The sequence below is a fragment of the Theobroma cacao genome, chromosome 1 (assembly GCF_053813885.1).
Source record: "Theobroma cacao isolate CCN51 chromosome 1, ASM5381388v1, whole genome shotgun sequence".
NCBI classification, from domain to species: Eukaryota; Viridiplantae; Streptophyta; class Magnoliopsida; order Malvales; family Malvaceae; genus Theobroma; species Theobroma cacao.
In genome coordinates, this window is record NC_142639.1 from 3,923,936 (window position 1) to 4,171,389 (window position 247,454).

At 34.8% G+C, this 247,454-nt stretch overlaps 30 protein-coding genes, 1 long non-coding RNA gene and 2 pseudogenes across 52 annotated transcripts; 9 read left to right on the top strand and 24 right to left on the bottom strand.

Annotated features, from left to right (window-relative positions):
- Positions 1-6,954: 6,954 nt before the first annotated feature.
- On the top strand, positions 6,955-11,294 carry LOC148764440 (uncharacterized). Of its 2 annotated transcripts, none has more exons than XM_088803890.1 (11): positions 6,955-7,122; positions 7,373-7,444; positions 7,525-7,595; positions 8,435-8,513; positions 8,625-8,699; positions 8,817-8,927; positions 9,035-9,092; positions 9,195-9,246; positions 9,677-9,807; positions 9,884-10,007; positions 10,937-11,294. In XM_088803890.1, exons 1-11 carry the CDS (start codon positions 7,120-7,122, stop codon positions 11,013-11,015), a joined length of 855 nt encoding a protein of 284 aa, XP_088660016.1. In that variant the 5' UTR covers positions 6,955-7,119; the 3' UTR covers positions 11,016-11,294. The 2 variants fall into 2 exon arrangements, with proteins under 2 accessions (XP_088660016.1, XP_088660012.1); XM_088803886.1 differs by having other exon boundaries at positions 6,956-7,122; positions 8,817-8,931; positions 9,175-9,246.
- A 1,161-nt stretch (positions 11,295-12,455) lies between these two features.
- LOC18611357 (putative xyloglucan endotransglucosylase/hydrolase protein 6) lies at positions 12,456-14,229 on the bottom strand. Its single transcript, XM_007047577.3, has 4 exons — positions 13,980-14,229; positions 13,757-13,857; positions 13,441-13,637; positions 12,456-13,178 (listed from the first exon to the last, which is right to left on the bottom strand). The coding sequence occupies exons 1-4, from the start codon at positions 14,158-14,160 to the stop codon at positions 12,788-12,790; spliced, it is 870 nt and encodes a 289-aa protein (XP_007047639.2). The 5' UTR covers positions 14,161-14,229; the 3' UTR covers positions 12,456-12,787.
- A 6,529-nt stretch (positions 14,230-20,758) lies between these two features.
- On the top strand, positions 20,759-25,161 carry LOC18611356 (uncharacterized). 2 transcript variants are annotated; one of them, XM_088803893.1, is made up of 11 exons: positions 20,759-20,926; positions 21,177-21,248; positions 21,329-21,399; positions 22,239-22,317; positions 22,429-22,503; positions 22,621-22,731; positions 22,839-22,896; positions 22,999-23,050; positions 23,481-23,611; positions 23,688-23,811; positions 24,741-25,161. In XM_088803893.1, the coding sequence occupies exons 1-11, from the start codon at positions 20,924-20,926 to the stop codon at positions 24,817-24,819; spliced, it is 855 nt and encodes a 284-aa protein (XP_088660019.1). In that variant the 5' UTR covers positions 20,759-20,923; the 3' UTR covers positions 24,820-25,161. The 2 variants fall into 2 exon arrangements, with proteins under 2 accessions (XP_088660019.1, XP_007047637.3); XM_007047575.3 differs by having other exon boundaries at positions 20,761-20,926; positions 22,621-22,735; positions 22,979-23,050.
- A 1,098-nt stretch (positions 25,162-26,259) lies between these two features.
- On the bottom strand, positions 26,260-28,033 carry LOC148764441 (putative xyloglucan endotransglucosylase/hydrolase protein 6). Its single transcript, XM_088809805.1, has 4 exons — positions 27,784-28,033; positions 27,561-27,661; positions 27,245-27,441; positions 26,260-26,982 (listed from the first exon to the last, which is right to left on the bottom strand). Exons 1-4 carry the CDS (start codon positions 27,962-27,964, stop codon positions 26,592-26,594), a joined length of 870 nt encoding a protein of 289 aa, XP_088665931.1. The 5' UTR covers positions 27,965-28,033; the 3' UTR covers positions 26,260-26,591.
- Positions 28,034-35,522: 7,489 nt separating this feature from the next.
- LOC18611360 (uncharacterized) lies at positions 35,523-41,112 on the bottom strand. Of its 2 annotated transcripts, XR_016025304.1 has the most exons (4): positions 40,966-41,112; positions 40,805-40,889; positions 39,067-39,139; positions 35,523-35,842 (listed from the first exon to the last, which is right to left on the bottom strand). It is a non-coding gene; the product is annotated as an uncharacterized LOC18611360 (long non-coding RNA). The 2 variants fall into 2 exon arrangements; XR_001926184.2 differs by lacking the exons at positions 35,523-35,842; positions 39,067-39,139 and adding an exon at positions 39,911-40,224.
- A 582-nt stretch (positions 41,113-41,694) lies between these two features.
- Positions 41,695-43,586, top strand: LOC18611359 (EPIDERMAL PATTERNING FACTOR-like protein). Its single transcript, XM_007047580.3, has 3 exons — positions 41,695-42,749; positions 42,858-42,892; positions 43,006-43,586. Exons 1-3 carry the CDS (start codon positions 42,647-42,649, stop codon positions 43,252-43,254), a joined length of 387 nt encoding a protein of 128 aa, XP_007047642.2. The 5' UTR covers positions 41,695-42,646; the 3' UTR covers positions 43,255-43,586.
- Positions 43,587-49,367: 5,781 nt separating this feature from the next.
- NFS1 (nitrogen fixation S (NIFS)-like 1) lies at positions 49,368-51,150 on the bottom strand. Its single transcript, XM_018124337.2, has one exon. The coding sequence runs from the start codon at positions 51,058-51,060 to the stop codon at positions 49,708-49,710; it is 1,353 nt and encodes a 450-aa protein (XP_017979826.1). The 5' UTR covers positions 51,061-51,150; the 3' UTR covers positions 49,368-49,707.
- An 824-nt stretch (positions 51,151-51,974) lies between these two features.
- On the top strand, positions 51,975-55,659 carry LOC18611362 (uncharacterized). 2 transcript variants are annotated; one of them, XM_007047583.3, is made up of 3 exons: positions 51,975-52,221; positions 53,124-54,618; positions 54,694-55,659. In XM_007047583.3, exons 2-3 carry the CDS (start codon positions 53,145-53,147, stop codon positions 55,467-55,469), a joined length of 2,250 nt encoding a protein of 749 aa, XP_007047645.3. In that variant the 5' UTR covers positions 51,975-52,221; positions 53,124-53,144; the 3' UTR covers positions 55,470-55,659. The 2 variants fall into 2 exon arrangements, with proteins under 2 accessions (XP_007047645.3, XP_017979812.2); XM_018124323.2 differs by having other exon boundaries at positions 51,976-52,221; positions 53,124-55,659.
- Positions 55,660-56,835: 1,176 nt separating this feature from the next.
- Positions 56,836-59,292, bottom strand: LOC18611363 (cytochrome c oxidase-like protein). Its single transcript, XM_018124342.2, has 4 exons — positions 59,078-59,292; positions 58,677-58,783; positions 58,485-58,527; positions 56,836-57,109 (listed from the first exon to the last, which is right to left on the bottom strand). Exons 1-4 carry the CDS (start codon positions 59,190-59,192, stop codon positions 57,075-57,077), a joined length of 300 nt encoding a protein of 99 aa, XP_017979831.1. The 5' UTR covers positions 59,193-59,292; the 3' UTR covers positions 56,836-57,074.
- Positions 59,293-60,152: 860 nt separating this feature from the next.
- On the bottom strand, positions 60,153-64,980 carry LOC18611364 (agamous-like MADS-box protein AGL29). Of its 2 annotated transcripts, none has more exons than XM_088809861.1 (2): positions 64,637-64,980; positions 60,153-60,965 (listed from the first exon to the last, which is right to left on the bottom strand). In XM_088809861.1, exons 1-2 carry the CDS (start codon positions 64,708-64,710, stop codon positions 60,326-60,328), a joined length of 714 nt encoding a protein of 237 aa, XP_088665987.1. In that variant the 5' UTR covers positions 64,711-64,980; the 3' UTR covers positions 60,153-60,325. The 2 variants fall into 2 exon arrangements, with proteins under 2 accessions (XP_088665987.1, XP_088665994.1); XM_088809868.1 differs by having other exon boundaries at positions 60,153-60,962; positions 64,637-64,979.
- An 837-nt stretch (positions 64,981-65,817) lies between these two features.
- On the bottom strand, positions 65,818-67,661 carry LOC18611365 (uncharacterized). Its single transcript, XM_007047586.3, has one exon. It carries the CDS (start codon positions 67,409-67,411, stop codon positions 66,245-66,247), a length of 1,167 nt encoding a protein of 388 aa, XP_007047648.2. The 5' UTR covers positions 67,412-67,661; the 3' UTR covers positions 65,818-66,244.
- An 11,014-nt stretch (positions 67,662-78,675) lies between these two features.
- Positions 78,676-81,597, bottom strand: LOC18611366 (uncharacterized; annotated as a pseudogene). The gene is made up of 4 exons (XR_016023349.1): positions 81,447-81,597; positions 80,466-80,934; positions 79,967-80,175; positions 78,676-79,871 (listed from the first exon to the last, which is right to left on the bottom strand). The product of XR_016023349.1 is annotated as an uncharacterized LOC18611366 (transcript).
- Positions 81,598-83,487: 1,890 nt separating this feature from the next.
- LOC18611367 (tubulin alpha-3 chain-like) lies at positions 83,488-85,758 on the bottom strand (annotated as a pseudogene).
- Positions 85,759-87,134: 1,376 nt separating this feature from the next.
- LOC18611368 (F-box/kelch-repeat protein At1g57790-like) lies at positions 87,135-89,067 on the top strand. Its single transcript, XM_088809553.1, has 4 exons — positions 87,135-87,138; positions 87,770-87,880; positions 87,998-88,729; positions 89,063-89,067. Exons 1-4 carry the CDS (start codon positions 87,135-87,137, stop codon positions 89,065-89,067), a joined length of 852 nt encoding a protein of 283 aa, XP_088665679.1.
- Positions 89,068-89,580: 513 nt separating this feature from the next.
- On the bottom strand, positions 89,581-92,216 carry LOC18611369 (tubulin alpha-3 chain-like). The gene is made up of 4 exons (XM_018129971.2): positions 91,979-92,216; positions 91,012-91,246; positions 90,557-90,927; positions 89,581-90,472 (listed from the first exon to the last, which is right to left on the bottom strand). Exons 1-4 carry the CDS (start codon positions 92,069-92,071, stop codon positions 89,816-89,818), a joined length of 1,356 nt encoding a protein of 451 aa, XP_017985460.1. The 5' UTR covers positions 92,072-92,216; the 3' UTR covers positions 89,581-89,815.
- Positions 92,217-93,007: 791 nt separating this feature from the next.
- HSL2 (HAESA-like 2) lies at positions 93,008-97,376 on the bottom strand. The gene is made up of 2 exons (XM_018126404.2): positions 94,678-97,376; positions 93,008-93,562 (listed from the first exon to the last, which is right to left on the bottom strand). The coding sequence occupies exons 1-2, from the start codon at positions 97,241-97,243 to the stop codon at positions 93,192-93,194; spliced, it is 2,937 nt and encodes a 978-aa protein (XP_017981893.2). The 5' UTR covers positions 97,244-97,376; the 3' UTR covers positions 93,008-93,191.
- Positions 97,377-105,923: 8,547 nt separating this feature from the next.
- Positions 105,924-109,470, top strand: PMDH1 (peroxisomal NAD-malate dehydrogenase 1). Its single transcript, XM_007047595.3, has 8 exons — positions 105,924-106,417; positions 106,608-106,922; positions 107,282-107,371; positions 107,460-107,543; positions 108,555-108,590; positions 108,713-108,802; positions 108,928-109,022; positions 109,137-109,470. Exons 1-8 carry the CDS (start codon positions 106,124-106,126, stop codon positions 109,207-109,209), a joined length of 1,077 nt encoding a protein of 358 aa, XP_007047657.1. The 5' UTR covers positions 105,924-106,123; the 3' UTR covers positions 109,210-109,470.
- A 7,732-nt stretch (positions 109,471-117,202) lies between these two features.
- Positions 117,203-121,229, bottom strand: LOC18611374 (uncharacterized). The gene is made up of 2 exons (XM_018128036.2): positions 118,509-121,229; positions 117,203-117,963 (listed from the first exon to the last, which is right to left on the bottom strand). Exons 1-2 carry the CDS (start codon positions 121,096-121,098, stop codon positions 117,497-117,499), a joined length of 3,057 nt encoding a protein of 1,018 aa, XP_017983525.2. The 5' UTR covers positions 121,099-121,229; the 3' UTR covers positions 117,203-117,496.
- A 5,637-nt stretch (positions 121,230-126,866) lies between these two features.
- HKL3 (hexokinase-like 3) lies at positions 126,867-130,847 on the bottom strand. Its single transcript, XM_018115807.2, has 9 exons — positions 130,492-130,847; positions 130,255-130,405; positions 129,696-129,875; positions 129,516-129,590; positions 129,275-129,433; positions 129,078-129,176; positions 128,726-128,856; positions 128,244-128,325; positions 126,867-127,894 (listed from the first exon to the last, which is right to left on the bottom strand). Exons 1-9 carry the CDS (start codon positions 130,770-130,772, stop codon positions 127,577-127,579), a joined length of 1,476 nt encoding a protein of 491 aa, XP_017971296.2. The 5' UTR covers positions 130,773-130,847; the 3' UTR covers positions 126,867-127,576.
- Positions 130,848-135,298: 4,451 nt separating this feature from the next.
- LOC18611377 (transcription factor bHLH19-like) lies at positions 135,299-138,184 on the bottom strand. 4 transcript variants are annotated; one of them, XM_088803558.1, is made up of 6 exons: positions 138,064-138,183; positions 137,633-137,712; positions 137,167-137,538; positions 136,939-137,073; positions 136,100-136,471; positions 135,299-135,959 (listed from the first exon to the last, which is right to left on the bottom strand). In XM_088803558.1, exons 2-6 carry the CDS (start codon positions 137,666-137,668, stop codon positions 135,867-135,869), a joined length of 1,008 nt encoding a protein of 335 aa, XP_088659684.1. In that variant the 5' UTR covers positions 137,669-137,712; positions 138,064-138,183; the 3' UTR covers positions 135,299-135,866. The 4 variants fall into 4 exon arrangements, with proteins under 4 accessions (XP_088659684.1, XP_007047664.2, XP_088659678.1 ...); XM_007047602.3 differs by having other exon boundaries at positions 135,299-135,941; positions 138,064-138,182; XM_088803552.1 differs by having other exon boundaries at positions 136,939-137,538; positions 138,064-138,184.
- Positions 138,185-146,916: 8,732 nt separating this feature from the next.
- LOC18611378 (transcription factor bHLH18-like) lies at positions 146,917-149,488 on the bottom strand. The gene is made up of 5 exons (XM_007047603.3): positions 149,095-149,488; positions 148,886-148,952; positions 148,159-148,761; positions 147,693-148,067; positions 146,917-147,573 (listed from the first exon to the last, which is right to left on the bottom strand). The coding sequence occupies exons 2-5, from the start codon at positions 148,919-148,921 to the stop codon at positions 147,499-147,501; spliced, it is 1,089 nt and encodes a 362-aa protein (XP_007047665.3). The 5' UTR covers positions 148,922-148,952; positions 149,095-149,488; the 3' UTR covers positions 146,917-147,498.
- A 3,881-nt stretch (positions 149,489-153,369) lies between these two features.
- Positions 153,370-154,686, bottom strand: LOC18611379 (pentatricopeptide repeat-containing protein At2g34400-like). The gene has a single exon (XM_088809617.1). It carries the CDS (start codon positions 154,684-154,686, stop codon positions 153,370-153,372), a length of 1,317 nt encoding a protein of 438 aa, XP_088665743.1.
- A 330-nt stretch (positions 154,687-155,016) lies between these two features.
- WDR5A (Transducin/WD40 repeat-like superfamily protein) lies at positions 155,017-157,718 on the bottom strand. The gene is made up of 2 exons (XM_007047605.3): positions 156,602-157,718; positions 155,017-155,597 (listed from the first exon to the last, which is right to left on the bottom strand). Exons 1-2 carry the CDS (start codon positions 157,280-157,282, stop codon positions 155,304-155,306), a joined length of 975 nt encoding a protein of 324 aa, XP_007047667.3. The 5' UTR covers positions 157,283-157,718; the 3' UTR covers positions 155,017-155,303.
- A 101-nt stretch (positions 157,719-157,819) lies between these two features.
- On the bottom strand, positions 157,820-164,153 carry LOC18611381 (P-loop containing nucleoside triphosphate hydrolases superfamily protein). The gene is made up of 15 exons (XM_018114357.2): positions 163,691-164,153; positions 163,490-163,561; positions 163,278-163,394; positions 162,430-162,518; positions 162,047-162,191; positions 161,852-161,947; positions 161,474-161,565; positions 161,038-161,286; positions 160,813-160,963; positions 160,442-160,504; positions 160,127-160,363; positions 159,613-159,717; positions 159,419-159,532; positions 158,614-159,216; positions 157,820-158,366 (listed from the first exon to the last, which is right to left on the bottom strand). Exons 1-15 carry the CDS (start codon positions 163,736-163,738, stop codon positions 158,142-158,144), a joined length of 2,406 nt encoding a protein of 801 aa, XP_017969846.2. The 5' UTR covers positions 163,739-164,153; the 3' UTR covers positions 157,820-158,141.
- Positions 164,154-166,979: 2,826 nt separating this feature from the next.
- Positions 166,980-174,221, bottom strand: LOC18611382 (putative sphingolipid transporter spinster homolog 2). The gene is made up of 16 exons (XM_007047607.3): positions 173,815-174,221; positions 173,417-173,548; positions 173,208-173,309; positions 172,907-173,011; positions 172,712-172,787; positions 172,532-172,606; positions 172,258-172,360; positions 172,096-172,161; positions 170,904-170,985; positions 170,176-170,273; positions 169,855-169,931; positions 169,615-169,728; positions 169,006-169,125; positions 168,487-168,615; positions 167,725-167,803; positions 166,980-167,360 (listed from the first exon to the last, which is right to left on the bottom strand). Exons 1-16 carry the CDS (start codon positions 173,961-173,963, stop codon positions 167,236-167,238), a joined length of 1,632 nt encoding a protein of 543 aa, XP_007047669.3. The 5' UTR covers positions 173,964-174,221; the 3' UTR covers positions 166,980-167,235.
- Positions 174,222-174,757: 536 nt separating this feature from the next.
- LOC18611383 (UDP-Glycosyltransferase superfamily protein) lies at positions 174,758-185,322 on the bottom strand. Of its 9 annotated transcripts, XR_016027391.1 has the most exons (22): positions 185,100-185,318; positions 184,977-185,024; positions 184,842-184,875; positions 184,508-184,580; positions 184,288-184,416; positions 183,487-183,691; positions 182,852-182,986; positions 182,134-182,238; positions 181,858-181,956; positions 180,545-180,674; positions 180,230-180,316; positions 179,550-179,600; positions 179,320-179,430; positions 178,815-178,921; positions 178,059-178,227; positions 177,218-177,304; positions 176,771-176,842; positions 176,301-176,414; positions 175,628-175,689; positions 175,437-175,533; positions 175,061-175,289; positions 174,758-174,979 (listed from the first exon to the last, which is right to left on the bottom strand). XR_016027391.1 is itself a non-coding variant. In XM_088808014.1 (21 exons), exons 1-21 carry the CDS (start codon positions 185,213-185,215, stop codon positions 175,170-175,172), a joined length of 2,067 nt encoding a protein of 688 aa, XP_088664140.1. In that variant the 5' UTR covers positions 185,216-185,320; the 3' UTR covers positions 174,758-175,169. The 9 variants fall into 9 exon arrangements, 6 of the variants coding, with proteins under 6 accessions (XP_088664140.1, XP_017984899.2, XP_088664149.1 ...); XM_088808014.1 differs by having other exon boundaries at positions 174,758-175,289; positions 178,059-178,143; positions 185,100-185,320; XM_018129410.2 differs by having other exon boundaries at positions 174,758-175,289.
- Positions 185,323-185,786: 464 nt separating this feature from the next.
- LOC18611385 (uncharacterized) lies at positions 185,787-189,916 on the bottom strand. Of its 2 annotated transcripts, none has more exons than XM_088804007.1 (10): positions 189,703-189,916; positions 189,000-189,099; positions 188,680-188,909; positions 188,362-188,479; positions 187,765-187,842; positions 187,549-187,669; positions 186,973-187,454; positions 186,760-186,881; positions 186,315-186,401; positions 185,787-186,146 (listed from the first exon to the last, which is right to left on the bottom strand). In XM_088804007.1, the coding sequence occupies exons 2-10, from the start codon at positions 189,018-189,020 to the stop codon at positions 186,035-186,037; spliced, it is 1,371 nt and encodes a 456-aa protein (XP_088660133.1). In that variant the 5' UTR covers positions 189,021-189,099; positions 189,703-189,916; the 3' UTR covers positions 185,787-186,034. The 2 variants fall into 2 exon arrangements, with proteins under 2 accessions (XP_088660133.1, XP_007047677.2); XM_007047615.3 differs by having other exon boundaries at positions 189,624-189,916.
- A 68-nt stretch (positions 189,917-189,984) lies between these two features.
- LOC18611386 (FAD-binding protein) lies at positions 189,985-192,765 on the top strand. 2 transcript variants are annotated; one of them, XM_018125520.2, is made up of 8 exons: positions 189,985-190,142; positions 190,431-190,512; positions 190,739-190,806; positions 190,916-191,056; positions 191,348-191,389; positions 191,526-191,662; positions 192,266-192,364; positions 192,509-192,765. In XM_018125520.2, exons 2-8 carry the CDS (start codon positions 190,433-190,435, stop codon positions 192,635-192,637), a joined length of 696 nt encoding a protein of 231 aa, XP_017981009.2. In that variant the 5' UTR covers positions 189,985-190,142; positions 190,431-190,432; the 3' UTR covers positions 192,638-192,765. The 2 variants fall into 2 exon arrangements, with proteins under 2 accessions (XP_017981009.2, XP_017981012.2); XM_018125523.2 differs by lacking the exon at positions 189,985-190,142 and adding an exon at positions 190,174-190,295.
- A 474-nt stretch (positions 192,766-193,239) lies between these two features.
- LOC18611387 (phosphoenolpyruvate carboxykinase (ATP) 1) lies at positions 193,240-198,733 on the bottom strand. The gene is made up of 13 exons (XM_007047618.3): positions 198,579-198,733; positions 198,018-198,272; positions 197,230-197,405; positions 196,976-197,129; positions 196,778-196,862; positions 195,941-196,041; positions 195,420-195,718; positions 195,076-195,249; positions 194,924-194,989; positions 194,200-194,378; positions 193,930-194,099; positions 193,673-193,841; positions 193,240-193,559 (listed from the first exon to the last, which is right to left on the bottom strand). The coding sequence occupies exons 2-13, from the start codon at positions 198,260-198,262 to the stop codon at positions 193,416-193,418; spliced, it is 1,962 nt and encodes a 653-aa protein (XP_007047680.3). The 5' UTR covers positions 198,263-198,272; positions 198,579-198,733; the 3' UTR covers positions 193,240-193,415.
- Positions 198,734-206,147: 7,414 nt separating this feature from the next.
- On the top strand, positions 206,148-211,801 carry LOC18611388 (Aldolase-type TIM barrel family protein). 2 transcript variants are annotated; one of them, XM_007047619.3, is made up of 9 exons: positions 206,148-206,277; positions 206,385-206,490; positions 207,112-207,250; positions 207,985-208,093; positions 208,185-208,321; positions 209,856-209,992; positions 210,284-210,390; positions 210,796-210,923; positions 211,392-211,801. In XM_007047619.3, exons 1-9 carry the CDS (start codon positions 206,233-206,235, stop codon positions 211,462-211,464), a joined length of 981 nt encoding a protein of 326 aa, XP_007047681.2. In that variant the 5' UTR covers positions 206,148-206,232; the 3' UTR covers positions 211,465-211,801. The 2 variants fall into 2 exon arrangements, with proteins under 2 accessions (XP_007047681.2, XP_088660197.1); XM_088804071.1 differs by having other exon boundaries at positions 211,397-211,801.
- Positions 211,802-212,231: 430 nt separating this feature from the next.
- On the top strand, positions 212,232-216,404 carry LOC18611389 (LisH/CRA/RING-U-box domains-containing protein). Its single transcript, XM_007047620.3, has 2 exons — positions 212,232-212,372; positions 215,017-216,404. The coding sequence occupies exon 2, from the start codon at positions 215,072-215,074 to the stop codon at positions 216,215-216,217; it is 1,146 nt and encodes a 381-aa protein (XP_007047682.3). The 5' UTR covers positions 212,232-212,372; positions 215,017-215,071; the 3' UTR covers positions 216,218-216,404.
- Positions 216,405-219,878: 3,474 nt separating this feature from the next.
- Positions 219,879-222,693, bottom strand: EDA40 (Zinc finger (C3HC4-type RING finger) family protein). Its single transcript, XM_007047622.3, has 2 exons — positions 221,882-222,693; positions 219,879-221,792 (listed from the first exon to the last, which is right to left on the bottom strand). Exons 1-2 carry the CDS (start codon positions 222,218-222,220, stop codon positions 220,089-220,091), a joined length of 2,043 nt encoding a protein of 680 aa, XP_007047684.3. The 5' UTR covers positions 222,221-222,693; the 3' UTR covers positions 219,879-220,088.
- A 12,698-nt stretch (positions 222,694-235,391) lies between these two features.
- On the bottom strand, positions 235,392-240,162 carry IAA9 (indole-3-acetic acid inducible 9). Of its 2 annotated transcripts, XM_007047626.3 has the most exons (7): positions 239,951-240,162; positions 238,234-238,929; positions 237,898-238,124; positions 237,617-237,758; positions 236,471-236,532; positions 235,981-236,054; positions 235,392-235,769 (listed from the first exon to the last, which is right to left on the bottom strand). In XM_007047626.3, the coding sequence occupies exons 2-6, from the start codon at positions 238,893-238,895 to the stop codon at positions 236,023-236,025; spliced, it is 1,125 nt and encodes a 374-aa protein (XP_007047688.1). In that variant the 5' UTR covers positions 238,896-238,929; positions 239,951-240,162; the 3' UTR covers positions 235,392-235,769; positions 235,981-236,022. The 2 variants fall into 2 exon arrangements, with proteins under 2 accessions (XP_007047688.1, XP_007047687.1); XM_007047625.3 differs by lacking the exon at positions 235,981-236,054 and having other exon boundaries at positions 239,951-240,159.
- Between the last annotated feature and the right edge of the window lie 7,292 nt (positions 240,163-247,454).

The following is a 247,454-nucleotide window of genomic DNA, read 5'->3' on the forward strand; positions in this document are numbered from 1 at the left end:
TGCTTTAATAATTTGCTCCAATCAAAATCAATTATACACGCTGATGATTGCTGCAGAAGATTACAGAGAAAGAGCTGTCGTCTTTTGAAAATATCATCCGCGTAGACAATTCTACAAGACTTTTAAACTTGTTTTGCCCGTTCCTCCATCTGGGTTTAGGAGCTGGAGAAACCAGCATTAACTTTGGTAACATCACATGGGTACGTAGCTGCTACAGGGGACTGAGGGTGAATCTTTTGATCCGGCAATGCATCTATCAACATTTATAGACTTCGGAGCTTGGACACAGGTTTCCATATGATGCTATCGGCTTGCATTCTGACCTAATTCCAGTAAACGATCAAGCACAAAGAAGTTTCAAAGTTTTATCACATAATTTTTTTAATTTTTTTGTCTAAATTCTTGACAGTATTATTTCCAACATTGTGTCAACTGTCATGAAATTTTCATATTCTACATATAGATATATATAACCCGTAAAAGAAGTAAACCAGAGAAGCTAACTCAATCTTTTCAAACCTTGGCCAGTTTTTCTTGCAATAAGAATGGAATACACACTGAGCAAAAATGAGAAAAATGAATCAAAATCAAAAGAGAGAACATGGCATGTGACCATTCTAAATCAAGTCATGAACATGGGGCCCTGTAGAGTTTAGTTCAACAAGCTTGACCCCATCAAACACATGACAGCCGAAAGACTGGTGGGGAACTATGGCATTGCCGTGTTCATATCTATGCCATCATCCAGAGGGAAACCAAATCATATTTGATTAACATTTAAATGGTCCCAAGACTCGCCTTGGCAAGACTGGAACAGACACACACACACACAAAAAAAAAAAAAAAACTAATCTAAGACCTTGAACCAGTCTTAGTGAGAGGACCAGGATCCTACCATTAGAATAAATGTTAAACAAACGAAAAATTAATGTAAACAGAAGAATGAAAACTTGATAAGGCAGTTTGTCAAACCTTAGATAAAGACCTTTTATGGTTAAGTAGTCCTTATAGATCTAATCAGAAATTCACGCCTGGAACCATTTCCATTATCCAATTATCTTTGATGGGTCCCCGTAATCTTTTTAGCTTTTTCAGCTTTGTTTTCTTGTAATTGACATGATTAAATCAGTAAACATGGGTTCAGATGAGACAGTACAAGAACTCAATCATGGCTTGGATTTAGTATTGAAAGAGGAATGACATCACCATCATGTAAGTGGGATGCAACTTCCTCCATCATAATTTCTTTTTTCCTTGGTATTTTTTACCATGGGGCCAGGACAAATTTTCCTTTGACTAGATTTTTCAAACTTTTTGGCCCAATGTAAAAAGGAAACCTGGCAAATTGCAATATTGGAGATGAAGAGAAAAAATAAGCTTTGAAAAAGTTTGTTCAAAGAAAAGATTTGGAGGAGATTTCTAGCATGATTCTTGGTCAAAACATCAAGCATGGCTTTTAGAAAGAACCAATTATTAAGATGATAAAACCTTTTGAAAACCATTTATCTACACATAATCACTTATATGACCAATAAGCTCTAAAAGCCCCATACATGTGCTAGTCGGCACTCTTTTTTCTTTCTTTTCTCTTTCCCACCTTTTTTTGGCTTCGTTTATATACAGAATTTCTGTTTGTATTTGGCATATTCTCCAATTTTAGAATACACATCTAATAAATTAAGATAAAATACTCTCACTCTTAATTTTTAGTCATAATTTCATATATGTTCATTAATTTTTAAAATAGATAATAAGATTTTAAGTACAAACACCATTACTAGAGAATATGACAAAGATTAAAATACTTTTTCTTTTTTTTCTTTTTATTTTTTTTCTCTCAAACAATTTAACCGACTAATGACACTTTCATTTTTCGATCGACCACCCACGACAGGTGCTCCCAAAGGAGGGTAACACCCTTGGGAGACCGATCTTGGTGCTCCCTCTATTGGGAGCATTGAGTTGGTGCTCCCTTCCTTTAGGAGCACGCATCATATCGGCGCTCCCCTCTCTTGGAGAGCATCAGATGCTATCAATCATAGGGTGGTATGAGAGAAATTTTTTTTGCAAAGAAAAGAAAAAATTTTTAAAAATAAAAAAAATTTAATTTATATAATAATAAAATTTAAAATTAATGAAGATTAAAATTATTTTTTAATATTATCATGTCATTAATTTAATAAAATTATTAATGATTGACTAATCATAAGATTTATGTGTCAAGTGAAAAATATTGTTTTAGATAAATTGTTTATTTTAAAAATTAATAGATTTATGTGAAATTATGATTAAAAATAAAAAATAAGAGTATTTTACTTAATAAATTAATAAAAAGCTAAATATTGGTAGATTTGGTTTGGACATCGTAATTAAGAAGCGTGGAGCGGCCCAGTTCTTTTCTTTTTCCCCTCAAACGGGCTAGTTGCATTCTTGGCTGGTTCGACAAATTTCGCACTCCATGGCCTTAGATGTAAAAGGAGGATATCCTTCTCTTTAGGTAGTTATTTTATTTTCCTTTTATATTAGCATTTTTCATTTTTTGATTTAAAATAATATTTATTAACAAGCACGATAATTAATGCTTTTTTATGATTTTTTTTTTCAACAAATGATTTGAAAATTGTGATATTATAAATTTATCACTATATTGAATGTGAAAATATATTTATAGTTATCATCTTAGTAAATTCCTTTTCTACACTCATTATTAAAACCCTTTACCCAAGGATAGATGTCTTTTGCATATCAAAAAGGGTATGTACTCATCTCTTCAGAAATAGAAAAGCCCCGAGAAGGTTGAAGTGTGACTTCATTTTAAGGTATGTGCCCCTTGGATCCTGCTAAGAGAATCGAAAGATAATTAAGCTTTGCTTGTAGAGCGGAAAAATGAAAATGGTTCTTACTAATGTTTGGTAAGAGGGATCATGAGAGAGAGAGAGAGAGAGAGAGAGAAAAAAGAATAGTATTTTCCCCTCCTTATTCATAAAATCAAATTATTCTAAATTGAAAAAGTAAAGAAGAGAAAATGAGAGAGGCCTGAGTCAAGCGTTGCACATTTACAAGATTGTTCATTTTTAAAAAAAATTGATCTTGTTATCATAACTTATGAAGAGTATATTGATTGAATAATATATTTTTTATTTTTTTAACTATTCCAAGCAATGGATGAAAAAAATTTATATTTTCTATCCATTTTTTTCATATTTCCTACCATGCTATCAATAGAAAGAAAACAATTTTCCGTCTTTTCACTTTTATCCTCCACTTTTTCACCTTTCAAATTTTTTTATCTAAAAGACAGAAAGAAATTAATATTAACAAGACCCATAAAATTGTGCCAGTTCCCCAAAAATTGAGGAAAGAAATGTTTGTAAAATGTGAATTGGACATATATGATCTCCTCTTGATAAAATCTTGATTTTTATTGCTCTTATATATATGATGACCATCTTATATACATATATAAGAAAAAGAGGTCTAAATGGGTAAGTTAGAACAACATGACACGACCTAGAGATAAGATCAGCAATACATTCTTAACAACGTTAAATCCCATTAAAATTGGAAAGAGAAAAAAGGATGAAGTAATTGGGCAATACAAACATAAAGCATATATATATATATATATGGACACTTAACCAGGAACCGGGCTACGGTTGATAAATTAAATTATTAAGGCGTGTGTTTCAGGTGTTTTCTGTAAAGAGACCAACTATTCTAGAGATTGGTGCAACTGTTGGGGGAGATGAGAGAGTCTCAGGCAAAGTACAAACTGGACTAGGCTAAGAAGATATGGTTGTATATAATCTGTCCACTGGCTTTGCATTCAAGGTTAAATGGTAGCCAGGTACAACAGTAAATACTGTCCAAAAAACTTGTGGACGAAACAAACCAGACACGGAAAAGTACTAGATTCAAAACATCCGTCGACCCTTCTGACAACCCACTTTGCTTAAATTTCCTGATAACTCATTGTAGCTTGATTTTGCCCAAAAACAGAAATCATAGCTTCATTCATTCCTTCAGGGGTCCCAAACAAGATTTCAAGCTGCATTTTTTGGATATGCCAGTCTAACTTCATCAAGTATCAGAAGCCGCCTTCAGCAGCTATTACTCTGGTTAATGAAGATCTTTTCTAGAAATCTTGTTACGGTTAAAGTCATGGTTCATCAGGTCTTGAATGGTTCATCTGACAAGTGAAGACAAGTTTGTTGAATGGTGATGAGCATGGGTGCAATTACATTTCTGGTGATTCTGCTGATTCTTGCAAATTTCGGAGCTCTCGCCGGTGCTCGTGGAACTTACAATTTCTCTCAGGTGGATTCATCCTGCAAAAATTCTTGCAATAACACTTTGGAGGACAAGAGAGGTGTGCCAACAGGAGCAAATCCTCTGCATAACAGGTAGAACTAGAAGAGAGGAAGAAATTATGCTCCATGGATAATTTCCTCCAGCTCTTCATTTTTTTTCTTCAAATTTTTACAGATGTTGTTCATTGAAATATGTTAATATTAATTGATTTCACACACAAATTACATGGTTTATCGAAATGGAAATGAAAAAAAAAGAAGAAATTTGCCTTTAATTATCGATTATGTTAGCAGTATCTGTTTCCTTCCAACTAAAATATAGTACTATGGGTCCGACATGTGGTAGCATGAGTTGTCTGTTGTTTTGGTGCTGCATGCTTTTGAATAGCATAGCGTGTCTTTATTTAATTATTATTATGAGGTTTTGGTGATGGAGTCGTACATCCATCATAACGTTCCTGCAAAATGAAATGAATGAAGTAATCCCTTTGTTGTTTTCCTCTTTATTTGTTGAGCTAAAACATGCAGTAATCTATCATTGCAAACCTTCCCTCTGAATTGAAATGATGACCAAGATATGATTACCAAAATTTATTACAGAATTGGACTTCAAATTAACAATGCCTTATTTCAAATTCGAGCCAATTGCTCTTCTAGATTCAAAATGAAAGCAGAATGGGTTTGCATTTGCTGTATTGATAGTACTTAAACTTGTTTTACTTTTTGTTTTTAAAATAATGGTTGCTATATAAATTTACATGTGGATTGAGGGTCGCCATGCATGCGCTTTTCTTCTCGTGAAAGATGCTAATGATGAATACAAACAGCAAACAACCTATTCTAACTACTAATAAACTACGCATTAGAGTGTATTACTTTACCTTATCTGCTAAAATATTCAATTCCACGCGTGATACAGGGGATAAGCTTTTGATAATAAGTAGGTAATTAAACAATAATTAATGTTTGCATGCAAGAGAGCAAAGAGACAGAAAGAGAGAGAGAGAGAGTTGCTGTTGCTTGTTGGCTGTTGGTGACTTGGTGTATTGTGTTGGGGCGTTTCTGATGGTCTCTTCACGCGTCTCATTCTGTGCCGTGTCAGGTTTTTCCTATCTCATCAAGCTGACCAGTCGCCGAACGAGGACAAAATTTATTATTACTGGATTGCGTTTTAGTTTATACTAGTATTTTAATTTGTGATTATAATTATTTGCCTATAAGTGATTTCTTTATAATTCATAAAATTTCTAAATTTTGAATTTCACTCCTAATTGATTGATTCAATTTGAATAAATAAAATGCATTAAAATGTTTTTTAATTTACTTTATATATAAGGTTTGGATGCACGGGCATTTGAGATTTTGATTGGCATCTATATTATTTATAATTAAATTTACGAGTTTAAATTTTTTTAAAATATAAAAACTTGGATTCAAATAAAGTTTTAAGTATTTATTTTTAATTTCTAGATATGTTTGAATGAATTTCGAGTAAAGTTTCATTGAATACAATGATGAAATTGACCGTGATGAGATAGAAAATAGTGATAGCAGTTGAGATTGAGACTTATAACAATAAAGTAAAGAGCCGTGATAAAAAGATTGAAACCAGCAACGGAACAAATGATGTCGATCAAAATAGTGGTGGCTCAGGGTGAGAATAAAATTTAGATATGGCCATAATTTTATAATATATTTGATATTTCAAATGCTAAATAATAATAATAATATATTTACACATGTATATAAGTAATGAAAATTTATTTTTTTGAAAAATTACAATTATATTATATTAGATAAACTAGCAATTTGTAATAACTAATAATAGTATATTAAAAATAAAAATAAATGAAAATTTTAAGAAAATAAAAATTAAATGAAATGACTAGTACTTGTTCATATATTGAAATCAAATGAATATTTTAGGTAATAATGAATTATCCTATTTCTAAAAAAATAAAAATAAAATTTATTTACTTAGTTATGAATGCATTAATTTATTATTTAATTAATTATGAGTATATTAATTTTTTTTACTTACTAATTTATTTAATAATGTATTACAAAGTTATTTATTTTATTTACTTACTATTTTACATATTTATGTAATCACATAGCTGTTTAATTATTTTACTTCATAGTTATTTATTTCCATATTAGTTGGACTCAAGTTAAAGTATTTCAAAATTCGTAAGAAACCTATTTGTTCCTTTTCCCTTTTTTTGTTGTTCTTTGAATAATATTCGGTTTGTGTGTATCAATATAGCATCAATATAAACAAAATAATTATTAAAAAGAAATAAATAAAATACAAATGATTTAAATGTAATACCAGCAATTTAAACTTTATTTTTTCATGTAAATGTATAATAAATTGAGTTTATACTTACTGCTATTTACTTTATTACAAATTTTGTTGAGCAGAAAATAAGAACTACTAAAATAATAAAAATAACCAACAATTAAATTAAATTTAAATTTACAATCGAGTATTTGGTTTATTAATTAATAAATAATCTCTAAAAATTCGAATCCCTCTATATCAATTATATATAAAAAAAAAAAGTTTAAATCTAAAATAAAAACGAAAAGAAAAAGAAAACAGCAAAACGCAGCGCTCTTAAGAAAATTATACTAATACCTTCCCGCTCAAACCAAGCAGAATCAAACGGTTGCGATGGAGGCAAAGCAGAAACGCCTGAAACCGCCGCTGGAAACACTGTTGAAGTCCTCGTCACCCTAACAGCACCTTAGCGAAACAACAACGCAGCTTTTCCCTTCTTTCTTATTCCCTAGAGAAAAGGGTCAAATGGTAATTTCATTATCTTTCACATTTTTGCATTTCCGGGTGTATTACTCTATCTTCACAATTTCGGACGATATGTTTGTCAAAATGTCTGAACGAATTTGGGGTCTTACCCTGTGGTATTTTTGTTTTATTAGTTAATAAACACAATGTAGAAATAAAATCATTGATGTCTTGATTGGTAATTAAAACTATTTTTTTTTTAAATTTTGCCAAAATTTGTGCTTCAAGTTTATGTGCTCTTTTTTGCTTACAGGAAGTTAATGAACAGGCTAGATGCAGAGAGTTGGCTAAGTCGTCCTCATTTTACCGCACAGTTTACTCAGAGGTCACTTAAAATTTTCTTTTTTTAACTTATTCTTATATGGGTTTTGTTTGAAATTCCTTGATGTTAATTTATTTAAACAGGTAGAAGAGGTTGGATGGGAGCATTTGGTGAGATTGGGCGGAGATCTAACTTTCCTTAGCTTTCGTGTTTTGTAAGGAACTTTTGATTGTAGCCACTATCAACTTAATATCATTTTCCTAAAGGAAGGAAACAGCTTTTGGTTGTTCTGGTTATTTTCTATGTGTAATGTCTGGCAATAATCATGTCAAATAAATAAGAGACAGACTAACCAGTGGGATTGATGTTAAACTTTGCAATTCGTTCTGTGATTTTCTTAGATTTAAGTAGATAATTAGTGCTTCAGAGTGCAATTGTTGGAAACAGTTTGAATTACATGTCGAAGGATGTAATTTACCTTGTGAGAGTAAGGGAGCCTAATTTGTATTTTCTGTTTACCTGAAATGAGGTGAGTGCTTTTTTTTTTTTTTCCCAATTTGAGATCAGGTGAGTGCTGAGTGATCATTGAGTATAGCTCTTGTAGGCAAGTGCTAGTTCAATTGCCAGGGTTGGTCAACAGGTTGTGGATGTCTTTAATCATTTTTACAGTATCAATTGCTAGCTGTTTTGCAGCCTGTCATTGTTATCAATGTTATAACCATGTATCTTTATATCTTTGATATATTTTGACACATCAGTCGCTATATCTGTATCTATATCTTTAATTTTTTTTGACACATCAGTTGCTATATCTTTAATATATTGAAGACTTGGATATATATTCTCAAAATTGATTAATAATTGATATTGGTGTTATAAAATCCTCGATACACCATATATCTCTATATACCTGTCAACATATTCCTATTGTTTGAACTTCAATATATTTGTCAGTATCAATATTGTAAACTTGGTCTTGGTCTCCTTTTGTGTTTCATGTTCATATCCTATTTATTACTAGTTGCTTATCCCTCTTGTACATTTTGGTGTTAGAGATAAGAAGGGAAGAGTGCATATCATGGAAATTCAGTTGGATAAAGCCTATCCTAGAGTTCCACCAATGGTTTCAGCGGTTTGTCTCCTATCTTTTTGGTGCTAATGCTTCCAATGAAGACCTTATATTTGCTCTGTTCTTTTTTTTTTGAGAAATAATATATTTATATTTACTTTACTCTGTCGTCAGGATGTACCCTATATCTTCAATTTAAAATGGTCAATGAACTCAAGATTGAAAAACTTGGTGCAACAATTTCAGGAGGTATTTGTTTTAACATTTCTGAATGCCACACAGTTCCATTTTGCTTCAAATCACCTTTTGGTGCTATGACTTATTTTAGTATTTGGTAGTACTTAGGAGTTTTCCTTCTGTATCCAGCATCTGGAGAAGCTTCAAGGATTCTGGTCTACTTTGGATGAGATTGACAGGTCTCTATGGGTTGTTGATTCAAAGCAGGCATCTCTTGCCATGTCTTGTCGTCAAATTCACGTAGGTGAGCCATTACTTGATCAAACATCATCTTACGTATATTACTTTGTTCTTGTCCCCTGTTATTATTAAACACCTTCACGCATGTTTAATTATTTGCTTCTCAGGAAATGATTGCCTCATCATGTTGTGCATTAATATCAATGACCCTAGATCATTACCAGAGTAAGAGTTCATATGAAATTACATTGAAAGCTGCTAGGAGTTTCTTTTTGTGTATCAGTAATGAATTTTTAAGTTGTGGTAGGTGTCGTTTTATGGGTTCAGGTACTATTGTGAACTCCTTGAGAAAGACATGGAAAAGAAATGGCAATAGATGGTATGCCCTTGCGTCTTATTCTGGATTTTAGCAAGTATTTTTAACTTTTGCACTTGTTAAGTGAAGGTATGGTTAGCAGAGGGGAAAAAATTACAGATATACTTGCTTAATTTTCTGCATGCAGTGTGTTAATTCCTTCTCTAGTGACGAAGTATGGCTCAATTAGATTCTTGAAGGCTTCCATTTAGTTTCATTTTCAGAGGATGGAAGCTATAAAATTGTGGTTTGATTGGGGATAAGTTTCACTCCATTTTAGTAATTTTTATTTCTTGTGTTTTAAGGAAAAAAGAGCTAGTCCTTCTCTCTTCTCTCTCTCTAAGGGGTTGTAATCGTAGAATGCTTGAACCTGTTATGTAGAAGTTATTTTTTGGTAAAAGTGTATTTTATGTGATATACTTATTATATTTATGTAGTCTGATTAATTGTGTAGGATGAGTAATAAACCCTTTACAGAGAATATTGAGTGTCTTCTGAAGACCCAACTGCCAAGGCCCCCTGACAAAGAGGAGAACAATCTTCTAGTTGAATGTGGAATCTGTTATGCTCAATATCTCCCCATTGGTAATGCTTTACATGCTTTAAATGTTTTTTTACTATTGTTTATAAACATGGCATTAACTTTGATATGTTCATGTAGGTGATGAGCTTGTACCTAAAAGTGGAAGTGGAACTGATTATACTTGTGAAAATAACAATTGCAGTAAGGCATTCCACAGCATGTGCTTAGTGGACTGGTTGCGTTCCATCACAACGACAAGGCAGTAAGTTGAGCTCTTAGTGTGCTTGTGTCCTTTAATCTAGTTCATGCCAGAGTATAACTTTAGTTCCTATGCACTGTGTTGTGATCAGTTGTAAATTGATTGCTTGTGGCATTTCCTGCTTCTGGCATGGGCTACCCGTCTGCTGAATGATCAATCGTACTAACAAATTGGGTCACTTGATCCTTGTTCATGTCCTTGTTTATGTCTTATTGATCTAGTACGCTTAGTTCCCTTGTGTAGGGGTGGGAACCACCATGACTGATCTCATTTTCTTCAGTTTCAATTAGGTTCTCTAGTGCAACTCTACTCAGAAGGGACCTACATGAAAGTTGAAGGGGCAATATAGATTAGATGTGTTGTGGATGTTTTCTGGGATTTGGATGCATCTGCCACGTTTTACCAAGCTTTTAAAGGCACAAATACATTATCCAAAATATTGTACAAAAAATTATTGGAGCTTTGTCACCCATTAGGTTGAATGGTGTTAAGGTTTTATAAGTCGATGACAGAGTATTTTTGCTTTTTATTTTTGTGATTTTACAAATGGCTCTTTCAGTTATATGATTCCAGGTACCGTCTTTCATACCTTATAAATCAGATTGGCTTTGAATATGCCTCATTGCTTGTGCATCCCCCACTTTTGATTGAGCTGATAAGCAGATCCATATAATGTTTTCCCCCTTCCAAACACTCAAACAAGTTCCCACGAAATTGTCCAAATTTATCTTAAAAGTTTGATGTGCGAAATTTTCTGCAATTACTTTATGAGAAAATATTAGTGGAAAGTGATCTTCCATGGTATTGAAAGGCTAAACTAGCACTAAGGGTCTTTGTCATCTCATCACATATCACGTTTACAATGTGGTTTCTCTTATTTTTCGTTGGCAACTTGGTTGCTTGATTTATGGTTGTGAATGCTTGTGTTGCAGGTCATTCAATGTTCTGTTTGGGAATTGTCCGTACTGTTCAGAGCCAGTTGCTGTCAAGACTAATACAACAAAGAATTAGAGACTTCATTATCCAAGTCGATTCATCCTGCCAACCTTAGAGAAGGTGTATGGAATTTCTTAACCCAAAGCAGCAAAACTTCTGATGTCATACACTATAAAATTGGAATGATTAAAGCTTCTCTTCTCCATGAATAAGTTATTGAAATTTCATTTCCATTTTGCTGAAATCATAAGCTTTAAACTAAGACTGTTACAGTATCCAATGTAGGGTTGTACCCACTTGTACTGTTGCATTTACGGTGACTTATGAACAACAACGACTTGTGGCTTTCCTTCATTATATTTTGTCCTGGCCTTATCTTAGGCCCTATTGACTTTGATTAAAACCTTGTTCATTTGATTGGTTGTCCATCCTAAAATGTAGATCTTTTGTTGCCAATTGATTCATTTCTTTGACGTTGTATGTCCTATTCCAACATTATGTTGCCAAAGCCAGATGAGCTTTTTAATTGAAACATTAAGCATTTTTTCCACATTTTTCCCACATATTGGCTGCCTGACACAACTCTCAGTCCGAACTAAAGCACCCTAGTCAAGTGTTCAACCGACTTATTCACACTGGGGATTCTTTTATGGGAATTGAGTGCTTTCAAGAACCGACTTCCATCTCTGCACTTGATCTGTTTGAAGGCGTGTTAAAATATGATTAAATGGAATAAAGTTGCAGAAGATATTGCAGCTGGCTGCTGCTTCACAGCGTGGTCCCTGCTCTCTAGTTTTAATGGCAGCCGATTGGGGCATATCGTGATTTATACCTGTTGGGGCCCTAGACTGTAAATACTAGTAAATACACCTAAAATGAAGATAGCTGGTTCTCCCAATGTTGTTCATTTATTGGAGGATGTTAGCAGCTCACATGAATTACAGCTCCTTGTTGATTGAATGACCAAACAGGATTGAATCCAAATCGTCCTCTTCTCTACCCCATTTTCGTTCTCTTCTTTACCCATGTATAAGCATTTAAAACTACCAAATTTAAGTGAGCATGCGATTTGCATATCTCGACCTAGACACATTTCATGCTCCAAAACTAAGCCAACGGCACTCAGTTTTCAATTTCGACCTCTCATAATATGGACGAGGTCGATGAACCGAAGACTAAACCTTCATCTGGGACCGTGAATGTGGTGCACATGCTTAATCAAGAGCCTGCTTTATGGAATTTCCGGGACCAAATGGATCAAACACTGGCCAAACATTCAAGAGCAAAACAATACATCGCAAAAGGGGGACCATTCACAAATCAATTAAAAGCAAATATTGAAGCACTATTGAATTTCCTGCCTGCAGTGTGTCATTTCCTTCCAATAAATCTATTTTGTTGTTTTGTGTCGCTGTGAAGAACCCATAAAATGGATCGACCATTTTCTTCTTTTTGAAGGCAGCCAAAGATTTTGGCCTTAGGCCTGAGAAATGAGAATTGGATGCTACAACAATGTAAGAAGATAAAAGTTTAAATTAATAAGCAATCGTTTTGGCGAAGGCATTTTTTTGGCACAAAATGCCATGCACCAAATACAGACAAATAGATGTCTACAATGAGAAATTGACTTTGCCCATTCCAGGAATCCCATCTTTCACTTCACAATAATATGCTCACAAGAGTAACTTATTCCCCTTTATAACCCAAATTTTTTGCATGGCTCTCTTCAGCACATATAGTATATATTGTACAGAGGGAGGCATGTACGTAAAGTATGACATGAAACGTATGTATATCAAATATTCTGGACAGTTGATATGGGATGGAACTTTGGGATAGGATTAATTTTAGATGCCTGCCATGCACTCCGGCGGGGTGACTGGGTAGCGGGACTTGTCGGTGCAGTAATCGTAGATCATGTGGTTCATGCGAACCCACCTGTATCTTCTAGCTTCCATGGCACTGAGGGCTTGATAAGCAGTGCCCTCCCACCAGTTCCTAGGGCTCGAGGCACAGTTCGCTGGCCCTGGCACAGGACAGCCTTCAATGTCAAAGTCCTTGTAGTAAGCTAAGAAAGGAGCTTTGCTCCAATCAATTTTCTCCAGGCCACCCCTTGTTGCCCAATCATCAGCTTCCCACAGTGTTGAATACACCCCCATAGGCTGGAACTTTGGGTAGGGGATATTTCTAGCTTCATTGTTCTTGTAAACTCTGATTGGCACGTCATCAACATAATACCTGTAAACATCAACCAAATTTTAACAACCCATTAATAAAAACCATGGGTCAATTTAGCACAGCTAAATACTCGTATCATTAATTAAAGTCACCCCAATTAATCATGCTTGACTTTATAGTGTCCAATAAAAAAGTTGATATAACTTTTACTGATATGATAGATATCTCTCTCTCTCTCTCTCTCTCTTTCTTTCCTCCTCTCATTGCATTACCATACAAGTGTCGGCTATGTTTCTTATTTCTATAGCTATACTGAACTTACACAATATGATGATGGTTCCACATAATTGTGTAAGTATGGAAATCTGCAGCAGGATCAAACCAAAGGTTAACCCTTTGTTCCCTGTCACCCTTTCCATGAGCATATATATTGGTCTGGACAGTATAAGGCTGCCCGCTACGATTTCCCAGGAACTCGAAATCTAGCTCATCTCTTACATTATCTGTATCAGAATTCATCTGCAATCCAAATTAAAAGGAAAACCTATTAAGAAGCTGGAAACTTAGTACTGTTAGAGAACTGATTCCGATATTTGAAAATAGAGAGTTAAGTATTGAAGATTATATAGCATATATACATAAAAGGCGGTGACTGTTCCGGCGGAGTCACCAGGGATGAGCTTGATCTTCATGCTAACACGTCCGAACAAATACTGTCTTTTGGAAGCAAATCCACAGCCTGAAAAAAAAAAAAAGAACAACAAAAATTATAAGGGTAAAACATCATGATTATCCAATTTTAAGTTTTATATACATAAAATTTTTACTTAAAATAATAAGTGACCCCACGAAAAGTGTAACCTGAGTTTTGGTCTAGAAGAAGTTGGATGGCCCTCCCTCCATCGATTTGCCTAATGTGGGAATCAGACCAAGTGATTCGAAAATCTTCAAGAAAAGTGGCTGGTCGGCCCGACACAGAGAGTGAAATTGCAAGAATGCTAGAGAAAAGCAAAAGAGAAGCATTCCTCAAAGCCATAGTCATATGTTGAGAAAAAAAGAAAAGAAAGATGAGAGAGAATTATTATTACGTTTTGGTTTGGAGATGATAAGGGAGTCTAGTGTATATATAGGTGGGAGATTAAAAGAGAGAGGTCTGATGTGGACTGCTGCATTCAAATGGAAAGAGCCATCACAGCTTAGCTTTCCATCCAGCTAATGGCAAGCCGTCATTTGGCCCTACCCAACAGTTTTTATCTTGCTTCAGGAACCTGATCTTCATCCTAACTTATGCTTCTAGCTCTATAATTTTTCATGCATCTCAATCCTTTTTGTTTTCATTCCAAACCAAATTAAGTTATTTCCACATTATTAGCTTTCTTCCTCGTGAGAAGTCATGATCAATATACGCAAAATCATGAAAATGTAGTGTTACTATATTCTATTCTTCTAACAATTTTTAAACGCAAAGTTAAAAGTGCCTAACATCCTGACTCATTCGATATTATTGCCATATAACATCATCTTTCGTATAGTTTTAAGGTATAGAAAAAGAAAAGGTGATTACTCATCGATTAGATTATTTATGTTTCCATGTAATTGAGAAGTATAAGCCTTTCATGGAGTCATGATATTTCCATCCATGGAACTGATTCGGCTTGAACCTAACAAAGTCCAGACAAGCACTTTCGCCACCAAGCTCTGCCTAAAAATTTTGGTCAACTCGCCTCTCGGACTTAATGCTGTAGCCATTCTCATCCAATCATCCTTCTCTGATATATCTGTAGACAGCCGAGAGATTGCGATTGATATGGAGCGGCCGGTTGTCGGGATCCGCACGGTTCAGGCCCCACCACCAATTCTGGGGTCTCATCTTATAGTCTGGGCAGGGCCTGGACTTGTTTTTGCTCTTAATTGTTAGCTCCTAAAGCATGCGTTGGAGATGCAACTGATTGAAATAATCTTTTGGCATTGGAATTTCATAACAAACTTTAATATCGGACACGTGGCCGATTGAGTACCAATCAATTACTATTACAAATAATCTTCACTCCTTGTAAATGTAGAAATATAGTACTGTAGTTCTTCGAACATAGACAAAGAAATGTTTTACATCAGACCGAGGGGAACCTGACCGACTGCGGCCAATTTAAACTTGAAAACAGACAGTGAAAGACTTGAGAAAACTGAAGACCACAAGACAGAGATCATTCTTTCTCTCCTTGCATTATTGAAATCGAACAATCCTGGGACTCACCAAACGTTGGCTGCCACGTGGTGGTGACCTCAACCCATCCTTCTTTTGTTGATTTCAGAGCCCAAAGTGCAGACCTTAGCTTCCACGTGGAGGGTTATGATTGGAAAAAGGCCTTGGAATGATGACCGTGGTCTGTACAGAGTGGAGACCTCTATCGACGTGCACGTCGGAAAGGTGAGAAAGCTTAGCCAACAATCACATGACTTAAACGAGATTAGCGTATTTAGTTAATGTTTAATTAAAGCGATTGATGAATTTTGTTAATTAAGTAATAAAAATAACAGTGGTGACTGGTGAAGTTCCTTCTTCTTTAAATGATTATATATGAAAAATTTATAAGAATAATAAAGGAAGTAATTTCCTTATCCAAAGAAAAAAAGAGAGGAGAAAAGAAATTAGTTAGTATGTTTTTATTATTTTTAGTGTATAAGAAATCAGTTGGTGGGGGATATTTTGGGCCATATATGACGGCAAAGCAAGATTTCCTGCAACAACATGTGAAAATCTTGGTTTTATTTAATGTTATTTTATTCTTTTCTAGCATGCTGGAGAATCTTTGTTTAGTAGTTATCTCTTATCCGTTCGTGTTGTCTGCAGATTTCCTTTTACTTTTCTTTTTCCATTTTTCGATTTTTATCTCTCCACATAAAATTAAAATGGAATAATAAGAAAATAAAAATCTTCTGATTTTTTTCTCTTTCTATTTACAATCAAATAAGATAGATAAATAAATGAAGTCTGCCAATTTCATAATCAGGATTAGGAAGATAATAAATGTGGACTGCCTTTGGTATTGAAATTTTGTCCGTCATAGCATTCATATCTGCCAATAATTTTCAACTGGGGCTACCACACAATTACCCATTTGTGCCTTCAATTTTTTTAAATATTTTAAAATCACAATATGACTTTTTTAACTTTAAACAATTCATCAATTGGATAAATAGAATATTTAAACTCAAGTTTTCTTTTTGGCTATTTAAACTATTATCAACTAAATTAGCAAATTTGAAGCTAGCGTAAAGATTTCAAGTCTGAGTACTCTAGTGCTATATGTTTTGAATACATTTGCGCATAAGTACATCTTAAACTTTTTGTTGAAATAATTGAGTAATAAATTTCCTCAAAATGAGTAGTTAAAAATGTTTGTGCTTGCAGATAAAATTAAAAACAAAATTGTCTCTGAATTTGCAAGTAAAGAAAGAGAAAGAGAAGTGGGGAGAACACATGTACTTATTGTACACATATATCTTTATGAGAAAATTAACTTAATTTTAAGATCTGTTGCACCTGTTACACGGTTTTATGGTTAAAATAATTACTGTTTGTGCAATAAATTTGGCCTCCTTTTGCTTCATTAAATTAAAAAGAAAATGGATATGGTGATAGAATTAATTTTCTGGCTGTACATCACTGATTAAAACTTAAAAGATGAACTAGTTCTTTGAAATGAGGTTTCTAATTAAAGCTAGGCAGCTTCCTTGTTTGTAATTAAAAAAAAAAACGCATTTTGTTGTCCTACTATGTTATGGGCCAAAACTTTAACCTAATTTTGTATGATTTTAAACTTTAAAAATAGAGTTTATAAATTACGAATCCACATTTTTAACTTAAAAAAATTAATAGGTGGTGAAAAATCCATATTATATATATAATACTCACTTTATCTTTTATTGATGTGAAATTCGTAACAATTACATCTGCCTTTTATTACTTCTAAGTAATACCATGTTTCTTAAAATAGCCTACCCTCTTAATGTTGATGGGAGTTTTCATTCGGTTTAAGTACGATAACAAATTCAATTTGACATTTATGTAATTTTACCGTCAATTAATATATAAATATGCTTTAAAAAATAACTCAACCTCTCTAAAGTTAAAAACCAAGCTAGGTATGGTTTGAAAATCAAGGGAATTGATATTCGATTATTTTTTCTCTTGTATAAAGAGGGTTTTTTTTTATTAATAAAGTTATGTAAAAGGTTATAAATTTGTAAATCATAAGCCTAATTAAACCTTCAAGAAATGCCTCATGAAGTAAAATAAGATGAAAAAAATATACAGGAATATATAGACAATAACTATATGATGCATAAAAATATCATATAGTTCCTCCACACAACAATGCCATCATCTTTTCTTGGTCAAACTAACAAGTAAGGTCAGTCTTATTAATGGCAAATCGAAATAATGCAGCTTAGCTTTCTCCAGTTCTGCTCCAATAATTCAATGGATCTGCATATATATAACTATCACTTGATTATGCAAACACTGGCTCAATTATTTTGAAATTAAGACCTTCGATGGACAGAAGGTTTAATGTATTTGTTTCTTGCCGGTAATTGAGCATGCTGGATTTGACAAAGCAACAACAATAAGAGGAATCTTGCAGATTATGGCAATTAAGGTTCTCCTCTTTCCTTTTCGTTATCACAATTTGGACCTTTCTGATAATGATAACACAAAAAAAAAGTTTGTCATAATTAAGAGATTCAAGTAAAAAGTAGCTAGTTGGAAATGCCGTTGACCTTCATTCTAATTTAATTATTATTGGCATATAAATTATTTTTCAATCTTTTCCATCCTTATGGGATTTAGTACTAGTTGATAACCACAATCATAAGTTAATCATTTTTTATCAAAAAAATAATTATATATATAATTTCATATTATATAAAATAAAATAGTTATTTCTGAGTTTATAAACATTACCTTTTTTCGATCTCTATGTACTTTGAAATCTTTATATTAAAGATCTTAAATTTTAATTATCGAAATATCTTGAAGATGGCACATCAAAATCTTGTTAGTATACTTGCGGGTAATAAACATTAATAGCAATCAAATTTAACAAATTAGCTAGTGAATTTGAACTGAGAATGGTTCCTTTTGCCCTGATCTGATCATTTTTCTTATGTAGAAATAGTTTGACAAGGTCTTGTTTGTCTATCTCTAACGTACTGTAGTTTTCATATAAAGGATGCCAACATTAATATTTAAGAAGATACAGATAAAATTGGTTACGGTGGTCCAGACACTAGAACAATTGCACGAGTGGATGGCATTATACAAATCTACGTGTATTGATAAAATTCGAACAGGTATTTTAATTTTTTAAAAGACAATTTGAAGAGGTATTATGTCAACATCGGCCAGGTACGCTACATTTTTGAATGGTGGTGATGCATGGTTGTATGAACTATGAATTTTATGGATCTAAACTTAAAATATAATAATACTTCTACATATAGAACTATTGGCTGTCTCGTTGATGAAATCTTTTAGCATAATTTAATGGGTTTTTTCATGAGTAAATACTAATTATTTATAAGAGTAATGTTCTTTTATCTAATTTTTGATTGTCCGATTTCTCTTAAATAGTACGAGTATAATAAATAATAACTTTAAAAGCATTTATTTTTTTAAAAAAATCGGATTATCAAAAACCATAATTTGTGGGCTATGCTGGGGAAGCGCGAGGAGACTGGCATTATCCAACAAGAAGATAATGGAAGAACCTCATGGCTTCTGCAATACTATGATCTGTAGTTTGATGTGAATGCTTGCTTGCCTTATTGCATTGGCCAATGTCTTTCTCCCTTTGTGTTAGTTTCCCTTTAAACGTCGACAAGAGAATGGGCACCCACATGCTAATGGATAAGAAAAAATAGCCACCATTTATTTTGAAGGAATTGAAGGATAAAATGTTTGCATGCAAGAGAGCAAAGAGACAGAAAGAGAGAGAGAGAGAGTTGCTGTTGCTTGTTGGCTGTTGGTGACTTGGTGTATTGTGTTGGGGCGTTTCTGATGGTCTCTTCACGCGTCTCATTCTGTGCCGTGTCAGGTTTTTCCTATCTCATCAAGCTGACCAGTCGCCGAACGAGGACAAAATTTATTATTACTGGATTGCGTTTTAGTTTATACTAGTATTTTAATTTGTGATTATAATTATTTGCCTATAAGTGATTTCTTTATAATTCATAAAATTTCTAAATTTTGAATTTCACTCCTAATTGATTGATTCAATTTGAATAAATAAAATGCATTAAAATGTTTTTTAATTTACTTTATATATAAGGTTTGGATGCACGGGCATTTGAGATTTTGATTGGCATCTATATTATTTATAATTAAATTTACGAGTTTAAATTTTTTTAAAATATAAAAACTTGGATTCAAATAAAGTTTTAAGTATTTATTTTTAATTTCTAGATATGTTTGAATGAATTTCGAGTAAAGTTTCATTGAATACAATGATGAAATTGACCGTGATGAGATAGAAAATAGTGATAGCAGTTGAGATTGAGACTTATAACAATAAAGTAAAGAGCCGTGATAAAAAGATTGAAACCAGCAACGGAACAAATGATGTCGATCAAAATAGTGGTGGCTCAGGGTGAGAATAAAATTTAGATATGGCCATAATTTTATAATATATTTGATATTTCAAATGCTAAATAATAATAATAATATATTTACACATGTATATAAGTAATGAAAATTTATTTTTTTGAAAAATTACAATTATATTATATTAGATAAACTAGCAATTTGTAATAACTAATAATAGTATATTAAAAATAAAAATAAATGAAAATTTTAAGAAAATAAAAATTAAATGAAATGACTAGTACTTGTTCATATATTGAAATCAAATGAATATTTTAGGTAATAATGAATTATCCTATTTCTAAAAAAATAAAAATAAAATTTATTTACTTAGTTATGAATGCATTAATTTATTATTTAATTAATTATGAGTATATTAATTTTTTTTACTTACTAATTTATTTAATAATGTATTACAAAGTTATTTATTTTATTTACTTACTATTTTACATATTTATGTAATCACATAGCTGTTTAATTATTTTACTTCATAGTTATTTATTTCCATATTAGTTGGACTCAAGTTAAAGTATTTCAAAATTCGTAAGAAACCTATTTGTTCCTTTTCCCTTTTTTTGTTGTTCTTTGAATAATATTCGGTTTGTGTGTATCAATATAGCATCAATATAAACAAAATAATTATTAAAAAGAAATAAATAAAATACAAATGATTTAAATGTAATACCAGCAATTTAAACTTTATTTTTTCATGTAAATGTATAATAAATTGAGTTTATACTTACTGCTATTTACTTTATTACAAATTTTGTTGAGCAGAAAATAAGAACTACTAAAATAATAAAAATAACCAACAATTAAATTAAATTTAAATTTACAATCGAGTATTTGGTTTATTAATTAATAAATAATCTCTAAAAATTCGAATCCCTCTATATCAATTATATATAAAAAAAAAAAGTTTAAATCTAAAATAAAAACGAAAAGAAAAAGAAAACAGCAAAACGCAGCGCTCTTAAGAAAATTATACTAATACCTTCCCGCTCAAACCAAGCAGAATCAAACGGTTGCGATGGAGGCAAAGCAGAAACGCCTGAAACCGCCGCTGGAAACACTGTTGAAGTCCTCGTCACCCTAACAGCACCTTAGCGAAACAACAACGCAGCTTTTCCCTTCTTTCTTATTCCCTAGAGAAAAGGGTCAAATGGTAATTTCATTATCTTTCACATTTTTGCATTTCCGGGTGTATTACTCTATCTTCACAATTTCGGACGATATGTTTGTCAAAATGTCTGAACGAATTTGGGGTCTTACCCTGTGGTATTTTTGTTTTATTAGTTAATAAACACAATGTAGAAATAAAATCATTGATGTCTTGATTGGTAATTAAAACTATTTTTTTTTTAAATTTTGCCAAAATTTGTGCTTCAAGTTTATGTGCTCTTTTTTGCTTACAGGAAGTTAATGAACAGGCTAGATGCAGAGAGTTGGCTAAGTCGTCCTCATTTTACCGCACAGTTTACTCAGAGGTCACTTAAAATTTTCTTTTTTTAACTTATTCTTATATGGGTTTTGTTTGAAATTCCTTGATGTTAATTTATTTAAACAGGTAGAAGAGGTTGGATGGGAGCATTTGGTGAGATTGGGCGGAGATCTAACTTTCCTTAGCTTTCGTGTTTTGTAAGGAACTTTTGATTGTAGCCACTATCAACTTAATATCATTTTCCTAAAGGAAGGAAACAGCTTTTGGTTGTTCTGGTTATTTTCTATGTGTAATGTCTGGCAATAATCATGTCAAATAAATAAGAGACAGACTAACCAGTGGGATTGATGTTAAACTTTGCAATTCGTTCTGTGATTTTCTTAGATTTAAGTAGATAATTAGTGCTTCAGAGTGCAATTGTTGGAAACAGTTTGAATTACATGTCGAAGGATGTAATTTACCTTGTGAGAGTAAGGGAGCCTAATTTGTATTTTCTGTTTACCTGAAATGAGGTGAGTGCTTTTTTTTTTTTTTCCCAATTTGAGATCAGGTGAGTGCTGAGTGATCATTGAGTATAGCTCTTGTAGGCAAGTGCTAGTTCAATTGCCAGGGTTGGTCAACAGGTTGTGGATGTCTTTAATCATTTTTACAGTATCAATTGCTAGCTGTTTTGCAGCCTGTCATTGTTATCAATGTTATAACCATGTATCTTTATATCTTTGATATATTTTGACACATCAGTCGCTATATCTGTATCTATATCTTTAATTTTTTTTGACACATCAGTTGCTATATCTTTAATATATTGAAGACTTGGATATATATTCTCAAAATTGATTAATAATTGATATTGGTGTTATAAAATCCTCGATACACCATATATCTCTATATACCTGTCAACATATTCCTATTGTTTGAACTTCAATATATTTGTCAGTATCAATATTGTAAACTTGGTCTTGGTCTCCTTTTGTGTTTCATGTTCATATCCTATTTATTACTAGTTGCTTATCCCTCTTGTACATTTTGGTGTTAGAGATAAGAAGGGAAGAGTGCATATCATGGAAATTCAGTTGGATAAAGCCTATCCTAGAGTTCCACCAATGGTTTCAGCGGTTTGTCTCCTATCTTTTTGGTGCTAATGCTTCCAATGAAGACCTTATATTTGCTCTGTTCTTTTTTTTTTGAGAAATAATATATTTATATTTACTTTACTCTGTCGTCAGGATGTACCCTATATCTTCAATTTAAAATGGTCAATGAACTCAAGATTGAAAAACTTGGTGCAACAATTTCAGGAGGTATTTGTTTTAACATTTCTGAATGCCACACAGTTCCATTTTGCTTCAAATCACCTTTTGGTGCTATGACTTATTTTAGTATTTGGTAGTACTTAGGAGTTTTCCTTCTGTATCCAGCATCTGGAGAAGCTTCAAGGATTCTGGTCTACTTTGGATGAGATTGACAGGTCTCTATGGGTTGTTGATTCAAAGCAGGCATCTCTTGCCATGTCTTGTCGTCAAATTCACGTAGGTGAGCCATTACTTGATCAAACATCATCTTACGTATATTACTTTGTTCTTGTCCCCTGTTATTATTAAACACCTTCACGCATGTTTAATTATTTGCTTCTCAGGAAATGATTGCCTCATCATGTTGTGCATTAATATCAATGACCCTAGATCATTACCAGAGTAAGAGTTCATATGAAATTACATTGAAAGCTGCTAGGAGTTTCTTTTTGTGTATCAGTAATGAATTTTTAAGTTGTGGTAGGTGTCGTTTTATGGGTTCAGGTACTATTGTGAACTCCTTGAGAAAGACATGGAAAAGAAATGGCAATAGATGGTATGCCCTTGCGTCTTATTCTGGATTTTAGCAAGTATTTTTAACTTTTGCACTTGTTAAGTGAAGGTATGGTTAGCAGAGGGGAAAAAATTACAGATATACTTGCTTAATTTTCTGCATGCAGTGTGTTAATTCCTTCTCTAGTGACGAAGTATGGCTCAATTAGATTCTTGAAGGCTTCCATTTAGTTTCATTTTCAGAGGATGGAAGCTATAAAATTGTGGTTTGATTGGGGATAAGTTTCACTCCATTTTAGTAATTTTTATTTCTTGTGTTTTAAGGAAAAAAGAGCTAGTCCTTCTCTCTTCTCTCTCTCTAAGGGGTTGTAATCGTAGAATGCTTGAACCTGTTATGTAGAAGTTATTTTTTGGTAAAAGTGTATTTTATGTGATATACTTATTATATTTATGTAGTCTGATTAATTGTGTAGGATGAGTAATAAACCCTTTACAGAGAATATTGAGTGTCTTCTGAAGACCCAACTGCCAAGGCCCCCTGACAAAGAGGAGAACAATCTTCTAGTTGAATGTGGAATCTGTTATGCTCAATATCTCCCCATTGGTAATGCTTTACATGCTTTAAATGTTTTTTTACTATTGTTTATAAACATGGCATTAACTTTGATATGTTCATGTAGGTGATGAGCTTGTACCTAAAAGTGGAAGTGGAACTGATTATACTTGTGAAAATAACAATTGCAGTAAGGCATTCCACAGCATGTGCTTAGTGGACTGGTTGCGTTCCATCACAACGACAAGGCAGTAAGTTGAGCTCTTAGTGTGCTTGTGTCCTTTAATCTAGTTCATGCCAGAGTATAACTTTAGTTCCTATGCACTGTGTTGTGATCAGTTGTAAATTGATTGCTTGTGGCATTTCCTGCTTCTGGCATGGGCTACCCGTCTGCTGAATGATCAATCGTACTAACAAATTGGGTCACTTGATCCTTGTTCATGTCCTTGTTTATGTCTTATTGATCTAGTACGCTTAGTTCCCTTGTGTAGGGGTGGGAACCACCATGACTGATCTCATTTTCTTCAGTTTCAATTAGGTTCTCTAGTGCAACTCTACTCAGAAGGGACCTACATGAAAGTTGAAGGGGCAATATAGATTAGATGTGTTGTGGATGTTTTCTGGGATTTGGATGCATCTGCCACGTTTTACCAAGCTTTTAAAGGCACAAATACATTATCCAAAATATTGTACAAAAAATTATTGGAGCTTTGTCACCCATTAGGTTGAATGGTGTTAAGGTTTTATAAGTCGATGACAGAGTATTTTTGCTTTTTATTTTTGTGATTTTACAAATGGCTCTTTCAGTTATATGATTCCAGGTACCGTCTTTCATACCTTATAAATCAGATTGGCTTTGAATATGCCTCATTGCTTGTGCATCCCCCACTTTTGATTGAGCTGATAAGCAGATCCATATAATGTTTTCCCCCTTCCAAACACTCAAACAAGTTCCCACGAAATTGTCCAAATTTATCTTAAAAGTTTGATGTGCGAAATTTTCTGCAATTACTTTATGAGAAAATATTAGTGGAAAGTGATCTTCCATGGTATTGAAAGGCTAAACTAGCACTAAGGGTCTTTGTCATCTCATCACATATCACGTTTACAATGTGGTTTCTCTTATTTTTCGTTGGCAACTTGGTTGCTTGATTTATGGTTGTGAATGCTTGTGTTGCAGGTCATTCAATGTTCTGTTTGGGAATTGTCCGTACTGTTCAGAGCCAGTTGCTGTCAAGACTAATACAACAAAGAATTAGAGACTTCATTATCCAAGTCGATTCATCCTGCCAACCTTAGAGAAGGTGTATGGAATTTCTTAACCCAAAGCAGCAAAACTTCTGATGTCATACACTATAAAATTGGAATGATTAAAGCTTCTCTTCTCCATGAATAAGTTATTGAAATTTCATTTCCATTTTGCTGAAATCATAAGCTTTAAACTAAGACTGTTACAGTATCCAATGTAGGGTTGTACCCACTTGTACTGTTGCATTTACGGTGACTTATGAACAACAACGACTTGTGGCTTTCCTTCATTATATTTTGTCCTGGCCTTATCTTAGGCCCTATTGACTTTGATTAAAACCTTGTTCATTTGATTGGTTGTCCATCCTAAAATGTAGATCTTTTGTTGCCAATTGATTCATTTCTTTGACGTTGTATGTCCTATTCCAACATTATGTTGCCAAAGCCAGATGAGCTTTTTAATTGAAACATTAAGCATTTTTTCCACATTTTTCCCACATATTGGCTGCCTGACACAACTCTCAGTCCGAACTAAAGCACCCTAGTCAAGTGTTCAACCGACTTATTCACACTGGGGATTCTTTTATGGGAATTGAGTGCTTTCAAGAACCGACTTCCATCTCTGCACTTGATCTGTTTGAAGGCGTGTTAAAATATGATTAAATGGAATAAAGTTGCAGAAGATATTGCAGCTGGCTGCTGCTTCACAGCGTGGTCCCTGCTCTCTAGTTTTAATGGCAGCCGATTGGGGCATATCGTGATTTATACCTGTTGGGGCCCTAGACTGTAAATACTAGTAAATACACCTAAAATGAAGATAGCTGGTTCTCCCAATGTTGTTCATTTATTGGAGGATGTTAGCAGCTCACATGAATTACAGCTCCTTGTTGATTGAATGACCAAACAGGATTGAATCCAAATCGTCCTCTTCTCTACCCCATTTTCGTTCTCTTCTTTACCCATGTATAAGCATTTAAAACTACCAAATTTAAGTGAGCATGCGATTTGCATATCTCGACCTAGACACATTTCATGCTCCAAAACTAAGCCAACGGCACTCAGTTTTCAATTTCGACCTCTCATAATATGGACGAGGTCGATGAACCGAAGACTAAACCTTCATCTGGGACCGTGAATGTGGTGCACATGCTTAATCAAGAGCCTGCTTTATGGAATTTCCGGGACCAAATGGATCAAACACTGGCCAAACATTCAAGAGCAAAACAATACATCGCAAAAGGGGGACCATTCACAAATCAATTAAAAGCAAATATTGAAGCACTATTGAATTTCCTGCCTGCAGTGTGTCATTTCCTTCCAATAAATCTATTTTGTTGTTTTGTGTCGCTGTGAAGAACCCATAAAATGGATCGACCATTTTCTTCTTTTTGAAGGCAGCCAAAGATTTTGGCCTTAGGCCTGAGAAATGAGAATTGGATGCTACAACAATGTAAGAAGATAAAAGTTTAAATTAATAAGCAATCGTTTTGGCGAAGGCATTTTTTTGGCACAAAATGCCATGCACCAAATACAGACAAATAGATGTCTACAATGAGAAATTGACTTTGCCCATTCCAGGAATCCCATCTTTCACTTCACAATAATATGCTCACAAGAGTAACTTATTCCCCTTTATAACCCAAATTTTTTGCATGGCTCTCTTCAGCACATATAGTATATATTGTACAGAGGGAGGCATGTACGTAAAGTATGACATGAAACGTATGTATATCAAATATTCTGGACAGTTGATATGGGATGGAACTTTGGGATAGGATTAATTTTAGATGCCTGCCATGCACTCCGGCGGGGTGACTGGGTAGCGGGACTTGTCGGTGCAGTAATCGTAGATCATGTGGTTCATGCGAACCCACCTGTATCTTCTAGCTTCCATGGCACTGAGGGCTTGATAAGCAGTGCCCTCCCACCAGTTCCTAGGGCTCGAGGCACAGTTCGCTGGCCCTGGCACAGGACAGCCTTCAATGTCAAAGTCCTTGTAGTAAGCTAAGAAAGGAGCTTTGCTCCAATCAATTTTCTCCAGGCCACCCCTTGTTGCCCAATCATCAGCTTCCCACAGTGTTGAATACACCCCCATAGGCTGGAACTTTGGGTAGGGGATATTTCTAGCTTCATTGTTCTTGTAAACTCTGATTGGCACGTCATCAACATAATACCTGTAAACATCAACCAAATTTTAACAACCCATTAATAAAAACCATGGGTCAATTTAGCACAGCTAAATACTCGTATCATTAATTAAAGTCACCCCAATTAATCATGCTTGACTTTATAGTGTCCAATAAAAAAGTTGATATAACTTTTACTGATATGATAGATATCTCTCTCTCTCTCTCTCTCTCTTTCTTTCCTCCTCTCATTGCATTACCATACAAGTGTCGGCTATGTTTCTTATTTCTATAGCTATACTGAACTTACACAATATGATGATGGTTCCACATAATTGTGTAAGTATGGAAATCTGCAGCAGGATCAAACCAAAGGTTAACCCTTTGTTCCCTGTCACCCTTTCCATGAGCATATATATTGGTCTGGACAGTATAAGGCTGCCCGCTACGATTTCCCAGGAACTCGAAATCTAGCTCATCTCTTACATTATCTGTATCAGAATTCATCTGCAATCCAAATTAAAAGGAAAACCTATTAAGAAGCTGGAAACTTAGTACTGTTAGAGAACTGATTCCGATATTTGAAAATAGAGAGTTAAGTATTGAAGATTATATAGCATATATACATAAAAGGCGGTGACTGTTCCGGCGGAGTCACCAGGGATGAGCTTGATCTTCATGCTAACACGTCCGAACAAATACTGTCTTTTGGAAGCAAATCCACAGCCTGAAAAAAAAAAAAAGAACAACAAAAATTATAAGGGTAAAACATCATGATTATCCAATTTTAAGTTTTATATACATAAAATTTTTACTTAAAATAATAAGTGACCCCACGAAAAGTGTAACCTGAGTTTTGGTCTAGAAGAAGTTGGATGGCCCTCCCTCCATCGATTTGCCTAATGTGGGAATCAGACCAAGTGATTCGAAAATCTTCAAGAAAAGTGGCTGGTCGGCCCGACACAGAGAGTGAAATTGCAAGAATGCTAGAGAAAAGCAAAAGAGAAGCATTCCTCAAAGCCATAGTCATATGTTGAGAAAAAAAGAAAAGAAAGATGAGAGAGAATTATTATTACGTTTTGGTTTGGAGATGATAAGGGAGTCTAGTGTATATATAGGTGGGAGATTAAAAGAGAGAGGTCTGATGTGGACTGCTGCATTCAAATGGAAAGAGCCATCACAGCTTAGCTTTCCATCCAGCTAATGGCAAGCCGTCATTTGGCCCTACCCAACAGTTTTTATCTTGCTTCAGGAACCTGATCTTCATCCTAACTTATGCTTCTAGCTCTATAATTTTTCATGCATCTCAATCCTTTTTGTTTTCATTCCAAACCAAATTAAGTTATTTCCACATTATTAGCTTTCTTCCTCGTGAGAAGTCATGATCAATATACGCAAAATCATGAAAATGTAGTGTTACTATATTCTATTCTTCTAACAATTTTTAAACGCAAAGTTAAAAGTGCCTAACATCCTGACTCATTCGATATTATTGCCATATAACATCATCTTTCGTATAGTTTTAAGGTATAGAAAAAGAAAAGGTGATTACTCATCGATTAGATTATTTATGTTTCCATGTAATTGAGAAGTATAAGCCTTTCATGGAGTCATGATATTTCCATCCATGGAACTGATTCGGCTTGAACCTAACAAAGTCCAGACAAGCACTTTCGCCACCAAGCTCTGCCTAAAAATTTTGGTCAACTCGCCTCTCGGACTTAATGCTGTAGCCATTCTCATCCAATCATCCTTCTCTGATATATCTGTAGACAGCCGAGAGATTGCGATTGATATGGAGCGGCCGGTTGTCGGGATCCGCACGGTTCAGGCCCCACCACCAATTCTGGGGTCTCATCTTATAGTCTGGGCAGGGCCTGGACTTGTTTTTGCTCTTAATTGTTAGCTCCTAAAGCATGCGTTGGAGATGCAACTGATTGAAATAATCTTTTGGCATTGGAATTTCATAACAAACTTTAATATCGGACACGTGGCCGATTGAGTACCAATCAATTACTATTACAAATAATCTTCACTCCTTGTAAATGTAGAAATATAGTACTGTAGTTCTTCGAACATAGACAAAGAAATGTTTTACATCAGACCGAGGGGAACCTGACCGACTGCGGCCAATTTAAACTTGAAAACAGACAGTGAAAGACTTGAGAAAACTGAAGACCACAAGACAGAGATCATTCTTTCTCTCCTTGCATTATTGAAATCGAACAATCCTGGGACTCACCAAACGTTGGCTGCCACGTGGTGGTGACCTCAACCCATCCTTCTTTTGTTGATTTCAGAGCCCAAAGTGCAGACCTTAGCTTCCACGTGGAGGGTTATGATTGGAAAAAGGCCTTGGAATGATGACCGTGGTCTGTACAGAGTGGAGACCTCTATCGACGTGCACGTCGGAAAGGTGAGAAAGCTTAGCCAACAATCACATGACTTAAACGAGATTAGCGTATTTAGTTAATGTTTAATTAAAGCGATTGATGAATTTTGTTAATTAAGTAATAAAAATAACAGTGGTGACTGGTGAAGTTCCTTCTTCTTTAAATGATTATATATGAAAAATTTATAAGAATAATAAAGGAAGTAATTTCCTTATCCAAAGAAAAAAAGAGAGGAGAAAAGAAATTAGTTAGTATGTTTTTATTATTTTTAGTGTATAAGAAATCAGTTGGTGGGGGATATTTTGGGCCATATATGACGGCAAAGCAAGATTTCCTGCAACAACATGTGAAAATCTTGGTTTTATTTAATGTTATTTTATTCTTTTCTAGCATGCTGGAGAATCTTTGTTTAGTAGTTATCTCTTATCCGTTCGTGTTGTCTGCAGATTTCCTTTTACTTTTCTTTTTCCATTTTTCGATTTTTATCTCTCCACATAAAATTAAAATGGAATAATAAGAAAATAAAAATCTTCTGATTTTTTTCTCTTTCTATTTACAATCAAATAAGATAGATAAATAAATGAAGTCTGCCAATTTCATAATCAGGATTAGGAAGATAATAAATGTGGACTGCCTTTGGTATTGAAATTTTGTCCGTCATAGCATTCATATCTGCCAATAATTTTCAACTGGGGCTACCACACAATTACCCATTTGTGCCTTCAATTTTTTTAAATATTTTAAAATCACAATATGACTTTTTTAACTTTAAACAATTCATCAATTGGATAAATAGAATATTTAAACTCAAGTTTTCTTTTTGGCTATTTAAACTATTATCAACTAAATTAGCAAATTTGAAGCTAGCGTAAAGATTTCAAGTCTGAGTACTCTAGTGCTATATGTTTTGAATACATTTGCGCATAAGTACATCTTAAACTTTTTGTTGAAATAATTGAGTAATAAATTTCCTCAAAATGAGTAGTTAAAAATGTTTGTGCTTGCAGATAAAATTAAAAACAAAATTGTCTCTGAATTTGCAAGTAAAGAAAGAGAAAGAGAAGTGGGGAGAACACATGTACTTATTGTACACATATATCTTTATGAGAAAATTAACTTAATTTTAAGATCTGTTGCACCTGTTACACGGTTTTATGGTTAAAATAATTACTGTTTGTGCAATAAATTTGGCCTCCTTTTGCTTCATTAAATTAAAAAGAAAATGGATATGGTGATAGAATTAATTTTCTGGCTGTACATCACTGATTAAAACTTAAAAGATGAACTAGTTCTTTGAAATGAGGTTTCTAATTAAAGCTAGGCAGCTTCCTTGTTTGTAATTAAAAAAAAAAACGCATTTTGTTGTCCTACTATGTTATGGGCCAAAACTTTAACCTAATTTTGTATGATTTTAAACTTTAAAAATAGAGTTTATAAATTACGAATCCACATTTTTAACTTAAAAAAATTAATAGGTGGTGAAAAATCCATATTATATATATAATACTCACTTTATCTTTTATTGATGTGAAATTCGTAACAATTACATCTGCCTTTTATTACTTCTAAGTAATACCATGTTTCTTAAAATAGCCTACCCTCTTAATGTTGATGGGAGTTTTCATTCGGTTTAAGTACGATAACAAATTCAATTTGACATTTATGTAATTTTACCGTCAATTAATATATAAATATGCTTTAAAAAATAACTCAACCTCTCTAAAGTTAAAAACCAAGCTAGGTATGGTTTGAAAATCAAGGGAATTGATATTCGATTATTTTTTCTCTTGTATAAAGAGGGTTTTTTTTTATTAATAAAGTTATGTAAAAGGTTATAAATTTGTAAATCATAAGCCTAATTAAACCTTCAAGAAATGCCTCATGAAGTAAAATAAGATGAAAAAAATATACAGGAATATATAGACAATAACTATATGATGCATAAAAATATCATATAGTTCCTCCACACAACAATGCCATCATCTTTTCTTGGTCAAACTAACAAGTAAGGTCAGTCTTATTAATGGCAAATCGAAATAATGCAGCTTAGCTTTCTCCAGTTCTGCTCCAATAATTCAATGGATCTGCATATATATAACTATCACTTGATTATGCAAACACTGGCTCAATTATTTTGAAATTAAGACCTTCGATGGACAGAAGGTTTAATGTATTTGTTTCTTGCCGGTAATTGAGCATGCTGGATTTGACAAAGCAACAACAATAAGAGGAATCTTGCAGATTATGGCAATTAAGGTTCTCCTCTTTCCTTTTCGTTATCACAATTTGGACCTTTCTGATAATGATAACACAAAAAAAAAGTTTGTCATAATTAAGAGATTCAAGTAAAAAGTAGCTAGTTGGAAATGCCGTTGACCTTCATTCTAATTTAATTATTATTGGCATATAAATTATTTTTCAATCTTTTCCATCCTTATGGGATTTAGTACTAGTTGATAACCACAATCATAAGTTAATCATTTTTTATCAAAAAAATAATTATATATATAATTTCATATTATATAAAATAAAATAGTTATTTCTGAGTTTATAAACATTACCTTTTTTCGATCTCTATGTACTTTGAAATCTTTATATTAAAGATCTTAAATTTTAATTATCGAAATATCTTGAAGATGGCACATCAAAATCTTGTTAGTATACTTGCGGGTAATAAACATTAATAGCAATCAAATTTAACAAATTAGCTAGTGAATTTGAACTGAGAATGGTTCCTTTTGCCCTGATCTGATCATTTTTCTTATGTAGAAATAGTTTGACAAGGTCTTGTTTGTCTATCTCTAACGTACTGTAGTTTTCATATAAAGGATGCCAACATTAATATTTAAGAAGATACAGATAAAATTGGTTACGGTGGTCCAGACACTAGAACAATTGCACGAGTGGATGGCATTATACAAATCTACGTGTATTGATAAAATTCGAACAGGTATTTTAATTTTTTAAAAGACAATTTGAAGAGGTATTATGTCAACATCGGCCAGGTACGCTACATTTTTGAATGGTGGTGATGCATGGTTGTATGAACTATGAATTTTATGGATCTAAACTTAAAATATAATAATACTTCTACATATAGAACTATTGGCTGTCTCGTTGATGAAATCTTTTAGCATAATTTAATGGGTTTTTTCATGAGTAAATACTAATTATTTATAAGAGTAATGTTCTTTTATCTAATTTTTGATTGTCCGATTTCTCTTAAATAGTACGAGTATAATAAATAATAACTTTAAAAGCATTTATTTTTTTAAAAAAATCGGATTATCAAAAACCATAATTTGTGGGCTATGCTGGGGAAGCGCGAGGAGACTGGCATTATCCAACAAGAAGATAATGGAAGAACCTCATGGCTTCTGCAATACTATGATCTGTAGTTTGATGTGAATGCTTGCTTGCCTTATTGCATTGGCCAATGTCTTTCTCCCTTTGTGTTAGTTTCCCTTTAAACGTCGACAAGAGAATGGGCACCCACATGCTAATGGATAAGAAAAAATAGCCACCATTTATTTTGAAGGAATTGAAGGATAATTATGTTGTAACTATATTGCCATTATCATGATGTGCATACCTTAACCACCCTCTGATTAGTTACATGGTCTAAACAACCGTGTTCTGTTGTAATCATGCTTTATTTGTTTATGTAATAAACGACCGACAGTAAGCTTTTGCCCTGTCATCCATTGTTTAAGTTCAGTTTCTGTCTTGTCCATCAGTTCATGGCAATGTTGCTAGCTTACTCGTAGCCTCAAACGTTAATTAGCCAAATTAAGTGCACTGCTCTTTATTAATTATTATGGTTAGTTTTGCTAACTAATTAATGAACTTAATTGATCGACGTCGTGTGTGACTTGTGCAAACACCATCACTTTATTTTGGTTTAGACTACTAATTAGGAGTTGTCATTTTATAGAATTACCAAATATTAGGTCTTTCATATGTAAAGGACATATATATTATATCTTTGACAAGTTTTTTTTACATAATTAATCTATTTTTCATGCAAAATCATAAAGAGGATTAATTTGATCTTATCGGATAGTTTTTTCTAAGAGATTTAATGGGATAACGATAGGAGAGATAGGGACTTTGACACCATCACAGTTTTATGGAATGGCATCAAATCAGGCAATCTCAAGATGACAGCTTTCTACACCAAATTAAGTAAATAGAAACTTCTAGTATTAGAAATGTCAAGGTCACAACAGAAAAAAAAATTTAAAAATCAATCATCTCCTTGGCAACATTGCTGCTGAATCACAAAAAGGAGTACTTTATTGTAAAATTTTGAAGAGAAAATGAGATCGGGCATAAATTCACTAGAAAAGCAAATAAGCTTTTGTGTGGACTCTTAAGCATGCAAATTGATTCGCATGAATATGCCATGGTTTGAATCTTTTGAGTCATTAGGAAAGCAACGCAAGTCATGAAGAAAGACATTGAATGAATACATACATATACATATCTATATATATATATATATACTTCTATTTATATCTGTATTTAATTTTCTTCCCATGCTTTGTGTTTATTAATTTAAATGATCACATATCATATAATTAATCCATTGTGTGCTAGCTTTTTATGAATTTAATTGAATAATTATTCAAGGAAAACGTACTTAAACATTTTTTAATTATTATTAAGATCGTGCTAAATATTTAAAAATCGGAAAGGAAAGAAATAAAATAATAATAACAATATATGTAGATAATACACGAATTAGTCATGTCTATTAATTGTTATTATGCACATAGTTTTATACCTCATGTAAAAGATCAATGATTTTCTCCTCACCATCATACATGAATGTGAATTACCTAAAGCTCATTTAATGTGCCATGGTAATTACACGTGCAGGCAGGCAGGCATGCACACGCTCTGAAAGAGACCGCTGAAACATCTCTTAAATACAAAGACTTTGGGCTGAAATGATTGGTCAATCATTTCAGACATTTTTCTTCTCTCTCTCTTTTCTTGTTTTGGTTTGAAGCCAGCCATTGGCCTATAATCATTTAGGCCATTGAGAAAGAATCCTATTAATAGCTGATTTCCAGGCTTCTGCCAATTCAACCTTTCAATCTAGGGAAGTCGTTGAGGGGTTTATATATATGCCTACCCATTCAACTAAAACTTTTGATAGTTTTAGGTACAAATTATTACAAGGAAAGAAATTGGGAAATCTAGGAATCTATAGAAGAAATTTCTTTCAACCTAATTTTTCATAACCATTTCTATTTATTAACATAATGGTAAACAAAATTATATTATCTATTTTAAATTAAAATATTTATCTTAAAATTTAACATCATATTGACCTCAAACATCATTAACAAATGTGGTTGGGACAAGGTTAGGGACCCAATACCTTAAATAAAAAAGTTGCACCAAAAACATATAGCCTAGAGTCGCGGTAAGTGGTCCACGACCTCCTTTTATTTCGTTTTCGATTCAGAGGCTAGGTTTGGTTCATTACTCTATGTTGTTTTATATATATGTAAAAGAAGCTACTATTTTGTTATATCACGTGCTATATAGTGGAGAGGATTATCCACTGACCTTCTTTGCAATCTCACTAAGAAAATGCCATTAGCAACTTGGGTTTCGACTTCAACCTTCTTTTCAATTCCTTTCTTTTTCACTTTGAAAACCAACACCAACAATGGGCTTTTCAAAAATTTTCAGACCCACGTCAAACTAACGTGGACGTACTAGCCTTTTCTTAAAAATATTTTCAACTTAAGACTTTTTCGTGTATGTCAAGAATAAAATCAGCTTAATGTGACGAAGACGGGCAATTAATAATAATTAAAGATAAAATATGCTGGTACAATGTAGCAGCAGACGAAGTAGACCTATGCAAAAATAAGCCAAATCTAGGAAGGAAGCATAAGAGTGTGTGGTCTCTCTTTGACATTTCACATATGCCAAAAGAAACTGGGGCCATGCCATGACAACAAGTCATAGAGTGTTTCAACTCCATTAAAATGAGTAATCATATAATTCAAACTTAGTCTAATTAATTAATTAATTAATCCTATATTGGTTATTAATAACCATAGAGTCTGATTTCATATTATTTTAAACCTCGAATTCGTGGCTTTATATGTGAGTGGCGCTTCCAAGAGATAAAACTCGATTTGCAAAAAAAAAAAAAAATTAACAAAATATCAATAGCTGTGTGGATAAGTACTTTAGAAGACAACGAAGGGAATAATATCAGCAACTCTTTAAAGCGCTTAACATCAATGCCTTTCTCTGACAATTTTATGTACTTCCTGAGCTCATAGCCACACAATCAAGATGAAACAGAAGAATCTCTCATCAGCAATTTCTTGCTAGTAATTATCACCATTATTATGCTAGTAATTGCCATTCTCGTTTCTCTTTGCCTTCGTTTTCAATTTTCAGCATAAAAACATAGGCATGTCAAGCTCACACCCGTGAAGAATTGTTTTCGAGACACTTTCGGTCGCTTCTTGGTTCTATCTCCCCTGTTTTAGAGGTATCGAAACAAGCACGTCATGTCAAATTATGCAGGCTTAAATCAGATTTCATTTTCCAAAAAGATGATGCCAATTTCACATCCATCTATAGTTTTAAGTATTTGTATTTCGTGAATTTTGGTAATTTAGGATTCTTGAACTTGTAATGCAAGAATACGAACCTAGTTCCAATATCTTATTCCCATGATGCAACCACCAGGGGAAACCTAGAACTTTCTTTCCCCAAATTTTTTTTATATACAGGAAGAGGACTCTGTGGCTCTGAACTTATGGTGCATTTGGTATGGAGAATAGTTATGCTATTCTCTCTCTATTCTCATGCAAACTCTATTCTCTTATTTAGTTGTCAAATAAAATGAGAAATAAGAATTCCTCATAAATAGCAATTCTGTCAACTTGGGTTTAAGTTTGGAATGGGTAATACTTGTGCCCCCTTAGTTTTATCTATTCCGTGACCCATGGAATAGGTTTAAAATGTTTAATGACTAAAATACACTCAATAAATTTACAAAATCATAACTCTGTTCCGTATAAAAAGTTCTAATATTTTCGCTCTCTTTCTCCTCTCTCAGTCGATCTTCCACCATCTACCCCTCCTCTCTCTCAGCCGCTCTCTCACCCGTCCGTCTTCCCCTCTCTCTCAGCCGATCTTCCCCCGTCTACCCCTCCTTTCTCTCAACCGCTCTCTCACCTGTCCGTCTTCCCCTCTTTCTCACTTGTCTTCCCCTCTCTCTCAACTGCTCTCTCACCAGTCCGTCTTCCCCTCTCTCTTAGCCGCTCTCACTTGTCTTCCCCTTTCTCTCAGTCGCTCTCACCCGTCTTCCCCTCTCTCTCAACCGTCCATAGTCTAGGTACTTGCTTCAAATCCTTCCGGTAACAAAATTTTAATTTAAGGGTTTTTATTGTTATTGTTGATCATGAGATTTAATAGATATGATTTACTTGTAAATTTAGGGTGTGAATTATATGAATTTTGATTCTTAGTTGTTGGAATTTATGGGAAAAAATTATGGTTTGAATTTTATTTCATTTTTGTTGATTAGGGATTTTAGTGATAGAAAACAATTGGAAATTTTGGTCAATTTTGGTAAAATTGATTTATTATTGGGTTAATTACCGCCTTAAGTTGGTCTTGTGCTTGATTTTAATAAATATAGATTTATATCTAAAAAAATAGATATATTAAATTTTGGGAAAATTTTGGAGTAGTATTTTCTCACGTGGCCTAAGGAATTTATTGACAAATTAATTTAATTCCTATTAGAGACTAGTTTGGCATCATAATATTATTATACTTTGTTACCTAAACCAAAAGGAAAGTCTATGTCCAGCAAACTAGTTTGCATGGTGGAATCATTAGTTTAAATATTATTCATTTACCTTTACTTAAAGCCAAGTGTAAAAGGGATAATAATAAGTCAAGTTGCAAATTCATGCATATAAGGCTTAAAAGTCATGATCTAAGGCTAGCTGCAAATTCAGCTATAAATTTTAATTGTTTTTCACATGCAAATTATTACCAGTAAGAGATAGCAAGCAGAGCATGAAATTGGCTTACTCTTAAAAGTCAACAATTATAAGTGAAGAAAAAAGCTGGTACAAATTTTATTCCCCTTTTGTAATATATTGATCGTATGTATAAAATTTTTCTAATTGTGTAGAAATCTGTTCACAATGTGCATTAGTGTCAAACTTTTGCGGGTTCTTTGAATTGATTAATATATAGATATATATAACATAATGAACTTTTATTTTGTCCAACATAAACTCTTGCATTTTTATTTTGTGACATATAAGTCTTTGGACAATTAGAATTTTGCCTCCTCAGATGGTTAGGAATTTCGTAAAGGTAATTTTCTGATATTGTAACTTTTTGACACTTGTGGTTGATGTTGATACTAATTATGAGGTTCATTAACAAGTTTAAACCCTTTTGAGTTGACCGTTGTGTTAGTGGTTGTATAAGAGTGATGTTATTGTAGCGATTTTATTGGTTTTATACATGTTGTAAGTTAGTATAATAAGATGAATATTCATCCATTACTTTCAAGGTCAATGTATTTTTGTAAACTAGACCTTATCTTTTGATTATATGTAATAATATTTTCATCTAAAAGGTATTTATAGTATTACAAGACTCTTTTATTATTTATTACTTTTCATGTTAATATGCACTAGTTATACTTGTAAATTTTCATTTTCTTCCTAGAGATGGAATGCTTATCTAAATTGAAAGACAGTTTATTTCTCTCTTTGCCATTTATGTTTCCTCAGCACCACATGCTGGGTTCAAAGAAATGATTTTCTTCTTTTTTTAAAAGGTAATATGAATTTGTATTTAATATATCAAAAGACATAATTTACATTTTTTTTAGGAAAAAATTGAAGGCCATCTTTCTATTTTCAAATATATGATTTTCTATTTAATATGTCAAAAGACAAAACTTACTTTTTTTTTAGAAAAAAATGACAGACTATCTTTTTAATTTCAAAGACAAGCATCTATTTAATATATCAAAAAACATGATTTTCTATTTCTAGTAGTTTTTTCATTTTTTTCCCAAATATTTCTCCTCCAATATTTTTTCTTAACACAAGTGTAAATGATTCATAATATGTGAAGAATTGACTAAAAATAAACATTTATACACAAATTTAATTGATTATGATGGAGAAAATATAATATAATTATATTTTATTTTAAAATAATTATCTATTTATAAAAATATGTGAGTAAATTATAATTATTTTTAGTAATTTGGATAAAATATAATTATGATGGATAATTATCTTTTGGGATAAATGTGTATTTAAATGATAATAAGGATAATTTAATTTTTAATGAAATTAAATGTTAATATGGTCAAGGGTATTTTTATCTTTTTATCACCTATTCCTTTTTTATTTTAATTTTATTTCTACCAATCAAACACTGCAATAAGTCATAATAGCAATTTCTGTTTTATTTCATTCATAATACCAAGCAAAATAATAATTATTCTATTCTATTCTTACTTTATTCTATTTTCACATAATAACAATTTTATTCCGCGAACCAAAGGTGCAGTTAAGGTTTCTGCTCTACTAGTCCAGTGATTAAAAAAAATCTACATTTGACAAAGTAAATACAGGAGTGAGGAAGAACCCCCCCTGCTAAAGAAAAGAAAAAAAAAAAACAAGGAGAGAAAAGGGTTACATGATTGGAATATTACCTGACTGGATGGCAAAATTGTAGACACATCGTGACGCGAATGATATCCATACACAGTTTACCATCATTATAAACTGCATAAGCCATTTAATTGACCAGCAGGACATTGAGGAAACTCAAAAAATCAGAGTAATTGTATAGATAAATATATGAGCATCAATGGTGAGACAATGACCAAGAAAAAAAAAACAGAGAAGTCCTGAAAATATGCCTCCAATGTTAGGGATAGAAGGCTATTTTAAAGTGTTCAACATGGGAATACATTAAACAACTTGGGCAAAGTCCTTTAAGTTCATTAACTTGGTTAACATCAATGATAATTAGTGAGGAACAACATCACTCTTCTTAGTAAACATGATTGTACAAAAGTCTTCAGAATCACAAAACCAAGAAGTACATCAAGTTACTTGCCGGTGAATAACACGTCTAATTTCCTGTTTTCTTCCCTTGTTTTAGTCCTTCAGCTCAAAACATCACATTTTCTGATTGTAGACGTGATTATGGTTGGCTCTTTCCCACTTCTAATTAGTAAATATAAAAAAGCTCTTTCCCTCTACTATTAATCAATTTGTCTCTTTTTTGGAATCCTGTTGTAGGATGTTATCTTTTGCTTACACTGTTGCAAGGCCAAAAGATAGACAGGCATCACATTAATGGAAAGCTGTTTGTAGCACCATCCTTTTTGATCTTTTCATAATACTCCAAAATAATCTTCATTTCCACCACATGTCCTCAATTCTACTAATACTTATCTCTTCTAAAATCATATAAATCTTGGCAGCAATGATCTTTGATCTGAATTTCTCACATAAATAAAAGAAAAAACAGAACCTTCCTGCCTGATGATAATAACAGAGAAAGTCAAACAACGGATAATATATCCTACTGAAATTTCAACCCTACTTGACAAGCAAACCTAAAAGTATGCCATCAATTTAACCACCAACTGATAATTGAGAGATCATACAGAACTAAGTATATATGTTCCATGAGTTAGAAAGGAACTAGGATCACAGGATTTCGAGATGATCCACTCCGCATAAAAACAGCAAGAAATGCCATCTCTTTAAATATGTAGTAACAGATGAGATTCTTTCCCTTCACTATTTTCATTCTCAAGCATCAACTCTGAAGAAGTACAGATAAAGGATGAAGGGATCTGTGCAATAGGAATCGAACGACAAAATGACAAATTGAGGAAGCTTAAAGTAGGTGAATTGTTAGACACAAGGAAAATGATATTGTATCAAGAGGGAACACCAAAAACCAATTTGTAAAGACAAGACTAGGAAGAACTGAAGGTGAGTCTGATAGTTTAGTTATTTTGTGATTTACGAGCTGCTGGTATTGAAGCCTAAGAGATTTTCTCCCTCTCTTCCAGTCATGGAAGCCCAGACTCAGATAGTTCAGATGATAGCACATATCCCACGTGCAGAAATTAACTAAATGACTGAAATCTCTGCAGGATATATGCTACTCTATCCTCTTTGTATCCTTGACAGTTAAAAATGGTTTGCAATGGAAATTATACAAAGAGAGTCATCTTGAGCTAACTGCAGACTCAGTCGAGACTCCTTTCAAACTAAACATCACAATCACAGAAACACAAATAAAAAACTAAACATTTTTTTCCCTTAATTTCATCCGAATTGGTAAAAAAATAGTGAAAAAGAATTTATCAACAGAAAAATGAAAAAAAAAAAGAAGAAAAAAAGAAACTAAAATTGAGATTAACATACCTCCCCAGTGAGTCTCATCGGGGCCAAATATAGTGGCGCTCTAAACGAACAAGTTTCCATCACACAACGGACTGGCGCTACATCCCTGTAATTAAAATTGGTAATCTTGTAATTAAGAAGGTATTACGAATCTGTAATGTAAGTGAGTTGAGATATTTAACCTTAACCTCCAGCAGTTCGTTAATTATGGATTTGAGATCGGACAGCCGAGCTGATGATGACATTATTCAAAATTTCTGCTCCCCAGATCTAATACAAATGTAAAATTTGGAAAACCAAAAGAACGAAAATGCTCTTTTGGTTTTTTCTTTTTTTGAAAAATAAATTTTATGAATATTTTTTCAAGGTTAAAAACTTGGGTGCAGGCCCGTAACTGTTTGCCTGCATTAGGTTTGATTTTGAGCCCATATAATGGACCCTTGAAACAAACACGACCAATGTTGGTAGCCTTTTTTTTTAATTTTATTTTAATAAAATCTAAATGCATCTACTGGAGAAAAAGTTTACATGTTACTTGTAAGAATTATTACAAATATTGTAATTAATAAATATAATTCAAAGAAAAATGAATTTGAAGTACCATTTGAATTATATATATATTTCCATTATTTGCAATAGACTTGTTTATTTATACACAATACTTTTCACTTGTAATTTCATCCAAATAGGTAATGTAAAATGAAGCAATATATTTGCTAAATTTTAATGAATTCAATCATCAAACACACACCATAATGGATTAGAGAGGAAAACTTTTATTATGCACAATATTATTCTTAGTAAATAAATATAAATCGAAATTCAAGCATAAAGTAATGCCATGACTATCTATATAGTCAAACAAGAGGTTGCAAATAGAAAAAAGAAGGAAAAATAGCAATAACATTATTCATGGGGAACAGAAAAAGACTATGGAAAAGATACGGAAAAAATGATCTATCAAGATTCAAGAAGAAAAGAAAATCGCATTGGATTGTGCAGATGACATGAGCCCATCACATGTGATTAAACCATCATGATTGAAGAGAGATACGAGGAGAAAGTATTTATTAGATTATTATGTTCTCTCTGTTCTGTTTCCTCAGTGAAAGGAAAGAAAGAAAAGAAAAGAAAGGAGGATATGGCGTGATGAGTTGGAACTGCTCAGAGACGAACTAACCACCACAAGAAAGCCCAAAAGAACAAACTTCAAAAAAAAGGAACAACTGTAATTGTTATATATCAAAGGAAAGCGAAAACCCAATTTCCCACAGCTGTTATTTCATGTCCGTTTGTGGGAATTTGGTGGCGTTTCTGGTGTTTCTTTGCTGTTTTGGTTCCTAGTTGTCCTTTTAACACCTTTCTTTTCCTTGTCTTCTCAAATCTCAAAGGCTTCTCTCTACTGTCGTTGCCGCTATCTGCTGCGCGCTTCTGTTTGCTTTCACCCGTCCGTTTTTGAAAATCTTTGTTGGTCTTGTAGCTTAAGGGGGCTCAAGAAACGAGGTTATAAGGTTCTTACCCTTTCTGGGTTCTCTTCCTTTCTTTCTTTTTCTTTGATTTCTGCATAACTCATTTGTCCTTCCACGTTCCATCATTTCAACAGAGAGCGAGATAACGCTTATATTATTATGCTGTCATTCATTCACTGAACCAGTCTCTTGTTCTGTTATAAAGTTACTATCCCTATATCCCATTTTGCCACTTTGCTTTCCAACTTCCAAGCGTCCAAAATGCTCATTGAAGAGCTTTCTATTTATTATATTTGAAGTCTCTCTCTTACGCTCATTATTTCCTTTTTCTCTTCAGTTTCTTTTTCTCGCTACCGTTTGCCTCTTTGGCACCCTTTTATTTTTTCTTTGCAAAATGGTTTGTAGTCACAGTTTCATATTTTTCCAGAGACCTTGCTGCTTTTCCCTTCTTATTCTCTTGATTTTAAGCACAACCCAACTGAGATACAAAGCTGAAGGTAATTGATCATCTATTTCCATCGCAACCCAAGTTTTGAAAAGTTTGAACAACAACAATATTTTACCTGGTTTTGGGTAAATTTTCTTATTCCTACATGTTTTTGCAGGCAGACCAAATCCCAAATCTGATAGCTTTTCCCAGGTGAGCTTGCAGTTTCCAACTTTCCCTGCCTGAGAACAAAAACTATTTCTTTTTCTGAATAATATACAATGAATGCTGAGATGATTTTCTTTTTTTCTTGTTACTTTGGATAGACAGTAACTGACGAAAAGGCGATATTGAGAGCTCAGATAGGTTCAAGGCCGCCAAGGTGTGAGAGAAGGTGCAGCTCATGCGGGCACTGTGAAGCCATTCAAGTGCCTACAAATCCCCAAGTCCAAAATGGTAACAGGAATTCTTCAACATTACTCTCTGACGTTGCCTATGCAAGAGGAGATGGCAGCTCCAACTACAAGCCCATGAGTTGGAAATGCAAATGCGGGAACTTCATCTTCAACCCCTGAGTAGTTGCCCGAACAGAATTTTAGGTTCTTGAATACCCATTTTTGAACCATGTAAATCTGTGTAAGAGAATATTAGTATCATTACTATTATTTTTTTGCTTAGTCTTTTATTCTCTTGCTTGTGAGAATCAGATAATTGATGCTGCATCTTCTTACTGCTATTCTCTTTATCTGCTCAAGATATATTGTAATTTCTTGATTACCAGAATGTTTGAAAGTAATCATATATATACATACTACTAGCATTAGTCCATAATCAAGCAAAGGAGCTTTTAAGATGTGCTTGAAGGTGGCAAACTGGCAATGCAGTGAGTATTGTTCTTTTCTCACCATTTTTTTTGTTTTGTGCATACGAAATTCTCCCTTGGACCGTATATTTGTACGCGTATACGGTTTATATATATGTTAAGGGATGCGGTTTCTTGTGCAAATCGTTATGACGCCTGAGTATAATCACATTGTTTTGTGAAGTGAAAAAGTTTCGAAAAGTTACTGTGGCGGTCCAGAAATGAGGGAAAAACACAGAAAAGTTTTGCTTAGAATGTAGACAATGATTTGGCCTGTACAGTTTCACCACACGCTATCGTCTCTCGTCTCCCCCAAAAAGTGTTGGTTTTTTTTTTCCAACCAAAAAAATAAAAAGAGAAAATCGAGAAATTGAACTCATGGGGAAAAATGTAATCTAAACAAAAACAGCTGACCTCTCAGTCTCTCAGGCACTCTCTCAGGACGCTCTAAAGCTCAAGTCTCAAATCCATAGCAGATTTCAGTTGCTTTTGGTTATCTTTCCATTATTTCTTGGCGTGTAAGGAAACGCATAAAAACAATCTTTTTCCTTCTCCGGTTCTCCTTATCATTTAACAGCTCGCCAGGAATCTCAAAAGTGGTCTTATCAACATGCCTAAAATGGGTCTAAGCAAAAGGCTTTTCGGGGTTTGATTAACCAAATTGTCTGCATTGATTATTTCAACATCTTTTAAAAGTTAAATCTTGGTTTATCTACATTATGCACCCAAAATGAACCTGAGATTAGGAAACCTGAAATTGTCTCATTTGAGCAAGGCAGCCTTAATCCTTTAGGAATGCTTCAATCAAATGAATGTTCAAAGATGAGAATATTGCAGAATCCAGCTACTTATAAGCATAAATCAAGTAAAGCAAGGAGTGGTATGAGAAGCAAAAAAGGGTCTTCTACCTAGAGGAGTAAATCCTCAAGAAAAGTACTAGGAAGGATGTCCGATTTTACGTAAGAGGAAATGAAAAGATAGGAAGAAGCAAAAAACCAAAGGAAAAGGGAGAATCATGGGTGATCAGGAAGGAGCTTTGTCATATTTCCCAAAAAGAAGTCTTAACAATCGAAGTGATGGGATATTTCATTGGCATATTTCCGTCTCTGGTCCATCTTTTTTCTAGTTTGCTAGTATACTACAAAAATCATGCATCTTTCATGTAGACATGACTAAACAAGACTTTCCATACGTACGCAGGTACGAATTTTTGCTGCTTAAATCAATCACATAAACAGTAGCAAATTCCTGAATGACAACAGCTAAGGGAAAGGCAGACAGAGCTGCAATAACCAAAAGCAATGGGGAGTCATTGCTGCTACAGGTGTTTTACAATCTGGACTGGCTTTTACCTGCTTCACTTCTCAGATACAGTAATAAGTTTTTTAAAAAAATTGGGTTTTGTTTACTTAGAAATTGTTTGTTTCAATTATTGTTGTACGTATATATGTCTTTACAGAACTGTTCACCTTCTTTTTTCTTTCACATTTAACAGTTGGGTATCAGTTCCTCTTGTGAATAATTCAACATTACCAACACAGTTGCATAAATGTTAGCAGCTTTTGCATGTTTTTATATTACAATCATTTTTCTTTTTATAAAATCAACGAGTGCATCGTTCTCCATTAGAATTCGAATCCGAAATGTGTTGCATCTCAAATAAGTAAACTAGTACTTTCCTCATCTTTTTGTAATTAATTAACTTTCACTACACCATTAATTAGTCATTAGACTAGAGTTAGTTAATCAATGATCTAATTTGAAAATAAAATTAAGAACATAAAAATTGTATTGGACAAAAAAAACTTTTAATAATCATCACGTAAAACTCGGTTTTTCCTTACTTATTGATAAGTAAGTTTATTTCTCTTAAAATAATTGAAGGACGAGTCTCGTTAACTATTTTGATTTTAATTTTATTTTACTTTTTATATGATTTTTAAATGTAAAACCTAATATACCATGGAGAAGAAGTTAATAGGCTTTGGTAACCAAAAAAGCTTAAAAAAATAAAAGCTGAAATAAATGAAGATAACAAAATTTGGGGAGGGCACCCCTTGGGTGTTTTTTTTTTTTTTTTTTTGCAATGAAGGCATGCACTCACTGCAGTCCTTGGTCCTTTGCCTACGCTTGCAATTTCAGGCTTTATACTAACAGGAAATTTTTTCCCTTTTTGGTACTAACAGGATTTGAGATCCAAAGTTAAACAGAAACTGATATAGCAAAGCTACAGCAGCACACTCTGCATCAAGCAGCTGAGGCCTAGACCTGCTGGACAAACTATGATATCCAGACTGCCAAAGCTTACATATATGATTTTTTTTTTCTCAATTTTGTTAGTAAACATTGATGGTATGTCCCTGACCGGCAATTAACTCTCTTCAGGTAATCAAAAGCTGAACAGTTCTGTAAAAGTTGAAATACTGCACCAAACAACTATTGAATTTAAATATATAGAAACGAGTAAAATCCCATTTTATTTTGAAATGAAGAGCGACAAATAACATATGCCATCAAGAAAACAACATAGAGAAAAATACAGGGGCGGGTTTCGTCTTCAACTGCACATCCAAATTCCAAACGCAATCCTTATCATTCATCTGTTCAGTTTCTGGCTTTTCCATAAAACTCCGCAATGTTTATCCCTTGGGAAAGAATATTAAGGTACACTTGGTGCAACAGTTACGTGGGGACATGGGGCAACCATCTCCACCATGTCTTAAAAACCTAAAAAATGAAGTCCAAAGCTTAAAGAATAAAGAGAATGTTTGGTGGTGCAAAAGTCAAGACAGACAACTGAGGAAAAGCTGAGGCCCACGACAGCAAAACGGATTCTGATTCCCAAAGCCTCCTTTTTTTCTCCCAAGTTTTTTTGTGCTTGTGTGCAAACAGGCATTGAAATTTCTCTATCCCCCCCTTAAACCATGGACAAAAATACACTGTACTTTGCTCTACAGAAACAGCAGAAGGGCCACGAGTCACCCCTTACGATTCCCAGATGATGTAGACGGGCACCAATAATCAGAATGGATGGTTCAGAATTCTCTGTTAGGACATTTTCCAGGGCCCATTTTGAAATTAGATTTTTTTTCTCAAACAAAATTTGACCTCGGGAAAGATTTGAGGATCAGATTCTACAAATTGGGCTGATACTTGCACACAAACGAGGGATACTGTACCTTGCACCAGTTGCTTGCTCTATTTAGTGTTTATTGAGGGCCTGCTCATGTAACCATTCAGGTGCTAAGAAGCCCCATTTGTTCGAAGAGGTAACTTATTATTAAGGAATATCCCGTTTATCAAGTATAATTGATTTTTGGTCCAACCGTTGGTGTCTAAATTTACAGAGCAAACGATACGAACCTTCTCTTCACATTGAACAGTCAGCTAATAGCTGTTTGAGCAATAGTGCCCTCTTCTTGTACGAAAAAAACAGAAGGGTAATACATTTTAGATAATCTCCTGAAGTATGAGATAAGCAAATGAAATCCTTGAGCCATAGCCACTGATCAGATCATTTAAACATCTTTTGATGTTTAAACACGTCTAAACTTGAGAACTTACAGAAATTGGATCAGTCCACATAAAAAGATTAGCCTAAAAACTAAGCCCGTCAAAATAGATATCTTCATTTCACAGACATAGCCCAAGATACAAACCACTTGCTAGTCGATACCGGCAAAAAGAATGCACTTAAGAAAAAGATGAGGATCAAATACGATCATGGTAGGCCTTTCAATGGTGTTTGATCTTGGCATCTATCACGACTACTCCCGAAATCTAGGATTTAGTTAAGGACAACGCAGTGCTTGACATAACCAGTCATTTGCCCAGGCCAACTGGATGGTTCGGCAGCATCAATAGGAAAGGATCGACTATTTTCCATGCTGAATTTTACAAGCTGCGCCTGAATTGAATCGTTGCAAAGACTAAACATCCTGGACAATTTGATAACTCGATATTGTAATCTAGATAATAGTATTATATAATAACTTTAACTAAATAATTAATATAATTATCTTAACAGGGATAATGTGAAAACTAAGAGCAAGAACAAGATGATGGCTTTATTAATTAGAGTGCATTGACTGAGTTAATGAAAAAGTAGATAAGTAACATAAAAAGTGAACGAGACACCCATTTATTTTTAACATAACTAACATAATTCATCCTGCAGAGTCTAAAATACCAAGTTACTGCAACTTATTTTTAAAGTTCATTACAGTTCTTTCAAACAGCAAAATTGTTAAGCGTATGAATGACAAAGGCTGAAGCAGTGCCCGGTGCCACATGCTTGAGTTGAATCAATCACATGATTCAATTAACACAAACCCTTAGAAGCATTCCAGGTATTAATTGACTATTAACTTCCGAGTAGCAGAAAAATAGGTGTCAGACTAATAACACCCACTTAAGCTCCCAATGAATGCACTAAAACCAGTATCTCTTATAGCTACAATGGCTTGCCCGGCCAGAACCTTGGTCACTGCCCTGCGTTTGTCCAATCTTGCAGCAGACGAGCAAATGATCCAACAAACTTCATGAAGCCACAATGAGAATTTGCTCAGATAACAGAAAGGAACGAGGTAGTAACAAGGAGATTGATCTGGTACTTCTCTACCGTCAAATTACTAGATACATGCCCTACTATATTGATTGTTACTGAGACAGCCTAAACAATCCTTGGTTTCTGCGGTGAAGTAGCTTACTAGTTGTCTTAGATACATTTAGATTTATATAACACACACAGCATATTTTCAGTTTGGAACCAGATGTTATAAGCTTAATTAATAACGTTTAACAATGGCTTATGTTTGCTTCAAAATCAAAGTTTGAGAAAACCAAGGATCCATGTTTGGCTCATTAAGTTAGGAAGTAAATACATGATGCTTTTACGTTGATCAGTGGGAGAAATTCTATTCCTCAGACGAAAGTACCAGTTCTCTACAGCAATTCAGACAGCTAACATTCAGAAGAAACTTCCCTCAACCCAGAATCTATAAATAACAAACTCAAACCAACAGTGTCATCACTGACCAGATCACATTCTAGATGACAAACATGCATAACCTATCTTTTCTTGCAAATTTATCTATAGGCTCTAAGAAAGTACAAACGCTATGTAATGAGTAGTAAAGTGTTTCAACGAGCCAAATTCAGGAAATTTTTGAGCCTGATGAGTATGCATCATTTTCAATAAAATGCAGCATTTACAGCCATCAAACATAAAGGAACAAGTGGAGGCAGGATGCATGACATAGCGGATTTGAATGCATTAAAGAGGGAAACTTAAACAAGAAATTCTTGGACACCGAGTGCCATCTCAACTCAAGAGACAAAAGTTCATGTTGTCTCCCCAGTCCTTCCAATCAGCTGGGGAAATATACTCCAAGTTATACTCTGCAATTTAAAATAACACCATTATTTGGAAAAGGATCTAGTCACACTTTTCATTCTAGACTAGTTACCGCTATTAAGCTACACTAACATCAACAAAACTGCCAAACATGGTTAACAAAAGGAAGCATGCATCAGTAGTGAGAGAAAATCACCTACAGAGGAAAAAGGGAAAAGGTAAAACAAACAAAACCTTGCTATGTATTCAAAACAGTAGGCATTGTTGCAAATGGTGGAATGACTGAATCCAATGTACAATAATTTTCTCTTAGAAATTTGATCTTAAGCAAAATGACGACTGCCAAGCCACTCTACAATGCTTGATTTGACCTGAGACTTTACAATAATTTAATTGCTAGCAGAATTGGAGTATCATGACAAGTAATGACCAACTAACATCATCCAAATTCTTCATTCATCACATAAAAATAAAATAAACGGGCTAGTATTTTTTATTTGAACACAGAGTGAGCTAAGCAAGTTACTGACATAACAAACTACTGCAGAAGCATTCTCCTATTGTTCCTATTATCCAAATAACATATGCCTCTGTTTGAAGACAATGAGTATGATTTACTCTAACACCAGCCCGATATTGACCAAACCGTCTGCTAACCATATAAATTAACTATGAAAGCTCTCAAGGCATTTACAAGGATGACAAAAAGTGACAGAATTCCAGCTCTACTTAAGCAGCTGTAGCTGGCAGGCACTATTCATTTGACATGCAACCCATATCCAAAACAGCTCACCCATATTCAAAACTTGATCAATGTTGCGCCCATTGAATCTGCTTAATATCAATCCCTTCCTTCACCATCTCATAAAGTGGACTCATTTCCCTCAATTTTTCAACCTGTTTCACAGTAAGCTCGACAGCCCTATCAATCTCCTCCTCAGTAGTAAATCTCCCAATCCCAAACCTAATTGAAGTATGTGCCATATCCTCATCCACACCCAATGCTCTCAAAACATATGAAGGCTCCAAACTTGCACTTGTACACGCACTCCCACTAGACACTGCGACGTCTTTCAACCCCATCAACAAACTCTCCCCTTCAACATATGCGAATGACAAGTTCAAATTCCCAACATACCTCCTCTCCAGACTCCCATTCACCACCACTCCATCAATCTTCTCCCCAATCCCATTCAACAGCCTCTCTTGCAAACCCTTGATTCTCCTCTCATCATACTCCATTTCTTTCATTGCCAACTCACACGCTGCTCCCATCCCAACAACAAGAGGAGTAGGTACAGTCCCACTCCTTATCCCTCTCTCTTGCCCACCTCCATTCATTTGCGGCTCAACTCTAATCCGTGGCCGCCTTCTAATATACAAAGCCCCAACTCCTTTTGGTCCATAAATCTTATGCCCACTTAAACTCATTAAACTAACATTCCATTTGTTTACATCAATCTTAATCTTCCCTAAAGCTTGTGCTGCGTCAGTGTGAAAAGGGACATTAAATTCTTTACAAATTCTACCAATTTCCTCAACCGGTTGAATCACCCCAATTTCATTATTGACTGCCATCACAGAAACTAACCCGGTATCGGGCCGGATTTCTTTTCTTAACTTATCCAAATCAATAAGCCCATCAGACCCAACAGGCAAATACGTTACCTCAAAACCTTCCTGTTGAAGATGCCGGCAAGAATCCAAAACGCATTTGTGCTCCGTCTGCGTCGTTATGACATGACGCTTCTTGTCTTTGTAAAAATGCATAACGCCTTTGACTGAGATGTTGTTCGATTCGGTGGCGCCGGAAGTGAAGACGATTTCTCTCGGCGAAGCTCCGATAAGCTCGGCGACTTGTGCGCGGGCGGTTTCGACGGCAGTTTCCGATTCCCAACCGTAGAGGTGAGTACGGGAGTGAGGGTTGCCGTAACGGCTGAGGTAAAAAGGAAGCATCGAATCTAAAACCCTAGGGTCCACTGGGGAAGTCGCTTGCATGTCGAGGTAAAGAGGACGGCCCGCGATTTTCACGCCTTTCATGATAATTCCTTCTGTGTCCTCATACTCTGTTGGGGATGCAACTGCTGCCGCTGTGGAGAAGCGGCGGAGAAGGGTGGTTTGTTTAGTTTTGATTAGGGTTTGACGAAGAAGCTTCAAGGCCATCTTTGTTTTTTTCCTCTATCCGCGGGATATTGTTTTTTCTTTTTTGCGGCGTTATATAGAAGCAAAGTTGAAGAAGAAGAAGAAGTGCGGTTGAAGTGGATGTTGATAAAAGGAACAATATATAAAAAAATTTAAATAAATATTTATATTTTTATTACGTTAAATTAAATTTTATTTTTTAATTTAGATTAAATAAATATTAATTTTTTATTTAAATTAAATTAACTTTTATATTAATAATTAATTTAATTAAAATGATATTTATTATTATATAATATATGATATTTTTATATATTATAATTAATAATAATATATAAAATATTTAATTTAATATTTATTATTTTATATCAAATAATATTAATTTTATATATTAATATATTTTAATAAAAATAATATAATATATTAATTTGTTGCGTTAATAAAATATGTTATATTTTTTAATCTTTATGTCAAAGTTATATTAATTTTATATAAATATAAAATAATAATTAATATTTTTAATAATAATTAATTAATAATTAGTTATAAAAATTTATTTAATTAAAATTTTATTAAAAATAATAAAAAATAAAATTTATCTAAATAATTTAAAATTTATTTGAACATTAACCTCGATAGAATAATTAATCCTCGTCCGACTTTTAAGATCTTGATGATGACACGTGGCAAGTTATATGTCATTTGAAGAAAGAAGTGAATAGTTTAATGATGTTTCGAGGAGGAGTTTACAATTCTTACCACCTCCCGATGTTGAGTTCTCTTCCGAAACGAAAGCGATTGAGGCGGATAACCCGTTAAAAACGACGTAGTTTGATGATTATGTAATATCACGCGCTAGTAAGACAGTGAAGACATTAGCAGGACGAAGAGTAAGATTTGCTGAGAATATATAACTAAATACAAAATAAAATCTTATTTTGTTGTCTTTTTAAGAAGCACGAGATCTCTGGTCTGTTAAACACTCCGTTTTTTCCATTTCCAGATCCGATCTCACATTGGCACCGACACCAAGGCTTTTACTGAAAAATTTTCAATCTTGAAATCAAGATTTCTCTTTCCCTTTTTGCCTTTTCCAAACTCCTGGCATATAACCATTCTCGGAATTCCCACTCTAAAAGGAAGGCTGGCTTTCTAGTTTCTTTGGGATCATTTGGCTTCCAGGTAAGTCGCTATCAAAGCTTTTTCCTAGTTAATTTTGAAATGTTAAAAAAATGGGTTTGCTTGGAAATGCAAGTGGGTTTGATTTGTTTCCGATTGTGTACTGTTACCAGTCAAATTTCTGAATAACTGGATGAAAACGGGTTGGGTTTTCGTTGTGCTTGGTTATTTAGTGATTCTACGAGCCAAATGGTGGAGTTTTTAAAGCTGTAAACTTTTATTTTTCTTTGTGTTCTTTTCTCTTAAAATGACAAAAAGAGTTGAAAAAAATTTTATTTTCTTGGTTGAAGCTTTTAATAAGCACTGGGTTCTAGTGTCGGTGGTGCAATGATCTCTGTTTCTGTTACTTTATAAGGTTTGATCTCTACTTGTTTAAGTGGTGTCATTAATTTCTTTAGCCATATTTTGTCATCCTTCTTCTTCATCTTTTCTCTTTCCTTTGGATTAGGTTAGTGTAATTAGTATTATGTTATTATTAGTGTCTTTAACCATATTTTTCCATCCTTCTCTTCATCTTTTCTCTTTCCTTTGGATTTGTCTAGTGTAATTGGTATTATGCTATTATTAGTGTCTTTAATCATATTTTCCTATGGAAAGTGGAAAGTTTAATATCTGTGCTTTATTCATTTATGACGAATGAAAGCTTGTGAATTTTGTTTTTGTTCATGATAAACTACCCTTTGAGCTTTAGTTCATGGGATGATCTGGTTTCCATTGCATATGTTTTCTTTCAATAATAGTTTTATTGTCTGTTTGAGTTTTGACATGCATACTGTCATATGAGGCTGTTACTTCTTTATCGCAATCTTCTCATTGATGAAATATAAAGTTGAATTGTATGAATATATCTGTTAATTGTCAAACATGTGTTGATGAATTCTGATGTTTGTTGTGTTTTCTGACAGGTTTGTTGAAGGAAGTTCATCATGTTCAGGCTTTCACCTCGGAGGAACCAAAGATCTAAAGGTTTCAAGGTAAAGCATGCTCTACAAATATGTCTTCTGCTTGGTGTTTGTATCTGGCTGCTTTACCAAGTTAGGCACTCTAGTGAGAAGAAAGCGGCATACGAGAAATCAGGGAATGAAGTCGTAAAGTTGGGGAGAAAGGACCTTCCTCAGGCAGAGGAGACAACTATTAGGGATGCAAGGCACAAGGAGGAAGAAGAGGAAGTAGAGAACAAGCCTGAGGATACTGAAAATGTGGGAAGAGAGAACGGGGATGATGATGCAATGCATGAGCATGATAATGACAAACCTGAAGAGGAAACAGAGCACAGAGAAGTTGCAATAGATGGAGAGAAGGAAAATGAAGAAAGAAGGAACAATGATAGTGAAGAGAAGGAGACTGAAGAGACTAAAGAGAAGGAAGGTGAGGAGAAGGGGAGTAAAGAGAAGGAGATAGAAGAGGGCAAAGAAAAAAAAAATGAAGAGAGTAAAGAGGAAAGTGAAAACAAAGAGAGTAAAGAGGACAGTGAAAACAAAGAGAGTGAAGTCAGCACAGAGGACAGTGAAAATAAGGTAAATGAGGAGACACAAGAAGTCAATAATCAAGAGAAAGAAAACACTGGGGACAGTCAAGAAAAGGAAAATAAACAGATTGGGGAAGAAAGTAACGAAATGGAAAGCAGAGAGAAAGAGTCAGAAAAGAGTGAGAATTCAGGTACTTTAGATGACCAGGTTCATGATGGAATTGACACAAATAATGCAGAAGCAAGAGAGGAACATTACAAGGGGGATGATGCTTCCAGCGAAGTAGTCCATGATATCCAACATGTAGCTGTTGAGAAGGAGACAAGTAGTTCAGAAAATTCCAATGAGTCAGAGCAGTTGGTAAGCAAAGATAAAAATGAATTTGACCAGGAGAACAAAACAAACAGCACTGAAGCATCCAATGTCCATCTTGATGAGGGAAATGTGCAAGAAAATGAAACAACTGAAAACAATCAAGAGAGTGGTAATGAGAGCAATCAGGCTCAGTCAAAGGAAGATTCCCGTCCTGATTCCCTGACAGCCACAGAGCACCAGAATGAGACAGATACAACACCCAATACAACTCAGAATGTAGATCATATGGCTCAACAATCTGAGAAATCTAACTTAGGTGGCACTGGTGAGCAATCAGATTCAAATGCAACTCCAAGTTCAACTGAGAATGGTGATGGAGCTAATGGAGGTTCTACAAGCTCTACCAGTAGCTCCGAATCTGTTGAGTCAAACAGACAGACTGAGAACTCCAACACATGGACAGGATCTGACAGTAAAACTGCACCTTCAGTTACAAGCCAAAATGATAACTCAGTTCAGAGCAAAGAATCCAACAATAATTCTGGAGGAGAGTGGACACAGGAAAATGGTCTGTCATTAAAAACAAATGACAATTCCAATACTGGCCAGAACAAAGGTGGTTATTCTTCTGATTCATCAATTCCTAAAGAGAGTGAAACATCCTCAAACACAAATGAAAATGCTGGTGCAGGTCTGAATGAAAATGATAGTGGCGATACCAGCAATGATGCAAATGCAAATGGGAAGGACAGCAGCGCTGACAGTCAGAGCAACACCAATGACAATTCCAATGCAAATGAAGATGTTGCTCAAAAGGACAACAACAATTCAAATGTAAATGAAAATACTGCTCAGAGCAACACCAGCAACAATGAAAATGCTGATCAGAATGTGAACAATGTCGCTGAGAGGAATGCCAACAATGAAAATGCAGGTCAGAGTGAGAACAATGCTGCTCAGAGCAATACCAACAACGAAAATGCAGGTCAGAATGAGAACAATGCTGCTCAGAGAAACAATGAAAATGCACGTCAGAATGAGAACAATGATGCTGTTCAGAGCAACACCAACAACAATGAAAACACAAATTACAATGAGAACAATGCTGCCCAGACCTACAATAATGAAAATTCAGGGCAGAATGAGAACAATGCTTCTCAGAGCTACAGCGACAACAATGGAAATCCAGGTGAGAATGAGAACAGTAATGCTCTACAGAGCTACACCGACATCAACAAAAATGCTAATGACGATGTAAATTCGGACCAAAAGGAATCAGTCGGTTCTTCAAATTCAACAGATGCATCATCAAATACAGATGGAAGCACTGATGCAAGCCAGAATAATTCCAATGTTTCTTCTGATTCTTCAACTTCTCAAGAAGTGAAAGAAGCTCAAACAGATTTGGGAACTTTGCCAGATAGAAGAGCTGAGGCGAATAACGGCGAGAATGCAGCTGCAGAGTGAAATTCCTGATGGTTTGTTGTTCACTACATGACCTACTACTGTCATTAAATTTTTGTTTTTCTTCTTCCTGAGATGATCATGCGTTTGTATGTTCCTGGTTACATGGCTTTGTTGTCAAATAAGTGCTGAAAATATTATTTTGTACTTGTAGATTTCCACGTATAATGATTGATGTTCCAAGTTTTCATAAGCCACTGATGTAAGGTTTAAATTGCGTTCTACTGTCTGGCAAAAATGAAAGTCGTTAGTTTGATCCAACAGAATAACTTTCGATAAATTTTTCTGCAAATGTGTCTAGTTGCTTCATAAATCATCAATTTTGACATAGGACTGCCAGTTTTATGCCAAATCCAAGGATTTGAATGTGTAGCTAAACTTGCGAGGAGCAGTGGAGTTGGCAAAGCAGTGAAACCCGATAGTGCTCCAAGACCTAAAATCTTACCTCTAAAACCCAACCATCGACCTTAATCGTTGAGATCTCAACTTCTGCTGGGATGTCCCTTTGGTTCTGGCTATTCATGAACTTGTGTATAAGATCTTTATCTCAAGCTTATATACTAACTATCCTGTATTCCTCCCTCTTAGTAGAATAACAATGTCTTGGTAATTCAAACTGGGTTGTCCTTTTGCCTTATCTTAGTTTTTAGGTTATATATATTTAAAACCAAAACTTAGACAGAAAGGCTATGCTACATGCATATAATCATAAAAGGCTAATGACTTAACAAATAATAATTGATGCAGTGAGTTATAAGTGCAATTTTTTCACATACCAATCACTAAATTCACGAGTCAAATTAGATCTGTAGTTCTAACATTCTTGCTAATGAAAAGACCTTGCATCTAACAATGCTGTGAAAAACACCGATCTCTTCGGTAGGAAAGGGCTTCAGGGACTTGTCATTTTCTCACCAATATCCCCGCTCTCCCAAATCATTTTCTTGTCACATTCTCACCGATATTCTCCTCTCTCCATAAGTAGTCTCAAATCTCAAATCATTTTCCTGTAGCTGCACTCTCTCTTTCGTTATTCCAACCACACGAGGACTTGGCGAGGGCCCTTTAGAAGTTACGCGCGAAAGCGGCCACGACACCCCAACATCCCAGTTAACTCTCACCAATAGTTTAGGTTAACCATGTAATAAGCAGCTGAAAATGAACGCGAAATACTATCCAGAATGAAAAGAACAAAAAAGAAAAAAAAGAATCTGGTGAAAATTCCAAATACAACCCCATTTGGCAGCCACGGTATTATTCCCAATGCAACCCCTTTTGGCAGCCAGGTATTTTGATATTTGATGGGTTGGAAAAGAAAATTTCGTTCCCTATAGTTTATTGAGCAGCAATACAGCAATAGCTAAGAAAGTGAGGTTGAAAGAAAACCATTCATTAGTCTTATTTCGAAGCAGAGTATAGTAGACACAACCATACAGAAAGCCTTACTCAACTTGCAATGCAATGCAAGTCTTGAAATCCAGAAAGCAAAATGATAGTGCTAAAATTAACATCCAAGAAAAGATCCACAGTTATCTGATTGATCTGTCTGACAAATGAAGAAAATGTGCTAAACTCAGAAAGATTGTGTCCAATAGGCCATCCGTTGTCCTAGTGATGTTTCTCCTCGAACAGACCGTCTGGACCTGAATACCATGATAAAATGAAGAAAGGACCACATCAATCAATATAAATAAATAGATATATGTGAATAAGAAACATTATTTATGCAGTCCGTAACCAAACATAAATCCACTTCGGATAGTCAAAAGCACAATAAGCTATTATAAATGATAACACTTATCTTTATAACCAGATTCATTGCTCGCTCATCAACATCTTTCTTTTAAATAGGCTCATCAACCACAACAAATAATAATACATGCTAATATTCTCTAATATTCAAAATGCACTTACAAAGAGGCAACCCTAAACCAGCAATAATGACATCAAATAAGGCTAACAAAAATCCCCAATTTATAAATGTGAAATGGCCGAGCTATTATACTTTATGAAATAAAAAGTATGGTGATTTTTGACAGCTCATATGCAATGAATGTCAAACTCTCCAACTGGCAAGTACAGGTAATTAAACTTTCTATCATTTTGAAAAAGGAAAAGAAAAAAAGGAATCTTTATGAAATTTGAAAACAAAAAACAGAACACAGGAAAAACTTGAATTCTGTTCTTTATAAGATCTTTTATGTTGGTTAAAACTAGATAAAATTAGAGACAGCTAAACTCAATGATGTAATTATAATATGGTTGAAATGAAAATGAATTTTAAACAAGGCCTTGCATTGAATCCAAGTCTTAGCAATTTATTAAGGGCTTAGGCATGGAAAGACAATTTAAAATGCTCTCTTGTATATCTTCAAACAATGATTGTAACCATAGGCTGATGGGGAATTTTGCATGGTATTCCATATAGGAGAAAGTTTTCAACTTATGTTGTAAGTTGTAAAGTAAAATCTACCATAAACTAGGAGATAAACATTCAACATATAATACAGTTTCCACTTCTAATCTTGTATAGAAGTGCAGAGAGCAAGCAAGCGAGAGAGAGAGAGAGGACTATAAAAAATAGCCATTTTTTAATGGGTAAAACATGGAGTCATAATTACCAGCAACCTAATTAAGTTAAAAAAAAATCGCCAACCATAATTGATTGGAAGTTAGCACTTTCCCATATATATAACATGCACGTTACAATGTGCTGGCAATTTTTAAGTCTCCATATAAATTACATAGTGTTTGGATGCTTAAAAAAGCAAGTGATTTGTACAAAAATGAGTCAAATTTATTTCCTTTTTAACCAAATTCAATAGGGTTCCAGTTGGTTTTGATTCCAAAACAGACCTTAAATTCTCTAAGTTTGTCTAGAACTCCTTCCCTTCTTGGACTTTAAAGAAAATGGGTGAAAAGAAAAAAAAAAGAAAAGAAAAATCCAGATTTGCCTTTAATTGCCATGGAAAGGCCTAAAATCTAAAAACAACATCCAAAGCAAGTAGGATAACATACCCCATGGGAACTCCTTGTTGCGAATGTGCAGATATGGGTACGCCTGCACACATACACACAACATGACAATCCAACAATCAGTCACAAAAGAATACTGTACATTTGAAATGTGAATGTAAAACATATCTAGAACTAAAAACATCAGTTTTTAAAAAATAATGAATAAAATTAAACAGAAAGAAGTAAGCTCACTGGAGGCTCTTCATGATGGTGATGTCCCTTTGATAGATTATAAATCGCTAAAACAGTGCAGGTAGCAATCCCTAAATATGTTATCTTCTCCCATTTCGCCGTTTCATCTGAAAAAAAATTTGTACACACATCATAAATTCCTGTTTAAAAAAATAAGCTCTGGTTTTATTAAGCTGTTTGAACTTTCGATTAGAAGACTAAATTCTATTTTAATTTTTCTTCTATTTCTAACACAGATTCGATCAAAATGTCAAGGATAAACTAAAACATAAAACCCTAGAACATCAAAAACGGTAAAGAAAATCAAAACATAATCAATCCGTAGATGAAAAAAAAAACCCTGATTCGAATCAGATCGAAAAAGATTAAAATTTGTAAAGAAAAAAAAAAAGCTCGCATACAAGCATCATCGTGATGAGAAGAGGAAGCGAAGCCTCGCTTGGGAGTAGCAGAAGGGCGAGAACCACCGCGAAGAACGGTTCGGAGGAAACCAGATCGCACGCTTGCCATCGCCATTTTGCCTTTCGGTTTTTTTCTATTGAATCGAAACCGGAAAACCCTTTCGTTTTGCACTCTTTATTTTGTCAGCGACGAGAAGAGAAAGGGATTAGCACGTGCGAAGTATGTGCTGTTGTTTTTTTTTTTCCTCAATTCCTTAATTTTTTGTAAAGAAATTAGTAAATATTGAAAAATATTAAAATATAATCATATTTGGAAGCTTTGTTCTAGATGTCAATGTTATTATCTCTTTTCTCTTTTTTAAGAATTCTCAATTGTGATCCTTTTTAAGCAAAACATTGACTTTTTGAATACAGCTACTTCCTTCCTATTTTACTTTTTCTTGTTTTTTTTTTTTTATAAAATTAAATACATCAATAAAAATTATAATTATAATCAAACAACTTCTTTCAATACAAGCAGTTGCTGGTAATTGCTAACATAGATTGTGCTAATAACTGAGTACATTATCAATATTTTTTTTCCAATAAAGTTATTTATGATAAAAGAACTTGTTAACTTTTGTCAATTGAAGGGAGCACTTGAATAAAATATCATGGCTTTCTTCCATTGGCCTCACATTCTTAACTTCAAACTACTTAAGTAGATGATTAGGATGCAATTTTGTCTAATGCAAGAAACAAGTGATAAGTGATTGCAAAGATAATCTCTCCTTCACTGCAAGCTAATTCAGAAAAAAGAGAACTTTCATCCCTCAAAAGTATGCAAACAATGACTGTTTCTCACCCTTTTTTTTCAGGGAATTCAAGTGTTTCTAACAACACTATCTGCATAACCAGCACTGCTGTGTCTGGCATCTCAGGATGTATATTATAAGATCAAATCTGCTATTGCATATCGGCAAATAAGGATTCTGTATGAAACAATCTTCAATTCTCCCTCAATCACAAAGCAATTGTTTCATGAATTGAAGCATACCAAGAAAAAAAAAAAAAAGCACATAAAAAATGGTAGACATAGGAGCAGAAGAAACCAGTTTATTATTATTGATTTTCAATTTATTCGGTTTCCAAACCTCATCCCAACAGACAAAACAGAGAGGGATTGACTAGATCAGTTCACATAAATTGAAGCGCCTTTGGCAAGTCACCTTAGACACACCCTCTCCCAACTGACTGATTGGGGTAAAATTAACTCGCATGACCAACATCGTGGTCACAAGGATCACCAGAAGAATTACCCTCAGTGGAACCACCGAGAGAAGCATCAATTTCTCCAGCCGATATCAGAGTTAAAGCACCAGCCTCGACTGAAAGTTCCTGCATGCGCTTCCTCAGCTTCACCTTAAACTCCTCCAGCATTGATTTCAGTGTCAAGAGCTCCTCCAAGTTAAGTTCATCAACTGGTCTTTCCACCAAGCTTTGGCCCTGGCCTTGGCTCTCCATCCTCATCTGTTTGAGTCTCTCACCTCGAAGTTTTTCAGCCCTCAGTTTCTCCATAATATCAGAGTATTCTTTGTTAAGCTCACGCAGAGAGGCCTCATACTCAGCCTCAGTGCACTGGATTGCTTCCAGATCTGGCTTACTCAAGTTGGGAAGCCTGTTCATAATAGTGTCAACACCGGGATGGCCAAAGGAGAACGCCTTGCCACCAGGAGAGAAAACGACAAGGGCAGTCTCAACAGCACATAAGGTACAGAGTTCCCTGGCCTTCTTGAAGAGGCCAGATCGACGTTTGGAGAAAGCAACCTGCCGAGCATCTGCTCCTGGAATCATCCACATTTGAGTCCTTCGGCGGCCCTTGCTTGACAATCCTGCCATTGAGAAACTACTAGAAAAGCAATGAAAAAGAAGTCTTAGGGAATTGCTTGTGAAATTTGGAGGACAAATGCACCTTATTTATAGGGCTTTCATGCCTAGGCTAGTACTCAGAGGTATCCAACTCTCATTCCCGGATTGGTCGCTCCTCTGTTTCCTTCCATATATTACCTTGGCAGTCATGCAGTCAGAATAAACTCTTCTAATTTGTTTTACTACTTATTGCTAAATGACAATACTTGAATATCCTTAGTTGGCATACTTAAACAGAATCAAACTATTAGCATTTGGAGGCAAATGGAAGTTTTCCAGGAAGTTTGACATAGCTGCGTGGAAAAATGTAGTAAGCCTACCAAACTTGTCTACAAGATTCATAATGGCATTAAATGTTTCAAGACGTAATATTCCTTCAATGACTTAAGTTTTCATAAGCAGACGTGTAAGTCCAGCTTTCAATTAGCAAGGAATGAAGCAGTCAAGCAAGGCTTTCTTCTTTCTTTTAGAGTCAGAAATGAAAACCAAACAAGTCAAAGCAATCTTCTGCTAATAGGGTTTAAGTAATTAAGGTAATATTACATGTCTTGAAACATTAAAGGCTGTAATATTTTTCCAATAAACGAATTTGGTAAGCGTCTTATTTTTGCCCATGCAGCTATGGCAGGCATATCCAGGAAATTAACTTCCATTGCATCCAAACACTAACAATCTGATTCAATTTAAGTGACTCAACTTACCCTACAACCCAAACTACAACTAGAACTACAGGATTCATATACAGCGCTTTGAGCACCCTATTTCTGGTACCAGAAACCTGGCCGCAAATTTACCACAATAAAGCAAGTAATTTAATATAAGTTTAAGAATTGGTAACAAAATAAAGACCACATTAGAATTGGTAATAATTGCTGACCTCTATTATTACATTAAATTGTTATGAATTGTAACTTTTCTATTTGAAATGTGGATACAAGCATGAGGAAAGATCTTTGCCATCAGACTGTGATTATATTAATGTTATGGCAGGTTTCATTGTCAATCAAGAAACGCATTCACCTGAAATTTAAAGGACTGCTATCATGTCAAACTAATTTATCCGAGTAGAATTAAATTGCTTTCCTTAGTTTACAAGAACTTTTTACTGGGGGCCACAGAGAGTTATTGTGAAGATGGGCGTAAATGGTGTGACTTAAGCCTGAGAATTCTAATAGGAACTGGATTCTTATAATCAAAGCCATATTACATGATACAAACACATGGCATGACAATAATAACAACAAAATTTAACAGATCTGTGGTTGTTGTAAATTGTCAGAACCTTGAAAATGGCACTCCTTTTAACATTTCTAGAGATCTCTCATTTTGTGAATCATATTAATCAAGCTTGATAGTAATACACTTAATTCAACTGCATAAAAAAGAGGCAAGTAATTAACTTTCTAGTAGAGAGGTTGCAACTAAATTAAGAGTTCAACTTGCCTTGACTCACAACAGAATACATGTTACAGATTTACATCTTGTTTTTCAATTTAAAGCATATGCATAAGCAAAAAAACAACCCTGCTCTTGCTGTGGATAATACACTTTTGAGTTTGAGAACTGTCTAAAAATTCCTCATGTCATTTATTATTCTTGAGTCTGAACTTAATGGATGAGTGTAACAGTCTTTACTCATAAATATGCTATTATATATTCAAATCATACATCTGCAACTCTAAACCTTACAATTAATACCAAATCCTTTTGCCTTCTTCATCAAACATTTTTAAGCCATTTCTGCCACATTTTCTATCATCAGTCTAGACACACTGCATTAATCCTCGTAGCATGAGGCACGCACCACAACTACGCAAAAGAATGCAATATTTATAGAAACGCAAAGATATTTTTGGAAAATAAAAAGTCAAGGACAAATAGTATTGAGGGAAATGAAGATTCGAAACCAAGTATCTAGCTGATTTCAAAAATATCCCAGATGTGATGATAATACTGTCAATAATTTCATCCCGAGGAAAAAGTTATTTCTTCCTCCTTTCTTTTTCATTTATCTCATAACTGTTAAAAAATTTGGTTGGAAATGAGGCACAACTTGAACAGACACAAAAATAGACTTTGCTGGAATAATGTGCAGCACCCTTACTTTTAACATTAATAAAAGGAAGAAAACATCTTCCAGAAAAATCAGTCAATCTCAAAAAATTTGGATATCTGATCATCAATCTCAACAAGTTCGGATATCAACATGCCCCCCCCCCCCCCCCCCCCCCCCCCCCCCAGTTGCCTCTTTATCAAACAGCTCATATGCCTGAAGTCAGTTACAGCTACTGCTAAAAAGTGATGATAAATTTCAACTTTTCCAAATACAAGCCTTATAGATAAGATGCGGTAGTACTAGCCTATAAGAAAACTAGAAAGCTACCATTGCTTTAACATAAGTATGCACTTATTGTGTAGTGCAATTCCAGACTAGCTGTGATGGTAAATTTCATTCTTATTTCTTGATTTCAAGAGTATTTTAGCTTTTTATGATTGATTGCCCCACGGTACTATATTCCAACCTATCCATGACTCTGGGGGTAACTTTTACACAGTTTTTTTTCCAGCAATATGTGAGTGCAAAATCAACTTCTCCTCTAGGTATGTCATTGTCAAGAAATAATCTTGTAATCTAAATTCAGAGGGGTATACCACAAAGTAGGATAATAAATGCAGTTGATACATTATGCAACTAGATGCTGAACATTTCAGACATCATTAACTGGACTATTTAAGCTTTGTTTGGTTAATGTTTTTACTGTTTGCTATTTTACCTTTTTTGTGCAAAACATAAATAATGAATAAAAAACAAAAGGCAAATGGCAATTGCACAATCAAGCCAAGCCTTAGTTAAAATCTAAGCCTATTAAATTTTTAAATTAAGGATGAACCAACCAAATTCTGACAGTTATCTTAAGGTCTGACATGTGACGGTCCTACGAATAGTAACTATGCTTCTCTTATATGTTCAATCATGATAACTTATTTTACCAAACATTATTTATATAATTAGTTAGTTTCCTTAACCCTTTCCTATTTTATAGCCTCATCCAAGTATCTTTCCATTTGATAACAAGATATCAAAATGGGTTTTACTTTTCAACTAATCTGATAACAAATTCAAAAATAAAACCTATTCTCATTATAAAAAAGTCCAATCCCTGGTGGTCTCCATTTCACTGTCTTATAGCCAGCTAGAATCAGCCAACAAGAGAATGAAACCAATCTCTGGACAGAAATTAAAATTGAATCTAACTCTACCAGCTCGAAAAAATTGTCAGCAATTCATAGCTATCAACAATAAAAAGTTATTCCGGATTCCTCCTCCCCCAAGTTTATAATGAGTTTTTCTCCTGCTACATCTAGTCTGACCATGACTAATTAATTGTTCTTGCATTTGAAAAACAACTGCTGCCAGCATTCCTTCGCAAACTTCATTGTCGAATGCTTTGGAGTACTATTAATTTCTACAATTAAACATCAGGCGAAAATCTTATCTAGAACCAATTAGAAAACAAAAATTGAATTAAAACAAGTGCCAAACAATATGATGCAAAGTTAAATCTTCATGATATGGCAGCAAAGAACCAAACTAAATAGCATGAATGTGAAGAATGAATCAACGTCAAACTGAATGCTAAAAGACATAACCAGTTGAGAGACACCAAGCCCCGCTTTGTCTGTGAGCTCCACTCCGACGTGCACAGCAAAGAGAAGCCTTGCATCAGTGTGAAATGAAATCCCCCGCATCAAAACCACCCCCGAAAAAGAAAAGAATCCTGGTAGCGTCCAGAACCTACGCCAAAACCAACGTTTCTGATACTTTGTAGTTGAACTAGAAAGGTTCGTGCGTCTTTCTTGTGAGATTTGGTTAAACTCTGTTTGGTAAGAAAAAGAAAGAAAAAATAAAAATGTTTTTCACTTGTTTTTACCCTTCTCCGGTTCTCCAAACATGGCAGTAGACTACTAGCACAGAGTTTATGGCCTAGGGGAAGAAAAGGAGATAAAAATTCGAAACTAAGCCTAAATTTTAACTGAGATGGGACTTCAAAGATCAATCAAGCTTGGCCCAATAAAGAACCATGAATCCAATAAACAAAAGGAGTAATTTATCTGTTGCAGGCCCAATTACATATTTAACTCGAATTTTCAAAGCTTTAACCAGACGCAAACCGACCATACAAGCTAGCAATTCTCATCCGTCACCACTACCCCATCAAAATGAAACAAAATCGACTTATTTTCCAAACACATTGAACCAAAAATTTCGGCTACCGCTTGAAAGTTGAAAATTTCATCCAAGAAAAAGACCCAAAATTTTCCCACATGCCACCTCTCACAATCTCAAGACAGCTTAGACCGTTGTCTTATATGCCAAGTTTCAAAGTCACCGCCAACACGAGACACGTCCGAGATTTTGAACCTTTTATGACGAAACGATGGTCATTTGGTTTTTTTTTTTTTTTTTTGGAGAGGGGGAGAGGGGGGGCTAGGTTTTGTTAACTTGACCTTGTGCATGGTTCAATTTAAGGTTGCTATAGTCAAGCCAAATTGGTCCGGTCGGGTACAGTAGAAAGGGTCACCGAGCCGCACTCCCTAGACCCCTGAATTGCAGACCAAATTTGGTTTGATGACAATGGCTTTGTATTGGGTTGAAATCTGTACAAGCTTTTTTCTTTGTTCCAAAGTAAGAGGGTTCCTTTTCTTAATGCATTAAATTTGATAACTTCTCTCAGCACACGGAGTTCTTAGTTGGCATGTACGACTTTGAATGAAGACTCTTGCCATTAAGTCAAATATATAATGATAATTGAAGGAGGTTTTTAGAGCTATTTTCCACAAAATCCTTGCTATCATCCTTAAATAAGGCCAGCAAAACTGCAAATGTCTCCTCTCAATTACATTCAAAAATGTCCGCGGTCCCCTATTCACCACTCCAAGTTCATCATGTATTTAGCTTGTGATAGATATAAAGGGACAATTGGCCATATACATTTATACCAAGAATATTGGGAATCTACCTTATATGTATCCTTATACACGAGAGAAAATTTTATTTACAAAAAAAAAATCCAATGTTTGAATGTTAGTTATACAAAAAAAAAAAAGCTGAAAGTATGTAGTAATTCTACTAAAAAAAATTAAATGCTTATAAATTTATTCTTTATCATTTTTCCTCCATTTGTGAGGAGTTCCCATAAAATACTCTGATTATGCTAAACAGGTGAGCTGAGTTGAGGTTCATCACACTTCAAGTGATTACAGTTGAATCAACCGTCTGATACTGCTGTTTTGATGATCATCTTCCTCCATGCAACAGCTACTTGGACGTTGAAGTTCCAAACAAGGCGTTTCTTCTACAAGGTTAGCAAGCTCTTCATCACCATCATCGTCATCCTTATCGATAACATCGTGGAGATCAAGCGCGTACACCACATCTTCACTAGCCCATCCCGCACGTAATAACACAACAGACAAGACCCTCACATGCCATGCAGCATCCCCACCGTCCATCACCAATCGGGTCCCACTCTTTTCCTTGTTCTCGTTTTGATCACAGCCGTCGATCATCATCATCTCCCTCACCTCCTCCTCTCTCCACCCCCCCTCTCTCAATTTCCAAAACACTTCCTCCAAACATCCCCTTAAGCCCAAGTCCTCCTCTACCTCACCCCTACTCCACCACCCCCGCGTGACACCACGCGCCACAACTCTCCTTCCTTTCTCCGCCACGTCCGTCCAAAAGTCAATCCTCCGCGCTGTGGTCGCGGCCCAAGCCGGCACATTGTTATTGACGCTATTGCTTTTCTTCCTCGTGAAAGGCTTAAAAACCCCACCTCTTCTCAAGAATTCGACTTCTTGAAAAAACCTAGTAATATCAAAGCTCAAGATTCTAACCTCATCTCCATCAACGTAAAAAACAGGGTTTCCAGCCATGTTTGGCGTCGAAGGGATATAACAATTTCTATATATAGGAACAAGAAGAGGCGCTTTTTGTAATAAGCTTTTAACCAACGCCAAAGCTTCATTGGAATTTGAAGGTTTGGGCCCCCAAGAATCGGACCAAAAGTTGTGTAACGTAATGTTCTTGGAAAGAGACAAGAGAGGAAGGTTAAGGAGAATGTTAAGTTGTTGAGGAGAAGAAGATCGCCAGTTTGGGAAAGAAGGGTCGACGGGGAGGCCTTCTTGGAGGATAGAGCGGAGGTCAGGAGGGAAAGTGAAGTGGAGAGTAGATTCGACGGAGGAGAATTCTTGGTCAGTTAAGCCTGGAAGGATTGGAATATCAAGAGATTTAAGATGGTCAATAAGGCTTTTGGAATACGCAGCGAAAGAGAAACAAACAAGCTTTGATCTTGGTGGTCCTTTGGGTGCTTTCATTAAAGGGTTTGGAGGTTGGGTTTGGGTTGTTGTTGCTGTTGCAGCCATTTATTTAGTTGATGAAGAAGGAAAGAAAAGAGGATGCTTTTCGAAGGGCGGGTTCAAAGAGGATGATCGGAGAATTGTGAGATCCGTGGGGAATTCAGAGAGAGAGATATTTGACTAAAATTGGTAGAGGGAGAGGAAATATTAACGTCTCTCATGGGTGGCAAGGGATGGTCTGGGTTACTTAAGGGGGTAACAAATGGGAAGGTGTGATGGAGAATGGGGAAGTCACGTGGAAGCCTCGTTGACATTGTTGTCTGGTGCTTATATATAATCATCAGCCTGCATCTCTTGTTTCTTACTTCAATTAAGGCTAAAATAAAATTGGCTACGCAAGGTCGGAATTGCACATTTTTCTCCGCCATCACCCCATTTCTTAAATTTGGGATGATATTTTATCACCGCTGTGGAACAAGAAAAATTAGAGATGTGTAATTGATGAGTTTTTATATCGATTTGGTTTATTATAATTAAATATTAAATAGATCAAATATTTTTAAAAAATCAACAAAAATATTAAATTTTAAAAAAGATCAAACTAATCAAATATCGAGTTAGTTTAATTTATTTGGTTTTAAATCAAAAGAATCGAATTTTGTCACTTATATATTTTACAAATTATAATATTAAAATTTATAAATTTCATCCATAATTATAAAATATATAAATAATCTAAACCTAAAAATATATATATAACATTTGTCCTTTCACTTGTATAATTAAGTCATTTCACATAAACCATCAAATTCATCAAATTAACATTTAAGAGTTTTAAATTTTAAGTTTTAACATTCCTAGCATGCTTGGTTCATTAGAAAAAATAGAATGGGAATAGAATAGTCATTCTAAGAGAATAAAATAGAGAAAAAATAATTATTATATAGATTGGTTCATGAGAATGAAATAGAATAAAAATTGTTATTACTATTTATTCTATTGTTTGGCTAGTAGAAATAATTTTAAGAATGATTAAAGAATAATGGGTAAATGATAAAAATACCCTTTATTAAAATTTAAAAAAAATTAATTAAAAAACAAAAAAATTATGATGAAAAAAAAATACTCTTTATTAAAATTAAAGAATTTATTTTGTTAAAAGATAAAAATATTCTAAGCAATAAAATCAAAATAACTTTTACTATAATTAAATAATATTTTCACCAAAATACAAACATATTTTTATTATAATTTAATAATATTTTATATTAGAAGCTAATTAAACATTTTATTATAATTAAATAATATTTAATATTAAAAAATAAAATATATATTTCATTCAATTTAAATAATAATAATAAATAATATTCTTTATTACATTTATTATATTCAAATAATAATATTAAATAATATGCTTTTATAATATTTAATATATTAAATAATATTTAAATATTTTCATTTTCCTTTTTTTGAAAATGAAGTAAAAATTTTTGTTTCTTTTGTGCTTTAAAAAGAGAAGGAGTGAGGAAGAGAGAGAGAAAAATAAGTTTAGTATTTTTTTATAAGGTAATTTTTTAAATTGTAAAATGGTATATTTGTCTAATCAATTTTTTTCTTATTCCCAATAATTTGGAATAGCCATTACCAAGGGGGGCTTTGGTAATGGCTATTCAGGCTTCTATTTGAATAGCTATTTTGAAAAATAGTCATTCCATTGAACCAAATGTAGTTTTATCTTAAGAACGAGAATAGAGGAGGAATGGTTATTCCATTCCCCCCAACCAAGCATGCCCTCAATGTTCAACATAATAAAGGTAATAAAATTAACATCCACAAAATAAGATTATCTAACACAAAAATAATCAACCATTGTATATCATCAACTTAATAATAGAAAAATATATATTTAATTAAAAAAAGTAAAATATATACTTTATATAAATTTTAAAAAATATATAATATTATATATATTAATATATATAATATTAGTTTTGCCTTTTAATTGATTCGATCTAAAAATTTTAAAACTAAGAACTGATCAAATAAATTAATTGGACCAATAGACCAATCAAATCGAACTATTTTACTTAAATTATATTCAATTTAATTGAGTCATTAGTCCGGTTCAATTTTACCCACTCCTACTTATATATGAGAATCATTTGAGCTATTTTTGTTAAGTCTAATATGTTTTCGTATGATTGAGATTCTGCCTCCAAGTGTACTGTCTGATAATGAAGTTTATCTTGATTGAATGAGGGATGTGAAAGCATCAAAGTACATTTGAGTGGCAAAATAGCATGGCAGTTGCAAACACAAATAAGAGAACAAGACTGCAATTTAATGAGAAATTATTAAAAGAATACTCTAACATGAAAACTACATGACATATATAAACCAGTTGCATAAAGAATAAATTTTAGAGTTAACTTGAGACATTTAATGCCAACTTGAAGTTAAATCTATGGTTGATATTTGGCAAGAACAAGATACATATAATGCAACGGATGATTGCAGATTATTGTAAAGAAATACAAGAGTATTATTATAAGCATATGATTAATTTTGAGACACTGAAATGGAAACCAGCTTATTTATGATAGCAACTTAAAGATAGTATAAGATTTCAATCACTTTGTCCAATCAAAAACCCAAGTAATTTGACTATGATTCCCATGAGTGATACAATTTTCTTCTCCTTACCTAAAAGAATTTTAATTGTCCCCTAACCGATTGATTTTAATAATAACCCACCATACATAAAGACCCAGAAATGGTCGCCCCAGAACAAGACACATCTTTTATTCATTGCAACATTTCTGAAAGTAATATAAATGTGGGGAATCAGCTTTAGCAATTGAAAAAGACAGAAATTCATCTCAATTTTTCTTCCCCTATGCCTGGATTTTATGATTCCAGAGGACCCACAATTCTGTTCTTATAATGCTTCAAGACAAATGGCCATGGGCTTCTGGAATTGTAGGAAGATGGCCATATGGCATGGATTTTACTGTTAAGGAGGAGTGATATACATTTGGGTCCATGAATTTAATATGGTGTAAAACATTGGAATCCAAGGCTTGCCTTGTTCATACTTAGGTAGGATCAATTTATTTCTTTGTTTACTTTTGGTATCCTAAATATGCTTTTGTTAACCTGCCCATATTACTAAACTTAAATATTTGATTAGGCGGGCAATAAATATAATCCCCTTGGTATGGGGTTCTTCTCATTGAGGTTGGAAGGATTTGTTTAATTACTTTATGTATCCACTAATTATCAATTATATTTGGAATTTTGGATTCTTGTTCTTGATTAGTATGTTTAAAGAGTTCAAACTTTTTCTTCCTTATTTTATTAACTAATAACCTAAACTTTAACTTTTTAACCAATAAAGTGCACAAAGAGAACGAAGCATTTAAAACATAATAATTGGATATAAAATTCGAACTAATTTTTTTTTACGGGTTAAGATAAGAAACAAAAAGATAAATAAAATAAAATACAAAGTTGAGGCCGGCTGGTAGGTCCATTTCATAACCCATATAAAAATAGGTAACGCCACCTTTTTTTATTTTTTGTCTAACGTTTTAAATGGATTCAACCAAGGTTGAGCCTGATCTTGGTGGTAAGTAAAAAGAGAAGAGAAATGATGACATTGTACAGCTGACACCACTAAATCAAAAAATATTTATTTATTATATTATTTATTTAAACTTTTATATATTTAATAATATTAATGAATTCACTTTTTTTTTAATTTTATAAAGAATGGAGTTAAAAAGTAATTTTTATTGAAAAATTTATATATTAATAATATTTAAATGATTTTTAAAAATATTATTTAAATATTATCAAAAAATAATTTATATATTAATATTTAAATACTAAATGGAAAAATAAAAAAAATTTCTTTCTATAATTTAAGATTTTATTAAAAATATCAAAATCTAAACTACTCTTTTTTGTCAAAAATTTAAATCTCAGCAATTCATTTTCTTCTTTCAGCGAAGAAAGATTGATTCGTATGACTTAATTGTATCTTTTTTATTTTTCAAAATGGATTTAGTGGCATTTGAAAATCAACTTGAAAACTATATTGTAAACTTGCATTTGGATGAAGAATTTGTTGAATTCAATGGAATTGGAAGATGGTTGAGACAAATATTGGTTTATTTGCGGGTAAAACTTGCATTGATCTTATCAGTTGCAACAATGTCAATTGAAAGAGCTTTTTCAGTAATAAAATTTATAAAGCACAAGCTAGTAATCAAATGAGTGATGAGTGGATGAATAATTGTTTGGTGACATAAATTAAAAATGATGTATTTGATAGTGCTTCTACTCATGTTATCATGCAACATTTTCAAAATATGAAAAATTATCGTAGATAATTATAGTTTTTTTAGATATTTTTATTTTGAAGTATTAAATGAATGTGCTGAATTTATATTTTTTAATTTAATATTAACATTTTTAATTTATAAAATTTAACATATTTATTTTTTAATTATTATTATTATTTAAATTATGACACCATTCAAAAATTCTTGATTTCGCCTTTGTGCCTTGAGATCTTTTTTTTAAAAGCTACTAAAACTCTAGTTTGTTAACACTGTGAGTGAAAACATTTTCTTCTTTCCAATTTTCTATACAAAGTCATTGTACAATACGACACAATTTTTTTCTTTATAAAAACCTTCATATAAAATGCTCATTTTAACTTTTTTTTTCTCTATTTTGTTTACCCATTGTTGCAGTTTTTCATTTATTTGAGAATATTTTTGGTAAATCTATCCTTATATCTATAGCTTTTACAACCTCTGTATTCTTTATGCTGAGCATTGCCACAAGCATCATTATTAATATTACAATTAATTCTTAATTCCTTAGCTACAATTTAATTATTTGATCTATTATTATTAATATTATAATTATGAAGTAACTAAGGGATATAGGTTGTATGATATTAATTTGAGTAAGGTAATCATCAGTAGAGATGTAATCTTTGATGAAGGACAATTTTGGAATTGGGAAAAAGGAGTTATCAGGGGCACTGCTAGTGATAATACTGAACTGGTATGTGATAGTGATGATGAACCTATGCATATTGAAGATGAAAGATTGGCTGTTAGGGATACTAGGACATTGCAAGACATTTACAGTAGAAGCAATTTAGCTTTAATTGAGCCTCTAAATTTTTCTAAAGCTAAGTCAGATGAGCATTGAAAAGCAGCAATGGATGCAGAAATGCATATGATTGAGAAAAATAACACTTGGATTATTGTTGACAAACTTGCAGGTCAACATGTGATTGGTGTTAAATGGATTTTTAAAACAAAATTGAATCCAGATGAGTCTATAAATAAATATAAGGTCAGGTTAGTTGTAAAGGGGTTATGCACAAGTGTATGAAGATTTTGAGACTTTTGCCCCTGTAGCTAGACATGACACAATAAGATTACTTACTGCATTGTCAGCTAGGGAAGGTTGGAAAATTTTTCACTTAGATATAAAGTTTGCTTTTTTGAATGGTGTGTTATTTAAGGATATTTACATAGAGCAGCCTGAAGGGTATGTGAAGAAAAGTAATGAAAGCGAAGTTTGCAAGCTGAGAAATGCACTTTATGGTTTGAAATAAACTCTTAAAGCCTGGTATGAGAGGATAGATGAACATTTTAAGAACTGAGGCTTTGTTAGGAGTGTGAATGAGCATACTTTATATGTCAAGAAGCCAAATGAGGTGATTATGTTGATTGTTGCCCTTTATGTTGATGACATGTTGATAACAGGGCCAGACAAAGCTTATTTGGAAGATTTCAAGACACAAATGAGGAGTGTTTTTGAAATGACAGACTTGGGACTAATGTCTTATTTTCTAGGCATGGAGGTGTTGCAATTGCCTAGTCAAATAATCCTACATCAGTTAAAGTATGCCAAGGACATGTTGAAGAAATTCAATATGGACTCATGTAAAGCTGTAGATCTACCATTCAATACTGAAAACCAGTTAAGCAAGGAGGATGAATCAGGGAAAGCTGATGGAATGTTGTATAGAAGCATGGTAGGCTCTCTGTTACACCTGTCAGCTACTAGACTTGATATTATGTTTCCTACAAATCTGCTTTCCAAGTTCATGCAAAATCTATCTGTTTGTCACTTTACTGCTGTAAAAAGGGTTCTCAGGTGCATTAAAGATACTGTGGAATTTGGCTTACATTACATGAAAGATGAAAGCAGTGAGTTAATAGGCTATAGTGATAGTGATTGGGCAAGGATGAAAGCACCAATTTTCACTTGAGCATTGAAACATCTATCTAACTCAATGAATAACCTCTCATTTTAAGTGATATGATTTGAGCATCCACTATTTATGAGCCACACATTATTGGTTAAAGAAGTGTCATCTGTCCTGGCCATGAATAGCAATTCTTCATTCTTAATTACTAGCTCAACTACAGCTGCACTCTCCTCAGTAACCACAGACTTCTTTGATTTACAAACCTTTTTCACATGTCCCATTTGACCACAAGACCTACACTTTACATTAGGTCGATACTAGCAATAATTGCTTGTGTGATTTTTCTTTTTACAATGGGGACAATGGGGACAAGGTGGATATCTGTTACCTTTACCTTGCTTGCTGGTTCTAGATTTATTTCCTTTACTATCGGATTTCTTTTGATTCCCACCTTTAACTTCAAACCCTTAGTTTTGGCTATTAATGCATTTTCTACAAACTCTTCACTCCTGATAACTCGTCTTTGTTCGTGAGCTATTAAGGGATTTACTAACTTGGTAATAGTGATTCTTGACAAGTCTTTAGCATCTTCCAAAGAAGAAATCTTGGCTTCGAATTTCTCTGAAAGACTAAATAAAATTTTATTAACCACTTTTCTTTCATTCGGATCTTCTCCCAACAACCTCAGCTAGTGTACAATTTTCATAACCTTGTCAATATACTCCTTAACACTCTCATCATCTTTCATTTTTAGCACCTCAAATTCTCTCAAAAAATTCAATACATGAATTTGCATAGTTTGTTCACTGCCCTGAAATTTTTCCCTAAGTTTATCCCAAACCTTTTTAGGATTATCAAAAGTCATTATTCTTGTAAAATTTGAATCAGAAACAGCAGAGTGTAAACAAAAAGTGCTTTGTACCTCTTTGCTACATCTTCACTGTACTGCTTAATTTGAGCCAAGGTTAGGTTTGCATGTCCCTAAACCAGTGGATCTCCCCAAATTTCAATCACTTCTCACAAATCAAATGCTCTGAGAAATGCTTTCATCTTAATTATCCAAATCGGGTAATTTTTTTCGAAAAAGATCGGTGGTGCCGACTCATTGTAACTGGATGAAGCCATGACTCAATCAATACAAACAAAAACAATGAACAACAGAAGAAAAACAGAGTCTTGAGGCCCCTTAAAAACTAAAATGCTCTGATACCATTTTATTGAAAAACTCAAGAAAAACAAAGAGAAAAACTAAATAAAGAAGAGGAAATAAGTGAAAAACTAACTCACATGCTTTATTTCCAACTATGTTAAAACTTTTATATTGGATTACAACTAAAACAACTGAACCTCATAAAGATCGATCTTTGTAAATAAAATTAAAACAGATTTTTAACAAGATTCACAACTACCAATTACAACAGATTCTAGAAGCAGTAAAACATTATTGATAAAACGACATGAGAACTTGAGTTTCAACTAATATACTTAAATGACTCATGAACAATCGTTTAATTAACACTGATAATATCAAAATGATACAAATATTTACGTTTTACTACCAACCAACACAGCTACAATTTAATAAAGTTTTTAACACTTCTGTCAGCCCAGGTTTCAAGCACTTTTCAACACACCGAAGGACTCAACTTATAATTTATGTATATAAACATAAATATCCTAAATCAAGGATTATCGTGCAAATAATGTGCAACAATATTATTTTTAGGATTATCGTACAAATAATGTGCTTTCAGGATATTAGTGCAATAAGCTTAATATTAATAGTTTCAAGATGGGTGAATTGAAATATTTTTATATATTTGAACATTCTTTCTGAATTTTGAGAAAATAGAATTCTCTTAAGTTAAATCTCTAATTTGAAAATAAACAAAACAATTGATTTCTTGTGAAGTAAAAGAAGTAGGTAAACGTAAATGAAATTTAAAAGAGTAAGAAATGAAGGAAAAATCAATACAATAATTTTTATAAAGGTTTGGTCTTTTTGCTTACGTCCTCTCTTTTAGATTCAGGAGTTTAAAATTCACTATTAAAATGAAATTTAATATAATACATTTTTATGGTTAAAGTATAATCACTTCACCTTTTATCTTGGTTAAGGTATAGTACTTAATTTTCACATTTCCAATTGGTTAAGGTATAACCACTTTAAGTGAATACAATAAAATATGAAAGTGCAGTTGAGATGCCTCTACAAAGTTGAATAGTAAATTAAGTACAATGTTTGGTGAGAAAGAACATAAGTAAAAATGGCTTTATAAGTGGTACAATGGAAGACTTAAATTCAAGAGGAGAAGTACAAGAGCATTGAATGGTTTGAGATGAAGTTTTTCTTGGAGTTGTGTTTCAATGTCTTTTAACCTTCATAAATGTTGAGCGACCTTGTTTTTATAGTTGCTAAAGCTTCAAAAGTAGTTGCGAGTGCATTAAATGTGAAAATAGTCATTCTTCTTTTCATTTAAAGTTCCAACGGTCATATTGTATCGATATATATTTGAATGTATCAATACATTCCTCTTTTATTTTTGAACTCCTGCTATGATGTATCGATACATTTTGCCATATATCGATACTTTTTAACTTTTCTACAAAGTTTGTTTATTCTGTTGAAAATGTATTGATACTCTTGACATAACAAGCATTCTATTGAAAATGTATAAAGTATCGATACATTAGTATCGATCCACTTGAGAAATGTATCGATACTTTTGAAGCATTAAGCATTCTATTGCATTTTTATCAATACATTTAAGAATGTATCGATAGATTGAGTTTGATTTTTCAAAATTTGACTTTTGTTAAGAACATGTATCGATTGATTTTAAAATCTATCGATATTCGTCCAAATGTATTTATATATGAAGCACATGCATCGATAGATTTGTATCAGAATATATTTTTCAAAGTCTTTTTTATTGTATTTCTTTTCAAACTTATTTGAAAGTGTTAAGAAATTTTTAAACTTGATATTTCAAGATTTAAATGAATTTTGATCATTTTCTTTTGTCATTTCAAAACACGAGATCAATTTGAAAACTATAAAGCTAATACAGGATTATCCTGAACATCTTATTTAAACAAAATTGTTAATAAATAAAGAATATTATATTATAAATACTCTAAATTTATACCATATTTAACAGGAAGAAATTAAGTCATTACTTTTGTTAAAATCTTAGTGGACATTATTACTTTTGTTTTTGTATATTGAAATAGGATTGGTTTTTTACCAAATTGATAAGTGCATTGTTTTTGTGCAAGAAACTCCTAATAACAATAGGACTTGTGCTGCTTTACTTAGATTAATTCTTAATTCCTTCGCCACAACATTAGAATATTTTAAGAAATTTTAAACACAAAGGGTTTTATTTGTATTAGCAAGTCAAGAATTGATGGATCATGGAAAAAAGGAATTTAAAAAAAAAATCAAGAATTGATAAAAAAAATTTTGTACGATTTGGATTCCACATGTCCAAATAAGGGACACAAGGGTATTATTTGTATTAGCAAGTCAAGAATTGATGGATTCATGTGTTTAAAATTCTTCCATGTCTTTGATATGAGGAAGATCATTGACGGTTATAACGAAAATCCACTTTTTACATCTGAGAATCTCTGGCGACAAACTTGCAGCTAAGCCTTTGATTTTGTGTGTGATTCTCAATAGGTTTTCATTTCTTTGTGTGTTGTTAGGCTTTAATTTTTTTTTTTCTGGGCTCAAAAGCCTTTGATTTCTTTGTATGGGTCTAGAAAGCAATGGAAGATTGATTTCTTTTTATGGGTCCTGAAAGTGATGAAAGATTGCAGCATTCGGTTTTTTTCAGGGAAAGGAGAGTTGGGCCCGTTTGGACATTTCTTACAAGTATTTACTTTTTTTATTTAGAAAAATTTTAAAGATGTGTTTGACTTGTAAGAAGAAAAAAAGTAAAAATAAAATAATTATTTGGTAGGAGAAAATAAATAATTATTATATAATTTGATTGATAAGAATGGAATAGGGAATTTTTTTTGTTCAATAAGAATAAGGCAGTAAAAATTGTTATTATATAATTTGATTGACAAAATAAGATAATAATTATTATAAATTATTTTGATGTTTGATTTACTGGAATAATTTTAGGAATAATTAAAGAATAAGTTATAAATGATAAAATATTTATTATTTTAAAAATTTATTAAAATATTAGTAAATTGTTATTTAAATTTTAATATGATTATTTATTATATATTTTATTTTAAAACATTAATAATTTATAATTAAAATATTAATGTCGTTATTTTATTTTATTCTTTATTTTTAAAATATTAACATATTAATTTTAATTTAATTTTTAAATTTAAAATATTAACTTTTTATAATTTAGAATTAAAACTCAAGATTTTTTAATTTAAATTTATTTTATTTTCCTTTCTCTCGTTGACGGGTCATCGGAGATGTAGCCAACCGGCGTAAGGGAGCACTAAATTGACACTATCTGCAGTCGAATCTGGTCGTGGACTGCCAATTTGGATCGCGTGAATCTGGTTAGGGAGCATTGGATTTGGCATTTTTGCAGCCGGATTTGATCGAGAACACCAAATCTGACGTTTCTGTAGCCAAATGCAACGGAGGTGTTGGATTCAACGCTTTCACGGCTCGATTTGGTCGGGGAGCACCAAATCGGCACCACCCACGACCAAATCCAGCCATGAAGATATCGGTTTTGCCCGCCACCGCCTCTGCTGTTGCCCTTTGCTATCCTCTGCGGTGGAAGAAATTTAGTGAGAGGAGAGAGGCAGATATGCAAAGAGAGAAAGAAATTGGAAGAAATGAATAAATTATAGTTATTATAGTATGATAATTTTTAAAATTGATAGAAGTCATTTACATCTATTAACATTTTCAACTTATTTTTAACTTTCAGGAATTTACTTTTTTTTTTTTTTTTAAATCAGCAAGAATTACCATTACTAAAGAGGTCGGCAATGACTATTCCCCTTTTCCTTGAATCATTCTTTTCAACAAAATAACGTTTTAAAGAAAAAAGTAAGAATAAGAGAATGATTATTCTATTCTCGAGCCAAACATGCTATAAATGTTGTTTGATAAATTACAAGAGGACAATCTGTGATAAATTTAATCAGTAAGACTTATATAGTATAACATTAGATGTGGGTCTTTGCCCTGGTTAAACCCTGCTATCCTACAAAATTTTGGGCAAACCTCTCTTAAATGTCGACAAAACAAAATTGTTGAAGCCCAATTGAGCAGAATCCATCCATCATCAACTATACTTATCAAACAATTATCTATCACCAGTTATTATATTGAGGCAGATCCTTGGGGCCAGTTCCTACTGCAGTATCCATCTTGTAAGCAACCTGATCTTTTGTTTAAGCAATTTCTTCAGCTTCTGAGCTAACATCATCTCCCACTTCCTCTTCATTCTCATCCTTTGCTGAGCCTACCACGGCATCTTCAAGCTCATCTGAAGCATCCTCTTCATTCACAAAACTCCATCCAGGGATGAGTTTTCCTGCTTGTCTGATTACACAGCCATTATCATAGAAACTTTGGGAGATCGTATTATATATACTTCTCCGAGGCTGATCTTCAGGGTGGACACTAGCAGGCCAACTAAGGGTTTCATCATTTGTTCCTCCCATGTGTGTAACTGAAGCACCCTCCTTGTTTTCTTTAGGTTGCTGAGACAGAATCGAAAGGGCAGCTTTAGCGTCACCTACCTTATCACCACTACTTTTCATTTGTAAAGAGGAATTAGCATCAATTCCACAAATTTGTATGCCAGTACCTTCCTGGTGAACTTGATTGTTGAATGCAGGCATCGACAAATTACTTCCATTAACTTCCAAGTTTACACTACTGTTTGTCATGACGAACGGGATCTCACCATTACCTTTCTGGGTACTAGAAGTAGATTGAGCTGTTTTTTGTCTATCTTCCAACTTGTTCAGAGCAACTTTCTCAAAAACAAGACCTCGAGCCTCAGGTTGAACTTTACCTGCTGCAGGCTTTCTAACTCTAGCTCGAGGATGAGACTCATCAGGAGAAGCTGACACATCAACTGAAGCAACTGATCTCTTAGGTCTCCCTCTCTTTGATGCCGCTCCAGATAAGCCAGTTCGAATAACATGAGCAGCAGGCTCATCCACAGATGGTTTCAAAGATGAAATTTCAGCTTCAAGCTTTATTAAGCGGCTCTTGTAATCAGCTATTTCTGATTGCAATTGACCAATTACACTCCATAGCTGAACATTCTCAACTGACTGCAAATGGAAGCAGATAAAATAGTGTTATAATCATAGTTAGAAGAGTGGAAACCTAACTAAAATAACAGATTAGGTGAAGAAAAGACAACTACTTGAGCTTCCCAAAGTTGTTGGTGCTTCTGGGAAAGTTTTGCTGTAGGCCTGATTATTCCTCTTTGAGAGGATTCTCCAAAGGTTGCTGAGCAATTAGGCATTGCTGGAGGTGCTGAAGAAAAGTAGCCATAACCTCCCGGGGAAGTATAGTTGAAAGATGGCTGAGATTGTTGACCATGAGCCCACCAAGAAGAGGGATCCCAAGGACCTATTAACATGAAAACTCCACCATTATATATATGACTCAACTCATGCATTTAGCAACTTCTTGAAGACTAATTTACAGACTATGCAACATAAATTAGAACAATACACGAGTCAATCACTAATCATATAGCATCATATATTCATTGATAATCAATTTTCAATCAAGATGAGATGTCAAAAAGTCATTTTTCACTATTTACAATCATGCAGTATGATGTGAGATGATAAACATGAATCAGAAATAATTGCCTTGTATTACTAGTTACAAAAGTACTTAAGTTGAAATACTACCTGGAAAACCCGGGTATGGACCAAAATGGTAACAGAGATTTGGAACTTGCTGTTGGCTTCTTGAGGTGGTTCCTCCAATTATAGCAGAAGGTTGGCAGCTAGCATCAACTGTTGGAATGGAAGTGAATGGCTGAAATGTGGCAGGCACACTTACTGCAGGAAATTGGTAACTATGTCGCTGAGGCAGCCAAAAGGGTGTGGTCGATTGGGCTAAATGGCCCTGCAGGATCGGATGATTAGGGGTATTTGGCTGCAATGTTGCTACTTGCTGCCATCGACTTACAAGGCTTGGTGCACAAGGTCTTGGATTCAAGGAAGACTGCTCTGCAGCATGTTGAGTGGTGCACGTCCATTGGAGAATATGTGGGTATTGCTCATTTAAGGAAGAAAGATTTTCTTCTGAGGGGCTCCCAGTTTTGGTATTCTTTGCTGCAAGCGCCTCGTTGGATTGATTTTGTTCTTCCTTGCTCTGTCATGATCAAGTTCACCTCATTAAAATTGGAAAATAATATGCACACTCAACAACATCACTCATCTCACTAAAGCCATCCATCAGCTGCAAAGTGGAAATGGATGGGTCAAATGGGATGAGAGGAAATGGTGATTGCTCATAACATTTAATTTTCATTGTAATTAATAGAAACATGAAAAAAAAAAACATAATTATCTAGCTCATACATTTAGCATTATGCAACTAATACAACTTGACCTGTTCAACACTATCGCCTAAGATTAGAAATCAGAACAATAGCAACAAAAGCATAAAGAATGTGAACGAGTTCTCACTCCAATATGTTAAAATGAAAATTAGTCTTGTTCTTATCATCCAAAACAATGGGAAAACAATTTGACACAGAGATTTTTTCTTTTTGTTCTTATCATCTAAAATACAGAGGGAGACGCCATGTTTAAATAGGAAGAACAAATAAAATAAGACAAACCCTTTTAAGAACAAAAGAAAAGAGGAGAAGGGGCACATACCAAGAGGTCATTTGAGGCAGGTTCTTGACTAGAAGGAGTCACAAGTTTCTGATGCTTCTTCTTCTTTTCCATGGCATTAACAGAGTAGTTTTTTAGAAGCTCAAAAACCTATCTTTTATGGATGAATGTGGAGAAAGTTAACTGCTGTAGGTAAAATGCTACATTACCCTAAAAAGAAGGAGAGAGAGAGAGAGAGAGAGAGAGAGAGAGGGTCAAAGCCATTAAAAGAGCAGGACAAGTGCCCGAATGTCTTCTTCAGCACAAAGAGAATGTGAAGGAATATTTTACAGCTTGTTTCCCTGTTTCTTGTTCTTGCCGCAGACTTGTCCTTGTGTCACTGCTGCAAATCAAGTAATAATAGTAATTAAAAGGAAAAAGAACAATATCATAAATAGTATTCCTTTATTGACTAATTGATCATTATTTATTTATGAAATATTAGTTGGCGGTGAACATATTTTAAGGTTTATCAAAACCTTTCTATGTTTAATCTATTGTTTCAAAAAAGTAAGGAAATTAGTGCATTGAACAAAAACATCAATAATAAGTTTACTTTATTCATTTATGGAGTGCGACAGAAAATGGCCCAGCACGTGCGGTAGAGTATTAAATGAAAAATTTTTAGATCAAATGCTTGATATTTTTCTGTTGGCGATTAAGTGCAAATTTTCTCATGCAAGTAGTAAAAGTTTTGAAATTGCTTCGGTTTCAGCAAAATGCCTTGGAAACTAAGAAGCGGAGGCAGTTTTCCTCTTCCGCTTGCAGCGGGCCAATGGGAACCATGAGGGGAAGACACAGGCAACTTACATTGATATCTTGCTTCGGGCGCTGATATCTTGCTTTCTTGTTTTTCCAATTTGCTTAATTTGTTAGCCACTGGCTTCTAATTCATGAAAATTATATACACAATGGACAGAGCAAGTAGCCAACTTCTACCAGAACCAAGCAAAATTGTTGTACCAAGGTTTGATTTATAATCATTGTGGAGGAGGGAAATATTAGTCCTAGTAGGGGAGCAAGAGCATGGAAAGGAACGTTTGCTGTGTGGAAGACCGCCCCCTCAAAATTTTACTTTGGTCAAAGCTGCATTATGTTTGCTTAGATATGATCAGAAGCTCAAACAAGTATACCTTTTCCCAATGCCTCCTCTAATTATGTACCTGCACGTGTGCTCTACGAAGGGTGAAGAAAATTAGTAAAAGTACTAGTTTTTTAAAAACACAAAAAGACAGAAAACGCCAGGGAAAATGGAGAAGAAAAAGAAAGCAAAGAAAGCCGACCATGTGAGCCAAGGAAACGCTTTAAGGCCCACTCATTCCCTCTGTCAAAATCCAGAGCTCAATGGGTTTTAACCCTGTGACAGATTAACCTTCATCTGCTCTAAAACATTCCATTGCATTGAGCTTCGGCTCGCGATGGCATCCCGTGGGAGTTCCCAGGCAGGCGCTGGGACCTTCGGGGTTCAGATTAGTACTTAGCAGTCGGGACTCGGGACTTGGGAGGGGTAAAGTCGATCTCACAATTGTAATATTAAAAAAAAAAGTCCAATTTCGAAACCATCAATAGCTTTAGATATGCTTTGAATAAGATCAAAATGTAAGCTTTAAACTCCAAAAAAAAAAAAAAAGGAAAAAACATATGAAAAATAACACAACAGAAGCGTTACTTTCATAAAATAAATTTTATAAACTTATCCACAGAAACAGCATACTTGGATGAAAAATGTGAATCCATCCAGAAAAGTAACAGCTATTGTGGACTGCATTCCCAACTTTAAACTTTATTTGAAATAGGAGCCTTACCCCCCTGATAAAGGTAGCTCAAACCTTCCTGTTTTCATGATACAAATTTATCACACAAACACCTAACAAAAAGTAGATTTCAGCAGTTTAGATTGGAAACACAAACTGGTATCTACCAATCAACCTGTTCTGAAACTTATTAAACAACCATTTCAGGGTTCATACTTCATAATACCATAATACGTGTACTGTTAAAAGTGATGCCATTTTATATGAATAAGCAAATCTTGGAACACAAAGCCACAAGCATATATCATTGATAAAAGTTTTTAGTGCAGCAACAAAGTCAAGCTACTTCAACAAAGCAAAGCAGGACCTCAAGTCAGATAACTAGAATACATGTCCACCTATTATGAAAGATAGTAACACCAGACATCACTCAAGAAAATCAGACTAACGGACCAGAAACACACATTCAATTCTTAGTACTCATCTCCCTCATCACCATCTTCACCCTCGGCAGACTCAGCACCTACCTCCTCATAATCCTTCTCCAAGGCAGCAAGATCCTCACGGGCTTCGGAGAACTCACCTTCCTCTATGCCCTCACCAACATTTTTTTTTGAAGATTAAAAGTATTTCCAATAAAGCAGAGTGAAATCCCCTATGTACACAAAAAGGAAGGGACTAGGAGAGACTTGGTCCAGGTGCCCTTCCTGAAGCTTGGCATACAAAAAAGCCAGCTGAAAACAAAATACTATACAACTACAAAATATGATATTAGCAAGACTCAAAGAAGTTACAGCCACCCTTAACAGCCAGAAAGGGCGAAGGGAGAGCAAGAGTGAGAAACATGGCCATTTTGGATGTTTCTCCTTCTTGCAAATCCATACACAAGCAAAACAACCCAAAAAGCTGTCCGCCTTATCATGCAAAAAGTGATCTGCACCAGCAACATAGCAGTAAACAGTCAAAAGCACGCCCAATCACTCAAGCAGTTATGGAAACACACAGAGCAGATCATGGCCATGTTCACCAACATACCAGTGCACAAATGCCCTCTTTGCATACATGAGGTCAAACTTGTAGTCAATACAAGAGAACACCTCTGCAAAACTGGTGGAGTTGGAGATCATACACACAGCTCTCTGCACCTTAGCAAGATCACCATCCGGAACAACAGTTGGAGGCAGGTAGGTAATGCCACACTTGAATCCAGTTGGGCACCAGTCAACAAATTGGATTGTACGCTTAGTTTTGATGGTGGCCACAGCAGCATTAACATCCTTAGGCACATCACCTCTATACGAAGCAGCAAGCTATGTACTTGCCATGGCGAGGATCACACTTGGCCATCATCAATGATGGCTCAAATGCACTGTTGGTGATCTCTGCAACAGACAGCTGCTCATGGTAGGCCTTCTCAGCTGAGATGACAGGAGCATAAGAAGAAAGCATGAAGTGAATCCTGGGGTATGACACAAGGTTGGTCTGAAATTCACTCACATCCACATTTTTTTGTTTTTGAAAGGCTGAGATTTTATTGCTAAAAAATCTCCAAATGGAGACTTACAGGAAGCAAGGTCACAAGTGGCTTGCTTGAAAACAAAAGGAATTCCCAGCAGGGAGGATTGGCAGAACTTAGAAAAGATCTTGACGAGCCTTCAGACATCAATCATACCAGAAAAAATAACAAAGAAATCAAAGCCAATATAGGCTTGCCCCAACTAATCTGGGACACTATGACAAAGAAGATTAGTCCATATTCCCTGATAAGACAAAGTAGATATTCAACAGACATGACAACAAAATATACCTGAGAAACTAGACGGTTAAGGTTGGTGTAAGTAGGACGCTCAATGTCAAGAGAGAGCCTGCATATATCATATATGCCTTCATTATCAAGTAACACAGCAACATCTGTATGTTCCAGAAGGGAATGGGTAGATAGGACACTGTTATAGGGCTCAACGAAAGAGGTTGAAACCTGTGGTGAGGGATACACAGTGAACACAATCTTGGACTTCTTGCCATAGTCCACTGAGAGACGTTCCAGCAGAAGGAACCAAGTCCTGAACCAGTACCTCCACCAACAGCATTAAAAACAAGGAACCCTTGTAGACATTGGTATGTTCTTTAGCTTTTTTTAAGCACTGAGACATTGGTATTACGAAAAATTATTCTTCTTCCAAGAATAAGATATTATCACTAGCTATATCTTATATGATCAATTAACTACTAGTATTGGTATGAATTCCTATTCCTGGGTTGTAATCATGAAGCTTCTTTGTGTTGAAGGACAGATCACACACAATAATAAAACCTGCATGCTTTCTGATATGTTTATGTCGGTATTTATGACATATTATATTAGTGAAGTACAAAACGGGTCTTTGGTAATTAATCTTGCTGTACAAGCATACTAGTGTTATGAAAAAATTTGCCCACCGCAGATTAAAACTTTCAGGCTTGCGTCATATTGTCCACATGTACAATTCTTTTGCCAAATGTCCAAAATTAAGCAGGCCAACTGTCAACCGAAGACCCCCTTTGGGAGGGACAATTTTCATAGTCGTTCTATTGGTAATTTATCCGCGTCTACAATTTAGTTATAAAAATTTGAAAATTAAAGGTATAATATTTGTAAAAGTTTTTAAATTATTTTAAAAATTTTAAATAAAATTTTAAACTTTTTTTACGTTCAATCAAATCTTTATTTTTTTATATTGAACTAAATAAATTTTTATATTTTTATTTTAAATCAAATAAGCTTTTATAATTAATGATTGACTTGGTTTATATGTCGTTTGTCATTTGTCATTTTATGTCATGTAAGGTTGATGAGGAATGCTAACATATTATAATTAATAATAATGTGACATGTTAATATATTATAATTGATGATAATGTAACATGCTAATGTAACATTATAACATGGTTATAAGATATTTTTACTCTCCACATTAGTGGTATGTTAGTGTCATTAGATATAAAATAACTAATGATATTTTATCTAATTACAATTAGTAAATTATTAATCATAAACACTTATTTAACATATTTAATTGAATGTAATAAAAAATAAATTTATTTAAATTTTTTGAATAATTTAAGAAATATTTTAGGCATTATGCAGTTAAAACGTCATAGTTCTATAACCTCAAACTCCAAATAACAAGAGGACTTGGGCAGCTATTTTTGAATCAATTTCTAAGACACAAATTAATTATTTTATTTATTATTATTACTGTTATAATTATTAGCATAATAATCCTAATACCAAAACGACTGAGACTATAACTTCTATATATAAATATACATACCCTAAATTAAGACATTTAAGTATTCACGAGAGCTTCTACAGCAAGAAAGCCACTATTGTTTTCTGTAAGTTTTCGACATCTTTGTTTTCATCTTCTTCTTAATAATTTATTAATTGAGTAACAGAACACTGTCGTATATCAAGACTTAAAATTCAATTATGTTTCTTTATTTTTCTCAAAAACTGAGATGTTGGTGTTACAATATATTAATCTTCTTGTAAGAAATTATCACTAACTATGTCTTATATGATCAATTAATTACTTGTATTTGGTATGAATTCATATTCCTGCTTTGTAATCATGTTTGTGTTAAAGGACAGATCATATAATAAAACCTATATTCTTTGCGATAAGTTTATATTGGTATTTATGACATAGTATGTAGTTATGTACTGCTCAAAAGCTTTAGAAGATTAGTGCAGTTGGAAACTCATGGTTGGTAACTAATCTTGCTGTACAAATATACTAGTGTTATCAAAAAATTTGCCCACCGTCAGATTAAAACTTTCAAGCTTGCATCATATTGCCAAGCATCTTCTTAATACTGTAGTATGTACAAATTGGGGTTTGAGTTTTGATTGATTCTATCTGTTTTCTTTTTCTGGGTTTCTTGCTTTTTAAGAATGGGTAAGAGAAGTTTACAAATAATTGAACTTTGGTGGACCTTAAGTTGTGTTGCCTAACATGGTAATCTTTATAGGTCAACATCTTATCTTATTAGTTGGTTTTAACATTGTAAATCAATTCAACAACTATTAGTATAATAATCCTAGTACAAAAAGGACTCGGTCAACCATTTAGATATATAAACATACTTACCTTAATTAAGAGATTTAAGGATTCATAAGATAGCAATACAATATTTTTTTTTGTAACAAGAATATCATTATTTTTTTGTAAGTTTTTGACATCTTTATTTTCAACTTGTTTTTTGAATTATTTATTAATCGGTGACAAAATATTATCATATATCAAGATTCAAAATTTAATTACATTCTTTATTTTTCTCAAAAACTGAGATGTTGGTATTAGGATATAGTAATCTTCTTCTAACAATAAGCTATTATCACTAGCTATATCTTAAATGATCAATTAACTACTAGTATTTGGTATGAATTTCGATTCCTGGTTTGTAGTAATCAATGATCATGAAGCTTGAAAGCTTTGGGATACTTATTGCTATGGCAATCAATCATCTATGATTGTAACCAGTTAACGTGTTTCTGATGAAGATAAAATTGTGCTTTGTCTTTGATAGGAAAAGCTGTTGGACTAGTGGAAAACTGTGTTCCCACATCGTTGAGCAATGATCAAGAGAGCAAGGAAGGGCAGCAAGAACCATGGTGCAATATTCCAAAAGATCTTTTAGGTTTAACATCGTCATACCTTGTCACTGACGACAGGGCAATTTTTGGCGCTGTTTGTAGAACTTGGCAATTGATCACAAGTGCTTCTAGACCGCTTCCTTGACCTTTTGATTATGCAGATTCTCCACCTCCATGGCTGTGTTCGTTCCGTAATACTGGAAATAACATGGAGAGATGCAAATTCTTTCATCCCATGCATAATGATGCTTATGAGATCAGAATTAATCCAGAAGTATCGAATGCTACGATCTTATTCTCAGGATATGGTTGGTTGCTACTTTCTAAGGGTTATGGACAATTATTTTTGTTTGATCTTACCACAAAACAGAGCATTGACCTTCCCGATTGTTCTGAAGATATGGTATCGGTGATGTCATTCACTTCTTCTCCGGCTTCTCCTGATTGTTTGGTAGTTGGATTATCATCTGTAAGTGATATAGCCGCCTCCTTCACTTATAAACTCGGAGAAGATAGTTGGAATGTATATTTCATTGAACTTGACAGACTATTTCTTACAAAAGATTGTTCTCCAGTTTTTCACAAGGGATTATTCTATTGTTTGGACAGGAAAGGGTGTTTAATAGAATTCAATCCTAATGAACCTGACCAAAGTTGGGATACTTATAAAATGCGCCTCCCTGAGCGAGAGTCAGCAGCTCATCAAACTTTTATGCTGGAAAAAGAAGATAACTTGTTGGCTGTTTTGATTACAGAGGATTCAAAAAGTGTTCATGTCTGTAAGTGGGATGATGAGGAGAAGATGTTCCAGCCAATAAAACGTTTAGGAGACTACATGCTATTCGTTAGTCATGGTGCATCATGTTCCGAAAGGGCTATTGTGAGAGGAACGGGTAACAAAATCTTTTCTCCAACATTTTTTGACAGAAATGGCTCATACGCATTTTACTCGCTTGCTACCAAGAAATACCATTCTTTCTTGAATAATTATTCTCGTGAAAATTTTTATGGAATGAGGGAACTTCATAATAGCTTTTGGTACAGACCATCGTTAACATGTAATAAAATATATAGAATGATAGTCTATTTTTAAAATAGTTTAGGAATACGATTTTTCTTGCTTTGATATTTAATAGTTAAGAAAGCTGACCATGTGAGAAATACAAATAAAAATAAAAATAAAAATTGCTTTGATTTTTCTTGAATAGGGGACTTTCTGGGTTCAGATTAGTACTTAGCAGTCGGGACTTGGGACTTGGGACTTGGGAGGGGTAAAGTCGATCTCACAATTGTAGAAGTAAAAATAAAAATTCCTATTTCCAAACCATCAATAGGTTTAGATATGCTTCGAATGAGACCAAAATGTACGTTTTAAACTCCAAAGAAAGTATGAAAAACAAATAATGCGACGGAAGCATTATTTTCATAAAATAAATGTTATAAATTTATCCAGAGAAACAGCATACTTGGATGACAAATGTGAATCCGTCCAGAAAAGTAACAGCTATTGTGGACTGCATACCCGACTTCGAACTTTTTCTGAAATTGGAGCCTTACGCCTCTGATAAATGTAGCTCAAACCTTTCTGTTTTTATGATACAAAATTATCACACAACCACTTAAACAGAAAGTAGATTTCAGCTACTAAGATTGGAAACACAAACAGATATCTACCGATCAACCTGTTCTGAAACTTATTAAACAGCCATTTAAAGGCTCATACTTCATAATGCCATAATACGTGTACTGTTCAAAGTGATGCCATTTCATATGAATAAGCAAATCTTAGAACACAAAGCCACAAGCATATATCATTGATAAAAGTTTTAGTGCAGCAACAAAGTCAAGCTACTTCAACAAAGCAAAGCAGCACCTCAAGTAAGATAACTAGAATCATGTCCAACTATTATGAAAGCATAGTAACACCAGGCATCACTCAAGAAAAGCAGACTGAAGGACCAGAAATACACATTCAATTCTTAGTACTCATCTCCCTCATCACCATCTTCACCCTCAGCAGACTCAGCACCAACCTCCTCGTAATCCTTCTCCAAGGCAGCAAGATCCTCACGGGCTTCAGAGAACTCACCTTCCTCCATGCCCTCACCAACATACCAGTGCACAAATGCCCTCTTTGCATACATGAGGTCAAACTTGTGGTCAATACGAGAGAATACTTCTGCAACACTGGTGGAGTTGGAGATCATACACACAGCTCTCTGCACCTTAGCAAGATCACCACCCGGAACAACAGTTGGAGGCTGGTAGTTAATGCCACACTTGAATCCAGTTGGGCACCAGTCAACAAATTGGATGGTGCGCTTAGTTTTGATGGTCGCCACAGCAGCATTGACATCCTTAGGCACCACATCACCTCTGTACATTAAGCAGCAAGCCATGTACTTGCCATGGCGAGGATCACACTTGGCCATCATCGATGAGGGCTCAAATGTACTGTTGGTGATCTCTGCGACAGACAGCTGCTCATGGTAGGCCTTCTCAGCTGAGATGACAGGAGCATAAGAAGAAAGCATGAAGTGAATCCTGGGGTATGGCACAAGGTTGGTCTGAAATTCAGTTACATCCACATTTAAGGCACCATCGAACCTCAAGGAGGCAGTCAGTGATGATATCACCTAAATCATCAATCGAAAGAAGATTAGTCCATATTACATGATAAGACAAAGTAGATATTCAACAGACTAGACAACAAAATATACCTGAGAAACAAGGCGGTTAAGGTTGGTGTAAGTAGGACGCTCAATGTCAAGAGAGCGCCTGCATATATCATATATGGCTTCATTATCAAGTAACACAGCAACATCTGTATGTTCCAGAAGGGAATGGGTAGAGAGGACACTGTTATAGGGCTCAACAACAGAGGTTGAAACCTGGGGTGAGGGATACACAGTGAACCCAAGCTTGGACTTCTTGCCATAGTCCACTGAGAGACGTTCCAGCAGAAGGGAACCGAGTCCTGAACCAGTACCCCCACCAACAGCATTAAAAACAAGGAACCCTTGTAGACCAGTACAATTGTCAGCAAGCTTGCGGATGCGGTCCAAGCAAAGATCAACAATCTCTTTCCCAACTGAGATAAAAAGAAGCCAGTTTAAGCAATCAACATTTCAAGCAGCAAGAATAATAGAGAAATGAAGAGGACAAGAATTATTACTGGTATAATGGCCACGAGCAAAATTGTTAGCTGCATCTTCCTTGCCACTAATGAGCTGTTCAGGGTGGAAGAGTTGGCGGTATGTTCCGGTCCTAACCTCATCAATGACAGTGGGCTCAAGATCTACAAACACTGCACGAGGGACGTGCTTTCCAGAACCAGTTTCACTGAAGAAGGTGTTGAAAGCATCATCTCCTCCACCAACGGTTGTATCACTTGGCATCTGGCCATCAGGCTATACAAAGACAAAATATAAGTTTTAGAAATCTTATAGAAGCTGGAAAATAGCAAGAGTGTCTGTAACCAACAAAGGAGTGGCGAGCTCATAAACTATTTCAATAAATTCATCATCGTACAGTTAGGATTAGCTCTTCAAAACCCACAAAACAATTATAGCAAGTGTTAAAGCGGTTGGTTCTAATGTTTTAGAGGACAAATTCATCACCCAAATTCGACACCATGGCAATAAGCGAAAAACAAATCACAGTGTGGCTTAAAAATTAAAGCAACAAGCAAATCTGCCAGAAGAGAAAAGCCAAAAATGCATAACCAGACTGTTAGTAATTGAAACAATTTCTTTCAGGGAAATGCTAGATCTTTTGAAAATGAAATAGGATAAAATAAACTTTAAGATCCAACTCGTAAAGATTAATGGATTGAAAATCGCATGTTAATTAACCTTTCATTTGCATTCAGTTGATGATGCGACGTTATTTCACAGATTAGCACAAATCATGAAATGCGATATAAACTATAATTATTTTTGTAGATCAATCTAAAAAAGAATAAATCAAACGAAATTCAATACTGAATCAACAATAATCGGCAATTATATCGGATAAGCATGAAAATCCAACATAAAAATGTGCATCTAGCCCTAAAACTTTAGCATTTTACCAAAATGAATTCAAAATTGAAACTATCAATCTACACAACAAATTATCAAGCAAAGAGATAGAAAATTCACCTGAATGCCGTGCTCAAGACAGTAAAGTTCCCAGCAGGCATTGCCGACCTGAATACCGGCCTGGCCGATGTGGATCGAAATGCACTCCCTCATTTTCTCTGAGAAAACAGAAAAATCAACCGAGAAAAGGAAATGAAAGAAAATGGTATCGATAATGAACGAGAAAGAGAACGACGTTTATTAAGACGCCTTTCCTTGGAAATTTTTTGCTTCTGCAATGCGAAAATGCGATGGAGGATTTGATTTCCTTGGTTCCGTTTATATAGGTGGCGAGGATGTAAAAATGCCAAAATGGAGATGATTTTACCGTGGTTAGATTGACCTGCCAGTGGAGATTTCTTATTGGCCAGGGTTAACCACCTTAAGATTAACTGCGGGTATGGTCCCTTTTTAGCGGGATATTCGATAACGGCACCATTTGAAAATTCTTGCAGGAAACGACGTCGGTTCATCTATGTAGCAGTAGCATATAGATTTTAGAGGTTTTTTGACCAAATAGAAATGCTTAACATAACAAACTTGTAACTTTCCCCCTCTTGTATAAAGGAATAGTAAAATAAATCTATAATTTAGGCAAACAAATATAAAAAATAATTTTAAAAAAAGGTCCGAAAAAAGTAGGCCAATTACATCAACAGGGCAAATGTTGCTGTGATGTGGTTGACAATTTAGACACCCTTGGGTTGTAAGCCAAGCATTCATGATGTGATCCACAAGCGGATACCTGCCATCTCCAATTAATAAGAGTATCACTGTAGCAGAATGCAAGTTATGCGACTTGCAATGCTTTCTTTTTGGTGCAGTCTTTCGATCAAAGAAGCATCAACTTTTAGCTTGATCAAATAGGAAAGAAATTATGTTCTGCTTCTTGATCAGATAAGCTGTCATATCTCAAATTTATGTACGTTATCAATTGATATTTACCTTTTTGAAGAAATGGTATGTTACCACTTAAACATAGATTGAAAGGTAGATGGGAGATTGGTACTTCATTTTCGCCTGTAAATGCTATTTACAGAAATGGTGAAATTTCTTGGAAGCAGAAAGCAAAGCAACACATTCTATATATTTTCTCATAAATTAAAAATATACATAAACCAACTACTCAAAATACAAGAACTAAACCACAACTACTTTGGCACAATTGCACTAAAAGGGAAAATGTGCCATGTCTCAAAGTCATAGAGCAGGCAATGCCCAAACCTTTGGTTCATCAGCTTGGACGAACCGCTTTGTGGTCCTTTAGCAATTCAACTACCTTCCTCATAGAAGGTCTGTTAATGGGAAATGCCGAAGTACATTTGAGAGCCACGTTCAAAACTTTCTCAATCTCCTTCAAATCAGATGCAGATGGGTTCATCCTTGGATCAACAATCTGGGGTAGGTTTCGACAGCAATTCCAGCCATCCTCGATTCCTTCTTCAGGAGATGATGATAAGGTAGCCCCAGTGACCCACTTCACCAGGTCCTTGTTCTCACCAAATGAAGGGTCGTTTGGCCTTTTGCCAGTAATCAATTCCAGCAGCACCACCCCGAAACTGTAAACATCACTCTTTTCCGTGACTTTTAGCGTGTAAGCATATTCTGCAATGAGCAATCATATCAACAGCAAGTACTGGTAAACCAGTTGGCATCAGAGATGGCATGTCTTTCTTTTTTTTTGAAAGTCATTAGAAGGTTTCATTAAGAAACAAGGGGGAGAGAAATTCTCCTATACAAAAGCAGACCCTGAACAGGACCAAACCACAGATATTGGGAGATATGCCCATTGACTATCAGGTATACCTCCCAATATCCTATGGCACAGCATTCCAAACCAGTATCAACCTCTCCAGAACAAGGAACAGACACAAGAAGAACCCAAAGTCCTGCCCAAGTCCTCACTCCTGTAACCACAAAAAACATACAGGAGAAGAAACAGTATCCTATACACATGTACAAAAACCACCCAGCTACCCAACCCACAACCTGCACCAAAGGTTTAAGCAAGAGAGCCATACAAAACCACATTCTGTACACGTAAAACATCTGTAAAACATCACAGATGGCATGTCTTTCAAGAACAAATAAAGAAATTTACAAGTAGGAGACAAGGGAATTTCCAAATCCAAGTCTACTATACTATTTAGTAGTACTATCACTTAAAAAAAATCCAATCAAACTATATCAAAATCCAAGCATAGTCACAATTTACATACGTTTAAAGTTGCATTTGTGTGGCATTATGACCTCAAACTTTAAAGTAATCTTTATTTAATAATTAGATCATGTGATTAATAAATTGTTATCTTTATATAATATATTTCAATTATTATTATTAATGTTATGGTTCTTTTGAGAATTTTAAACAAAATTATATTTAATTTTTAGGTAATATCAAATATGATAATTTTTAATCTCCAATAATTAATAATTATAAACCAAACATAATAATTTTAAGATGATTAAACCACCATGATAATTTCAAATTGATACCTAACCTTACGTAAAAAAATATTATGGGGCCAAAGTTTAGCTTCCAAAATCAACAAATACCAAACCCATCAAAGCCTTAACAGTAGCATAATAATACAAAAAGTTCGGTGCCCTATCACAATTTTAGCAACATCTAAGAATTCTACAACGGTAAAACATGACAAATCAAGCATAAAAATAGTCTAGTACTAGAAAGTAAAAGGAAGAAATAAGAACTGTCTGACCTGGAGCGATATAACCATGGGTCCCAGCGACTCGAGACATGGCCCCATCACCGTCCCCAACCTCAATCTGCAACGTTTTGGCCAACCCGAAATCCGCCACGCGTGGCTTCATCTCCTCGTCCAACAGTATATTGTTACTCTTCACATCCCGATGCACGATAGCAGGCAGGCAATCATGGTGCAAATAGGCCAGCCCCTGAGCCGCGCCGATTGCAATCGTGAACCGCTTGGGCCAATCCACTAAACCTGCGAACATGTCTCCATGCAACACGTCACCCAAACTCCCATTCCCCATGTACTCGTAAACCAAAATCCTAAACTCTTCTCCACTGCAACACATAAGCAATTTTACGATGTTGCCATGTCGGATCCGACCCAATGTCTCGGTTTCGGATTTAAAAACCGCATCTGTCTCAGGTTTAACTCCCCATAGCCTCTTAACCGCCACGACTTGACCTGTTTTAAGCTTAGCTTTGTAAACCCGACCCGACCCACCTGTTCCGATGATATTCTCGTCTTTCAGAAACGGGAATATTTCCTCTTCACTAAACCCGACTCGTTGGAATGCGGTGACTTGATACGGGCGTCGGGTTTTTCTTCCGAACTTTACCCGGCTTCTGAAAATCCATATCATCGACCCAATAAGAAGGAGAAAGCATATTGCTAAAATACCCACAACGTAATAGGTAGCGGGTCTAGATCTCGGGCATGGAGGAAGCGGTTTCAAATTCGGGCTACAAAGACCCGTATTACCCAATAAACCCGAGATGAAAAACACATTATTGAAACCCGAAGGCACTTTCCCATTCAACTTATTATCCGAAAGGTTAAATTGGTTCAGCCTCAACTTGGTTAAATCCTCTGGGATTTTACCGCTCAGTAAATTACCGGACAAATCTAGGTAAGTTAAAACCGGTAATTTACCGAGGTCGGGTGGAATTTCACCAGTGAATCGGTTTCTCGCCAGGTTCAATTCGGTCAACTCAGTCCACGAATTCTCTGAACTTGGAATCTCCCCTGTTAACTCATTATCTTGCAAATCAAGCTTTTGCAACTTCAAGTCCGTGATACAAAAGGGCAGTTCACCGGAGAATCTATTATGGCTCATATTAATTTCTGTAACATTCTCCAACCGACAAATTTCTTCTGGAATGTCACCGGAGAAATTATTACCAGAAATTCGAAGACTGGTTAACTGACGAACGGCTGAGATTGAAGGAGAAATCGAACCTTCAAAATGATTGTTTTGTAATTCAAGAAATTGAAATGAAGGATGACCCCAAAACTTTGCCGGCACGTTACCAGAAAAAGCATTATCAGCCATCCGAACATAATTCAACGTTTTACATTCACCGTACGATTCCGGTATGTTGCCCGACAACAGATTCTTGAAAACGACAATGCGTTTAAGCTTCATTTTATAACAAAGAAACGGCGGTAACGTCCCGGTAAAATCATTTGTAGAAACATCAAAATCTTCTAAAGGAGAAAATTTACCGAGGTTGGGCGGTAACTTTCCGGTGAAGCTGTTGTTAAAGAGTTTTAACTGCACGAGATATTGATTCGAAGCTAAAACTTCAGGTATTTCTCCGGTGAAATAATTGTCGTTGAGATTCAAAGACTCGAGAGGCAATGCAGCGATTTTCTCTGGTAATTTGCCGGTGAGATTGTTCTGTGACACGTCGAATCGAAGCAGGGCTGTCAAATTTGCTAGACTCTCGGGGAGCTCACCGGATAATTGATTCTGGTAAAACTCAAGTTGCTCCAGATTTTTTAACATTGATAGACTTTCCGGAATTTTACCGCTCAAAAAATTACCCGATAAATCGAGAATCTGTAACGAAACGAGATTTCCAATGGAAACAGGAATTTCGCCGACGAGATTCGCATTCGTCAACCATAAAACTTCGAGTTTCGACATATTTCCAATCTCGTTCGGCAAAGGACTTTCTTTAAAAGGATTGTAACCGAGCTCGAAGTGAGTTAACTCACTGAGATTACCCAAAAACGAAGGAATGTTTCCATTGAGTAAATTCCCGCCAATTGAGAGAACTTTGAGAGACTGCATCCGTCCGAAGCTCAGGGGAATATCGCCGGTGAAGTTGTTGTTAGAAAGTTGGAGAATTTCCAAATTCTCGGACGAGAAATTCGGTAACTCGCCGGTGAATAAGTTGTCGGAGAGATTAATCTCTTGGAGACGAGAACATGGAGAGAGAACCTGAGAAGAAAGTGAACCGTTGAGGAAATTATCCGCAAGGTAGAGAGTTTGGAGGGTCCGAATCCGACAAAACCCGAACGGAAAGCCGCCTGAGATACCAAACCCTGAAAGATCAATTGAAATAACAGTTTGGTTTTGAATGTTGCAGGTAATGCCGGTCCAATTACACGGACTTGGATCGGGCGTCGAAAGAACCCAGTCATGAAGCTTTCCATTCGGGTCGTTGAGCTGAGAATCTTTGACCCGAGTCAAGATTTGGGAGTCTCCATGAAATGAGATCACTGAAGGGAGAATGAAAAAAGAGCACCAAATGAAGAAAAGGAAAGTTTTGAATTTTGGGTTTCTCATTTCAAAACATAAACACAGGAATGAGCATGGCTTTGTTAAGGGGTTTTGGGTTTTTAGGATTTTGTAAGAAAGTGAAAGACAGTAAAGGTTGGGGGGAAGGAAACAGTTGCATGACCATGGCGACGAAAAGGATGTAAAGTTTAAAGTGCGATTATAATTTTCTCAACAAGTTCGCATGGAAAGGAAAGGAAGGGGCAGAGTAAAATCTTTAAAGTTGGAAACTTCTACCCCTTTTCCGCTGTTTTTCTTTCTTTTCAGGTTTTATCTTTATGGAATGTCGCGAGGACATTGGTCGTTGCTGATTGTAATTAAAAGGGATTTTGTAGTTACAGGGAGGATTTTTGGAAAACAGGGGAACTGAAAAACGTGACTGCCCTTCGTTTTTTGCCCTTTTGGCAGTTTTGAGGAGGAGAAAGTGCCAATAGTTGGTGGTTTGGTTAAGTTGTTAAGTGCTTTTTTGAGTTGGAATTGGGAAGAATTAGATGCCCAAGATGAGTTGCCAAACAAGGAATGGATGCAAGACTAGTGTGATGTTAATCATAATTCGTTTTTTCTTGGTGCTCGGAAAGAGACAGGTTTTTATTGGAATCGATGGAAGATTTAATTTTCTTTAGTTAGGCAAGGCAAGAACTGGAGTGCTTGAAAGCGTTAAGTACTGGTTCATTGTTTTGAATTTTAGGCTAGATTTAAAGCCTTTTTTGGTTCTTTTTCATTCTTCTGCTGATAAATGGATGTGCCAAAACATTAGAGGAAATTTGAAGAATAATGGTGATAATTGGGAAAGGGTTGGTCTCAGTCAATTTAAGAGACTATTCAATCAGTGGCATTTGAGATGGTCTAAAATTGGGAAAAGTTGATTTAAAATTGGTTGGGAGATCTGATGCAGAAACATAGTGGGCTATTCTTTTTCCTTTCAAGGAAAATAAGATTATTAATCAATTAATAGTTGTGATTAACTCATGGAAAACAAAATTACATTCGTTTTATTTCAAATTATTTATAACAAAATTTTAAAACCATCATTACTTCTGGAATTATTAGGGTTGGAGGGGAATTTCGAGCTTTGGGTTATGATGATGGATTCTAAGAATCAACCCAAGTGAAGCAGAATTAAAATTTTACCATGTTCGGCACATTTCTGCAATCTATTCATCTACACTTGGATTCTAAACTTACATGGGGGACAAGTATCAAGCTTTTGTAAGAAGTGAGAAGTTTGACAAGTGAGAGAAACAGCTGCTAAAGTTAAATTTCCTAAGCAGCCATGAGCGTTTAAACATGCCCCAGAGAGCTCACCCGCGGCAGGTAGAACCTGACTTAATGTCAGTCCATTCTTATTCTCAAAGCCTTTGACAAAATAAGAAGAAAAATTAAAGATTTGCAGTCTCCCAGGGAGGCATATTAAACGCATTCTGATTTCATTTCCGGTTTTGGGGTGCATGGGGCCTTGATATGTGAGATTTGAAGATAATAAATTAAAGATCAAATTTAATTAAAGAAGGTTTCGGCTTGGGAAGTAGCAGTCGCCAGCAGGCTCTGCGTCGCCGTGAAGACTCAGTTGTTTGGACGAGAAGCTGTTGAAAATTATGCTTCCCGAGGCCCATGTGTTTAATACCAAATGAGGGGTGCCCTAGAAAGAAGAAGAATACAACTTATAATTATAAGCTAATTTATCATAACTCATCACGGATAGCTAATTTGTTCCTCGACTTGTTGATATGAAAGTTACTAGATACTTTCAAATATAAATAAGATAACAAAGTGTACTCGATTTGTTGAATCGTAAATGTAAAGTCTTATACATGTTTTATGGATTTAATCATTAAAAGAGACCTTGGCCACTTAAAAAGAAGTCAATAATGGAGTACTGTGGCTGCGTCATATGCACTAATAGCTTTTGTAGGTTATAACAGCCGCATTTCTCTTCTGTAAGCAGTTCCCCTTGTTAGAAAATTAGTAGAAGAAATTAGGTTTGAGGTGTGCTGTAACACATTTTTGAGTTGTTGTCTATGAAGATTTACATACAAAGACTCTTAAGGATACAATAAATCTTTTTTATAAAATGCTTTAAATGAATTCTAATATAAAAGTACATTTTTTTTATAAACAGTGAGAGATTGTGTCTGTTATCTTTCAACAGATGCATTTTTTTTATTTTCAATAGATGTGTCTGTTGAATTTCAACAGATGTATTTATAATTTTTAATAATTGTGTTTGTTGTAAATATTTATTTTTTATTTATATTTATTTTATTATTTTTTTAAGAATTATATTTATTTTTAAACAGTCATATTTAAATAATTATCTTCCAACAAATGTTACAAACTATTTAACACCCCTTTTCCACATAAAATTCAAAAGCGACAAAACTTGGTTGGTTGAGCTAACCCATCTGATTCTCAATTATCTACTCCAAAAGGTTTTTTAAAAAAAAATAAAAGAAACAAAGGCTAATCACGTGGTTAACAACCTTAATCCATATTAAATAGAGATTATATCAAAATGACAAATGGTTAACAAATGAAGCCAGTCAAAAACATACATTGGGTGTCAACTAATCCTAGGTCTTGAAGATTAAACAAATAAAGAAAAACTGATAAAATTCTAAGGATTTGAACTCCCCCCAGTCAAGCTAGTCAAAAAATCTAGTGTCTGGTGCGGTATGAATGCTTGATGCACCTTTTAACCCTTGATAACCAGAACTCGGCAGCCACTGTTTATCATTTTCGGGAAGTTAATGCTCCACGGTCTATCGCAAACACCCAACTCTACTGGTGAAGTGCACCGACACAGGTTGTTTTAGCTTTTAATTCTTGCAGATTGATCGATATGAATTTGAGTCTGCAAAACTTCCGTTCCTGAAACAGTAACATATTACAATTTTTAAGTCAAGGACCCTTGATCCTTTCTATTTGTATTTTTCTTTCTTTCTTTTTGGTTTTGTTGTATTGTCGTGATACAGTCTTGCATATGTGAATATTGACGTTGTGAGAAATTTGTATGGAATTCATGTATATATCCGCCTCTCAAAGTCAAACACAAACAAATCTCTAGTCGAAATCGAACCGAGAAAAACCAACTTTGGGTTTTTATTTAATTGGCTTATTGCTAGGAGACGTTAAAGTTCGTAGAATTGCCGTGGAACTAAAGTTAAGTGACGAGTAATTTACAATAATTAATTCTTTCGTTACATCATTTCATTCCAGAAGCTGCGTTTTGCATCGTATCCTTGCTGCTCTGGAAAGGGAAGGGGAAAGGATAAAACGTTGATCAGTTTCCCTGAATGTGACCCTCCAAATTAAATCGCCGTTGGCCTAGACCTTAGTGGTGCCGGATGCCTCAATAGCAGCCAGCTGGTTTATGTTGTTCCTAGCTAGGCTATAGTCATGGACAGGACCAAATGCTTCAAAACAACAAGATTTTTATGCCTAATTTGTTTTTATTTGAATAGTTTTTTATTTTGAAATATAATTTATGAATAAGAAGAAGGCATGGACTTGAATCAATTGCAAAGTCCAATAAGTTTATGAAGCGATAGCAACCCTAACATTCTGCTTCGATGGTTTGCTATTAGTTAACCTTGAAGCCAAGCATACTACATGCATTATGTGCCCTTATATTCATAAAAAAAATGGAAGAAAAATGTACATATATAATGGTATTCTTCATGAGAATTTGAAACCTTTTTTTTTTTTTTCCAACTAATTGTACTGATCTTAAGGTAGTGCATCTTCCGAATTCCCACTTAGAAAATGGTGCAACTATTACTTTGATAATATGAATAGTTATATGAAGTGGTAAACATATACTAGCCAGGTCTGGCTTTACCCTACATGCATAGTCTAATATTGCCGCATTTCTTGACTTGGTGATTTGCCAGGATTACTATCTGTACTAGTAAATTTTAATGTGTTACTATTTACTAACTTTTATATAAACATATTGCCAGCAAAATTCCACATGACAAGATTATTCAAGTAATTAAAGGGTTGGCCTCGGAAGCAGAAAAGTTAGTAATGTAGGTTTTTGGAACGAAATTAATTATTAGTTTAGTGCTTCACATGCTAACATTTTTGTCCTTGCTTTTCTCTATTTGCGCAGCCAACCAAGTTTTTTACTAGTGGTACTAAAAGAGACATAAAACATGTCCATGAAAACTGGCTACATCCAAGGACAGCAGAAATTTTTCAACGGGTGGTTTCAAAGTGTAAGAAAAAAAAATAATATTATCCCATGTATCAATGGCGTTTCAAAATATAGTATTTGTTCATTTAAGTAAAAATAAGTTAACTGGAAATTGATTCAATCATGAACATGCATCTTCCTGCCATCCAAGTCCAAGAATTGAAATTAAAAGATAATCCACATAATTTGCTCCCACATCTTCAACCATGGTGCATCTCATAAAACGATGAATGCAATGAGAGAGATATGGAAATAAGTTTTGGGAGAGTAAACATCTTTCTGCACCTTACTAGAAAATAGAAACCAATATATTGCTTATTTATGGAGCATATATACATATACCCCATATGTGTATTTGCACCAAGTTGTTCCAATAATCACTTTAGGTTTCCATAACTTTGATCTTCAGAATACTCTAAAAAGAACGAGCCTAATAAGAAAAGAGTGCTAAGACAGTAAACAGAACCAAAACCATTGAGATTAATGAAAGCAGTATCAAATAGACAAAGTAGGTGATTCAATGGAGTGCTGTTGAGTCTAAATGGTTTCCAGTTTCAGTACTCTTCTATTCCCTGCACATTCTAATAGTTGAATTTTGTGACATTCAGCAAGAAGTTAAACGGTATGCTTTCCTTTGCTTTTCTCTTCTTTCGTTTCCACTATGTTGGGCATTTAGCTGCTAGAATATCAGGTTAAATGCAATGTATATGAGACAAACAACATCCGGAGCCAAAGGCCATTGAATGCAGCGAGAAAAACAAGCAGCAGCAAAACATCAATCTTCACCCAAAGAAATAATTGAGGATACATATCACTTACAAGATACATTTAGATCTCAAAAATATATAGACAAACCCACATTTACAACCATGGATATGACATCAAAAAGCTTCAAAAGTAGGTCTCTTAGTGTCAACAAAAACTGCACTAGTTCAAAACTTTTGCCGGCTGGAGATAAGGAAAAAAAAATAGAACTACTCCCTTTTACTTTTTCCTCCTTGCCATAAAGAATATCTTTTTCTGCATGTCATACGAGAGAAAAAAACATGCAAAACTCAAGAATTTCTTTTTCTAAAATAAAAATCAGTGTAGGGGTGTATTACTTTGATCCCTAAAGATCTACCAGATTGATTAATTTTGTCAGAAAAATTATAGGAAGTTAAAAGTCGAAACCCTGCAAACTCAGGAAAGCAACTCTCAGTATAAACAACCAGATCAACAAATAATTTATGGAAAGAATGAAGTACTGTTTTCTAACTTCAGAGAGAGAACAAATGAAAAGTTTTTTAAGTGGTTAACCCAGAGTAGTCCAATTTATATCATGCCTTCAACATACAAAAAGCTACAGAAAGAAAAATGGGCAGTCCGGGAAAGAACTATCCTTAGTAATCGTCTAGAGGAAACATACAACCATGAATAATAATTAGAAGACAAACAGAAAATAGCTTGAAGAAGGAAAGGAAAACAGCCAAGAAAAAGAAAAGATCTGTTATATTTATATATATGTCTGAAAATAATTATACAATCTATTGAAAAATGGGAAGAAAATGCAACATCACCATCATCATTGTGCTCATAATAACATGAAAAAGCCAGATTCTCATGCAGATACATAGATAAGCAGATGGTTTCTTCATGTATGCTGCGAAAGGCTTGTTGCTAGCTCTTCCTTTTCTTGGAAAGTTAACGAAGATTTAACCAAAAGGAGTAATGGTATGATGAGAACAATCTAAAACTAAGCACAGAAAACCATAACTACTACAATTGCCTGGCTCCATCCTGTCTGCCTTTTTTCTATTCTATGAAGGAATGTTATTGTTGTACTGAGATAGACAAAGAGAGAGAGACTTTTACATTTGCACTCTTCAAGCTTAATGCTGTTTTCCCAATTATGACCTTTGGGTTTACATGGGAATGGATGGAGGGGCAGCACAGTCCTTGGAGGGCAATTTGGTCTCATCAATTCCCCATATAGAGAAATGGGTGGTTGAGAAAGATGAGAAGTGCTTGTCCTGTTGAGCCATTTCTGAAATTTTCCTTTCAGCCCCCAACCCCACCCAAAAGAATTTCCTTCCTTTCAATTCTCCCTCAAGAGAGAAAATTAGCCTTGAGCCTTTGAGATAGAGAGAGTGTAAGAGAGGAAAGAGAGATGGGGTTATAAAGAGGGACCCAGCATAAGAGAAGAAGAGGCAGAGGGAAGGGATTTTATGCATGCGAGGAATAAACTTTTTAAGGGGCAGAGGCCAAAGCCAAAGCAATTTTTTGTGTGTGTGTGTTGGCTTTAGGTGGCCGGTGAAAGAGCCCTTTCAACTTACCCTTTGGTCCGTTTTTCTGGTAAGACATAAAGAACGATCTCTTTCATTGTCTCATTCAATTTGCTAATTATTATTTTATAGGGTCACACTATACTGACCAACAAAGGCATGCAAATTTTTAGGTCAAGTTTTGTGTGACTCCAATGGGTTCATCAAAGCCTGTAGGTTCTCATTTCTTCCCATGGGTACTTGGATTGACTTGGGAATGCATAAATTATATGTGTTGTCCTTTTTAATTCCTAATAAGGCAACAACCAAAATCAATAGTCTTAACAAATAACACATAGAAAACATAATAATATTGACAATGACATTTGATTTGTATGGTGACTTAATCCAACTTGGAAGATAGTTCCATTTTGATCCTTACTTTTTAATTTTTTTTTCAATTTTTTTCTTAATTTAAATTGTGATTTTTTATTTTTTTGACCATGTAGACTAGCAACTAGCTAGTTAATAAGGAGAAAGCAAAGCAGAAATGACCTATCAAATAAGAAGCAATTAATTTGTCATGTTGCAGCATTAATCAACTGACGAAGAATTACCCAGCAAAGGGTTGAAAAGATGAGAAAAAGGCCTTTTGGGATGGGAAGATGAAAACCTGCCCAAAGCAATTTATAACTTCGTAAATGGTTTATACTATATTTTATTTCCTTGGATTCCAAGTAAAATGACAACAAATGTCTCAGTTTCATTATGATGTTCTTGCTTTCGTGCCTCCACAAAGATAACAAAAATTCTTTTAAACAAATGGTTATCTTAAAAAGGATTAATCCACAATCTTGCTTTGCATTATACATAGATTAATATGATTAAGATTGGATAAATAATGATTAGATTTCCACCGGGGGTACGGAAAGATTGGATAAAGGAAAAGCAATTATTAATTAACCCCTAATAATTAAATTTGTTAAAATAAAATATTATATTAAAATGTCCCAACATCAGGGCAGCCACCCTCTTTTGACAATGAGAGGGGATATTCAAGTGCTGTGCCTTAGACGTCAATGGTTCTCTACATTCAAAGGAAGCCATCATCAAACCCCTTCTCCCCCAAATTTATATTGCAGTCAGAAAAAGACATCACCTTTTCTAGAAGCCCCTTTTCCCTCCCGTGATTTCTCTAGCAATGGGATCGGAAATGCCGACAAAGATATTTTTATGCTAAGTATAATTAGATATTAGCTTAGGGTAATGCACTTTGATTAATTATGTGTAAAAGCCTTGAACCGAAGCTGGTTGGGCAAGAGAAGAAGCCCATTGGGTCAATAAGTAACTTATACAAACTCATGTTTACGCCCAACAGGCTTCACAATGGGCCTCGGACTATACCGTTTGCATTGCCATATCTGTGAAGGCAGGCTCTGTTGGATTACTGTACAATACAAGGCCCGCGGGTGTTCTATGAGTCAATTTTTTTTTTCTAATTATCACCTTTTTTTTTTAAGATTCTAATTATCACCTCTTTATCTAATTACAAATGTGATTCACGTGATTTTTTAAAATAATTATTAATTCCAACGTGACAAAGCGTTGATGGTTGGAAGTAATTTTTTTATGAATTAACGTGATAAAGTGTTTTTTTTTAATTTAAACCTTAAATCCTAAAAAATTATATATTTGTAAAATTAAATATTTAAACTTAATTCTTTGTATATATAATTTGATCCAAATTTATTTTAAATTAAATGTCTACTTTTACTTTGTTATGGTAAAACAAAATAAATTTGATCATTATTTATTATAATCTTATATGTAATATGTAATTAAATGTAATCAGGAGACAATATGTTTGATTAAATGTACAGATTTGAAAGGTAACCTTTGTTTATTCTGTTAATGAAATTCTTTACTTCTAAAAAAATGTAATTAAAATTTCAAAAAATAAGTTTTGAAAAACTCTAAACTCAAAATTTTGAAATTATGATAAAGTTGATTAAATTTGATTAAAAATGATAAAATGATGATTTAATTTGGGACAAAAAGAAATAATTATAAAACTTCAAAATAATAATACTAGCTAGTACCAGTAAATTTCAGCTAAGAGGAAAACAGTGGGAACATCCGAACCCGTGGAGAGATTGGTAAGAGCAGAAGTTAAACCGAATTTTCCAAGTACCGCATGGCATCGAAAGCCACAATTATTTATTGATCTGGAAAGTTCATTGGAGATAAGATCAGTTTGCACGCTTCCCAATTCAGCAATTCTGCGACAAAACAAACAAATCTCTCACGTCATCATCTTCAAGCTTTCCCCTCTCCATCGTTTATAAACTCTTTGGCAAATTGCCAAAATCCCATCGCCCTTTCGAGTTCCAACCCCCAACCTTCTAAAACAGGAAATTTGTACTCGAGCCCAGAAAAGGAAAAGAAAAAAACATGCAGCCTAATAACTCTCAAGTCAACCGACGCATTGCAACAATCTCGGCCCATCTCAACCCTCCCAATTATTCCCAGATGGAGGGTGGTTCGGGTTTGGGTCGAGCCAACTGCCGGGCCAAAGGTGGGTCAGCTGGGTTCAAGGTGGCAATTTTGGGAGCAGCGGGGGGAATAGGGCAGCCGTTAGCGATGTTGATGAAGATGAACCCTTTGGTTTCTGTTCTTCATCTTTATGATGTGGTTAATGCCCCTGGTGTTACCGCTGATATTAGCCACATGGACACTGGAGCTGTGGTATGTTAATGTTAATGTTTTCCCTTCATAAGAACATGCTTTTTGGCTTTTGAAATTCATTAAAGTTGTTTTTTTTTTTTTATTGGTGGTGGAATTGGTAGCCTGAGAGAATTTTTGGGTTGTCCAATTGAATTTGATGTTTTGGTTGGGAATTTGTTTAAGGATTTTAATAATGTTGTTTAATTTTTAGGTACGTGGATTTCTGGGGCAACAGCAATTGGAGGAGGCTCTTACAGGAATGGACCTTGTAATTATTCCAGCTGGAGTTCCCAGGAAACCTGGAATGACAAGGGATGATCTTTTCAACATCAATGCTGGAATTGTTAAGACTCTTTGCGAAGGAATAGCAAAGTGCTGTCCCAAAGCTATTGTCAATTTGATTAGTAATCCTGTTAATTCCACAGTACCAATTGCTGCAGAAGTTTTTAAGAAAGCTGGCACCTTTGATCCAAAGCGACTTTTGGGAGTCACAATGCTTGATGTTGTCAGAGCCAATACTTTTGTGGTAACTACAAATCTTGCCATTTATTTACTCTTCTTTGTTGTTGATTAGCCAACGCCAGGATTTCTTAGACAATGTTGGATAGGATTCTTCATCATTTTGCTCCATGTTGTCAGTGCCGATGCTTTTGTGGTGATTAAAAATCTTGCCATTGATGTATTCTTCTTTACTTTTGATTAGCCAATGCTGGATTTTGTTAGACAATGTTGGATAGGTTTCTTTCATCATCCTTTTTGTGCGGTATAGTGGAAATTATGTTACATTTGTGGTGAAGCTAATATTTTGTAACCTAGCTGTTATCACTGTTCAGTTCTGGTATTCAGTCATAATTTTTTGCCCCCATTATTTTGGTTTCTTTATAGGCGGAAGTGTTGGGTCTTGATCCACGGGAGGTTGATGTTCCTGTTGTTGGGGGGCATGCAGGGGTTACTATTTTACCTCTTCTATCTCAGGTTCAAAAGAACTTTTCAGACAATTACTTGCTCACTGTTTTGTATTTTAATGACTTTCTATGTAATAATCACTGTTCCCCTTATACAGGTTAAACCTCCATGTTCTTTCACCCAAAAAGAAATTGATTATCTGACAGATCGCATTCAGAATGGTGGTACAGAGGTTGTTGAGGTAAAGCTTATATCTTTTGATTTCAATACTAAGCAATCGGATAGCTTGAAACCACTGGGTGAACTAAAAGTAATCAAATCTTATGCATGTTTGATTTTGTTTGAGCACAAAAAGTGTTCCTAAAATATTAACACATCTAATAATTAGCATTTCAAGAAATGGTGGGTTTGCCGCAGAACAGTGGAAGATTTAGGCCAAATTTCTTGGAGCATGTGCATTTTCCTATCTTGTTAAATATGATGCAGAATTAGACAAGTTCTATAACTATCCAGCAATTGATATGTAGATACAGTACTAATTGCAGCCTGGTGTTGAGAATTACTGAAAAAGACTTGCGAAGGGGTAGAAAAGACTCTTGTTTGTGGACAACCTAGATCAGGTGGAAACAAAAACTCTGAAAAGGCAACTTTGTAGGATTTGTTAATTGGGCATGATGGAGTGATTCATGAGGAATTGTTTTGAATATCTGGTAAAAAGATGAATCTGGATTAAGTTTTATTTGATATAATGCAGCTGGCATTAAAATTTGCAGTGAGTTACACAAAAAACCCTACCCACATCATCTAATCCATGGTTGGGGTTTAACAATGAGGATGAATAGAGAGATCTTTGCATTTTTTATTTTCTTTATGGCTTCATAACTTACTATTAGTCATGATATTCTTCACTACTTTAAGGGGTTCGTCCAAAGGATAAGACAAAATATGAGCACACCACCATTTTACACTTGTAGAGCAAATCTAGCCGGCATATGTGCTTGATACTGCGGAATTTTTGCTGCTACACCAAGATCGGTGGACAATATGTTGATCAAGTTTAAGACATAATCAACCTGACTGTGCTACTGCCTACATATTCTCTTGGTTTGCTGAAGCTTTCCACTTAAATTGGTTTATGCTAGCATGTACCTTCATTCCTTGGGCTCTAAAAACTTATTTTACCTATTTGTTGCCATTATGATGTTTACATGCTGGAAACCTGTCAGTGACCTTACTGTGTAATTTCTTGCAGGCAAAGGCTGGTGCTGGGTCTGCAACATTATCAATGGTTAGTCATATATATTCTTTGTTTTTCTCAACCAATAAGTGCTCATATTTTGTCAAGTTTCCTATTTAGACATGATTCTAGCTGGTTGTTGCACAAATGTATAAACATAAATAAAAGTGCAGGCATATGCTGCGGTTAAATTTGCTGATGCATGCCTTCGTGGCTTAAGAGGAGATGCTGGCGTTGTTGAATGTGCATTTGTGGCCTCACATGTATGTTTTCTGAGTCCCTTTTTGGATTCACATCTCTTTTCCGTTTCTTCTTCCCCCTCTCTTTGTTTTTTTTATTTTCTTTTTCTTTTTTAGGTTTATAATAACTAATACTTTTCCTTTTCTAGGTGACTGAATTACCCTTCTTCGCATCCAAGGTAAGACTTGGTCGGTTCGGAGTTGAGGAAGTATACCCTCTTGGCCCACTAAATGAGTATGAGAGGTTTGTAATTTTCTTTGTTAGAGGACCTCCTTTTGAATTTTAATTCAAAATTCATTTGTCCCATATGCCATATTTATTTAAATTTAACATAAAAACGGAAATGATGATCAACAGGATTGGCTTGGAGAAGGCAAAGAAAGAACTTGCAGGTAGCATTCAGAAGGGCGTTTCCTTTGTCAAGAAATGAATAGGTGCTGATATCTTGGTTTCCCCTGAGAGTCAAGGAACACTACAGTTATACCTATTTTCTGACAACAAAAGTTCCTAGGAATAAGGGGTAAAACCCCTGTTTTGTTATACCAAAGCCCTGTGCCATGGGTTCCTGGATGTGAGCCAACCTCACAAATGTGGTGGGTCATGGTTAAAATTCATAATACATTAATGGTTTGTAAATTAGGAACGTCTGTTGCATTTTTTATTCTATCAATCAAAAGTTATGTTAAACCGACTCTCCTATTTACCTGACACGAAATGTTTGAGGCTTGAGCGTTTCCTGACATCTCCTTCCTACCTCGAAAGTGTTTTCTATGATTCTCATTGGTAATTTAGCTCTACCAAATCATAGGGAGTCGAGCTCAGTTGAAAGGAATAAACCTGTGGAAGCATTAATTCTGGTTAGCCTGTCTGCCTGGACTTGCAGCAATAAGCAAGCCTGCTGCGACGGGCCTCTCCTGCAATTTCAGGTACTCCTTCAGGCTTGCACTTCACCTTAGCGTCAACTGTCAATGATCTTTCTGCTTTGGTGGAACTAGATGTTTTTATCAGAGGTGGTAAAATGAACTTAAACTCGAAAACCGGAACATGATCAAATTTGAATTGACAAATAAGGAAAAGTTTAAATTGTGAAATTCAGAATGACTTGAATTTAAGATGGATTCAATTTAAAATTGTACGAATTGAAAATATAAAAAATAAAAATGTAATCACTAATTTTATTTTAACTTGAATACAAAGGACTTAAATCTAAAATAATTTCGAATTTTATGCCAAAAAAAATCCGAATTTATTGTGACTTGGAACTCAAAATGAATGGAACCCGTTATTTGTCACCTTCTGCTTTTACCCTTGGCGCACGACACTATCGCCCTATTTTGCGGGTTTCGTGTGGACTTGCTTCTTTACATTGCAAAGCTAAGAAGGTAAGCCATAAAGTCACTGGCGTGACTCCAGACTACAAACTGCGCTGATTTAGGGCCAGCATGCTGGCGGGGAAACTTATGTGTCAGAGTTTCCAAAATGATAAAATGATTCTACCAAATCAGCTAGCTCTTTACATGGGGTCGTATCTTGTTGCCACATTTCTGGCCCATTAGAGATTAAAAGCCCATCCCTTAACTAGGCCGAAAATCAATTCTCTCTGAACCATCGGCCTTTTTGGTTCCCAAATTGGGCCGAGTATTGGACATTAAATCTCTGCCAACGTAAAGCTTTGCCTTTTCACCAACATCAATGGAAAACGCTGCTTTTCTTCATTTCTTTATTTGGGAAACCAAGACAAAAGAAAAGATAATCATGGCCACGTGTGTGCCGGAAAATTTCTTTGACTCTCTGGTAGGTGGCACATGAAGATCACATGATACCATGTTGTGCTACTTTATTTTTCAAGCTTTGACTCTTAACCCATAGGCTTCCACTGTTATAAAATATAATTTTAAAAATAAATTTATTTTTGTACACAAAATTTATAATATTATCATTTATTTATTTAAATAATTAAAATTAATTAATTAGTATATAGAATAACGTTTTTAATTATAATACAACCAAAGGATAAGTTGAAGGATGAGGAATCCACAATTATAGCCCCGTGAAAACCTCACGTGATTGAAAAAGCTGTTTCCCTAAGTTTATCCGAACCCAAAGTTTTTCTTGACCCCACAGAGTTTCCATACATTTTGTTCATGCACATACCATAGCTTCATGAGATCTCTCTTTCATAAACAGATAACATTAATGTATTTTATGGATTACCTTTTCCAATCTTTCTACTGAAAAGCACAATGGGAGCAGGTTTCAAATACTAAACATACTTTTAATCAGTGGAGTGGACTTAGGTTAAAGGTTGCTTTAAATGAAATATATGATGTTGAAGCCCCATGTACATAGCCCCACAAATGGTTTTTTTTCTCTTCTTTTTTTGCTTCTCATTACACATGTTCAACTTTGTTGCTAAAAATACTGGACAAGTGAGTGCCAAAGTCCAACTTAGTGCAAAAGTTTATTATCTTTCAGTCTCCTTTTGCAGTCTTGTTGCTTACCAGGCTGCCATTTTCTCTTGTTGAATTTTCAAAAGTTATGAACATGAAAGGCCCTTGTCATGTCTATCCTTTTGTTTCTTTTCCCTACATCAATTCAGTGTCTCCCCCTCGACTTGTGTGTGTGTGTATATATATATATATTTTGCAGTGGAACAGTGTCTTAATTGATGGAAAAGTGGGAATGATATAATTTTTGGAGCAGTCCTTGATTGCTTTGGAATCCAGCCATCCATGCCAGAGGCATGTTTTCTCCATGCAGCTAGTCGTGTTTAGAGATTAAGAATTCAACTCTTTTGCTATTCATCCATATGACACCTAGAGCTAGCCATATGATCTTTCACTTGTCCAACAATCAATCCTAAGAGGGAATTTGTAAGTTCTTTCATTAAAGAGTCGACACAAAGCTATCGGTATAATTTGCTCGTGCATGTAAGACTGTGCATAGTTACCGAATGTTAAACTTAAATTCCACGGTCTCTTTATATTCTAAATTACTTAGGATGATAGCTTTTACTATGATTTTCAATTAACTTTTACTCTATATGTTTTTACTTTTTCATGAAAGCTTGGTGCTTCATTGGGTGAATTGAACATGTCCTTCTCCACTAGTGTCCTTTCTACCAACTCCAATGCCTTTCCTCCCAAATTTTGGATCATCCTGTCTCTCATCTTTATCTTGTTTATCATCTTTTTCTTTTTTGGTACATTGTATCTTCTTTTTACTTTTGTCTAACATATATAAAATATAAGGCACACTTTCAAGGAAAAGGCAGTGCCCCCCTGCTCATGGTCTTTTACAAGGTACAGAGAAACACTAAACAGGAAATCTCTTCACCAAAAATTCGAAAAATTAAACAGTGAAAAAAAATGAAGAAAGAAAAAAGAAGTGAAATTTTCTGCAACTTTGCTATACAAAGGGAACAATAATGTGAGTTGTCAAATCATGGACTGGCTTCCTCTGCCTAATATTATGAACAGCTGTCAATGACTCTCGTTTCCTTTAGCATGCATTTTCACAGCTCTTTTTTATTCAATTTTTGCAATATTACAAGGTTAGGTAGTGTACTAAATTTAGTCCATGATGGAAGGTTGAATTCATTAACTCTTTAAACCTATACAAAGGTAAAGGGGAAAAAAAAGAAAAAACTAGTAAGATTATAGCTTGCAAACAAATAACCTTTAAAATGCATAAGCACATAATGAAAGTCAATAAAGCACACTTAATTGTGAGTTTTGCTGTAGTCCAATTTAGGTATAAATATTATATATTGTATCTTTAATTAATAATTCACGAATATACTTATTAAATTAAAAATAATATTTTCTAACTTATAAAAAAAGATATCCGAACTTAATTCTTTGAATAAGAAATATAGATGTCCTAAGATAATAACATCTTTAGCTGATGGCCTTAACAGGTATCCACCAGGTAGAGGTAAAACCATGGTGAGTGACATTAAATTTACATGCGGCCATGGTACTGATGATACCCAAAAGTTTGGGGAAGTAACAGAAGCACAAATTACGAAAGAAAACAATAAATGAAAGCATGTGCCAAGAATGGTACCGTAATAAAAGATTGATACAAAGGTAGTATATATATCTGGAATTAATAAATGAAGCTGAACCCAACAATCCTAACTTCAAAATGAAGTGTGAAGTCAAAGAGATAAAGCAGATGAAAGGTGGGGTGCCACAAAGAAATATAAATTCCTTACCTACATTGTGGACTGCCCTTTCTTCCCTAATTTCAGCTTTTATTGCATGTACCAAATTTTCCGCCCAAAATCCCAAGGCCTCCAAGTGCCCCCAACATGAATTAATATGTACTTCTTTTCCCTTTGCTTGCCTCGCCATCATTAACATGCAACCTGAATAGGCCCACTCGTGTGTCCATAAATATAGAATCCGTCAACCACAGATATATAGAGGGAAATCATTAATTTCTCGTCAACAAATAGAACCGAAAAGATTACATTTTAATTCGATATAAATAATTTAGAGAATAGTAAATTTTAAGAGGAGCACTTAGGTAGCTTTCCCCTCTCCTTTCCGTAGTACAGGAAAAAAGTTTAGTTAAAGAATGAAAATACCCTACTTATTGGAAGTTTCCCTTTCGATGACGGGCAAATCAACATAAACATTGGATCCCATCAATTAAACAGCGACAGATTTTGTAGTAGTGGAATACTCTTGACTAATAAGCATATAATCACAGGAAAAATAGAGTTACATTGATTTGTTGGGTGGTCACCCTGCTAAATGAGAAAGAAATGCAAAAAAAGGAGATGGAGACAGGGAATTATTATTGGCAAACTTCCATTAAATAATTTTGAATTGTGATGGGGTAAAATTTAATTCAAGACCTATCATTGTAGAGGGAGGCAGTGGATTCCAATGTGAGAAAATAAAGACAAAGCTTGAAGATCTCATATGGTTGTAGCAAAAAGAAAGGCTGATTTGCTGAGAAAGAAAGGAAAAAAATATGACAAGTCCTTTTTTGCGTGGTTGGTGCCCCATGCTGGATGCATTTTTTCCTTTGAAAAAGTTGTTTGTCATTTAGGAGTATTCCATCTTTCTTATTTTGACCTTTTCCTTGTGTGTTTTTTTTTTTTCAATTTCGCATGTTCATCATTTGAAAAAGAAAAGAAATATAGACATCAAATATCCAATTTGAAGTCCCATTCACAAGAATCCTGAAACACATTCTGATTTCCACCTTATCACATTTACCTCATTTCGTTTTCCTCTCTTCCTAATGTTTTGTCCTTTCCTTTTGGGTTTTTTGAAAGGTTCCCTAGATCTCCATTTCTGAGTTCAACATCAATCATTGAGCAATGATCCATCATCTTCCATTGAATGTGCTTCATTGTTAAGGCTTCTAGTGACCAACCATAACATTAGGAAATTCTCTTTTTTCCTTCCCTAACTTCAGAATTCTATGTAACTTATTAATGAATTGGGAAACGAGAAAGTGTAAACCTGATGCCATTCTTCGGAAAGAACCCATGTTTAGGTATCAATCAAATTATATAGTATTAAGAATCTTTGGATCAACTATCATCTATTACGTTAAATGTAAAAATATTTATATAACTAATTAATATCTTAATGAGTGTCCTGACATAAAAAAAGAAAAGAAAAACAAACAGAAGGTAAAAAATTGTTGCTATTATCAAGTGACATAATGAGTAGGTGGGATTAGGTTTTGAACATTGATGTCCACTTACTAAGCTGCCAATTATTTAGTGACTACCCTACATTCAATGTGCTAATTGCCTAATTCAATCCAGACCGACAGTAAGCTCTCTCCTTGAATAGATATCTACAGAAAAACCCCTTTTTTTTCACTATTTTTTCCCCTTTAATTTTACTTCTAGGAAGATCTATGGAAGTACCAGTATACTTTATTAGTTAGTTTTCTGTCTTCTCTTCTGTTTTCCCTTCATTATTTGACCTTCACCTGTCAGTAAACCTATTAGAGAGGGGACCATGTGTTCACACATTTATGTAAACATGAGGGAAAAAAATAAAACTAAAATTAAATGTTGTAAAATGACTCAGGCAAAAGCACATGCATGAGAGGATATGGAAGATAAAATTCTTAAACACATTACTAAAACCGAAATTATTGGCAAAGGAATTGTTTACATTATCAATTCAAGAGGTAGATTATAGCCAAAATCCCACCAAACTTGCCACAAATGGTGAAAGCTTTTTAAAATTTTAGCCATCTTGGATTAAGGCAAGGGGGCCGGGAGTGGGGCAGATGAAGTCACACCCTACTATCAGAAATCGAAGTCCTTCGACTTCATGTCATTGGGTGGGTCTCAGTGTTAGAAAAAAAGGGTCATCCCTTTGGACAAAGACATTGTGAACAGTTATAGTGATAGGTGAATATATATTATTGGAGTACCCAATACTAAAAACACCATAAATAATCAACTCTTTTTTTTTTTTTAGCATTATTCCACTTACCAACCAGAAAATTGAAGAGAGATATTTAGGGAGGAGAGGAATTGAAGAGTACTTTTTTGAACTAATTTGAACAACAATCAGGGATATATCAATATGATGAAAACCTCCTTCAGAAGGAAAAGAAATGGACCAGTGAAACTTAATAGATAGACATTGCTAAGAAGATTTGAACCATTCCCCAGGTAAAAAAAAAAAAGGAGAATCTATTGTGCTTTTCAGCATTTGAAGCAACCTATGAAATATGAATGAGAGCAGAAAAGTACTTTCTGATTGATTGAAAATAAAAGATTTTATTATATATCAAACTTTATGTCAAAAGAAAAAAGGGATATCAAACTTGACCTGACTCCCTGGTGAACAAACCAATCAGCCCGTGCAAAACCCAGAAAAATAAAGGTGAATGAATTCCTCTTTTCGTTTTTAAATTTTTCAGCTGATCATATAAAATAGTAGAGGAAAGATCAACTACATCAGAAAAGAGAATATAATGTCAGAATTATTTTACAATAAAATATTTTAAGACCCAACTTTCAACTCGAATTCAAGGCTACATGAGTATACATGGTGGTGAGGAATAGTAAGGCTCTGTCCAAGAAGGAAAAATACAAAACTAGTGGAGTATATTTATTCTGCACAGTTTGCATAGTGGATAGCAATATTTTGGTACAAATTACAGGGGTATATGATCATTCCATTCCAGGTGCCTGAGTTTTCACTTTGCAGACTCCAATACAAAGTGGGCAATTAAATGTAATAAAATTCAGAAACATAAAAAATTAATCCCATCAATCAAAAAAGCTCCGGAAAACGAAAAATGCCATCCCAATCTTCTCCATGCTTGTTACTTGGATTGGACGTTCCACGTCACTGATGAAATATACGTACAATCAACCATAAATAAATTTAGCCCACTTTGGGTGGAATCATACAAAACTCCAACATGGGCACCGCACATCCTAGCCATACGGATAATCGCCAAACACAAGTAGGTACAAGCAACCGCTACCAAACAGGGACGTCGTGTTTTGTCATCGTCCTATAAAAGAACCATATCATATGATATGAATGTTCATGTAACTTTAAGATTGAACATTTTCTGTTTTTTAGGGTTCATAAATATTCCAGATTGGTAGATTGTTTTTAATCTTTGAATTAGGAGTTTCAGATGTGGATATAGAAATCCGAAAGAAACAAATTATAGCTAAGAGACAAAATTTGATATAAAATGGCCTTATTATAAGCTAGGATGATTTTTATTCTATTAATGGGTTTTTTTTTCGTTGGTGATTTTGTTTACGAAGAATCTCTCCGATTCAAGAATCAGAGTCCAACAACCAAAAGGACAATCCCTCCCTTACTCAAATTTTGCATTTGCATGTGAATTCAACTTGCATGGCATGTGACGGAAGCCTCAAAATGGGGTCCAGCTGGAAAGGCCACCATTCCCTTTGCCTCCAAAACCAGAGACCGAAAAATGTTTAAACCCTCATGGTCCCCCTGCTATTGCCACACCAAAGCCTTGTTTATGGCGGGTGAGAAACTAAGAATCTAGACTTGTAAGTTCGAAGTGAGCTTATGCATGTAAAAGGATCCATCCCTGCTTCTGTTAAAGGGAAAACAAGCACTCATTTCACTTGATCAATTGATTCAGAAAAAAAAAAAAAAAAAGGATCCTCAAAAAGAGCCAGAAAGCCCAGAGTCAGAAAAGCCGACGAGTTCACTCTCCACCAGAGGAAATCTATTGGCCATGGGTCTGGGTAAGTGAGCGCCACTGCTTTCATCTGTTACTGTGTGCCCCTCGACTTTACGGGCTATTATTAATCTGCATTGAACCATATAATACACGATTTTGGGTCTCTTTCAATGTTTCACTCTCGTTTGTCAGAAACACTCCTTCAAAAACACTGACTCATTTTCCCTTGATGTTTACACTGAGGCTTTGAGTTGTGCAGGGCTAGAACAGTTAACAGACGTGCCATAAACAGATAGCAGAAGGGTGAAGCAGCGGCATTTGCAGCCAGTACAGCATGATGAAGACAAAAGCTTTTATAATAAAATACCCCCCACCAATCCTACTGTACAAAATTAAAAAGGATAAAAAAAAAACCCTTCAAACGTTTAAACACCTTAAAGTTAGAGAAAAACCCCCCAAAAGATAAATAAAAGAACACAAAGTAGTAACTAGCACAATTCATGAAATTTAGAGCACAAGCCAATCCCTCCAAACAAAAAACAACTTTAAATGCTAAGAAGATCAGGCGGTGGTGATTTAGGTGCTGGAGGCTGTTGCTGGTCTTTCTGGTCCTTTGTTGTTGCATTAGGAGAGTCTAAACTTGTTCCTGGGGATGGTAATGATTCTGTGACTGTGGAATCTCCCTGCTTTGAGTTGGGTGGTTTTGGGAGTTCTGTTAGAATTTGAACCACTTCCCTCATTGTTGGTCTCTCTACAGCTTGTTCTTCAACACAGAGCATCGCTACATAGAATACGTGCATCACCTCATGGAGAGGCACTGATGGGAGTCTTGGATCAAGGATTTTTAGAACCCCTTCCTTGTTTGAATCTGTCATTTTTCGAACCCATTGAACTATGTCTACACCATCGCCAAATTCACCCACTGGTTTTCTGCCACTAACAAGTTCTAAGAGGACTACACCAAAACTGTACACATCACTCTTCTCATCTACCTTAAGCGTGTAGGCATATTCTGCAAAAAAAATGACGATGAAATTCTAAGTCAAACAACAGGAAGAGCCCAGTATGAACTTCAATGTAGCACAGTTAAATGGCTGTTGATTTTTTAACTTTGAGCAGATTAGTAAAGACGATTACAGTAGATCATTTGAAACAAGCAGCTAGAAATAACAAATTTAAGTTTGTTTTGATTGTTTCTCAATTGTGGACAAGAGGTTTAGTTGGTCAAACTTAACTAGATTGATGTACTTTCAAAGCTGCCTATACTGATTGAAAAGAAGAAAATATTTAACTTCCCTAAAGACAATTTCGGAGCACCAAATCATGCTAACAAGAACCACAAAGTCAAACAAAGTACACAAGAAATTATTGGTAGGTATTAATGCATGATCCTAACCCAAATCATAACAAGAGTCAAAAAGTTCGCTTGGAAAACATGAGTTTTTGAACATTTTTTTTTTAAAAAAAAGAGAGACAAATATAAGAAAACTAGTACAAATTTCAAGAGACAAAAACAGAAAAAAATCAAAATTCATCGATTTTAGAGATTGATTATACCTGGAGCGATGTATCCGTATGAACCAGCTATAGCAGACATGCATTCAGATGTGCCTGAATCTTGCAGAAATTTGGCAAGGCCAAAATCAGCAACATGTGCTTCAAAATCACAGTCAAGGAGGATATTGTTGGATTTCACATCTCGATGGACTATCAAAGGGGAGCAATCATGATGAAGGTAGCAGAGCCCCTTAGCAGCCTCAACTGCGATCTTATATCTCGTATCCCAGTGCAAATGACCCCCTTTTTTGCCATGAAGAACCTCTCCTAAACTCCCATTCGGCATATACTCATAGACCAAAAGATTTGTCTCATGATTTGAGCAAAAACCCAACAGTCTCACAATGTGCCTGTGCCTAATCCTCCCCAGAGTCTGTATCTCAGCATTGAATCCATGATCATGAGAAGATCCTCGGCTCATTGCCGGTAACCTTTTAACTGCAACCTGATCACCATTAGGCATAGCTCCCTTGTACACAATCCCAGCACCTCCTTTTCCAATAATGTTATCCTCCTTCAAACAATCCAAAACATCATCACAGGTAAAATCCAAGCGCTGGAAAGCAGTTAACTTCCACGAGCGAGACTCACTGGCCTTCTTCAAAGATCTTGCTTTGATTATAGCCGCGACTGCAAACAAAATCGAGCACACAAGCAACCCAATAACAAGCAAAAGCTTCAAAGAAGCTGAGAGTCCACCTTTGACATGAGTTTGATGAGTTCCATTAGCAACCCCATCTTTACAAGGCCCCAAATAAGGGCCGCATAGTTCAGGATTCCCCAAAAATGAGGTGTAGTTAAAGTAACTAAACTGACCAGTGCCCGGAACCAAACCAGAAAGATTGTTATATGAGAAATCAACTGAAGTTAAACTTTGCATAGTAGCTATTGATGAAGGAATGCTACCAATAAGATGATTTCTTGACAGATTCAGGTAGTTTAATATCCTCATACCTGTGATCTCAGTCGGAATCTCACCGGAAAGCTCGTTTCGACTAAGATCAACAAACGTTAACAGCTTGCATTTGCTAATTTCCGGGGCAATCGTACCTGAAAACTTGTTATGACTAAAATCCATCTTTGAAAGTTGTTGTAACTTCCCAATCTCAGCTGGGATTCGACCCGAAAACTTGTTCCCGTCAAGAAGAAGCTTCTGAACACCTGAAAAGTTACCGACACTAGCCGGCAAAGTCCCCGAAAGCTTATTGTTTGATAAACTAATTTGCCCAAGATTCGCCGAAATGGAAGATTCAGTGACAGGAAACTCCCCGGTTAAATAGTTATCTTGCAATTCAACTTGAGTAAGCTTAGGTAACCCGAAAAGGCCTTTCGGAATTGATCCGTTGAGAAAATTTTCCCCCATTCGAATGCGACTGAGTGACTCACATTTCCCCAACGATTCCGGAATTGGACCAAACAAGAAATTCCCCAAAGTAATCAACGTATGCAACGTGTTGCCGGAACACATATCCAGCGGCAAAGTCCCCGTTAACTTATTCGACGAAAGATCTAGAAGCTGAAGCTTCTTATTACTTCCCAGCTGCTGAGGAATACTTCCCGTGAAGTTATTTTCCCATAACTGTAGAACCTCCAACTCAGGCAACTCACCAATGAACTCGGGAATCTGTCCATGAAGCTTGTTTCTGAAGAGATTTAGAAGTGTCAAGTTTTTGAGGTTGGCGAAACTCTCTGGTATCTCTCCGGCGAGCATATTGTTCGATAAATCCATTGATTTCAAGCTTTTTAAGGTTCCCAGCTCGGGAGTTAAGGAACCGGAGAGTGCATTGACTTGGAGGAACAACGTGTCGAGCTTCTGTAACTTGCCAATTTCTGGAGGTATTTCGCCGGATAACATGCAGTTAGCAGCGTCAAAACGAACGAGTTCGGACAAGTTTCCGATCTCCGGAGGCAAACCACCTTCAAAACTATTGTAATAACCAATGTATAACTGCTGCAACTTTGTCAAGTTACCGATTTCCGGTGGAATTTTACCATCGAGTTCGTTACCCGAAACAGCTAAATATTCTAGAAACTCCCAGCGGCCGTAACTTGACGGGATCTGACCGCTAAAAAAGTTTCCTCCCAAATGTAAGTGGAGTAAATTGGGAAGCTCAGTGACGGAAATCGGTAACTCTCCCGTCATGTTGTTGTTGTATAAATCGAGGACTTGGAGATTTTTGAGTTGGGAAAGTTGAGAAGGGAAAGAGCCATTGAAAACATTGTTGGATAGGTTGAAGTAACGGAGAGAGGAAAGGGCGGCGAGTTCCGTCGGGATTGGACCGGAAATCTGGTTGGCTGCGAGGGAAAGGCTTTGGAGGAAACGGAGGTGGGAAAAGGAAGGGGAAAGAGTTCCGGACAGGTTGAAGTTAGATAGGTCGATGGATGTCACGTGACGACCGGTATAGTCGCACGCGACTCCGGTGAATGAGCAGAAGCGCGTAGTTGCATTCCAGTTGGAGAGATAAGATTCAGGGTCGTCGGTAAAGGAGGATTTAACGGCGAGAAGCGCGCGAAATTCCGAGACGGGTCGTGCGGCGGAGGAGTGGGAAATGGGGAGGAGAAGAAAGAGAAGGAGGAGGAGCAGCCTCATTTTGCTCTATTTTTTTTTTTTTTTGGGTTTTTTTTCTTTTCTTTTCTCTCCCTGTAATGGATATTGGGAGGAATGGGAGGGAAAGGAGATAGGGTGGGGAGTGAAAAGAGAGTGAGGTGAGGTCAGTGAAGGTGATGCGAGGAAGTGTGATTTTATTCTGTTTTTTTTTTTTTAATGTATTATTATTATTATTATTTGTTTTTTTTTAGTTAAGGTAAAGCTCGTATTTGAACAATATGGGGGGAATTTTCATAATTGCCAAAAGGTTTCATTTATTTTCATTTTGGACTGTTGTTGTTGGGTTAATTCTATTTATCCCTCTTTTCATTGAGGAAAAAATTACGACTGAGTTGGCTTGCTTTTGTAATTTTGTTAAATTCGGGAGGCACAATGTTAAAAGTTCGTTAAAGTTGAAAACCATAATCAAAGGAGAAATTTCTCCTTTAATTGAATGGTCCAAAAAAAAAAAGCAAGTTATTTTTTTCCCCCAAACTTGTTGAAATTATTTCAATCATGTCACCCAAAATAGAAACAAAATTACTAGTATTAAAGGAAACGATAAGAGGAGAAAAAAGTATGTTGGCTGAATTTTACTATTTTAGTCAGCCAGCTAATAAGAGTTAGCATATACTAAGAAAGTAAAAATTAGACGAATGAACCGTTGATGAGTGGGTAAAAAGATTTGCCTCCAAGTTGAAATAAAATGGGTTCTCTTGTGAAGATGAATAATCTAATTTTTTATTTTTTTTAGGTGACCAGAACTTGAGAAGTTAAAAGAAGAAAAGATGGGATTGGAGAAGGGTTCCCAAATCAATCAAAATTTGGAAAATTGTTTGGTGTGATCCATTATTATTTATTATGTTTTTATTTTATATATATATATATAGTTCATTCTATTTTCTTTTTTTTGTATTTCTTTTAACATAATGATTTGTAGTTGTTGCATTGATTTGCAGCAGTATGAAAATTTTGGCATTATTCGTAGACGGGTTTCATATTTCTAGTAGAGGCAATATATGTAGACTAGCTGTGTGTGGGGGGGTTGACCTTCTTACATTGTGGCATTTATTGTTCAATTAATTTCACAAACTGGTAACTTCATTCCATCATATGTTACTGCAGATTTTAATATTGTCTCCTTTCTCTGTTTCTATTTTTGAGTGTTGGGGGTTATTTTTTTTTTATGCTGATTGAAATCGTCTAATTATTGTCTGACTCTGACTACACTCGATGCTAAAATGTGTAGTATTAGTAACAGTGAAAAGGAAAAGAGCTTTACTAAATGAGATGGCTCACTGGTATTTGTTCCAGGGTCAAGAGACTGCTATTTTGTTTTCTAGCAGATTGATTACAGTGCAATGACCCAGGAATCAGGATCATCATAATTCATAAGCAAAGAACTGAATCACTGCACCAAAAAATAAAAATAAAAACAAAGAAAACATGTGGATTAGTGATAATTAATGGAGGAGATGACCAAAAATTCTCTACCCTAAAAGAATGGGTCCCAGTTGGCGTCTGATGCAACCTCAAAGGATGAACCGTAAGACACCCGAAAACCAAATGACTACAAACGGAAGAAGGGTCCCATATGACCCTTACACTGTTAGCTACTAACTGTGACCATAGAAACCAAATATACAACAAATAAAAAAGTACCCATCATCCTCATCATCCTCATCATCATTTCTTTTTAACCCACCATATCCTCTCCCAATCGCAGCCAGTATTTTCTTGACTACGTTGTAGAATCTAAAGAGGAAGAAGAAGAAAATCTGAAAGATGGGGAAAAAAGGAAGGATGGGGGAAAAAATGATTTACAATTATTAAACAGTAATAATTTTGCTGGGGAGGTGGTAAAGAAAGTTGGTCAAATTTTGTTGACTGACAATGGAGAGAGACACGAGAAGTGGTGTCTTCGTGAAAACCCATTTCCCTGTCCCTCTTTGCTATTAGTATCATTTAGTAGGAGTATCACTTTTTTGTCTCCTTAACCGGTTGGCATAATTACCATCACCGTGTTGTGAAATTTCGGGATTACCCTCAACTAGGCCTCTGGTAAAGACAGGGGACCCCGCTAAAGGGACACCCTAGGGAGGAAGATGGTCCAAAAACAGGGAAGAAAACACAAAAGCGAGCTTGATTGCCCATGGCCAGAAAATGACCAAACGGTCCTTACACGCCAGGGGAAAAGCGACACTATAATGGGGGGGGGGGGGGGGGGGGGGGGGGTGCCGGGGGAATGGTGTCCATTGAAAGGGACTATAATACCCCTTTCTTGCCTCGTGGATATCAGTGACTTTTTAAAACAACCAAGTGTCCCTTTCAGGGTGTCCAACAGCTCATGTGGTTCAAAGGGTATTGTAGTGATTTTATCTATCTGTGCAGCCAGCAAAGTTTTTCTTTATATAAGTTCTTTTTGCTTTTTGAATTTGGCCTTATCTGTTTTGGCTCTTATTCAACTCCAACCTCGTTGATCAAAGATTCAAAACCAATGATCTAATGGCACCCAACGATTCCTGAGTAAGATTAGGCACACTGCCACCACTGCAGTTTCAAGTAAACTGCAGCCTTGCAGGTTTAATTAAAGGGGCTGTTAAACCTTCTTTATTATTGCTCATTTTAAATAATAATTATCTAACAAAATCATTACACCAATTGATCAGTTTCTTTTGTTTTAATGTTTTCCTATACATCTACACTCATTGAACTTAAAACTACATAACCAAAGATAATCTTATATCTTTCCATAAAATTTATCAATTTACATTAAAATTCAAATTCAAGTCTCAAATTCTAATCACTGAATTATATTTCTAAATTATTGAGATAATTAATTAAGAAAATTCTTAATCTTAATTTGGTTTATGATTTATATGGCATTTTGGGTTTTTAGAAAAAAGTGTGATAGGTATTTATATTTCAAAATCAGAACCTTGGTTGCTCAACTTTTATATAACTTCATACAAGTAAGAGGGAAGATTTGGAAGGTTGGCTGGTAGGATTGGGTGTGGGTGGGGGGTTTAATATATATATATTTGGGAGTTCATTGGGAGTGTAGTTGGGGACGGGGGGGAGTGGGTGGGGGGAGATTCGCTGGTTTTATCTTCTTTTTTCAAACACCCTTTCACTAAGTACTAGAAGCTTTGGGCTAAGATAAAAATATCACCAAGCCCAAAGCTCTTCCAACCCAGAAAACACGTTATATCTATCACTATTTTATGCCTTGAATGGTGTTCCTTCTGTCCCCCTCGCCCCGTTTGGACTTCTCTTCTCTCCTTTCCATGGAAAAAACATGAAGAGTTTGGCTCGGCTTTCACTTTCTTCTTGCTTTGGGAGAGTGAAGCAGGCTCCAAGATTATCTTCTTTTACCCTCCACTAATGCCTTGATATAAGACAACTAATAGTGTACGTGCTTTATCTAGGGCAAACAAAGCCTACTTAATTTTCTTCATTTCAAAAAGTTTTTTATGGTTTGTTAGGAATGTGAGTGTTGTACACGACATGACATGAAAAGTTTAAAATACTTAAACTTCCATCTAATTTAATCTTTTTTCTTATGCATTCTATAACTTTTGTGCTTAAAATAATGTATCTGTGTACTTATATTCAATAGAAAAATAGAAACAGATAATGGTTATAGTGAATCCCGATTTCTTCTTTAATTTTTAACACTTGGACAATCTGATTTTTCTGTTAATAACAATTTCTGGACATTTAATTTCTTATATGAGCAATTGATTGCTAAACACTTTAGCATTCTTTTACAATAATCAATCCCATTATCCTTTTTCTGATTTCCATAATTGTAACTTGCACGTTGAGACCAATAATTGATTTGCCATCTTGTAAATTGGGCCTAATAAATTCTTCATTTCTTGCCATTCTTCTTTAATGGAGAAGTGATTTTGAGGCCAAAATATGGGGACACCTCCATATGAATCTAGAAGCAGCAAAAAACATATGTAATAAGGGATAATTACGTGAAGGGATGATGACAAGCACTAAACCATCTCAGCCTGCAAAAGCCAATTTCCTTTGTCTGCCTCATCTTTTTCTTCATTGTTTGTGGGAATAAAAATAAATAAATCTCACCTTCAACTTTTGTTCTGACTCTGATACATTTGTTGCTACTAACTCCTTCCCCACCTTGTCATTAATACCCCATTGTTATCTATATATATATATATATGTTCACATCCAAGACAATGGACCGGAACATCTATGATTTGATGTATAAATAACATAAAATGTTTTCATTACTCTTCCTAACGATATGTGACATAAAGCTATTAGTGGACTATCATTTCCCTTCATCTTTAAATTTTCCTTTTCTTTTTTTTTTTTTTTCTGTCTTCTTACCCTTGGGAGTTGGGGAGAGTGACCGAGGAGAGGTGGGAGTTGCGTGTGGGGTAAAGTTTCATTTCTTGGTTTGCTTCACTATACTTTACTGATTTGAAATTGTCATATTTTTGGAACCCAGATTTCCTTGATGTGTCAGCCCGATGCTCGCAACTTTTGGGTGGTTTTTTTTTTTTTGGAAACCAAAATTGCAAGGTGCTTTGTCAAAATAAAAGTTACAAAGTGTGCGTTAAAATATAAATTTGACTTAGATCTATTACTCTGTGTAATTATTTTGTTTTGGTTTTGTTGTAAGCCAATAATAAGCCAAAATCATTGTTCTATTTGCAAGCTTTCTTAAGATGAGGAATTCTTTTTTTTCAAATTAATTTCAAGTAGTTGGGACGGTGAGAATTTAATCCAAGTTTATTACAAGCTATTATTACCACCAAAACACCTAATTATCAGTAAGGGAATCTGGCATCTTGGGTTACACATGGAATTTAAGGTTTCTTATCCAATGGAATTCAAATTCAAAAAGCTTCATTTCCATGAGTGGTACTCATAACCTGTGTATATAAGTTTAATTTGAATGATAATTGCTTGGTCATGATCAAGAATCCTCACAGCCTTAAGAAAGGCTGTGCAGTCTTTAAATATTAAAATAATGATCTACACCATAAACACTATTCTTTTTTCAGATATATGATTTTCATATGACCCATGAAAGATACCGGCTCTCACAATTTGAAATCACAAGCATCATATTTTTGTAGGATGTGTTTGCATTTTATTAGAGAGCTTGTTACATAAACCATATAAAATGAAATGATTCCGTTTTAACCTGGGGGAGGAAGCTTCTTATTCTCCAATTAATTTGATTAGCAGTTCAGATCTCACTGTCATTGGATTTGCTACAGTCCCTGCAAAAGTTTCGAAAGGCTGCACTGGTGATCTGGGATTGGTCGTCAAAATTGCAAGAGACCCATTTGACCTGACGTTAGAATCGTTGAATTAATCACACCACTTTTAGTGTAAACGACGCAGTTGAGAAAGATAAGGGTGGTCCATAAAACAGCTTGAAGGGATTAATATGGGACCAAGCTTATCCTCTTGCAATCGTGGCCCAATCAGTGTGTGGGCTTCTAAACGAGCTTCTGCTACCTTTTTTAACTAACTAATAAGGTGCTGGGATACCCTCCAAAATTGAATTGGAAGCAATCAAAGCAGTGAAGTATAGGTTATTATTTTCAACAGTTCTCGTTTATTTAAATGCAGTTTTATATGCATGTCTTGATATGTGGGAGGTTCAACACTGAAGAGTTCACTGAATTTGTTTCTGCTGCGTCTGGGATCTGGAGCAATGCATTAATGCGGTAGGAAATTGACAAGTAACAAGACAACGGCGTTTCAGCAGGTTTGTTTTTTACCTTACAGCTCGAGTCGTTTTCAGCTTGTCTTGCTTAACTTGTATCGTTTTGGTCAAGTGGGCACCAGTCCTTGTTACTGCTGTTCCATTTGCAGGTTTTGACACCCTGGATAACCATTTGCTCCTTAGTGGAATAAGTGAACCATAAGAAAGAAAATGAAAAATGAAATCTCACAAGTGGGTTATTTCCCTTTGACTGGTTGGCTTACCAAATTTACATGGGGCATTGTTTGGAATGGTTTTTCACACATTTAGACTACTACTCTTTCGACTGATAATGATATATCAAACATGCCTCTGTTAATCTGTTTCAAACAGAAAGGCATGCATGTCCTTTTTGTACGAAGAGTCACAAGTCAGAACCCATCTGTTAGCATCTAGACTTAAATCCCAGATCTCAATCGTTTTTCACAGGAGATACATTTCATTCTTTATTTCAGATGAAGCTGAAATTTTTACTTGACAGTTCAAAATCTGTATTTGTCAACCGACACCTTATTACCAAGATGTCCAAAATGATTTTTTGTATTTGTTAATGGATGTAACTTCCTAGGTAAACAGTTATAGTCTACCTAATGGAAGTGACAAGAGCAAAAACAGACCAGGCAAAAAGTGAAAAAGAACAATTACGCACCAAAAGGAACTACTGTTTTTTGCATGCTTAGAAAACATGTACACTGAGAAAATCAGGTATAATTGCATTAGGAATCAGGAGTCGGGATTCTGAGAAGCAGCAAGAAACAGAGCACCAGCTCCAGAGCCACCATGAGCATGTTCAATTATTATGTTGCCTGAGAGCTCATCCCCAAGCATTTCCCAAACACTGCTGTGAAGATAATTTCTGAAGATTCTGTAGTGCTCATAAAGCCCGCCTTCTATTGTAATAACACTCCTTCTGTTGGCTATTCTCCCAAGCTTCTTTGTAATGGCCACAATGCCTGCTCCAGCCAGACGGGCTCCGCGTTCTGTTACGATGTCACATACCTCTGCAACAATTTCTCTTGCCATTTCTGTAGAATTGGTGATCTGAGGTTGATGAAATGTCAGAGTTAAAAGAAGAGAAATTTCCACTTTTAATCAGTTTGAAAATCTAACATCTTGGTTTCAAGAATGAGAGTAGTAGTATACAGAGTACTTAGGAATTGATTAATTTCAATTTGGTGACATAGAAAAGATCCTTAACATTCAATAGTAGGATTCATTTTAAGCTTTCAAGGACATGTCCAACATAAATGCATTCAATATTTTTTTTTCTAAATTTTTCCTTTTATTTAGAGCGTTATACCCTATATCCATGTTCACTTTAATATGTGATTGACATTGACATACGTGGCGTACAATCTGATGGAATCCAACATGAGGAACAAAACCTTACCCCAAATATTTCCTTGAGTTTTTCATGCACAACTTCACGATCTTCTGATGTATCTTGATGCATTGCAGCCATATCTGGCGGTCTGAGGAGGAACAATTAGGTCAGGTATTAAAGATTCGGTTGACGTGTCTGTGATGCAATCCTGATCTATCATGACCACCGAATGGACAATTCTTTTTAATGATTATTTTTTTCCTTTTACTATTATTCTGTACTCAAATAAGATGCAACTAAGCAGGAAATCATGCGCTTAGGTTAAACTTATTGTAAGCTTGTGTGCCTTAGCAGGTAAGGAATCGCAAATTTTAGAGGTACAATTTCACCAAACAGGGCTGCTTCCTGGGCCAACCATGACTCTTATTACAATTTCTTCGAATGTATATTGCCAATTAAATGATTATCTCAAATTAGTTTGGACTCAAATAAGATCTAATTAAGCAGGCAATGTTGCATTTAGATTAAAATTATTTGAAGCTGTGTACCTTAGCAGGTAGGGAATCAGAAGTTTTGGAGGTACAGTTTCACCAAACAGGGCCGTTTCCTTTGCCATCTTAGCTAAAACTCTTCTTACAATTTCTCCCAAATACATTCCTGAAATCAGCTTTTCGAAGATCTGAGATAAAACAAGTAAAATCAAATAGAGAAAAATTATGTATTTCTATTTGAGACGCATAATTATGTTCCATAGTACTCATTTACTATTTAATAATCTTGCATGCTTTTTATCAGTAACTGTCTATGATTTTAATAACTAGCGTTATAATTTCCCTTTTAACCTTGTTCTAAAAAACACAACTCAATGGATGAGTAGTCATACAATTAGAGTTGCCTTACCCGGCTACCAGGATTCGAACTTTCAGCATCTAAAGAAGCATCAAACTGAGTTATAGGAAGTTGGCAGGAATTGAAGTTTCCCCAGTCGATGCTAATAACCTATGAATGAAACACGCACAAACGTCAAATTTATATTCACTTACAAAGGAAAACGAGTAGCATATATTTATAAATATATATATATAGCAGTGACATACTATCTCGCCTGAATTTGGCAATAATGAGCCGCGCCATCTGGGGCCTGATTGGGCTGTATCTACGTAAGCAGCATTTGTGCCCATTCCTAAGCAAATTGCAGCCACACTTTCCTTATTATAGTATCTAGCACCAGCTAAATCTCCAACAGTGTCATCAACCTGCTCAATATCTTAGCTCAAACATACTCCTATCTACTAGGATAACAAGAGTAACTAACGCAAGCAAATGAAAGATGCTTACTAATGCATGAACACGCATATTTACGCCGTGTTTTTCCAGAGCTTGATTGATTTCGCTGACCAGTTCCTTTCCTCCCTGATTACATGGTTAGATTAATAAATATTAGTCTTATAGCTATGGAAGGTTGTGAATTCATGTTAACCATGTTACCAAGCAAAATAGGATAAGATAAACCTTAACTATGTCGTCAGCAGAGAAATTTTTCCATTTAATAGCAGCGCCAGAGGTGGCTGCAGCTTGGTTCGCTGCATATGACAAGGTAAACCCCAGTTTCTTGTCATTTGCTGCTGTTTCATCATTGTTCTCGGGATGAGCCGAGATAAATTTTGATAGCTCCACGGCTATGATATCGTATAATTCCTGAAGATTAAAACTTAATCGATAAGAATAACTGTTCAAATAATCACAAAAATTTGGAAGCAATAACAACAACATGCTCAACCTTCTACTTATGATCAATCTTCAAGTTCATTATGTCGAACAATTCTATTTCTTTTGGCAATTTACTTTATCAGAAACGTGGTAAGGAAGTTTTTTAATTGACAGAAGGATTTCGCAAAGGAAAATATTATTTCATTCAATAGATGGTAAGGTGTGTTACATGTAGTAAATTTCTTTATCAATCTCATTACATACTAAAAATTTTCTTTTCTGAAACAACTACCAATCTCTCACCCGGTTATTCGTACGACTATATAGTTTATGATAATCAAGACAATCAGCTACACCAAAACCACACCTGTGAAGTTCCCAGCATGACATTTGAGGGAAGAGAAATCTCCTCTTTATAGAAATCAGAAATAGGCTCATTTTTGCCTCCAAGCCTCGCACACACCATCAAAAAATCCGTTCCTCTCAAGTTCACCCCATAATACATTCCCTGCTCATTCCTGCTACCAAGGCAACAGCTCCAATACAACATCAACATATGCTATAAAACAATTACCAACTATCTATATTTGAAGATTGAATTTACCCCGTGGGAAGAGGAGAGACGTAGGAAACAAGCATGTTGAGGCAACTTCTTGCTTCATCTGAAGAAAGTGAGGCTTCCATATCAGATACCATGGCATTAGCCACTTCCCATAACTTGGGGACCGGAGTTGCACATTCCCTTGCAAATTTACGGATAATTTGTTGACATTTCTTCCATTGTCGGTCCTTTTTTTGCTTCCAATATTGCCTCACCAGAGTCACCACCACCACAACTGTTGCAGCTGTCGTGGTCACTACTGCAAGCGCCACCTCTTTCTTCATCTTTCTCTTGGTTAGATCACTATTGGGTAACAGAAACACCTTTTTCTTTGTAGTTTATAATTAATCTTCTTTTTCTTTTCCCTTGTTGATAAGGTATATTAACAGAAATCCGTGTATTCAGTAGAGAAGAACGAGTATCCAGGGCGGGAAGTTCATGGTTGTGCTAGTTGAGATATAGGCAGCAAATGTCCAAAGATCCAAGCCCAAGTTAACGGGAAAAAAAACTCTTAGGGCTCCCAGCCTCAGCCTTTGTTTGGGCATAAGAAAAGTTCATGGGATCCACTTCCAAGAAAAGAGAGGCTTGTGCCAGTAATATCATTTAGGTCTGCATTTTCGTCAAAGCAGTGCAATGGTGGCCCAACTAGACCAACAATGGATTTGATTTTCTGCGACCCAATATAGAGCTGTCATATTTCTATTTAACAATTATGTTAATTTAGGCTAGTAAATATGTGGCAAATTGTATAAAATAATTTTCCTAAAAAATTATATGGTGGCAACTTTTTACCTTTCTTTTATTTAATTTCCTAATTAAAGGACTTCCACGTTAAAGAGAGATGGAAGGGGGAAAATGCGAAGAAAATTGGAAAAGAGGTAATGTGATCGCATATTGAATGCGTAGAAAATTGTCGTTGGATTTTCTAACAAAGAATAAGACATGAAATGAAAAACTTCGTCATTTGGAAACCCAGCCGCCTTCTTTTTGCTCTGTTCAGTACTTTCCTGAGTGAGTCTCTGGTCTCTTTTTTCTCTCCAATAATGATCATTTTCCATGTAAAAGTTTAATCATTTTGCATGGAATTTGAAGAGTCATACGACATCAAAAGTTCCCAATCAAGTCAAATTTGCGGTGCTCAATCATTTGCCTCCGTGTAATATTTTAACGTTCGAATATAATTTTTTTGTAAAATTAGAATTCCTTGGACAAAAATTAAACTGTTTTCACTTGAACAAAAGTCAACCGGAAATGCTTTACCCTGAGTCCTTGATGACAAACCCCATGACTTTTTTGCATGTCCCTTTTGAAGATAATGCATATCCTTACTTGAAGGCCAACCACATTTGATGCTTGAAATGAAGGAGGCACAGCTTTATCCCACCTCCCTCCAGCTAATTTTCCCTTTCGGTTCCCAGGATAAAGGGCCAAAAAAAAAAAAAACTGTGTGAAAACAGATTCCTTGGTAGAATAATAATCATATATTATGAATTAAAAAGATGTGACCCTTATTGACAATTTGACATCAAGACTTATGTATATAATGACTTTACTCTTGACTAGGCATATTCAAGTGCTTTATAATTAAGTCATTTTGTTTAATTTGATTTTGAAATTTTTTGAGTAATTATCTATTATTATAATTTTGATACTTCATGATGGAATGAAATTATCCCTTTCAAAAAATAAAATAAAATTTTTAAACTTCACAAACAATATATTAATTTTTTTTTAAATTTCATTTATTCTTACATAATAACAACCTTATAAATATATCATTGAGGAAAATCTTTAATTTCACGAGTATGTTTGTAGTTTGAAAGTCTCATTTTTGTTAAAACATTTTTTGATAATATTTTTACACTGCTTCAATTTGTACCTATAGATAATTCTTGATGTTGTTTGTTTTTATCTCTCTTTTTATTAATGAAAACTTATATTTATTTTTTTTAAAAAAAAAACAGGAGTCACGGTCAATGTACATGACAATTTTTTCCATCTAATTAACATTGACTATTTCTTGGTAAGTAAATAGGTGACAAATTCCAAGTTACTTTAACATGGTGGGGTATTGTGACAAATTACAGCATGAAAGTAGAACCGTGTGTAAGAGTTCTCTCCCATTGGGTCAAGCTCCGGCAACCCAGAAGGATTTAACAAATTTGAATGAATATGGCTTCATGAAAAAGGGGAAAAATATAGAAGAATGGAAGAAATAAAGGTACTACCGTACAAACTTTTTGAAAAAGTATGAAACAAATTATTATATACGCATGTATATAATTAGTGGTAATAAAAAATTTTGGCATAATAATTGTTCCCCACTGATTCCAAATATCCAGCATCCAGTGGAAAGCTGGTGATGAACACATTCATTGACAGGACAAAACCCACCAAACTTTCACCAAATTTTCCCCGAAGAAATTAAGAGAAGAAAAAAACAAAGCCAAAAACTAATTTTTGTGTTTGTTTAATCGTAGTTCAAATGTTCATATCAGATCACAAAATGAGAATTTTTGTTTTTATTTTTATAATCATTCGATTTCTCTCTATCCGAATCAAGAAATCTCATTCAATCTTTTTGTTATTTTAAATAATATAAAGTAATTAAATAAGAATAAGGGGAGACTTAAACTTTGATTATAAGCCACTATACATTAAAGATTGTTTTACGTTCTTCTTTTATGTCATGTAATGCTACCAAACCAAAATTTTTCCATCTTAATTACAGAGGGCATGAAATGAGTGTATATGCAGGATAGATGCATGACATTTGGGTGGGGGAAACTCCAGCTTTAAAGGATATGCATCTTGTCATCATACAGTGGGATATGTCCTAAAGATGGGAAAAGGGAAGAGATAGAACATTAACATCATTCTTGTTGTAGTCGTCAACGATTCCTCAGCTCATACTAAAATCAACATTAACACCACCGACCTTTGTTTGGACTGTTTGGGTCAAAAGTCGTAAGAAAATGGGCCCTGCTCCTCCTTACACGTAGCTGCCTGACTTTGACTATTCCTCCTTGTAGCGAAGGATCCTAGAAAATGAACCCACCTTTTTTCGATTACAAACTTTGGGAACCTTTCCAAATGCCGTCCATTTTGGTCGGTTTTGGGTTGGTTTATGGTCTCATCTACCTTCAGTAAGTACAGTACTGCAATTGAGGTTGCAAAATCTCGCCAAAATGGTTGGTTAATTAATTAGAAAGGCTTTAGTCTTACAAGTTAAAACGACGGTTCCTTCAACCACTTTATACTGCAAATTAATTAACCACTGACCATCAACTTAATTGCTCTCTCCATCGGTATATATGTTGAGAATTATCGTTGCCGCTTGAACTTAATTAGGAGGGTGAAAGGGGCTTCACTAGCTAGTTTCAAACTTATTAGGGCTGCTGCCGCAGTATCAATTAAAGATGAAAAACTATTCATCTCTTTGCATGCATTTATAGACTTTTAGAAAATGAAGGGAGGAGATCCCTTTGAACATGCTATGGTGCTCCATCATGCATGCACGACTGTTTTACCCCCCGAAAGGAGTTTAATTAATCGCACATCTGTTTCGGACTTTTTCTTAGTGGATAAAGAATGTTCACCCAAAGGATCAATCTTTTAAATTGAGTTATCCTATTTATTTAACTAAGAAGAGAGCATTACAACTTGAGTTCAAAGTCATTATTAGACAATATTCCTCATCTTATTTTAACTGTCCATTAAGTTATATACACAAAGAGCTTAATAGAATGTTCATGATCTACTCTCTAAAGATTGTTTTACTCGCCAATGAAATTCATAATATTTATAATTATTTAATTTCAGCCATCCGATTGAGATTTATTGTATATACCATGAACTGTAAGTGATATAAACATTTTTTTTAATGGACTTCTCTCTACGTATTCAGCTCCTTCAACTGATATATTCCCTTCCCTTGAAACCCATGTACTAATTAGGTTTAGTTTGCTTGGAATTTTAAACCCTCGACCATGTACCAAAATCAAAAGTAAGAGTTACTCTTTCTGAAAACAATGACAAAAGCAACAATATTTAAATATAAGATATTTATTTAGATATTTACTCTATCCTACAGCCTAAGATTTGCTTAGGCAGCAAAACAGAGTTACCCTCTGATGTTCCTCTTAGCTTGTAACCTCGGAACTTCCAAACATCGGATGGTGTTTCTATCAATCGATGCTACTCCAATTAATGTTTGCTTTGAAGCAATGGAATCACAGGAGAAAAGAGAAAGTTGCAACAAACTTAATTCCCCATTAAAGACAGAAAGAGATAAGAGAGAATAGAGAGTCAGAAGTCAAAGTAGAGAAAGAAACTGAGGCAGATGACGATCTTTGGTGGGGACTAAGATAACCTTTTATTTAGGACAGCAATTATCTAGAAAGTATTAAATATTTTCACAAGGCCCCATCTGTATGCCTCCCAACTGTTACAATCATCCTACCTCACAATTACATATCTTCTCTGTTCACATGTATGTATGTATATATGTTCGTTTCAAATATATAGTTAAATTAATGGTATTTTCCAATTCAATAATGAGAATGATATACTCAAACTCCCCTTATTATAAAGAAAGTTGCCCATTCACTACTTTACAGAAGAAGAATGTATATGAAAAAAACAATCCAATTGCGTAGGGCTAAAAGCAATTGATTAGGACATTGAGATAATTTTAGATCATTGTCAAAATGCGATGTCAATTTATTCGATTTTAACTCTATGGGCATATCATAAAAGATCATAATTTAATCATCTTAGTAAAAACTTGAAGAATAAAAAAAAACAAAATAAAAAAAAAAAACCTGTTATTCAATCCATCGACTACAAGGTGCAAATTACAAGGAGAGTTTACACAACGACCTAAAGATAAACAAATTATCTAAAGGTTCCTAAAAACTCTAAATTGTCAAACCTAAGAGAAAAACTGCCTGTAAATCTCCAACTTTAATGGAGAAAAAGAGCTACTGCTTTCAGTGGGAAAGGGGCGACGTAGAAAAGTCAAATCCTCTCAAAAACCTCTGCAAGCTAGCTAGGAGAATCCACATAGAGCACATGGGGGAGTTAAACATGGTCAACAAGTCAACCACGCAAAAATAAACACAGGAGAAACTCCCTTACTGCAAAATTGGTTCCTCCCAGCTTTTGTTAATGGCAGGTGGTCATTGTTACTGAGTGAATAATTTACAGGCTACTTTTCTCTCGTTAAGGTCTGAGGAAGGAACAAACAAAGATAAACTGTAGAAATCATCACTGATACAAAAAAAGAAGATAAATAACTCTATAGCGTTTATTCCTATCCAATGGAAGTCAATGGGTAATCCTTTTTTTCTCAATGTGAACATGGTGTTGCAACTTCATCACATGAACTTGTGCAAAGCCATTCGAAGGCTTTTCACAAGATCCTTCACTGTCATTGAAAACTCAGCTTCCATCTGCAATTTGACATAAAACTATGGTTGAAGTCAAGGGTTGTTATAACTTGTAACTAAACTAGATATGAAAAAGCAAAGCAAGCTTGAGAAAAGATTGAATACAAATGGAGAAACAAAAGTTCTCTACAATCGCTAAAAAGGTCTATTGAATTAATTACCTTAGCAACAATGGTTATGTCTTGAGTAGCTTGTCCAAAGGGCAAGACATTGGTATTGAGCACAGAGAGATGAAGCTTTTCGACTTCGTTTATGATGTTTGGTATGCACCCTTTGTTTTTCTCGCAGTGGATTCTGATGAGCACATCCTTGTCTGCAACTCTTGCTTCAATTTCGGGGAGTGGCTTGTTAGAGTGGCTATCAAAGTTCTCATCAGATGAAGATGTCTCATCATCTGCAAAAATTTGGGTTTTCCTCACAAAGATTACAGATTCCATTGTTTTCTTAGCGACTTGTTCCTCAAGTGTTGTTACTCGTTCTTGAAGCTGTTTCAAGTATTTGATAGCGTCTCCAAGAACGGAAGCCTTGTCCGTCTGCATAGGCATATGAGATCAGCATAAGGCTAAGCTTTGTTTCTTTTGAAAGTACTTTGCTTTTGATGAATTCCAAAAGTTATTGCATGAAATACTAATATCATATGAAACAAATTAACATTAGGCTAAACCTTCATATTTTATGACAATTAAGAGTCCCATCTGACAGAGAATCATGAAATTTAAACATCACATATGAACCCAAATCTAAAAGATTGAACTTAAGCTTTTATTAGCTCCTTTATTTCAAAGAAATCACTTCATAATTTCTTGACTGCTTTGTCCCCATGAAATCATATGGAATTCATCAATCAGGTTAAGGTAAGAAAGCTAAAACTTAATAGTTTTAATGAAATTTCAAAGCAACAACGACCGACAATACTTGTTCTCTACAATGACCTAAACTATAAAACAAGGAAATTTAAAAAAGGAATCTTTGAAAAGAGTTAAGGACTCTGAACTTGTACCTTTTTGAGGCCAGGAATAAGTGCTGAAAGAGATATGAACCTCTGGCTGAGCTTCTCACGGCGTTTTCTTTCAGCAATTACATGATCTTGAGCATGTAATGGAGTCCTAGTCAATGAACCAACCCTCTTTGAAACCTGCCCATATTTAGGTGAACAATATTGGTCCTTGTAGGCATTTTGAGGAATCAAATTAGATGGAAATTCAATATAATTTCCATCATAACCCACCTCATTTTTTGGTTTCACAGCACAGTCTAGACCATAATATTGCTGGGAAATAGCTGGTGATGAATTCCAGTTGTCGAAGGATATAATATGGGAAGACGGGGAAGAAGACGCCTTTGGTGGGATGTTTTCTGTGATGCAAGAGTTCGGGCTGTTGGTCTTGAGTTGTTTCATTGGCCTTTGAAAGTTGTCGACCTGATGAGAAGCTCCAATGCATGAACCATTCATATTGTTGTGGGAGCTAATTTTCTGGTCGATATTTTGATAAGATGAATAGCTCTCAGAAGAAAAAGATTGGAAATTGAGATCGTCAAATGCATAGTCCATGGGGTTCATCATTTGGTATTGTGGGAGAAACGTGGAGTCCTCCATTTCCTGGCAATCAAAATCATCATAATTCTCCTAAGTAAGATTTGTTTCTTTATTTTTGCTTCACAAAGGTTGGGAACAGTGGAAGAACAGTCTTTACCAGTTCAGATGACCATTTGCCTGAAGCGATTTCCATTAAAGAAGCTTTTTTTTTTCCTTTTTTTGTTGGGGTCCTTACACCTGGAATGATTAAACAGGGCACCAAAATCTTAGAAATGAAGGCTCCAACCAAAGAAATCAAGCAATTAAAAGTTGCTAAGATTTCAAGCTATATATCTGATACTAGTACTATATATCCCATAATCATCTTTGCTTTTGACTAAAGAAACTACAAAGAAGAAAAAGCTAAGCAAAACTATACCAAAGCACAGATCAAGAAGAGAAAATCCATTAAAGACCCAGCAGCAAAAACCATCAAAACTTAAGGCCAAAACAGCATAAAATGGAATATAAAAGTTAATTATAGAGATCCAAAAATCTCCAGAACGAAAAGTCAAGTGGAGTTTGGGGTTAGGGAGTTGAAAAGCTTACCTTCAAACAAAGACTGGGAGTCTGAAGGGAAGTTTTTTCAGCTTTTGGTTTGATGGAATTCTTTCCCTATTCGCCAGGAGGAAACAAATTCGTGAATCTATATATACAGGTGTACGGGTACGTACGCGCTTCCAAGTATTATATGGTGTTCTCACATGTGTGAAAATATCGTTCCCCTTTTCTAGTTTTCACTATTCATGTGGAGGCTCTGTTTCTGGACTTTCTCCTTTGAATTTAATATTACTAAACTAATATCCCCACATTAATAAAGGATCTCCTGCTTTTCTTGTCATATTGCGATGGCTTTTCAACATAAAAACTATGTAGTACTAAAAGACTTCACTGTTCAGTAAAAATATCGCTGCTATCTCTTAATTTGTTTATTTTAATTGGGAACAGAACTTGAATACTTGATGTTTGCTTAGTAATTTATACTGCCATTTTTTCTTGGTTATATTTGCAGTAGAATTGCTAAATTTTGTTCCTTGTAACTTTAAAATTTTTGTCAGAGAGGGAGGAAGAAACTTTCCTATAATGGACACTGCCATACTGGTATTGCTTGACTCTTCTGAAAATATCCACTTGTTGGAATCTCATTTTATATCCGGAAATGGATATGAATACAACTTCCAACGGTAGGGTGATCTCCTTCTCCACATTGAAGAGATTAGCACATTTTTATTTTGCTTATAAAAATGCAAAAAAAGACTTAAATGACATGAATTAAAAAGTCTATTCCCTTGAGATTTCCTCTATTCATAGTCAGATTCAGCAACAAAAGTAGGATTGGCTCTGACATGGTTTGAGAATCAGGTGGCATGAGAATGGGATTTTAGGTGAAAATCTTATCAATAACCTTACAAGTATAAGTTAAGTGCTCTCATTTTATTTTTGATTTTTGATTTTATCTTTTTCATTGAATTTTAATTAATTCTTATTTAATTAATTGTTATAAAATAAAACAAATTTCATCCAAAAGATTTTACTTAAGTCTTTATGTAAGATCTTGTTTGATAATTTTTTTCATCAATTCTTGATTACGAAATCATGCGTTATTCTATTTTATGATACGATCGTCTAAATTATGAATTGTTTATATCATATCTCAAAACAATTCAAAAAAAACATTTTCTTTCAAAGAATTTTTTAATATTTAGCAATGGAAATGCTTTATACACTTTTATGGCTCTAATGACCCCCCTAGCATTACAAATTGGAATGGATCCCAATAACACCAATTCAAGCAGCTGTCTCGTAGTTGTAATACAACAAAGAAACCAATAAAGAAAGATATAATTGGCACATGCCTATTTCTCTCTAGAGTTTGCAAACGTGTAAGCAACTCCGTGTTGCCCCTACATATGATGTGTTAAGGTTGAGTCTCAGTCACATGCAAAATTAGGAACCTCGAATGAAGGTCCCTATTGCTATTGGGGAAAGAGAATGGTTCCTAAATCCCAACACTGAGCAAAGAGAGAGGACCCGGATGGTCAAAGCAGGCTCCGCTTTCCACACGGGCCAAACAGCTAGCGGCCATTTCTTCCTTTCATTTCATCACCAATCTAATTAGTTGTTATATCATCCTTCACATAATAAAAGAAAGCTGAAAAGATAAGATGGGAGGTCTCAAATTGAAATATATATTTTTTGTTTTATTTTATCAACTAATATCTAATTTTTTAAAAACATCAATTGGCTTGTGTTTTCTTTATCATAGAAGTTGGAATGGATGATCCAAAATTAAAGATTTCAGTAGTTTCTTTTAATGATTTGGGATCTAATTAAGAGATTGTACTTTTTGTTTTTATGGTTCAAAGACAATTGGATATAGGCCCTTCAAATATATTAATATGGCTCTTAAAAATGGAGGGATTATGTTGTTAGTTGGAACAGGTCCCCTCTATCTTCCAACTCCATAGACTGGTCAATTGTTTCTTATTTTTCTTTTTCTTAAAAAAATTAATAAAACTATTATCAATAAGATGTAATTTACATCCAAGAAACCCACTCCTTCCCCTCTCAAAAAAAAAAAAAAAAAGAAAAAGAAAGAAGTTATTGTTACAACATCGTTTAATATTGTTTAGTATTTTGAAACAGAGTTCATTTTTGAATATTAATAGATTTGAGATAAATTAAGATGAAATCTTAAAAGAGAAGGTAATTTATTCAAGAAAATATCATCTTTTATTTTTCTTGCTGCCGATTCGAATGTGAGAATCAGAACTAGCTAGCTAGCTAGCTTTATGTTGTAATATGAGCAAGGTGCTTAAATCACCATCAAAGGATTACTATCTACTTAGCCAAAGGTAACTTCTTTTCCCTCTTAAAATGATTGGGCAATCTGAGAATAGATTTTGTATGAGAATTTAGTAAAACATAGTAAAGAAGAAGACATATAAACAAAGACATTGAAAAAGAAATGTAGGTGAGTTGTCTCCTAAGCGAAAATGATAGCTTCTTACTTGCACTTCTCTCCTTTCACTTGAAACTTTTCTTTATTGATACAATCTCTTTCTCCGTCCATCTCTCAATTAATCTGCCATAGCCTTCAATTAACAAAGGAATAATGATTATTGTGGGGATTATGAAGATCTACATTTCTTAATTCTTTAATACCTCAGCCACGACAAATTTTGTCAACTTTAACCATCAATTCGAGAAGCAAAGGGAAAAAGATTACCGGGGAGGAAATAATTAAAATGGCGTGCAATTAACGATAATTGTATTATTAATTTAATCCTATTTAGTCAAAAAAAAATTATTCATCATTGGCGCCATGTCAAGAAAAGAATTAAGAAATAACAATCAGAAACGTTTTTTTATGTAGCAATTAAAAAAATGTTATTTGCATTGGATTATCCTAAATTTAGAAGGTTTGCTTTTGATTAGTGGGGTCTATTTTTCTTTGTTTAATGTTCTTAGTTTTGAGGCTCATTTGATTTTCATGTTACATCATCATGTCGTAGTTTCCAAGGAGCTTCTAACCTGAAATTTTTTTAGTTTATTTTTTCTTTAACTAGAGTAAAGTTAGACCAAAGGAACAAAACGGACGGCGCAATCACGTTATAAACGTGGTTTAGCTTTACTAAAGACAACAAAAAAAAAAAAAAAGAAAAGAAAAATAAAAGACACGTGATTAACAGTTCAAATTGGCTTGTAAATTTTTATGTTTAATACTTATTTAATTTAATTATTAATTAAACCAATGGGGTTTGAGCTTAAGTTAAAAGCTTATTTATTTTAATTATTAATTTACGCTATTTAACTATCAGAGCTCTTTTCTTCTTTTTTTTTTTGCATTAGAAATGAAGCAATTCCATAAGTATATATATACTATTATAAATAAATACAATAAGGCAGAAATATAATTATACAATTAATAAGCTTTTTCACACATATTTTTTATACTCTAAATTAGCTGCAGCTTTCTCATAGATTTTTTTTGGTGAAATTAAATGGAAATAAAAAACCTTTCTATTTCAATTTGTTTATTAATTGGACTTGAAAGTTAATTTGAAGCTCATTTACTAACTGTATAATAAAATGGATATAGATATTAGATTAAACCTAAATAGTTAAAAAAAATTGTAATCATTATATAAAATTAGATTCTCATTAAAAAATAGCCAGCTTCTGAAAAAATAATTAAACAAAAAGAAGTGGGCTATTTCTATGTATGAAGCAAAGCATCTGATATTGATCATTAGACTAGAATTTGAAGCTTTGGACCCTTTCTGGCCCTGTTTACCAATTTTAGAAAATTTGGATGATCTCAAGGCTTCAAACTGAGATTTAATTAATCTTTGTCCGACACATTAATTTTGAGAACTGATATCAGATATCACTGGCAAAAGGATAATCAATATATAATAATAAAATATTAGGATGCGTCTCCTTTTATCACATTGATCATTTTCCAAATCCAAAAACAATTTTGTGTGAATATATATTTTCAAAAACAATTTTAATTAAGTCACGAAAAATCGAAGAAAATGAATCTGGACATGATCTCTTAGAAACTGAATAAAGAAATTAGAGATATCAAAAACATATTGTGTTCTAATTGACCAAATTAAAAAAATAAATAAAAAAATATTGAAAACAAAGCATATCGAGTGCTGAAGAAGAATAAACTTTTGTCGACCCTTAACCCTCTCAGCAATATATCAAAATTCCAAAAAATATATCTTTTTCTTTGATAAAAAAATGATAAATTATCTGATGAAATATTTAAAGCTACCATATCTAGTGCAGATTTTGCTTTTCACTCAAAATGAAACGGATCCGTAGAATTGAATAATTCTCATAAAACAATAAGAAACAATGGCACCTCATGCGTATCATGTGTACTTTTGTCTTAATTGAACAAACTTTAAATTGGTCTTTGGATTAATTTAGTCATGGACGGAAATGATGTTCTAGATAAAGTACATACACGCATTATACCTAGTTCATTTCATTGTTTGAACTCTCGGCAGGATTTTGGAGTTGAAATATTGAATAAATTCAATTAATAATATGTAGATTACCATTTTCAACTTTATGGTTTTTATTGATCTTTAATATTTAATAAAACAGTTTAGGGATGATTTTATATAGAACTTTTATCCATGTATTACCGTTAAGCTGCATGCGCTTGTTGTATACCGACTTATAATTACTAGTAAATGCTACATATATCAGCTAGGTTTGAGGCATTTTGAGACCTTTAAATTCTCTCCTTATTATTAAACTTTAAGTTGGAGTTCTTTTTTAATTTTCTTTTTCGTTTTAAACTTGGGCAAAAACTCACAAGCAAAAATCAATTAAAGTCTATAAATGAGGACCCTGCGAGCCTGCAACTCCAATGAAGTACTTAAGAGAACTAGATCTTTTTTTTTTTTTTATAGAAAAGAGGGAAAATTTATTAAATATGTTATTTTTATTACATCAATTGTAAATTCAACAGTGAATCAGGATACGACATAGTATTAAATTGTCATCGCACCCGAATTCATAATAATTTTGTCGCATTAATGAAAATTTTGTATTTATTGATAATGACAAGATAAAATAATTAATAATGTGTCATATCACGACTTGTAAATTACAATTGATGCAATAAAAATTGTTTATCGCATACTGATGCTCAACGTCCATATGCAAACTAAAAGATAAATCTTAAAAGTAATATGCCATCGCATTGCATATAAGAATATGTTTTAAAATGCACATGAAAGTTGTATAGTAGATTCCTGTAGCACCAATCATCACACTCGAAAACCTCTCAAATGTGATCTTAGTTTTTTTTTTTTTTTGAAAGATATGGTAATTTCATTACTAAATGTCATCGTAATTAGTTAATTGCATGCTGATTTGGACATTACTAATCACTTGCCTTTTTAAAATATTTTTTAGATGGAAGGTGCACTTCAAAGTTGAACTAGAGCTGGCATATTATGAGTTACAGCACTAGCTAGCTAGGGTTTGAAAAGTCAGAAGATGGATTGTATTATGTATGCTGAGGTTTTTGATTACTACGAGAAAAACCAATTTTTTTTTTTCAATAGGAGCTATGAGGAAAACTTGATGAAAGATGTTCTTTTCCCACTGTGTCAAGGACAATATTAGAAATTTAGGGGGTGGGAGATATTGACATTCCACCCATGGCATAGCCTTAAAAAACAAAGATTACATATTAATAAATAATTATATAAACTTACAAGTTAAAACTAAGTTGAGTCGTATGAATCCTAATGGGAAATGGTGGGAAGTTGACTGGCAGCAATATTAATTAGCTTAACTCAAACCCCCGTTTTCCTGGAGGTTGGAGTAATGGAAGTCAGCTATGTAAGCTTACATCATGCATATAATAATTTACTTTTCAGAATGATTCAACCATTTTTTATCTTAACCAATACAAATTGAACCCAACCATAAGTTTATGGTGAAATTGAAGCCAACAATAAGTGATCAAGGTTCCAAATCCCGGCCAGCAAAAGGCATCTTTGATAAAGTCATAAAGATTATAATCATTACTTGTGTACTTGTCACCCAGCTTTTCTTGTGGTAGTAGCAATTTTTCAACGTGGTTTGGAGTCAAAGACCATTACAAGCAAGTTGCAATCTAACAAATACCTAGTTGGGGTATCTAAATCTCCCAACTAGTTGGTGTCAGATTTTCTTTGATCATCAAAGAGAATGGGGAATTAAATAACAGGTTTGGGATCATTTTCTTGGGTAAACTTTGGACTCTTGCAAATTAATTTGGGAAAATAATTATATATTTCATGTTTATTTGTTGTGCAATCGAGAAGGATGTATAACCAAATTGTATCCATATACCTGTTAAGTAATCTTGGTTTTGAAATGATAACTTAGAGATTGAAACAGGAATTTGAACTTTTACCAAAGAGAATTACAATTTTCCTCCTATTCTATTCTAGAAGGAAAATGTATCCTTTGTCCACATTTTGTCCCTTTGATTTAATGTGACATTCATATTTTTTTTTTTTTGAGGAAAGTGATATCACTGATATTCATATTTGTTTGACGACGTGGATGTATATTCATCCATGAATTAATTGAATGAGGCATGATATTTCTTGTACTATATAAAAATCAATAATATAATTGCCACGTCGTCGAATGAGAAAGTGGAAGTGATAAAAAATCCAAAAGAAAGCTAGGATCACCTTGTTCAATTTGAATAATTGGCAGAAAGCATATATAGACTGAAGACGAAACTGGAAAGAAGCGTGAATCATGAGTAATATAAACCCATCTTTCAATATAATGGGAAAGAGATTATTTTGTTGTTTCAATTTTCAAACAACAACCTAACTATTATAAGATTTAACAATTCAGTATTTGTTTGGTTTTCAACAAAACATCTAATTATTTGGTTATGATCTTGATGTATAGATAGAGAAATAGATTGAATTGCTTGAATATATATATTTATATTGGTTTCCTGATGATGTGGAGAGGACAAGGAAGATCTGTTTCTTTGAATTTGGTCGATATGCACATGATGGAAAAACTTTTGTACACTTCAATAAACCATACGTTGTATTTATTCCAAAATTCACAAGTTATACAAAACAATTATCTATTTCTTCTTGTAGCTAGAACATTTTCACACTGTTGTATTAAAACCCAAATTGGTACGGGGCAGCGGGAGATGAACTGAATAAAATTAAGTGGTCACACTTCTGCAACGTGTATATATATGGAAAGACTGAGGCTTTTGTTTTGTTTTCTCTGTCTCTTTTATGTGAGAAAGTGTATCAACCCAAAATCCCAAATCCATACCCACCCCAACAACTTGAGTTAATTCCAATTTGCTATAACCTCTTAATTCTGTAAAACTCTTACTTATAAAGGAAACCTCACAATGTTAAGAATTACAACTATTTTTTTAATTAACAGTCAATTATTACTGTATATTGATGAATAACATGGAGTGAAATGTGCTGAAACAAGTTTTTTAACTTTTCCAATTAAGCATAAGACTTGTTCCAATCTAAATAACTTCAGTTTATAGCTATACAACACGTAGAACCCCTTAGCTTTTTTTTTTTATTAAGAACTAGACTTGACAGTGTTTTTTTTTTCTTATTAAATTTTTGAATGAAAATATGAGAAAATGGTGCGACTCTTCTTCTAAGCAAAGTCGATATATGAATTTTTATAAGTAATTGAAAACCAATTAACTACCACTAAAGCTACAATCCCACAAAGAAAGAAAGAAAAAGAAACCCCAACCAAAAACTAATAAAACCGCAAACTTTCAGTATTTTTCACAATAATGTGTTATTTAATACATCTAGACAAGGTCAAGAGAGAAGAGGGAAGTTGAATCCAGTAGCTCTTGACCATTCATTGGAGGGCTAATATAGTTAGTATCATATATTACCAATACGATGGGCAAGGAGTTGAAGTTAAAGTAGGCTATCCTTATCTGCAGTTGTTATAACTTACTCTTCGTATAGATTCTCATCAATCGGTATTAATCTAGCAGTAATCTTCCACTAGTTTAACACACACAATTTTAGGGGCATTTGTACTTAAACGTTATTATTCTATCTCCTTTTAGCCTTTTTTGGAAAAAAAAATAAAATAAAGGCATATTGAAGTAGAGTTTTGCGAAGAACTCTTCTCTTTTTAAGGGGGCAGTGCAACTTCTTTATTAGTTGCGACTTGGAGGATAGCAGAACTGAGAGTTTTGCAAAGAAACAAACAACTGATTTGTTCAATACGTATTCTTCTTTTTTTTCCTTTTCCTTTTTTAGTAAAAAGAGTGAGATGTAGAGTTTGTAATTAAAGATCTTAAGTTCAAGTAATGTTGTTCTCTCTTGTATTAAAAATAAAAAGCAAAAGCAAATTTATAAAACTCAAAAGGCAACTCTTTAAAATAAATTTCCCTTAAATTAATCTCACGTTATGTTATTCGATGAGAAAATCTAACCTCTTAATAGTGTAAAGATAAATAATTACAAGTACACATTATTATTGAGCACATGCACATGATCTTTTGCTCCTGCTATGCATATCTGATCTAGTCCAATATAATTGGAGATGCTGATTAATGTTGAAATAAATTTAAGTCCTGTTTAATTATTAATTAACCTCACATTAACTCATTGATGCATTCATGGACCCTAGCCTCCAACTGTCACAAGAACGCAAATATATTCATTTACATAAACCACTGGTTTGCTCACATGCATTTTCTTATTGGCTGAGCTGTAAGTGTGATTGAATATCGAAGCCCATATCTGGAATTCAGATACCAAATCCAAGCAAACGCGCTTCATTAATCAGCTACACTTATAACATAATCATATGAAACAATTAGTTGAGAACTTGCAGTTAAATGGAATATGTACTTTTTGCAATATATAATCAAATGTTACAGTGGAAAAAGAAAAAGGAAACATTTCTGGAAGAATCGCCAAATCTTACATTGTACAGAAGGGATGATTTCAGATTTCACAGAGGTCAGACCCCTGAAAAAAAGCTAGATCCAATTCTAAGGAAAACCCACTTCTCATCTATCCATCGTAGAACAACATATAGACCAATAATTAAACACCATGTTCAAGCAAATTCAGAGAGAAGAGAGAGATTTCATTATATTGAAATGTTAATGAAATCTCTAAGCTCTCTCTGAAGCCATTATTCAATGAATTCTGGCCGTGATCAGTTTGCAGCATCAGGGTAAGCGAACGTGGTCAACGGTTGAAACCACGCAAAAACAAGTATGGAGGAAAAACCCTGCAGTAGTTTGAACCTCACGGCAAAATAAGCTTTAGGAACAAGAGATTTATGAGCCTTGGTTTCACTTAGAAGATTTGAAACAAAAGACAAAGGGAGGACAACTCAAACTTAAAGATATTAGTGGAAGGAATCAACGATGCAGAAACTGATGAATCTAGCTAGTTTTCTAGGATTTCACATGAACTTCAGAAAAGCCACTCTTAAGTCCTTAACAAGATCCTTCACTGTCATGCTGAATTCAGCATCTTTCTGCAAAAAAAAAAAAAAAAAATGGAATTGATTTTCATTGATCATGTTGAATTCAATGTCAATAAATTTAAATCCCCCAAGAAAATAAAAGATGTTTTGAATTTCTTCTAGTTAATTACCTGAGCTATTATGGTAATGTCAAGAGTGGAATTCCCAAAAGGCAAGACACTGCTATTAACAACAGTTAGATGGAGGTTCTCTATTTCGCTTAGTATTTTCACCACGAAACCTTTCTGTTTCTCGCAATGGATTCGGATGAGAACATCGTTATCCGAGACTCTAGCTTCAATTTCTGGTAGTGCTGCATCGGATGACTGACTATCGGAGTTCTCTTCACATGAAGAGGTTTCATCATCAGCTGATAGCTGAGATTTCTTGACAAAAACTACGGATTCCACAGTTCTCTTCTTGGTTTGCTCCTCGAGCACTTTTAAACGCTCTTGAAGTTGTTTCACATACTTGATAGCATCTCCAAGAACTGAAGCTTTGTCCATCTATAAACAAAAAACTCTTGGTTTTACTCAATGAATCCCCATAAAAAATCAAGAGGAAAAAACATGCTCTGAAGAAAGATATATTTGGTACCTTCTTCAGGCCAGGAACAATTGCTGAGAGTGCTATGAAGCGCTGGCTAAGCTTTTCTCTTCTCTTTCTCTCAGCCATAATGTGATCTTGAGCGTGTGAAGGGCTTCTAGTCATTGAGTAAGTCCTCTTGATCCCTGGATTGGGTTTTGGTGCATAATTTGTGTTCCCGTAAGGACCATTTGTGATCACAGGCGAAAAGTTCATATTTCCTGAAGATACCGTTTCGTCTTTAGGCTTCATAGCGTGGTGGTCAATATTATAAAACTGCTGAGAATTGGCAGGCAGTGAAGTTGATTTCTCGAAAGAAAGAATTTGAGAGGTGGGAGAGGAAGGATTTTGCGGAATGTGCTCGGTGGTTGTGCTAGAGTTCCAACTAGTGCTAGTTTTGATCTGTTTTGTAGGTCTCTCACAAGTTTCAATAGATGAACCACTAAAAGTGGTGGCGTTTTTGGTGTTGAAATTAGGGTAAGAGGAATAGCTTTCAGAGGAAAATGATTGCTTGAAGTTCCCTGCCGTCAGGGCAGTGGCAATATCTTCTGCGGTGGTGAGTTCAGCTAAGGAGTTCATATGGCATTGGTGGATGATGTTGTATTCATCCATTCCCTGGAAACTCAAAACCCCGAATCAGAAAAGTTGAAGATATATATAATTAATTAGAGATAAGGAAGAAACATGAAAGTTGGAACAACATATATGGTCATCATATCTATTTATTTAGCAATCTTACCAATTCAGATAACCATTTTGCTGATGAAGAATCCATTGTTGTAGCCAGATATGAATAAAAGATTATCCTGGAAAGATCAAAGAAGGTGCAAATGCTTCAGACATGAAGAACCAACCTCAGAACAAAAGAAGGGAAATGATACAGAACAAAACTCTGCTTTCAGACCTTACATCAAGATGAACAATAGAAAAGTAGAGATGCAAGATTACCTTTTCTCTAGCGATTATAAAAACTGGTTTAATTATCAGCTATCCTTTTCTTCTGCAATGGCTGAAAACTGAAAACAGACTTCTCCTCTCTTACCCTCTTATAGTTGTGTCTGACCCATCGATTCTGCTCTAACCCACGTTTGATAATTTTGTCCTTATCCTCAAATCATTATTCAATTCAAGGCTGTTGCTCTCTCCTTCCCTCTCTCGACTGAGATGGAATCGTGGACACTGGAAAAAAATATTGTCAATAAAATAATCCCAAGTTGATCCAAGAAGAGATTGCGAATCAACAGGGAGCAAGAAAAGAAACAATATATTTTCTCTCCCTCTGCCAACCAGGAGCAGAACTCACACAATTATTGAATTAGTCATTGTAGTCCCTGTCAAGAGTTTTATAATCTGGTATTGCTTCCATACCCTCTAATTGGCACTATGGCATATATATGTGTATCTTATTCTAATTTCTTTTTGGTTTATCTATCATTTCTTTCAATGATTATTTGTTTAACAATTCTAGCCTAGAAAAGAGGTCTGTCACAAACATCAATGCTTACCTGCCCGTCATCAATGCTTCCATACCCTGTGCTGTACCTGTCTCATCATGTCATTTAGACCAATCCATGGATTCGGTCCAGGGTGTGAAAACCGTCACAATAATTGCCATATTTCCTCCAGTTTTTCTCCTTTTTTTTTTTATTAAATTGGATTCGGGTACTCACATGTCAAATTTCTCAAGCAAGACCAACTTAGATCCATAAGCCTAGGGCTACCTTCATTAGAAACTTTTATGAAATCCAAACCAGCATTTTCTAATACTTGAATTCTGAAACTATCTTTGTTAAGATACATGCCTGTTTGCTCTGACAACAACTGTGAGATCAAAACAGCCCATATCCTGACCATGCAGTGGTTAGCTCACCTATGTCGACCTTGTAGTAATACATTTTTTGTAAATATTTTTCTTGGGGCTTCTCCCAATGTGAAACTTAGTACACTGTTGAACAAATTTAATATTTGTTTGACGCAATTGTTATAAAGATGCAATAGAAATAGACGGAATTAGTATGAAACATGTGATTTGATAACTTTTCTCCATAATCATGATATGTGATCAATAAAATTCAAGCAAATTACTAGAAAAATATCTTTGAGATTGTAGCGATATCACATTATCATTTTTCATATCTTCAAGAACTTGCACATTTTCCTTTATACATCATAAAATATTGAGGAAAATGTATAGATCGTCTAGAAGATGATAGTGATTAGTGAATGCAACTAAAGATTTAGGATAAGAATATAATCTCAAATATATTTACCATTAAATGCTAAGGTTATGAATTATATATACATGCTTAATTAATCACTTTAATCCTAGTTAATATATAACAGGCTTTTGGCCAAAAGGAAAATTATACAGGCTAATAATTAAGCAGTGTTTAGCTCAACATATAATCTGAGAAGAGTAGGCAGGCATGGTAATTTGCTTACCAGTTATATTTTTTTTTTATTTTATGAAATTACATGTCTAAATAAAAATTATAATTATAAACAATTAATTTAACATATATCTAGTAAAAGAAACTAATGAACAAATCGAATTAATAAATTAATATAAAATTGGACAAAACCTAATGAAGTATGTATGATGAGCCTTGAACTATGAGTCTCAGGACCATGAGCAAAAAAAAAAAGAAAAAGAAAATGACTTTTACTATTTTTTGTAAATAAGGTAATTAATCATTGTCTTTTGTTTCTAATGTAATGGAAATTAATTAATTGGTGGGAGATCCCCAAGATACTTGCTATTTTTTGGTATAAAAGATTGCGGACAACCACCTGCTGATCTCCATGATCTTTGCGGCCATTTCTTAATTCAATGCCAAATTGCCAATATCTTTCTCGCCAAATTGGTCCAAAGAAAAAGGAAAATGCCTAGAGGATCTACTTATTAAAGCCACATTTAAAGAACAATCATATGATCCAAATACATGGTTTAAGAAAAATGAAAGGGTTAGATTACAAGAAAGAATCCTTAAGTTTTGTCCTAGTTATAAGGCTTAAAGCAGTAAATAAATATATGAAAAATTCAAGAATGCTAACTAAGGTCATTATCATTATGACTATTGATCATTCATTTTGTACTCGTACTAGAATTAATAATGTTCCTTTCAAATTTAAAATTGGGATAGTTTTTCTTTTGTTATTCATTTTTATATACTAAAACTCTATCAAAAAATTTTACATTGGTCATAATTTATGAGCTTTGCAACTCTGCAAACTGTAACATATTTCTAGATTATTTGACCTTTGCTTCAATTTGAATCCAATGTTGTAAAGTGACCCACATGGGAAATTACAACTTTTAATTTGGAATAAACAAGAACTTGCACAAACCTGGCATTCCACATTAACCATGTGCATTTCAGGAACTTTTGTTAAGGCTAATTAATTTATTTTAATGAGGGGTTTTGCCATTCCCAATATTGGATGCATGCATTAATGGCATTGCACATTGAAGGTATCGAAACAGATCCCAAAGAGCCAGATAATAATAAGTTTATAACAATTCTGCAATTGTCAATGTTGGTCTTAACTTGAATTTGAATGATAAATAGCAAACCAATTTTGGGTAAAATTCTAAGTTTGAGTTGCTGTATTATTTTTTCTATACTAGTAAAAAAAATTGCTATTATTCATTAACACTATTTTTACTTAGTCTATTCTTAATATCAGTCTCTTTGTATACTGCTATCGAAGAGGTAAAAATTCATAAGTAAAAACCAGGAAATTGTTAAAAAGAAAAGGTATGACCCCTTATTTCTTGTTGATCAATGCAAGTCACATGAGCCTTTGTGAAAAGGTACCAAAGTTCCTTAAAACAAGACAAGAAACAGAGTCGATGAACCATTTTAGATTAGGTACTACTCAAAGATTGAAGAGCTAGATGCATATCTTTCGATAATAATTTTCTATTAAAAATAAACAAAGAATTTGGTAAGCTTTATTTTTTTCTTTTGGGGGTGAAATTAGATGGTTGTTTAATCCGCACGAATGGGCACAAAGGTTGCTCGACCCAAAGGCTAAAGCCCTTTTTGTTTGTTTTGTCGTTTGTGCTCGTTGGTGGATAGTACTGTCTTTGGACAACCTGGCACTTCATTGGCCTACATCTTCTTTGGAACACTATTTTGTCTTATTTGGTGTCCAACTCCAAGTCCAAGGGCTATCCTCAACCCTCTTTCCTCTTTTATTGGCAATTTTGCAATGTTCTTGGGTATCCACTATCCACATAAACAGAGTCCCAATCTAGGGTCCAGCAACAACTCCATTTTTCTTTTGTATTTTGCCCCCACCCCTCCCTCTTCCTTTTGGGATTCAGAGAAAACAGCTTTAAGTCATCCAATTTAACCAATGAAAAAGAAGAAGAAATTAGTCAAATTTTCCTACCAACCTAGTTTTTATCAATTGGTATGATTTATGGCATATTGGCATGTTCAGAAATGAGCGTGTGCTTCAAAATGTTAAAAGAAAAAGAAAGAGAGTTTTAAGTTCTCCAGTTCTTGTATGACCTTATGTTCTGAGTTCCAAAGACTAGAATGCAAAATTTCATATCGATCAAAACTCAAAAGAAAGAACAAATTGATTTCAGGTATTGCAATGCGTTTCTTTTCAAAGGGGAACACAGAACTCTAGCTCCCTAAATCTTTCAGACAGACCTGATTTATGTTTGCAGTAACTGCTTCTAGTTGTATGGTGATGAAGTTTAGGAAGCTTTCCACAGCCAACTAAAAATTGCCAATCCCTGACAATTCTCTTGAGCTTTATAATAGATTATCATCAATGGTACCCTGACTCAAACTGTGATACTTGTGTTTCTGTGTAGCCTGGTATCAGTTTTTCCAATTCAGCATAGATCTCTTGGGATCGAGGGTGAGTTGGATCGCCGGCTGAAAAAACATGAACCATGTTATCCACTCCAACCCAGCTCCAACCTGCACTTTTCCTTAGTCCCTTTTGTTGCATCAGCTTCCTAATCTCAGCTACCTCAGCCCATAGATCAACTTTTGCATATATATGTGCAAGTGTTACGTATGAGGCTGTATCAAGTGGTTCCATCTTGAAAAGCTTATTGCAGCCTCCCTTCCAAGCTCTACTTCACCATAAACTTTGCATGAATGCAAGAAGGAACTCCATATGACATAATTAGGATCGTAAGGCATTTCCTCCGTCACCTCCTTGGCCTTTCTCAAGAGTCCATTCCTGGCATAGAGGTCAATGAAGCAAGCATATTTGCTCTAGCTCAGGAACCAGGCCATAATCCCTCGTCATTCTATTGAAATACTCTATCCCCTTGTCTAAAATCCCAGCATGATTGCAGGCAGTTAATACGGCAGTAAAGCAAATATGATCAGGCACATTACTTTTTTTGGTCACCAGATGCTCAAAGAGTTCCAATGCATCAGAAGCCCTCCCACTCTGGGCATAACCCATGATCATTGAAGTCCACAACACACTATTCTTCTGCACTGTCTGATCAAAAACATGACGAGCCTCCTCAACGTAGCCACACTTGGAGTACATATCAATTAAAGCTGTAACCACAAACACGTTGCTTTGAAAACCCATTTTAGTAAACAAAGCATGCAGCTGTCTTCCTTCGTTGACAACAGTTAGGCTACTGCAAGCATTCAAAATGCTAGTTAAAGTATGATTGGTTGGTCTCAAATTCTCCTTCCTCATTTTGATAAACAATTTCAAAGCCTCTTCACCATATAAATTCTGAGAATAACTTGATATCATTGAATTGAGTAGAATATTATCCCACTCTGTGGCCTCTTTTAATAACAACACAGCCTGATCAATTCTTCCACAACTTGAATAACAATCAACCAAAGCACTAAGCACGAAACTATTTGAATTAAATCCAAGTTTGGTAACATGCCCATAAAGCAATGCACTCTCCTCCAATGCCTCTTCTAGCATAGTACAAGCACTTATAACACTAACATAAGTAACACAATTAGGTTTAATACAAGTACCAAACATCTTCTTAAACATTAAAATGGCTTCCTTTCCATGACCCTTTTGAGATAATCCAGATATAATCGAGGTCCATGAAACTTGATCATGATTTTTCATGCTATCAAATACTCTTCTTGCATAAAAAATTGCTTCGCATTTTGCATAGAAATCAACAAGTACAGTGCTCAAAATCAAATTCTGTTCGTACCCGGATTGAATTATACGGGCATGAAGTTGTAAACCAAGATGCCAGCTTTGTGTTTTTGTACAGGAGCTGAGAGCAGAGCAAAGAAGGAACCTTGTCGGCTTCGTTCCAGAGGCAATTTTTTTACAGAAGGAATGCAATGCTTGAGGGACGTTGGAAGGCTCAGCAGATTCATTGCTAACAACGACTTCACATTTTTCTGTCAAACCGTTACCTTTTGACAGTTGAAAACCACTTCTTTGGGGAATTTTGTCGAACAAATGGCGTGCCAAGCATGAGAAACATTTGTTGCCACAACGCAAAGGCAACTCTGTGGAAACACGGACGAAATGGAATCCAACCGCACGGGTAGTAACAAGCATATGGGGAATGTCTAAGTTCCAAAACTTGTTAATATCTTCAGGAACACCTTACTCTAAAGAATTATAGCTATAAAATCCAATTCTAACTTTCAACTTTCAAGTGTTAGGCGGCTGTTGAGTTCTGTTATATATGAAATGCCTTCATAACATTTGCCAGAACCAGAAAAGATGTTACCTAGTTATTGAAAATTATCTCCTGTTTTCTCAAGGATTTGCCAGCGTATAATCTCCCGCCTTAAAAACAATCAGTCCATAAAATAGAATTTACCTTTTAAATGGACCATATTAAACTTAGAGGAGAAAATGAGATAGAGAAGAGGGTCGAGAGTGTTCTTACCCTTAAAGCCAAAAGATACATTAACAATTATGGACAAACAAGTTCATTTGAAGCTACTAGTCTAGTGATCCCCAAAGGCCAAAAAAGTTAAATAAAAACAAATTTTTTAACACATGATCTCAAAGGGGTGCTAAGTGGATACAGAGGCTGAAAGATAATCATTAGTGAATTCAGGTATGATGAAGAATGCCATGCATGCAAGTTGGCCTACCCTGGAATCAAAATCTTCACCAGTGTCTCAAGCTGAATCATGTTAAACAACTGGCATTACCAAAGCAGATCATTCGTTCTCCTGAGTCCAGATCCTAACAGTTTTGTCATTGCCAAGTGCAGCAGATGCGATCATGTTCTGAGTGGGGTGACATGCAACTGAAATAACAGCGTCACTATGACCTTCCAACTTCTGAACTACCTTCCGGGACTGAAGTTCCCACAAGTATACACAGTTATCTTCAGAACCACTAACAATATACTTCCCATTCGTGATAGAGAAAGTAGATGCAATGCAGTACTTTGAATTCACATGGCCAGTGTAAGTTTTCAAAAATTTCCCAGTTTCAAAGTTCCAAAGCCTCTGCAATTATAACATAAATATGAGAAAAGTATGCCAAATATACCGAATATTTGAATAATCTACCATAAAATTAAGAACAAAGACACCAGGAAGGAAAAACAGGATACCAAGCAGAAATACACCAAATATCTAAATAATCATTAACACAACATCAAAAAATACTTCAAACCCATCTTAATTGGCATATAAAAGAACTCACAAATAAGATAACTATGCAAGACAATTTCTGCCTAGGAAACTGCATTCAGAAACTCCCCTCTATGTGCTCTAAGCAAAGTCAATTGATAGAGAAATAAAACAACCCAATTATAATTCATCTAAACAATTGTTTCCAACAATGTGTAGCACCTAAACTGTAAGCAAGGTGCATAAACGAGGAATGATGGCAAGGTTGAAACTGCATTGCAAGTGAGTCAAGTATGACAAACAAACAATTCTTGTGGCGACTCTCAAACACATGCTCTATCCATCTACACAAATACTAATATGTGACCTATCAATTTTTCCCAGCAAGCAATCATTTTCAGTAGCACCTAGTAAGATGTTAGACAAAAATAACTCATCCATCAATTCCACAACCATTAACTATTAGCGCAAGGTCTTGAACATCTCATCAATACACATACATACATACATATGTTGAAATGCTTCTCATTGAGAATAGACTTGAAAATGGGAGTGACAGAAAAGAAAGGAAAACAAACTAATGAACTAAAATATAACTAAAAAGAGAAACTCTGATAGATGATGCTGCCAAAGTACTCTAATGCTTCGGCCGCTCCTCCATTTCCAGCCTAAGCACCCCAATATTGCCTCCGACTAGTTTAAACTTTATAGTTCCATATCAGTATCCACTCACTCTGAATTGTAAACAAATATACTACCTTTCAAAAACCAACATTAACAACATAAAACCTTAGAAAATCATAACCCACATCACCAAAACTAACATACATTCAAGAAAATTTAAAAAGAAAAAGAAAAGCCCATAATTTAGCACTTACCAAAGTATTATCCAGAGTCCCAACAAGAATAAATTTCCCATTAGGCGAAAATTTAACAAATGAAACAGGTGGGTTCTCATCATCAATCAAAGTCTTCATACAATGTCCAGTTCCAGCATCCCAAATCCGACAAAGCCCATCGTAACTACTCGAAACAATGAGGGATCCATCTCGATTAAAATCAACGGCTGTCACTGGATCCGAATGAGCCGGTAAAACTTTCAAACATTTGCCCGTTTTCACGTCCCAAACACGCACCGTTTCGTCGAAAGAACCCGAAACGATCATGTTAGATTGCGGGTTAAAGTTGGCGCAGAAGACATAGTTGGTGTGGCCGTGGAGGGTTTTGATTAAGGAGCCGGTGGGGACGTCCCAGAGACGGAGGGTTTTGTCGTCGGAAGCGGAGACGAGGAAGCGGGAGTCGGAGGAGAAGGCAACGTCGGAGACGCCTTGATCGTGGCCGGAGAATTCATGAAGAGGAGAGAGTGTGGTGGAGCTGCCGGCGGGGGAGAGGGAGTAGGTACGGAGGGTTTTGTCGGCGGAGGAGGAGGCGAGGAGGCGGCCGTCGGAGGAGAATTTGAGGGAGGAGATGGCGTTTTTGTGGCCGGTTAGGGTTTGGGAGAGAGTGTACGGTTTGAAGGGTTCGGTGGTGGTTGTTGTGGTCGTTGGTTCTGTCGACATAATTTTGGGGGGGAATCGCTAAGATTTATGGGAATTTAGAGGGAAGAGGGCTTAGGGGAGGGTTTAAGGTTGTGAAAAGTGAAGTAAACTAAGCAGTGAGAAAGATGTGCTTATTCTAGAACGATCGGTGTATGTCGAATCTGAACCTGAAATTCTGATTAGGCGGGTAACTGGCCTCTCGGCAATTTTTTTTTCTTTTTTTTTTTTTTTTATGAATAAATATTAATTTCTTTTTCTTTTTTTAATGTAAACACGTGCAACAGCTGACATCATAAAAAAAAATTGATCTAATAATTTCTCTAACTCTTTCCTTAAATTCGATTCGAGTGAAATCCGGGCTGTTGTCGAAAAAAGAGCCAGACGGGCGCACTGCTCATATGGCAGCTGACTGCTTCGGAGACGAACATCAACATTAACAAGATGGTTTCGGTCGTGGGCAAAAGAAAGAGAAAAGCAAGATCGTTTGGTTCGGTCGTGGTCTCCTCAATAGATGAACATTTATCCTAAATAAAATCTCAAATTCATTAAATAAATTGATGAACATTTAATACTGAGTTTGCTTGTTATTATATTATAACTTAAGTATACTTGATAGGAACGCATTTGTTTACCAGACATACCGATACAGGAATAACTACATTCCGCAGATTGGGTTGTAAGCGTGTATCCAACTCCTTACGCAAACTCCCCGGTCTTCTCTCCACATGCAAACAAAAAATTTTACCTACCAATTCCTCCTGAGAGCAATTTCTCAAAGACAAATTCATCTATGTACACTATTGAGGAGAAAAGAATGAAAAAATGGAAAGACAGGGAGGGAAGGGTACAAAATACAGGAGGGAGGGCTATACAAAAATGCTTACGTTTTGGGACTTTGGGAAGTAAATGAAGGAATGCGGGAAAGGCCTAGATGGCTTGAGGGTTTGGGGGTTTGGACAATTTGATTTGAGCCTTGTTCGGATGGGATAAATCCCAAAAAACCATTGCTTGTAGTGCCATGGTCTATTGCTCTTCTGAACGAGTCTTGACTGCCACTCATTCCAACATGAGGATCCTTGTTGAATAGATTTTGCCTAATAGTGTCCTGTGTAACAGAGCATAGGTTAAGAGACAGTTAATATGGAAATGGATAATGACAAAATAAAAAATATGAAATAGAAGTTACTGAACTTTAAAACGCGTAATAAACAAGAACAAGAAATAAAATAAGGTACCACTGTGGTATTCTAAATATCTACTTCTCATAGTCTTAACAACCTCTTTACAGGAAGAACAAGCAAGGACAGGAAAATATAATTCAAAAACACCCGTTAGCAATGACTGAATGATACCTTTTGCCCCTGCCCAAAAGCTGCACCGAGAGCTGGAGCTAACTGAGAGCTTTCATTGCGTGATGAAGCAGGACTTTTCATCTCTGGATATGATTTACGCCAATCTTGAGGAACCTTATCAGGAGTCCCAAACCATGAAACTGGACCACCAACCCAGTTATCACTACTCTTGGTAAACCTGACATATGGTGGAGAGTTATCATGAGCCAGTAAGTAGTAGGAACTGCGGTGCTCCTCCCTGCAAAGAGTAGGAGACAGATCCCAGCGCCCTCTAGAAAAAGACTTTGAAGCAATATGTTGATAGTTCGGATAGATGCAAGATAATCTTGAATGCCAATGGCTTATAGAAAGACCGTATGTGAGAGGAGGATATCCTCCAGATGCTAAATTAGGTGACTGCTCCCTGTTTGAAAGCCCCAGATAGCGTGTCATTGCCCAGTCTTCAATTGTTATTCCCTGCTTGGCAGCAAGGTCCAGTATCTGTTTCTCCTCAAGTCCCAAACCCATGAGCAAGTTCCAAAGATTTCTTTGTGCCTCTCTTTGGTTGTGAATTATTTGATCCCTCATTGCCATTTCAAACTGAAGCTCAGTATTAGTCATCCCCTACAATAATGCAAAGAAGACTATGAGACTTTCATGGCATAAGCCATTATTTCCTATCTTTAGTTGTCACAATGTGTTCATCTTTGAACAAAGTGGCAATTTGCAGTTATATTTTAGTCAGTAGATAGGTACCAGAAGTCAACTTTCAAAGGCTACAAAGTTAATCACAAGTAAACTTAAGACATATTCACTGTCCACTCACCAGGAGTCTGTATTGACTGAGTATGCGCAAATAGATTTTATTGCCATTGTTACTAATGGCTTCATCAATCATATCTTGCAGTTGGCAGCGATGCTTTTCATTTGCTTCAATTTCCTACAAGAAGATTATCCTTGACACAATTAGAAGGCAGAAGGAATTTTAACCATATAAGCCTCTGTAGCAGCAAAGTTTACCTTTTGGTAACTAACACCAGCCTCATCATTGTCACGGATGTTATCAAGAATATCTTGCCTCCTTACTCTCAGAACTTCAACAACAGTACCATCATTTTCAGTAGCCTATTACACAGGGTTAAAAAAAATGAATATCATAAAAAAAGATAATTAAATCCACCCACCACCAGCTACACACCACAGACTAGTAAAGGGGAAGAAAACTAGAAAAAAAAAAAAAAAAAAGCTTGTCATATGTTATTGTTACTTTGACCAGGGTATTCTCAAGTCGTGACGGCATTTGGTGGGTTCGGTGGGTCAATGATTGGATGGGTGGAACTGGAAAGTACTAATAACTCAAACATTCTTTACTTTCACTTCTATCTTGATAACCAAAGAATATTGTCAAGAAGCAACAGGAAACTGCCATTTTCCATGATCAAGAAACATTAATGGAAGAAGAGACAAAAATGACAAGCACAACTCATTAAAAATATAGGCAAGAAGTTGCAAAGCGGCAGCCTCAATGTCTAACCTGGTGTTTTGCAATAGCATCATCAAGATGTTGGAGTTCAGTGCGGTTTCGAAGATTGGTTTCCTCAAGTTCAAATAGTGCCTTCTGTAAGTTTATCCGTTCCTGAACGTTTTCACTGATTTCTTGGCTCAAAATGTTTAACCAAGACAGTTCATCATCGGCAGCCTTGTCAGCTGGTTTGACACTCAACTGTGATTCCTTTTCTGCTAGTTCTTTCTTTAATCGGCAAACTTCAATCTATACACCAACAGCATATTACACAAGATAAGATTGCAACCAATTATAACCTCAACCAAAACCCATCAAAAAGCTTACCTGAAGACTGTCAATCATTCGTTGGTAATCTGATACATGTGTATCAATTGTGCCAATATTTTTCTGAAAAAGCAAAAAAAAAAAAAAAAGGCAGGAAAAAACAAAAGACAATGAGGCATTTGATAATACAGCATAATTAAAGAACTTACTACTCTTGACCTGAGGAAAAAGAAAAGGTAAATACAGCAAGAAAACAGGCAAAATAAATGTGATGCATAATCTAGCATATGCTGTGGAGTTGAAGAACTGATAGAATTTGTCCTTGAAAAGTGTTACATGCATAAAAATGGAATAAGCCTCATGACACTGCACAATCTTATGTTCTAGGGAAGTATAAATACTGTCTTCTGAAAAAGTGTATTCAGCCTGACCTGGATGTGCGTCTTTATTTCCTTTGCTCTGTCTGCATATTTCAGGGTATTCACAGTGTGATGATACTGACCATCTGCTGGAGATATTGTAGCAACCATCACTGTCTGAGAATTACCACTCAAACCATCTTTAAGTATCCGTGTTAGTTTACTGCAAAATTACCAATAGCTGCATTAGCGGAAAGGACTCAGGCTACTATACCTACAATAGCTATTAACAGATACCTATTGCGGTAAGGAACATAGGCAAGACCCTTCTTTTGTTGTTTCCCAAGAGCATTGATGCAGTTTGCTAAAGCAAGAAGTGAACGATTAATGTTAGCTCCATCCCTCAGCTTTTGGCCCCCACTATTTGTTTCAGAAGCTCGTTCACTGCCAGCAAGATCCACAAGTGCAAGTTTTCCTCGCATGACTTGATTTCTATATTTGTTTCTCTGTTTTCTTGTCACAGTAATCTCCAAGACTGCATGTGATCTAGTTGGATGAAGACAACTTTATCATGAGATGAGTGCTTCAAGAAAATATAAAACAATTTTTATAACAGAGTTCTATAGATGATTTAGCACATTGAAAAGTGAGAACAAAATATGAAAGTGAGCAACATTAGAGAAAATCCAAAATGAAAGAGGAATATCAAAAGCGAGAATCAACAAATCCTTACCTTGATGATGTCACATTAGCCTCTGTGCTTTCTGTTTTCCTTCGACTATTCCCCAGATTTAGAAGTTCAAGAATCTTATCAGCCGAATGAACCTGACGAGGGAGAAAAACCACCAAAGACCATTAAGCATCAGGATCATAGCACTCACCATAAACTATCAATAAAATAATGTAAAATTGAAAAACAAATGATTAAAATTTCTCTAAAAGAGAAAATTATAAAGTCCTTTAAATGTTCTCGTGTGGGCTCTTTTCCAACTTTGATCAATAATGACCCACTCCAACCTACAGACTTAGAATTAATGCTTTGCATGCTAAACAACACCCAGATTTTATATATACAGTTCAGTAGCCTGAATAGATAGATAAGAGGCTGAACCTTAATACATCTTAGCCCAGCAACAATTATTCCTTGTTCAGGATCCTCTCTAAGGTCCAAGGGACCCGATGATTTTTCAAGTAAATCATAGATAACCTAAAAACATGAGAATTTGAAAATTCAATAACATATATAACAAAACATGAATATACTAAAGGAAAGAAATAAGTATCTTGATAAAACTCTATTCCCTACTTCATTGTAGACTTCAAGGTAGGAACAAGTAACTTCAAATTCGTCAGAGCTGTTGTCCCTTTTAATAAGATTAAAAATTGTGTGCAAACTAAGAACCATGAGTCCAGGATCACGTTGTGTCCCAACCATTGTATATGTTTTACCACTGCGAATGCATAAAATAGTCAAACTTTTGTAATTGAAAGACTGATCTATAGATGCAAAAATCACAAGAGATAAGTAAGCATCAGAAAATTATTCAAACTCTAAGTTGCCTCAACACTACATTGTTTTGGGGGAAAATTTGAGGTTGGTAAATCTTGGGCAAAATCTTTTGTACTCTGAAATTTATGCCAGTGATGATTAGTCACTTATGAGAATATATCAATATAACTTTTTGGTACCTTCCAGTTGACCCATAGGCAAACACTGTTGCATTAAGACCCTGTACAACTCCAGAGATTATAGTCGATATACATTTTTGGTATGTATCCTGGATACACAAAACCAAATTAGATAAAAAGATCATGAAATAAACAAAATTGGTAATGTGACTTGAAACAGCCTTCTATTTAAATACAGAAAATAAGAAGAGCATTCTAAACTGAATTTTTTCCATGGTGCAGTAACTAACACAATAATGTTAATATGAAACTAACCAAGCTCCAGTTGATTCAAACTATCACCTCTTATTCTTTATACTAGACTTTAGAGCAATCCCATGTGGGGGAAATTAAAAGGACCCTGCACAATAGGAGCCCCCCATACCTATAGACCAAACCTTCTTTCAAAAAATCAACAAATAAGCACACAATCATACATTGCGGATGCAGCCAATAGAAATTATGAGAAATTTAGAACCATCCTGAATTACATGGCCAACAAAAGGCATTATCATCTTCTCATATTCAATTTTTTTTTCTTTTTCAGGAACTGCTCCTTGACTATATCATTGCTCCATTTCAAAACATGAATTTGGGAGAATGGATTTGGATTTGCTTTTTCACAGACATTATTACGATAATATATACTAATAAATACTTAATAAATTCATATATTTGAGTCGCAATCATGAAAAATCACGCTTTTATGATCTCTATCACACATTTTACACTAAATTTAAATCTACACTTCTTGTTTCAAATTCTAAATTCTAAATTACAGCCTAAAAAATTTTCCATTTACAAAAACTACAAAAGCTTTTAACCATCAAGCTTCAAAAAAAATAAAAAAAAAAAAGAATAAAACGTACCAAATTTGTACAATGAGGACCGAAGGCGTGATCGAAGTAATACTTTTTCTCTTTAGTTCGGTTCTGAATGCGATCCAAATAGTCCTTTGATAAGTCAGGATCCAACACTACCACCTCCTTCAAAGTCACAAATTTCTCATTTCACGTTTTCAAATCAAACTAAATTAAAAAACAAACCAAAGAAAAAGAAAAAGAAGAACTTTACCGCTTACCTTATTGTTTTTTACTCTAACAATGTCACGGCCGCGCTCTCTCTCAGTTAACGGTCTACATTTTACAGCTACCTGCAAAAGGTGCAGAGAAAGCAAAGATCATGAAGATATGAAAGCTGTGAAAAAAAAAAAAAAAACCAACAGAATGAAAGAAAATGAAATGCGCCGAGTAAATTTCAACGTAAGCAAGAGAAAACTAACCGTTAACGTCGTAGTTTTCTTCTTAGCAGGAGCTCTAATCGTCGGCATTTTTTGACCACATCGATTTCAAACTAAATCGAAAAGCAATTTTTTTTTTCTACAATCTTGAGCTTTCTTTAAGCAAAATTCGTCGCTAAAAACCTTAAACATCAGCGGAAATTCAAAACAAGTCTCCAAGAAGCGCGGATTTTGTGAATGTATTTCCTTCTTGTTCTTTTTGGGAGAAAAAAAAACCGAAATTTGAATATTTCAAGAAATTCGAATATTTCTCATTTTATTAAAGGTCATGCTAATTTTTAATAAATAAACTTTAAAAAAAAACAACTGAAGCGGAGAAATTTGTGGGAGAGAAGGAGCCGCATTAGAGAAAAAGATTGAGTGTCGTGACGGTATAAATGGAGTTGATGCAGTGTAGGAAAGTGCCCTGTAAACGAGGTAAATGAATAGGAGGGAGACAAAAGATTTGAAAAGAAGAAGAAGACGAGGTGAAAGAGTGTAGGAACGATCGTGACCGTTGGTTTAATAACGACAATGATGATAGAGAAGTAATTTTCGATTTAGTTAAAAAAGCAAAGGTTAAGAGGGTTGTTTGGTCTGGTTGGGGAAAAGTGTTCACGAGAAATTTCACCTTTCGGGACAAAAAATGATTTTGGCGTAAGAAAAGAAGAGGGTTTTTAGATTTAAGACAGTGACATGCTACCTAGGTTTTTAGTGTGGACATGCACACGTGTAAATTGTAGTTGGAAATTTTTATTTTTTCTCTTTACTTTTGGTGTATGAATCTATTAGGTCTTCAATATGTTGGGTTAATATTGAGTGGTTGCGATGAATCAAAATTTTTTTTTAAATAATATCTTAAAAAAAGTTTTTAAAAAATTTTAAATAAAATTTTATTTTTTATTAAATTTAATAAGTTATGTATTTTTATTTTAAGTTAATTAATTAATTGAGTTTTAATGATTGTAATTAATCAAAATATTATTTGTTATTTTTAATCATTTTGTGTTGACGTGTCATGTTAACATGTTATATAGAATAGTGATATTTTTCATCATTTACGTTAATATTATGTAAGTATAAAAAAATAAATAATATTTTGAATAAATTTATTTAATTTAAAATAAAAATATATAAATTTAATTGAATGTAATAGAAGAATAAGAATTTATTTTAATTTTTTAAATAATTTAAAATTTTTTTAAAATATTATGTTTTTTAAGTAAAATGTATTTTTTTTTGAAAAGTAAAATGTTAAAATTTAATATTTTGAAAAGCAAATATGGTAGGTGAGATATTGTCATGTCAATTTAATATTTGATTCAAATAAAAGTTAAAATTTTGAAAAACATGAGCTGTTTAATTAAGTTTCCATCTTTTGCTATTTATATGTAGAAATTTGCTTAATATAAAAAATATTACTACTACTAACTAACTAACTAACTAACTAACTTGTTATCTTCAAACAATCAATTTTCTTTATTTAATTATTGATTTATGTCACATTTGTTTATATATCCCTTCACATTTGTTTAGATATCCTTTCACATTTGTTTAGTTCATTTCAATCTCAAGTTTAAAGCCCTCCATCTAAAGTTCAACTTGTTTCACTAAATTTAATATACGCTTTAACTCAAAATATCTTGTTAAGTTTAATGAAATGTTGTCTCGGGTTAGCAAAATTCAAGCAATAAATTTCAAAATTAAATCATGTAATCTATTCAAACATTAGAAGGAATTAACCTTAATTATACTAATTATTGTACAATTAATGATAGCTAACATTTTTGTTGTTGTTATTATTATTATTATTTGTATCCATATGTAGATGCATACATCTACAATTTTGTAAGCATTCATTATTATTAGTCCAAAAATAACTGAGAGTTTGGACCACTCCCAGCTCAGAATCATTGCTGAGTAATGTACTTTGGATTTGCACATCAATTTTGATGGGAAATATGCCTAGTATTTTAGGTAGAGTAGATGAATGCATCTGATGCGTTCTTGGGGACTGTATACCAATTACAAAGTTCATCACATCATTCTCCATTAAAGCTATCTCTCTTTGAAAAGCATCATTGTCAAGTACTCCAACCCATTATTGACTTTCAACAACATTATTAAATTTTTTATCCAGTAATATTAAACTTGTTACCCTTTTGTTGAAATACAGGAAGAGAAGTAGTAGAACTACACTTTAAACCTTATCGTGAGGATAATAATGCCTTAATTATGGGTGCCCCTATCGACCTGAGAGTGTGAAGGATGGAGCAAGGCTTCCATGGCTGACAAACAAATTATTGACTGCCGTGGGGTGGATGATGAGAGACCATAACCCTGGCAGGCAAGCATATCTGGAAAACGTGACAATTAAGTTACAAGACAAACCATTCTGGAAGATGTGCATGGCATGTAAGTGAATGAGAAGTGGGCAAATGGGAGGATGTTATTAGTATTAGGTGATTGATATTGATGAGTGATTAATGAGGCAGTGAGGAGACAATTGGCGTTGACTGTTTCATGGCATCGGTGGATTACATCTTCGATCCTCTCCTCCTTAGTCTGCCCCTCCTTCATCAGATATGACAGTTGGCCCTCACTTCTGTGTTTATGATCTAAATAAGATACGCAAATACTCTTTAGTTTTAAAGCTAAACTATTAGAAAATAAATAAATAAAACTAATATTTGTCATATTTTTGTTGATAAATCATTGGACGAGACATGATGAATTCAATGCGGGGACCTACCTCAGTTCACAAACCATGTATGATGAGGCAAAGGAGGCATCTGCACACCAACTACCCGATTAAAACACTTGGTTTGGGTTTCACGTGAAAAATACTGTGCCATCCCATTAATAACCCTTTTCCTTTGCTTCTTATCCATTGGAGTAGGTTCCTTTGAACAGCTAAAACATATAACCTTAATTGCAACAACATGGATAAGGCAGCCGAAAGGGCAATCGGCACACTCCTTTTCTTTTAAGAAATTAAAATGGGATATGCAGATTTATAAATCAAACCCTACAATTCTGTTCAATTTTACCATCATACAATTTTCCAGCAACTTTAGCCAGATTTCAGCCTAAAATCCTTCGACGAAAGGAAAGTCGGCCATTACTTTAATTCACAAAGCAAATGCATATAGAATTTATAGAAAAAATGAATTGACGCGGACCACCTATTACTTTATAAAAGTTTATTGATAACATTTAACTAAAAAATTAGCTGATATATCTACAAAGGATTAAACTCAAATCAGAAGAAAAAGAAAAAGAAGTCACAGTCTAAAGCATTAATTTGGTCACGTATCCCCGTCCTTTAAATTGAAAACCTATCTTCACATGATTCTTTACAAGCAATCAATCTCACCATTCGCGGATGTTGACGTCAGACTCGGGCAAATAGCACCAAACTTCTTAGCCTCGAGAAAACTACTTATTTCAGAGACTGCCTCAACAAAACTAACCAATATATAAATTAGCAAACTTCTTGCCAGAAAATTAAAATTTTTATTTACATTTGGGAGCATGCAGGACTGAACTTAGACTTCACAAGGACTCTCATCTTCATTTCCATCAAGCAATGGCTTCCTGTTGGCTACTGCGTTTGCCGAGACTTGGCTTTCACTTTCATCATTAGACTTGTCGACACCGTGTAGGAAAACACCTGTCAAAGAACAAAAATAATGTAATCTTTGTTAAAGCAACCACGATATCAGGCAATCATGCACATCTGGATTTAGTATGGTGTAAGAATCCCTGAGCTCATATGGAAAAATATATAGTTGCATCATGCTTAATTTCTCAATAAAAGATGCTGCCTGACCTCTATGGCACACAAATCATAGCCCTTAATCCAGTAGCAAATGGGAATATTTTACTAATTGGTCTCCTCTGGATAAGTTACGTACCGTTTGTAGCTACATTGGCATGCCTAAAGGAGGAGGCTTCACTAATATGAAACATAACCTAAAAGAATCTATCATCAGATCTTTTCCTGGAAACATTATCAAGAACTTATTATTACTCACCTATAAACCATATTCCAGCAGCAAGAAAGAGAATAGAGGTCAGAATAAGTGCAGTTTCCCTCCAATTGTTAACATGATCCTGCTCAAAACATTCACCGCCGTCATAATGATGCTACAAAAATTTTAATTCATGCTGAAAATTGATAGGTTAAGATTGCGTGGACATATCATATTTCATATAAGCCTCATTTGAAAGAATTACAAGCATATTCAGATTTGTGCATCAAATCCTCTTAAAGTGATTCTACAACATGCTGGATTAGAGATAGAAGCTAGGTAATAAGTTAAAGATAAAGGGTTGCCGGTTAGGACAACAATACAGTTCTTCGCAAATGGGGAAATTAGTTTCCCATATGTGTGTGTGTGTGTGTGTTGCAATGTCATACTTTATTTTCTTATAAAACTTCATTTAGATCAATAATGCGAGGTTCAAGAATCAATTTTTCAACTTAAAAATATTAGCAGTTAATAATAGTATTTTTGGCAATAGTTTGACAAGATATTGTGTATTTTATTTCCCCCAAAAATTTATAGGACAATTGCAAGGCATGCTACATTTACCAAGACAAACGCTCCATTGTAATCAGCTGTAAATCATGTCTAGAATTGTTGAAAGAATTTTGGAATATTGTGTTCAAAGTTAGAAGGCAAAATTTTATTCAGAGCAAAAACAAACCATGAAACAGCATATAAATGTAAATAAACAAATATAGCATACTATAATACATGTGCCTATACACAGCTCTGATGTAAATAACGCACCTGGAGAACGCCAACAAGTGGTGAGGAAGGCACATCACCAAAGATGTGAATTGAGACAGTAGAGATGGCCATAGATAATGGCCTCAAACTTGGTTTGACACAATGGAGACACACATAATTGACTGGAGCCTGCAAAACCAATGTTTGGTGAGAAAGTGACACTACTAAAGCAGCGTAACTGGTTAAAATATTTTGTGATAATACTAGTCCAAAATAATATATATTGCTCCAGCACCGATGATTTTACTACAGGGACAAATGTGGACCAGAATAGCTCTTTTTATTATCAAATGAAAAATATGAAAACGTGGTTCAATTTCTACACACTATTAAGCTGTAGCTGCTCTTAAACAAGTGGTTAAAACTCAGGCATAACCTCTAATTAAATCTTCCTCTAAATCTTTACTAAACAAACATAATTGAGAGAGAGAGAGTTCCTACACCTGCAGAAATACAAGTATATAATAATTTGGAGAAAAACTAGATCATAAATCTAATGAACTTTGTTTTTTATTTTACCTGTGTTGCAAAAACAAGTAATTCCCCCACTGCGAAAAGAACTATGAAACCATACAAGCTCCTGAGACAGAAAGCAAGGAAGCAAAATATAGCACCCAGAAATGTTGCACCTGAAAGAAGCTGTTACAGAAGTAAAGTAAGCCACAAATACCGCAATAAACAGCAAACAAAAAGAGACAATTTCAGACTATAATTTCCAGCTAATAGTTAGCTTCATCAGGAATTAGAGTTGAAGCTACTCAATTTTAAGAAGATCACAATACATCTTTGTCAGTTTGCTAGTTAACTTGCTTTCATTTTTTTTATATATTCTTTGCAGTGTGTTGCAATTTTTCTTTAGTTATTTGGATTTAGAGAAGTAATAGTCAGAGAGGCAATTTTACATTAACAGAATTCTACATCCATCTTTTGTTTATCACGTCTGAGGCTGTATTAGCCTTAAAGCCAAAAAATAGCACTTTAGTTCATTTTCTCGGAAAACCTCTCCACTTTTTATCAACCTATTTTTCCTATCCAAATGAAACAAAGTGAATAATTGCCTTTTGTTCTGATAAGCATGAAAAAAGAAACCATTCACCCAAAACATCATCAAAGAGCAATAAAACTCACAATGAAAGCATGAGATATTGTAGCACTCATGCGATCTAGGATGAAGCCACCAGATATTGTTCCTAAAATCCCACAAACAATTGTAATCCCTCCAAACATCATATCTGCACTCTTCTGCAAAAATCACAATTTGAATGAGTTCAGCACCAAAACAAGGAACAATTTGATTCTCTGTGATGTCAAAAAAAAAAAAAAAAAAGAAGCTAAAAGGAAATGCATGCAACTTAGCAGAAACTGTACCATATGATAGATATTATAACCAGCCTTTGGCCCCCAATATGAGTATGCTCCAATGACAAAGTTGTATGCTATGTAACCTGCAGACATAATGTTGCTTAAGTAATTCTTCGCAAGCCGAAGTAATATGCAATAAATGCAAGCTTAGCATCAATGCATTAATGATAAAAGAAACAATCACATTTTATTGTCTTAGAAATATCCAGGAGCAAAAATTGTATGCAAAATTGTGACAATAATTGAAAAACTCAAATAGCATTTTATTGGTATTTTTTTTTTCTCAGAGCATTAATTCACTGGAAGTGAAAAGGGTCAAGAAAATACCCAAAACATTTATAACATAAACTTTGTCCACCAAAAGCACTTTCATGTCTTTTGCAAACCGAGAGAACTGATTCCGAATGTTGCATATGCCTACTGACCTGCCAAAGAAAAGAGAAACAATCAGGATATCAAACAGAATGAATCATAAATAACAAAGTTCACAGAAAAAGTTTTTACACACCCCTAAAGTAAATCCTAGTTTATGTATGTTTTTAAAATCAGTAAGACAGGATGAGATACAATTGTTTCAACCGAGACACAAGACCAAATTTCACAATTACATTGGACATCAGTCTATTCCCTGCTGCCAAGTGATAGTATATCATAGATTAAGGACTCCTCATCCCAAGATTGGCTATTACCTATATTTTAACTTTTCCATGTACCCAATCTTCCATTTGCTGCCAAGTCATAGGAGTCACTCCCACTTTCTGACTAGAAGCCTATTGATGAGAAGGCTGATGGGTACAAGTATGGAGCAGGCTGGTGGCTCTAATGCGTCCCAGATTCTTAATGCAACTAAAATCTTAACGCATTATGTATTATAATTCCTTTTAAATCTTTCCTATTTGATGACTCATCTCTCTTTTCTTTAATAAAATTCCTAATTGCAAAAAAGGTCTATAAGTAAACATTGTTTTGTAGCAGTTTACCCCATCATAAGGAATACTGATTCAAATAAACTAATGAAAGATTTAACAAAAACCATGGGTTGAAGAACTGCTCACTTGCAAGGCGTGTTCAAGTCATCTGCACTAATACCATCTCTTCCAACCAAAATACGGCCATCTACTTTTGATGCCTCTGAATCTGCAACTAGGAAAGGTTAGACTTATAAAAAAACAAGAGTGCTTTGCAATGAAAAAAAGGCACTGTACTTAGCAGACCAGCTTATTACGAAAAACAAACTTACTTATCATTTGGCTTTGGTTTTATTTGGGTTTTTCTTCTAGGTTCAATTTTGGTCTTTGTGTCTGTGTGTTGAGAGAGAGACACAGAGAAAAATAAAATATATGTTTGTTGTATATACAAAAAATTTCTTGACCTATTTTCTGCTTGAAAAACAAGTTTTAGTTGAGTTTCATTTGGGTTTTTAAAACCAACAGTCTTGTCTCAGTTTCAATCAAATCAACTTGATCCTGCCTAAAATCAGTTAGCAAGAAACTGAACCAACTCATCACATGTAAATCCCTACAAATCACCACATTTGTAACACTGCTTAGACAAGCTCTATGCTGGTTTAAATATTTGGTCACAAGGAAAACATCATTCATCAGGAATAACACGCCAGAGGTGCTGTAACGGGAGTATGGAAAAACTAAATATCTACGGATGATAAGGAATAACAAGATTTACAGTCCCATATAAGAACCTTTTGTCTGCAAAACAAAAGATATTCAGGGATTGAAAAATCACAGTTTGTACAGCACATCCAGAGATATTAATTATAGAATATCGAGAAGAACTTAATTTTGATCGTTGTCTTCCTGCATGGACCAGGAATTGGCATTGTAACCAGTTAGCACAGACTAATAAATACCTTCATTACTTTTATTTTTTGGCTGCATCCCAAGAGACATACTGAACCACTCCTTAGGTAAAAGATTTGGATAATAAAACAGGAGTGAGATGCATGAGATTAATAAATCATCTATTTCAGGTGAGTAAGGCTTTTTTTTTCCTTTTTTCCTTGCAATTGTGTTCCTGTCTGATTATGCTAAAAACTAGCTCTATTACTTATTAAGGGGAGGCCTAAAACTTCCTTTCTAATATGTCTGGTCTTATTGAAACTTTTGACTTACCACACATGCATACATACATAGCAGGTGCTTAGCACCCACTATTGAAGGCAACTTTTCCCGAAAACAGTGGAACCAATGACAAATTAATGCAAGAAGAAGAATGGTAAGGAACATGTACCATCATTTACAGCAGAAACTGTCTCCACAGATGTCAATGCTTTCTTTGATTCAACATGAGCAAAACCTATGGTTCAAAGTTCAGTAAAGTTTAATGATTATATTGTTCTAGGGTCATAAAATAAAAAACTCTGGATTGCAGATGACACATCAAAACATTTACCTTTCAACTGCAAAGGTTTCACGACAAAGCCAAAAACAGCAAATGGAAGCATCAATAAGGCCTCTCCCCAGAATGCATAGCGCCAGTTAAAATGGCCCCCAACCTATATTTTAAGCAAATGCAATTTGTGATTAATTATAAAACATCCTGCAGTTATGTCTAGACAGTACAGAGGGGCCCCACCAAGTGATTCAATCTAGGAGTATTATATCACATCCTTATTATACAACCAACATATAAAGTGAGAAACAATGAAAAGGGAATACAAACTTACAAATCCACCATAAACATATCCAAGAGCAACTCCAGAAGGTATGCACATATAAAACATCGCAAGCCAAGCTGTTTTCTGGAGTATGACAGAGAATTAGCATGATCATGTAGTCCGGGAAGAAGAATGACGGTTCAGGCGGCTCTAAGTTCTAAAGTTAAAATAGAAATAAAACAAATGAACCTGAGAAGCAGGAGCGTTGTCATCAATAAATGGAGCTGCAAGACTTATGAAAGAAGCTTCTCCAACACCAACCAGCCTAACACATCAAGACCCAGAGACAATTTAAAAAAAAAAAACAATATAGCACAAGAAACTAATGAAGCAATAATTGAAATAAAATCAACACTCAGAAAGTATTGGGATTGTTACACTTACATGCGGCATATTGCAATAAACCAAAAAGAAAATGCACTACCACATCCAGCTGCAGCTAAGGTCCAAACAGATAATCCAACTCCAATAAGCCTAAAAGGGTTGTGGCTGCAATCGTAAAAGTCAACTAACATTAATTAACTGCCAATAAATTGCAATAACTACAAAATTAAAATGATGTGCCCTCAAAATTAAAAGCTGGTTCCATTTAGCGTTTAACAGGGCAGTTCTACAACCAGAACGCCACTTTGAAAAACTTAAAAGATTTTTGACAAATAAAAAAGAACAATCAAAGGTAATTCACCTCTTTGCTAAGGAAGCAAATATTGGGGATGCCACGAGAAGTCCAACCATGAATGCAGACGATAACAGACCATCTTCAAAATTAGTTAATTGAAATTCCCCCCTGCCAGCAAATATCTTTAGATAAGACAATTAAAAACAAAAACAAAATTTTATGACAGCTGAATTTATGCTGCGAAACAAACCAAACGTTTTGAGTAAAAATCTTACTGAATTCCACTACCGGAAGTGCAAATTCCCTTATCATCACAACTCCTAGCACTCCCATTAACACCGTTGCTAGCTATCGCTCCTCGGTCAACATAATTTATCATGTTAATTACACAAAATATAATCAACAACCTACAAAAAACACAACATAATATCATAAATTAGAAATTAGCATCTCTCTCAAAAAAAGTCAACACAAAAGTTCTACCTTCACCTAACTTTTTTTCTTGGAAACCCTAATTGCAGTTAGAATCAGCCTCGGCAAGCAATAAAATCTCAGCAAAAGCGGCATACAAGTATAATTGCCGGATAAAAGAGCTTGATAATTAACCATTCAAATAAAAAAAGAGAGAGAGAAGTAAAGTTCAATTATTTTTATTTTTTAAAAAAAAATTTACCGCTTGGGAGTGAACCAGGAAGGAGCCGGAGGAGGATCTTTGGTGGAAGAGGAACGAGCCATTGCTTCCGGTTGGGCGTTTGATTGTTGAGCTGAACTTTCTTTTTCCTCTTCTTTTGGAAGAGTTGAAGAAGGTGAAGGTGACGCCATAAAAAGAGATTCTAGTTTTTAATTTATTTTAGGAAAATAATAAAATTTGATTGACGTTTACTGCTACTTTCTAATCGTTGGTTACGCAATCATGGCTGCTGCTTTTTCAACGCGCATGTTTCCATTTTCTTCCTCTTATGTTTTCTTGTTTTGCTTCATATTTTCGTCTTTCTTAGTTGTACTAATATGTAACGATAATTAACTACCCATCATCTCAGGTTATGAGTTGTGAGAGAGTTTTAATGGACATTGTTCTGCGAGAAACAAGAGATAAGGTTGTTGACGCTTTCTCATTTTTAAATCTTTATCCCATGTATATGAGTTTGCACTTTGGTAGGAAAAACCAAAAACGAAAAAGGTTTGGAATTCTATTTCCAATAGGACATGGTCAATTCCAACACAAAATACTGCTTGTGAACTTGCTCTCTCTAAGTACACTCTTAATAAATATTTATTAAGTAAAAAAAATTATGTATTTTTTATTAATATAAAATTTATAATATTCAATCACTCAATTATATATTTTAATCATAAAAATAAAATCTCATTTTAATTTTAAAAGTATCTCGATCTTAATAATTTTTTTAAAATATCTTGAAGTGAATAATTGAGTAAATTTTGATATCACTTAATATTTATAATTTTTTAAAATTCAAAATTTAACTTTTATGATTTTTTTATCTTTAGATATTAAAAATCATTAACCACCAATTTTAGATATATTAAAAATCTTTTAAATTTTATAAAAGTCAAACAATAAAAATGATAGGAAGAGAATAGTTTTTGACTCATCGTACAAAAAAATCCGGGATTTCTTATAAAGTAAGCAACAAAAAATATGAAGTTTATTTGAAAATTTTGAGGAAAACTTCCACAATCCCCCAAAGTTGATTTATCAGGTCACTACTTACAGCCAGGCTGGCAACCCTCTTTAATGTGTAAAATATATACATCCAAATTACAATAACTGCCACTCAAGTGGGCGTGGAAACGGCGACTAGGACTGGACAGAAACTCTACAAATGAAGATTGAAGCCACTTATTACCCAACTTTCCTCCCAAAAACTAGTATTTATTTAATTTAAGATGATACCTACCTTCATGGATGGCAACATCATTTATTCCACGTTTCAATAAGCTTGGCTTCCGTGCATGGAGACATGGATACACGTATAATTATTATGTACATTCCCATTCACAGCTGCTTCACAGACTTTTGACCGCGGTGTATGCTGAGACATGAATGTCATAGCATTCTGCACCCCATGAGAAGTCCTTCATCATGGCGTCCGATATCTTTCTTTTCCATGTAGATGGGTTATTATTCTACAGAAGGACAGTGACAAGTAACCACACAGTTTTTGAAAGAGTTTGCCTTCAGTTGCAGAACAAACTCCTTGACAAAGAATTTCGACATAAAATGGAGAAACTGAAAAGTCTGGAACTTTTATGACTGCATAAGTAGGTACTCACAATTTCATCAAGGGCCTGGCTAAGGGTCATATTTCCAAAGGTAGATCTCATGAACTGTGACAATCTGGTGATCTCATGATCATGATCTGCAGAATATCTGTTGAGATATTGCAGAAAACAAATGCTTATCATTCTCCTCTTCATTAGAAAATAAGACGTATGATAGTTCTTTGAACAGTTCCAGGCCTTACCTAAAGTTCTTATCGCTGGAGGTTAGTGAAACTGGAGCAGCTCCATATTTTAAAGCCTTGAGCTACATTTTAAGAATCAAACAAAGGGGGTGAAAAGTATTTTAGACAATACATAGAGAAGATACAGAGTTGTTGAGAATAACGAAGTTCATTCTAGAGGTCAAACAAATTCAACAGCAAGGCATGCATATGTATAGACGTAGGACATGCCTACATCATATTTGTATGCAAAGAACTGATGGTTGCAGGCAGAGTAAAGAATCTCTCAGTGATGTAAACTAAAGGTCCACCACAGACTGTCAATAGACAGCACAGGTGAAAGTGATGGAAGATTAGGATTGCTTGCAAAACAGACACTCATACCCCTTCTACTACATTGAATTCCCTCACATGTAAGTGGTCACTAGTGCTTAGAATCTGTAGCAGATTTGGGAGGCCAGAACTCAGTAGCAAAGATAAAGGTTTAGGTTGAATTTGAATATTCAGCATGTGAATCTAGACAACTGTTTATTCATGGATGTATGAAATTCCTTGAAAAGTTATATTACAATGTCCAGACGTTAGAATAGAAGGTTGCTTGGAATGTGACTAAAATGGGTTGCGTATAAGCATTGGTATTTTCTCACAACGTATTTGACCTTTTTCATTTATGTAGATATTGTGTTTAACTTACTGGAACTTGAAGCAGAGGATCGTCAAAGGACTGACACAATATAATGTCAGATCCTGCAAACATCAAATGTGATAGTACTTCATCGTAGCGGTAAAAGAATTTCACATTTCCATCCTGGGGAGGGAGGACAGCATCAAAATAGATCATTAGCAGAAAAAAAATAGGGGGGGTGTGTGGAGGAGAAAAGAAAAACACCTTATCAGAAGCGACAGAGGACAAACTTCGGGTGGGAAAAATTTGTTTTCATGACATCAAATTAAAATTAAGCAGTTTAATATAGCAAAAAAAAAGAAACATTTTATTGAAGTCAAGAAAAAAGAAGTTGCTTCCATGTTGTGAGGGGAAACTTTCTCAAGGCACTAAGAGTGCACTTTTCATTTGCTGCTCTTGGTCTGCATGCAAATTATGTACAAATGAAGAGTTGCCTGATGTCAAGCTATACAGTAATTACAATGAAGCAAAGGTTGTACCTCCAGTTCTTCCTGAAAAGATCTGAGTGCTCTATTTATAGTTGGCACTGCACCATTCCCCATGAAGACAAACTGCGGAGCGGCAATAAAGCTATCGTGTCAACAGAAAAACATCAAGCAGAAAAGAAAGAGGAAAAATATAAACTAGTTAAAATTCACAGAAAGTCCCTACAGCCTGATATAGCTATGAACTAAATAAACACCATTTCTAGTAGTAACTCTAAATATTCTCCCGATGTTTTTAAGAAAAAAAAAAAGGACAAAAAAGAAAAATGAATGAAACAAAGGATACAGCTACTATCGCTAATTATTTAAAAGAAATTTGTTAACTAGAAAAATCCTTATAAAGCATCAGCTAATAAGACTTTTTAAGAATATTCAGTGCTAAAACCATGCTTTTCTTTTTGTCTCTTTCTAATGAACTTAATTATGGAGAGAAATATACACCTGGGCACCCACTTTGGTAGCATTCCAGACAACTTCCTTCAATTTCTCCAATTCAAAATCTGATACTTCAGAGAAGATGAATCCAACCTCAAAAAATACATTTTTAGCATCTTAGAAATAATCCAAGTCTGGTTAAAAAATACAAAAATGAGACATGTGAAGGAATGAAATTGTTAAGCAAAACTATAAAAACTTCTTTTTTTACCAGACAAATATATATAAGTTCTAGAACATTTTATGGATAGCATCTCTCCTCATGCCTTGTTGGCTTTGAGCATCAGGTAACAGACTTCTTATGTCACATGTCAAGGTTTCGAGGGATGGTAAGAAAGATAAGAACAAGAGAACATTTTACATATTAATTTATACCTTTTGCATTTGCAAGGGTAAGACAATAAATAAGTGCATCTAGGTTGCAGAAGATATACATGCTAACACTTAAGTGGCAACATAGTTACATTTATATTTACCACACCTTAGAGGAAATACTGTACCAATGCACATGCATAAAACAAAAAATGTGTATTTTTCATCATATATGCAAACAGTTGACAATGTATCTAGCATCAAGATCTAAAATTATGTAGAGAAGGAAGTTAAATATTCAAAAAATTACATTTCATGGGAAAAAATGTATATAAAGAAAAAAAAAATTAAAAGGAAGTTTTTAGTAGGCTGCAAGGAGTTTTCTGTAATTAACCATCAGAGAAGAGAAGTACTTTGTAACAATCTGTCTCTCGGTATCTTCAAAACATGGCTACATAATAACCAAGTAATAACTGATAATCAATTAAATTGAGACATAAGTTGATGGAGGATGACATAAGTATAAAACACTTACCAGAATAAAAGAAGCATGTTCAGATAAGCCTGCCTGCTGCTGTAATGCAACTTTGCATGCATCTTTTCCCCTCATGTTCTCTGCACTATAATTTACTGGAAGAAAATTATCCTTGGATGGATCCCAGGTAGAGTTATCAAATCCGCAAGGAGCGACAAGCAATTTTTCCCTTTGGTATAACACAAACCAGAAGAACGGGAATAAATATATTGAAATGTAATGATTCTCAAATTGAAACAGAGAGATTTCTGCCTCATTTCAAGTTGCAGAGTCTGAAGTGTCCTTTTGAAGTGCGGTGAGGTAGCGTCACGAAGGGGTGAAAAAGGATGAAGTAGGAATGGAAAAGAGGAGGACTGAAGCTTCCTTGCGCACAGGGGTTGTTCTTACTTCCACGCCGCTCCAATTAAGCTTCCCACTTCCATGCGCCACTCCAAGTTCTTGTTCTCACTTCCATGCTGCTCTAAGTATTTGCTTCCCACTTCAGTGCGCCACTCCAAGTTCTTGTTCTTGCTTCCTCTATTTACTATTTCCCACTTTACCTTTTGGATCTTTCCACCTGCCACGGCACTCCATACTCCAGAGACCGGCTCAAGTCCTTTTCTCTGGCACTCCTACTTTACTCTGTTTAACCCCTTTGTGACACTACCTCACCACATATCAAAAGGACCCTTTACACAGGAAAAGGAGGGAAGACAAAGCTATACATGGTCAAACATGTATGATTTGTGTGCAGAAAACAGCATGAGTTTTTCTTACTTGTGAAGGGCTAAGGTAGGTTCCAATCCATGACTACTGCGAATGATCCTTCCTTTAGAGTGCATGGATGACATAACTACAACTTTGTTAGAATAAACTACCCCACCCTGCAAAGTGCAGATAGTATACTCAGTGCTGGACAGAATAAAAAGTAGTTAAATTGTTCTAGCACATTATGGATTTAGTAACGTGGAATGCAATATCAAATAAGCATGTAGATGCTGAAATTGAGAGGCCATAGAAAGACAAGATGGAAAGTTGATAAACAGAGCTCATTATTCATTATAACAATTTTCTAAGTTGGTTTTGGATGCTAGGCTCATAGGTAGAGAACTAAGTCTGCTTACCAGAGATGTTAAACGAAGGAAGAAAAGGTATCATCAGCCCTCGCAACTTATTCCAAAAATAGTTTGACACTACCTAAGCTAAACGGTTTCAGGGCAATAAAAGTTCAATGCATATGAAGACTGCAGAAAGAGATTATTCGACAGGTAGAACCCTTTACCTTCAAAATGTTCACAAGATGTGTCTTGGCAGTATCTTGCAAACGGTCAGGGCGATGAAGTCTACCAGGATCAAGTCCACATAGTGCTAGCTTATCAGGTTCCTCGAGACACTAAAAATTTAACAACTAACAGCAGGTAAAATAAAATTTTAAATTTGAAAAAAAATTGCGAGGTCAACATACCTAATGAAAACTGTAAAGCTAGAGAGGAAATGAATATAGTAACTTGCCTGTGAGTCAAGGCCATGGCATGTCAATAATATTCTTGTATTTCCCAGCCCCTGTACATACAATATCAAGAAAAAGAAGAGGTGACTATGATTTCCAATTTTCCACAATTTGTAACTTTGCTGCAATTACTTCCCCATTTATGTTAAAAATTCTCAAGAGAAGTATGCAATAAAGACAGAGCAAAAGTCAACCATCCCACATCATGCAAGAGCAATCTTGGATGCAATCACATCAATTATCAGAACTTTTTCCTCCCAAATCAAAATGAAATAGTGGAATGAAATATGTTTTGCCGAATAGAAGTTTAATGAAATGAACTGTACAAGGCTATTGATGAGTTCCAAAAGTTTCGACCAGTTTCAGCCTCATGGCCTTGAGTGTGTCCCACCTCTCACAATCATGGCTGCCAGTAAATGCTATCTTACAGGTAGAAGGACAGGTTATTAAGTGCTCTACTAATTAAACAACATATCTGTCTGAATTTGTTTTTAAAACCCTAGAGAATTCCCACAACCTCCTTCCTTGGCTCACCAGTTACCTCTTACCTTATCCATTCATCACTCATGTCACATAAATTAAGACCAGGTTAAAATAATTCTTTTAAAAGGAAAAGGGAAAAGTCTGCAAATTGGAGAGGCCACAGGACCAAATCATCCACACAGTGCATCATTAGAACTACCTCTATCTTTGGTGCACTTTTCACTTGAGTGTATATTCCAGCAAGTTGCATCTGGTGAAAGGAAGCCATATGACTCAGGCAGGGAGACTGACAAAGGCGACATATACTGCTCATCAATTTTATACCATATTTCATGTTTCGTGATGTTTCATACTAATAGATTGCGATTTACTCATTTCCATTAATTCAAAGGCTGGAGATGCAAAACAAGGACTTTATTGATGCCAAAAGGCATAGAATGTAAAGTCTATCATAATGCAGGAATGGGAAATTATACAATTCAATATGATTATAAGGAAGAGTAAGAAGATGCACCTGTTTAGCAAAAATATCCCAGAAAAGAGGTCCAACAATAGCAGTCTCCCAATTATGTAAGTGCAACACATCAGGTTGCTTTCCAGATTTTGCTATATAATCCAATGAAGCACGAGAGAAATAGGTAAATCTGAATGCATAAAGTGGATAAACCATCATGAAACAATTCAAACAAATTGATGTGAATATATGATACAATAAGTTAATTAGAAAATTTTGAACAAAATACCCAGTCAAATTCGTAACAGAAGTGGACAAATATAGTCCTCTAAAAAGGATTTAGAATGTCAACAAAATTATTCAGAATACTGAGCCCCTTAAACTGCGCAATACTGACCATTTTTAAATGGTCATAGTTTAACAAAAAATAGTCAGAATGGCGATGAAAGTGGTAAAATATAAGCTTCTTTTTAGGAAGCATGACATCATAATGGCGTATCATCTCCAATTCATGAACAATCTCCTCTCCATATGCAAAAGGAAACACGGCCCTTTTAGATTGGAAGCTCAAACAACCTATATTTTCTGCCACATCAACAAAAAGAACAGTCAATTACTATCTAATTCACCGTATCAACTTGAGTTACCTTTGTGTTTGTCTATAAGAAACAAGTAAGCTATTAGATGGAGTACTATGGTTCGCTTCTTGAAGAGGCAGATTCAGGTGATCTGAACTATGTCAAGTACAAATATGATTGCCCCAATAGCATGACCAATCAATCTGAATTTCTAAGGATATTTGTACAAAATTTATGCATCTCTCAAAACTGCATGTACCATTGCTTCCAGTAAAATGCAACAGGAACCAACTTGTGCTACCCCTTAGAGCAGGCTGCAACAAATACCAGACCTACAAGCAGGTTGTTTCACCATATATCCTTTAAAAGATTCACCAAACCTTGCACCTAACTGAACAGAGATGCAACATCTTTTTCTCTGATCAATTTTATTAAACTATTTATAGCATTTGAAACTTATAATTGTTGAAAGTTAGTCATTCCAGAGCTTGACATTTTTTAATTATTATTATCTCATGCCCATAATGTGCCTATGCCTGAGCAAAGACGTTTATCTCAAGCTATTTTGTCTGACCAGAAGAACACTACTTGTACACATCAAATAACTGAATTTATTAATCTCAGTCTCTCAAAATGACAAGTAACTTAAAAGAAACAAGGTTTTTCAGGAAAAAAAAAAAACCTTAAAAGAAACAAGAGTGATTTCACTTGGTCTCCACAAGCACAAAGAATTAGAGAGCAAAATGATAAACAAAATGGATGATAAAAAAAAAGTAGCGAGACATGCAGACTCACCGTTCAAAGTCATCAGGATAGTCATATATCCTGTCTCGGTTGAAAAAAGATGAGAAATATAAAGGTTGAATAAAAGTAACTCCAATGCCATAGACAACCCTGGATTATTGGCAGAAAAAGTGAGATAATTAAGCTTTTTAATTAAGTTAGAGATTGTGAAAACATTTAACTCACTTCGCAGTCGCAATTAGCCAAAGAAAATGCCAATTCAAAATTGACACCCCAGTTTTTTCCATTTTTATCACTGGAACCCTACTTTCACTGACCAGAACTCACCCAGTCCAGATTCTATTTCCATGCAGTTGGCCATTAAAATATGAAAAAGACTCTGCCTCAATTTCTCGCAACCCCTGAACCTCATCCAGGTCAAGGCTGGCATACCTAACCAAAAAGCAATATCCTTTGTGTCAATTTATTAGACAAACTGGCTTCATAATCCAGTTCATGGTTGGAAAGTTAATGGCAGAGAAAATATCTGATATAATATTTGTCTTTGGATGCAAATTATTAGGGTAAAGGCATGCGTCAGGCACATGCATTCTCTCCCTATAGATTAGTAAGTAAAACAGAGTGTCTATGTGCATGTGTGCAGGCATAGAGAGGGGGAGAGATAGGAGATTTCCTATTTTATATATGAGTAAAATAATCTGTACATGTTTCTTAAGATTTATTAAACTATGAATAGTCTAAGATGACCTAACATCAAAGTTCATTAGAAAACACAAGGTCAATATAATCCTAAAGAAAGGAAGAAAAATGCTTAAAGTTGAATTTGTGTCTCAAGAATTTGTTCAGATGCACAGACAACATGTAGAACCAATACCAGGGAGATCATTCTTTCACTCGCTTTCCACCAGAATGTAAGCCAAAGTAATTATTACCATGGCATTCATAAAATTCGTAAATTAACATGAAAATGGAGGTCTAGATATACACAACTACATATAGTACGAAGCAACTTCAGTGAATGAAAGAGACAAGTTCCACTGATTACTTTGGCAAAATAACTTCCACCAAATGGCCCTTTCTTTGCAGTGCACAAGATAAGCCAGTTATGTACGGTGCCAAGGGCCCAATTGAAACCAATGGTTCCATTTCAGTACATATGTGAATGATGTGAAAACCTTTCCTGTATTAGTAACACATAAAATATTTGTTAGAAGAGGAAATAATCATAAGTTGAAAAACAATGTTGAAAAAAAAAAGTAGGTAGAATCAACAGATCAACATAGATATCAAAAAGGAAAGACTCATGATTCTGGAGAAACACAACTTTTCACCTCCAAAAGAATGCAGAACCCCCAGTTATGCAGTAAGATTTTGTCAGCAAGAACAGCATGGTGACAATAACTCACAAGACACCGTCATTATTTACAGAGTGTTGCATACCTTGGTTTCCAGCAAAAAAGCGCACGCATAGCAAAAGAGTTTTTTTTTGTTTTATGCAGTTCTAGACATTTAAAACCAGAGAAATCAGATGAACCAATTAATAATCCTCAATATAAAACGGAAAAAGAAAAAATCAGCCTGGACTTTTACACATTGCAAGAGTGTAGTTATAAAACTGCCAAGTGTCTGTGTTCTTCATGTCAAAGTAAATTTTTTGCAATTTCTACAGGACAGTTTTACTTTTTGCTTCCTTCAGAGAAGTGGCGGAGTTCTGCAAGAAGTTCAGCATCTCTTTTCTGCGGCATGTCTGAGAATACATTTGCTACACTAACTTTGCTATCCATGACCATCCTTCTCAAATCAGTTGCCTCTGCGGGGCTAATCATTCCACCAAGGACCATTGCGTCTATCCGAAGCAACAATGCCCAGCACAGTGCTAGATTATCTGCTCAAATAAGGACACCTGAGAATCACATTGTTGAACTTGAACTAGTAATTAGTTTAAGATCAAGACTTCCTCTATTAAAACACATTACCTCATACAACGAAGTCCAAGGAAAATTAAAATCTTGACCAACACAAAACATATGAACATTAATCCCTCTCAGGCAAAACATGCATACATGATACTCTTGCAACCTCACTAATAGCATTCGACTGATAATATTTTCACATGGATGGCCAAAAAAAATGCAAAATTTAAGCAACTGAAAGAAGCCTTTGAGACAACCTAGAGTCCTAAACAAACTAACCAAAGGCAGCCCATGTTGAAAGCCTTTCTCGAGTTTTTTGACAGCTCAAACAGACTTGAGATGTGTCAGTTTCAAGCAAATAGAATAACATTATGAAAGTATCAGACATAGTTGCAACAGCACTATCATTTTGGCAATAGCCAAACACAGCTAAAAAAGGAGTAAATCTCAATGAAACCTTAAAATTGCAATCAAGACATGCCCGCATTGTGTGAGACTTTCTATGAAACTATAGCAAACCATAATTAACTGTTGCAACAACAATAAGCCAAGTTCAAAGTGCTATAACCTTTCCCACCAGCCCGTCTGTTTTCTTTCTCCAGTTGCTCTATCTTATCTACCAATAACTGTTTCTCCCTATTTGCTTTATTCAGCTCCTCGACAGCCTTGAGTCGTTGTTTATTCAAATACAAAATATCTAAAATAACATAAGAAACATGAGTAAAAACACTTAAAGAAAAATTTAAACGACGAACATTAATTATTTTGCCAGTCAAACAGAGACTTACTCTGCTGAGCTTCCTTGAATAGTCGCCATATCTCTTTATTTTTCATTTCCAGTTCAACATTGGAAGAATGTTCCTATAAACAAACAGCAAAACCTTCCATGAAAATGGAATTATCGATACAATATGTCCAAGTCTTCCTTCAGTTACCAAACAATTTTTTTTAAAAATATATATATTAATTAAAAATGTTCAAATTTTTAAAAACAAAATGCATTATTTTATTTCAACCTCGAAGAATAATAATTGAATTGTCATTACATTTTTACAACTTATTAACGTCTAAAAGAATACAAATAATTAAAAATAAATAAAAAAGAAAGGAAGCAAATTTTACCAGTGACATTTCCCCATCGTTTTGACCTCCAGAGCTAAAATGTAGATAAAAAAGAAATTAACAACTTCTATACTTGAGATGCAATCATATTCAAAAAATTATTTTTTTAAAAAAAAAAAAGAAAGGGAAGCTCACTCCATTGGTGAAGGGGTTCTAGATAAGCCATTGATTTCACCATTCTTCCTAAAAGCAAACATTAATTAAAAGAGCGCAAATAGTAAAATTACAGCCGAAAAAATTGTAGAATTTTGATTTTACCTGAAGCAACAAAGTGCGGGAACTTTAAGGAATTTAGCGTTAGGCGTCGTTAGAATCGAGAAGCGACGAGAAGGCGAAGAAGGGATCGCGGGAATTAGCGAAGTTGCCATTAACATCCCCAAATCCTCGGGGCGCGCACGAGTGAGAGAAAGTAGTGCTAAGATTTCATACTCTTTTGTTTAAATAAATACAATAAATTAATATTAAAACGATATTGTTTGTTAACTGCTAAAGGAATGGTTAGTTTTGTTTGTTGATACATTAAATTGAGTTTTTCTTTTTCTTGTTTTTTTTTAATCATGGATTGGAGTAATAAACATTTGCGAAGTTGTGACACGTGAATATTTGCGAAATTGATACATTTTGTGGATTTTATCTGGAAGCATAAATAATGCATTTTTAATTTTAAGAAATTGAATAATTTACCAAGATGGCGTAATATTTAATTAAAACCAATGGTCTGATTCTCTTTATCGAGTTGGTTTGGGTGAGAACGCAACTCCTGAAATTAAAGATATTTTAATTATTTATCTAAAATTAGAATGGAATGCCGACAAGCTATTATTGTTATCTATAAAACTTTTTTGCTTTTTTTAACATTTATCTAAATAATCAAATTATTTAACTAGTTCGCTCACAGATTGTGATACAAGGCCTGCAAACAGTAAAATTATAGAGTCGAGGCGATGGACACGAATTTTGTACAGGGCTACATTAAAACATTTTATGACCTTAAATTTATGAAAATTAGATGGTTAAACTGACCCTTGCCCCCCTCACACATAAAAAAGAAAAATGATTGAGACGTCTAGATTTGTGGGGAATATCTTCCAAAAAATTTTTTTCCTCTAAAATTAAAGAAGAACCAGTCACAATTCGGCACCAGGCCCCAGTTGAGAACTAAGAAGATAAGATCTAAAGGGGGGCAGATACAATCAGTGCCGGCTCAGCTTGCGCTTTTTCGCCATCTTCCTCATCCGCTCCCGCCGCTCTTCTTCCTCTAGTAGCCTCAATTGTTCTTCGTCCTCCTGCCTTGCAATTTTAGCACTGTAAAAAAAATAAATAAACAAATAAGTGAGATACATGCAGGAAATTAGATATTAAATGCACTTTCAAACATTTATCTCCATAGAGGAGTTCATTGAGACAGTTCTCTACATGCAAAATGTTACATAATATTTACCTAAGAAATGAAATTTGGGAAATTTTACTCACCTTCTTCTTTCCTCCTTCATGATCTCGTCCCAGTTTGCCTCCATGTCACTATCATCATCATCATCACAAACAGGATATCTATCGGTGCTGCAAAAGAGTCATACTTGTAAAAATCAGAAAAAGTAATTTTTGCAGCGTCCAAATCAAATTATTAAAAGCAACAGAAAAGACATTTCCTACTCCCCAAAACCTAAAATAAAGCCAATCTACATCCAGTTCATTCAATTATATATACACTCGTATGCTAACAAAAATCCAGAGCCCATTTTATGGCATATCGGCACGAGTGTGTGCTCATATACTGAAAGAAATTGGCTACCATATTTTTCAATCTCTAAAACCAATATCATTAAATGTGAAAAGCATTCCGAACAAAAAGAATATAAAACATAATGTTTCAACAAAGGGCCAAGAAGGGAGAAGCATAAAAGGAGAGAGGCCTTACTGGAACATATTTCTGATCATCATTAGAGCCTTTTCATCTTCACTCAATTGCTTCTTCTTGGGTCGCTGAACATTTGATGTAGTGTGAGACTGAGATGAAACTGGCTTGACTTGCTTGTTTACCTGTAAAATTTCAGAAAGGGTGCAAGTCAAAACTAAAAAGTGTAATCTAAATATACCAACAGAAGCATAAGCATTTGTGTAGGACTAAAACCTGAGGCTTTGATGATATCACAGGCCTTTGGGGTATGATTTTATCCTTACTACGTTCCTGTGATCCCTTTTTCAGTTGTAAGTGCTGTTTTGAATCAGATGAGTGCATCTTTGAAGAGGGTGCTTTCTGTGCACTGGGCGGCAAATTCCTAGCAACTGGTGCAGAAATCTTCTTCTCCATCTTTGCAATAGGCATCTTCAAAGGCACAGCTTTAGGCCCAGTAGGCCGGCCAGGCCCAACACCATTGCTAACACCAACAGGCCGGCCAGGCCCAATACCATTATTAACACCAAGCTGCTTTTTGGAATCCATTGACATCACATTTGGTTTACTGGCAGAAGACTTGTAGGAACCAGCTTTAGAATGCATTTGACCATTCAAAGGAACTGGTTTCCTTTCTTCACGGATGCCTTGAACATTTCTGCCATTATTGCTGCCCAACAGTGGTTTGCTTTTTGGCAGCATTTGAGCTGATCGTGCCTCTTGAAAATCAGCAAAAACCCTGTATAAGTTATCTATGTTTTATGCTTCATAAATAAAAAAAAAAAGATTTGATGCCGCGAAGTAATAACCTACCAGAGGTTGGAACATTAACATTTCGAGGTGGAGGCTCTCTCGGAGGAGCTGGAACCTCTGCATCATCTGATAGAAATGAGTAATCTCTTGCAACCTTCAGTTTCTCAACTTTCTTTTTGAGCTTCAAAGTCCAGCAATTGAAAACATTCATCATCACAGACCAGAGGTCTTTGAAAAGGTAATACCAACTTTAGAAGTCAGTGCTCAGAAAAATACCTCACTTGTAGCTTTGGGTACCAGACCACGTTGTCCAAGCTTTGATCCAGCACTGTTTGAAACAGAGTTCTTTTTACTCTACAAGATCACAAGTTTGTTAGTAAAAATTATTCAAAGACCAAGTATAACTTGGAATATATTCAATCTGCAATTTTTCACAAAAACAATTCAGAATATAAACTACAAATCGACACGGAGGTACTATATGGCCTCAAACTTCAAATAACACAAACTTCTTTACTTTCAATTCTATCAACAAGTAATATCATGGGCATACATGATAAGGGTGCAGAGTTGGTCTTGAAAGACATCGATTCGCAAATAACAAAACCTGACTCTATATCTAAACACTTGGCATGCATACTACATTGAAGCAAACGTAATTTGTTCAGTTTCAAAACTTAATAGTAGGTTTTTAAACAGTAAAAAATTATAGCAGTATCTACTGGAACAAGTGACTACCACAGTGGCTGATTGGGTTCATCAGATTGCAGTTTGCATAACCATGTATATCACGAGCATTGAACACAGACACTATATGCAACAAGAACTCTGCATAAAAACAAAAATAAAACGAAAAAAGACAATAATACTTACAGATTGATTGGAACTCAACATCTTTGAAACCAAATGCTGGTTTTCTAATAATGACTTGCTCTCTTGGATAACTCTTTGAGCAATAACTGGCTGAGAAGGACCAAAGAAGGAACCAAAGCTGCAGGATGACAACATTTAGAAACTTAATTACAATCATTAGGGTTATGTAAACCTGGAATAGACACTTTTTAAAACTTTTATACAGCATAGAAGAAAAGCATCTTTATGTTCTATAAAACTTGAATCCAGAAACATATCCAAGTGTCATAGAATATCCCTATTGGCAAATAATTCAAGAAAAAGAAGCACGTTACTCACTTGTCATATGGAAGCCTCTTCTCTTTCTCTTGAGAAGAAAGACCAGCACCACTTTGTTTCCTCTTTCGTCTGATAGATTCTTTCAGCCGCTGCCTTAACTCTAGATATTCCATCTCTTCTTGTGTAGGCTGCCTAGCTTCCTCTTCTTCATATTCTTCCCCCTCTTGTTCCTCAACATCTTCATCTTGATATTCACCTTCCATGTCATAATCATCATAATCTTCAACTTCCTAGATAGGAAAAAACAGCAGGGTTAAAAAATAAAACTTTATAACATTAACAGCAAAAAGCCCACACTTGACAAAACTTGGTCTACTTACCTCTCTATCATATCCCCCCATTGCTGATTATGAGTTTTGTACAAACTAATTTTCTTGAATAAACTTATCAGACAAGCAACAATCCAAAAATACTTGATACCTGAAACATCAAAACACAGATTCTTCATTGAACAAAAAAAATTGAAATTTCAAAGAAAATCAAGCGAAAGACAAATCTGGATTAAATTGCCCCCATTTAGGAACTATATTTTAATTTTTTTTCGCAATTAACTATCCTCAATTTTGCAGATTTCTGAAAGATGATAAATAGCATATCTTCATATTAAAAATTAATCGGAAGCAAAATCGATTAGAAACAATTGATGAAATCTAGATTCGCAGCAATCAGCAGAAGAATTCACGCTTAGACAAATATTCAATTTTCAATGAAAACCGTAAAGTAAACCCTAATTTTTTCACAAATACTACCAATTACACTAAATTTGAAAAAATCTCCAAACGAATCCATCAAAATCTGGTTTAACATCGATAAAACTCGGTAACACCGATTCGTTCAATCCCGATCAAATGCTTTTCAAAAGAGGTATAAAAGCGTAAAAAAAAAACCAAAAAATACAGAAACAAACGGAATTCATAGATCCGATAAGAATCAGCATACCGTACCTGAAATTAATAGACAATCGACGAAATCTGGCGATTTTTCAAGCGAAAAACTTAAAAAGGCGCTTCGGGAGAGCAATACCTAGACGGCAAGATTTCGAGACAGAAAATAAACAGAGAGCAAGGTTCATAGATCTGAGGGACTATTATGATAGAGATTTGAGATCCCGATAGGCTTAAGTATTGTGGGAAAACGGAAGGTCCCAGAACAGATTCTATCGTGCGCCTGGGGGTAGAATATCACTTCATATTTTTCCGAGTTCGTGAGTGAGTTAAATAGGTCGAGTGACTTCAAATGGAACCGGAAAAGGCAAAACCGAATTTCAATTTTTAACTTTTTTCTTAAAAACAGACAGACATTGATACGGCGCAAAGCAAGCCCGTTTTGACTCACTGAAAGAGCGAAAAACGCCTGCAGGGAAGCTCAAAACCAGCAAACGGTGCGTTTTGCTGTTACTGATAATAAAATAACTGTCTGGGCTGTAGAGGCGCGAAATAAACAAGCGCAAAACAGAAATCCAGGTAAGTTTTATTATTATTTTTTGGGAATAATATTTCATAGTATTTGTTAGTAATGGGTAAGATATATTGTTCTATTTAGACCCAAATAAAACTGACTTTTTAGTTTTGAAAATCAAATAATTCTTGTGTTTGAGCCTCTATACTGTAAAGAAGGTAAGTGAGCAGTGCAAGGAAGATGTTCGATAATATGTTTAAACAATTATGGTGCTTTGTACCCTTTTTCTTTGTTTTGGTTTAGATTCTTAATCTCATTGGTGACTGCTCTTTGGATATTGTTGTTCTCTGCAGGAATGGAGGGTGAAGAACAGAAAAAATTAAAAGGTGAAACAAAGGAGAAGATTGTCCAGATTTTTAAAGATTTTTTGACCAGGTAATCAGAAACATAAAATTTTGTCTTTGGACATTGGATTTTGTTGTTGTTCATTCCCTTGTTTGCTTTAGAATAATTTATATGGGCACTTTGGCATGGATTTGTATTCACATTTTAAGTATGCATTTTCGTTTTCTATAGAAACTTGGAAGTTATGAAGTGTTGGGTTTTCGTGGAACTGCTATTTGAATTCATTATCTTTACATGGTGTTTCGGGTCATTGCAGTGTGGCAAAGCTTGATGAATTGGTGGCTGTTGGAGGCAGACTACTAACTGGCTTTCAGCAAGGACTGGGTGGGTGCTTCGGAAATTGGCATTATGTTTGTTGGTCATTACATTTGGTAGGATGGATGGAGTTCCTTGCTAGTTTTCTTAGTGATTGTTTGTCTAATCCTCTGTGCAGAGTTTCTTCGACGCCCTCCAATAAACACGACATCTAAGTTGATTGAAAGCATTGTTAAAGCTAATGAAACAAAGAGGTTGAAATCATACCTTCAAGCTGGTTGTATTAAAAGTCATGACAGTGTACAAAATACGAACAAGTGTAAGTTCCTTTTGCTCCAAAGGTAAAACATTGTTTGGTTGATATTTTGGAAACAGTGAGTACCTTAATACCTATCTTCTCTCTTACTGTCTCATGCTATAATTTGTTAAAGTGACTAAAGGGTTTGTGACTTAATAATTTCATCTCTAGGAATAAAATTCCTGATTATCTATCATATGCTTCCATGCCACTTTCCAATGAATCAATAGTAATTCATTTTGTACCTATCCTTCTTGGTCTACTTGTTTCATATGGCTTCTGTTCTTACGTATTGCCCTTTCATATCAGAAGTACATACAAGCCTCCTTGGACTACACAATCACTTAATTAAAGGTAACATTCTGTTTGCAATTGTAAATGTTCTATTTATTTGTTTTTGAAGGATGCAAGTGTTTGCAATTTTCTGAATGTGTGTATATAAGGTGATTATTGAAACTAATGTTATGTTATAACAACTCATGGAGTGCAGTCAAAAGCTTACTGAATGATCTTGAATCTCTCTTGGAGGATGCCAGAGCTGCATTGCAAACTGCAAATGAACATTTTTCTCCTTTGTTGGACAAGGAACCTGTTGATGGACTAGACCTACAAGAAAGTAGTGGTGAGGTCAGTTTTGTGCTTCAACTCTTTCTATTCATTCCAAAATATATGATTAGTTGTTTCTTTACTCTATTCATCTTTCACTCAATGCAGACATTTTCATTTTACCTGCTGTTATGGCTTATGAGTATTTAAGTCTTTGCCTGCTGCAAATAGTGTCTTCCTTTTTTGTCCTTCCTAGTTAAATCTCTTTTTAGTTAGAGCAGATTTCGTGTTGATGATTACCAATTTCGGTGCATACACTAATTCACAAAGTTTATGCAGATTTTATTTCACAATGTCATTATGCTGGCAAAACTTTTATGTTCTTATTTATGGTTGATATAACTTTGTACTGGTCTACCTAACTATGAATTGTAAAACTTCCAACAAGAGTAGTGGCTTTAAGGCAGGGTGTTTGGATTTATAAATTTATTGTGTTTCAATATTTATTTTCTGCCAGAGAAATATTCAGCTGCTATTAATGTGATCATTCTACCAAAAATAGGAGAGCTACATTTTTATTAATTATTATTATAGTGATCATACTCTGTTTTCTTTTTTCTTTCTGCCTGCTGCAATTGGCTATTGAAAGTTAACTGTCTTGCTGAAAGTCCTTTTTTGCTTTAGGATGAAATGGCTCCATCTCTTCGAGAACCTGAAGTGACAGATTATGCTGCCCTGATGGGGATCATTTATAGTATGGTGAAGCAGGACTATGTGATGCAGGTAAATGGGCTACTCCAGATTTATTCTACTTTTGATATGGAGAGAAACCATTCTATCATTCAGAGATAAGTCCAGGGGCAATTTCATTTTTTGTTTCGTCGTTTTTGCACAGAAGAATGACAAAATACCACCCTTCTATTGCAGGATAAGATCGTTGCTTCTCTAAATCTCAAGTCCTCATCAGGAGAACTAGAGAGCTACTGCCTGATGTGGTCTTTGCGACCTTACATAAATGATCAAATTATGCATCTAGCATGGAAACTTGTTCCTTGAATGTTTCAGGAATCCAGACTTTATATTATTTTTTGTCAGCCAACTAGAATTATTTTGAATTATGCCCCGCTTTCTTATACATGTTTGGTACTTTTTAGCTGAGAAATAATCCACACTTTTATATAGCATACGTAACAGAGCCTCCATTGTCTGAATGACTTGCTCCGGTGAAATGATTGAACACAAACTATATCCTCAAGTCCTTCGCATAGGCATTCGGCAACCATGTGTAGGTAATCAAAAGCTAAGTGTACTAGTAGTTAAGCAGAGAAAACAGAGATTTAAGGGTGCTTGTAGGCAAGCAGTGAACACTCAACAGCTTATCTCGCCTTTTTGTTCTCTCTTTTTAACTGTTTGGATTAACATGACATAAGCACTAATGATTCGACTACAAGTTTATAAATCTATCTGATAAACTAAAAGATAAAAAGTGTCGAGTACTCGAATAATTCTTTCTAACTTCGATTTATTCCCCTCACTTTTTTGGAAGGTGTTTTAGAATGGGCTCAGCCCGGCTACAACTGAAAGCAGGGCATTTTCCTTGTATTTAAGCGGTGAATGGTTAATCCCAAAGTAAAGAGTAGATTAAGGCAGCGGAAAAGTCAGCTCAAGGTCTACTTCATATAGAAAAGGGATAAACGATTGACATAAGAAACCATTATACATATCACTACGGACCGCATAAATGACCAACAAACTGTTATTTCTCTCACATTTTCGATCATTTATGCACAACAGCTAACGACAATTTCTTCTTCCCTTCTTCATTGGTCCAGATTTAAAAGTTTGGACCAGCTGCGAGGATCTCCCCAGTCAGCTTGTTGTCCTTGCCAATCTTGTAGTTTGTGAAGGTCTCAAAGTTCTTCTTGAACAGGCCAGCCAATTTCAACAGTGTGTCCTTGTATGCCTTCTTGTCAGCCCACTGCAATCCAAAAAGCCAATTACATTAAACTTTAAGAGAAGTTCGGGTAACTCTACTGAACAAACAGGTTGGCCGACACCAAGCACTGAAAAAGTAAGGAATGGACCACTTACAGTGTTCTCTGGACGCAGGATTTGTGAAGGCACTCCCTCAATCTCAGTGGGGATCTCTAGCCCAAACACCTCAGTTTTCAGGTAAGTTGCATTCAAGAGGCTGCCAGAGTGAATGGCATCAATGATTTTTCGGGTGTATGGTAACTTGATACGGCTTCCATAGCCATAGCTGCAGCAAAACCCCAATTACTTTATTCAACTTTCCCCGGTGAAATGTTAAATGTAGTTCCAAAACAATTCATAATAACTTCGGTTACCTTCCACCTGACCAGCCAGTGTTGACAAGCCATCCTGTTGCCCCATGCTTCTGCATTTTCTCAGCTAGCATGGCTGCATACTTAGTAGGATGCAACATTATAAATGCTGCACCAAAGCAAGCTGAGAATGTTGCCGTCGGCTCCTTAATACCATCTTCTGTGCCAGCCACCTATATTTATCATCAACAATGTCACAAGATGAAAAAATTCCAAACCTTTTATGAGCAATTAAGTATAAAAAACCATTTTTAATAGAACATGGACACATACCAGAGCAGTGTAACCACTAATGAAATGGTACATGGTTTGTGCCAGACTCAGCTTGCTCACAGGTGGAAGGACACCAAAGGCATCACATGCCAAAAGTATGACATTCTTAGGGTGTGGACCAACGCATGGAATCTTAGCATTGGGAATGTATTCGATGGGGTAGGCTGCACGAGTGTTCTCTGCAAGCAAAGAAAATTATAGCAAATATCATGTCTAAAATTGATTCACTGCCAGATGTTCTGCAAATTATTCTATTGTCCTCCTCCATCCTGAATTCATGGTTATTCAGACAAGTCATTGAGATTCACCGCATAGTTGACATCATGGAATTTGACAGTGGAAGCTTCTTTTCCTTACATGCTTTTCTTTTTTTCCAATTTTCTAAACCTCTATTTAATATTCTATATTTCCTTAAAAATCTCTCACAATTTGCATCAACTAAATGGTGCATTGTGAAAGTCAACGAATTGTTTACCTCTATCTTCTTTATCTAAAAAACCCAATTGACAAAGTGTATGAGCTGACTCTGAATATTTGCCATTAGATTAATCAGATTAAATAAATGTGAAAGAAAATGCTGAATATAAACTAAAATGTTCCACTTAAGTCAGCTATATCTCAGGATGACTCAGACATTGTTCATCTTATCCATTGGCCACTTTACTGAGTCAAGGTACTTGTGATGTATATCAGACTCCAAGATTATTAATAATATAAAATATACCTGTAACTGATTTCTCTTCATAATCCACCTCCCTTGTATGTTCATCAAACACTACGTTTTCCAACACTGCAGAAACATAGAATTTAAAAGATCAAACTGAGCACTATGGTCTTATTCCAGGTAAAATAAACAGATAGGGCATAGAATTTTACCCGTGCCAAACTTAATGGCATTCCAGATATCAGGCTCCTTCTCCCTTGAAAGACCAATGCACTTGGCATAGCAACCACCTTCAATGTTTGACACACCATTATCGCTCCAGCAGTGTTCATCATCTCCAATTAGATACCTATTGTGATCAGTAGACAAAGTAGTCTTGCCGGTACCTATTAAGGAAATTGTTGAAGTAAACTCATTAGTAACAATGCAAAACCAAAAAAAAAGGACTTACAGCCTTTTCAAAACAAATGCATTAAGGCTTCAAGAACAAAGTAAGAGGACACATATCGTGAGGGGCCTGGTACCACATCGAGACCTTGATCCGATGATACTATACCTGACAGTCCAAAGAAGAGGGCAACATCTCCATCTTTCCCCATATTGCAGCCAGAATGTAAGGAGAGGATTTGACGCTTAGGCATGAGATAATGCATAACACTGAAAAGACCCTTCTTCATTTCCCCGGCGTACTGAGTGCCGAGGATGACCATTTCCCTCCTAGCAAGATTAAGATCTATGCTAGTGGAGGATGTCATGTAGTGTGTATAACGATTACACGGGAACTGTCCAGCATTATATATGGTGAAGTCCGGAGTACCGAAATTCTCCAGCTCTTCAGGAGTGGGTCGGATACACCTGCCACCCACCCAATTATCCAATTGTACACTAAGCTTTTACCATTTTTTTTTTAACCTTATTCCTCCACGGAATTCTATAGGGATGATAAAACTCAACACAGGATACATATAATTAACATCATGACAACGATAAAGAAACTTATCTGGGATAGGCTTAGACCTGTGAAAACACAAACAAAAACTGCTGATAAAATTTTAAAATTGCTTAGCGTTTACTCACATGTTGTGCATGAACAATGAATGATAAGCTCTAGCAGAGACAATTCGGACTTTGATTCTGTTCTGTGGATCCCAGTTCAAGAATTGATCATTCACAAAAACCTGGAAATCATTTACATCGAATTACCATCAATCAGAAATTACAAATACATCAAGATTCATCAGTAAACAACTGCATACGATGGTAGTCTGTGGGCCAAGTAGCACTAAATAATGGACCATTTTATTTTAATATAGAACAAGTATATTATTAGATTTAAAGATTTATCTACTTTTGACAATTTTATTTTTATCTTTTTCTATTTAATTTCATTTTTTAACAACTTTTGAAGGAATAAAAAAACAAATAGCAACCAAAATAATACTCTAGATGGTATCGAAATAATTGAATCAACAGGATTTATCAGAGAGATATATTCTCTTCTCTCCCTGCCTCTAAAACAAAGCGAGGAGGACATAACCTAGAGATGGACCCCACAACGCATCATCTCCATTCTCCAGTAAGCCATTCCCTAAGTTAAGGACAAATAAAAATTTACTCATGCAATGACAAAATTGCTTCTCCCAATGGATTAGGAAGCTCCCTAGGACAACTTGGACTAAAAGACGAAAATGATACCAAGGGTCCATAAAACCCCACATCAACATCTCCCAAAAGTAAATAGTATTACTGTCATTCTTAGAGATAATACTTTATATGCGCAACTTTTGTTTTCCATTTATTTTATTAATGTTTTATTCATTTTCTTTCTCTTTTTGAGAGGTGAGACTCTGTCTACGCAACAGATATTTCTTAACAGGAACAAAAAGGTGAGCAGACTGAAAAAATAAAGTTCACCTTGTCCAGAGAATTCAAGTAATCAACAGCTCTTTCTCTGTTCACCATGAAGGTGTGCTCGTCCATTTCAATGTTGGGTGATCCCCTGTACTCACCAATTATTAGTTTGAAGTATTAATTATTGAGCAAGCACAAAAAATTTTTCTTACGTTAAAATTCCATACAAATTACTAAAAAGAAAAATAATCTGACACTTACTTTCCCCACCAAAGCTCATCTTGGGTGCTGTCATCGATAACAACTCTCTTATCTCTTGGAGCCCGCCCGGTCTTGGCCCCCGACAGGGTGGCTAGTGCACCGGTTGATGTAATGAACGATCCCTTCTCATACTTTATAGCCTGCTCGTACAACTCTGCACCAATTCCAAAACCATAATTTTATAATTTTACGTTCCGTTATGATACTTGATTATTGAGTTAAAAGGCTTTTAACGGCGAAAGATGAAGTTATACCCGCAGGGGAAAGGTTATACAGGACATGGGTGAATTTCAAAGAACTGTCACTGACGCTGATGGTTGGTGCCTCCACATGGTGGTGATGCGCCACACGCGCCACCGCCTGGGTCTTCGCTGGGTCTCCTTTAACCAACTTTGGCCCTGTTTCTCTCGTCAGTGACGCCAAAGATGCACTGTTCAAAAATAAATGAAATTGTAAACAAATCTATGTCCTAGGAAATGACAGATCTACCCTTGTTAAAATTATAAAATTTTACGCTTTGCAAGGACGGTTTAGTATTTCGATCATGATAAGGAATAACATCCATTTTCATTTCTTTTATTCAATCGGATTCTCGGGACCAAGCAAGAGGGAAGAAACCCGAACAAGCTTCTGTATATCGCATCCTTGAACGCGTCGTTTCTTGACCCACCAATCACGTGGCCCCACATCAAATCCACCCCAAAAATACAACACCGCATGATCCACCTTGATGGATCAATCTCAGTCTTCCACCAATTTTCTACGCCGTCCGATCATCCCAAATGAAAGGGGAAGGGATCCACATGGCAATTTATTTTTTTTTTCTTTAGGAGATCATGATATTCACGTTACACATATTTTAAAATCTATTAAATTAATATAATAAACAAAAAAATCGTGTCGTATTTTAAATTTAAGAATTCCACGGTTGTCTATAAGGTAATAGTCTTAACTTCTTATTATTTTAATAACAATTTTGCCAATTCTTATGATAATGATAATTTTCCTTTCTGTAATCTGTGTTGCGCATGTGCACGTGTACCTGATAGACTGAAGCTGCTGCCTCTGGCGTTCCTCCTCCGACAAGCTAGCGAAGGCGCCCTGAGCCCCTTCGAGAGGCGTAGTTGGCGCAGATCTCTTCTTCTGCAAAGAGTGAAGCTCATCAATGGTCTGAGCCTTGACGGGTTTCCCACTATCATCGTGACAGATCCCGTTTTGCTTCTTCTGTGTCTGAATCCTCGCCAACGGACTCCTTGGCGTCGGCACTCCGTTTGCGTTTGCCGCCATATCTTCCTCTCTACAAAATGACAATAGAAAAACGAATAAGCCTTTTTTTCTTTGGTAGTATTATCGACAACATCTGCCGGCCTTATATAGTGAAAAATAAAAGTTGTTAAAACTTAAATATAGGCCCTGCTTTGAATGAACTGTTGCAGATTTCTGTTATTATCTTTTATCATAATTATCCCAAAAAAAATACCAAAACTAATGGCAACTCAGATTTCGCCAAACAGTCGTTAAGCTAATCTTCAAAAAGTCACAGTTTAAGGCTGGAATCCTATTTTCTCTCAAGAACAAAAAACCAATAAGATAACATTCGTACCAGAGATTCAGAGAGCTGGAAATGAAAAAAAATGAGAAATGAAATAAAAAAGAGGGGCTAATGAGAAGTGAAATAGATCATTCAATGTGAAGTAGGGTGCTACGCAAAGGAGAAAGACGAGGAGGGAGATGAGAAAGAAAGGAGCCGAGCACTCCAATTTAAAGGGTTCAGTGGGGCGGGGGTTAACTAGAGATTTTTTTAACTAGGGTTAAAGGGCTAACCATGGTTAAATCCTATCTCCCCTTTTTCATAGTCAAGGCTCTAAAAAGAGAAAAATTCCAAACTCCCATTTAACCAGGGGTCGGATTGAGACCGGGAAATTCAGCTGGTCCCCGCATATCCACCGTTAGGCCTTTTAGGCAATCCAAGGCAGTTCTCGTCTGTCAGGACTCACGAACATAAGGCCCTGTTTGGTGCGAACTCTCATACAAGATTTCTAATCTCTTTGGGTAAATTGCTTACACCTTAAAAAAAGAAGTTATCCATTTTAATCTCATTTTTTAACCTTTATTTATTAACTTGTGATTATTTTACACTTAGAGGTGAGAAATGGACTAAGATTACTCACAAATTGGTTTGGATTGATGAATTTTGATCAATTTTAAAACAATCTCTTAATTTAATTGATAATTCATGGTTTTAAATTTTTTTAAATCTAATTAAGGTCATCTTGGACTGTATCAATTTCAAAATTAATTTTTCATAAAAATCATTTTATGTATGAAGGCATGGTCCAAAATTTTTAAATTTGGATTCAGTATATATGATTCATAATCTTGATTTCAAAAATACCCTTTCAACCATGCTCATCCCTATTTACACCATTTACATATGAAGTCCTCTACTCATGTTCTTAAAATTAAAAATAATAACATACCATAATATAACAAACATTATCCAAATTGAAGATACTTGTAAAAATGTCACTTCATCCTATTATATTTTATGTAGCAAATCTCTTTATTTACTTTTAAAATATATCCAGACCCCTGATATCTCATTACAGACATATGTTGCCTCTTAATATGAATTAGCATATACGAATTTGATTTCATTTTTTAAAATTTAACTACCATACAAAAATAATCCATATCAAAAGGTCATCATATATTAAGAATAATATTGCTGAAACTATTACCTTATTACTTTATATTCTATAATGTACATAATCTCATATGATAAATTTTCACTGTATCTTTTACTCAACCTTCTAATTTCTCTTGACATTTGTTATGGCATAAAATCGATAAGAAATGATTAAGGAACAGACCAAGTGCTGAGGGAGATATCATGACTTAAAACAAACACGGCATTGTAATGCTTGACTTGATTTGGCGAGAGCAAGGAGATTCGATGATCCGGTGAACACCTGAATATCTTTACGCACTAGAAATCCAATGCAATGAACGCGCCAGAGTGGGGAAACAACGTAGCCCCCACACGTATACACTTAAACTCAGGGAAGGCTTATCCCAACCGTGTATTTTTAATTCCAATCCAATTTAATTTCTTGTTCAGTTCCGGAATCACCGTAATTCCCAGAGTGAGCTCGCAGTAAAAGTAAATACACTTGTACTGATTTTACTCTTTAACAAAGCTGATTTTGAGGGATCCTGGTTTAAATTACGCCTGTAGCTTTTCTATTCGGCGTCCGCTCGCCACAAGGGGAACTATAGGAGGAAAGTGGGGCCCAGTTGTGTAGAGAATATCATTTTTGGTTGTCATGATTGATATCCAGCCGTTCATTAGGTGGTTTGCTCAAGGCGTTGGCTGTATATCATGAGCCGAAAATACCATACTTTTGCTTTAGTGATTGTGGGGTCCAATTTTAATCAGAAATGGTTAATTTTTTTTTTTGTTTTTCCAACATTCCTTTTTTTGATTTAAAAATATAAAAAGTAAATGATCACTTTCTTCAAATAAAAAATAGAAAATATCTTCAAAATTTTGTATTGGATTATTACTAAATTATGATATGATATTATTGAAAACATAATTCATTAGTCCTAATAAATGAGAATAAATTATATAATTTTGATATGCATTTAACTATTCATTTTAAAGAGTCCTTCATCGTATTTGAAAAAATTATGATGATTTCTTAGTCACTGTATAAGTTTTTGTACTACATATTCCAGTCAATGTGTATATGGTGAAAAAATAGACTTGAAATTTCCATTACCTAAATTTAAACATATTATAATTTCATTTCTATGTATATATTTTTTAAGGCAAAGTAGCACATTTCTATGTATATTTCATAATAATAAAATTTTACTACTTTGATCCAACTCAAATAAATAAAGAACATAAAGATTTTAAAGTCAAACTGTGGTGCCTTTTTTATAAAAAAATTGATCCAAAATTTGTATATCAAATTTATTGATGGAGTCATTGACTGTTAAGCCGGATATTATAAATTTTAAACATAAGCATCAAACCATTATTTTATATAAATCCAAAGAAAAAGTTATTCTTTTAATAAAATTCAAAAACAAACTTCATTGTTGACCTAAATTTAACAAATGCATTCATTTTGATAATAATAAGCTACCGAACTGACTCTTAAAACGAATCATAGTCAAAAGTGAAGACTTGTTCAAAGGTAGCCTGTAAACTGGGCAGCTTGTTTCCTATAACCTTAGCCGTTGATTCACCGCAATCAAGAATCAGATTCCAAAGGACGTGCAAACCCTCTAGTTGTACAAAGAAAGAAATCACTGCGTGTCAAATCCAAATAGCTTTCACATCATAACGTCCACGTCAGCCGTTATCGTTCGGACATTGATCCAAGTACGGCCGCCAAAGATTGCGCCACGTCATTTGACCTTTCAGGGAAACCATCCGAGGTTTAATCCTCTTGCTGATATCATCTTATTATTTTTTTTCTTTTTGCGTGGAAAAGTAGATGTTTTATTTTCAGGGGTTGAATTAAAATGTGATAATGGAAGGATACGTGGTCCAAAGTCTCTAAGCGGTCCATTTTTTCCAACTGGGGCAATGTTGTGCCGACGGCATTAGAGACTGTTGCATAAATCAGCAAAATCGGTGGATCTAAAAAGGAACTCTGAATTTGGGCAATTGGGAAATTGCCGCCATGGAATTCTGAGGCAGAGGAATTAATTTCCCTTCCCTCTCTAATCTCTTCCCACCCCAAAATTATTTTCAGCTGGTACATCCAATCAAAAAAAAAAATAGAGTAAATATTCCAACCAAAAATCAGAATTCCACATAAATACTTGGTGCTAACTTTGAATACAAGAAAGGTAAAATTCGTCGCATCTTCTTTATCTTTCTCCATGTAGCATGAAAATGTGGCCAGAGGGATCCATGTCACCTTCCATTTATATCAGCTTGAATTTATAAGGCAAAGAAGGAACAGTTTAGTATTCCCTCTTTTTCAACCGCAACCTAATTCAAACTTGTTCAACCAAACCTCCAAAGTGCAGGAGAAAACACATTTGATTGGAAGTACTAGGCATATTTTTGTCAAGCACAGAGTCTTAGACCCACAAAGAAAAATAAATCTTTTTTTTTTTTTTTGGTGTACAGAGGGGGAATCCCGCAGGCAATCATAAGATTCAAGAATAAATTTATAGGAAAAATTGTGGAAATCATGATTCTGAAGATCGTAAAGAGCTAAAAAAATGGAGGAATACAAGTTGGTTCGTGACTTCGTTTAAACGTGTTTTTTGCTAGTTAAAATGTACATATGGATATGGTTGTTGCTGCACTTTGACGCATTGGCATTGGAGAGGGAGTGAGGAAATTGCCTTGTGGGTATCATTCTGATTTTGTTGGAAGACTAAGATATAAAAAATGATAAAAAAAAAAAAGGAAAGAAAGGAGGAAGAGAACAATAAAGATGGCTTGGGGAGGAAATGGGTAACCATCCATTTCTTTATGTTAAACAGTATTGACAGGGCACATCTTTAAGTGCGGCCATGGCCGTCAATCGTCATCATCGAGCCCCTTGGTCCACGAATGAATTTAAAGTAAAATATAACCTTTTTTTTTTTATCACAATCAATTTTAAGCCAAGCAAATCAAAAGTTTAATTGAGAGTAAAATAGTACTATTGGTCAGAAGGTTTGGGTCGTATATGTTGATCTCTGCCATCCGAAATATCATTTATTAATTTTAAATTTATAATACTATAACAAAAAGTATTTTCATTTGTATTTTTTTTTGTCAAATTAATCACTCAAGGCTGACGTGCATGGCTGCAACTTTGGATTTGTTGATTTCAATTTTAGAGTTATTTTAAATATTTTAAAAAGATAATTGTCAAAAATAACTCCAAAACTTTTTTTAACATGTAAAAAAAAAAAAACTCTAAAATCAACCAACACAATGAAAATTTTAGCCACATATTGTGTGAGTAATATGATACATGACTTAAACTTTGAGACTAAAAATATGTATGAGTTTTATGTACCAGATTACTTATTGAAACATTTGTTAAGATATTTGCTAGATTTAGGAGAGACAAGTGACAAGCTTATGTTATATGGATCTAATTTACTTAGATTTTTTTTACACTTGCACAAACTTTATTGGGGTCCATCCGAACTTAATTCGCAACACAAAGAGGGAATCACTATCTGATTTTCTTCACTCCCTTTTGCTGATTACAGTGAAAAGTGATGTTATTCCAACTGGAAATCCAATTCCAAGGCCAGAGTCCTCTTAGTTAAACATTGACCCATTCACGTGAAACCAATAAAAGCTTTAAGCATTCCCCCCCATGGATAGGAGTGGTAAAAAATTAATAAAGGAAAAAGAAGCAGCATAAGGTATGCGAGATAAAAGCTTTATCACGAGGAGGTTGAAACCAGGGGAGGGGATATGTGGTAGAGGCTAAAAGGGCAAATTGGCAAAAGCCATTGCCTTCCCCTAATGGGTCTTTTGATATTGATGGGTCAACTTGGGGGGAGATTGATTCAAAATGAGTTGTTGTGTGGGTATGGTCAGGATTTGTCTGCACGAGGGGGAGGTTGATTCCTGCGTCTAGTAGCAATAAATGCAAAAGAAGGAGAGGGCTGGGGGAGTTCCAAACTTGGGGGAGATTGACACATTGGCACACTTTTCCTTTGGTAAATTATATTGATGTGCCATTGCATAGACATTTCCCAATACGACCAAAAAGTCCACCAACTGACGGACTTCTTATTAAAAAACTTCTACAATCTTGACCTAACGTACAAATTTTAAATCTTTGTTTGATCAAATGAGGGTGCTAATGACGTGCTTATTTGACTACCAAAGGCTGGTTTCATTTCATTTGTCAAGAAATATTAGGTTAAACTTTAAAAATAGGGGTAAATTTCACTGTCGTTTCTAGTTTTTTTTTTTTTCTATTCCATTCTAATCTCTAGTTTTTTTAATTATTCTGTTTGAGTCCTTAACTTTTTAAAATTGTCCATTTTGATTTTTTCATCAAATTATTTTATTAAAATTGACTAATTGTCCACATTACAGAATTTGAAATACGTCATGTGAATATTCTCATGATATTTCACTTGATTATTTTCAATGGTTGACGAAATAATGTTGCAAAAGTACTAAAATTAAATAAATTTAAAAAATTAAAACCCAAATAAACTAATGTAAAAATAAAAAACTAAAGTGAAATTAAAATACAAAGTTCGGACACCATAAATGAAGTTTACTTGTAAAATTAGCTTTCTCAATACTTTACTAGTTTATTGTAAATTTAGGTTGAACCTCTCAAAAAAATCTCAACGTTGAATTGGTTATTTCTTTACATGAAATTATTAAAAATCAATGGTAAATATGTAAACGTGGTCTTATGCAGTGTAATCTTTTATTGAATTATTAGTAATTTTTATCTATTTGTTCTATAAATTTTTTTTTTCAAATACTTTCAAATTGTTTAAGGTAAGTATTGCTACCAAAGCATCTCTCACTAAAATGCCATTTGGAGTGGAGTTAGGTCATTAGTCCTTTGACATTTAAAGGGTTTGATTAAAGTGGCTATTGCCTATTGGAGCTCGATTGTGCAATTTGTGTCCCCTTAAACCTAACATTTGCATTGATTACCCGTTCATAATCTTAAATTAAATTTAATTAAAAACTTAATGATTACTTTAATACCGTACTTGTTCATTTGTTGTTTAGCCAAGGCTGGCTTTTCGGGTTGACTATTGCTCCCCGCAATCTTGCTTTGGAGGTTGATGCGCAACACATGACAATGCAATTTGCGTGTGATCTTATAACAATAAACAAAAATAGTAATTTAAAATCTAGCAAACATTTTGAAATCAATTTTTCATTAATAAAAGCGTCATTTGTCATCTAGTGGCAGATTAAGATCCAATGTCCTTAGTCCCCTTTTTTATCAGATTGCATAAAAATATAATTTTTACATGTCAAACAATATATCGGAGTTTTAATCTTATTTTTTAGTCTATTTAATTGATTTTGTCGGTTTTTGTGTTTTTTTCTTATAGATGTAATAATAATATAATTATATGTCAAAAATTAAGATTAAGGATAATCTGTGTTCACGATATTAACGTTGAGATCTATATTTCAGTATTAAAAATTTTGAACTTGGTCCATGCATACATAGAACGGTCCCCAGACTGATCCTATGATCATTAATCATCTCTATTAAATATTGTTTGGTTATAATTGAAATACCAAAAAGCAAGGGAAAATAATAATGAGCACAAAAAAAAAAAAAAGAAAAAAGAAAAGAGCAAAGAAAAAGGAAAGGCAATTCAATGAATCAAATATTGTGTGCAGGAAGTTTCTTGAGTGAAGTAATGTTGTTGCACTAAGCTACAGCTTAATTAACATTGGATGCCTACGGAATTTGAGTGGGGGAGATAACGGAAGCTTCATAAAAACAAAAGAAGTTTCGTTTGTCTCACGTATTATCATGTGGAACAAATTATTTTCGTTTTCTACTATTGCTTTCGCTTTCTTTCTTGTTTCATGGCAAACCTACTGGGTTGTAAAGGAATTTTGGACGGGCAGAGGTTTTCTTGTCGGGCCTAATTTGGCTCTACATACTTAGACAGCTTACTTTAGATTGGTAGATGAGCTGCTAATTTTTTTTAAATATTTAAAAATAAAGTTGGATTTATCGGGATATATTATGTTTGTGAATCAAAGTCAACTATTACAATTAAAAGAAAATTAAATCTCATTGCAAAATGGGTATTTATTTTACGTAAGTAGATATGATCATTTACAATGACGAGAGGTGTAATTAAATTGAAATTAAAAAAAATTTCTTTCCCCCTTTTCTTCTCAGCATTATTTTGGACCATATTAGTTGCTCCGTTTAGCATATACCATATATCTGTGAGTTATTGTTATCAATATGAAATGGATCATCTATATTTGAATTATAATATTTAAATAAAAATAATCATCCCGGATTGAGCTCGAAAGGCAATAATTCTCAGCCCGGTTCCAATCTCACAGATATGTAGGTCTGCTGGGCCTGAATGGGCTTGATGTTTTACCCAGCCCAATCTACTGTTCGCGGGCCGAAATGGAAAGTTTGAATGCTATACATTTTTTCCCCCGTTTAAAATCGTTTCAATTCAAAGCATTCTGCCGTGAGTTTAGTGCCTTTTGCCCTGGGCATCTCCGGAGGGAGTAATCTGAAGCACTAACAATGGACTACGGGAACAAGCTCGTCCTGGCTCCCATGGTTCGAGTCGTAAGTAAACTGAACTCCTATGCCTCCCTTTCTTACTCCCTCTTCTTTTCTTTTTTAGAATTTCCTTCTATAATTGTGCTCTTTGTTTGTTTTGTTTTTGGATTTAGGGAACGCTGCCTTTTAGATTACTAGCTGCGGATTACGGTGCAGATATTACCTACGCCGAGGAAATTATTGATCATAAACTGATCAAATGTGAGCGCAAAGTTAATGGTAAGGTACACGTTTTTGCTTCAATTTTATTTAATTTTGGAACTTAAGCTGTATAATTCTGTTATTGAACAATTTTAGGACTGTTTTAAGTTAATTCGATGTTTTCCTTTTTTCTTTTAGCTAATTAGGAGCTTTAATTTCATGGCCATGCTTTTAATTTTATTTGATTGTAATGTAAAATGCCAGTTTTCCAAGCGAAAAACTCTTTACCACCTCCGTTCCTAAATTGAATGACTTTAACTTGACATGGATTTTAAGAAAAACATTATGACTTTAGTGTTTTATTTTTTTTTACTATAATTTTTAATGCCAAAATATTTTAATAAAAAACTTAAAAATTAATATGGAACATAGAACAGTAAGAGTTGTAGCGTTCAAAAAAGAAAATAGACAGTTTTAGCATGGCACAAAATGAAAAGATGGATGTTCAATTTGAAACGGAGAGAGTATTATGTTTAGACGGATGTTTTATTAATTTTACTCAATAATTGTGGTGGACTTCATCCTTTGTTTGTTGTGTTTATATAGTCTGCATAAGAAATGGAAAGGGAATAGCATTCTGTTTTAATATTTTGTTTTGAGACACTCATGTCTGCTTCTTTTTCCTTTCTTTTTTCACAGAATATATTGGGTCAACTGATTTTGTTGAGAAGGGAACAGATAATGTTGTCTTCAGAACCTGCAATCAAGAAAGAAACCAGGTGGTGTTTCAAATGGGCACTTCTGATGCTGTGAGGGCTCTAAAGGCTGCTCAGATAGTGTAAGTTTATTCTGGTGGCTTTCTTTTTCTCATTATCATGAAGTTGGGATGATACCCCTGAATTTTTCTTTGTTTGCATTGTCCTTTTATTGGTGGTATTTTTGGTCCTAGTCAAGTATTAATTATGTAAATGACATAATAATCTGGAAAGTGACCCTGTTATCGTGTTGAATTCTGATGACTCAAGTGTTATCATGAAATTAACTTTTTTTCTTTTTGTTTCTTATGCAATTCTTCTTTTAAGAGTTTACTTCAATGTACAAGAAGATGGCTAGAGCTGTAGGTTAATTGGAACCAATGCAGGTTTTCTATTAATCCATAACTTCATATATAAGGGCTCGAAGTTGGAAACTTGGCATCCACCCCACATTTGTAATTCCATTTGATTTAAGAAAAACAAATCCACGTGGCCTAAGAATGGTTAGTTTGTTTTTGGTACTTCAATGTGAGTTGTGCCCCTGAAAACTATGAGTTATTATGACAACAGATGATCGATTTATTAAATGCAAGATTCATGTTGAAGGTTTTCTAAATTATTACTTTTTTAAAAAATTTTAGTCATTCTTATAATTTGATCATTGCTTCTTTTCAATTACTTAACAAGTATATGATTATTGAAGCAATTTATTATTCTCTCTTTTGATGATACTGGCAATAAATTTAATATAAACAAAGTCATCATTTATTTTGCCCTGTTAATGGTGAAAACTCTTTAACTTTATATCATTTTGTAGGTGTAAGGATGTTGCTGCTGTAGATATCAATATGGGTTGCCCCAAGTCATTTTCTGTGAGTGGGGGCATGGGTGCTGCGTTGTTGACGAAGCCTGATCTCATACATGATGTATGTGCTACATTTTGGCAAAATCATTTAATAACTTGCCAATATTTGTGGTGAAACCTTGACCCTTCACATTATCTTTTTTCAAATTCAGATTTTGACAACTTTGAGGAGGAACTTAGACACACCGGTAACATGCAAGATTCGACTTTTAAAATCATCCCAGGATACAGTAGAACTTGCAAGGAGAATTGAGAAAACTGGTGTTTCCGCTCTTGCTGTCCATGGACGGTAACTTTATATCCAGACGTTTTCTTTGTTTGAGACCCACATGACTGCAATTTGTGAATCAATGAGATGCAAATTAATGCCTTTTGTATTCCTTGGTCGTAATAGATAACTGTTTATCTGTTTAAAAAGGATCAAGTATGTCATACTGAAATATCTGTGCTAATTATTTCTTCTTCTTTTTTTCTCTAAAATAGTGAAATCCAAACTTTGTTGGATTGGCTTTGGAAATTTCATTCAAATTAAAATTAACAAAGAAAATTCTATCAAATTCTTGATATAGCTACCGGAATTATGTTTAATTGTATTTCTTTGTTCTGAATAATCACCTGTCTTGTATAGGAGGAAAACAACCTTCCACTTGATTTTATATTTTAATAAACGATTCATAATGATAGTAAATTAAAATGCAATGACATCTGGCCTCGATTTTATATCATAATTGGTTATTTTAATGGCTAGATTAAATTTCTAGGATATGAGAATTGTGGACGAATTATGTGAAATCAGGAAGGGGAAGTGAGGCCATGATAGAAGCCTGGTACTTCAGGAAGACAAGGAAAGTCTAATGCTTTAGGAAACGCTGTTCTTAGCAGCCATAGCAATTCTTTCCTGTGGGTGATGGTATCTGGAAAGATAATGATGGTTAAGAGATTGTAAAAATCCAAACTTTTAACCAGCAAGGTACTGGCCCAGTAGTCTGAATGAGGATATTCTGAACACCTAAGCTGTTTTTAAAAAGTAAGAGGCTTGAGTCTGAGTCCCAGGCCAATGAAAGAGAGATTGGAGCTAAACTGTAATGCCAAATAGAATGACTTCAGAATATGATGGGTAATGAACTTGATTGTTATCAAAGTACGTGGGCTAAGGGGATGGTTTCAAATGAGCATTGCTGGTGCCACCAGAATATTTATATGGTTAACCAGTAACTGGATTTAGGAAATGAAAAGCGTATCTACTGCCCATATGTGGATGAGAATTAAAATATGATTTAAGATAGCAAAGAAGCAAGTTATCAAAGAGCATTTAAACTGGGAAGCAATGAATAGGGTGTTCGATTGCTATGACACACCATAATACGAAATTGAAAATGGCATTAAAGCGACCATATATATGATTTACTGTTGGGGTTGGATTTATGAGCATGCAATGCACAGTTAGACTTTCAATTGTACTTGACAAGCTTGTGATCTACTCTACATAACGTGTATCGACAAAATAAATATGTCTCTAATTCTCTTCAAAGAAATATAGACAGGTTTTTATTTTATTTCACAAATTAGAAAGAGGTTGGTAGAACTTATTACCTAATCATGTCTAGTTACTTCTTGTGAGCTACAACATGAGAGATTGTAATGAAAAAAAGTAGAAACCAAATTAAGGGCACCATACAAATCATGTTTCTGTGCTTTCCATCCTTTTTTTTTTAAGTTTTTTTGTTTCCTAGTTTTGCTCATTAAGAGTTTGGTGATTTTATAATATTCCTTTTATTTGTTTTCTTAGTTGGTTTAGTGTGTTTTTCTTGTAAAATTTGCAGAAAAGTTGCAGATAGACCAAGGGATCCAGCGAAGTGGAATGAAATTGCTGATATTGTATCAGCATTGTCGATTCCAGTTATTGCAAATGGTGATGTCTTTGAATATGATGATTTTCAACGCATTAAAGTCGCTACAGGTAGCTGAAAGATACCCTTTTTGCTTTCTATGATGCCCTTCTAAGTTTTTAAAAAGTTATGTTAAGTGGGTAGAAGATGTTCTTTTACCATTTGTACCATTGTCCTCCTTGCCTGAAGCATAGTATTTGACTTTTGTATGGCAAGATCTCCAGATGAATGGTTCCTACTGCATCCAGACTGTTATAAATTGCATACACTAACAGTTGTCCCAACTCCCAAGACTTTCATATTCTATATATGCTTTTACATTTTATCCTGATATGTGTCATTTGATAATGTTTTTCTTTAAGGTGCTTCATCAGTTATGGTTGCAAGAGGTGCTCTCTGGAATGCCTCAATTTTCTCTCCCAAAGGTAAAGCACATTGGGAAGATGTGAAAAGGGAGTATGTTAGGAAGGTGGGTTTGTCCCGACTGGCCTACTCTAATACAATTTGAACCTTTACTATGCAGTTCCCTTTTGAAAGAATCCCAATAGTTTTTTGCCCTGAGTCTATTGCAATGTGACAGAGGAATGTGTTTTTATTAGTTTATCTAAGTTCACTGATCTCAGTCTTAGGTCAAGAAACAATATATGAAATAGCAAAGAAAGAAAATTATTGAAATAAATTTGACACTTGTTGAGAGTGACGTTTATAAAGGAAGCAATTTCTTCTTTTTAATGTTCCCAATTATTTTGGTAACTACTCAAGATGGTCAAATTTTTGTAGCTATGGTTTCTGCCATGCTGTTTAAGTTTCACCTTCTGGTATACTGGATTTGGAACTTGCCTGAGTTTACAACTTTTTGGAGCTTTTATTTCAGAGCATATTATGGGATAATGATGTGAAAAGCACAAAGCATACGTTAAGGGAGATAATAACGCATTACTCCTGCCTTGAACTCCCAGAGGGAAAAGCTGTGATCAAGTCAGAAAATTTGGCAGATCTAGCGTAAGTCTGTTTTTAGATTTACCTCTCTGGCCTAAGCAATTTAATTTTGGTTGTCATCTTGCATTATGTAGATCACTTCATCATCTTCATGTGATGTCTTAGACGACTTATCCTTTTCTTCTATATTGCATGATGAAAATCTCCTACCTACTTCTATTATTTCTCTTGTTTAAAACAAACCTGTCATTCAGCGTACTTGCTTTCCAGCCTATAGTTGTATTTCAATTATGTTTAATCTGATTCAAAAGTAGATTTAAATTTTGTTAAATTTAACTTATACTCAAGCTCTAAATTGTTAGCTTGAAGTTTTAGGCTGAGTTCTGAGGGCCTGTGTGTCATCACACATTGATTTTCAGTCATCACTGAATTGCTCATTACTTAAAAAAGCTCTCATAGTTCCTTCAGTGTATGTATGATCCTAGTTTTTAATTCACTTTGGAGCTCATGGTCCTCCATCTGATTCTTCAGGAAAGTTTACGGGGAGGAAGAATATTACCGGTTGGTTAGCGAGAACAGGTTCTCACTCAACGGACATAGATGATAAAGCGTATCCGTAGGCTGAACAGTAGACCGTGCCCATGCCGTCTAAGGGGTGCACTTGGGGTTAAGCTAGATGAGTCAGATACGCTTAATAAAAAGGTGGTGCCAACCGAAGAATACAAGGGCTCATGGTGTTGTATTATGTAACAGTAGCATTATAATTGTTTTCTGCAACATTTTGATTTTGATTCCCTTAAATCTGATCTTTTAAATTACGGCATGAGTGGTGAAGAAGCCCTTCGAGAGTATTCTTAGCCTGATTGAATTTTGTACTGTACCAAGGAAATTACTTTTACCCGATAATTTATTATAAAAGAAAATAATTTTGATTGAAGTTATTGGAAGGTTGTGTTAAATGGTTCAAGATCCGAAGAGGTGTTTACAATTTATATTCTTGTTTCCTTTTTTTATTGAATATTGCAGACTTTAAGAGCAAATAGTTATTATTTTGTTTTATTAGAGTTTTCAATGTTCAATGTCAATATGAAAAATACGTTAAAACTTGTATTAAAGAAAATGAACATGTTAAGAATCTAGACGAAGGGAAATTAAATTTTGCCTGTTGTTTACATTTAATTTCATTTTCTCTTTGATTAAGCAAGGAAGGATTAGACACGAATCAAATCAACAATGATCCGTACAAACCTATCAGCTTAATTAATCTCTCGAAATGGGCCCACCCTCTAGATGACCCGACTAGCCCTACGGCCAGGATTCATGATCCACCCTACGAATCCCCGTTTCCCAAATGCCCCTATCCTTTAACCGGGACAAACCAGGAATAACATGGAGCCGCCAAGCCCTTTTTTGCCATTTCACATTCTGGATCCTCCCCTTCTTCCTCCTCCTTCACAGGGCGTTTACTTCCCACCGAGGTTTCCCCTCACTGATTCGCTCCTCCGCAAAACCGTACGTTCTTCCCTTTCATTTTTTAAAATTTAAAACATATATTCAAATTTAAATTTGTTTCTTTCCTAAATCTAAATCTGGATTTCTTTTTACATTTCGTCTCCCTATATGTTTTTCGCTTCATTTCTCCTCAATCTCGTATACCTAGATGAAACTATGATGAAATTCTCGTTGTTCTTTGTTTTTGATCTTTGGTGCTTAGTTTCTGTAATTGATTTTCCACTCCAATTGAATTTAATCGCGTTTTTTATTGTTTTTTCGTTTGATTAAATTGTTGATTCAGTTATGGTATATCTATTTTTTGATAATAAAGCGATTGGGATATTAATGGACCGTTCACGGTTAGATATTTTATATTCTACAGTTAAACTTATTGCTGAAAATCTTGCATTTAATGAAATTCATGTTTGCATTTTCTTTTAGATTAATTTTGAGCACTGAGTTTTGATTGTAATGTTATTGCATGAATCATTTCCACTCTTACTTTAAACGCTGAAGCTTAATATTGGTAATTTGAGATTAATCTGTTCTTGGCTGTTTTTTTTTTTTTTTTTTTTGTGTTAATTCCGATTCATTTGTAGCGTAGTTTCTTTAACTATTTTTGGTTTGTTGCTTCTTAGAAGAGTTTTCAGTTTGTCACATAATTTATATCAAAATGTCACTATAAAACTGATCGTGGATCTTGAATTATCCGGACTGTAGGTTTTAACTGTGATTATAAGGAAGCTTTGGATCTTACGGAGTTCTATATAGTGAATAATACTTTGAATTCATTGGAAAAAACGGGAGATCAAAATTATGTGATATCTTTAACTTCTTTCACAAATCTTTTATTTGATGCAAACCTGTAGTTCATTCTTTTTAAAAGTGGATATTAATTTGTTTATGCAAGATTCAGATTGGTTATGTCCCCTCCCTTGCCTATCAACCTCCTTCAGCAGTCAAAATATGTTCATGCAGAAGAAATTACATGGCTGTAATTTGTTTTCCTTTTAACAACAACAACAAGAAGAAACTAAGGCTCTACTTGGTTTATGCTTTTGCCATTTACTTTTTTTTAGAAAAAAAAAAAATAGAAAGAAAAGAGCAAAAGTATCAACCAAACTGTGCCTATGCTTTTCTTCACTACGTGTGTAGGGTCAATTATATGGTTTATATTGCACGACCATATTGAAAATTATGGTCTCAGTAAGCTCAGTAATAGAGAAGTCCATCTTTTGTAATTTATCTTCTTCCTTCTTGGTCCGGTTTCCTCTCTTGACATTGGTACTTCTGTCAAATCACATCTTTGCACGAGAGTATTTTTAAATCTGTATATTCCGAACCACGTTAAATGTATTTTTGTCATTTTGTCCTCAATGTTTGTGACCTCCATCTTTTCCTTTATACTGTCGTTCCTAGTTTATCTTTTCATGTCTAGGCATCTAATGTTGCATTCTCATCTAAGTCACACTCATTTTTTGCGTACCCCACATTCAGTCCTGTAAAACATTGTTGATGTCTAGCAAAATTTTCCCCTAGGATTTCAATAGAATATGTGGTACACAAGTCTTCAATGTATTTGGTAATATTTTACTTTTCTACATGTGCATTTGTTAATCAGGATTGTGAGCCTGCTTGTGCTGTCATCTAGAACGAATCAGTATTTGCAGTTTCCTTGTGTCAAAGCTATGTGTCTAGATTTGTGGCATAATATGTTAAATTAAGGGACAAAAAATTCTTGAATTGTTGTGATACTTTTAAGTGTATCTAGACTATTCTTGCCGTTATTAAACTTTCTTTTTTTTTTCTCCTATTTAATGAGATGGCTATTGAGCATGTGTTTCATATCAGTCTTGAAGCTAGAAAGTTGGTGTCTGAGGTCTTTCGTGCCATTTCATTGCAATCATGTTCTTTAAGAGTTTTATTTTTTAACCCAAATCTATGTATCACCACAAAGTTTTATATGCTGTGTTGGAAACCTATTGTATACCAGTCACTATCTCCTGCTGAATTTGTACACATTTATTTGTAAATACTACAAATGAATGTGTAGTATACTGAAATATAGTTGTCGGATGGATGGTTGAGCAAGATTTGTTGGATGTGAATTAATTGGCCATTCCTGCTAGTTTTGGATTTTGTTCAATCATTTCTAGGCATTCACCAAGTTAATTTATCACATGTTGCTACTTGTTGAATTTCTACAGGGTTAAACAGTAGTAACTTTGTTATTTTTAACGCAAAATTGATGGACCACTAGTCAGCAGCATCTAGGTTATATTAGAAGGCAATTTTATAATTGTTATTTTTCATTTTTCGCCACCCCCCGACCCCCTGCCAAGCTCTCCGCTAGATATGAATCTGTTCACTTGACAATTTTCTGGTGAATTTGAGATTATGACCCAAATGATAGATATATATCAGTTCACTGAATCTTTCTTCCCAGAGATTATGCTTTTTCCTCCTTCCCCCAAGTTTAGTGGAACATATGCTTAACCTCTCTTCGTGCTGTTAATGACCCTGCTATCCTGGAATATGTTACATTTGTGAATATTGACTGCAGATTTGAGGCCTTCGTAGGTTTTTTTTTATGTTTCCACATAGATAAGTTCTTTGAAATTAGATTATTAACTGGTAGGAATTCTTTATCTCTTTTTTGCAGGTGCCCTTGTAGCAATATTCTAACCTGGTTAGTGGTACAGTAAATAGAAGTGAAAATGGAGTTGAATAGCCTGAAAGATGCATTTGATCGTGTTGCAAAGAAGCAAAAGCTGTCCTTTTCTAAAACCCAGGAAGTTATGGACCTGATTTTTCAAGAAATTGAGAAGGCAATAGAGATGATGGAGTCAACCACATTTGATTATAAATCTGTACTTGCTGAACTGAAGAAAAAGTTGCATGAAATTGCTCCACTCAGTCAGTTAGAAGGCACACAGAAGGAACTGAACATAGCGCTGAGCAAGTATCCAAAAGCCCTTGAGAAAATCCTTAATCCTGATATATCCAAGGCTTATCGAAATATTGAGTTTGATTCCAATACAGTTAACCAAATAATTGCCAGCCATTTCTATCGGCTGGGGCTGTTTGACGTTGGTGATTGCTTCATAAATGAGACTGGGGAGGCAGAGGCTGCTGTTGCTATGAGATCACTTTTCCAGGAAATGTATCAAATGCTTGAAGCCATGAAGAGTAGGAACCTGGAGCCTGCCCTGAAATGGGCAGCTGTAAACTCTGATAAACTGAAAGAAAATGGTTCAGACCTTCAGCTGAAACTCCATCATTTGCAGTTTGTAAAAATACTACAAAAGGGAAGCAGAGATGAAGCACTCAAGTATGCAAGAACTAACTTTGCTCCCTTTGCTGCAAACCATATGGCTGAAATCCAGAAGCTCATGGGGTGTCTCTTGTATTCTGATAGACTTCAGGACTCCCCTTATGCTCATTTATTATCGCCAACCAATTGGGATGTAGTGGCTGAGGAGCTTACAAGGCAGTTCTGCAATCTTCTGGGGCAATCATACGAGAGCCCATTGAACGTGACAATAGCAGCGGGGGTGCAAGGGTTGCCACCTCTTCTGAAGTTTATGACTGTAATGGCTGGGAAGAAGCAGGAATGGCAATCCATGAAGCAGTTGCCAGTGCCGGTGGAGTTGGATAAGGAGTTTCAATTTCATCCTATATTTGTGTGCCCTGTGTCTAAGGAGCAATCAACTGATGATAATCCGCCAATGCTGATGTCGTGTGGTCATGTGCTCTGCAAACAGTCTATCAACAAGATGTCAAAGAATAGCTCGAAAAGTTTCAAGTGCCCGTACTGCCCGTCTGATATCGATGCGACACAATGCAGGCAGCTGAATTTCTGATGTATACCCTAATATGTACATGGGGTTGTATTAAAAACTGTTTCCTCTAGACTCAACCAAAAATGTTTAGAACTAGCAATTGGTGTGGTGTTGTGTAGCCAAATGTGGTGAGATGGTGGCAATGCTAGTCTGTGTAATGGTGTACTGTTTGTTGATGTACTTGTTGTAAATAGAAATTCTTTCCACATTCATGCTGGTAATAGAAAGCAAGTTGCTTCTGGCCGAAAACTATAGAACACTGAATCTGGGAAGTTAGTTGTGTGCTGGGGTTGTGACATTATGGGCTTTGGTTCGTGGAGCCTGCACAGCCCTTGGACCAAATTTTGAAATGGGCCTTAATGGGAACTGTTCGAAATGCGGAACACAGAAGAAGTAGTACAACTCCAACTCCAATGATATTCATTCAAATCCCGTTTTCTTCGGCTATTCTCCTCGTCCTTGTAAAAGAGTTTGCGCTCGGGGAAGCCCTTAATATTAACATCCCAATATTTTCCTATTTGATAGGATTATGTTTTTATTTTATTGGCCTATTTTTATTTTGCCCAAAACAATAGTAACTCTTAATGGCCTCTATGCATGGCAGGTTTTCAAATATATGAAATCACAAGAATTTGTACAAACTGAAATGGCAACATAGAAGGTGCTTGTGTTTAAAATTTGCAAACGGGGTTTCCTTTAAGTGTACAATTATTAAAATTACAAAGAGAGAGAGAGAGAGAGAGAGAGAGAGGGGGGGAGTGCCTTTTTCACTCTTTATTGGGATTTGCTTAATTTTATAGTATAATATAAACAAGTAATGGACCTTCAAGATGCACATATTAAAAGAAAACAAAAGAAAACTAATAAAAGGTGGGTATAGGCACTCCTCAATCGATACCATTAAAAGCTTAAAAAAATTTTGCGCAATTCAAGGAAATCATCAGTACCCCAAAAGCCAAGGAAAATGAACGAATGAAAGGAAGGAAAGGGCCTAAAAAGAGCCTTGATCAGTAAACATCCTTTTTAAGCTTAAGTTCATTGTCACCCCACTCTTCTCTTCTCTTCTCTTCTCTTTTCTTTCCTTTTCGTTTTTTCCTTTCCCCGTATACATATCTTTCACTCAGATTTAGGCTCCAGAAAGGCTTTCACTTTTAACAGTACTTCCAACCCAAACATATACCCTTTTCCAAACGTGTAACCCAAGTCATGCTATCGTAATTTTTACTTCTTTTTTTCTTTTCACAAAAAAGGGTTGGATCCTATCGAAAAGGAGATGAACAGGAGAAGCTTATTGATTTTCATGATAATAAAATTAAAAAAAACAAGGTGGTCCTTAGATATTTTTAACTGAAGGGTTTTTTCCTGCTAGCCATGTGATTAGTTACTGCTTTAGGCTTTTAAGATAAGATATGTTCGAGTTTTTATTTGAAAAACCAAGGTGATTTCATCATTATGTGGTCCATATGCTTTCAACTATTTTGATCAACTACTATTTCTTCAAGATAAGACTCAAGAGCCTACAATTTCTTTTGTCTTTTTGGGTTCATGTTTCTTGGTTTCGAGCTATCAATATTCACAACCCTTACTGCCCAACGTGCCGACTTTCAGTGTTCATCGAAAGGGATTATCATTATTAGGAGGTTTGACAAATTAATGCAAAACTAAATCTCTTTCTTCTTTCTTTTGTCCAACTCGCAACAATTCACACCGCCTCTCTCCCTCCACCATCTTAAATGTTATGATGCTTTCCAAGTTTTGGCATTGAATTCTATTAGGAAATGAGTGAGACGCACAATTTTTTCAAACTTACAAGTAATGCTAAAAGAAACAATTTTAGGAGATCCAAAATATGTCCTACTTTCAATGTTATCATAATTATGAACGGATATCAATGAAAGTTGATTTTACGATTTTTAGTAAATTTTAATGAATGTATAAAATAACTTAAGATTTAAGATTAAAAATTATAAATTTTAAATTCATCTTTCATCATAATTGATACCATTTTGAATCATTATACGGTTTTACCCATCTCTAAGACTTTAATACACAATGTCATATTTAATTCAAGCAATGGACTTACGGAAAAGGCTAAAAACTCAAAATAAATGGGATGTTATTAAAAATCGCCTGTCAAATTAATGGAATTAATAATGGTGTTGAGAGAAGGGCTACGGCGTCGTAATATTGATTGGTGAGGCAGAGCGAGTTAACCCTTTTCGACATTATGACAGCTAGCTAGGCAAGTTGTCCTTTGGTTATTGTTTCTTATTGTCCCTTAAATAAATGGTTGATGCTTCTTTTTTGTGCATGTCTTTTATTAGGTTGTAGGAAGCTGACATAATTATGGCCACGCACAATGCAGGCAACTTCTAGTAGAGTATGTGAGATTTTGAGTGTGCATGCTCCTTTCTCCTCTTATTTTATACATAAATATACATACCATCTCCACTTTCTTTGCTATTTTTTACCCCCAACCCTTTTTTTTTTCTTTTTATGAGTAATGAATTACTACTTCTTCCTCATTGATTCATTATGTGCTACACTTTTACACTTGCTCTCTCTCTCCATCCCTCTTTGATAAGAGCAAAAGGGGCTTCGGTTGCTTACTCTCCCCATATATCAACCTGGTTTTGAAAGAATAACTGGGGTTTTCAAAATCTAATTATGGATATTTTTGGTGTTTGAAGTAATTGGAACGTCTAAAAATGGGATGAAACCAAAGTTACATGTATTCTTAAATATCCCTTTTTTTATCTTCTAAAATGATGGTTTGGTCCACACTTTTTGGGCCAAGCAAATGAACCCACATTTTATGATATGTATTACCTCCCCAAGCACTTAGAATGTTTTGATTAGTAATTAGTGTAATGTGGATGATTGAGGTCTTCTGTTTGGGCGGGCACTAGGAGAGCAAAATCTTTATAGTGCGGGACACATGAGCCGCACAAACCGAAGGGTGAAAAACAATTAAAACCATCATTCCTTCTCTTCTTTGCTTTTGCTTTTGCATTCATTCATTCATTGTACAACCGTCAATCCCCAAAATGCCTAATGAATTGCGCCGCAGAATCGAAAACCCACAATTGGGAATAGTAGCAAACAAAGGAAACAAAATTATACCTTCACTTTTCAAAAGCACTTTGACCATCATTAAGCACTAACGTTTGTATCAAGTTTGAGAAGAAAAAAACTAACAAAACAAAACAGGTCCTTCTCGTTTGGAACACAACTCATCACCTTCTCTGATCTCTTACAAGAGAAAAAACAAATGAATTCTTCCCCATCAAAACAATCCAAAATTCCCATTTGGCATTTTCCTATCACGAAAACCCATTCACAGCTCAGATACACAAACAACCCGAAGAAAACAACCCCTTACCCATCTCCTCGTTTTGCAGCTACCTTACAAAATTTTCAACATTCTTTTGATTTGACCCACCAACCAAACAATCATGCACTCCAATTTTTTTTTTCTTGTATATTTATATGCTTGTATAAATTAAAGGGAAAATAAAAAAAACAAAAGAAACCCAAAGTTTTCCATTCTCTGCCTCTTCTTATTCTAATTCTGAAAATTTCCCATTCTTTCTTAAAATTTTATTTTGCAACCATAAAAATTGAGAATGAAGACAAAAGCAAAGACGAAGCTTGAACTCAATCAAAAGTGGAAGTGGGTTCACTCTCATCTCACTATCTGTTCCTTCCCTCTGCAGAAAGGGCCTAGCCGTCGGGTACTCTTTGTCCTCGTTACCCTTCTCTTCGGCCCCATATTATCATATATCATAAAATAAAAACATTTTCCCTTCCCAATTTTTTATTTTTTTTATAAATTTATACTAATTGTTTCGTATTACAAAATAGTCGGAACAAAAAAAAATAAAATGAAATACTAAAATCTAGCATTTTCAAATCCATGCAGATCGCTAACTCTATTCATATGCTTCCTCATAATCGCGACTTTAGCCAATCTCTCCGCGGCTCTCCAAGCCGAAGTCGGCGTTAACGGCTCAGACTTTTCCTCCCCCAGACCATTATTATTATTAACATTAGTGTTATTTACCCTTTGTCTCTGGCGCCGCCGATTCAACTCGGCTAACTCGGTTTCCAACCCGCGGATAAAGTCCTCAGCCGAACTCGACCCGGATTGCATCAACAAAGCTCGAGCCGAGGTCAGCAAATGGTGCGCCCCCGATAAATCATTCCGCTCAATCAACCGACGAGACTCCGCCACGGCACGAGTGCTGACATGCAGGTTCCTCAACCGTCCGATGCTATGCGACGAAGATCGTACGGACTGCGGCGGCCGAGGTATTAACAGGCTTTGATCCCTCGAGTAGACCATCTCCTGAGTAAATGGATCTCTGTAAGACGTTCGTACGGACATTACCCTGTGGGACCCACTCGAAGATACGGGTACTTTCACTTCCACCAATAATTCTCTCTCCTCGTCCGAGTGCAAATCCCCGACCCGCACCGAATTCGACCCCACGGAAGTGGGCCGGGACTTCAATGAATAGACAGAAGAAATCTCTGCTGGGGCTGACCCGGATACGAATCCCAGTTGGAGCCTGACATCCTGCACCACCACGCTCACGAGACCGTTCACGATTTTACAAAACGCGTCGTCGTTTGGAGCGTGGGTCCACGTACCGAAACTGATGGAGTGCACGGGGATTTCCAAATGGGCCAGGCGCGTGGTTGAAACAACTGGAAGGTTCTGATTGGGGGGATTCAATTGGGACTGTTTATCCTGACCGCCGGATAAGATCATGATGCTGGCAACGGCGTTTTTCTCTCTGCGGTCTTCCAACACTTTAGCCGCCTTTTTAAGTGCGTCGTTGACACTCATCCCTTGCCCGTTACTCTCCTGCGCGTCAACAATCCTCCGCGCAGATCTCCGTCCGCTGGAACTCATCTTTTTCAACGGCATCAACCGTTTCGAACTCGATGAAAATACCACGATCGACAAACGGTCCGTTTCGCTAAGCAAAGAGATAACCAACCGCATCGCGCGTTTAATCATCTGCAACCGCATCCCACTCCCGCTAACATCCAACACGGTAACCAAATCAATCGGAGCCCTCTTCACCCCACGTGTCACGGTTGGCGCGTGCACTTTCATAACCACCACGTAACTTTCATAACTTCTCCCAACTGCCACCATCGCCGCCTCTTGTAACAACCTAACCTCCACATTTCTCGCATTAACTCCAATTTCTTTCCCAATCTTCGGAGTAACAAAAAAACCTTGGAATTCCTCTTCTAAGTCGTCTTCGGTTTCTTCGGATTCTGGAATGGGATTAAACTGAGAAAGAGAAACAGGGGAGGCTAATGGTTCATCGTCGTTATAGACACGAAACGACTTCGTTTTGATGTCTTTCAGAGATGTTTTATTAGGTTCTTCCGGTTGTTGAAGAGAGAGTAAAGGGAGCTCTTTCCAGGTGGTGGAACAGACGGGGCAAATTAGTAATTGTCGCTTTTTTATATGGGCGGCGATGCAGGGGAAATGAAAGGAATGGGAACACTCCGCCGTGAAAATCGCCGTGCCTTGGCCCGTTTTCACGCTCTGTGCACAGATTCCACATCGACCACCCTGAAAAAAATATAACAAAGTTAGTGGAAAGGACGAAATTTTGAAAAAAAAAAAAAGACTTAAAAACAAAGGTGAGAAAAGAAGCTTACTTTGGAGAAGCGGAGAGTGGATTTAAGGAGGGAGAAACTGGAGGGGGATTTAGGGGAGGAAGGATTGGAGAAATGGGAAGTTTTGCAATGGAGTTTGGGGCTATTGGGAAGTGAAGAAGTTGGGGTGCAAGTGGTCCGGCAACGGAGACTTGGGCTTGAAACGGGTTGAGATTGTAACCTTGGTGTTGGTGGGTTGGAAAAAAACCCAAACTTTGAGGTAAATCTTGGACTTTTGGTGCTATTGCTTTGCTGTTGATGCTGTTGTTTTTCTGGTAAAACTGGGCTGTCTTGTTTCTTGGGAATGGAAGTGCAAAAAGCTCTTCTCCAACCAGTCACCATTTTGAAAACTTTCTCTCTTTCAGTTGAATCTTTTTTCTCTGGTGGGGGGATTTAGTTTATAACAAAGACTTTGGTTTGATAGAGAAGGCGAGGAAATGGATTGAGCATGGAAATGGATTGGTGACAAAAATTTAAAAAGAGAGGAATAGAGAGACAAAAGAGAATGGATTAGATGGAGATGGAGAGATTGGAGAAGGGAGAGAGGACCCCAAAAGATCACTGCTTTGCTTTCTGTTTTTCTTTTCTCCCCTTACACTAACTCTGTTTCCCTTTCAGGCTTTCTATATTGTTTGCTTCTCTTTCGAAATCCTCCCCGCAAAAAAGATCACTGCTGCTATCAAAAGCCCTTGCTCCTTGCTCGATGCCAAAAACCCTTTCTCTCTCAAGTCTCAAAGATAAGAAGATAATATGAATTGTATATATTATAGTGTTATATATATACTAGTCTGCGATAGAAGAAAAAGAGCTGCCTCATTTATAAAGTTAGGAATAATAACAAGTACTGGTAATTTAAGAGAGAGCTGTTTAAATGGAAAGAAAAAAAGAGAGGGGGCGGGGGGGTTCTTGGGATTGACAAGGGTAAGTGGGAACTGGCAGCTGGAGGTTCTTACTTGCTTACCCTTTACAGTAACAAGTCAACGGTTTGGCTTTTTCTTTGTCATGTAACAGTGTCTTTTTATTCTTTCTCAATTCTCTCAAATCCCCCACCCCACGTTACACCTTCATTTTTAGTCACCGACCTTCATATGAATGGACCCTTCGCTAAGGACAGCAAATTTCAATTCACACTTTCGCCTTACTCTGAGTAGAACTTACCTCTTTCCTCACAATCAAGCTTCTTAGAGCTTCCTGTTTCTGATAATTTTTACTGTGAATATTTTTTCATTTCGGGTTTTGTTTCTTCTGCAGGGTTTTTGGGAGGGTTGGTATCAAGTTTCAAATATCAATCAATGCTGTGCAACAAATGAGGTTTGTGAGAGATCTGATCCTGACTGCTAAATCTGTGATCTTATGCCCCACTTTTGGTGGGTCCATTAAGGGCTAGCAACGCAAAGTGATGTAAATTTAATTAAGGACAGAAAGGGGTGGGATCTTCAAGATATACCTATATTACAACGTCTATGGCTATCTTTTCTTTTCCTCCATTGATAGACGGGGGAGGTGAAAAAATTCACAGGTGTTGGGGTCTATTCCCCATTGTTCATTGATGGTGATTGACCATCACTTATTGCCTAATTGATAAAAGAATAACGGCCATCATCTTTTTTCTTCTTTTTTTTTCGGTTTTGGGACAACAATCCCTAGGGATCCAGCAAAACAACTGTCCTCTACTGTTGTAAAGGATTAAAGATGGAGACAACAACGTATCCCCAATCCCATGAGATCCAAAGTGTTTAGAATTAGACTCAATAGGATGCTCCTCTTTGCCCACTAGCAAGTGCAATTTCAGATTTTTGAGTGAAAGGGATTTATTATTATTATTATTATTACATTTTTGATGAATTAATAATCAAAATCAGACAGCATTTAATACTTAAGTTGATTGAATGATTATTATTTTGCAAAAAAGCAATTACATGGCTTTAAATCCTAAGCTAGTAATGGAATATCAATGTTAGGTTTGTAATAATTCCATTGTAAGTAAAGAGAAATTGTTGTCATAATGGGACAGGACGAAAAAAAAAAAAGTAAATTCAAAGCAACGGTAATCTTTTATTATTTATTTAAAGAAGTTAAAAATTAGGTTGGCAAATTAATGAGTGAAGGGAGTAATGTGCTCAATTTTGGTGAAAAGGATAGTAAAAAGTAGCTAAGGAATTCCTTAAAACACTCTATAAAATATTAAATAATATTATATGAAAAAAAGATAGTAGAAAAGGACATTTTAATTATGAAAATTAAATAATCTGGAGGCAATCTGCAAACACTGGAGCAACACGTAACTAGGCTTGGGAGTTGAGCCTTTGGCAAATCTCAAAAACGATATGTACATTTCATTTTGCTTAATTCTTATCCAAAGTATGGTGATGGAAAGTCAATACAAAGCTTTCATCAAATCCTTGCATTGCATCCTTTTCTCACTGCCGACTGTGACAGAAATCGATTCACCACCATATATTTCCTTTTGCAATTTTCCAATGTCACAGTTCCCTCCTCCATCAAAGTGCTATAAAAAGGAATAGACTTTTTATATATTTTTTTTCTTCTTAATAAAAATGGAATGCACTAGTACTTTTTCTTTTTTCTCTTTTCAAAACTTTAATGAAATCTTTAATCAAATGATATCACCTTCTACAGCTAGCTTTACACCGCCAACAACTATACCTAAATAGTGGACCACTAATATAAATGGGGGAGTAATTTGTGTACTCAATTGTTTTTCCTCTTTTTCTAATTTTCTATATTTCATATTTACAAAATTTTCAATATCTATCTGAATTGTGGTCTGACATATGTACGTCTTGATGGAAACCCATTGTATATCAAACAGCATTCATCATAAATGTAGGGTGGCAGCAGCATTTTTTGGGGTTTGAAGGTCTGTATAGCTGGATTTTGTGATGCCATCAATTGAATTTGGACAATTTTTATGATGGGAACGATATGGATGTTTTAACAATAAACAAAACTGTCAGATAATATCTCATATTGAATTGACTTGACTTGCATTTGAATTTTGATACAACAAAATATAAAAGTTTGGGTTTTAATATCACTGGAAAATTCTTTGAAAATAAAGGGAACAGATTTGATATTCTATAAACAGAAAAGGGTTCTTGTCATTCTTTTCAATTTTTTGTTGTTCACTTTTCTTGAAAAGAAAAAAAAAAAGGACTTCAAAAATAAATTATTTGCACACGAACTCATTTGTACTTTGCGAATTATTTGAAAATACTCCGTAACAACCACCTGTAAAATCATTATTCTTCATTGTTCTCTTTTATATATGTACACAGTCATATGTGATTACACATGTGTGTGTGCACATATTAATATATATATATATATTAAGTAAATGAAGAATTTTAATTATTTTGTCAAGTTTACAAATTATTCTTTATCAAATCTTGTTTTATATGCATGCATGTGTGGTGTTGGTAAGGTATTCTCGTCAACGAAGAATATCGTGGAATGATTGAAATCAGCTGCAAAAAGTGAAGCTTTAATTACCAATATGCAAATGGAAAACAAAAACAATGTTCAAATATCAAATGGGGATATTTACTACAATTTTTGTCATTGTAGCGGCAAAGAATGGCTCTTTGGTTAGTAAACATACCATCATTCCATGTAAAATTATGTTGTTAGTAAATTTAATGCAGTTGGTAAAATTATAGTTGTTAATATGTCATATACATGAAATCAATGCTTAGGAAATTTTGAAATTCAATTTAGAAGATCTAAATTTGAATTTGAAAAGAAAATTACTTAACATGTGGTGATAGGAGAGGCAAATTAGAGAGAATGTGAGCTCACGATTGCACTCATTCCATTCAAAATTAGCTGAAATAGTAAATGTAGTTGTTTAAATAGTTTATGGACTTGTGGGTATTTATATATGTCATAAACATGACTTTGAATTTGAAAAGGAAAACCATACCAAAAATTATGAAATGTGAGAGAAGTTAGAGAATGAAACTTGGAAACAACAACCATTTCATTCAAAATTAAATGTGTTAGTAAATATAGTTGGTGAGATATTTTATGTTTAAGAACATAAACATAAAATTTGAATTTGAACTCATTAACGATTATGGAATTCAATTTTAAGGTGTCCACTGGAATTTTGATAAAAAAAAATTATCTAATCACATTGACTTACAATAAATGAACTTTCATAAATTAAAAAAAATAAAAAAGCATTTAAAAAATTTGCTCAACTTGTGTAAGTTATTTTCACCCAAATATTTAATTAAAATAAGTGTACGACAGTACTTGTCACGAACCCACGTTCGCAACTCAAAAATTCATATTTATATATTAATTGATATTTAATGCATGTATCTTTTTATTTAAAAATTTAAATTTGACTCTGTTTTTGTTGAATAAAAATGTTATAAGTCATTTAATTTTGATAGTATATGGTTTGAGAAATGCTGAGGTTTTGTATTAAAAAATTTTAAGTATATATCAACATTAATCTTGATTAGTTGATTTTTTTAAGGCATGATAAGGTGGAAAGGAGGGAGGATTTTTCATCTTTTCCCTGATTTTTTTTTTTATAATTTTAAAATAGGAAAACACATTGATGCTACCACACGTCCAACATTGCAGGCATGGGTGGTACCTTCCCAACGATAAAACATTGGGGACGCTTGATTTGACAGTTGACAGTGTTTTAACAGTCAATTATAAGCGCAGCACTCACGTGCTCACCCTTTAACGCCGTCACCTCCGTCCAAAGTATCCCTTCATAAAACACGAAACGGCTACGAACGAACGTTATTTAAATTTCTTCCATTGTTCACCTCGAAACTTGGACCATAAATCACCGCTGAAATCCTTTACCCGATAATTAGAGCTAATAATAATATTTTCGACTTAACCTCGTTAATTGGACTCAAATAATTCAGAGAGTTTGACAAAAAATTCTATCAAATAATAATAATCAGTATTTTTTTCCTTTTGGTGAAAGTATCTTCATTTACCGGCAACCGTTAAAAGATATTTGACTCTTTTTTTTTGGGTACGAGAAATAAAATCATAGAATAGTTTCATCAAGTCAATTTTTTAGGGAGTCAAAATGGGATCCCATGTAGCACGCGATTCTCCGTAGCCAGAAGCCTAGGTTTTGATTAGCGATGCAGGGATAGGATACTAAATATAGGTCAGAAAATTTTGTAGAACCCAAGGTAATCTGTTCTACTTGTATCTTACTGGTTGGAAGTCTCCACGTATGAACCCTTTTTATTGTTTTTCGTAGTTAATTTCTCAATTCTTACTATTTTAATCTCGCACTTCACCCCATTTTTAATGCTGCTGTCTTTATTTAATTGTTTTGCCTGATATTCGACTAAGAAATACAACATTTTTATTTTAAAATTATAGCTAAAGAACAAGACTAATAAGCCGACATATTGGTTTTTCAATGTCAATAATTTGTTAATAATTTATTTTTTAAATTAAACGCATTCTGATTTCAATTTCAAAATGAAGAAATGAATTGACTTAAAAATAAAACAAAGACGGTCCCAAAAGGTAATGATGATAATGAAATTTTGTTAGATAATCAAATTATTTATTAATAGAATTGTGGCGAACACAATCTATGTGATCTCATTTTTGAAATTGCAGCGGAGGCCCAATCTAAATTCCTAATCAAGCATTTTATGAAAATGCTATGAGTATTTTGCTTTTGTTGGACTCTCCATCAAAGCAACTCAACTTGATTTGATAGTAATCTTTTTCCATACAACTTAATGGTAGGGTTCCTTTGTGGGCTACCTGCCTTCAGATCAATGCTTTATTTTTTGTGAGGAATGTAGCAAATCAATGGAAGCTACTAGAGATTAAAGGTTAAACTAGGCTTTTGCAACTTAATTTATTTTAAGACAATCACATTAGTTTAATTACTCTATTGATTAATTATTCGAGTTCAAAATCAATTCATTTACATCGTGATGGTAATTTTTACCAATATAAGTATATATATATATATATATATAAATTTAATTGATTTGTTGTCGATTAATAAAAAAAATTGTCAAAATCCAAAGATCTTTTATAAAATTTTTCGTTATGAATTTTTTTATTGTGATAAAATGGACTGTGGATTAAGCATTGCTATTTTTTTTTATTGTTTTAGGTTGGTCAAAAGAGAGATCCTAATAATAATCTGTCTAAAGATCAAGCCTAAAGTTTTTTTATCCTAATAAAATGATCCTAAAGATTGAATATTTATTTCTCGAATCTGTATAAAGAGAAACCCCAATGATGAAACAAATAAATTATCTAAGAAATGTTGCAATTTGGGAACGCAATCCAAGTAACCTATCTTCTATATTACACACGCCCCATCTTATTGACAGTCAAAAGAAAAAAAAAAGTATGGCCAAAAAACTAATAGACCCATTTTCTCCATGAAACAGTAAACTCTTTATTAAATATATAAAGCCTAAGCATGCAACTTGAGTCTTTAAGGATTGAATCTTGTACACGAGTACAAAAGCTTAATTCTTCATTAATTGAAGCTCATCTGTCTACTCATAACATCAATTTGTTGAGTGTTTATCACTTAAATTTAACGATTTTGAATGTTTCGAAATCTTAAGATTGAATCGTAGTATAATTCACTCAAAAATTTAATTTTTTTTTATCTTTTTAAAAAATGAATACTGTTTGATATCAAAGCAGAGTTTCTAGCTTTGGTTTATGTGTGCTTTAAGGGACACATGCTCTTGCCTTTGACCACACTCTATTAATTGACAATTCAACCCTATTTGATAGGGAGCAAAAAAATTTAATTATTAATAATAACATGATTATATGCTTTTGTGAGTTTTATAACCAAAGATGTAAGCATCTTGTGGGACTATCAAGACCCACCTCATCATCCCTTTTACATTGAAACTAATTTAAAATTGTGCTAAATTTATGATAGGATCAAGGAACTAAATATATTTAAAATTCCCCCTTAGCATATCCCAATACACTTGATATGACCTTTAAGAGGACAGAATTGCCCCCAATTGACATAAAAAAAAAAAAAAAGGGAAAGAAAAAGAAAGAGTAATAGATTTCCTTGCACATGATTTGGGGAGACAAGAGACACCCCATATGATGGTTATACAAAAACTTTGATTACCTCTAAATTTTCAAAGGCCAAGTTGATTTAAGCTGTGAGTTATTGGCTTTACAGGCTTTACTTAGATCTAAGAATGTGTAATAACCTCAAGCTGCATTTGGAGAGGATTATGCACATTGTCGCCACAATGAATCCTTCAGCCCCGGCATTGGAGCATGAGAAAACCAAACAAAAATGGCAGCTATACAACATACATATATCAACTATTTTTCCCTTTAGTTGCAAAGCAATCAGCCATTTTGCTTGCACCATGGTGTACGACATCCAACATCTTGATAGCTTTTGAATGAACATGGAAATTGTTAATTACTTATGTTTGATAATCTTCTTCTTTTGTTTTTCTTTGCTTAAATTCTCCGAACATTGAAAGCAAATTGTTGAATATATAAACTCCAAGACCTATATCCTTCCAACTCATAAGAGAGAGTTGGTACTTAAGCCAGCGTAGATACCAAAGGCTTAGATTTGTTCCAAAGTGATGTTAAATATTAGTCAATTGAGCATTAAAGAATGTGTATTTAGTTTGGAGCTTCATGTTAAAGCATTAGGCTGCAGAGGAGAACATTCCTTCCCATTTCTCCCAGTGCAAAAGCCTTGGAAAAGGGCCTAACAATCTTTCCAAAACGACAGAAACCAATGATGGGAGCCAAGCTAATTAAACCATTAGGTTGGCCTCACATGTCCAAACAAAATGGATACATAAACTGACATAATTATGACTAAAACCAATGAAAAAAAAAATTCAAAGTTCAGTCTATTTTAATCCTTTTTTTAATGTTCTGCATATGATTAGCAGTTAAAATCATGGAGATTCCATTAAACTGCAATTAAATTTAGGTAATCACATGGATAAGCAGAGAGAAAGATATGGGATTACAAACTTTCCACGAAATTTAGGAATGGAGAGAAGATTGATGGGGATTGAAAGATTTTTGGCTCTGGTTGGTGGTTGAGTGGCTGCCATTATTGGTGCACATGCCATAGACTCATAACTACTAAGAACCCTCACCAACCAGGAATAATTATTTACAGAGAAAATGTGAACCAGGGTTAACATGCAGACACAATTTATATAACAAGGTTAATGCATCTGATTGCAAAATGATTTTGAATATTTTACATGTAAAAGTAGAAAGAATTGAGAGGGCATCATGTTACAGAATATGGACAATAAGCTCCAAGAAGGATCTCTGTCTGTCTCAAGAACCAGCATAAAACAAGGGAATTTTTTTGTACATTCTTTTCCAAATTAAAGAATTCTTAATGGGTAAATTTAAATCTTTGAATCTTTTCTTTCTCCTGTTAAAGATCTGTAGTAATCATAGGGCGGCTACATTGTACAATGTACATAGGAATAATTTTTTTTATATGGGGCTGTAGAATATTAATTATCTTTAATAATGATTCGGTAATCTGTGTTATAACTACTCAAAAGACTCATCGGCGGTAGAGATGAAAGTTTTCGATTTTTGCAGAAAACGTGAAGAATGTCTTTACCAAATGGTTATGGTAGAGGGAATATTAAAGGCTTGATGAAAAGAACTGTGTGATGATGCTGACCTTAATGGGGTGGTTGGGGAAAAACGCGCAGAGCATAAGGGGAACGAACAGGGAGAGAAACATTTTTGGGTTTAGGATTTGCAGCCAGTCAAGTTCAATGGCTCCAATTGAGTTCATCATCATCATCAATGTCGTTGAACTCATAGAGGAGATGTGGAAGCCTGAGGAACATATGTGTTTAAAGAGCGACTTTGGTCCCATGATCAATTTATGGTCCTTGAATGAAACGAAAGCAGTCGATACAAGGCAACCCTGTATCCCCATGCAAGTTAAATTAAGAGATCATCAAAGCTTGCTTGATTATATGATTGATGCAAGTGAACATTAACTAACTCCATAATCATACTCTTCCTTAGCTTAAGCAAATGCTCTTCCGAAGAGAGGCAAAGGCAATTGGAAAGTGGAGAAATGGTGTCCTTGTCATCAAAACACCTTTTTAACCAGCAGCTGGAATGTTTCTTATCCATTCCCAATTGAGCTGAGTGCTGCTCACGTTCTCCTTTACAAAATCAAAGTTCCCAATCATGAGAAAGATAAAAAGGGATCCAGTACTGCATCTGACGACGAACTTGAAAGATAAAAACAAAGTTAAGAGATATCCAAGCAAGATCCAAAAGGAAAAGTTGCATTCATGCACTTTGATGAGTTATTGCGCGGCAAAATATATTGAAAAAGACTGGTGTGGTTGTGGCAGCGAAAACCCCTAGTTTGAAATACAGTAGTCTTTTTATCAATACCAGCCTAAAATTTCGTAGTGGGAAGGAAGAGGAAAAGCTGAAGCCATGGCACCATGGTTCAGCATCTTTCTCTGAAACATTCTGGGGAAATGGCGTGGCCCAACAAATGACACGATAGTACGAAAAGCTCGAGGCCATGTACGTTGTTTCTTTACAAGGAAGATCATCATCATCATCTTCCAACTTCTAGACCCAAAACATTACATTTTCGTGGGTCCAAATCATCGGTAACCATTGCTAGTCATTTTGCGTATGAAAGATAAGATGGAATAAAATCTAAAAACTAAGGGGCTCCATTTTTGTACCCCTATATTAGCTGGTAATGTTGCACCCAAATTTGTTCTGACCCACATCAATAAAACTGAGAATATTGCATACCTCCAACCAAAGGGAAACGTGAAAACTATAGAAGGCTAGCTATTTGTATGCTTGTTGCTAATAATTGAAGCTCATCATCCCCTTGGGGATTGTGGTTGAGTTTTGAGATGGCCAAGCCCATTTTCTGCAGAATTCAATATCATGAATGAGCCCGATCTGCAATATTTTATTGCTAAATACAATTTTTTTGTTCTTACGCTGTCAAGAGTTTTCAATTTTTCCAAGTTAAACTTTGGTATCATGATGGGAGCATGATTAGGTCAGAATTTCACCTTTACACAGTAAGGGGATAACTTTTAATCGTTACAATTGCAAGAATATTCCATAGCAATGATTTTCTAAAAGAATCTATGATTACAACAGAATTCACCAGCCATTAGAGCTTTTTTATTTTTCTTCCACTAATTGATTAATTATTAGAACTAACCTCACTACTTACTCCAACTTTCTTTGATAGTAATTCTTAATGATAATTACTTAGTGGCACTAAGTCCAACTTCCCACAATTATATATTTTATTGCTTCTCTTCGCATCAGGCATTTGATGACCTATTTTAACAGTAAGTTCTCAGAAAATGAAATGCAGATGCAAGGAAAGAATCCTGGTACCTTGACCAAAGCCAACATGGAGAAACAAGAAATAAATTTAACCTTCCACCAGTGAAAAGGTAAAGAACAGAAAATGAGCTTCACAGTGCTAAACAAAAAAAAGTAGTCAATTCAGAATGACATTCAGATTTGTGACTTGGATAATACTAGCAACTAGGAACAACCAAAGAAAGTGGCAACCCACAGAAAAGAAATACAAACAGATAGTGGTGGGATCACAATAATGTTGAAATACCTAATCAAATACGCCTTGTGACTCCCCTGCTGTCAGCCTAGCTAGGTTTCTTTTAAGATACTATATCATATTCAGTGAACTAATCGAACATAAAAATAGGGTTATAGCAGAACAGAAGATATGAAATTGTCAAAGATAAGGAGGGGAAAGTTTGTGAATCTTTAGATAGTGACAATACTGTAAGCTATCCAACTTTATTTGGTTGAAAAAAACCACTGAAATTTTATAATAAGCAGAATCTGGAAGGAAGACCCAAATGAATTCGTATCAGAAACTGATTTTTCTGATTATTTAATGCCGGTTGTCATGATTAACCTTGCACTAATTTGGGAAAAATTTTTCAAAACAGCAGAGAGATTCTACTGGCACTACCAACGAGGAAGGGTAAAGCAGGATGGGATATAAAATGCTAACACTGTTGCCAATTCAAAAGGTCAACAAATCCAAATTGTAAAGTCAAAAGGCAATATAATCAATTTGAGATGGAGGCAGCTTTCAATTGGTGTATGAAAGCTCCATGCTAAAAGAATATATTTTCAGCTGGATAAATGGCCACTACAATCGGCAGAATCATGATGTTTACATACCAAAGAAGCCTACAAGGCTGGCTAGGACTACACCTCCCACTTTCAAATATCCTACTTTAGTTTAAAAATTTATATAACATGTAAAATGTTTCTGCCATAAACAGTGTGTTGAAAGAGATCATACAGATTTGAATATCAAATTCTATCTTCTCAGGTCGTGTTTCTCTTGCAAAATCATTGAACCTGGTATTCCAGTACAGTTCTCCAGTTGCATCTCATCCACTGATCCACACTTTTCACTCTTCGAGCATGAACTTGCAAAAGTATTTGGTCCTAGGAGGGAATGTAATGCGTTTTAATCGTGGTATTCCTGTCAGATATCTTCTTGTGTCATAAACATTTACATGAATCTGTTATCTGGTTAGCCCTACACAAACGTAAGTTCAATCAAATTGAGGTCTCAAAGAGAGGAGATATCTCAAATCTGACCAACCCCATATTTTATCTGGTTGCTGGAATCAGGGATCTTTAGTCGCCTAAGAAATCAGAATAAGGAACTGATTTAGAATCAAAATCTGTCACTCTTCTTCCAATCTATTCCCTGCTATGGAAGTGGCTAGCTTACTTTCAACTGAACAACATGATGAATCCGAAACATTAAGAAAACAGTAACATTCATATTAATGTCATTGAATTTTATAAAATAAAAAGTACAACCTTTTAATGCGAAATGAAAGTATCTGTTTCAATTATGTAAAGTCCAAGTCAATACCGATTTATTGATCGAAGAAAACAACATAACACACAATCTTACTAACGTGATAAAGGTTTTCCAGTTTTCAATGTCTGCCACTGAAGCCCTGTCAGTATCAATATGAACTAGTGTATATAATTATACCATTTCAAAAAGTTCTTTAAATCATTCTGATAAAAGCTACCCACTCAATATCTTTTTATATTATTGTGCTTCTAAATGATCATATGATCTGCCGAAAGGCCTTTGATTGGGCCGCTCTTTCATGATTTAGTTTCTGAATCATGCATCACACAGTTGATTGAGATTCTAGCCAAGAACCATTGCCTTAGCAACTAATGCATTTCTTAAGTCAAAATACGTTACCCTTTTAAGATTATAGTAAAGAATACTCGAAAGACACTTGTTAAGATATATTATTAGATGAGGATAAAAGATTAATAATATCATATTGGATCATTTATTTTACCCACAGAGAAGAAGTTAGTTGGCAAAAGTGCTTATTCAAGACCGGCATCAGTAGAGCTGTTAACAAGCTGCCGCTTTCAGCTGAAGAGTGGACTCATAGCTGACAGCAGCCCATCTAGGCGACCCTATGAAGTGTAGCCTTAGACCCCTCAGCTCCCTGCAGCAAACCTCTTTAAAACGATCTGAAAAACCAATTAAACTTGGTCCTCCCCTGCCAAGAAGAGAGACCTAGTTTTACCATATTCGATGGAACTATTGAATTGAACCTGCTGCCAAACTGCTATTCCTCAAGCGTTGGTTGGTTCAACTTTCGGTCTGCAATAGCGGCAGTAAACAACATTATTTGGGTCTTCATTTCTACGCCTTCGACATGTCCCTTTCTCAATTTACTGGTACAGTATTCTTGATCTAATTAGCAGTTGTCTTGCGGCCTCCAAGATCAGGTTCTTTTTGGTAGGATTTGGGTTCTCAAAGTACCTCAGCCTACCCAGTTCTTCCGTTGTTTCAGAGATGATAAAAAGAAGATTCTAAAGCTGATGAGGTGAATTGAGCTTCCCCTGGATGATGGAAATGTACCAGGCAAGACCAACCTTGCCTAGCTGCGAAAATAAGGTACCATTTGATCAAACGAACCCAAGGAAACTGACAAAATAGTCCATGCAACGGATCCTTCCATCCAAAATGCGATCAGTTCCATCCTATGAACTGATGAGACCGAGCATATGCCTTGGTTAAACATCTGGGGTCCCCGCACATGCTACACATGGATACCCCAAGAACCAGAATTAAATCTCTCAACGGATCCCCTCGAGTCCCTAGAGGAATCATCGGAGTGGAAATTTGCTCAGCTTCGCAAAGAGGTGCACGTTGCCATGGCGGTTGTCGAGAAAATTGTAGAAAAATATTACATTAGATTTTATATCACCCTGGATGCCGTTGCTCCTCATGGTTCAAAGAGGTAACACATCACAGAGTTCATGTAGCGAGCAAGAGAAGGTTACTCTTAGCTTTGAGAGAGGCATCAACTAGACAAGGCAGGAATTTTGACAGGGAACCAGAATGCAAAATAGTAAAACAGTTTAATCACAGGTCAACAGATGAAGCAGAACAACCGGATGGTTTTAAGATAAAAACACGCAGCATTCAACGGAATACAATACAACTTAAACATTACAGGTTCCTATGAGGATATATAATATCCACAATCACTAATTTTCTTAACACTTTGGACAATCATGATAAACTTGTGACAAACATAAAGTAACACTAATTCTTCGTGCAATCAAAACAAAGATGAGATGGAATTTGCCATGATCTTTCATTCTGCACAAGGCATCCTGCAAGTTAATGCTCTCCATTATCACAGCTTCCTCCACACTCTAGAATTTTCCACTTCAAATTTGGCAGGAGGAAGTTAATGATCACATCCAAAGTCTTTCTAGTTGCTGTTCTTGGATTTCTCCATTGCTCTAGGAGCTGTAGACAGGCAGAAAACACAGTTAACATAGCCTAAAACTTCGTCCATCTGCTGCCATTCAAAAGGCATTTGAACTATCATGAGCTACAGTAATAAGAAACGAGTTGAGATAACTGAGATATCAACATAGAAAGAATGATACGTAAACTAGAAAGGACAAGGGTACTATGCTTTCACCCTAATGATAAAAACTATTACATGAAAACATACCAAAAGAAAATCCACTCCGTGGAAGATGCTTTGAAAATGAGCTCAGATGTCAAGGCAACAAATAGACATCTTAGCTGCAGGCATGAATATGATGGATTAATACACCTCCCATTCAAAAGACCACCCAGCTAGGGAGTACAAAACATAAGTCCAGATAACACATTTACTCTGTACATCATCTCCATTGTAAGCCATAAGATAATTCACTTTACAACTTAACTGATACTAATCCACACCCCGGACCCCCAGTTTTTCTATTTATCTTTATTTTCTAAACATTTGACAGGACATAATTTGACTAGTGCAGACCAATCCACAATGTGTGGAGTAGTATTTCATTCACATGTGCACTTATGCAAATGCACATAAAGGTACAGACAAACAAAAACTGAAAACACGTACATACAACCCACTATCAAAAGATGTACAAACAAATAATATGATCAATTTGATCCATTCTCAGAAGATAACTAAACCAAAAGGTACTTACCTAATCCAATCGCATCAGAGCTCTTCATGATTTTCAGCCTCTTGCATGTTTCAATAAACATCCTGCAACAAAATCAATTACATTTCATGGTGTTAAGGTAACCTGAGTGAGAAAATCTCAATCTATCAGCAGGTATAGTTTTATCGTGCAGTACTCCAACAAGCTTCAAAATAGCCTATTAAATAAAGATCAAGTTGGCAGCCACCAAGCAAATCATGCATGTTTATTATATATGTGCCTCTGTGTGTGTGTGTGTGTGTGTGTGTGTGTGTGTGTGTGTGTTTGTGTAGCATGTAAATCTAGATTCTCAAGCTTGACAAACTAGCCTATAACTGATATGAAAATCTAACCCTGCATCTAGAAGATATAAGCAAAAATGAAATCAACACTTCTTTAAAAGGACAAAACATTCACAAGGACGACAAAGCAAAAGTTCATAATTATTTTTATATTTTTTTTCTCATTTTACCATTTTTGTGGAACGAAGTATAATGTCTCAAAGAGACTTCTTCACCAAACTCTTATTCAACTTTATACTGCTTAGGCATTATAATCTTGCAATTTTTTGCTGTCAAAACTTGGGTAATATGTCTTGAGAATTTTCCCCTTTTTGGTATAGTCATCTAACTAGTAAGCAAAATCATCCTACCCCTGATCCTAGCATCAAAGGTGATGTCAGATAAAAATCTCCAAACTGGAAAAGTAATGGACTTACATTATTGCAATTAAAAATATGTGAATAAGCCTGGTGGAATTCGTAATTATTAATTCTTAAATTATTCAACAATATATGCAGCAGTTACATACCACATTAATTGAAGTATTTGTCAGTATGAGAACATGTGGATAGGTATAAAAAGTAGTGCACATAAGCTATATCCATTAATTGTATGCCTCCCATAGATAAGAAACAGGAGAGCAAAAGTGCACACTGAAAAAAGTAATCATAATAAATACAAATGCATCTAATATTTCATACTTTGGATTTCATTTCTAACAACCAGAACTATAACTCTAATTAGAGAGATTCAGTCTACAAAACTACTCCAAGAACTTGTGCCCGTGTGATTTAGGACTTTGAAAAGAAAGCAATTAGGAAAGAATAGTTATAATGTTAAACAGTAATTTTGAAAGATTGAAGCTTACTCCCATGGAACATCTCCAACAAGCATCCAGTCCCCATCTTTATCTTCGTATGTAAGCACATATTCTGATCCATGCAAAAGATCCTTCAACTTGCTCTCACTCAAGATTTCCTTCCCAGGAGAACCATGAGACCCACATTGACCTGAAATCATTGTAAAATGTAATCTATGCCAAATATTGGAACTTTTCCTTTATTGAAGATACAGGTAAGCACATTTCTGTGCATCAAAAAGGATTCAGCTTGATATTGCCACAAGGCGATGAGAACAGCAATAGCTTACCAAGGGTAAAACAGCTGAACATCTTCTCAAGAGCAGAAGACAGTTCCCGATAAGTTGAATAAGTTCTCAAATCCACCTTCCTCAGATAAGGAGCCCCATCCATACTGACCTTGATAAAAAGAGCACCGGGACCTGGTTTTCCATCAACTTCATCATTGTTCTTTGAAGAAGTGGCCAGTGTTTTAGTCCTAAATGATCTTATTGGTGGCCAACCAACAACCTGTGCCCTGTCAAGGATGGCATATCACAACAACAATCAAATAAAAAAAGGCACAATATAATGCTCTTTATCCCATCCAATGCCTAAGAGCCCCTTCTCAAGTAACTTATACTTACTTGGCAGCAGGTGCACTGCTGTTGTTGTTAGAAATGCCAGTTTGTTTGAGGCTTGTTCCATTTGGGGCACGAGGTCGTTCTTGTAGTGCATTTGGAGGCCCATCTTTCTTTACAGATGCTTGAGCTCCAGAAGACCTTGCCGACAGCATCACATTGACCCCTGGATTACCAGGATATTTTCCGTGTCCCACAGTTTGTGGAGATTCAGAATCAGAACCAGCTCCAGGAAACATCCAAATTTTTTCAGTGTACACAGAGCCTTTCACCTCTGAGAATCCATCCATGGTGTCAGAGAACCCCCTTTTGTTTCCAGAAACAACAGTTTTCTGTGATGATGAGCAGATTCCATCTTTAGAAGGAAGTAGAGGAAACAGTGGTTTCTCATCAAGTTTTCCTGAGTTCAGTAAGCAAAGCTCTGGTTCTCTCTCAGGGGACTGGGATCCAGGAAGACCAAGCCTCAGCTCTGTAGCCTTCAAATTCAGATTGTTCTTGTTATCCTCTGTCAAGCTCGAGACACCAGAGCTGTCAACTGAGGAACAATCTGATAGTCCAAGATAATTACGCTCCTTTAATCCCAAGCCATTCTGGGAGATACAGTCATCAGAGGGAGAAGAAACATTACTCTGCCCTTCCTCCTCCACGCCCAGCAGCGGTTGAGACATCAGAACCCAAAACTTCTCAAGACAGCCTCTTTTACTGCATAGAAAATGAAAAAGAACCAAACCAAAAAAAAAAATCAAATTTTCTGCTCATTCCAAGAAAGACACCTTTTAAGCCAAATTATATAAAAACACAAGATTCAACACAACTACAAATTACAACAGATCACAATCTGCTTACAAAGTTATCTAAACTAAACCGTCAAGTAGACTAGTCAATCATTATTGACGGTTCCTGAAAGAGCCATTCTGAATCCAATAACATCATCTGCGAAACCCACTTCAACCCATTTTTTCAAACAACTCCAGCTACCAAATTGGTTAATTCGGGTCATTTTTATTGCTTCTAACGGTCAAAATTAACGAAAATTTTCACTTCCTAAAGCTCAGATAATGGTGTAAGCTAGCTAATCTGCATTAGACCAATCTAACTTCTTATACAAAATTACATGCCAATGAAAAACGAAGTAGATTACCAACCTCAAGAAATATCCTTAGCTGTGGATGATAATTACTATATATTTACCCGTGATTTACAAGAGCGGCAGTATAGCCAAAACTGAGTCAAATTTTACAAAGAAGCTTAGAAAAAATCAACACTTCTAAGTACTATTGTCCAATAGTTGCTGAGAAAGAATAGAGCTTAAAATAGAAAAAAGAGTAAAAACGGGAAGCGCATATATTTTCTTCTAGCTCACAACTACATGTAAGAAGAAGAAATAAAGTCAACTGAAGTCTTGTGTATTTAATCTTTTTAGGAGAGTTGAATTTTCCGTTTTCCTTGAATAATAAGCAGAACATAAAAGAGAAAGAGAAACAGAACCAAAAAAAAAAAGAAGAAGCAAAAGCAAAAAATTAAAAAGGAATTTTTTCTCCTTCCATTTTCTTCTTCCATCTTCTTCTGTTTCCGGTAACTAAACAGAACAAACTGATAAAAACCCCAAACCAAAAATAAAAACTGGAGATCTTACTGCTGAAATGAAGCAGAGCTGCAAAACGAAAACAAGCAAAAAATGGCAAATATAAACAAAAATTTGAAAAATAAAAAAAAAGCTTACCGGAGAAAAACTTGGCGGAGGAGACAAAGAGAAGAAGATCAATTACTGCCTTCAAAAATTGCAGGTGAAAATGCACGAACTGCAGAGGAAATAAAAGCAGAGAAAGAAATAAAGAGAGAGAGAGAAAACAAACTCCTCAAGGTCCTTCCATTAAGCAGAAAGCAACAAAAGCCATTCACCGAGAAACTCGAAGTAAAAAAAAAAGGAAAAGAGAGAAACCAAAAGAAGGGCAAAAGCGAAAATAAACGGAAAAAGTTGTGTAAATTTTTTAATCTCCTTGAAAAGAATGGGACCAGGTCGTTTTTATACTGCGCCGATCTAGGAGTGGGGGCGGAATCCAATCGGACGGTTGAGATCGGTATCGCGTTGGGGGATCTGGACCGTCAGATTGTTGAAAAGAATCACGAAATGAGTATCTGTCGTTATTACAGGTGGTATATTTGAAGGAAAGATGGTTTTGATTGGCTTCTGGTTCCTGCTTGCTGCTTTCTTTCTGGTTCAGTGACTGGGTTTTTTATAATTGAATAGTCGAATTTGCCCTTGAATTAATTAAGTATTGTACCTTATTCTGAAGGATTAATAAAATGACAATAACGACAAATTTTTTTTGCCCCCCACTCTAATGTGGACTGTGTTTCAAGAAGGATTAATTAACTGCTTAATAGGTACTAATACATGCTTATATTAAATTTGTTCAATTTATAAATCTTGTCCAACAATACTTGAGATGCCTGAATAAATGAGAAATAAAACATTATCTTTATTTATATTTATATATTACTAAAATTACCCCTAAATAGGGTCTGGTAATAACATCTTTCCAGAGATTATATTATAATTTGAAATGATAATATTTTTAAAGGTTTTGTTTGAGTTTTTATGATTGAAATCAAAGATAATTTAATTATAATTACATTTTTTTTATTGGGATTATTTTCTTTCCTTTTTATGACTCAGGGTAGAGTCGGGGACTTTTGGTTGTTGGGACATTTTTCTCCAAACTCCAAGTAGAATTGATTAAGATATTCTTTGGTACAAAGACCAGAACAATCAATTAAAGAGGTATTTGAATATGTTTTAGGAAAATTTGCAGCCATCGGGGCTCAAACATGAGTTCTATTTAATGTGACACAAATGGAAACAATTTAGAATATATATGGAAATGATCATTGTGGGCTAAACCAAACCAGGATTTTTGTCTAGCCAAATCTGACAAAACTCAACCACTCCGCTCTCATTGCTCCTTCTATTATCAGCTTTACGTACATCTTCAGTTTTATACAGGGCTGATTCCTTTCATCAAGACTTCAAAATTTTCTTCTTCTTATTATTATTTGTTCTTGTTATGCTGCAGAAATTAATGGGCTTAGTTGGTTGAGATTTGGAAAACCATTTAGTTGCTAAATTTTGCAATGGAAGTTAAAAGGATTCACCGATCAAAAATTTTGAAAATCCAGATGAACCAAGAACTCATCCCTAAAGAAGTCGGATTGCAAATGAGAGAAAGATGAACTGATGATAGACTTTGATTATTAACATTATTTTGTTTTATTTTTTTTATAATTATTACAAAAATTAAATAAAATGATTCAATTTACGCATAACACGTACAAATGGGTTACTTTCTTTATCAGATAGTCTAAAATATTCAAACTCTCATTTTTGTAAAAATTATCTAAATATGTAAAATTTTTAAAAATTAAATCTTAATATTGAACAAATAAAATGTTAAATATTGATATAAACTCCCATTTTCTTTTGCTTAGGCGAAGTTTGACAGGATGTATTGGTACACGGAGGGCATGGTTAAATTTCAAGTGAAATTTGAGAAAATCTAAAAGATACAAGCCTATCAACTCTTAAATCCGGATGCTCTTAAAGAAAAGCAACAATCATTAACCCAAAGTTAAATGGTTAAGACTTAATATATTAATGACATAACAAATAATCAATGGTTTATAATTTCAGCAACTTACTTGTTGATTAACATAAGTTATATAAAATTTACAATAATTAGTAAGTTTGTTCGTTTTAATGGTAGGAGATTTTGAATTTGAATGGTACCAACAATCTCTTGGTGATATTAATTATAACTCATATTGCCTTTGCAGGATTGATGCATAATCCCGAATTTCACGTAAGAAAAAACAAAAGCTTATATAAAAATTAGGAAAATTATGTTCGTTGCCGTAAGCATTGAACAGATTTTTGTCAAAAAAAAGAATGAAAGGAAAAAGATTGGATAAATATGCATGAAAGGGTAAAAGTGGAAAGGGAGGGAAAGAGAAAGGGGGAGGAGGGGGGGGAATCATGTAAAGATGCATTAAATGTGGGAGAGGGGGATTAAGACGAGGGGACAGAAGAAAACAGGGGGAAGAGCTGTGATTGGGGGACAAGAAAGCGGCATTTTGAAGTCTGTTTGCCGGGTGGTGACCAGGACATCTAACCCTTTTTTTTTTCTTTCCTCATCACTTTCTTTTCTTTTCCATCATTGCCCTTCAGTCTCTGTCTCTCTCTCTCCTTCTAATTGAATTGTTTTTTCCTTTTCTTTCCTCTGGGGGGATTAATTAAATTAAAATAAAAAATATATATATGTTTTTGGTGCGGGAAAAAAGGGTCTCCCTAGCATCATTAGCAACTGCTACTGCTCCAGCACGCCTTGGTTCACAGCCGCTCTCATGTCCCGTGCATGCCACACCCCCCATCATCACCCTCGCATCAGCTCACGTCATTCTTTGGATTAGGCAGCCATGCTTTTGCTTCCTCGCTTTGTTGTCTCTTTTGCTTGCTAATTCAAGGATTATGTCTCTGATTTTTGCTTTCCAAAGATGCTTTGCTGTGTGCCATTTCATGTTTGCTGTTTGCATTGTTAGTTGTTTGCAAATTATGCTCCTTGGGCGTTTAAGAACATGTACTGCCGTATGGAAATGCCGAGTCTTTTTATCTCATTTTATATGCTTCATAGATTAGGAATTTAATTAAGACATGTTTTTCCGGTTTGAACTCCGAGTCATATGAGGAGCAACCTTAATTTTGTACAATTAGACGCTTCAAAAAACAAAAATGGAGTTGATGATATAAAAAAAGTTTATTTTTTGGTTAGGTAAATCGACATTTAGTGTAACTTTAGGGTATTCTTAATATTATTAAAATAATTTTTATAAATATTTAATTACGACATCTTTTAATCAAATATTTATTGTTTACATGACAACTTAAAATTTCTTTTCTGGTTCATCTTCTATCTGATTCTTCTCTACTAACGTTTCATAATTGTTGTGTACAAATCAAAATGTGTAATGATTGGGCACAATACTAATTTAACCATGTATTAAGAAAAACACTAAGCGCCAAGATGAACTGTTTGACCTTCAAATGTTTGGTTACCATCCGAACCACAATAAACCCAAAATATATAATATCTTAAATAGTATTTGTTTATTGAAAAGAAAAAGAGAGTAATGCGATAAATTCACAGGCTTCTTTTTTTTCAATGAACAAACACTCCAAAGTTACTATAATACCATGCACATAAATGAACTCGTAGATTATTTCCAGTGAACATGTTTTTATTACAAACAATCAAATTTACTACTCATATAATGAATTTAATACACTTTTGACTGATTTTACTATTTAACTCTAGCACTGACATGTGGCCCCAAAGAGGTGATACCATGGCAAAGAAAAAAAAAGCTTTGTACTTTTCACCTTCGGCTTTCGAGATTGAGAATTCGAGTCATGACAAGTTCTGTCCATGTCTTGGGTCTGTCTTGCATTTATTTTTGGCCTTATCATTTTTTTATAAAAAAATGTAAATTAATATTTGTATTAAAATTTCATATATAAACTCAGAAAATAAATAAATTTATCAACAAACATTAGAATACAATTAAAAGGAAATTCATATTAAAAAAATTAACCTTAGACATGATAAAATTTGAATTTAAAAATTCAAATATCGTATTTTCCTTTAACCTCCAAATAGCAAAATACAGAAAATGGTAGTATAAAACCCAGAAATGATGGAATGGTATCGTGCGAAGAGAGAAACAATGAGTAAAGCGAAAGTTACGAATGGCAAAGAGAATAATTTTATGTTGTTAAAAAATTAAATACTCTTTAGAGGAGAGACCTTTGCACAGCCACAGATTTTGCGGGGCTGTGCCACGACAAAGGGACCCAATGCCGGGTGATCTCCGCTTTTGCCGGTGACTTTTTCGCTTAACCCTGGTTAACCCAAAAACGCTAACCATGATTAATTGAAAAAAAGTGGTTTTACGACTTTGATCTCGATGTTCCAAAGCAAATTAGAACCGTCGGATTAGAGTCAAGCAAAGGGTCAACAGATCGGCCGGCCGTGCTTTGACCCAAGGAGGAAATTACAAGTTTTGGTTGGACTTGTGGGGGCACGTGGCCTGCAACAGACGACGATGGTCAATGGTTTTTATCAGAGAGATTCTGGGGTCCACTTTAGCACGTTTGTATCTGATGCCTCACGTGTGTGTTTGTATTCGTGTTGTTCTTCTCAAGCTTTTGACTTTATATATACACACACACGTACGTAGTTGTAGTTTTGAACTTTGAATTATTCGGTGCTGGAAAAGAAGGGGAATATGTTTGTTTATTTTACACCAAAAAAATAATAAAATGAAGGAAGATATGTATGCTTCAAAACAGAAACGTTGCACAAATAACTTTTGTGAATGGATTTTAATTAAAGAACATTAAAATTTAATTAGTAAGTTATTTAATTTCTTAGATTAAAGGAAGATGTATCATATTTTATAAAGATTATTGATTATAAATTAATACTAACAAAATACTATGATCATTATAAATGGAAAATGAACAAAAGTTTCCTTTCCTTAAATTTAAACTGAATAACACAGTTTAGTTTAAAAGGAAGAAAAAAAACAAATAAAATATTGATGCCAATAGTTGGTTCTTTGGACTCAAAAGATTGCTCCCAAACAATTTGTATTGTATAATGAATTGTTTAGAATAAACATAATAACAAGGCAAAAGAAGCTTTGTGAAAAGCATGATGTGGGGCTGTTTTGTTTTCTTGATCGGAAGTTTGGAGTTGGAACGTCAATTCCAAATGGTATTAGGCCCCGCCGTCTACTTGCAAGTTGCAATGTCAATTCCGAGCATAGACATAATAACTCAGGGCCAGCCCTGTATTATGTACTCAATAGAAACTTAGCCTGCCTAAGCACTTTCACGCTTTGGTCATCTCCTCCTTGGTTTCCATCACATGCCACATGGATCGGGGCCCAACAAAAAACGAAAAGGTTCTCGGACGATGTTGAATTGTTAGAAAATTAAAATGATAAGCATGTGCATGTCGCTTGGCCCCATGTTATTCTTCTCTTCAAACTTAAAATTGATTATAAGAGGATCAGTTTACAAGTTGTTTGTTAGCCATATTGTGTTGTTTTCTTCCAAGTTGTAGCTGCCCTCCTCCCTATGGTTAGATGGGTTAAGCTGTAAACGGACCACCCAGTTTTGGTGGCCCACTTCAAGTTCTTGGCGAGCTTGGGAACTTGACAAGCCCACCCCAAGCTTTTTCTGGCTTTTAATTTGGAACCCCGCCCGTTAATGCCCGCGGCTCGAAGACTTGCAGAAAACATTTTGTTTTGTAGTTGAATAAATTTATATACATAAAAACGACTTAATTTAACAGTTGTGATCAATTGTTTAAAACTTACTCACATGTATAATAGCAGTAACAATAAAAAAAACTAATACTATTGTAATATAGATATTTTTTATTAAAATCAAAATTTTTATAATGTAATGGAGTCATTTACCTAATTTTAACTTTTCATCTCCTTTTTGATTAAATTGCAATTCAATCAATAGCTTTACGTGCTTTTACTCTTAACACGATTTGAGGTATATCTATTGTAATATGGATTAAGATCTTGTAATTTTGAGGTCAAAGATTTACCATTAATCTGATCGGGATAGCCATGGTTATAATGATAGGTGAATGGTGTTCAATTTTAGCTAAATAGTACCCGATTCTATTCTATACTAAATCTATTACTATCTTCAAATCAAAGTGCATCTTCGGTTTGACACTTAGCCGCCCACCACCTTGGAAAATTATCATGATTTTCATGTTGATGAACACATTTTATTGTCAAAAAAAAAAAAAGGGAAAATCACTTTGCTTTGTATGCTTTTTCCCCGTTTTAATGGGCTTCATTATTGAACTCCACTTGAGCCACTAGTGAATGGGTCAATATAAACATTAAAAACTATCAATTATCCCTTAACATCAGTACTATCTGCTCATGGTTCCCACAGATTAATGATCCGCCTCTCGACAGAAAACACTTTCAAGTCAAATCAATTAGATAAAAAGGCATTGGCACATCGATTTGCCATCTTTAACCAAATTATGGGGGTACCACAAGAATCTTTCTTTGTACCTTGTACAATCTTATCCCATCTCTTAAACAAAGTCCACTGTAATTCCTAATATGGAGGAATTTTATACAGAAGATGATTAATGGAGGAATGGTATCTATATCTATTATTGATGTGACAAACAGTTAGCATAGATTTAAGTAATAGGCAGAGATAAATATGAATGCAGCTAGCTTATAAAAAGGGCAATTCATTCGTAGTTGATAAGCGGGAAAACGATGTGATGTTTTAGCTACAAAATTGAAGCTAGAATGAACCCGAAGCCATCAAGAAATTGTTTCATTGCAGTTGATGTTGGCCTAAAAAAGAAAAAAAAAATTAAAAAGCTGAGGGAGATGTGCCAACTGCCACCCGATAGGTAGAAAAATTCATGTTTAGTTTTGCGGAAGGACAGAAACTACTCCATTTTTCATGCTCTTTTCAGGCACCTGATGCTGCAAATGATGAGTATGAGATATATTATTAATGAGAATATGATTCCCTTCGGCTAGCTTGTGCTGATTCTGGAAATAATTTTAGTATTTTTTTCTTTAGGCAATTCACCATTTAAACAATATATTCTTTTAGAGTATATTCAATTATTCTGTAATCTTTGATATGAAGGATGCTTTCAATTAATGCTGCCTGCAATGGTTTATTTGACTTTTTTCAATAAACCAGATAGTACATTCCTCTCTTGAGATGCTTGTGCTGATTTGGGTATATTTTTACCCAATTTTTTATTGTTTTCTTTCTTTCGTTTCCTTCAAATTCCATTTCTTTTTAATCAAAGATCATTGGATCTGCTTTTTCCTCTTTGTGTTTTTTATTTCGTACATAAGATTTTAAGTGAGCGGCCAATATGCCTCTGGATGGATTTTGGCAAACCGACACAGTTGCAAATAATTTTTATGTAGTACAATCACAAATAAGAAAAGGGTTCATTGTCAATGAACAGCTCATGATAAAAACTGAAACCACTGGCAAGGGCTAAAAGATGGAGTAAGTTATCTGATCTCTAACACAGTATCATTCGTGATAAATTGCTAAAAAAACTTGGGCTGGGTTTGGTGAAGAATATTCA

What these genes read in the sequence shown, in the direction of transcription:
- WDR5A (XM_007047605.3), bottom strand. Translation starts at nt 157,282, where the DNA reads ATGTCGACAGAACCAACGACCACAACAACCACCACCGAACCCTTCAAA. An exon ending in GGACTCTGGATAATACTTTG is followed by an intron (nt 155,598 to 156,601) that starts GTAAGTGCTAAA and finishes TTATAATTGCAG; the next exon opens with AGGCTTTGGAACTTTGAAAC.
- LOC18611387 (XM_007047618.3), bottom strand. Translation starts at nt 198,262, where the DNA reads ATGGCGGCAAACGCAAACGGAGTGCCGACGCCAAGGAGTCCGTTGGCG. An exon ending in GTATAACCTTTCCCCTGCGG is followed by an intron (nt 197,130 to 197,229) that starts GTATAACTTCAT and finishes GAATTGGTGCAG; the next exon opens with AGTTGTACGAGCAGGCTATA. An exon ending in CCTCTTCTTTGGACTGTCAG is followed by an intron (nt 195,250 to 195,419) that starts GTATAGTATCAT and finishes TTTCCTTAATAG; the next exon opens with GTACCGGCAAGACTACTTTG.
- LOC18611365 (XM_007047586.3), bottom strand. Translation starts at nt 67,411, where the DNA reads ATGGCTGCAACAGCAACAACAACCCAAACCCAACCTCCAAACCCTTTA.
- IAA9 (XM_007047625.3), bottom strand. Translation starts at nt 238,895, where the DNA reads ATGTCTCAACCGCTGCTGGGCGTGGAGGAGGAAGGGCAGAGTAATGTT. An exon ending in AGCAGTGCACCTGCTGCCAA is followed by an intron (nt 238,125 to 238,233) that starts GTAAGTATAAGT and finishes CATCCTTGACAG; the next exon opens with GGCACAGGTTGTTGGTTGGC. An exon ending in CTCTGATGCGATTGGATTAG is followed by an intron (nt 235,770 to 236,470) that starts GTAAGTACCTTT and finishes GCCTGTCTACAG; the next exon opens with CTCCTAGAGCAATGGAGAAA.
- LOC18611356 (XM_007047575.3), top strand. An exon ending in TGGTGCAACAATTTCAGGAG is followed by an intron (nt 22,504 to 22,620) that starts GTATTTGTTTTA and finishes TTCTGTATCCAG; the next exon opens with CATCTGGAGAAGCTTCAAGG. An exon ending in AAAAGAAATGGCAATAGATG is followed by an intron (nt 23,051 to 23,480) that starts GTATGCCCTTGC and finishes TTAATTGTGTAG; the next exon opens with GATGAGTAATAAACCCTTTA.
- LOC18611368 (XM_088809553.1), top strand. An exon ending in TATTCCAAAAGATCTTTTAG is followed by an intron (nt 87,881 to 87,997) that starts GTTTAACATCGT and finishes TTGATTATGCAG; the next exon opens with ATTCTCCACCTCCATGGCTG.
- NFS1 (XM_018124337.2), bottom strand. Translation starts at nt 51,060, where the DNA reads ATGGCCTTGAAGCTTCTTCGTCAAACCCTAATCAAAACTAAACAAACC.
- LOC148764440 (XM_088803886.1), top strand. An exon ending in TGGTGCAACAATTTCAGGAG is followed by an intron (nt 8,700 to 8,816) that starts GTATTTGTTTTA and finishes TTCTGTATCCAG; the next exon opens with CATCTGGAGAAGCTTCAAGG. An exon ending in TCCATCACAACGACAAGGCA is followed by an intron (nt 10,008 to 10,936) that starts GTAAGTTGAGCT and finishes CTTGTGTTGCAG; the next exon opens with GTCATTCAATGTTCTGTTTG.
- LOC18611363 (XM_018124342.2), bottom strand. Translation starts at nt 59,192, where the DNA reads ATGGCGATGGCAAGCGTGCGATCTGGTTTCCTCCGAACCGTTCTTCGC. An exon ending in TTCTCATCACGATGATGCTT is followed by an intron (nt 58,784 to 59,077) that starts GTATGCGAGCTT and finishes ATTTTTTTTCAG; the next exon opens with ATGAAACGGCGAAATGGGAG. An exon ending in CAACAAGGAGTTCCCATGGG is followed by an intron (nt 57,110 to 58,484) that starts GTATGTTATCCT and finishes CATGGTATTCAG; the next exon opens with GTCCAGACGGTCTGTTCGAG.
- LOC18611389 (XM_007047620.3), top strand. Translation starts at nt 215,072, where the DNA reads ATGGAGTTGAATAGCCTGAAAGATGCATTTGATCGTGTTGCAAAGAAG.
- LOC18611362 (XM_018124323.2), top strand. Translation starts at nt 53,145, where the DNA reads ATGTTCAGGCTTTCACCTCGGAGGAACCAAAGATCTAAAGGTTTCAAG.
- LOC18611382 (XM_007047607.3), bottom strand. Translation starts at nt 173,963, where the DNA reads ATGGCGTCACCTTCACCTTCTTCAACTCTTCCAAAAGAAGAGGAAAAA. An exon ending in ACTTCCGGTAGTGGAATTCA is followed by an intron (nt 173,310 to 173,416) that starts GTAAGATTTTTA and finishes ATTTGCTGGCAG; the next exon opens with GGGGGAATTTCAATTAACTA. An exon ending in GTTATAATATCTATCATATG is followed by an intron (nt 169,729 to 169,854) that starts GTACAGTTTCTG and finishes TGATTTTTGCAG; the next exon opens with AAGAGTGCAGATATGATGTT.
- LOC18611357 (XM_007047577.3), bottom strand. Translation starts at nt 14,160, where the DNA reads ATGACTATGGCTTTGAGGAATGCTTCTCTTTTGCTTTTCTCTAGCATT. An exon ending in TCTTCTAGACCAAAACTCAG is followed by an intron (nt 13,858 to 13,979) that starts GTTACACTTTTC and finishes TTTTTTTTTCAG; the next exon opens with GCTGTGGATTTGCTTCCAAA. An exon ending in GAACAGTCACCGCCTTTTAT is followed by an intron (nt 13,638 to 13,756) that starts GTATATATGCTA and finishes TTTGGATTGCAG; the next exon opens with ATGAATTCTGATACAGATAA.
- LOC18611359 (XM_007047580.3), top strand. Translation starts at nt 42,647, where the DNA reads ATGGTTTGTAGTCACAGTTTCATATTTTTCCAGAGACCTTGCTGCTTT. An exon ending in ACTGAGATACAAAGCTGAAG is followed by an intron (nt 42,750 to 42,857) that starts GTAATTGATCAT and finishes ATGTTTTTGCAG; the next exon opens with GCAGACCAAATCCCAAATCT. An exon ending in AATCTGATAGCTTTTCCCAG is followed by an intron (nt 42,893 to 43,005) that starts GTGAGCTTGCAG and finishes TACTTTGGATAG; the next exon opens with ACAGTAACTGACGAAAAGGC.
- LOC18611374 (XM_018128036.2), bottom strand. Translation starts at nt 121,098, where the DNA reads ATGAGGCTGCTCCTCCTCCTTCTCTTTCTTCTCCTCCCCATTTCCCAC. An exon ending in ATACGGATACATCGCTCCAG is followed by an intron (nt 117,964 to 118,508) that starts GTATAATCAATC and finishes TTTTTTTTGCAG; the next exon opens with AATATGCCTACACGCTTAAG.
- LOC18611388 (XM_007047619.3), top strand. Translation starts at nt 206,233, where the DNA reads ATGGACTACGGGAACAAGCTCGTCCTGGCTCCCATGGTTCGAGTC. An exon ending in TGGCTCCCATGGTTCGAGTC is followed by an intron (nt 206,278 to 206,384) that starts GTAAGTAAACTG and finishes TTTTGGATTTAG; the next exon opens with GGAACGCTGCCTTTTAGATT. An exon ending in ATGTGAGCGCAAAGTTAATG is followed by an intron (nt 206,491 to 207,111) that starts GTAAGGTACACG and finishes CTTTTTTCACAG; the next exon opens with AATATATTGGGTCAACTGAT.
- LOC18611385 (XM_088804007.1), bottom strand. Translation starts at nt 189,020, where the DNA reads ATGGGGGGATATGATAGAGAG. An exon ending in TGATATCATCAAAGCCTCAG is followed by an intron (nt 186,882 to 186,972) that starts GTTTTAGTCCTA and finishes GAAATTTTACAG; the next exon opens with GTAAACAAGCAAGTCAAGCC. An exon ending in ATGATCAGAAATATGTTCCA is followed by an intron (nt 186,402 to 186,759) that starts GTAAGGCCTCTC and finishes ACTCTTTTGCAG; the next exon opens with CACCGATAGATATCCTGTTT.
- LOC18611378 (XM_007047603.3), bottom strand. Translation starts at nt 148,921, where the DNA reads ATGGATTCTTCATCAGCAAAATGGTTATCTGAATTG. An exon ending in TTGTTCCTGGCCTGAAGAAG is followed by an intron (nt 148,068 to 148,158) that starts GTACCAAATATA and finishes TTTTGTTTATAG; the next exon opens with ATGGACAAAGCTTCAGTTCT. An exon ending in ACATTACCATAATAGCTCAG is followed by an intron (nt 147,574 to 147,692) that starts GTAATTAACTAG and finishes TTTTTTTTGCAG; the next exon opens with AAAGATGCTGAATTCAGCAT.
- LOC18611379 (XM_088809617.1), bottom strand. Translation starts at nt 154,686, where the DNA reads ATGCTTGTTACTACCCGTGCGGTTGGATTCCATTTCGTCCGTGTTTCC.
- PMDH1 (XM_007047595.3), top strand. Translation starts at nt 106,124, where the DNA reads ATGCAGCCTAATAACTCTCAAGTCAACCGACGCATTGCAACAATCTCG. An exon ending in ACATGGACACTGGAGCTGTG is followed by an intron (nt 106,418 to 106,607) that starts GTATGTTAATGT and finishes TTTAATTTTTAG; the next exon opens with GTACGTGGATTTCTGGGGCA. An exon ending in GTGCATTTGTGGCCTCACAT is followed by an intron (nt 108,803 to 108,927) that starts GTATGTTTTCTG and finishes TTCCTTTTCTAG; the next exon opens with GTGACTGAATTACCCTTCTT.
- EDA40 (XM_007047622.3), bottom strand. Translation starts at nt 222,220, where the DNA reads ATGGTGACTGGTTGGAGAAGAGCTTTTTGCACTTCCATTCCCAAGAAA. An exon ending in CCACTCTCCGCTTCTCCAAA is followed by an intron (nt 221,793 to 221,881) that starts GTAAGCTTCTTT and finishes TATTTTTTTCAG; the next exon opens with GGTGGTCGATGTGGAATCTG.
- LOC18611369 (XM_018129971.2), bottom strand. Translation starts at nt 92,071, where the DNA reads ATGAGGGAGTGCATTTCGATCCACATCGGCCAGGCCGGTATTCAGGTC. An exon ending in GTCTTGAGCACGGCATTCAG is followed by an intron (nt 91,247 to 91,978) that starts GTGAATTTTCTA and finishes GTCTTTGTATAG; the next exon opens with CCTGATGGCCAGATGCCAAG. An exon ending in TTAACCGCCTTGTTTCTCAG is followed by an intron (nt 90,473 to 90,556) that starts GTATATTTTGTT and finishes TTGATGATTTAG; the next exon opens with GTGATATCATCACTGACTGC.
- LOC18611383 (XM_018129410.2), bottom strand. Translation starts at nt 185,215, where the DNA reads ATGTTAATGGCAACTTCGCTAATTCCCGCGATCCCTTCTTCGCCTTCT. An exon ending in ACGATGGGGAAATGTCACTG is followed by an intron (nt 184,581 to 184,841) that starts GTAAAATTTGCT and finishes GTTTGTTTATAG; the next exon opens with GAACATTCTTCCAATGTTGA. An exon ending in ATCTTGTGAACATTTTGAAG is followed by an intron (nt 178,922 to 179,319) that starts GTAAAGGGTTCT and finishes TGCACTTTGCAG; the next exon opens with GGTGGGGTAGTTTATTCTAA.
- LOC18611381 (XM_018114357.2), bottom strand. Translation starts at nt 163,738, where the DNA reads ATGCCGACGATTAGAGCTCCTGCTAAGAAGAAAACTACGACGTTAACG. An exon ending in CTGGGCTAAGATGTATTAAG is followed by an intron (nt 161,566 to 161,851) that starts GTTCAGCCTCTT and finishes CTCCCTCGTCAG; the next exon opens with GTTCATTCGGCTGATAAGAT. An exon ending in GAATGATTGACAGTCTTCAG is followed by an intron (nt 160,364 to 160,441) that starts GTAAGCTTTTTG and finishes GTTGGTGTATAG; the next exon opens with ATTGAAGTTTGCCGATTAAA.
- LOC18611364 (XM_088809861.1), bottom strand. Translation starts at nt 64,710, where the DNA reads ATGCAAGGCTTCTCTTTGCTGTGCACGTCGGAGTGGAGCTCACAGACA. An exon ending in GGCTTGGTGTCTCTCAACTG is followed by an intron (nt 60,966 to 64,636) that starts GTTATGTCTTTT and finishes TTGCTTTTCTAG; the next exon opens with TAGTTTCTCAATGGCAGGAT.
- LOC148764441 (XM_088809805.1), bottom strand. Translation starts at nt 27,964, where the DNA reads ATGACTATGGCTTTGAGGAATGCTTCTCTTTTGCTTTTCTCTAGCATT. An exon ending in GAACAGTCACCGCCTTTTAT is followed by an intron (nt 27,442 to 27,560) that starts GTATATATGCTA and finishes TTTGGATTGCAG; the next exon opens with ATGAATTCTGATACAGATAA. An exon ending in TGGAACCATCATCATATTGT is followed by an intron (nt 26,983 to 27,244) that starts GTAAGTTCAGTA and finishes TGATGTTTACAG; the next exon opens with GTATTATGTTGATGACGTGC.
- HSL2 (XM_018126404.2), bottom strand. Translation starts at nt 97,243, where the DNA reads ATGAGAAACCCAAAATTCAAAACTTTCCTTTTCTTCATTTGGTGCTCT. An exon ending in CCATGGTTATATCGCTCCAG is followed by an intron (nt 93,563 to 94,677) that starts GTCAGACAGTTC and finishes TGCTCATTGCAG; the next exon opens with AATATGCTTACACGCTAAAA.
- LOC18611386 (XM_018125520.2), top strand. Translation starts at nt 190,433, where the DNA reads ATGGAGGGTGAAGAACAGAAAAAATTAAAAGGTGAAACAAAGGAGAAG. An exon ending in TTTAAAGATTTTTTGACCAG is followed by an intron (nt 190,513 to 190,738) that starts GTAATCAGAAAC and finishes GGGTCATTGCAG; the next exon opens with TGTGGCAAAGCTTGATGAAT. An exon ending in ACACAATCACTTAATTAAAG is followed by an intron (nt 191,390 to 191,525) that starts GTAACATTCTGT and finishes CATGGAGTGCAG; the next exon opens with TCAAAAGCTTACTGAATGAT.
- HKL3 (XM_018115807.2), bottom strand. Translation starts at nt 130,772, where the DNA reads ATGAAGAAAGAGGTGGCGCTTGCAGTAGTGACCACGACAGCTGCAACA. An exon ending in ATTTCTCTGCTGACGACATA is followed by an intron (nt 129,591 to 129,695) that starts GTTAAGGTTTAT and finishes CCATGTAATCAG; the next exon opens with GGAGGAAAGGAACTGGTCAG. An exon ending in TGCCAAATTCAGGCGAGATA is followed by an intron (nt 129,177 to 129,274) that starts GTATGTCACTGC and finishes TTTCATTCATAG; the next exon opens with GTTATTAGCATCGACTGGGG.
- LOC18611377 (XM_088803552.1), bottom strand. Translation starts at nt 137,668, where the DNA reads ATGGAAATCGCTTCAGGCAAATGGTCATCTGAACTG. An exon ending in GCAAATGGTCATCTGAACTG is followed by an intron (nt 137,539 to 137,632) that starts GTAAAGACTGTT and finishes TTTGATTGCCAG; the next exon opens with GAAATGGAGGACTCCACGTT. An exon ending in ACATAACCATTGTTGCTAAG is followed by an intron (nt 135,960 to 136,099) that starts GTAATTAATTCA and finishes CTTCAACCATAG; the next exon opens with TTTTATGTCAAATTGCAGAT.